General features: G+C 41.6%; 4 protein-coding genes and 2 long non-coding RNA genes across 19 annotated transcripts; 2 read left to right on the top strand and 4 right to left on the bottom strand.

The window, feature by feature from the left end:
* Positions 1-14160: 14160 nt before the first annotated feature.
* LOC117203321 (uncharacterized) lies at positions 14161-27240 on the bottom strand. Of its 4 annotated transcripts, none has more exons than XR_004486032.2 (5): positions 27074-27240; positions 25235-25448; positions 21226-21322; positions 15012-18926; positions 14161-14493 (listed from the first exon to the last, which is right to left on the bottom strand). It is a non-coding gene; the product is annotated as an uncharacterized LOC117203321 (long non-coding RNA). The 4 variants fall into 4 exon arrangements; XR_004486033.2 differs by lacking the exon at positions 25235-25448 and adding an exon at positions 24574-24753; XR_007472779.1 differs by lacking the exon at positions 25235-25448 and having other exon boundaries at positions 15012-15204; positions 16034-18926; positions 27074-27238.
* Positions 27241-38441: 11201 nt separating this feature from the next.
* NSMAF (neutral sphingomyelinase activation associated factor) lies at positions 38442-97134 on the top strand. Of its 9 annotated transcripts, none has more exons than XR_007472778.1 (32): positions 39225-39379; positions 53402-53491; positions 56567-56645; positions 56743-56810; positions 56890-56926; positions 62977-63027; positions 65570-65641; positions 65951-65998; positions 66103-66155; positions 72967-73096; positions 73522-73656; positions 74739-74810; positions 76520-76628; positions 78616-78792; positions 79825-79904; positions 80791-80881; positions 80980-81043; positions 83213-83264; positions 83370-83490; positions 83861-83992; positions 84720-84762; positions 85073-85236; positions 86662-86770; positions 89070-89128; positions 91277-91344; positions 92100-92167; positions 92575-92698; positions 93634-93717; positions 94599-94749; positions 95190-95292; positions 95420-96279; positions 96470-97134. XR_007472778.1 is itself a non-coding variant. In XM_049700744.1 (32 exons), the coding sequence occupies exons 1-32, from the start codon at positions 39321-39323 to the stop codon at positions 96562-96564; spliced, it is 2898 nt and encodes a 965-aa protein (XP_049556701.1). In that variant the 5' UTR covers positions 39227-39320; the 3' UTR covers positions 96565-97134. The 9 variants fall into 9 exon arrangements, 7 of the variants coding, with proteins under 7 accessions (XP_049556699.1, XP_049556698.1, XP_049556701.1 ...); XM_049700744.1 differs by having other exon boundaries at positions 39227-39379; positions 95420-95529; XM_049700742.1 differs by having other exon boundaries at positions 86671-86770; positions 95420-97134.
* A 494-nt stretch (positions 97135-97628) lies between these two features.
* SDCBP (syndecan binding protein) lies at positions 97629-134214 on the bottom strand. Of its 2 annotated transcripts, none has more exons than XM_012534897.3 (9): positions 134062-134214; positions 112674-112739; positions 108127-108205; positions 106902-107011; positions 103969-104130; positions 102091-102266; positions 100570-100741; positions 99773-99864; positions 97629-98564 (listed from the first exon to the last, which is right to left on the bottom strand). In XM_012534897.3, exons 2-9 carry the CDS (start codon positions 112722-112724, stop codon positions 98510-98512), a joined length of 897 nt encoding a protein of 298 aa, XP_012390351.1. In that variant the 5' UTR covers positions 112725-112739; positions 134062-134214; the 3' UTR covers positions 97629-98509. The 2 variants fall into 2 exon arrangements, with proteins under 2 accessions (XP_012390351.1, XP_004275038.1); XM_004274990.4 differs by having other exon boundaries at positions 103969-104127.
* A 6648-nt stretch (positions 134215-140862) lies between these two features.
* LOC117203322 (uncharacterized) lies at positions 140863-148431 on the bottom strand. The gene is made up of 7 exons (XR_004486037.2): positions 148295-148431; positions 147423-147469; positions 143973-144093; positions 143089-143207; positions 142351-142505; positions 141613-141798; positions 140863-141195 (listed from the first exon to the last, which is right to left on the bottom strand). It is a non-coding gene; the product is annotated as an uncharacterized LOC117203322 (long non-coding RNA).
* Positions 148432-164717: 16286 nt separating this feature from the next.
* LOC101277445 (cytochrome P450 7A1) lies at positions 164718-173029 on the top strand. The gene is made up of 6 exons (XM_033437616.2): positions 164718-164834; positions 166450-166690; positions 167585-168162; positions 170027-170157; positions 171500-171675; positions 172538-173029. Exons 1-6 carry the CDS (start codon positions 164755-164757, stop codon positions 172835-172837), a joined length of 1506 nt encoding a protein of 501 aa, XP_033293507.1. The 5' UTR covers positions 164718-164754; the 3' UTR covers positions 172838-173029.
* Positions 173030-199375: 26346 nt separating this feature from the next.
* Positions 199376-238787, bottom strand: UBXN2B (UBX domain protein 2B). Of its 2 annotated transcripts, none has more exons than XM_004274994.3 (8): positions 238690-238787; positions 233134-233237; positions 227771-227921; positions 224635-224718; positions 222926-223035; positions 219603-219740; positions 213689-213850; positions 199376-212716 (listed from the first exon to the last, which is right to left on the bottom strand). In XM_004274994.3, exons 1-8 carry the CDS (start codon positions 238774-238776, stop codon positions 212554-212556), a joined length of 999 nt encoding a protein of 332 aa, XP_004275042.2. In that variant the 5' UTR covers positions 238777-238787; the 3' UTR covers positions 199376-212553. The 2 variants fall into 2 exon arrangements, with proteins under 2 accessions (XP_004275042.2, XP_033293508.1); XM_033437617.2 differs by lacking the exon at positions 199376-212716 and adding an exon at positions 217203-217396 and having other exon boundaries at positions 213695-213850.
* Between the last annotated feature and the right edge of the window lie 5006 nt (positions 238788-243793).

Raw genomic sequence — 243793 nt, 5'->3', positions numbered from 1 at the left:
TGCCTTTCCCCAAATTATACACGTAGTAAGTAGCATAAATCCGTATTTGATGCTAAAGCCTAACTTACTGTCCAACATTAGTGCAAGGAGTATACCCATAAATTAGCCAGGCCTATGAGACGATCAGAAAGGAATCCTTTCATTCCCCTGAGGTATTAGGGGAAACGCCTAGATTTTGGAGATGGACACACCTGGTTCAAGCCTAACTGTAACTTAGCGAGTGTGTGTTTATGTTAAACAAGATATATAAACTCTCTGAGCCTAAGGTTCCTGCTTTATTAGCTTACTGTGTGGATTAAAAGAGAAGGTACATGCAAAGTACCTAGTAGTGCTGGGTCCATAGTAGGTATTTAATAAATGCTACCTATAATGTTACTGAATTACTTCCTGATTTCTGTACTCACTGGGCCCATCTGCATTTCTACCCATTTGAAAAGTTCACATTTAATATACATACAGAGAAATGTGTAAAATTTTAAATCCATAAAAATATGATATTTCAAACTGTGACACTAAATCATATTCTTACAGATCAGGTGACCTTATAAATTATTGTGTAAACTGAGGTACCTAAGAGCAAAAGGAAGCAGTACTACACTGATATGATAAAAAACACTTTCAGTTACAGGCTATAAATATTTCCCCATGTTTGGAATAGGGAACAGAAAGGAAAAAAATTGATGACGTGGGGGGGATGACTTTAGGTAACTATATCCTTACTCTGGCATAATATATCTAAAATATATATGAATGAAACAGCATTTGAGAGATTTGTAAATAAGTCTATTATATAAATATCTATACTTCTCCCACATACCACAGCTACCTTACATTTCTATTTATAGTATATGAATGCACAGTGTTTTCTTTGCTCTTTTGAATATCCTTTATGGATTTAATGACATTTTTTTGTTGTAATAACCTATAATGGAGAATAATCTAAAAAGAATACATATATATGCATAACAATCACTTTGCTGTATACCTGAAACTAACACATTGTAAATGAACTATATTTCAATAAAAATTTTTTTAAAAGATTTAATGACATTTTTGAATGAACTAGATACATTACTCCCTTCACTCTTCAACTAACACTTTCACTTAGAAAAAAGATAAGTGCCCAAACACAGAGAGCAAGGTCTTATTGTTCCAATCTAGGAGTGGCTTTAAACAATCTAATTGCTACTAAAAAGAAAGTATTCAGATAAACTATTTCAAAGTGAAAGTTGTGTTTTCATAAATATTGTTTAACATTTAATGGGCTTAAAGCTTACTGCCCTATTCAATAAAGTACCCTTTCTTTTTTACCAGGATTTTCTAGCCAGTTAATCTTGAAGGGCATGCTAGGTTATATTATTCAAAATTACATATTCTGTGAGTCTTTTACTGAGATTGTTGGTTTTTTTAAAATTTTTTGGCCACACCCCACGGCATGTGGGATCCTAGCTCCCAACCAAGGATCAAACCCACACCCCCTGCATTGGAAGGCAGAGTCTTAACCACTGGACCTCCAGGGAAGTCCCTGAGATTGTTGCTTTATGAAAGTTTAGATTCTTGCTTAAAATTTCTTTGAGAATTTTTCAAGATAAAATGCTGTAGCCACAATCTCTGGGATTTTGATTGTGTTATAGCAGAAACAAAATCATTTTTAAATATCTTTCCCAGTACAAAGTTTATAGATAGATAGGTAGGTAGGTAGATAGATAGATAGATATTTATGGTAGAAAGTATTGATGTATAGAAAGAGAAAATTTTTAATATTCATAATCTCACCAACAAGGATAACCACTTTCAACACTTAGCCTTACATATGTTTTTCTATGTATGTAAAAGACTACTGTCTCTTTTGAATGTGCATATATTATTAGTCATTGGCATTAATTTAAACTTTCGGTAGAAGGCAGCTTTGGTTTATAGATGCTTAATTCCCATAATATATAGAAATGTTACTCCTTTCCCTTTTCCACTTTTTTTGTGATATTACTGTTATACATGTTACACCTATTAATGTTGCAGTGGAATAATACATTGTTAATTATTTTAGCATCTGTAGTTATTTCCTCAGCCCACCACAGCTTTGTCCCACTCACCTCCTTTATGCTGTTACTGGCAAATATATTACACAAGTGTTGCATTTGTGTATGTTACAGGCCCAAGAATGTATTATATACATATTATTTTATATAATTGCTTTTTGAATCAATTAACAGAAGAGAGGAAAATATTCATTTTTATTATCTTTTATAGTAATGTAATTACCTTTACCAGTGCTTTTTATTTTGGGGGGTGGATTTAAATTACCATCTGGTGTAACTTGCTTTCAGCCTGAAGAATTTCCTGCTGTATTTTTTGTAAGGCGGGTCTACTAACAACAAATCTCTTACTTTTTTTTTTTTTTTTACTTGTAAAGCCTTTATTTCATCCTCATTTCTGAAATATAGCTTTGCCAGATATAGAACTTCTGGTTGATAGTAGTTTTATTTTCATTCAGCACTTTAAATATATTATTCCTTTGTTTTCTGCCCCCAGTGTTTCTGCTGATAAGTCAGTTGTTAATCTTATTGGGACCCTTAGCAACTAATGAGCTATTTTTCTCTTGCTGCTTTCAAGATTTTGCCTTATCTTTGACTTTCAGCATTTTTTACTGTAATGTATCTGTTAGTGGATAGCTTTGCATTTAATCCTACTTGGAGTTTTTTAGCTGGATGTGTAGGTTTTTTGACTTTCAGTTAAATTTGAGAAGTTTTCGGCCATTATTTTGTTGAATATTTTCCTCCTTTCTCTCTCTCCTCTCCAATTTTGCATAAATTGGTGCTCTTGATGGCGTTGCACATTTCTCTGATACTGTCTTTATTTTTTTTCATTCTCTCTGTTCTTCAGCTTGAATAATCTCTATCTTCAAGTTCACTTAATTTTTCCTTCTGTCAGTTGAAATATACTCGTGAGCCCCTCTATGGAATACTTCTTAATGAAGAGACTTTTTTGAAAAATATTTTTAGAGTTACAGAAAAACTGAACAAAAAGTACAGTGAGTTCCCATGTATGCTTTCTCCTGTAACACTATTATTTTTTTAATTTAAAATATTTTATTTTAGGAAAGGTCCTCTTAGATTTGTTTCAATCTTGTTTTCTATAACTTTTCTATTATTGATGAGTCAGTTGCTTATAATTGATGAGTCAATACTGAAACATTATTATTAACTAAATTTTATAGTATACACTAAGTTTCACTCTTTGTGTTATACATTCTATGGTTTTTGACAAATGTATAAAGTCATGCATCCATCATTATAGTATCATACAGAATAGCTTCACTATCCTAAAAATTCCTTTTGCTCCACCATTTATTCCCTGCCCCTGTCCTCCTAAATCTTTAGCAACCACTCATCTTTTATCATCTCTAAAGTTTTGTCTTTTGCAGAATATCACATATTTGTAATCATACACTATGTAGTCTTTTCAAATTGGCTTTATTCTCTTTGCAATGCTCATTTAAGATCTTCCATGTCTTTACATGGCTTGATAGCCCATTTCTTTTCATTGCTAAATAATATTTCATTGTATGAAATATCATAGTTTGCTCAACTATTCACCTACTGAAGGACATCTTGGTTGCATCCAAGTTTTGAATTCTGAACAAAATTATGAATAATTATGAATAAAGCGGCTGTAAACATTTGTGTGCAGGTGTTTGTATGGATATAAAATTTCAACTCATTTGGATAAATACTAAGGAGCACAATTTCTGGAGCGTATGGCATCTAGTGAATATTTTATTTCAGTTATTTTATTTTCCAACTTAATTTGGTTCTTTGTTATACTTTGTATTTCTTTATTGCTGTTCTCTATCTGGTGTGTCATTGTCATCATATCGTCCTTTATTTCTTTAATCATGGTGTCCTTTAATTCTTTGTACATGTTTATAAGAGCTATTTTAAAATCTTTGCCTGATAAATCCAACATCTGGTTACTCTCACAGGAAGTTTCTGTTGCCTACTTTTTGGGTCCTGCTTTTCTGTTCCTTTATACCTCATAAATTTTTGTTGCAAACTGGATATTATATAACATGATAGCAACCCTTCATACTGGCCACCCCTCTCTGAGGTCTGTTGTTGATATATGCTTGTTTATTTGTTTAGTGATTGACTGGATTATTTTGGAGAAGTCTGTTTCCCCTCCCAGAGCATAAGCTTCTGATATTTTTCCTCAGGGAGGCACAGAGTTGATTATGTTCACAGTCACTTTGAATAAATGTTGGAGAAACACAAACATTTAGTTCATAATACGAGGGCTTCTCCCAGCTGACTTATTCCCTAATTTTCTTTGGCAACCTGGCCAGCCTACAGCTTAGCCTGTATCTGTATCTTGAATCTGCTCCAGTTGTTTTCCATCATAATCTACTCTTTTTGAGGTCACTCCTAGACTTGACTTTCTCCATACTCTATTGTATATGGAATCAGTTCCTTTAAGAAAAGATTAGAAGCTATCTGTTTTACAGCCTGCTTCTCCATTTCAGATAAAATCCCTAAGTCAGGGCTCTGGAGCTAAGATAAGGGTGGGGACAGTGGTAAGCTTCTCTCTGAGAGACACATTCTCTACAGGAACTGAGCACTAGGTGGGTGGCGGGGGTGGTGGGAGGCTGCTAGAGGTACTTTTAGCTTGACTTTCCAGTCCCCTCTAGCCTTCCTGTTCACATAAAGGTAAAGAAGAGTCTGCAGGGGGACTTCCCTGGTGGCACAGTGATTAAAAATCCACCTGCCAATGCAGGGGACACAGGTTCGATCCCTGGTCCAGGAAGATCCCACATGCTGTGGAGCAACTAAGCCCATGTGCCACAACTACTGAGCCCACGTGCCACAACTACTGAAGCCCACGCACCTAGAGCCCGTGCTCCACAACAAGAGAAGCCACCACAATGAGAAGCCCACGCACCGCAATGAAGAGTAGCCCCCACCTGCTGCAACTAGAGAAAGCCCGCGCACAGCAACGAAGACCCAACGCAGCCAAAAAAATTATAAATAAATTTAAAAGGGCCTGAAAAAGAGAAAATCCTTTAAAATAAATAAATAAACTGAGATGATAGAATGCTACCCTGTCCCCCATACCTTACCACCACACTGACATGGCTTTATTATAATAACAGTGAGTTACAGCTAAAAGAGCTGAAAGACACAGTCTCCAAGAAGGAGTACATAGGAAAGCCCAAAGTCAAGAAGGGAGACAAAAATTAGGATGCTAGAGCAATTTTAAACCTCTGGCACCTGTACCTACGATAGACATTAAGCACAGCCCAACTCCTAACCAGACTGACATAAATCCTCACACTAAGGGCCTCTTTACCTCAATTCCTTTTATCCAGTACATTATATCTAGGTTTTTAAAAAAATTACAAGGCATGATAAAAGGCAAAAACACAGTCTAAAGAGGGAGGATAAACAGCAGAACCAGATTTAGATATGGTAGAAATTTTGGAATTATCAGACTGGGAATTTTAAATAACTATGATAATACGCTAAGAGTTCTAATGGAAGAAGTGGGCAACATACAAGAAGAGATGAGTAATGTAAGCAGAGGCATGGAGACCTCAAGAAAGAAAAGGTCAGGCTAGAAGGCGGAGACCTTGCAACAGAACTGAAAAATGCTTCTGGTGGACTCATCAGTAGACATAACATGGCAGAAGAGAGAATCAGTGAGCTTTAAGGTAAGTCACTAGAAGCTTCCCAAACTGAAATTCAAAAAGAAAAAGAGCAAAATATCCAAAAACTGTAGGAAATTCCGAGAGTTGTAACATACACATAATGGGAATACTAGAAGGAGAAGACAGAGAGAAAGGAGCAGGAGAAACATTTAAAGTAAAAATGACTCAAATTTTTTCCAAAATTATTCACTAAGACCAAACTACAAATCCAGGAAGCTCAGAAAACACCAAGCAGAACAAATATAAAAACAAAAACACCTCAACACATTATATTTAAACTACAGAAAAAAATTTTAAATAAAGAAAATCTTGAAAGAAGCCAGAAAGAAAAACAAAGCAGCTTGCCTATAAAGGAGCAAGGATAAGAATTACATCAGACTTCTTGTCAGAAACCATGAAACAAGAGGAGAGTGGAGTGAAATATTTAAAGTATTAAAAAAGAAAAACGAACCACCAACCGAGAATTTTATATTCAGAGAAATTATCCTTCAAAAGTGAAGGAGACGGAATTCCCTGGTGGTCCAGCGGTTAGGACTCTGTGCTTCCACTACAGGGGGCCCAGGTTCTATCTCTGGTCGTGGAACTAAGATCCCACAAGCCATGTGGCTCAGCCAAAAAAAAAAAAAAGTGAAGGAGAAATAAAGGCTTTCTCAAACGAAAACTGTAGGAATTCATTGCTTGCAGACCTGCCTTTCAAGAAATGTTAAATTCTTCAGACAGAAGGAAAATGATATAGGTTGGAAACTTGTATACACACAAAGAAAGGCTGAGTCCTGGAGGAGGAATAAAGTATGTTATTTTCCTTATTCTTATTTGATATAAAATATAACTGTGTAAAGTAATGATGGTAACAATAATTGGGTCATTCGACCATATGGATAAGTGAAATGCATGATAGAAATGTCAAAGTGGGGAGTTCAGAATTCTGTCATAAGATACCTGTACCACACTTGAAGCAGAGTAGTGTTATTTGAAAGTGAACTCAGATTAATTTAAAATGTATATTTCAAACTCTAGATTAATTTAAAATGTATATTTCAAACTCTAGGATAGTCATTAAGAAAATGTTAAAAAAGAAGTGTAATTGATATACTGAGAGAGAAGATAAAATGGGATTATATAAAAATTTTCATTAAAAATTGAGAAGGCATAAAAGAGGAAATATACAAAGAACAAACGCAAAACTTCAGAACGAGGAAAATTATCTTAAATATAAAGGAGCATTACATAATGCTACAGAGGTTATATAATTATCCAAGAAGATATAATAATCCTAAACATGTATGTGCCTAACAAGAGTATCAAAATACACAAGGTAAAGACTGATTTTTTTAAAAAAGAAGAAATAGACAAAGCCACTGTTATAGTTGGAGACTTCAGCACCCCTCTGTCAATAATCCATAGGTCAAGGAAGCAGAAAGTATTAACAATACAGATAATCTAATGGCACTATCAATCAAGTTGCTCTGATTGACATAGGATAATCCATTAAACAAAATACAACTTTTTCTCAAGTTCTCTCATTGCAGAGCACGGGCTCTAGGGCCCGTGGGCTTCAGTAGTTGTGGCACGTGGGCTCAGTAGCTATGGCTTGCAGGCTCTAGAGCGCAGGCTCAGTAATTGCGGCACATGGGCTTAGTTGCTCCGCGGCATGTGGGATCTTCCCGGACCAGGGCTTGAACCCGTGTACCATGCATTGGCAGGTGGATTCTTAACCACTGCGCTACCAGGGAAGCCCAGCAATTGTTCTTTTTGTTGTTTAAAATTCCATGTTTTCATGGCAGGTTTCCTACGATAACTCTTCTATCTTTTATACAATTTTTGGACAGTAATACAGACTGTAGGGGTATGTATGAGGCCCCTCACAATATCAGTGGATTTCCACCAATCCCTAGCTGCACACCAATCTACTTTCTGTCTTAGTTATCTATTGCTGCTTGACAAATTAACCTCAAATTTTAGTGGCTTAAAACAGCATTTGTTATCTCATGGTTTCTGAGGGTCAGGAATGTGGGAGCAGTTTGGGTGGTCCTGTCTCAGGGTCTCTCAGGAAGTGACAGTCAAGTAGTCGCCTTGGGATGCAGTGGTCTGAAGCCTTAACTGCGGCTGGAAGGTCCATTTCCAAGGAGGCTCGCTCACGTGTTAAAGCTGGAATCCACGGTTCCCCCCTGACTGTTGGCTGGAAGTTTTATTTCCTCACCACGAGGGCCTCTCCCGCGGGCTGTCTGATTGTCTTCAAGACCTGACAGCTCGATTCCTCCAGAATGATGAGTGATTAGGGGTGGGGTTTGGGGGGCGGGGAGAGAGAGGACACCTGAGATGGAAGCTGCAGTCTTTTATAACCTAATCTCGGAAGGGACATCATCACTTCCGCTCTATGTTATTGGTCACATCGCCCAACCCTAGTCAATATGCGAGAGAACTAGACAAGGCTGTGAGCACCAGGAGATAGGGGTTATTGGGGCCACTGTGGCAGAAAGAATCGTGCCCCTGTCCATGAACTGTGATTTATAATCAGAACATATATTTGGTCTTTATCCCTATTTCTGGCACAGAGCTCCTAAAACCCTTGGAACTTCCTAAGAAGAGCCATGAAGGCATCTTTGGTTATGTTCGTCAGTGACCTTTGGAAAGCCCCAAGGTAACCTAAGGATGAGGGCTGGTCACCAGAGGAAACAACCATGGGATTAGAGGATTGGAATTTTCAGTCTCACCTCCAGGGAGGGGACAGGGGCAGAAGATTGAGTTCAGTTACCAGTGGGCAGTGTTTTAATCAATCACACCTATGTAACGAAGCCTCCGCAAAACCCCCAAAGGACAGGGTTCGGAGAGCCTCTGGGTGGTGAACACATGGATTTGTGGGGAGAGTGGCCTGCTCAGAGAGCATGGAAGCTCCACGTTCCTTTCTCCATATCTTGCCCTATGCATCTCTTACATCTGGCCGTTCATGAGCTAAACTCTCTTATAATAAACTGGTGATCTAATAAGTAAAATGTTTCTCTGAGTTCTGTGAAGCACTCTAGCAAATTAATTGAACCCAAGGAAGGGGTTGTTGGAACTCTCAGTCTATAACTAGTTGGTCAGAAGCACAGATGACAACGAGGATTTGCAAATAGCCTCTGAAGTTGGGGCAGTGGTGGGGCAGGGAATCTTGTACGACTGAGCTCTTAACCTGTGGGATCTGACACTACCTCTAGGCCCATAATTGCAGAATTGAGTTGAATTGTAGGACACCCAGCTGGTGTCTGAGAATTGCTTGGTGCAGGAAGAAACCACACATAGTGATTGGTGTCAGAATCTTGTCCCCCACCAAAAGTTAGCAAGCCCTAATTCCTGGAACCTGTGAATGTTATCTCGTATGGCAAAGTCTTTGCAGATGTGATTAAGTTAAGAATCCTGAGATGGGAAAACTATTATGCACATTCCAAGTGGGTGACACTACTAAATGTCATCACAAATGTCCTTACAAGAGAGTGGCAGAGGGAGTTTTCACAGACGTACAGAGGAGAAGGTAATGTAAGTATGGAGCAGAGACAGATTTGAAAATGTGGCCCCAAGCCAAAGAAAGCCAGGAACCACTAGAAACTGGAAGAGGCCAGGAGTGTATTCTCCCCAGGAGCCTCCAAAGGAGGCATGGCCCTGCCAACACCTTGGCTTTGACCCAGTGATATATTTCACACTTCTGGCGTCCAGAACAATGAACACATGCATTTCTGTTTTAAGCCACCAGGTTTGCAGTAGTTTTTTTTTTATAACAGCCACAGGATACTAACCCACCTAAGAAGGTGGCTACCACACATTCTATATCCTCAACATTTTCTAAAAAATACTTTAAGCACCTGTTGTGAAATTTCCATCTCAGCATCCATGGTGGTGCTCTAACTTTGATTGTTTGCATAATTTAACACTACAACATGCATACGTTTTTCAGCCATTATAAGTAAAAATTATTTCCAAACACAAAATAAATATCTTAGCGGCCAAGCAATAAATACCACATTTAGCAGAGCAGATTTAATTTGGGAGAGCGTGTGCTCGTTTAGAGCGCAGCATAGCGTGCCAAAGCTCACGGCGCGGAGAGCATAATTCGTGCTGCTGCTAGCTTTTATTAGCTGGAAGTGCACCACAGACAATGGCTGTTTCATACATACAAAGAGCAAGTGGGGAATAATTCCAAGACAGGTAGCATTATGATCAGTTCTATTCCAGGTGGTGGTATTTGGGTACAGGTATACTAAACCAGTGATACTTTTTACATCTATTTTTGTACATTTATATTTCTTTTTTTAATGAGTTGCCTGTTCTTATCTTTTGATTTCTATTGTTTTCTCTTATGGTATTTACCTTTTTCATTAAAAAATTATTTAACTGGTAAACATTGAGCCCATGTCTCTAAAATGTCTTGCCCAGATATTTTCCCCAGCTTTTCAACTCTTGTTTGCCTAAGGGAATTTTAAAAAAAAGTTATTTTATTGAAGTACAGTTGATTTACAATGTTGTGTTAATTTCTACTGTACAGAAAAGTGATTCGGTTATACATATATTCTTTTTCATATTCTTTTCCATTATGGCTTATCACAGGATATTGAATATAGTTCCCCGTGCTATATGGTCGGAACTTGTTTATCAAGGCAATTTGTTTCTGTATAGAACTTTTACATTTTTATGTGATCACATTGATCACTTTTCTCCATTGAGTTATGTCTTTAGCATAAATTTTAGAAAAGCCTTCCCATTACTAATACATACATATATATATGTATATGTGTGCACACACGTGTGTGTGTGTGTGTGTGTGTGTGTGTATATATAAAATCACCTACAGCCCAAACCATTTCTTTCTTTTTTAAAAAAATATTATTTATTTATTTTGGCTGCGCCGGGTCTTCATTGCAGCATGCAGGATCTTAGTTGCGGCATGCAGGATCTTTAGTTGTGGCATGCATGAGGGATCTAGTTCCCCGACCAAGGATGGAACCTGGGCCCCCTGCATTGGGAGTGTGGAGTCTTACCCACTGGACCACCAGGGAAGTCCCCAAACCATTTCTTAAGAAATGAATGTCTGGAGCCAGCCTTGAGAATTCCCTTAGTCCACTGCCATGTAGCATTAGAACTCCTCACTTTCATGGGAATGAGTCAGCTGAAATAGCAAGCCCAGAACTTACTTGGTAATATGGACTGTCTGAACTATGGGGACTATTCTTAGGGCAAGTATTAGTCAGCTGAGGCTGCCATAACAAAATACCATTGACTGGGTGGATTGAGTGGACATTTATTGCTCATAGTCCTGGAGGTGGTAAATCCAAGAAAAAGGTGTTGCCAGGTTTGGTTTTTCCTGAGGCCTCTCTCCTTGGCCTGAAGATGGTCAACTTCTTATTTATTCTCACATTGTCTTTTCTCTGCATGTGCATTCCTGGTTTCTCTTCCTCTTACAAGGACACCAGTCCTACTGGATTAGGGCCCCACCCATATGACTTTAGTTAACCTTAATTACTTCCTTAAAGCTTCTATTTCCAATTATAGTCGCATTTGGGACTAAGGTTTCAACCTATGGCTTTTGAGGTGACACAGTTGAGTGCATAACAGAGCATAATCTGAAGCTGACTGCCATTGAGTACTTATGGAAGGAAAGTCTTCTATTCCTCCCAATGAAGTAAAATTATAGAAACACATTAAAAGAATATCTTATAATAGCAGTGCAAATGAGAAGTATCAAGAGCATATGAGAGATTTCAACAAATTGGCGGACCATGTAAAGTGGGTGGAGGGACTTCCCTGGTGGTCCAGTGGTTAAGACTCCACACTCTCAATGCAGGGGGCCCAGGTTCCATCCCTGGTCGGGGAACTAGATCCCATATGCCACAACTAAGAGCCTGCATGCAGCAGCGAAGATCCCGAGTGCTGCAGCGAAGACCTGGTGCAGCCAAATAAATAAATATTTAAAAAATTAAGTGGGTGGAATGTATTGTCAGGTGAAACACAGCAGAAGGGGCGACTGTCAGGAATGTGCTCCAAGGGTGTTGCACAAGAGATGGGAACCGTCTGCCTTTGGGAACATGTATGATTCTCCAGGCTCAGAGTCAGAAGATCTGACAGAGGGCAGGAGCAACAAGTGGGGCTGGAAGCAGGGAATCTGTTAAAGGTCTGGGTACACAAAGGATATACCCTTCAGTTTCTCAGCCTGCCTAACCACTCAAAGTAATCAGGAAATCTAGCGTTTAATTCTGGGGGGAAAAAAAAATCCAGAGGACTGTTTACTAAAGATGTGAATGTTCCCTGGAGAGTTTTACAGCTTCTGGTGTGGGTTTTGGTTGCCTAGAGAGATCACACCTGATCTTGTTGTGGCATTTGGGACTCCCTAAGCTTCTCTTAAATAGGAATGTCAATCATAAATCACCAGGAATAGGAGAAAACCCAGCAGCATGAAAGTCAAACATAAAGAAAGAGAAAACAGAAAATTCAGAAAATAGATTTGTTAAAATGTATTTTTAGTATACTCAGGAAGAACTGAGATATTATAACGACACAAAAGCAGAACAGTATGCCATGAAAGAGAATAATCAAGAAGCCAAGTAAGAGCTCTTGGGAAAAAATCCTTAATGTTAATAGTAAAAGCAGATTTTGTAAAGTATAATAAGTGGGTAAAGATATCCCCTCAAAAATAGAGAATGAGAGAAAAGAGGCACAAAGGGTCAGTCAAATATGGAAAGTTGGTAAATAAAGTTGAGAAAATATCCCAGGAAGTAGAACAAAGAAGACTACAAAATAGGAGAGAAAATATAAGAAAATTAAAGGATCATTTCTTTAGGTTCAACATCTGAATAATAAGTCCAGAAGGACAGGACCTACCAATTGAACAGGACCATGGAATGAGTGGGGAAAACATTTACACACATTGCTATGAAATTTAGATCATCAGGATAAAGAGAATTTCCTAAAAGCTGCCAGAGAGAATGAACAGGTTACCTACAAAAACTCAAGGATCAAACTGATGCCAGACTTCTCATCAAGAACAATGGATGTGAGAGGACGATGGAGCATGGCCCTCAACGTTTTGACATAAAGTGAGTTTTAACCTAAATGCTCTACCCAGACAAATGATCAATCACATGTCGGGGCAGAATAAAGACACATTGAGCCATTCAAAGAAAGACTTAGAAAAGTTAACTCCTTCATACCCTTTCTTAGGACGTTACTTGGAAGATGAAAGAAAATAGAGGAAAGAGAAAGATGTAAGGTTTGGTTAACCATTGAGAGGTTGAGCAGTGAAGACAAACCCAAAGGTGACACAGTTCAGCAGCTCCAGAGAACACATGACCCAGATGGGGGCAGAGGACAAAGCATGGGGAGGACTCCCCACTGAGAAAGGGGACCCCAAGCAAAAGGACCCCACACACAGGTAGCACAACTGCAAGAATGTGAAAATATGAGGATACGAGGATATCAATACTACTATTTTGTGAACAAGAAATAAAAGTTTATTAGAAACTCTAGGCAAAACCAAATGCTGTAAAAGAAAACTGTGGGCCAAATTAGCAAATTCAAATGTTGTATGATGTTTATGGACCCGCCAAAAAGGACATATAATCCTAGTATACCACTTGGTCTAAAAGTAAATAATAATATAGTAACCATAATAAGGTAACTGCTTATCAGAAGTAATTCAGCATATGAAGAAGGCAAGGGTACAGAATATAATACAATGGTAGCAAACTAGCAATATTTACAATGTGAAAATAAAAGTATAATTTACAAAGGAAGGCGGGTAAGGGGGAAGAAATTTAGACGTGCCAATATCTTCATCTTATATGCAGATGAAATAGAGTTTTATTTCATGCAGATGAAATATGAGATAGAGTTTTATTAGTGTAAGTTTTTAGAAGAACTGAAAATAGTTGTCAATCAGAGATGAGTAGTATAGCTCAGCTCAATCTAAAATTAAAATTTAGATTTTATCTAAAATTTATAAATCAAGAAAGTTTACTTAGTGTTCTGAAAGTAACCACTAGAAGAAATAAGCATTGTGTAATAAGTGTCTCTGTGGAATGAGTCTAGAGGGTGGGGAGGACGGGGGGGGCGGGGGGGAGGTTGTTGCTTGTGTCAAAGCTGTTATCTACTATTGGATACTGTCAACGAAGGATTAATCAGTCCATTTAAGAAGGAAATGGAGGGCTTCCCTGGTGGCGCAGTGGTTGAGAATCTGCCTGCCAATGCAGTGGACACAGGTTCGAGCCCTGGTCTGGGAAGATCCCACATGCCATGGAGCAGCTAGGCCCGTGAGCCACAACTACTGAGCCTGCGCGTCTGGAGCCTGTGCTCCCAAGAGAGGCCGCGATAGTGAGAGGCCCACGCACCGCGATGAAGAGTGGCCCCTGCTTGCCGCAACTAGAGAAAGCCCTTGCACAGAAACGAAGACCCAACACAGCCAAAAATAAATAAATAAATAAATTAAAAAAAAAAAAAAGGAAATGGAAAATTTTATTCAAGCCAAATTGAGGATTAAAACTCAGAAACAGAACAGAATCTCAGAAAGCTTCGAGAACTGTTGCGCCCGTTAGAAGTCAAGGTGTGGTTATATAAGTTTTTTGAAACAGAGGGCTGTACGTTAAATGATGTATTATTGACAGTTTACACAATCCAGATCTGGCCCTTTACATGATCAGGTAGGAATGTTGTCTTCTAGGAGTTGTCCTGTTGAGGTTAGAAGAATGTTGCTCTTTATGGTTAAGCAGGTATTTCTGCTGATGGGGCAGGTTTGGTCAACGCGTTATGTAGATACACATTGCACAGAACTGGGGAGAGAGGAGGTCAAAGGGAAGAGAAAATTTTTTATGTTTAAATTTTTCTTGTCTTGCCATAAATATGAATTTTATTTCACAGTACTTTACTGTATGCATGTATTACCCTGATAGAGCTTTTAAAAATATTTATCAAAAGTCGTTGAGAAACGCTATCTTTGTGGAAGATTGCCGAAGGACAGACAATCTAGCCCTTCCTCTACTCATATTGTTGGACTAAGGTCAGAGTGTCGTAGTGTTGTTACAGGGGCCATATTCCTTAGGCTCCCTACCCAGAAAGTTGCTCACTGAACTGTGACGGATTTCTATTGAGATCTTCTCTATAAGAAGCAGCCCTGAGTAACTCATTACTCTGTTTACAGTATGGATATTTTTAAAGATATTGTTCAGTCCACTGCTCCTGTCCTCCTAATAAGAACCGCCATAAAAACATTTTCTCTGGACTTAGTGCCAAAAATAAATGTGCTTCTCCTAAGCCGTGATTAAGTCTTCTCTTATGATCACTGACTCACCTGAGACACCACATTTCCTTCTCGATGTCATCATCTCAGAGTCCAAGAGGTGGTCCACTTCTAGATCATCCAAGCAGACGTTATTTCAATTCACTTGCCCTATGCTGAGTCTCTCTTTGCCCAAATTTACTCACTGAATTATCTTTACTTTTCCTTTATCTAGTGCATGTTTGTAAACTGCCTTAAATCCTTTCTGGAAAGAGATGGAGGGAAGGGAGTCAAGGAAGGGAAAGGGAGGAAATTTAGTCCATAGATTGAATAATGTTCTTAAGGAGACCTTAACCCATTCAGGTACTTATGCACAGAGAGACGATAAAAAATAATATCTCTATGCTAATAAAGAAATATTTTCTCCATTTATAGAGAAGATATTAATTTAATTTTACCAATTAAGATGTTATAAATCTAATACATAAAAAATAAACTTTTGATAGTTGTAAAGAAAATTCTCAGGAAAAAAAAACAAAACAGGAATAGGTAGTATATGGCCTACGGATGGCGCTTAGATCGTCCACAAATTAACTATAGGCAAAATTCTGAAATCATGTACATATTCCAGATGAAAGAGTTCACAATTTTCATTAGAATTTCCAAGAGGTTTTTAAACAAATAGATCAAAGATCACTAAAAAAGTCCGACCCCACCATATGTGTTCTTATTCAGTTAGGAGTTTAGAATAACTTCTTCCTATATACATTTTCAAGAATTTATCTATTTAAAAAACAAAAACTCCTCCTCTTCTGAAAATTTATTTAAAGAAAATGCAAATTCAAGGAAATGTCAATTTAAAGAACAGTGAGATACTACTATACACCTATTAGAACGACCAAAATCCGGAACACTGACAACTCAGTGCTGCTGAGGATATAGAGCAACAGGAACCTGCACCTGGTTATTTACAGCAGCTTTATTCATAGCTGCCCAAACTTGGAAGCAACCAACATGTCCTTCAGGAGGTGAGTGGATAAACTGGTACATTCACACGATGGAATATTACTCAGCAGTAAAAAGAAGTGACCTACCAAGCCATGAACAGACATGGAGGAACCTTAAATGTGTATCACTAAGTGAAAGAAGCCGATCTGGAAAGGATGTACACTGTATGATTCCAGCTCTGTGACATTCTGGAAAAGGCAAAACTATGGAGACAGTCAAAAGATCAGTGGTTTCTGGGGGTGGGCAGAACACGGGGATTTTAAGGGCAGTGAAAATACTCTGATATCATCATCTTACATATATGATGGGTATATGTCATTATGCATTTGTCCAAACCCACAGAATGTACAACTAAGAGTGAACCATAGTTTAAACTACGGACCTTGGGTGATTACGATGTATCAAGGTAGGCTTATCAATTGTAGCAAATGCCCCACTGTGGTGCAGGATGTTGATAATGGGGGAGGCTGTATAGGTGTGGGGCAGGGGGCATATGGGAAATCTCTGAACCTTCCCCTCTATTTTGCTGTGAACTAAAAGTGCTCTAAAAAAATAAAATCTTAATTTAAAAAAACCTATGAATTGTGAACTCTGCAATTAGTTCTTTTGAAATTGATTTTACAAATAACACCTTTTTTTCTGATTATCAATACATACATTCATGTTGTTTCAAGAAGAAAATAATATCATGTTACCATTCAACTGTTAACAGGTTGGACAGATATTCTTCCAGACTTCCCATTCATCAGATAGTTTTTTAATGTGACAAGATGTATAGGTTTATGATAAGAGTTATCTGATTTTTTTCATAAAGCAAAAATACCATAAACTATATCTCAAATAACGTCCCTGAACAGCTAGTCACTGTAGAGTTGTGGTGGAGCTAAAAGAACATGGGATTTGCTGTCCCATGTCCAGATTAATCACTCCCACAGTGGACAATTACAGCACCTTGAACCAGGCACTGGACCTCCACAAGTCTCTATTTTCTCATCCACATGCTGGGGACAATAATAATAATAATAAAATCCCTTTCATCTACTTTTCTGCTGTGTTATGGTTAAATGAGAAAATAAAGTTGAAATGCTTTGTCACCTCTAAATAGCTCGACACCTTTTTTTTCTTTATTCCAAAAAATGCTACTATTTCCCAAGACATTTAAAAATTTCCTCTTTGGGAACTGCCTGGAAAATCCATTTACAAGTTACACAGGAAAACACATCTCCTTAACTAAGTTGAGGTTTATTTTTGACCCAACTACCCATGATTCAGCTTTGCTCATCTATGTTATTAACCATATCTCTTCTGTCAGTTTCTGAAAACCAAACCTATTTCTGAAGACGGATGATTCTGCAGCAAGGGAGACATAACTCACATTCAATATTCTCTGAAGTAAAAGCCAGAATTTTAGATAAAGTCTTTCTAGTAAGTGTTTAATTTCCCAAGGTTGTGACTTTGAAAAGAACACTCATTCTGATATACATCTAGGCTTGGTTTTTTGCTGTTTTTGAAAGTTTTTCACAAGGTTTTCTGGTCACATCATAATGCGGGCCAATTTATCATTGTAATCCTTACATGTTTTATTTCATTTCTATATCAGTACTTAAGTGTTATAAGTACCAAGGAAAAGGGCATGATCAGACGGAGAGAAAAAAAAAAAAGTCAAGTCAGAAAGGCACAGAAACTGCACACTTTAAAAAGGCTAAGGTGGTAAATTTAATGTGTTTTTACCACAATAAAAGACAAATAGTAAAAAGAAAGGCACAGAGACCTAGATCGTAAGGCAAGAGAGCAATGTGAACACAAGTCACTGAGCTCTTTCTTCTAACGATTCATCACCAAGTAATAAAAAGTCTTGGAAGGAGCTAGTAATTAGTCATATTGCCCCACTCGAAGAGACCTTAATATGAGCAGACATAACACAAAGCCAGAGCACTTTCTCTACCTTCACCCCAGACTGAAAATTAGCCGAATTCAGCAAGCGATAGAAATACACAATGCATCCTTCAGAGTTATGTTTTACAGTTCCAGGTGGAAGAGCCGTTTGCTAGAGTGGTTGTAACCTGCCTCCACAAAACTCTCCTGTCCTTTTCCTGACAGTCACACGTTGAGTAATTATTCTTAATTTGTAAAGCTGAGCATCATTCTGCTGCAATCTGTTGCACACATAACTTCTATTATTGTTTTGGTGAGCAGGTCTTAGCAATCACCGTGAGATGGAATGGATGCAGATGCTACAGATGGATGTGTCATAACAGCTGTAAACCACCAGAGGGCGCTCTAAAACAGACTCCTGGGAAATACTACACCTGCTGGCAAAGAGGCGGAAATAATGCATTGTCTGCAGATGGAGAGTTTAAACCACGTTAAAACTTAATAAAGAATTACAGAGTGGCTGAGGAAATTAAAACACTAAAAAGTCTCCAGAAGACAAAATACAGGTTTCTAAAGGCATTGGGTTAGTACTGTATTTGGTTTTATTTTTTAAGAGAAAAAAATACACAACAAATATTGATCCAATTAGTGAAGCCAAACAAGCCATGAGAGTACATTTTCACGAGCTTCTCAACCCCTCCATCTGCCAAAATATTCCTTTTAGTGGAGTCAGCCTTTTGCACGAGCTTTGGAGGATGATTCCAAAGATGCTGAAAGTTTACTCAGAAATCTCTCTCCTGATTAACTGCTGGTACCTGAAATTCTTAAGACTTATATCCCACCTTAAGAGCTTTAATTATGTTGTAGCATTCTTAACGTCTGAGTAAAGGCTTTACCTCAACTTGGAGGGCTAATATTGACTATTGCCAGGATTTAGTTTAAACGGCTTAATCTTTTGCTATGCACCATCATATGATAGGAAGGCAAGGCTTTGAAGATTAACCTGATGATAATTTTTAATTATGGGGAGAAGGCCAGGTGTGCAAAGCTCTGACTGTAGCTGGTGGAATATTGTATTAGGAAATCTGCCAGGAACATGGGCATCTGTGGAAAGAGAACAGTATCAGCACCCGCAGAGGAGTACAAAAAATGTAACAAACTCCCTGTGCTGGTTTGCTTGCTAGAGGCTGTCATTCCAAAGCACCACAGACAGATAGCTTAACCATCAGAAATATCAGTAGACTTTTTCACAGTTCTGGAGGCCGGAAGTCCAAGATCAAGGTGTCTGCAGGTTTGTTTTCTTCTAAGGCCTCTCTCCTGTGCTTCTGATGGCTGCCTTCTACCTGTGTCTTCACACGTACATGTCTGTGCCCAAATTTCCTCTTTTTGTCAGGACACTGGTCATATTGGATTAGGGCCCATCCTACAGACCTCATTTTAACTAGAGACCGCATCTGCAAATATGATCACATCTGAACTACTGAGAGATCTTCAACATATGAATTTGAGTGGGATGCAGTTCAGCCCATAACACTCCTGTGCTTTCCAGCGTTGCCCAGTACTTCTTACAATTCTGCAGGGCAGCGGGGTGGCCACGAGGCAGTGGAGAGGGCTTGAGCGTGGCAGTTAGGTCCCTATTAAACGGCCGGCTTAAACATTTCCTAGCAGTGTGACCTGGGGAAATTATTTAGCCTCTTCTTAGCCTTGGTTTCCCCTTTTGCAAAATAAGGCTAAACATACCCTCCTTGCCAGGCAGCGGTGAAAAGCAGAGGAGTTGATAAATGTGGGAAAACGGGCACAGCGCTTCTCAGGTGTGGACGGAACCCCTCTGAGGCCTCCCCTGCCCTGGGGAGACGAGTCCAGTCCTTCCACAGCCAGCGAGGCCCGTGTGGCCCGTCACGCTCTCACCAGCAGAACCCGAGGAGCCCGGGGTCCGAGCACGTAGAATTTTAGAGGCTGTGATGGAGAAGAAACCCCCAGAAAAATAAAATGGGGAGTGAAAAACTATGATATGTTTTACAGTGTTTACTTAACACACCAGTGCTTTAAACACTCACATACTGTGACTGTAGACACAGCTTCAGCTGGAGAGACGGTCAGAGTCTAAAGTTGAGACTCTTCTGAAGTCGGCGCCACAGCCTTTTGCCACAGATTCCCTCACAGGTCTGCGCTCCTGCGACTCCAGCTTCCTTCCCTTCAGTCTCCCTCCTGCCCCAGGCCCCTCACTGGCCACAAAGGACGGCGGGACAGTCGATGTTTCAGGTCGAGCCTCCGACAGCATTTCCTTAGGGAAGGATCCCCGCACTGGGGACGTGAGTGCGCCACGCGCACACGGGTTGGTTTCCATCACACCCTGACCTCCGAGGGCTGCGTGCTCAGCCTTTTCAGCAGTGACCGCAGTTGCCATGACGTAACTCACTGCATCTGGGATGTTTAATCTCTGCCTCTGCTGCTGGAATGCGGGCTCTCCTTTCCAATCCCAAAGTGCCTGCAGGCTCTGCACAGCCAGTCGGGCAAAAGCGAGACCCGCCCTCCCTCCTGCACCTCTCGCGCCTCCTGTGCTCTGCCTTCGCCGCCGAAGACGACCCCTGTTCCCCAGTCAGGCCACGGTCTCTCATGATCTGTCTGTTTTAATCTCCCTGAAATACCTTCCTTGCCCTCTCTGCTTGGAGAAATCCAATTTGTTTTAAGGCCTAACTCCTTCTTGAACTACGTGGCAGAAGGAAATATCTGTGGCTTCTGCCCCGCACCCTCTGTTGTGGCACTTAACCGCGTGGGTTCTATTTCATTGTGTACATGTCTATTGCCTCCGCTAGATTATACGTTCTCTGAAGACAAGCAATCATTTTGTTCTCATCTCCGTATCTCCCGTGTCTGGCCTAGGGTCTCGCACAATGCCTGGGGCAGCGTACAAATTCTGCAGTGATTCTTGAATGCAGTTCTTTGTTCTCATGGATACTCGAGGTGTTTGAATTGACTGAGGTTTGAGGGATTTACGCCAGCACTTTCTTGCACACGACTAAGGCTAATGCTCTTTAGGCAGCGTGATATTACAGCTCCTCTTAGCAGGTTTAAAGGTAATATGGACACTTGCTTATACGGGTGTTCTTTGGTTGCAAGCCAAAAACTGCGTGTTTAGGCTCTGGTTAACTTAATCAAAAAGGAAGTTTTCTGAACAGATATCAGGAGTTCAGAGACTCAGGGGCTGGAGAAGCAGGGTTTTATGGTCGCAGCCCAGGGAGCTCTAGGAACTACTGACTGGAGCAACAGGAATGAAATGGCAGCAAGAACGGCTTTTTCTAGTTTGTTCCTCTAGAATAAATCACTTAAGTCATCCTCAGTTTCTGTCCCTCTGTTCAAGATGTAAACTGAATGGAGGGTGCATCAAGTTTGGGTTATGTACCCAGCCACTGGCGTGGTGAGGCGGGAACATCTAACAAGAAGTTCTCCAGATTAAATTCAGTGGGAGATCAGACAGTCCTCAAAAGGAAAGGAGTATTCTATGGGAAAGAGGCAAGGGATGCTGGTTGCCCAAAATCCCATAAACACCTTCTACATTTGTGTCCTAAAATTAACGGTAACCCAACACTATAACGATTGTTATGCTGTTATTACTATATCATATGATTTTTCATCTATAGCTTTTCACTCAGAGTACACCCTTAATCCAATTTAAAAAAAAAAAAAGCTTTTATTTTTTTTCTAAACTGCTCACTTATGGGGACTTCCCTGGCAGTCTAGTAGTTAAAACTCCATGCTTCCATTGCAGGGCGCGCGCGTTTGATACCTGGTAGGGGAACTAAGATCCTATGTTGCTGCACGGCGCAGCCAAAAAACAACAACTGCTAACTTATGAGACAGTAAGATGTGCTGTGACGGGACTTAATGAACGAGCAGTAAAAAGAATGGCCAGTGGTACAGTGACATCGGTGAGTTCTAGCCATCCATCTGGATCACCATCAAGTCGTTATCCTCGTGGCTGAATGGTGTGGAGCAATGGAGTTCTTCCACAGCCCTTTCGGGCCAGTGCTGTGTTTCAGCCCATTTAGCTCCTCCGTGTGGTGAGTGGAGCCCGAGTGAGGAAGGAATCATTGGCTCAATTAACTAGCATTAAAATACTGTATCCCTAGAATCATAATCAGGGGAACATGATCATTTACTCTGGAAAATATCTGAGACATTTTCCCTGCTGGGTAGAGACGGAAAATTAAATTACATGAAATGATTTCCCAGTTCTCCGTATGTGAACTATCCACATTGCAGATTGTCAGTTCAAGGGTTGTTGTTTGCCACCATGGCCGTGACCATGACCCAGCTAGTCAGTGACATGGCAGCTGAGAAGTTGTATGGATAAAAAATAGGTTTTCCCTGGTTATTTGCATTGATGGTATACTTTATAAAAACTACAGGAATAAAGAATGTTTCTTAAACTTGAGGTTTTATTTTAGCTGCCATATTACTCTTTTTGTTTCAAATATCCCTTCAGTCAAGTTAGAAATTCCAGTCTTTTCATGGTCTATAATTCTGTTTATCACAAAGTTTCTTAGCGGCTATTTTCTCTAGAATGGCTCCAAAACTCTTACCTTCTGGTATCAATGTCCATTCATTTTTTTCGCTCCTTTCTTTTAATAAAGTACCATTTTCCCCCGTAGCAAAGGATCAAAATGTCTTTCATACTTTTGCACTTCTTATTATATATAGGATAGGAAAATCTCTTTTATATTAAAGTAATTCATTTACAGTTCAGTTTATCACAACAACCAGAAATCTTAGCAGTTGTGTGGATAACTGGAACTATTCTTAGAACCTTCATATTTTTAACCCTTCCTGAAACGCCAGGTGTGTCAAATAAACAAGACATTTCTGGCTAACAAATTTTGCAATCTCTCTTTCAGAAGCTGTCAGATTCTAGAACTTCCTGATGGCTTTGTTTATTTAGTCTTCTCAAACTTCCTCTCCCAAACCCATTACTCTCTTAAAAATTATTGACAACTTTTGTTTATGGGAGGTTATATATATTAATATTTACCATATTAGAAATTAATAGCGAGGTGTTTTTAAAATATTTCAAAATGACTATAAGGGCTTCCCTGGTGGTGCAGTGGTTAAGAATCTCCCAACGCAGCCAAAAATAAATAAATAAATAAATTTTAAAAATTAAAAAAAAAATGACTGTAATAAACCCACTGCCTGTTAAAATGAATATTTGCATAAAAACATGTTTTTGGATTAAAATTAATTAGAAGAATAGCATTGTTTCATATTTTGACTATTTCTTTAATGTCTGGCTTAATGAATTCCCACAATATGCTTGTGCATTTAATCCGTTGTGATATCTCATTTTGACTGAAGTATGTGGAGAAAATCTGATCTCACAGGGATATGTAGTTAGAAAAGGGAGGAGTATTTAATAACCTTCTCGTGTATTGATAATTGGATTTTCTTCTTTGGTACAACACTGGAACTCAACAAGTGGTAACTTCTTAAAGATTGGTTGAATGGGGAAACCAAAACCGTATCAGTGAACTTTTCCTCCTCTGTTACATGAAAACCCATCAATCTGTCTCCTACTCTGAATGGATCTTTCACCCATGTATGATTTTGTAACTTCCAAATGTTGACAAATTTCATTATTACTATGTTAACCAAAAAATCACAGTTGCTAATATCCACACTGATTTCATCAAGAACATTCTTTTGAATATTAGGAAACTCTCAAGCTCATGGCGGTATATGAAGGTTTTTAAAAATCCTAAATTTTTAAAAAATTAAGTAATGTATTTATTGGCTGTGTTGGGTCTTCGTTGCTGAGCGCAGGCTTTCTCTAGTTGCGGCCAGCGGGGCTGCTCTTCATTGTGGTGCACGGGCTTCTCATTGCGGTGGCTTCTCTTGTTGCGGAGCACAGGCTCTAGGCGTGTGGGCTTCAGTAGTTGTGGCACACAGGCTCAGTAGTTGTGGCTCGTGGGCTCTAGAGCACAGGCTCAGTAGTTGTGGTGCACAGGCTTAGCTGCTCCGCGGCATGTGGGATCTTCCCAGACCAGGGCTCGAACCTGCGTCCCCTGCATTGGCAGGCGGATTCTTAACCACTGCGCCACCAGGGAAGTCCCTAAAAATTCTAATTTTTGATTCACAGATGTGTGTGTATGTGTGTGTGTGTGCGCACGTGTGTGTGTGTTGCTACCTTAGAGTATTTAGAAAGAGAATTTCTTACTGACTCTGGAAAACTTGCTCTTGGCTCATGATTTTTGTTATGAGTGACCTTTGAACCAGATCTTTTTGCAATAAATCATTTCTTCTTTTGCTCACTTCCATTTGTTTTTGGCCATATATTTTGTTAATATACAAAGTGACATATATTTGTAGAAAAATTAAAAAACTAAACAAGTATATAGATAAATAGATAGGGGCTATATGTGTGTGTGTGTGTATATATATATATATATATATATATATATATATATATATATATATACACACACACACACAGTGTCCCCCCCCCCCCCGCATCTGCAGGGAATATGTTCCAAGACTGTCAGTGGATGCCTGACGCGTGTAGGACGAAACTGCATGTGTGCTGTTTTTTCCTATACATACATACCTATGATAAAGTTTAGTTTATAAATTGGCCACAGTAAGAGATTAACAACAGCAACTCATAATAAAATAGAACAATTAGAACAACATACTGTAATAAAAGTTGTGTGAATGTGATCTCTCTCTCTCTCACAATATCTTATTGTACTGTGCTCACCCTTCTTCTTGTGATGATGTGAGATGATAAAATGTCTATGTGATGAGATGGAGCGAGGTGAGTGACGTAGGCACTGTGACCTAGCGTTAGGCTGCTACTGAGCTTCTGACGCTGAGTCAGAAGGGAGACCATCTGCTTTGGGTCAGCTGTCAGGAGCACATGGCATCTATGGCTGGGACCCTGTGTGGGGTGGAGATTTCATCACGCTGTGCAGAACGGTGCACAATTTAAAACTTATGAATTGTTTATTTCTGGAATTTTCCATTTAATATTTTCAGACTGAGGTCGACCGTGGGTAATGGAAACCACAGAAAGCGAAACTACGGAGAAGGGGGGGACTGCTGTACCCACAATGTCACTAAGACAACACTGTGAGCCGTTTGGTGCATATCATGTTGTCTTTTCCTCTGTTTTGTTTTAAGTAGTCATTAGACCTGTCTAGAAAAAAAATAATCACAAGTAATTCATGCTCCAAAGTTACTTTCCTCATTTCCATCTAAATTAGATACAACTCTTAGCCAAGTTTTCACTGTTTTTTTTTTTTCCTTCTGGAAAGCAGTTCTATCACTTTTACAATACTATCAAGTTTTAGTTTCCTATGGCTGCTTTGTCAAACTACCATAAACTCAGTGGCTCCCAACAACACAATGTATTATCTTACCATTGTGCAGGGTCTCACAGAGCTAAAACCAAGGTGTCAACAGAGCTGTGTTCCTTTCTGGAGGCTCTGGGAGAGAATCTGTTTCTTGGCCTTTTCCAATTTATAGAGGCCGCCTACATGCCCTGGCTCACGGCCTCTGTCTTCAAAGCCACCAAGCATGGCTTGAGTGCTTCTCCCACTGCCATCTCATGGTCACATCTCCCTCTGGCCACAGCTAGGAAAGGACCCATGTGATTAGATTGGGCACATGCACGTAATCCAGGATAATCCTGCCATCTCAAGGCCCTTAATTTAATCACATCTTCAAAATTTCTTTTTCCATGTAAGGTAAATATTCACAGGTTTTGAAGATTAAAGTGTGGACATCTTTGGGGAGCTATTCTTTTGCCTTCCACGATTATTGGCAGCATTCAGAGGAGGCTTCATTGTTTTCAAAAGCAATTGATATCATTTAAAAAGCAGTATGCCATATCTGCATGGGCTTCCCCAAACATCTTATTCATTAATCTGTGCTAAAGTAGGTTTGGATGTTTTGTGTGGTCCTAACCATGACTATGTTCTCATTTCCACACTCTTTATGTATCCACAAACAAGTAATCCGTTTACACCTGTCATTTGTCACTGCCCTTTACATAAATGATTATATTAAATGTGGCAAGCAACACAACACTCAGTGATCAGAAATCTAGTCTACTTTTCAGTTAAAATCTCTTGAATGTTAAGGCCGTGTGTAGAGTGATATTTTCTACTCATTCACACAATGACAGCCAGGCCTGTTTTCAGTCCGCTTTCCGAGTTGATCTTAAGCCCTAGTGAAGAGATTAAGAAACAAAAGTAGGGTAAAGCAAGTAGTGCTTTCTGAATAATGAAACAAAGGGAGTCTATACTTATTAGGGTGGAGAAGGGCAACTGACGTGACCGCAACGTTGGAAGAGAGAAGGTTCATTGGAAGAACCAGCTGCCACGTGTGGACACTTCAGTTTGTCGGGATATAGGCTCACACACAGCACACACAACTCTAAAGCACGTGAGTAAGGTGAGATGGATTTGTTAGCTAAGCTCGAAATACTAAAGGAAGGAGCACCCTCTGCAACTTGAACAAGATAAGTGCAATAAATAAGAGGAGATACGACCTCACAAAGCAGGTAATAGACCGATGGAGTTGAATTTCTTATTCTTGCAGTCAACTTTCATTGATAAGGTGTGCATGGGACAGACACTCGTGAATTGCTATGATTGCTACAAATCAGAAATGAGTGACATGATCTCTGTCCTGAAAGGGCTGTTGAGAGAGGTAGGCGGACAGGAATGTAGACCGATAATTACCTTATAGTGTGAGCTAAACCTAGACTCCGAACGGGAGGCCGTGAGGATGCTCGAGCTTCCGAGTCTGCTCTGGCTCACTCAGGCTGTGGGTCGGTAAAAACGGTGATGGGGGAGCTCGGAGAGGAAGTGAAGTTTGACTCAAATCGTGAACGGGAAGTCAGAGCACAGGGAAATGACCGAGTCAAAATGGCTTTGCAAAGGCCTGAGTGTGTGGGCAAGCATGTTCAGACTCCCAGTCAAAGCACCCCGTTCGGGCTTCTGAATCTCGGAGAAAGCAGAAGTGAGCGAATAGCAGAAGCCGTGGACCCATATATTCAGGACCCAAAGCTACAATTTTCCCACCCATCCTCCCATTTCTCATCTGTTTACTCCTGTTATGATTCGTAGCCCAAACTGCTCAAGCCATTGACACAGGACACTCACTCCGAATCCCAGCTCCTCGCCATTCTCCCCTATCCTCCCAAACCCTTCATCCTTTGTCCTGTGTAATCCTGGTTTCTTACACCCACATACCTTAAGACCAAGAGAGAAGCATCTTCCTCGCTCCATTTTGCTGCATTCAAACGATTTCTTTTCCTCCCTCCTTCAAAAACCAGAATTCCTTAGAAGTTAATGACATCAGGGCTTATCATCTACTGACACCTGCTTCATGAAAGGCTTTGGCTCTGCGCTCACCGAGTTCCTCTTTCCTACCCTGTCATTACTCTTGATGACATCTGCACCCATACGGCAGAGCCAGCCGACCTCCCCGTCTGTTGTTCTAGGATCTTCTCACCTCCAGCCATGTTTTCCTCTGCCCTGTGACAGCCAGCTAGTGTCATCTCATCTCTCGTTTCTTTTGTAGCACTCGTGATCTGCAATCACTTTTTTTTCTTTTTATTTGGCCGTGCCACGCGGCTTGTGGGATCTTAGTTCCCCAAACAGGGACTGAATCCGGGCCCTCGGCAGTGAAAGTGTGGAGTCCTAACCACTGGACCGCCAGGGAATTCCCTGCAATCATTTTATATGTCTGTTTGTTTATAGTCAGTTTTACCCACTAGATGCTCTGTAAGGACTGGGATTGTCTCTGCTTTGTTCATATTTATCCCCAGTCCTTAGCATTGTTTGGGTGCACGGATGTTGGATTAATGAATGAATGGACTACAGACTTTGTGTCAGAAAATATTTAGAGATACGGTGGGAAAGATAGACAGAGAAAGGCTCTTAAAAAGTATCATATGCCATGCTAAGAGCTGGGTTTTACCCCGGGAACCTCCAGGAGATAGCCCCCAGGACATGGGAGAAAATATATATTCCAGCAAAGACTTGTACTCAAAAATGTTAATAGCAGCTTTATTCATAAAAGCCCAAAACACTGAACACATCCCAGATTTCCACCAACTGTTGAAGAGATAAACAAATTGTGGTGTATTCATACAAAGATTACTGTTCAGGAAAAAAAAAAAGAAGGAACCAGTAGTCCAGGTAACCACATGGATGAATCTTAAGAGCACAGTGCTGAGGGAAGGGAGTCAGACAGGAGTTACTACATAATTGCTCATAATTCCATTTATATGCAAGTCTAGATAAGAGAAAGCAATAGACAGGAAGCAGATCAGTGGTTGCCAGGAACCAGGAAAGGACGCAGGGCTTCCTTGCAACAGGGCACAGGGAAACATTTTAGGGTGATGGAAATATCTGTATCACAAGCAAGGTGGGGGTCACGGGACTGTCCACATTTGTCAAAACGCATCGCATGGCGCGCTTAAAATTGATCAGTGTTATTGTACGTAAACTGTACCTCGATAAACCTGACTGAAATACAGATTTACGGATTTACAATATTTGTACAGATTTAAAAATATTATAAATTACTAAGAGAAACAGAGGAAAAGCAAACTTTAAGATGATGTCGGAAACATGTTTGCCCTTCCCCCTCCCACCTTCTTCCCTTTGAAGCCACTGCTCTCAGGGAAGATTGTCCAGGAGCAGCTCTCACTCTTTGGGGCTCCGCTGGGTGTATTGACAGGAGTGGAAAAGTTTGTTTTCCTCCTGTGAGGTTACTTAGAGCTTTACTACAGGAATGAGGACTTCCGATTCTTCGTTTTTTAAAGGCCTCAGAATTGCTACTAGAAATGTACAATTGCAAAGAAAGGAGACTCTAGTCAGGCAGACATGAGATCAAATCTTGTCACTGTCACTTAGTAATTGACATTGTCACTTACCATTGGACATGTTATTAAACTGCCTAAAGCTTCAGTTGTTCTCTTCCGAAGAATGGAAATAACAGAACAATCTTAGAGATTTGCTAAAAGTCAAGCAGTTCTCAGGAGTGGCCGGTGACAGCTGCTAGATCGGCTTGGCAAATGTCCCTAGATTTGGCTGGTGTGGGGACAATGCGCCCACGTGGATTTGGGTAGTGTGTTACTTACGGCCCCTCAAGTCACATGGGAGAAATGAAGAGGCCCAGTGGACGTGGGTGCACAGTGGTCCTGCGTCACAGCTCAGGAATACCAAGCTTCAGAAACCCCCAACCGCATCCAGAGGCTGCTGGCAGACCTGGCCACTCTGTGCTCTGAAGAGAACTATTCCATTCATTATCCTGAGATGTTAGCAAGTCTTCCGCGGGGCAGGGAGGGTGAGGTCTTCATCGTTACGCTCCTGGATGTCTCCAGGGAGAGGATGCTCTCGATCTTTATTCTCCTGGAATGGAAATACTTCTGAACAAATTGACTGATGATGCCTAACATGGAGAAATGTGAGAGAGTCATGGAGAATTAGCTCCCAACAGGACTGAGGAATAAATGAATGCAAAGTACTAAGCGTAGTGTTTTCTACAAAGGAATCACGTCATAAATTCAGATGGCAATGATATTGACAATTACGATGATGAGGCAACACAGTGGGGGAAAAATGGCATCTTTCCTTTAAACCCGGCACACAATTCCTTTTAGAAAGGGAGCTGTATTTGTTGGGGAAAATGTGCTGATGAGTGCTTGCAGTTGCAGTGCAATGTGCGCACCCCAGGGTTTGCGTATTTGCTGACACCAGGATGAACAGAAGGGAGTGGAACTGCTCTCTTTAAGACTGGAAAGGAATTTGTTTTTCTAAAGCACTGTTTCTCAAAGAGTGGTCACGAGACCAGCATCAGTATTACCTGGGAGCTTAATAGAAATGCAGAATGTCAGGTCCCACCTCAGATCTACTAGATCAGAAACTCCGGGGTGGGCCCAGCAATCTGTGTTTCTAACAAGCCCCCAGTTGATCCTGAGGCAGAACTACTTAGTCCTGGAGAGGCTAGAGGGAAGCGGGGTGGGAATTTGTGAGCCTGGACTCTTTATGGAAGAACATGAGGAATCCTCAGTGGTAGACCTAAAATGACTAAGAAAATATTAATATGGATTTTAAACAATTAATTACTTTATTTTTAAATTTATTTTATTTTTGGTTGCATTGGGTCTTTGTTGCTGCATGCGGGCTTCTCTTGTTGCAGAGCACGGGCTCTAGGCGTGCAGGCTTCATCAGTTGTGGCACGTGGTCTCAGTAGTTGTGACTCCTGGACTCTAGAGTGCAGGCTCAGCAGTTGTGGTGCATGGGCTTAGTTGCTCCGCGGCATGTGGGATCTTCCCAGACCAGGGCTCGAACCCGTGTCCCCTGCATTGGCAGGCGGATTCTTAACCACTGCACCACCAAGGAAGTCTGCATTTTGTTTTAATTTTCATGTATTTATTAATGAAGTTACATTTCTGTATTTGAGAGAAGATAATGTATATCTTTAATCACTGTTTTATTTATCATTTCCTGCTTACCTTCTAATCTAATCTGTTCTAATCTCCGGTGGGTAACGTGCCTGGTAAAAAGTTCCTGGATTTACAAAGTACAAGGGAGAAGATCCTAAATGAGGAATGGTTCTAGCAGTTACCGTCATCTTTACTCACGCAGGGAAAATAAACTATGCAGGTGACAGCTGACAGGTGCCCTTGGACAGCTGTCATTACCCGGGGAGGGGACACTGGTGCAAACATGGGCATATGTAGTTCCTGAGGCACACGGTGATTTTGCAACTGGACATAAGAATCAGCGTTTCAGAAACAATTTTAACTACATGGGAAAGTCATTAAAATTTTTTTTAATCTAGTTTGTAAGAATTGTCTGAGAAAATGTGAGGTCTTCATCCTCCAGTAAGCTCAGCACTAAATCAAAAGCCTTGACAGGCATGAAAGGGAGAAGGGGTGTGCCCCACATTGCTTACGGTGAGGAAACACAAGTGGTACCCGTGGTGCCTGCCTAGCACCTCATTGCTGCCTCACAACCTGGTCCTTCTCACATGCACATTTTCACTTGTTTTTCCTCCCCTTCTTCACTTAGCCCCTACGCTCTGGGGAAAGCTTACTCCACCTTCAGCCATAGAGATGGCCTCCATCTAAATCCCACGGACGATTCCATCTCCTTGACAAAGTCTTTGACTTACAAAGGGTAGCCGTGATCTAAGGGGTCTGAGCAAGGGCAGCCCTGGTCTGTTGCTATGCACACTGGGCTACCTGTGACCTCTCGCTGTGAGGGAGAAAGTGCGCAGCTGGTTTGCTACCAGCAAATACCCATCGGCCCTGTGCGGAGGGGAATTAGACTTCCAATCCAGTTAAATGATGCTGAAGGTGTAACATGGAGGGAGGGAAACTGTCTTCGATGACATTGTTAAGCCCTGGCTCAATGAACCCTGAAGCCGGTTATACCTCTGATTTCCAGGTACCTAAGCTGAACATTCTCTTTGTTATTTAAGTGAGAAGTGAAAAGGAAAAGAGCTGGTAACTGTTCCCATCCAACTTTTGAAGCTGTCCGTTTAGGTTCTGAGCTTCTATCAGGCTAGTTACACTGTAGTCAGATTTTAAAATTGTAAACAGATCATGTCACTCCCCTGCTCTTAAGCCTGCAGTGGCTTCTGTCACACATTACTAACAATGACAATAATAATAATAATAATAATGAAGCATGTAGCACCCTCCCTGGCCACATGCCTCTGGCCCCCTGTTGCCTCAGTCCCTCCCTCGGGGGCTCCAGCTGCTACAGCTCTTGTCTCAGGGCTGCTGCACTTACTGTTCCTCTGTCTGGAATGCCTTTGCCCAAGGTCTTCACATGTAAGTCTCTGACTTCATTCATTTACCAGTTCAACTATCGGTCATCAGAAGGGGCTTCGATGACCCCCTTATCTAAAGCAGTACCTACCCCCTTCACACTCTGTCCCTTACTCTGTTCTATGTTTCTTCTTGGTACTTATCCCTGCCTGAATTTATATCACTTGCTCTTTAAATCTGTCAATCTCACCCGAATGTAAGTTCCATAAAGGTGAGACTTGACTTTATTCACAACTGTGTCTCCAGCACCTCGAACATTTCCTGGCATGCAGTAAACAGTCAATACATTTTTATTGAAGAGAAAATAAAGAAGAAAATAAAAGTCTCAAAGAGTGATCTTCCTTAAGAAGAGCTATCAACGTCCAGTTGTTGGCTGTTTTTATCTTGGTAATGGGGTACACACTGCTGGTCGGGTGACCCAAGAACATTCCCTACCCGCTTCTTCCTGGATGCTTTCCACTATCCTGCCGGCAAATTTTATTATTTATTTATTTATTTATCTTATTTTTTGGCTGCGTCGGGTCTTAGTTGAAGCATGTGGGATTTTTCGTTGTGGTGCGCCGGCTTCCCTGTAGTTATGGCCTGTGGGCTTAGTTGCCCCGCGGCAGGTGGGATCTCAGTTCCCCGACCAGGGATCGAACCTGCGTCCCCTGCACTGGAAGGTGGATTCCTAACCACTGGACCACCAGGGAAGTCCCATGCTTGCAAATTTTAAATACTTGCTTTTCTTAGTCTTCACTGCTGCTGTGGGCTTTGCCGATATAACAGTTCTGGCTGATGAGACGTAAGTGGGAGTCTGGAGTGTGTTTCTGGGAATGCTTTTGACTGCCTGGCAAAAGGAACAAGCAAGGCGGACTGTCTTTCCTCCTTATTTCAGCTCAGAAGCCAGGGTGATCGTGGTGATGAAGCAGTGATCTTGTGACCAAAAGACCACAGGACTAAGAGAAAAGTCATTAGATGACTGAGCTATCCAAACAATGCCAATAATGAGAAAATGAACTCCAACTGTTGACTGAGTTTTCTGTTACTTATAGCGCAACAAATCATAACAGATTGGTGACAAAAAAGAGTACAATATTTAACAAATATTTATTGAGCATCGTAAGTGCACAACGCTGTGGTGAGTGGCATTGTGGCTACAATGACCAACAACTCACTGTTCCTGGTCCCCGAAGATTCCAACCTAATGTGGACACACACCCTAATAAGGAGGAGTGAGATCACGCTGAAGTCCCCACCTGACTGTGAGGTTTGTGAAGTCACTGCCCGGTGCCCACCACCTTGCCTGATGTATACAGGTGTGAAATAAACGTACTGAGTGAATGGATGTGAGATGAGCTCCCCTTGGGTGCATTGGGGAAGACTTCAAAGTCTCGAGTGGCAGCTTCAAGTATGGGTAGGATTTCAACAGGGAGAAATGGTGGGAGAAAGGTAAACAGGCAACTTAGGCAGAGAGAACACAGGCTCAAAGGCCTCATGGGAGGAACTCAACATACATAAGAGAATGGAGATTGCCCTTTTTTTTCTAGGTAAAAAATAGGCATTTTTTCTAGGTAAAAAAATGTATGCTACCGCTTCTAACTTAAGAAAGGGTGATAGGTAAATATTTATGTCTTCATAAGATTTTAAAAATTAACTTAAGCAGATACACACTAGTGAAAAATATTTATTTTGCAAACAGAATACAGTGAAAACAATGTTCTTGTTTACTCTGACAAGTGATACCTTGCAAATGGGAGGTACATACATTTGCATATCCTCATCTGCACCGGTGAGTACAAAGCTCTTTAACGTTTTTAGAGCTTTAGTCTGTGAAGTGAAAATAAAAACATTATCAAGAGCTCAAAGATGTGTTTTGTGTATGCAAAACAGCTCTGAATGGAAATTGTTTCAAGAGAACAATGCTCTGAGTTTTATGGGGATGAGAATCAGGGGGCCAGGAGGAAGGGATAAGGTCTCTCCCAGAGCTTACCGTATCTCCTGCAATGTGCAATTGAAACAGGAGGGAAGGGGGCAGGGCACAACCTTTAAAAGAATGACGTAGCTGTTGAGGACACAAGAAAAACTGGTTAGAACCAACTAGGCCTTAGATGGCAGAAGACTGAACTTCCAATAGACCTTGATCCGCATTATACGCTCATGACAATACATCAGCTACGTGACACACCCATGGGCACCATGACAGTTCTGAGTCCGACCATAAAAGGCTGAAAAGTGGGCAGTGACCCAATTCATGGAACTCTCTGCCCCTTCTCCAAAATAGTTGGAAGAATTCTCCCAGTCATTAGCCTGTGAAATTACCCAGCCTATATTTCGGGGCACCTCACCTTCTGAAATGGCCCACACTGTAGCTGTGGAGTGTGTCTCTCTCTCAATAAATCAACTTCTTACCTATCACTCTGCCACTCACTGAATTCTTTCTGTGATGAGACATAAAGAACCTGAGCTTCATTAAGTCCTGAGACCAGGTGTGTGATCTCAATATAAAAGACAGCGGGCTCAAGTCCGAATCTGAGTTATGTGGTTTCACAATCACCTTCATTTGAGGTAGGTGTTATTACCTCAAACTATGGTTGTCAGCGACTCAAGGTCAAGGTAAGACTGGCTCAAGGTTTTCCTCAGCTTCGGTGGAAGTCCAATGTCCTAAAACTTCTATTTCCTGAGGGACATCCATTTCAAAGTAACCTCTCACTCAGCCTCCACTGAAAACTTTTACTTGGCTGTATATCCTGAGATTTTTTTTTTCCCATGTCTCCCTGGTAGATATCCATGTGAGAAAACCATGAAAATGTGCTACTAAATTTAATTCACACACACACAAACGGAAGATGTTATCCTCCCCTCGCCCACCACCCAAGCACGGCACTCCTTGGAATGACCTGTACAGTGAGTACAGGGACTTAACATTAAGAAGTCATGCAGGAGAGAAACCAACCAAGGAGACTGAGAAAGAGGAAGAAGCAAGGTAGGAGGAAAGCAAGGAAACTGTGGGGTCTCAGAAGTAAAGGGGGAGGAGCTGTGTTGTAGGCCATGTTCAACGGCGCTGAATTCTGCAGACAGTTCAGAAGAGTCGAGGGTGGAGAAGTGACCAGTGAATGTGGTGAACTTACAAGAAGCATCAGATTGGAACCAGAAGTCCAAGTGGGATGGATCGACGACCAGGCAGGGAGAGAAAATGGAGACAACATGGGAGGCAGATGTTTCAAGAAGTTTCACTGAGGGTGGGGAGATGGGGGGAGATGTGGGATAAAGGGAACATTTTTTGAAAACTATATTTAGGGACTTCCCTGGTGGTCCAGTGGGTAAGACTCTGTGCTCCCAATGCAGGGGGCCCGGGTTCAATCCCTGGTCAGGGAACTAGATCCCGCGTGCCGCAACTAAGACCCGGCACAGCCAAATAAATAAAAATATATATAAAAAGAAAACTATATTTATATTCAGATGGGAATGGCTCAAAAGTGAGGGAGAAATAGACAAAGCAAGAGAGAGAAAGAGGGGAGAGAGAAAGGATAATTACAAAGGCTGAGTTGTTGAGTGGGAAGGAGAAGTTTGCCTTTGATGGGAGCAAATATACTTCGAAACAGCAGGAATGAAGAGAAGGGAGCAGATGCCGGGGACTGGTGATTTGGGGTGGGAGGGTGAGGGAGCTCCCGCCTCAGTTCTCCCTTAGTTCTCCACAAACACACACTCTGTGACAGCAGAGGCGTATCCTTCCGAGCTGTTGTTCAAGAAAATCCTTTTGAGTGAGTTTCCTCCCCTTCTCTTGTGGAAGATAAGGCTGGGAAGTGCAAAACCACAGAAAGTGGGTGACTCCAGCCCGGTCCAGGATGATCCCACATGCCACGGAGCAACTAAGCCCGTGCACCACAACTACTGAGGCCCACACGCCTAGAGCCTGTGCTGCACAACAAGAGAAGCCCGCCCCCGCTCGCCACAATTAGAGAAAGCCTGTGCGCAGCAACGAAGACCCAACGCAGCCAAAAAAAAAAAAGATAGTTGTTTAAAAAAAGAAAAAAGAAGCTGTTAGTGTTTGTACAAGTCTTTTAACGTGGCGGGAGGGTGGTAGGCAAAATCATTTGTGCTGAGGGTCTGTCATTTTTCTAGGCCAAGGCTGAGGCCTAGTTGAGAAGAAAGCTCAAAGGGGCTTGACTAGAGTTCGGTCAGGGAAAGAATCGTCACTCTCCACCCACCAGGGTCACATCATCCTTTATCCTTTAACTAAATGGAGAAAACTTGCATGCTGTTTTCCTGCCTTATTCCAGCCAAGGTGAATTCTCTCTTCCGAACTCATAGCATCTATTGTAGCACTTCTCATATAGAAAGTTGTCATGTTGTACCTCTTGGCAAATTTTATTATCTTATTTCATCATGTACCTTCTCATGCTTGTCTCGGCTACCCGACTACATCACAATTTCCTATAGGAACACTGGGCTAATATTGCCAACATCTTTTTACATTGTAGATTCTGTGTAGCATTTGGTCATTACAAACAGGAGGAACCCGTGAAAGAATGATATAGCCATAGGACATGACAAAAATTGGTGAGAACCAACTAGGTCCAACTAGGCAGAAGATTCAACTTCCAGTAGACCTCGAGCCTCCTACGCTCGTTGTAATACATTAGCAAGGTAAATGACACACCCACCAGCATCATGACAGTTCCGAGGCCGACCATAAAACGTTAAAAAGCGAGCAGTGGACCAGTTCCTGGAAAACCCCACCCCTTCCCCCAAATAGTTGGAACAATCCTCCCGTTCATTAGCCTATGAAATTACCCAGCCCATATTTCGGGCGCTCTCGCCTTCTGAGATGGCCCACACTCTGTCCGTGGAGGGTGTATCTCTCTGAATAAATTAACTTCTTAGGCATCACTTTGCCACTCACTGAATTCTTTCTGTGATGAGACATAAAGAACCTGAGCTTCATTAAGTCCTGAGACCAGGCGTGTGATCTCAAAAGATCCTGGGTTCAAGTCCCAATTTGGGTTTTGGCTGGGTTCCAGTCCTGGCACATGGGTTCAAGTCCTAATATGAGGTCCACAGTTTCAATTAGACTCAATCCAGGTCACAGGGCACCCACGTACCTTTATTCATTCCAAAAAATTATAATGGTGGCCACCTTATGCATATTGTTTTCCACATACTAGAGAGCTGAAATACACATTGACCTTGAAGCTTTAAAAATTTAACCCTTCAGAACCTGGTCTGTAAGACAATATTAGGTGTGTGTCAGCATATATACAACTTAAAGTTTGTTATTTAAGAATCCCTCAAAGGTGAACAACCACAGGCTCATTCTTAGGATACATTAAGGAGTCATAACTCACATCCACTAGGATAGCTATAATCAAAAAGTTAGATAATAACAAGTGTTGCCAAGGATGTGAAGAAATTGGAATCCTTATACACTGCTGGTGGAAATGGAACTCCTAGGTGTGTAGTCAACAGAAATGAAAACATATGTCCATACAAAAACTTGTACATGAATGTTCATAGTATTATCCATAATAGCCAAATGGTGTAAACAACTGAGGTGTTCATCAACTGCTGAATGGATAAACAGAATGTGGTAAATCCATACAATGGAGTATTATTCAGCCATAAAAAGGAATGACGTACTGTTACCCAAAAACTGGGTTCACCTCTTGGTGGGTGTAGAGGCAAAAGACACAACCAAGCCAAAGACTGGGAGAAGAAAGGGTTTATTATGACTTGCAGTGAATAAGGAGAACACTGCGAGCGTTTCCTAAAGCAGTGTCTCTCCAAACAACAAAATTAGGGAAGTCCTGTGCTATGGGTACATGCATATTCATGAAGGGGCTTGACAGTAGGCAGAGTCCAAATTTTAGTTGATTGAAGTCGAGGGTCAGAAAAGGTCACCGTCATCATCCCTTAGATTCCACTTGATCTGGTGGTTGGGCACCGGAGGTGGGATTTAAATTCTGCAAAACGGCTCAAGGCAGTGTTTTAAGCTAGTCTTTACCATTGAAATAGAACTGGGAGTCTTTACAACTGATTTGTTATCTTTGCTGTTGTCGCTTCTCCTGCCTGATAAGTTTGTCCTTTTATTCTCTTAAGTTCATTATTACTGAGACCGGTTCAAGGACAAGCATTGTGTCCAGGCTTAGATCACAAAATGGCTTAGGCTTATGTCAAGAAAGCCATGCCTGGTTCACTTTCTCTGTGGACCCCCTAACCCTATCTGTTTACAGTATTGAGAGGAACCTTGAAGACATTATGCTAAATGAAAGAAGCCAGACATAAAAGGCTATATAATCTATAATTGCATTTTATGAGATGTCCAGAATAGGCAAATTCCTAGAGACTAAGTTGGTTAGTGTTTGATGGGGTTGGGAGGCTTGCAGGGATAACTAAAGGGTATTGGTGGGTGGGTTTCTTCAGGTGGTGCAAATGTTCCAAAACTACGCTGACAAACCCAAGTTCGCGGGCCTGACGCACCGTAAGGCCGCGCAAACTGAAAACGTCAGAGTCTGGGGCAGAGAAAGGCTAACTGCAGGGGCCAGCCGAGAAGAACCGATGGCCCATGCACAAACGACCTGAACTCCCTGGGTGGTTTTCAGGGAAGGGTTTTTATAGGCGAAATTTGGGGTGAGCGACGAAGGGTGTGTGACTTATCTGATTGGTTGGTGGAGGTCACAGGGCGGAGCTCCAGGAACCCTGGGCTCAGCCTGAAGTTACCATCCTCCACCTGGTTGGGGGCCTTAGTTCCTATAGGATTCTGAGCTCAGAGCTAGCTTCTGTGTTTCCCTTAAGGAGGAACTAGGGCTTTGCTTTGTAGAAGCGCTATTGTTTGACTGCTATTCCTTTGTTTCTGCCATCCCTCACTTCCCTGATTAGTAGCTGTTTGAATCTGCCCTTTGCAACGCAGGGAAGGCCTAGGAGACCAAAGCCTTTTTCTTCAAACAAAAAACAAGGAGCACGACAAGGCTCTGGTACCCAGGATCCTCCAGCCCCGCGGGTCCTGCTTAGTTTCAACTCTAATGATAATTGGACATACCTGTGAATATACTAAACACCACTGAATGCTACACTATAAACAGCTGAATTATTTGGCATGTGAGTTATATAAAGCTGTTAGGAAAAAGAGAAAGTCATGTGACTAATTATTTCAATTACCAAGAGATAAAAGGCCCAAATGTTATTCGGAACCCCTGTGGCCAACAAATTGGCAGAGATCACGGGCTGTCTTCCGTCTTCAAGCGTAAAGTAGCGAAACGGAGCTGCGGGGTAGCTGGTGAAGCAGCGGACGTTTGGGGTCTAAGGAGAGACCCTAGGCCGGCCTCTGTGTCCCGGGCACCCGGCGGCTGAGCTCGGGGCGCCTCGGGTGACTGCGCGCCCCTCCTCCGGCCTGAGTCACGGCGCCCCGAGTCCCCACGCCGAGAAGATGCGGCGGTGAGCGCTGCCGGACGCCGGGCGCAGCGTGGGCTCCGGGACGCCAGCGCCGCCGCTCGGGACGCCAGGCCGCAGGCGTGCTCTCCCTGCCGGGCCTCGCAGGCCGGCTGCCGGGCCCGCCTCCGCGGCTCCCCGACCTCCTCGGCCGGCGGCGCAGCGGAGCGGCGGAGGAGTCCGAGCCGGAGCCGGAGCCGCGCGCGCCCCGCCCGCCCGCGCCGCCCTTCCTCCCTCCCTCCATGGCGTTTATCCGGAAGAAGCGGCGCGAGCAGCAGCTGCAGCTCTACTCCAAGGAGAGGTGAGCGCCCGGCCCCGGGGAAGAGCCGAGCCGCGGGCGGAGGCCGGGCCCGCTGGGGGCCCGAGGCCGCGGGGGCAGCAGCGGGAGCCGGACCGGGGCCCATCCCGCGGCGGAGCCGAGCGCAGGCGGAGCCCGGCCGGCCACGCGGGTCCCGCCGCCGCGGCGCGGCTCACCCGGAAGGGGCCGCGCGGGGGTGGGTGGGGGTGTGGGGTGTAAGTGGGCTCGGCGGACCCCCGACGCCCAGGCCCCAGGCGTCGGGTCCCAGCGCTCGGCCCCCTGCCGCCGGCTTGTACTCTGGGGCGGCACCGCGCGGCTCGGGGACCCCCCGCCTGCGGGGTAGACGCAGGTGCCCCCCATCACCGCGCCTTGTTACCGCGGACTTGAGCCCTCAAGTAAATGCCTGGGCAGATCCCTGCTCTCCTGGTCTGGGAGACAGCCTCCTAGGGAGGCCTGATTCTGAGAAAAGCCCGGGTCCAACTCGCCAGACGTTGTCTGCCGAGCAGTGGACCTTATTGTAAGTGCATGTGAAGGCTCTGAACTCCTGAGCGCTGAGGCACGACAGTCATGGTCACCGGCATCCCGGTGAGGATTTGGGGTCCCACGAGCAAAGGCTGAAATGGCCTCGAAGCAGTTATGGTTCAAGAGTTTCTGATCCTCAGCCTCCAAGGGAAGAAGTCCCTTATGAGAAAGCTCACTTCTTCTAAGTAGACTTCCAGGGCTTTTCTAGTGAGACAGCTTGCTGGTCCTTGGGTCTGTGGTCCCAGGTGCCAAAAGGAGCTGGGAATGAGTCATTTTACACAGAGTGTTTTGGATGTGGGAGCCAGTTATCTCGGAGTGCTGCTAGCCTGCCCTGGTGTTGTGTGATCAGTGGGGACCAACGAAGCAGATTGTACATGAGATAACAAGTGCAGACTTTAAGGCTTGTGCGATCTTGCAGCGCCCACACTTCTTTGTATGGGGATTGACTGGACCCCGGTGCAAACATTCATACCCTTTTCTCATCTCTAATGTTGGCCTCTGCCAGGATATCCATAGCCTGGAATTTCATTTTCCACTGTAGAGAAGATATACCAAAAAAACGTATCTTGGATAGGGCTTCCAAGAACGATTTTGGTAGCGTGATTAGGCTTTATCCACAGACAGGCTTGTTTATTGAGTAGTGATAACTGGATCCTGAATGAAGTAACTCACTCTTGTAAGAGGCTTTTGGGACTTCGTTTGTAATGCTTGTTTCATGTGGAGAGAGCGTGAATAGTTTCTTTGTTCAGTACCAACAACATTAAGACTTGGTATTCTGTATTAAATAGATGAATGTTCACATTTACATTGTAAGAACTTTGAAACACTTGAATTGCCATCATGTTCTATGATCTAGGAGTCATTTGTAACAATTCTGTGGCTTCTCTGATATACAGGGAATCCTGCTTTCTTTAGACCTGCCAGTTATTTCTGCGACAATAATTTGTGTTTAATTGGGTTAGCTTGTGCAGCTCTGCAGCGTCACACCAATCTTAAAGTCTGCCCTGGCACTTCTGTGTATAAGCTGCTTTGTTGGTATCCATTGATCCGGCAGCGTGACAGGCTAGCAGCCCTCAGGGATGACTGTAGCTCTCACAACAAAATAATTATTCATCAGTCAGGAGGCAGCAACTGTTCTTAAGCATCGGTAATTGGAAAAAGTCAGTGCTACATATTTTTATTTGAATCCTACTTCCTGACTGCCCAAATTCTCTAATGCCCTGCCCCGTGGCTTTGCAACCTTGGGTTGATGGGTACACTAACCAGGATGGTGTCCCTAGAATAGCAGTTTAAATGACAGGAATATGTCTCACAATCAAGCAGTCTCTTTCTAAATCTTAGAATTCTCTCTGAAAGACAAGAGTATTTTATTTTATTTTAAAATATTTATTTGGTGGGTTTTTGTTTTTTTTTTTTTGCTGCATTGGGTCTTAGTTGCAGCACATGGGATCTTTCGTTGCAGTGGGTTCTTTGTTGCAGCGCGCGCGGGCTTCTCTCTAGTTGTGGCGTGTGGGCTCCGGAGCGCATGAGCTCTGTAGTTAAGGCGCATGGGCTCTCTTGTTGTAGTGCAAGGCCTCAGTAGTGCTGTGGCATGTGGGATCTTAGTTCTCTGACCAAGGATCGAACCCACGTACCCTGCATTGCAAGATGGATTCTTAACCACTGGACCACCAGGGAAGTCCCAAGATGAGTATTTTAAACCAACTTTATTGAGCCCCAAATTTACCTTGGCTGCACAGGTTTTTTCCCCTAGCTTATCTCTTTGTGGCAATAAACACCATTTAGCAAAATGATTGACAGGTCATTGACTCCGGCATACCCAAGAGAACTGTTACTTTCCTTGGAACTGTTTCAGAGGTCACCATGAAAGCCTCACCTCTTCAGAGTTGCAGTTTCATTGGTCCCTGTCACGCTGCTTTAGTGATTTGAGATTTCTACTGCTACCCAATAATGATCCAGAAAGGAGAAGCTTGAAGTTAGCATCAGCTTCACACTAAGAGAAATAAATGCTGATATATTTAGAATAAGTGATATTTCTACAAAAGTAGAAGCAGAGAGGCTGTTGGGAGATTCTTAGATTGGTGGCTTAGACCAAGGTGGTGGCAGAAGAAATGGAGAAAAATGGATGGATTTTTATTTTTTATTTATTTATTTATTTATTTTTGGCTGTGTTGGGTCTTCGTTGCTGCACACGGGCTTTCTCTAGTTGTGGCGAGCGGGGGCTACTCTTTGTTGCGGTGTGCGGGCTTCTCATTGCGGTGGCTTCTCGTTGCAGAGCACGGGCTCCAGGCGCGCGGGCTTCAGTAGGTGTAGCACATGGGCTCAGTAGTTGTGGCACGTGGGCTCTAGAGCGCAGGCTCCGTAGTTGTGGCGCACGGGCTTAGTTGCTCCGCGGCATGTGGGATCTTCCTGGACCGGGGCTCGAACCGTGTCCCCTGCATCGGCAGGCGGATTCTTAACCACTGCGCCACCAGGGAAGCCCATGTGGATGGATTTTAGATGTTTTTAGGAAGTAGCACTGATAGGTCTTGGCGGAGTGGACTGCATGTAGAAGGTAATAGAGGAAGAATACCAGCTTAGAGTTCTCAGATAAAATACAGGATGCCCAGTTAAACTTGAATTTCAGATGAACAGTGAGTAACCTTTTATATAAGTATGTCCCATGTGATATTTGGTACGTACTTATACTAAAAAATGTTTGTAATTTATCTGAAATTCCAATTTAACTAGGTGTCCTGTATTTTTACTTGCTAAACCTAGCAGTCCTACTCTCAGGTTTCTGATTTAGACGACTATACAGTGGTATCATTTATTGGTGATGCTGTAAAGAAATGCTCTGGGTAGTTTTCAGTATTAGAAAACAAGAGGTACCGGCTATTCAGATTAAGTACAGTGTTATCCCGCTTAAGACTTAGTGGGAAGGAGCCATGTTGATCTTACTGGTGTTCTAAAATGTCCATTGGAGGTGTTAAGATAAATGCAAACAAATCTAAAAAGACAATTCACATCGCTTCCCTTGGAATTGTCGGGAAAGGCAGATGTGTACAGTGGGCTAGCATACGAGGGTATTCTACAAACAGCTGCTACTTAAGATATTTCTATTTCAAGATTTAGGAGTAAGCTAATTGTATATTGTTACGTTCACATCTAGGAGTGGTGTGGGGGAACCACAGCTGTTTTCGTTTTGGATGATATAGAAATTGAGATAGTTGAGGCATGTCCCCACTGGAAGAGAGTCCGTTTTCTCTCTAAGTGTCACAGAACAAATTGCTTAGCTGTGGCTTGTAAGTTGTCATTCCAGGATAAAACGTGATGATTATGAGTTCTGTATTGGGCTCACATATTGCATTAATCGTTCTACAGGCATTCCTTAGACTTCCTCTTTGCTTCAGACATGCCATGTGTGGATAATTCTCTTGCTTATGCTGATATTAAATTTCTTGGCTGATATTAAATGTCTTTTACTTAATAGGTTTATTTTGTCAATTGATTCTGTGTTTGTTACACTGAAAATACTTGCTGAGGTGGCAAAGTGATTTGCTAGACTCTGGTTTAATCTTTCGTTTTTAAGACTGGTCATCCTATTCCTTGAATACCTCTCTGGGATTTGCCAGGTGTCGAAAATGGAGGTAAACTGCAGAATCAGCGCTCAGTTAGTCAGGACTGCTGATGGGCTGAGAGAAATCGACATAAATCCTATTTCTTTACATCGTAGCTGTTTTTCTTACATAACAAAAAAACAGTGAAAGTGGAAATAAATGTTGCTAATTTTTTGATTAACTTAGAATTTATACTGGCTTTACCCAAAATGCGTTACTAGCCTATCATCTTATTCCCTTATTACTGTCTCAAATTAGCATCTTCCCAAATGGCTACCATTTAAGAAGACACCAGAATCTCCCATAAATGGATTCTGAGTGTGTTGGCTGTATGGTTTTTCAAATGTGATATAAAATGGGCATTTAAGGAATTCATCGCTGGGTTTTTTCCTAAATGTCACTGTGATTTCGTCTTTTTCTCATCAGATATTTAACATTTCCAACTCATGGATTTTGCAAGTTATCTTTTTGGTTTTTTAATTTTTTAACGTGTGTTCAGTGAATGGGATCTGTATAATACTAACACTTTGAAGTTTTGTATTATGACTTAGTATGTAGTCAATCTTCACAAATGTTTGATGTGAGGTGGAAAATAGATGTATATTAATATTGGTACAGGATTCTGTATATATATCTATTACGTTAAGCTTGTTAGTTATTTAGATCTTGAATGAATTTTTTCTGATTGAGAGAGGGTTCATGATGCTAACTTCACCTTGTATTTCTATCAATTTCTGCTATAACTATTTTCAGGGTATGTTATTAAGTCTATTTAAACTTAGAATTGATGTCTTAGCAGATTGAATCTTTCATCAATGGATAATGACTCCTTATTCCTAGTAATGATTCTTTTTCTATTTTGTCTGATATTAATATATTAGTTTTCTTTTGGTTATTTGCATTATATATAATTTTTCATTCTTTACTTCCAACTTTTCTTGTCCTTAGATTTTAGGCTTATTTCTTAAAAATAGTTTGTAGTTGAACTTTTTATTAATTTGTTCTGATACTTCTTGTCTTGACAGATTAGTCCATTTACATTTGTTAATATTACCAATTTATTTGGAATCATTTTTACTTTTTTATTTTGTTCTTTAATTTTTTCTTATTTTTCCTTGGTTTGGATTAACTAAGATCCCCTTGTTCCCTTTCATTTGTCCTGAAGAGTGTGGGAGTGAGCTTCCCTGGTGGCGCAGTGGTTGAGAGTCCGCCTGCCGATGCAGGGGACGCGGGTTCGTGCCCCGGCCGGGAAGATCCCACATGCCGTGGAGCAGCTGGGCCCGTGAGCCGTGGCCGCTGAGCCTGCGCGTCCGGAGCCTGTGCTCCGCAACGGGAGAGGCCACAGCAGTGAGAGGCCTGCGTACCGAAAAAAAAAAAAATTAGTCTGTCATTGTCCAGTATTTTCAATATATTTTAAGCCTACAAATTAGACATTATAATTATTTAGTTAATGCTTGTATAGTTTACATGCATATTTACCATTGTCTTGGCATTCCTTCTTGCATATAATATCTTCCCTACAGAATTTTCTCTTTCCTGAAGAACGTCCTTTAGAAGTTCCCCTGATGAGGGTCTGATGATAGTAAACTATGTTTGTTTTTGTCTGTCTGAACATGTCCCTATATTGCCCTTGTTTTGAAAATCGGTTTTGCTGGATGTATACTTCTCTCAGCCTTTTGAAGATTCTGCAAAGGAAGGCGAATGGCCAGGAATATGCGTCAGGCTTTTGCTGGGGCAGCACTGGTGGGGGAGACTCAGCACAGGAGAGGGAGGTCAGTGACAGATGCGCCGTGCCCTCCTGGTGTGGCTCTTAGCTCCCTGGCAGGGTCAGGCTGCAGACTCCAGGAGAAGCCTGGACCCCATGGGGTGACCCAGGGCTGGGACACAGCGGAGTTACACTGTGATGGAACCTTGCTCGCCAGGCCCAGTGCGACATTTGTGGCTGTGGGTTGGCCTGGTCCCTTCCCTGGCTTGACTGGGGGCTAAGTGTTGCACTTGAGTCTGCATAATATGGTCGGGTAGGTTCACGTGTCTGTGTTCATGGTTAGGGAGCTGCCAGCACTTCCTCTGGCATGATTAAGGTACTGGGGTCCAACCTTGTTTTTGTTTTGTTTTGTTTTTTAATATTTATATATGTATTTATTTATTTGGTTGTGCTGGGTCTTAGCTGCGGCAGGCGGGCTCCTTAGTTGCGGCACGCATGTGGGATCTAGTTCCCTGACCAAGGATCGAACCTGGGCCCCCTGCCTTGGGAGCACGGAGTCTTATCCACTGTGCCACCCGGGAAGTCCCAGGGGTTCAGTCTTGTTGACCCAGACTGTTGCCTTTACCACAGGTCAGGGTGGGTCTCTCTGGAGCTTTGTGGGTGGCCACCTTCCATTCTGGGAGACCAGCCTGCAACAGACGCCTGTCATTCGTCTCACTGCTGTTTGTAAGGAATCTGCCTTTTCTCTGGCTGCTTTTAAGGTCCCTTCTTTGTCGTGTTTTGCTGTTTGTCTATACAGACATCTCCTTCTATTCATCTCTCCTGGATGGGGTTCCTAGAGCTGGAGTAGTTTTGGAAAATTTGTAGCCAAGCCCTTAGCTCTTGGAATATTGCTTCTCCCCATTCTTTTAATATCTCAACATGACTGTTTAATACGTATCTTTTTTCTGTGCTGCATTGTGGCTTATTTAAGTCCATCTTACAGTTTACTAATTTTTTTCTTCTAGTTGCCTAATTTGCTGTCTATCCCTCTAAAGTTTTAATTTCACTTATTATATTTTAAATTTTCTAGTTTTGTTTGGGTTGCTTACAATTGCCTGATCATTTTTGATGAAAGTGTGTTCCTTTCCTGTACTTTTGATGTCCTTCTATTTCTTTAAACTTATCCTTGTAACGATCAGATACAGAAAATAATTATCTGTAGCCTTTACAGGTTTCATTGAGTCGTTTGCTTCTTGTACTGACCTCCATTCAGTAATCTTACTTCCTCACTTGATTTATGATTTTGGATTGTGGCCTTTTTGTTCCTTGAGTTATTTTCGGGAATTCTTGGAGATCTGGATTTAAAGTGTATTTTCTCAGAAAGTGTTTGCGTGTATATCTGCCTGGGGTTGGGGGAGAGACCACAGTGGTTTGTTTTGAGTTTTATTCGGCTAAAAAGGTAGTGTGAATTCTAACCCCAGATGTGTGTCAAGGCAGGCTTGTGGTTTCAGGCTCTAAAGGAAACTTATTTTGTCCCCAGCCCAGAGCCAGGGTCCTACCATATCCCTCTGGGGGAAGTAGGGTGGGTGGTTTTTATTTCCACCCTCAAAGGGTGTTACTTGAGGGATCCTAGCTTTTTCTACTCACTCCCCCTCCCCCCATGACTGTCCCCTCCTGAATTCAGGCTCTGTTACTCAGAGTTGGGAAAAGCCTGCTCCAGTGCCTGCTGGCTTGTTTCTCTCTTCTAAGACTTTCCCTTACTTTTCTATCACCTCAGCCGAGCATTTGAGATTTTTAGCAATTTATCCAGCAGTTTTAGAGGATCCGTATCGAGATTGTTTCTTTGGACATCTAGTCTGCCCTGATGCCTGAAATGGAATTCCTGCTGATTTCTTTAGGCCCAGGTTTATTTAATCTATAAACCCACTGGTTAAGGAAGGACTCTTGAGGTAATCTAATCTATAGCTCCCTCCCCTCACTTTGTAGCTGGAGGCCTGAGTAAGCAAAGTGTTTGGCTAAAAGTCCAAAGCCTAGATGTGCAAAGCCAAGCCTAGAGCAGATGTCCTCTGAGCCAGTCCAGCCGCTTTTCTACCACAGCGTGCTGCTGCTGTTTTAAATCCTAGGCCAGTGCTTGTTTTATGGTATCTCTGAAACTTACTACGATTCAGGAACGCTCCACGCCTGGTTTATGGCGACATTAGTACCGTGTTACTACGTGTGGTCCATGGGCCATCCCCTCAGCTCCGCCTGGGAACTTGTTAGAAAATACAGAATTTCAGGCTCCACTCAGATCTTCCACATCAGAATCTGCTTTTTTTTTCTGTCTTTTTTTTTAAATTTGATTTTTTTCTTTTATTTTGACTGCACCACACAGCACGTGGGATCTTAGTTCCCCGGCCAGGGATCGAACCCAGGCCCCCTGCATTGGGAGCACAGAGTCTTAACCACTGGACCACCAGGGAAGTCCCCCAGAATCTGCATGTTAACAAGATCCCCAGATGCTTGAAGTTCGGGAAGCACTAGTTGTAGATTACAGTAATTAAGCATTCATCTAGATTCCGTGTTGTCTGTTCCTTCAAACTTATCTTCCAGCTTTTATCTTCTTGATAGTGTAGAGAAGGCTCACGGAAGTATCCTCCCTGGGGCTGTGACCCCTGGTGAAGAAATTGAAAGACTTTGAGAGCTTAGGTGATACTGTGGCCATTTGTTCTCACAGGTTGTTGATGGTGTCAGTGAAAGGCATTTCGGCATCTGAGCCATCTTGGCCAGGAAGTAACTGCGTCTCACATAGTCAAAGGAGAACGTAATTTCCGAGGGTCTGATAGAGTTTTAAACTTACTCCCAAGGGAAGGGATCAGAGGGCCAGATGAAATAGTGAAATTGGTTACCCTGGGGGACAGCGGGCATGAAATGCTGCTCCAGGGGGGAAGGGCCAGTAATTTACATGAGAAAACAACTGGTTCAGGGACTAGAAATAATATTTAATCACTCAGATGTCTCTATGCAAAAATGCATAGAACATGGATAATAAAATGAGTCAAGTTTTATTACAAAAGGGGATTAATATGTGTTTAGGTGTCACTGACGCTTGATGGGATGGGACTCAAGATCAGAATCTAGTGCTAAAAAGCTGTAGACCTATTCAAAAAGGGGAGACCCATTAGGAGGTGAGGCAGTGGGCTCTGAAGGATCTGCATCTGCAGGGGAGTCCGTGAACCACGCGGAAAAACCCGGAGGACTTATGGGAAAGAGGAACAGAGATAACATAATTGTGTTCATTGGTTACAGGCCACCCAAGTGGGTGGAAAAAAATGGTGGATGTGTACCTGAGGGAGATTGAAAACAGGAAGTGGCAACACAGAAAATGAGAGACCTCACCCAGCCGAAGCTTGATGAGATCTAATTCCCGTTCTTTGCCTTCCCTTGTTGAAATTTTAAATTATTTTAAGGCAGAGAGCTTGAGAACTTTTCAAAATTCTGAGTATTAAAGAGTCATTAAGCAAGTAGCAATGACAGAAACCATCAGAAAGGGCAGTGGTATCAAGTTATTTATTGTTGAAGCCCAGGGGGATTAAGAAGGATTCTGACATGCCTAGAAACTAAATTTTTCAGAAGGCAGATATTGTAAGTTTCCAGGAAGGGGAATAAAACAGGATCATTACTGGACAGTTCTGAAAAGGATATTGACCTAGGAAGTTTGTCAAACTGTCAGAAATAGAATTCAGAACGTCCAATCCAAATGGCCTTTGGTGAAGAGTTACCAAAAAAATCAGACAAGCAAATAAACAGAGAATGGTGGTACACGTAGTATTCCTCCGAGCTTATAATTTAAAAAAATATATATATAAAGCAAGAAAGGCAACAACCAAGGACAGATTAAGAGGATATCACAGTCCTGTAAGTTAGCATCAAGAAAGTTAAAGCCCCAGAGGAGTGCTTGCTTTAAACAATGCTACAGATTTAAAAAAAAATATATATATATATATATATTTTTTTTTAAGTCTCCTGAAGTTGTGTGTAAAACTAGGCTCTTGCCTAGGGCCCGGCCCAGCCCAGCAGTGTAAAATATTACTCATGACAGAGGAAGTGGCTCTTATTTTGTATTCTATTAGTGATACCATCAGACTGAAAGTGGCAGGCTAGACTTTCAGAAGATGGGTTAAGATGCAGAGGACACCCATGTGCCTGGGTCTCCTGGTGTAAACTCCTGGGAGAGTTTGAGTTTGGAACCACAGCATGTTTCCATGATCTAGGAACTTGGAAAGGTGCAGAAAGAGCATATGTGCATAAGTAGGTTGAGTGCTAATTCTAGATCAGACAGATTTTTATAAACGGCTAGGAGAGGAAGTTGTCATCCGTCTCCAGCATGAATTCAGTATGAAGTCATTTCATGCTAATCTGATCTTTTTTGACAGAGTTCTGACTGGTAGGTCAGGAAAATGCAGTCGATTTAGTTCAGCTGAACGCTCGCAGAGAATAAGGTTTGGTTTTGTGATGTCTTAATAGCAGAATTGAGAAAGGAGAAATGGATGTTCGTATAGTTAGGTAAGATTTGTTTGCCTATTCAGAGGTTGCTGTCAGATGTATTCTTGGGGGCACATTTCTAACAGGGGGTCACTGGACAGTGTTCTTGTCTCTTAAACATCTTAATTCATTCCTTGTTTCAGAGGCCAAGCTTTAAGCTTCAAGCTTTAAGAAGCTTACCAAAAATGCCCAGTTTAGTTCAACCAGCTCTCTAGGTAGTGGGGGCCCTATAGTCTAGCTTAATCCAAGGATAGTGGGGTGTTCAGAGGAGAGATGCAAATACAGGCCACTCGGGCCCTTTCTGCCGCCGTGCACATGTCACTAAGGTGTCCTGGCCCTTCCTGCGGTCTCACAATCCTCTTCACAGTGAAGCTAGTTTTACATCTCCAACTAGAGAAATGATTGACTAGCAAAATCTTCTGGCTCCATTATAAATACTGTTTATCAACAGAGTGCTGAATAATTGTTGGGTAGCCGTGAAGGCAGGGTTAACTCTGAGGGCTGGCCTGGGGTGAACTTGTCTTACGTTGTTGGTTAAGTGTTGAACAGTATGCTTTGCAATTTAGGTGACACGAGGATGGGACAGCATCTTTTTCAGGAAAGTTAAATTGCGGAATGAGTCAGTTTATCTAAAGAAAATGTCACTACACCTCTGTAAAGATGGAGTAAACTAAGGAATACCCAGGAGCAGGGCCCCGAGTCTCCTAAAGAGATAATTTACAGTCTGATACACCCCTAATGAGGGAGATCATAAAATTATAAAAGTGTTTTTATTTTTACTTTTTTTTAAAACTTGGAACGTTTTACTCCATGGAATGCACTTTGAAAATCATTGTTCAGAACACCATGAAACTTTACAGTAATACTTTTTACATATAAAAATTTTCAAGCAGGTATAACTGAATACTTCAGTAAAAAGAAAAAAATAAACTCAGAAAAGTTTCTTAATCCTTTGAATAATGATGTGGTTATATCCCTTTATCATGTGTTTTACATTACTTACAAAATAGGCATATTAGTAAATTAAGGAGGATATAATTCATTTACCAAAATAATGACTTTAGTCATACAATAGCTGATGTGATTGTATTTTTATTGGCATAAAAAACACATACTTAAATAAAATTTTTTAAAATCCAGAAAACTTAAAAAAACACACACCTAAGATGTACTATTTTAGCCTTTTTTTTTTTTTTTTTTTTTTTTTTTTTTTTTTTGTGGTCCGCGGGCCTCTCACTGTTGTGGCCTCTCCCGTTGCGGAGCACAGGCTCCGGACGGCGCAGGCTCAGTGGCCATGGCTCCCGGGCCCAGCCGCTCTGCGGCATGTGGGATCTTCTCAGACTGGGGCATGAACCTGTGTCCCCTGCATCAGCAGGCGGACTCTCAACCACTGTGCCACCAGGGAAGCCCATATGAAGGCTATTTTTATAGCAACAAAATTATGCCATTGTCTTATTGACGAATAGTTATTTTATCCTCTCTCTAAGAGGAGGAGTGGGGAGAGGAAGAAGGAGAGACGGTTGCATAGCTCCAGCCCAAGCAAAAGGTTTCAACTTATTAATACCAGCTAAAAGTAAGGGCCAAGGTACTTAGTATCTCTCTGATTTATACCTTCTTGGAAATTATCTCGGGCATCAGAGGACGCTCCTACCAATCTGAACTTTTGTGGTTGCTCCGAAATTCAGAGTAAGTGTTAATAGTGAGCATTTTACACTGACCTCTGGCAGTTTAGCCTGTGATGAATTCTTGTTCATGGATTTTACAACGTACAACAGGCCAATAAAAATTGCCTGTTTTGATGGTAAGGCTAGTTCCCGCTGTCATCATTTTTAATTTATGAGTTATTTTTCTGTTGGTCCAGTTTGTTTTCAAGCAAGCAGTATCTTGTTTCATGGATATAATTTCTTCTTTGTGAGGATCTTAGAGTCTTTTGACCTTTTCTTCTGTTCATTGTCTCTAGTCCTTCACGCTGTGTTCTTCCGCTTGTTTGGTCTAGTTCTTTCACGTTAGAGGCAGGTGATCTTGGGGTGTGCGTTCATATTTAAGGGTGAAGCACGTAATTCTGTGTCACTGTGGGCAGGCCTTTTCTGTTGGGCCTCACTGTGGGATGATGTTGTAGACGGTTCTTTGAAATGTTAGTATCCATAGGTCTTTTCTCCAGGGCTATTTAGTTTTTTCCAGAACTAACCCCCAGTCTGCTGCTTGGAGTGTTACATGTCCTCCTGCTTTCTGTGTAATCACTGTCTTTTCATGCAGTGGCGCTGCTCTGCGCTGTGCTTGGTGCCTAGTTTGGAGTCTCTTGTTTAATTCTGGTGTTGAAAAACCATGTGTAGGGAGAAGCATCGGGGAGGAATCGCGGCTGCTGGCCTCGTTTGGACTTTCAAGCATCCCCCCAGGCTCCATCCCTACCTTCTTGGTACCTGATACCTGCGGTTGTGGAACTTGTGGTTTCCTCCTGGTTTGTACTTTTTCTGGAGGCATCTGCTCTTCCAGCTTCTGATCACTGCTCATTCCTCCCCTCTGCTTTCCACGTCTCACAAATTTATAGGTATCTCTCATCTGCTTTTATGTCTCTCCGATTTCCATTAGTCTGTGGGTTTTACTATTTTTTGTGTGTGGGGGTTACTATTTAAAAAATACTTTTGTTCACATTGTAGTGTTTTTCCGGAGGGAGCAGAAATAAACACTTACGTTTATTCTGCCGTATTTAATCTAGATGTCTTCCTGTAATACACCGGAACTTCAAGACACATCTCAAGTACCACACTTTTCATGAAAACATCTCCCCGTGACTCTGGGTGCTGTTGATGTTTCCTGGTCCTTACCACAAAACAAACAAAACAGTTGTTTTCAGTTCTTCGCCATATATTTGTTTCTGTGGCCATGCAACTAAATTAATACTTTTTCTGTTACTTTATTTTGTTTTTAAAAGTTTAAAGCACTTAAAGCTTTAAAAAGAACTGATTCCCATTGGGTTCAGCTTACTCGTTTTATCTATTAAATAGCTGTTGCGTACAAAGCCTTAGATTGGTTATAACAGGAATATCTAAAGATCTGCTTCTCAGAGGCACTGGTCTTGTGGAAGTAGCAAGAGAAACTCACCCACCCACGAGCCATGACAGTGGAGAATGGTTTGTGGTGGGGAAGAGGGGGTGGGGAAGCCTCGTGTGTAGTCGTGGGGAACAAAGGATGAACACTCTGTAGGTGGGAAAGCTCCGAGCTCTGTTCAGGCAACAGTAACTTTTGTTGTTGTTGTTGTTTTATTGGAGTATAATTGCTTTACAATGGTGTGTTAGTTTCTGCTGTACAGTGAAGTGAATTAGCTGTATGTATACATACAGCCCCTCCCTCTTAGACCTCCCTCCCACCCACCCCCATCCCACCCATCTAGGTCATCACAGAGGAGGTGCCCACCAGCTATTTGTTTTACACATGGTTTTATTTCATGAAATTTGGAGTTTCTGTAAAGGAATAATAAATCCACCTGGTAAACAATTTTATTTATTTTATTTTTGGCATAGCTGGGCAGGTCTGTCTTGATAGAGAAGAGTGCCTGGCATATAATATACACTTAGTAAGTGTTTGTTGATGTAATGGATGGAAAAGCACTTTGGGAACACATGCTTGAAATATTCTGCTTTCTTATACTTAAAAAAAATAAACATGCGGTTTTGTTTTTTTTCCCAAATTTAGATTTTCCTTGCTGCTGCTTAACTTGGAGGAGTACTACTTTGAACAGCATACAGCTAATCATATTCAGCACAAGGGCAGTCAGAATGAAAGGTAAGGAAGATTTTCGGATCTCTGAAAAGGCCTAGTGAGAACTCAGTAGCAGTGAGCTACTCTGAATGCTACTCTCCGCTGAAAGAAACGAGGGCTCTTGGAAACTTGTCTGAGTCTACGTCAGGGGAGGAAATGTGGGAGGTGAGCCTGGACCATCTTGTCAGACTGGCAAGAAAGGAAGGTATCAGAAATGACTGCTTGTGAATTAAAAGGGCACAAGGCCACCCTGAAGAGCTGGGCAAAAAATGGGACAGATTGAACACCAAAAAAGAATAATGAGGGCAGTGGATTGAAATGTATCAGAAGGGCTCAAATCCATGAGTTCATAATGACATATATGTAATATAAATATATTATTTCTCGTGTGTGTGTGTATATATATGTATATCAGTTACCTTTGAAGGTACTAGGACACCAACTCATTTTTCTAAAACTTGATAAACGTAAAGAATCGAGCATTTTTCCTGCTTTCCTTGTACAAATTGTACTTTAGGGTAACCAAACCACAGATAATTAAAGCTGCTCTTTGTTGATGAATTCTAGATAATAAACACAGAGGGAATGTTAAAAATTTCAACCCCTAGTGAATAATGGATCTATATCAGGGGTCGACAAACTATGGTCAGATCTGGCCTGCTACTGGTTTTTGTAAATAAAGTTTTATTGGAACACCCACTTGTTTACATATTGTGTGTGGTTGCTTTCCTGCAACACGGAAGTAGAACTGAATAGTGACAGAGACCAAATGGCCTGCAAAGTCGAAAATATTTACTATCGGGCTCTTTATAGAAGAAGTTTGCCAACCTCTGATGTAGACAGAATCTTCAGTGGCTGCTAAAACAGCAGATGAAAAGCTGCTGAGAAATTTTTTAATGCACGTATCAAGATAGGCATTACCTGAAGCCACTGTGGCCTCTTGATACGAGGGAAGTACATGTGCACTGCCTCTGACGAACCCTTACCAGAACATCAAACCCCAGCCGTCAAGTCTTTTAATCTTACCAGTTATATAAAGGAAATGGGATAGAGGAAAACCACAGAGATGTGTTCAGCAAAGTTCGTAATGCGGGAACATGAAAGTTGCCTTAGATTAAGAGATATTGAGAGACCTGTCAACTAAATGTAATATGGACTTTGTGTTCCAACTTGAACAAACCAACTATAAGAACACACTTAGGAAAGAGAAAAATTTGAATCCTGGCTGTATCCTTGGTGACATTAAGGAATTACTCATTTTTTTAGGTGTGACAGTGATAGGTCATTTATTGAAATAGTTTATCTTCAGAGATTCATGTTAAAGTATATATAAATGAAGTATAGGATGTCTGGGAATTTATCTAAAATCCAGCAGGGTTCTGAGGTGTTGTACACAAAACAAGAATGACTGCATGTTAACAACTGCAGAAACTAGGTGATTGATACTGGGGAATTTTCTATTCTATTTGTATTTGTTTAGCACTTGCCATAGAAGTACTTAAGTTATTGTTAGGTGATTCAGGGTGTTAGGAAAGTAAATGCAGATAACAGCATGGAAAGAAATGATACAAAATCAAAATTCAAAAGAGCTTTTGGGGAAGAAGAATTGCAGGCTAAATCATGACCTTCAGCATGACCAGCCTTCTTGTGCCCTGGGTACATATTATCTACGTACACAGAGGTAGGCCTTCCTCAGATTGTGATGGGACTTTATCCTGTGGGTTAGAACACCATTGGCCTATTTGTAAGCCAGGAAGAATGTGAGATTTCTTTGATAGAAGAAAAACTGACTCAGCCTGGGGGGTGGGGGTGGGGTACAGAAGCAGGAAGAGCAGGTCGGTCTTTCTAGAGTATAAGTAACATAATTGCTTCAGTTAAGAGACCCTGGAACGGCCAGAGTAAGAAGCGTTCACGTGCTTCCCTGGTGGCGCAGTGGTTGAGAGTCCGCCTGCCGATGCAGGGGACACGGGTTCGTGCCCCGGTCCGGGAAGATCCCACATGCCGCGGAGCGGCTGGGCCCGGGAGCCATGGCCACTGAGCCTGCGCGTCCGGAGCCTGTGCTCCGCAGCGGGAGAGGCCACAGCGGTGAGAGGCCCGCATACCGCAAAAAAAAAAAAAAAAAAAAAAAGCGTTTACTAGGACACTGAGGAATGACTGGAGAAAAAGTCCAGATGTCATACAAGTGATTTTAAAAAACGTAAGATCCTTAGAGCTTCACTTGTAGATACTTGTAGTACTCTTGGAAACTAATCTTAAGGTGATTTTTTTATAAGATGATGTTCCAGCATTTCTTAACCTGTGTTTTGATTACATAATAAGTTATTGCCTTGGTTTGATCAATTGATAAAAGTCATCTAGTCAGTAAAAGACAATCAAGTGTGTAGATTTTTATTGGCTTCAGGCAAGTGAGGCACATGGGCCTCTAACATGCTCAGGCAGGCTTTTCCCCAAAACTCATTGGAGCCGTATAAATGTCCCAAGAAAGGAGGAGAATGGTGAAGCCGGTAACTGATTTATTTGCTATTATAGTAGCAGGAAGATAGTCTTTACAATTGCTTATCATCATAGAACCAGTTTTTCTTGGAATTCCTATGTACCCCAGAATCACTGGTAAAAGCGTTCTGGGTTCTAAATTCAAACTCTTGTTATTCTTGCATGATTATAAATAAGAAAACAAAAAATCTCCTACCTAATCGACGTTAGATGCTTAGTATTGCTTTCTGAATAGTTCTTTAAGATATAGGAAATTAAAAGTCAAAAGAATTTACCACAGACAGGATGGAATCAGCGTTTCTTAAGGATCAGAAAACTGTTTCCCTTTCACAGTAGTTGTGAGGACCAGATGAAGTAATGCGAATAAAATACATGCGATAGTGCTCAACCAGTGAGACCGTATTACAACACATGCAGATTCTTTAACCTCTAGGGAGGGGGAGATGAGGAAAATATTTTTGCTATATTTTCCAACCTTTCATACCCTTTGTTGATCTTTTATTAGTTGATACTTCAGTCATCTACATTCTTGTTAAAATGTATTATGATTCTTTTGTGACTTTTGTTACGTTCATTAATAATAACCTTTTGTACTTTCATCTCTAGGAAAATCAGAGGCTCCTTAAAAATATGTTCAAAATCAGTTATTTTTGAACCGGATGCAACATCCCAGCCCATCATTAAGGTAAATGCATTTTAAGTGTGAACAGAAACGGTTCTATTTTTTGTATATATTTTACCTTGGCTTATTTTTATAATATTTCTCTCTCAATTTTTTCCAGATTCCTTTGAGAGATTGTATAAAAATAGGAAAACATGGAGAAAATGGAGCCAATAGACACTTTGCAAAGTACGTCATTGTCTTAACCGTGTCATTTTACTTCTACCAAAAAATTACATGTATTTAATGACTTCTATCTGCATTTTAGGGCGGTATCCGGGGGGATCTCACTCACTTTCAGTCAGGTAAGAAGCACCTAGTAAACATTTTTTTCTAACCTGAACGAACATTTAAATGAATAAATACACACATATGTGTGTGTGTATATATATACATACATATATATACACTTTTTTTTTTAAGCACAATGAAATTATTTGTAGAAATCTCAGATGAAGGCCACAGGGAATGATGTTGAAATCCTTTTAAAGTTAGTCATTGAGAACTGTATGTCTTAGAAGCTGTGATGCCTGATGCGTTCCTTAACGTTCGTTAAGCGTGTGGTACCTGCAGGCTGTGTGGGTCCGTTCTGAGGAGTCCTGACAGTGTGTGAGGCTTGAGATGAAGGACTGCAGTTGGAAGGCGGGAGGCCAGCGCCTCCCGCTGCAGTGAGCTCAGAGGGACTCGTGGTGACAACCGAGGCCACGGCTCAGGATGTGTAGCCTTGTCTAATTACAGTATAATGCTTGGGGTCATGACCTTTGCTTCAGTTCACATTTGCTCCATATAGATTTGTGCATCCGGTACTGTGTGAACACTGGCAATACGGAGATAAATGACATGTTTTTTCTCCCGTCATACACAACTGACCCTTGAACAAAGTGGGAGTTTGGGGCACTGACCCCCACGCCCACACACACAAACAGGTGAAGATTTATGTATAACTTTCGACTCCCCCCACTTAACTACGAATAGCCTACTGTTGCCTCACCGATGACATAGACAGTTGATAACACATATTTTGTATGTTATATGTATTGTGTACTGTATTCTTACAATAAGTTAGAGAAAAGAAAATGTTATTAAGAAAATCATAAGGAAGAGAAGATGCATTTGCAGTATGTACTGTACTTATGCATACTGTAAGTTCATGTCATCTGTTTATAAGATGACAGGACCGACATCAATGTTGTCTTAATGTGACACAAAACACTGTAGATGTTAGATGTGTTACTAACATTAGACATCAAAAATGAAAAGATAGGGGCTTCCCTGGTGGCGCAGTGGTTGAGAGTCCGCCTGCCGATGCAGGGGACACAGGTTCGTGCCCCGGTCCGGGAAGATCCCACATGCCGCGGAGCGGCTGGTCCCGGGAGCCATGGCCGCTGAGCCTGCGCGTGTCCGGAGCCTGTGCTCCACAATGGGAGAGGCCACGACAGTGAGAGGCCTGCGTACCGCAAAAAAAAAAAAAGAAAAAAAAAAAGAAAGGATAATGTGAAAAAGGAACGTGTTATTCAGTATGATTCATGCACTGATAATGAAGAAGCAGCAGGATGACTGCTTTATCGTAGCCTGTGTCATCAATATGATTGCTTCCCAGTAGCCCAGCCTGTACACTGTTGAGTGAATCGTTATGAAAGTGTTACGGCACACAGTGTCATATCAGATTCATAATTCAGTATGGAGACGTGGTTACATTTTAATTTTCAAAATTAAAAAAAAAATTTATTTATTTAGTTTTGGCTGTGTTCGGTCTTCGTTGCAGCGAGTGGGGGCTGCTCTTCGTTGCGGTGCACGGGCTTCTCATTGCGGTGGCTTCTCTTGTTGCAGAGCACGGGCTCTAGGCACGCGGGCTTCAGTAGTTGAGGCTCATGGGGTCTAGAGCGCAGGCTCAGTAGCTGTGGTGCACGGGCTTAGTTGCTCCGTGGCATGTGGGCTCTTCCCAGACCAGGGCTCGAACCTGTGTCCCCTGCCTTGGCAGGATTCTTAACCACTGTGCCACCAGGGAAGCCCCAAACATGATTACATTTTTTTTTTTAAACCCGTGATGATAGAGAAAGACATCTGAACAGTAATGTAATTCTTTGAAAGCAAAGTTATGAAACCAGAAAACTAACACATGATTAATCTTATATTAAAATCACTCCCCTTATGCCTATGCAAGGGTAGGCTGTCCACTTCAGTACAAGTCTCGCACACAATGTTCTACACTATGAACGCTTAGGTGATGACAGTGATGAACACAGAAACGTATCATACGCTTCCTCCACGTGCTTATTAGATGTTCACATGAAGACACACACAAACACAACAGGTAAGTTTATTAACTGCATGGCAGGATGATTGTTCACTAGTCATTAGGTAGAAGTGGAGCGTCCCAGAGATCTTCATTCCTGTCGTCTGTCTTCACATTGGGCGGGGGGTAGGGGAGGGGGGGTTGTCTTGCTGTCGCAGGTGGCAGAGATTGGGGGGACGGGGCGGGCAGGAGAGGCAGACACATTCAGTTTAACTTTACGGAAATACATCATGATTTCTGGCTGACTTTTCTGCTTTTTTAGTTCTCTAAAAATGTTGCTATACGGTAGCAATCCTCCTTCCGCCGTTTGCTTTAGTTCCAGTGCCTGTGTCATAGAAGGGTCCACGTCATAAAAGAAGTGAAAAAGCAGTCTCAGAAATCAGCCTGCTGCTAGGTGGTCTCATGTCAGTTTGTTTCCTGGCACTGCTGCTTCTACATCTTCTTCGTCATCATCTGGCGCTGGTTTGGGAGCTCTCATCTCCCTCTGGTTGTCTTCTGTTAATTCCTCGGGTGTGGTGTCCATTAGTTCTTGAATTTCTCCAAGATCCAAATCTTGAAACGTTTCCACCCCCTCTCTCTTTTTGCCATATCCGTAATCTGATTCATGATTTCCTTGATAGGCTCTGTTGTAAATCCTGTAAAGTCGTGCACAGCGTCTGGACACAGTTTTCTCCAGCAGGAATGTACTGTTTTTGGCTTGATGGCTTTCATGGCTTTTTCTATAACAACCATGGCATCTTCAATGGTGTAATCCTTCCAGACTCTCTTCCACAGCATTGACAGTCCTTTGCACAGAGTACCATATGTAATAAGCCTTAAAGGTTCTTACGACCCCTGATCTAGAGGCTGAATTAGAGATGCTGGGTTTGGGGGCAGGTAGACCACTTTGACACCTTTGGTGTTGAGCTCATGGGGTTCTAGGTGGCCAGGGGTATTGTCCAATTAAAAGAACATGAAAGGGCAGTCCCGTACTGGCAGAATACTTCCTGTATCGGGACAAAGCATCGATGGAACCAATCCAGAAAAAGGGTTCTTGTTGTCCGACCAAAAGACTGGCAGCTGGGGTTCCCTCTTCCCTTCAAGGCTGGGGTCAGCAGCTTTATAGATCAGGGCAGTCCTGGTCATCGACCCCATTGCATTTGCACAAAACAACGGAATTAGCCTATCCCTTCCTGCCTTAAATCCAGGTCCTCGTGTCTCTTATTAATGAACGTCCTTTGTGGATTTTTTTTTTTTTTTCTCTCAGAAGAGGGCACTTCCATCTGCATTCAAACCTGATCAGGCAGATATCCTTTCTCCTCAGTGATTTTCTTAATGGTGTCTGGGAGCTCGTCTGCTGCCTCCTGGTTGGCAGAAGCTGCTTCTCCTGTTATCTTGACATTTTCAAAGCGAAATCTCCTTCCAAAATTATCAAACCATCCTTTGCTGACATTAACTTTTCCAGCTTTAGATCCTTCACCTTCCTTTTGCTTTAAGTTGTCATAGGATGACTCCATGTTAGTCATCACGCAGCAACCCTGCACCCACATAAAAGCTGCATTTTCAGTACGTGATAAAAAGGTAGTTCACAAAAAGTGCCAGGTTCTCCCGCCTGCTGGGTAGCTGCCAGATGGCTTCATGAACTTCCTTTTCCTTTTTACAATGGTGTTTACATTGGATTCATTTATCTTGAAATGGTGGCAACCTCAGCGGCTGACCTCACCTCAATCAATGGTACACGTATCAAGTAGTTCAACTTTCTCTCGTAACGTCGTGACTTTGCTTCTCGGGAGCACGGCCAGCATCACTAGTGGCACTTCGTGTGGGTCCCGTGGTGTTATTCCGGGTTTGTGATCTTAGACTAAACACGATGAAAAATGCACAAGAACCAGGAGGGACCACTTTTTACTGTGATGCCCGATTCACTGCTGCTCACGCAAAGATGAATAGCGTCCCGCGGCCTTCTGAGGTTACTCTCAGCACTCGACCTCAGCGCAGTATCACAGGAGGCGGCTATGAAGTTATGACCGTGGTACAGTGTGAACTATGGCGAACGTATGCAGCTGTGATTTCATACTGCATCTTTATAGTTATTTACATTTCTCTCGACTAAGATTGGTGCCACCCGTGTACGGTCTGTTAGCGTGTGCGTAAGTTTTGATAAGTTTTAACTTTTTGTAATAGATTTGTGTATGTTTTATGGTTGTAACTGATACGATAGACTAGTATCTACATATATTTTATGCACTCATGGCATAACAATTTCTTAATTTTTCTGATATTTCTAGGCTACACAGTTCATCTTCTTTCAAATTGTCCCAAATCTCCACATCCTTTTCCAGTATATTTACTGAAAACAATCCACATGTAAGTGGACCCATGCAGTTCAAACCCATGTTGTTAGCTGTACTCAATTCATCTGGAGATCTTTAAAAAATTATAGATGAGAGAGGAGTAGAGCTCATTACCGCTGCCTTTTTGCTGTGAATCTCACCTTCTTCACCTTGAAAATGAAAGGGTAGAGGTCAGCGTTGGTTCCACTCTCTGCGGATCTCCAGCTTCTTGAAGTGTTCAAAGAAGAGTATCGTTCTGTGATCGAGCAAGCGTGGGAAGAGCTGTGGGAAACAGATGCAGAGACTTCTTTACGCTGTAGGACTGGGCGCGAAGCGTTGAGATTCTCAAGGGGTGAATGGTCGGGGGCAGAGAGCCTCCGGTGGTTTTTGGATCACTTAGCCCTCTTGTTCCTGGCTCTTTTTAATGCATATTGAAAATTATTTTATGAAGCCTGGGAGATATCAGATTAGGTGATTTTCTAAGTCTGCCTTCCACGATTCTAATAATTTTAGGGAAGAAAGCATTTCAGAGGCTCTCTTTGACTTCATGCTGCTTTGACTGGCGGATATGAAAGCAGTTATGGCCACATCTGGGGAAGGAGCACCACGACTGATGATTCTCGTCCACACCTGGATTCTCATTATTTCTAGAGTATTGTTCTACACTGTCGCTTTATTCTAGAAAGTCCTTATCTTGAAAGGAGTAGGTACTTCTTCAGCTGAAAGTATGGTTTCCATTATAAAAATATGCATTTTATGGACTTCCCTGGTGGCGCAGTGGTTGAGAATCCGCCTGCCGTTGCAGGGGACGCGGGTTCGTGCCCCGGTCCGGGAAGGTCCCACATGCCGCGGAGCGGCTGGGCCCCTGAGCCGTGGCCGCTGAGCCTGCGCATCCGGAGCCTGTGCTGCGCAACGGGAGAGGCCGCAACAGTGAGAGGCCCGCGTACCGCAAAAAAAAAAAAAAAAAAAAAAAAAAAAAATATATATATATATATATATATACACACACATTTTAGTATAATTTTAATAAACTTAAGAATAAAGCCCCCAAATCCTCCCACCTCCTTTCAGTAGTTTGTATAAGAGGTCTCATGTCAAATAAACTCAGAATCAGCTTTACATCAAGGTGTGACTAGATATAAGCTACTCTTTCAAGTATTAAGCTTCCTGGGTTAAGCACACAACCAAATAAACACAACTTTTGTGTTTTTTGATTACTTACCAGGTCACAGTGTTTCAGAAATATGCTATGGTTCTTTAGGCTTTTAGAGTTTTGCTTCCAAATATTCTTTTGCTGATAGAATAAAGAGGAGTGTGTGTGTGTGTGTGCGCGCGCGTGTGTGTGTGCGCGTGTGTGTCCGTCTAGAGAAGAGAGTTTTCTTTATGTTGATGAATGGATTTCATACCACAGTGACTTTGTTTTACTCATTTCTTAGAAAATCAGCCTTAGAGTAGCTTCCTTCACTTGTCTGGTTACTGGGTACAAGTGATGACATTCATAAAACATCTTAGACGTTGTATTTATCCAGCAGTGGTTGCTACGTTGTTGCCTTGATGAATCTCTTTTTAATTTGATGTTTGTTATTTTAACATCAGAATTTGAAAGCCATACTGATATTAATGCAAGTGCTTTTGGAAACAGATTATGTAACCATGATTTAAATTTGATTCATAACATCCTAATTAACAGTAACTCATTACTGTGATAATGTTTAATATTTTACAAGTATTGATTTGTCTTTCTCAGGTATATTTCATTAAAGAACACAACATTGTTGCACCATATAAAATAGAAAGGGTAAGTAAAGCTTTTCATTTATCCCCCGCAATTTACGTAGTGATTTTGAGCAGTAAGATTCTGTGTCTCTGTTAACTTCTTTAATGCAATGTAATGCGTATTTAAAACCTTGTTCCCTAGCAGTTATAACAAAATACCAAGGGAATGACAGACTTTAGTCCGAGAGATTTCAATTAACTTTTTAACTTCAAAATAGGTGTGTCTATTAGGGGGAAAAAAAGCTTAAATTATTAGGTTAAAAGTTGAAATCAGAATATGTATCATTTAAAAGATTATTTATTGAATATCAATGAGGACGTCTTTTAAATGTTTGAGAACTACTTATAGACTATAAAATACCCTTATTTAAGAGCTCAGTAATAGTTTATAAATGCTGCTGATTGGGTAGAAGCTCTGAGGGGCCGTGAACACAAGACTTGGAACTAGACGTTACAGCCAACCGTTCTGTGCTTTAATTAATGCTTTATGCTGCAGCCTAGTACGCAGTAAAGGGATAACTCATAGCAGAAGAGTTTTTACGAGACCTAGAGATGGGACTGCTGCTCCCGTACACGACACCTCTGAATTAGGAAAAGCCACCCTCTCCGAGCAGACGTCCGACAGGCGGGATGGCAGTTCCGGTCCCAGGCCAGCCTGCGGGTTCTCAGCAGCTTGGGGGGGGGGGGACGCGCCAGCCACGTGCAGCCCCCTCTGAGTTTCATGTACAAGAAACATCTGCATGCGCCAGTCACTCAGAAACGGTGAATACTGCGACCTCGTCACTCACACGTGGTGCTATTGGCACTTTGGGAAGGACGGTTCTTCACTGTGAGGGGCTGTCGCTTACATTACAGGCTGTTCCCACCCACGGGTGCCCCCTCTGCACTGTCCCCCTTTGTTGTGTGGCACCGCACATTGACAAGTGCCCTGCAAGGGTGGCGGAACGCCCCCCTGCCCCCCAAGTTGAGAACCGCTGCCTGGTGTACTCTCCCTGCAGAGGCTCTCCTGTCACCCACTGGAAGTGCAAAGCTGCTGAAAAGTTACATAAAAGGAAATGAGTAAGGTTTTCTGAAGCAAAGAAAAGCTCTTGTGAATTAGGACACCAAAGGATTCTCAGGTTTAAAGGGGCGGGGTTGTGACTTTGACCTTGGTGATGAGACTTGATAGACTAGGAAGCCCAGACCCTTGTTCCTCTTATGGACTGACTCAGTTCCCTTTGTGAGAAATCCAGAAACCAGTTAAAAGTGACCTGCGCCCCAGGTGAGCATGAAATGAGCCACCCTGAAGCTGTGGGAACATTGTAGCATCCTTTCACCATAGTCCCTCCCCTGGCACTGTGCCACGTGACTGGAGGGAACTCCCAGCTCCCATCTTCTCCCTGGGGAGGGAAAGACAAGACAGGACCGTAGGTCCAATGTTCTGGCTTTTGGGGGCAGCTGCCTGAGGGACTGGCTTCTGTCTCACCTGTCCTGGACCTCTGACAGGACCCATAATGCTCTAGATGCCTGGGGACCCCTGAAAACAGGAAAGAGCTGGGCATTGTGCAGCTGCTCCAGGGGACCCTGCACCAGAGACACAGGCAGATACAGCCCAGCAGACTCACCCTCGGGGAAAGAGAAGAGTGCAGCTTGTGACACATAAAATTAACCGCCACAACACTTGCACACCCAGCCTCAGAGCACCTGAGTGTATGAAGCCAGCACTGACAGGACTGAAAGGAGAGGCCGACAGCAGCACAGGACAGAGGAGACTTCCGTCCGTGCCCCACCTTCAGTCATGGGTAGATCATCCAGACAGAAGGTCACTCAGGAAACGGAGGACTCGACCAGCACTCTGACCAGATGGACCTCACAGACACACAACGTCCTGCCCAACGGTAGCAGGACACACGCTCTTCTCATGTGCACACGGGACGTTCTCCAGGACGGGTCGCGTGTCAGGTCACAAAACAAGTCAACAAATCTAAGAAAATTACAACCACCGTGGAGTGAAACCAGAAATCCATAGCAGCGGGAAAATTCACACGTATGTGGAAATTAAACAACACTCTTGAACAACCAATGGGTCAAAGAAATAAAGAAATTAGACTCAAGAGGGAGGGGATATAGGTGTACATACAGCTGATTCACTTCGCTGTACAGTAGAAACTAACACAACATCGTAAAGCAATTATACTCCAATAAAGAAGTAAAAGAACCAAAACCAGAAAACCTCAAGATGATCAAAACGAAAACAGAGCATATACCCAAACTGCAAAGATGCCGCAACAGCAGTCCTAAGAGGGGAGTTTAGTGTTAAACGCTTACCTTGAAGATCTCAAATTAAAAAACCTAACTGCACACCTCAAGGAACCAGAAAAAGAAGAGCAAACTAAGCCCAAAATTAGCAGAAGGAAGGAGATAGTAAATACAGCCCTAAATCCAACAGACTCTGCTCCCCCGGGGCGCTCATTCCGTGTGGGCGGAGGGAGGGCGCGCCAGGCAGGTCCCTGCACAGCTCAGCAGGGGGCTGCAAATGTCTTAAAGTGATGGGGCCTGACCTGCTTGGTCTCCCTCTTTTTTAGGGCACAATGGAATATGTCTTCGAGTTGGATGTTTCAGGGAAGGTGGAAGGTGTCGTGGAGACATTGCTTCAGGTAAGCCAGGGCTTTTCTCAGACATTCACTGGCAAACTGAGGCATAAACTTTTTTTTTTTTTTTTTTTTAAAGAATTTCATACTCATATGTCTTACCAAAACCATAACCTTTTTTATAAATCTGAAACAGATTTACTTGAATATGTTGAACTTGAAAACTACACATTAGGCAGAAGCCATACATATATCAGAGTCATTCTTACCTGTTACTAAGTAACAGAATGGTGGTTGTGTTTCATTGTTTCTAAGGAAATATCTTCAAAGCATCTGAGAGAAAAAATAAATTCTTGTGTATTTATATAATTGTAGCTTCACAGAGCATCCTGTCTGGACAAACTTGGGGACCAAACTGCTATGGTAAGAGTTTCTAAAGATCTGTATCTTTATTGTGAATGAACGTGTATTGATATGTCACTTATAAAACCTTATATCCATACTTTTTAAATGATTCTGTTTTAAAGATAACAGCCATTTTGCAGTCCCGTTTGGCTAGGACGTCATTTGACAAAAACAGGTAAGTTTTCAATGATTTTGTTTCCTGATTACGAAAGCAGTGGCATCGTCACCTCGTGCCTCATTCAGTGTGTCCAGAACCGATAGTGGGTGTTACCACCTGCCTCACCCCAAACCTGCTCGTCTGGGGGAGTGGCCCTGGCGTCAGTGCCAGACCAGTCTGGGGCCTCCTTGCCACTTCTCCCAGCTGACATCTGTCCATCAGAAAGGCCTGGTGCCAGGGGTTCTCCACGATCTTCCCAGTCTACGAGCTCCTGTCTTTTCATATGTTAGCGCCTCCGTTCAGGCCACCAGCCCCTGCCACTAAGATCACAGTGACAGCGTTTAGCTTGTCTCCAGCTCCAGCCTTCCCTGCTCCAATCCCGTTTCCCTCACTGTGTCGAATGTACTTTTAAAATACATTCTTTCTAAGGAACTTATTTCTTTATATCACTTGTCTGTTTGAAACTCTTCCAGACTTCCATCGCCTTCAGGGTAGAGCCTTAACCGCACCTGCACGCGGGGCTCTGGTGTAGCCTTTGTCACTGTTCCGGCCGCCGGTGCCTCTTGCATGCTCTGCTCTGGATCTTTGCGTTCTGTGCGATTCCCGAGGTGCCTTATGGCCTCCTGCCTCTTCTGCACCCGCCCAACTCTTCCTTACTCTTCTCATTTCAGCTGAGCTGGCGTTGTTCTGGAAAGTCTTTCCCGTCCCATCAGGCTGTTAGGTACCTTCCTGAGGTGTCCTGCAGGGACCTAGAGACCACATTCTTACTGATCTAATGGAGTTTTGTTTCGGTTTTTGGTTTTGGGGTGTGTTGGGTTTTCTGTTTGTTTTGGGGGTTTTTTGGCTTTTCTAAGTATCCAATATATTTTCTGCAAGTAAGTATACTTTTATATTAACCTGTTCTCGTATTTGTTTCTTGCCTTATTTTAAGTAGATTTCCTCCTATTAAGTAGATCTGGGCTATTTGTCTCTATCTCCATCTGCAGTATCACTGTATGAATTACTGTAGCTTTAGAACAACTCTTTTTTTTTTTTTTACATCTTTATTGGAGTATAATTGCTTTACAATGGTGTGTTAGTTTCTGCTTTATAACAAGGTGAATCAGTTATATATATACATATGTTCCCATGTCCCCTCCCTCTTGCGTCTCCCTCCCTCCCACCCTCCCTATCCCACCCCTCCAGGTGGTCACAAAGCACTGAGCTGATCTCCCTCTGCTATGCGGCTGCTTCCCACTAGCTATCTACCTTACGTTTGGTAGTGTATATATGTCCATGCCTCTCTCTCGCTTTGTCACAGCTTACCCTTCCCCCTCCCCATATCCTCAAGTCCATTCTCTAGTAGGTCTGTGTCTTTATTAGGACAACTCTTAATATCAGGCAGTGCAGGGTCCTGCACCCTATTTCCCTTCTTAACTTATGTCTTCACTGTTCTTGGTCTTACACACTTCTGTGTAAATTTAGACTCCGCTTGTCAAGTTTCATAAAGGAAAAGCCTGCTGGGATTTTGACTGTGACTGCAGTGAAACTTTCCAACAGTGAGAGGCCCGCGTACCACAAAAAAAAACCAAAACACAAAAAACAAAAGAATGATTCCAGCTGTAGGTTTTTCATAGATGCCCTTTATCAGAGTGACGAAGTTTCTTTTTATTCCTGGTTTGCTGAGAGTATTTTCAAAAATAAGTTTAGAATTTTGTTAAGTACTTTTTGTGCATTTATTGAGATGATCTTTTTTTTCTTTAATTCTGTTAATATTGTGAATTATGTTGTTTGTTCAGTGTTAAAACAACCTTGTATTCATGGGATAAATCCAACTTGCTTACGATATATTGTTCTTTTTACGTATTGCTGGACTTGCTTTGCTAGTATTTTGTAAAGGATCTTTGCATCTCTGTTTATGGATGTTGCTCTGTAAATCTTAGTGTATTTGTGAGGTTTTGCCGTCAGGGTTATGCTAGCCACATAACAGGAGGTTAGAAATCTCCCTTTATCTTCTGTTTCCCAAAAGAGTTTGTGTAGGATTGTATTTCTTGCTTAAATTTTTAACCACATTTACTGGTGAAGCCATGGAGGCCTGAAGTGTTCTTACTTAGTCAGTCTATTTGCTTGACACATAGTTAGGTTGTCTGTTTCTTCTTGTGTCTATTTTGTCAAGCTGCATTTTTCAGAACCTTTGTCCAGTTCATCCAAGTTGTCAGATGCGGGCATCAAGTTGTTAATGTCCTCTGAACGTCAGTAGGATCTGCAGTTATGGTCCCTCTTTCATTCCTTACGTTGATGCTTTATGTTTTTTCTTTATCAGTATTGCCAGAGGTTTGCCGATTTTATTAACCTTTTTAAAGATCCCACTTTTGACTTTATTGATTTTTCTCTATTTTTATATAAAAATCATTTTATATAAAATTGATTTCCTTCCTTCAGCTTACTTTTGGGTTTAACTTGTTCTCTTTCCAGCTTCCTACAAAGTTTAGATCACTGATTTTAGACCTTCTTTTATAAGTAGGACTAGAACATAAATTTACCTCTAAGCACTGCTCAGCTGCATCCCTCAGATTTTAATATGTTTTTATTATCATTCATATGAAATATTTCATAATTTCCTTTGTCATTTCTTCTTTGACCCATTGGGTTTTTTCTTTCGGTTATTTGGAAGTATGTTGTTTATCTTCTCTGTATTTGGGGATCTCGTTACTGTTGTATTGTTATTGATTTCTAATCTAATACTCTCTTGGTTCAGAGAGTATATGGTTCAGTCTTTTTTTTATAAATTTATTTATTTTATTTATTTTTGGCTGTGTTGGGTCCTCGTTGCTGCACGCGGGCTTCTCTAGTTGCGGCGAGCGGGGACTACTCTTCGTTGTGGCACGCGGGCTTCTCATTGCGGTGGCTTCTCTTGTTGCGGAGCCCAGACTCTAGGCACACGGCCTTCAGTAGTTGTGGCTCGTGGGCTCTAGAGCGCAGGCTCAGTAGTTGTGACGCATGGGCTGAGTTGCTCCGCGGCATGTGGGATCCTCCCGGACCAGGGCTTGAACCTGTGTCCCCTGCATTGGCAGGCGGATTCTTAACCACTGTGCCACCAGGGAAGCCCTGGTTCAGTCTTTCAATGTTTGTTGAGATGGATTGTATGGCTCTGCGTAGTCTGTCCTGACGCAGGTTTCCCAGGCCCGTGAAAGGAACGAGTGCTCTGAAGTTGTGGAGTATGGTGCTCTGTACACGTCATTTAGGGCCAGTTGGCTGATGGTTGTTCGGATCATCTATACGTGACTGACTTTTTGTTGACTTGCTCTGTCACTTAGTGAGAGAAGGGTGTTAAAATTACCAGTGATGATTGTGGAATTGTTTATTTTCCCCTGTATTTCTGTCAGTTTATGCCTCATGTACTGGCAGGCTCTGTTATTAGGTTTACATACATTTATAAGACACCAGTTTTCTTACATGTTGTGATTGCATGCTGTATCTTTTTCTGTCCTTTTTAATTTTAACTTGTCTTTGTCCTATTCCATTTCCAAAAAACACACTTTATATAGTTGAGTTTTTTATACAGTCCGAAAGTCTCTGCTTGTTAATTGGATTGTTTAATTCATTTTATAATTATGTAATTATGGATATAGTTGGTTTTTAAACCCACTATCTTAGTATTTGTTTCCTAGCATTTCATTTGTTCTTTGTTTCTCTGATCCTCCTTTCTTGCCTTCTTTTGGGTAAATCTGGTATTTTTAAGTATTCTACTTTTTAGCTGTAGTGCTTGGTGTCATTCTTAGTGGTCACTCTGGAGCTCACAATATGCACCTTGTACATAGCGTACCTTCAGGTAAGAGTATATTACACTCCTTTACAGTCGTTCAAGAGCCTTACAGCAGTGTGTTTCCACATAACCCCTCCTGCCCTTTGTGATCTGTGGTTTTATATTAAATTTCTACATATACTGTAAAACGCATGATATGGTGTTCTTATTTTATGTTGTGTTTTTTTTTGGCGGTACGTGGGCCTCTCACTGTTGTGGCCTCTCCCGTTGCGGAGCACAGGCTCCGGACGCACAGGCTCAGCGGCCATGTCTCACAGGCCCAGCCGCTCCACGGCATGTGGGATCCTCCCGGACCGGGGCACAAACCCATGTCCCCTGCATCAGCAGGCGGACTCTCAACCACTGCGCCACCAGGGAAGCCCCGTTTTAGGTTTTTAAAGAATTTTTTTTTACTTTTTTTTTTTTATTTTGCAGTAGGTTCTTGTTGGTTATCTATTTTAAATATAGCAGTGTGTACATGTCAATCCCAAACTCCCAATCCCAAGAATTGAGATACATGCACTTATAGGTACATAAATTAAAATACTGAGAAATAATTCTTTTCTGTTTACTTGGAGATTTGAATACTTATGTTTCCTGATGCTTGTCTTTCCTTCCTGCAGAACCGGTGTTGCATCTGGTGTCATTTCTCTTAAGCCCAAAGAACTTCCTATAGCATTTCTTACGGTGCATATCTGGTCAGGATGGATTCTCCCAGCTTTGTCTGAAAATACCTCTATCTTACTCTCATTTTTGAAGGGTGTTTTTGTTGGACGTAAAATACTAGGTTCACAGGGTTTTCTTTCACTACTTGAAGGGTTTTCATTCCGTTGTATGTTGCTGTCCATTGTTTCCTGTGAAAAGTCACATCATTTGTCCTGTTGTTACTGTGAATTAAGGTGTAGTCTCTCTGCGCCTGTCCTGCTGGGGGTTTCTGGGTAACGGAGCCTGTGAACTGGTGTCTTACATTAGACAGTTTTCACCACTCTCCACTCAGTGTTTCTTCTGCCCCGTCTCCTGTCTCTTCTCCTGTGACTTGAGTTACACTCGTGTTAGTAAGTTTTATAGTTTGGCTTAGATCTCAGACACTCTGTTCTGTGTTTTTTTTAATTATTATTATTATTATTCTCCTTTTGTCCTGTTTCAGTTAGGGCTTTTTATTGGCCTTGTTTTCAGCCACACTGGGCTTTTCCTCTGCCGTGCCAGTCTGTTAGGCTTGTTTAAGTCATTCTTCATTTCCTCTCGCCCAGATTTTCATTTCTAGCATTTCCTTTCAGTTCTTTTTCGTAGTTTCTACTTCTCGGATGAAGTTTTCCTTCCCTTCACGTGTGTTTTCCATCTTTTCTTCTGGATCTTTTAGCAGATTTACTACAGTTATCTTAACGTCTCCCTCTGATGGATCCGACGTCTGGGTCCTCTTCCGTGGAATCTTCTCTCATGAGTGCGGGTCATATTTACTCACTTCTTTGCGTTTCTTGTAATTTTTTGTGTGCTGGGAAGTTTGTTTTAAAGGAACTGTAGAGACTGACCTGAGGAATATTTGCCTCCGGAGGCGGTCGTGCCCACCCTCATCCTGCCCGCTGCTTGCCCTGGGGGCTCCGTCAGTGTAATGAGTGGAGCTGGGTTAAATCCAGGTCCCCATGCCCAGTTCCACGGCGGGAGTGCGCAGAGCTGTCCTCAGCGGGCTTGGGGTCGGCCCTTGAAGGATTTGCAGACATCCTTGTGCTTCCCAGCTGAGCCTCCAGCTCTCTGCCCACAGAGCATCTGTGCCCTCCGCCCGACTCCTGCTGTCTGGCGTCTCCCTCATCCTGCAGCCCTCACCCACTGTGGAAGATTGCCCCTCCTCCTGCCACTCAACTGCTGGTCCCTTCATTTAGGTTTCTCTGCACCTGAGCTTTCTGATGGGTTTCTAAACATAGCAAGGATTGTGTAGCTCATCTGGCAGGTTTTGTGGTTGGGATGAGAGCTGTGAGGTCTCCTTCACGTCCAAACTGGAAGAGGAAGCCTGCTCCTGTGTGATTTTGTGTTTGTTTTTTTAAATACATTTATTTATTTTATTTATTTTTGGCTGCATTGGGTCTTCACTGCTGCACGCGGGCTTTCTCTAGTTGCAGCAAGCGGGGGCTACTCTTCGTTTTGGTGGTGGGCTTCTCACTGCAGTGGCTTCTCCTGTTGCGGAGCATGGGCTCTAGGCGCGTGGGCTTCAGTAGTTGTGGCTCGCGGGCTCAGTAGTTGTGGATCGTGGGCTCTAGGGCGCAGGCTCAGTAGCTGTGGCGCATGGGCTTAGTTGCTCCGCGGCATATGGGATCTTCCTGGACCAGGGATCAAACCTGTGTTCCCTGCGTTGGCAGGTGGTTTCCCAACCACTGCACCACCAGGGAAGTCCCAGAGGAGACTTATTTTTAGCTCAGTTATTTAACTAAGTAATTGCCTCAACTCTTGATGGTTTGGTTGTTTCCCTTCTGTTTTTTTTTAAATTAGTAAAGCAGAACGAAAATGGACTTTTTGATGAGTTAACATAATTTAGGAGGGAGTGGTGATCACCTTTGACTGGTTTTACTGCAGTAGGTCCACAAAAGACTATACGTTGGAACTGACATGCAAGTAAACTCATAGCCTTATAGAACGTGGTGTGCAGTAAGTGCTACCCATGCCAAAACAGTTTCTATGACAATAAAATAGGTCTTAATGACACAAAAATAGAAAATTATGTTAATGTAAGAACAGTTTCAAGGCCGACTTATTTGGGGAGGAGTGAAGAGTACCAATAACAGGGTTATTTGGTATTTTTTACTTGTCTGTCTTCTCTTCTTTGATACGTAACCTCATCTGCTTTTAAAAAAGTCAAGTATTCATTATACCATTGAAAAGAAAGTCAGTTTTATTTAGGCGACTGATTTAGATCACCAGTTTTCTTGTATCAAATGTGGTGTTTAGACACCTGTTCTGCAGAGTCACTTTGTAGCTCCCTCAGATAAAGTTAAATCTAGAAAGTAGATCGATTTCTGATTTTTCTTGCTTTTGCTGGAAAAAACATATTCTCAGATTCCAAAGTGTTTCTGAAAAGCTGCACATGGAATGCAAAGCAGAAATGGTGACACCTCTGGTGACGAATCCTGGCCACGTGTGCATCACTGACACCAACCTGTATTTCCAGCCTCTCAATGGGTACCCGGTAAGTAGTCTGTAGGCCAGCAGAGGGCTCCTCTGGTGTTCCCGTTTGCGTCTTCATGCTCTCTTTCCTGTGAACTTGACTTGACAGTTAGAGTGTTCTCACATTTTGGGGAGGGTCAGAGTTACCCCCGTCCCCATCCAGCATCTGGTATTTAACGGCTCCCCGTGGAATCCTGATGCACCCTCACCCGTGTTTCAGCTCTTGTGACTGACTTTCTGTTACTTCGGGGGGGAAAAGAAACCCTGCCCCTTCTGATTTTAGTAAAGGGTCATTAGAGGTTTATACCTTTCTACTCGGAAGCACTTCTGCAAGAGAGCAATGAAATATACTAAGGTTAAGAAGAGATGGATGCTTTCTGTGTATTTGCTGATATGTCACCTAAGTTGTATTTCTCGTTCTCCCTTAATTACAAACCAAATCAGTAGATCTGCATCTGTCACCTCTCCAGCCAGTGCAGAGCTGCGTGTGGCACTGCTGTCACTGGGCAGCTGCAGTTCTGCTGCTGTGATGCTGGAAACATCTTCTCTTGCACGATGACTTTAGGCTCACGAGGCCACACAGTAAAGATGAATTCAGATTTCTGCACTAAAACTTGTAAAGATTGGCGGCTTTATCTAGATACGGACCCTTTTCAGAGTGGTTTATTGAAAGAACAGAAACCCTAATACTCTGCGAGTGCAGTTGGACCGTTTAGCAGGTAGCTTCAAGAATAGGAGTGTTCTCTGCCATGGAAGAAATTCTCCAGGCTGGTCAGTCATTACATGTCACTGAAATGTGAACACTTTCCTAAGTGAAAGGTGATGCTATAACAATTCTGTCCACCAGGTGGTAGGGCACACTCGCCGGGTCCTCCAGTGGACACAGTACACGTTGCTGACGGCATTCTTTGTGGCGTCATCAATTGGCCGGACCAACGCTGTTGCTGTGGCCTCGGTCAATACTTGAGCAACAGTATCTGAGTATAAGCCACAGCTTCAGGGTCCCAGGTCTGGGCTGGGGGCCGTGGCCAGTCTGCAGGCAGCTTCCACGGCTACACACCCTGCATCTATCTGCAGGCTCTCCCTCCCTCTTACTTGGAGGGAGGAGGGTGGACCTGTCGCCTTTTAGCCGATCTCAGTACCTTTTGCGACCTTGTTGCTCTCTCACTTGCATTTTAAGGCTCCAGAGAAGCGAGACAGTTTTCCTCCTTATAAAGTTTAGAGGCCCTGCTTTATACTGTATCTGTTTATGAGCCTTATTACACTGTAGTTTAAGGAGCTAAAAGACAGGATCCTAAAAAAAAAAGCTGTATGTCAGTTCTGAGCAAACCGTAGGTCTATAAAAATAGGAGAATTCCTGAGAGGAGGTCTACACCAGTCCTTTAATATTTCTTACCACTCAGCAACCCTGCAGAAACCTGAAAGCTAGATGCCTGCATTATCATCCTGGGGGGTACCAGCGGGGGTGGGGTGGGTGGGGGGAACTGGTCCTCGGTCACAAAGCTAGTGAAAAGGGCAGACCGGCGTGTAAAGTGAGGCACGCCCTGTTCTCAGAGCTCACTTTCCAGGTGTGACCCGTCAGGAAGTTAGGGTGGGACAGCTGAAGGGCAGCTTCTAATTGTGTCAGAATCTTGACATTTGAGATTGTCTTTCTACTTTTAAAGAAACCCATGGTCCAGATAACACTCCACGACGTCCGCCGCATTTACAAGAGGAGACATGGCCTCATGCCTCTGGTGAGTTCGAGGGGAACATCCCCTCTAGAGGATGACTGTCTTGTCTTCAGTTTGGCCAGTGGTTTACTGGCCTGCCCCCACCTCGGGCTCGTCTGAAAGGCGTGGGTGTTTGTGTTGCGAGCAGAGGGGCCGTGAGGCCCGCCACCCCTTCTTTTGGCTGCGCTGGAAGTCTATCAAGGAGCGACTCTTTCTGTGGGGGGAGGGCTGTTGGGAAAAAGGCTTTGGCTCCAAGAGCAGGGGGGCTCAAGTGCCCTTGAGTTTCTCCCTGCCTAGTTCTCAGGGTCCTCCCGGGCTTGTGTGGGGATGTGGGGATAATGGACGCAGAACCGGTCCAGTTACAGCAGCGAGGTCTCCAAGCAAAGTTTGGAAGCTGCGACAGCAGCTCTCAGTGGAACTGTAGTATCCTCATGGTTAACTTGTATTAATTCAGCCTTCAGGCTTGGTGAGAGGGAGAAATGGATAAAATAACCATTTCAGTCACCTAGGCGGCCCTCCCCGCCATTCTCCTGAATAAGCCCGTGTCCGCACTTCTGTGAGGCTCACACGCTTATTGTAGAAACCAGTCGCCACGGAAGGTGTGACTCCAAGGGGTTTTAGCTTGACATCGATATAAATCTATTTGTTCTCCTTCAGAGATTAACCAGTAAGTTGGTGGCATTACAAGAGCATTGTGGATATTTAAGCATCTCATCTTGGTGTTTTGTATTTATGAAATTTAACCGTTTTCCTGCCTATTTTACTTAAAAGGCAATTCTCCATTTCCAGTGCCAACAGAGGATTAGGGAAACAGATTCTATGAAAAATCTCCTCCTCCTTTGGGTATAGAGATGCAGTCAGAAAAAGAAGAAATTGGCATTGATTAAGTACCTTCTGCCTACTGGGCAATCTATGTACAATATTCGTTTATCAGCGCCATCCCTGTGAGGTAGATGATACCCTACTTTACAAAGGAATCGAGACTCCAGGAGTTCACTCCCTCGGTTCCCTCACTAGTAGCGCTGGAAGCCTGTATCTGAACCTAGGACAGCGCTGCGCCTTCATCCTTTCTCTGTCTATTCCTGTCCCGTCTCGGCTTCACCCTCAAAACATTCACGCAGCTCATAGTTTTCTTAAAATAATTGCATCCTACTAATTAAATGAGTTATTCGATTATCAGTTTAAGTTGACATAATTACAACTTAATTTGTAAAAGAAAGCTAAACCTTTGTCTCTGAAGAAGACAGGTGAAGACATTGGATTAGCCAGTTTTGAATTTCAGCGTAATAAACTCACAGATGCTGTCATCATAAAGATCCTCACGGTCAAAAGGGATTTTGTAAAGTTTAGCTGAGACACATGTCTTGTCCTTATAAATCAAATTTATTGCTGGGGAATATGCATACAAGACCTACAAATAAAAAATGCAGGGGCTTCCCTGGTGGCGCAGTGGTTGAGAGTCCGCCTGCTGATGCGGGGGACGCGGGTTCGTGCCCCGGTCCGGGAAGATCCCACGTGCCGCGGAGCGGCTGGTCCCGTGAGCCATGGCCGCTGAGCCTGCGCGTCCGGAGCCTGTGCTCCGCAACGGGAGAGGCCACAACAGTGAGAGGCCCGCATACCACAAAAAAAAAAAAAATTTTTTTAAATGCAAGTGTTTAGTTGAAAGGCTTCTGTACTTGCGTCACTCACATTGAGGTGCCGTTTGTTTTATTCTTCTCTTTCTGGACTTGTAGGGCTTGGAAGTGTTTTGCACAGAAGATGATCTGTGTTCCGACGTCTACCTGAAGTTCTATGAACGTCAAGACCGAGATGACCTCTATTTTTACATTGCTACATACCTAGGTTTGGTGCTCACTCTTCTTTGTATCTGTTCATGTGAAGGTGGTTCAACTCCCGAGTGACTGGGATGGGAAGTGAGAGGAGAGCAATTCTGTATCTGGAATCACCTCTCTGTGCCTCTACTTCTTCTCATCAATAACTATAGTTAGCAGAATGGCATACTGAAAATTAAGGGAAATATAAATGAAATTTGGTAATAGTTCAATCCTGTGTTTTACAAACTTTTGATAAATATATTTAAATGTTTTTTTGTATCTTAACAACCCCCAAGTTGAATGGATTTTATAAGAATCCACCTAATTATTTTTATGTCCAGTCCTGTCTTATGTTCGTTTATGGAAACCAGGACTCAGTTTCTTCATGTGAGACAGTTACCCAGTCATGTGTCTGCGATCATTAATTGTGGTCTTAATCTCAAAGCCGGAAAACGGTACAAAAGGAACACAGGAACCTTCTATGCTCAGTATGGAACCGTGGGACTCAGTTTGCTTACAACTAATATTTCCTCAATCTTCCATGGGAAATGTGAATTTTCCCACTTTTATCAGAGAGAACACCTGTATTTTTCTTTTCAAGCATAAACATATTAAGTTGTATGGTTGAATTAAATTGTTTTCAAAATTGCCAGATGACTAGAATGGAATTTTAAAAAATCAATGTTGGGATTTTATTAATACCATCTTAGTTTGCTGTTCTCGTGTGCAGTGAAATCATTTATGAGATGTGTAGTGACTTACTCCCTTAGAAGTTTTCTCTCAAGGAGGAATAGTTTATTTTCAATAAAGAACATATTTTACAGTAGGTTTGAGTTCATTTTTTTTTTCTTCTCACACTAAGCTGTTCAGTTTAACTTAGGGCTTAAGTATAGCTTTGGTATAAGTTTACTGTTATCTCCTGCCTCCTGATTTAATTTTTCTAACTATAACAAGATGACAACAAAAAACTCAACTTTCATGGTGAGTCCTAAAATCTCAAGTCAAAAAACTTGCCACGGCCTAAAAGTTCTGCTTCTGTGAAGCGTCTGTTTTCTCTGAGTTCATTCCTGAGATTGTTCAGACTTTCTCTGAGACGTTCTGAGAGCAGAAAGTCAGAGGATAAGTGTTTTGAGTTTTTAAGCCCTTTCCTGGTAGCTGATTAGAGAAGAAACTTGGCAAAGTATATAAGAATAAATATTGAATCAGCAAATGAGTTAGATAAGTTTGATGCAGCCAATACAAAGCTGAAAGCAGAATTTTCTAAACAAAATAGAACAGTTGACTCATTTTACAGGACAGTTATCACTGGTGCCACACCATCTGTGGTTCCGTCTTTCCTGAGGTTCTTTCTGGGGGCTCTTTCTGGTCCTTCTGCTTTGAGAATTCTGACAGATACTTGTTTTCTCCTTCAGCAGTTTCTATTCTTTTCCTGATTCCTCACTTGCATAAATAATACGTAGTCAGTGACAAATTAGCCATAGTGTACCCCGCTTCCAGATCTGAAAGAAAACTAAAAGATTGTTTCGTTTTACTTTCATAAGAAATGGAGGAAATGAGTTTTACAGATGGTCATGGCTTCTTAAAAGCATTAAAACTCAAGCACGTTTGGAAGGATTCTTTGTTAGTACATATTGTAGACTATATATAAATATTGCAAATGTTACATATATTACCATGTCATATTTATGTATTTGCTCCATACTTTCATATTTGTTTTATATCATATATTTCATAGATGTGATATGTTTTATATCATATATTTAGTAGATATGTTTTATATCATACATTTAATAATTTCCCTCCTGGATCTTGGAGATGCTCGTTCATACTTGACAGAACAACTCTTCGGTAAAAGCAAACTGTAGCCTACTTTTCTTGTTTTAAAATGTACTTTTCAAAAATGGGTTGAAGGGTCTACACTGAAAGCCTCTGTAGCGCCTTCACATGCTGAGTGACCGCTGCCCACACATGTGGAGCTCAGTGTGACCCGGGCCTGCCCTCACCTGTCCCCCCAGAGCACCACGTGGCGGAGCGCACGGCCGAGGGCTACACGCTGCAGTGGCAGCGCGGGCTTCTGTCCAACTACCAGTACCTGCTGCACCTCAACACGCTGGCCGACCGCAGCTGCAACGACCTCTCCCAGTACCCCGTGTTCCCCTGGGTCGTCGGCGACTACAGCAGCTCCGAGCTGGGTGCGTGCCACAGAGCCGGGCTTTTAGAGCGAAGAACACCTTCCCTCTTAGAGCCACGTTGTGATTCGTGGACAGAGCAGAACCCGTTTGATTTTATTACTGACGATGGCCCGTCTCCATGCCACGATACTGGATGGGTGTCATGGGAATTACGTGTGTTCCGTATGTTTTCTCTACTGTCTCTGAATTTTTTTTAATTCTAAAAGTACTCACATACTTCTTGAAAGCCACACCCAGAAGACATGCATGGGATCTTCAGCCAGTGTTACCACTGCTACCAATAAGTACTATGTTTTCAAATACTTAAGTTTTCACTTTGAAAATTGCGCCTCAGGTTACCGTATTATTTTTCAATTCACATGAAAACATGTGATTACCAAACATAATAGCTGTTCATTAAAGAACACTTAGAAAGTACTGAAACACTCAAAGAAGGAAATAAGGCTCATCAGTAATTACATTACCGAGAGAGAACCATTTTAACTTTGTGGTATATATACTTCTTTCTCTCTCTCAAATTATTTTACGAAAAATGTGATTGTACTGTAATTTTATTTTGTAATATCTTAAAATTAGATATTGTGAACACTGAATCACTTTTGACACTGATTGCACCCTTGCAGTTGAAAGAGGTAACAGACTTTCTAGGAATATAATTTATTTATCTGATAATATTCAGGTCCCCAGTTCTCAAATTATGCTGTTATCACAGAATAAGAATATTCACTATAATTCAAAGTTAAAAAGTAAATTTTGGTAGAATAATGGCTTTTGAAATTTGTTTATTTTTCGTTGTTGTTTTACTTGGAATATAGTTTTTTTGGTCAGTAGGTCTTCAAATCCTAACCTTTACAGCTATATTAATAATCATCAGAAATATTAATTCTAATGGATCTGTCTCAATTTTTAAAAAGCTATTTATTATTTGGAAATAAATGTGTGCATGTGAATTCGTTCAGGGAGATAATGTTATTAAGGGTAAGCTTGTTTGCTTTATTTATTGTAATTTTTAAAAATTTATTTCTTTTATAGATCTGTCAAATCCAGGAACCTTCCGGGATCTCAGTAAGCCAGTAGGGGCCCTCAACAAGGAACGTCTGGAGAGGCTGCTGGTACGTGGACTCAGGGATTCCTGGTGTCTAAGCAACCCGGGAGCCTTGGCGTATGTTTTGTTTGATTGTTTTTGTTGGTTTTTTAAAATTTACTCTGTGGCCACACCACACAGCACGTGGGATCTTAGTTCCCTGACCAGGGATTGAACCCCCTTCCCCTGTTTTTATAGTACCTGAAACTCGTTTCTTCAAGACTTAGGGGAAGTATGTCTGGAGAGACCGAAGTTTCTGAGCGTACTCTCTCTCCCTCTGCCCGCTGCCCGCTGCCTTCCTTCCCCTGTGAATTTAGCAGCTCACCATCTGCATTTCTGCTTACAATTCAGGAGGTAGGAAGCTGAGCCAATCACAGGTTTACCCATTTATTTTCACGAAGTTGCTCTCTGGTGAACTGCACAAGAGATGCATAAAATGTCTTCTTTTCAGTCCTGCCCCGGCAGACATTGTTACCATGAGGCCAAGAACACCAAGATACTTGTTGCAAGAATGCTGTGTTTACTCAGATTTTCACCCCTCTTTTTTTTTAAGTTTTTATTTATTTATTTGCGGTACGCGGGCCTCTCACCATTGTGGCCTCTCCCATTGTGGAGCACAGGATCCGGATGCGCAGGCTCAGCGGCCATGGCTCACGGGCCCAGCCGCTCCGCGGCATGTGGGATCCTCCTGGACCGGGGCACGAACCCGTGTCCCCTGCATCGGCAGGCGGACTCTCAACCACTGCGCCACCAGGGAAGCCCCCCCTCTTTTTTATCTTCTCCTTTTCCTCTTTAGGAGAGAGATTAGGGGCTAGAATGTGTCCAGGCCACGACTTCCTTAGGCTTTTACTACTGGAGTCAGTTATTGTCTTCACAGCCAGCGCTCAGCAGGACTTTTTCTCTCTGTGTTGTAGACACGCTACCAGGAGATGCCGGAGCCCAAGTTCATGTACGGCAGCCACTACTCCTCCCCGGGCTACGTGCTGTTTTATCTGGTCAGGATTGGTAAGACTCCTCGCCGTCTCTCCCAGGGACATGCTATTTCACGTGGACTCTTCAGTGGTTTTGTGATCTTGCTTAACTCTGACTTTTTTCCCCTCTAGCACCAGAGTATATGCTGTGTCTGCAGAACGGAAGATTCGACAACGCAGACAGAATGTTCAACAGGTTCGGCATAAATGCCTCACTTAGCACTTTTTAAACTTTCTCATTATGCATATGCAATACGTTCTTTTCAAACAACCAGATTTAAACAAAAATGGAAGGAAATGAAAAACACCACTACAGTAATTGTTGTATCTATTCCTCTCAGGCTTTGTGTAGTCATGTGTGTGTGTAAATGTGAGAACATATTTTATTTTTTAACATCTTTTTTTTTCTTTTTGATATTTGTTCAATTGTGTAAGTATTATATATATATTTTTAACATCTTTATTGGAGTATAATTGCTTTACAATGGTGTGTTAGTTTCTGCTGTATAACAAAGTGTATCAGCTATACGTATACATATATCCCCATATCTCCTCCCTCTTGCATCTCCCTCCCACCCTCCCTATCCCACCCCTCTAGGTGGTCACACAGCACCGAGCTGATCTCCCCGTGCTGTGCGGCTGCTTCCCACTAGCTATCTATTTTACACTTGGTAGTGTATATATGTCCATGCCACTCTCTCACTTCGTCCCAGCTTACCCTTCTCCCTCCCCATGTCCTCAAGTCCATTCCCTACGTCTGCGTCTTTATTCCTGTCCTGCTCCTAGGTTCTTCATAACCATTTCTTTTTTTTTAGATTCCATATATATGTGTTAGCATACGGTATTTGTTTTTCTCTTTCTGACTTACTTCACTCTGTATGACAGACTCTAGGTCCATCTACCTCACTACAAATAACTCAATTTTGTTCCTTTTTATGGCTGAGTAATATTCCATTGTATATATGTGCCACATCTTCTTTATCCATTCATCTGTTGATGGACACTTAGGTTGCTTCCATGTCCTGGCTGTTGTAAATAGAGCTGCAATGAGCATCGTGGTACATGACTCTCTTTGAATTATGGTTGTCTCAGGGTATATGCCCAGTAGTGGGATTGCTGGGTCGCATGGTAGTTCTATTTGTAGTTTTTTAAGGAACCTCTATACTGTTCTCCATAGTGGCTGTATCAATTTACATTCCCACCAACAGTGCAAGAGGGTTCCCTTTTCTCCACACCCTCTCCAGCATTTATTGTTTCTAGATTTTTTGATGATGGCCATTCTGACTGGTGTGAGGTGATACCTCTTTGTAGTTTTGATTTGCATTTCTCTAATGATTAGTGATGGAGAACATATTTTAAATACAGTATTGTTGTCCTGCCTTTTGTATTTTATAGCCTTTTGTTAGATCTTGAAGTTTTCCCTGTATTATTGGATGTTCTTCAAAATGGTGATTTTTTTTTAAATTAATGTATCACATCCTAACATATGCCGTAATTTAACCATTTTAACTATTTCTCTATGGTTGGACACCTAGGCTGTTTCCAACATTTCATTATTCTAAATAGTCTTGCTGTGAATTGAATACAATCCCTGTGAGTGTTTAAATAATTTTTATTATAATCTTTTCTTACCCCCCAAAATCAGAATATGAAGAAGAAAATAAATTTCATGTGGCACCTGACCACACTGAGATAACACTCATTGTTCATCTTTTGGTCTGTGTCTTTTTTTTTTTTTTTTTTTTTTTTTTTTGCGGTACGCGGGCCTCTCACTGTTGTGGCCTCTCCCGTTGCGGAGCACAGGCTCTGGACCGCGCAGGCTCAGTGGCCATGGTTCACGGGTCTAGTTGCTCCGCGGCATGTGGAATCTCCCCAGACTGGGGCACGAACCCGTGTCCCCTGCATCGGCAGGCGGACTCTCAACCACTGCGCCACCAGGGAAGCCCTGGTCTGTGTCTTTACAGTCTTTTTCTAAGCTCTGCACATGTCTGTTTATAATCCCTTTTCGAAATAAGCCCTTAAAATAACTGCTGATTTTTCATGTTTAAGCACCTGCCCCGAGTGGCCCTTCGATGAGGCCATGTATGGGGGAGGTCCCTGGCCTGGACTTGGGGACACCCCCAGGTCCATATCCCGACTCCTTGCTCACTCCCTACGTGGGCCCAGAGTTTTCTGTGAATCCCCAGTATCCACGTGAGCTCCTCTGATGGGGTAGCTCCTGTGAATACTGGGGATTGTGGATTAATGAGCGAGATGATGTGGTTTAGGTAAAGTGTAGAATAGCACCCAGGGGCCTAGAAAGTGCTGCTGTTGCTGTTTCCATTCCCTAGATTTAAAATCAGTTGAATTTTGTTTTCATATTTAGTATTGCAGAAACTTGGAAAAACTGTTTGGACGGTGCGACTGATTTTAAAGAGGTAAGCAGTTACCAAGCCAATGACTCACTGGGCTTGTGGTTTGTGACTGCTTTAAAAAATGTTTGTTACTGTTCTTTTTTTTTTTTCTTCCCCTGAAACTTTCAGCTGATTCCGGAATTCTATGGTGATGATGTCAGCTTTTTAGTCAATAGTTTGAAGCTGGATTTGGGAAAGAGACAAGGAGGGCAGATGGTTGATGACGTAGAACTCCCCCCTTGGGCACGGAGTGAGTACCACCTTGGAAGTATTGAATTATAGAAATTCTCTACTTAGTCGTGCAATTTCAGTGTTACTATTTAGTTGCTTAGATTTTTCAAAATAACAGTATAATCCTCTACCTAAATGAGATGGTAAAGTCTTATTCCAAATTTTAAGTATTCTATGAGTCTGTGATGTAAAACCATTATTATGCATACGAGAGAGCTAAGTGTGGTGAAAATGGTTTTTGCCTCTCCGCCCAACCCCCAAAATTTATATTTTATATGACTGGGGGGAGACTCATTAAGAAATATGTCCCTCGTGCCTGTCCCAGAAGCTCTGTCTGCATATGGATAGATGAAAGGAATGGGGTGTTTTGATCGAGTCTAACCTACTAGGTCCCGAGGACTTTCTCCAGAAGAGCAGAGACGCACTGGAAAGCGATTACGTGTCAGAGCACCTTCATGAGTGGATCGATCTCGTGTTTGGCTACAAGCAGAAGGGGAGGGATGCTGTTGGAGCCCACAATGGTGTGTAACAGTCCCTGAAACTCCGTTTAGCATTCGATGGGAACAAAAGCAACCCCCAAACTGAGCTCAGAGCAGCTTATTTCCTTAGCAGAAGCATCTTGTTTCAGCGGACGGTGCCTCCTGGCTCAGCGACCCCAGACTAGATAACTGAATGAAAGGCGGGAGAGAAAGTGCTTTTGTCTAAAAATACCCGCTTCGCCATGGTCCCAAGAGGTCTTTTGCTAGTCTTCTAATTTTAGCATGTACTCTTCCCATTCCATCACTTTTACTAAAGCTCAGTCAGAGCAGGATGGAACGGTGGCCTTGGTTCCCACGAAGGCCCCAGAGTGTCTTTGTGACTGAGCGGAGGGAAGCCCGCGGTCGCCCTCTCCTGTTCGGGGCCGGTTCTTCCTCCGCCGGGCTTCTCAGCCTTGGCGACGGGGATGGGTGTGGACCTGACCCCTCACATGCCACACAGGGTGCTTTGCGCTCTCCTGGGGAGAGGCCTGCTGACCGAGAAGCACCCTGAGGTAGCCCACCGTCCCACAGCCAGTTGGATCGCTGCTCAGAAAAGATAAGAGTTCAGCTTGATACTTACCCAAGCTGGATATTATCAGGCTGTTTCGCAAAGTGAAAATCAGTTTCTTTGAATAAAAGTTTAAAGTTGTTGAGTTTTTAAAATAAACAGAGTGTATATTGTAACAAAATAGTACATCTTTCAATAGTGTTTTACGTCTTTTTTTTTCAGTGTTTCATCCCCTGACCTACGAAGGAGGTGTCGACTTGAACAGGTATTTATATGTCAGTAAGGAGTTTCTACGTGAGTACAAATGACCTCTTTGACTAAATGATTAGTGCAGTTATTTGATGATATTAAGGCATGGAAGTGTTACCGTGAATTACGGCTTGCTTTTACCGCTGTGTACATCACCGAGCCTCAGAAATTAAAGATGTGTGATACGGTCTAGACAGTCCCGGCATGCAGCGTCTGTTACTGTTTGAGGGTTAATCTCTCTCCTGTTGAATGCACAAATTTCAAGTGATACAGATCAAGGAGCTTGCACCTAGAGGTCACCACGTGGTTTGTGTTCTGTCCTAAAGCATTGAGGACCCTGATGAGAAGGTAGCCATGCTCACCCAGATCTTGGAGTTTGGGCAGACACCAAAGCAGCTCTTTGTGACACCGCATCCTCGAAGGATCACCCCAAAGTTTAAAAGCTTGGCCCAGCCCTCCAGTTACAATGCTTCCACGGCAGATACTCCAGGTAAATTTTGAAAAGAGCATAAACAATGTGAGCACCTTCTGTTTCTCTTTTCTGATTAAGACGTTTCTGAGGATTCTGGAGAGAAGACCAATCATGAACCCTGGGCAGCTTAGAGATGATTCTGTCTTACTGTCTCACTGCATTTCTCCTGCAAACAAACAGATCTTTTCTGTTTTTTTAGTTGTTGTTGTGCTGTTGTTTTGTTTGTTTTAACTTTTGACCTTAAAGGAAATCAAATCACTTTTACTTTCTGGTAACTTAATGAGACTTGGCAGTAGTTTTCATTGTTGCTGTTATGTTCTTTCTTTTCTGAGGTTTGCCCAGCTGGTGTTTGATTCTTAGCCATTCTTGTGTTCTTGTTGATCCGCCCTGGCCGTGACTGCTGTAGCAGTCCCCGTCGCCCTGCTCGTTCCTGCTCTTTCCCAGGAACGACTTCCAGCGTCCTGACTCTCCTCTTCTACCCCGACACACAGATCTTGAATTCGGGGTGCTCTGTTTTCTTCATTTGATTCTGTTTCCTTATTCAGTCATTTGACAGACATTTACAGAGTGTCTATGCCAGGTGCTGAAATGAACTTGACTGTGTCACATCTGGTATTTGGAAAGGGAGGAGAAGGTGCTCCCCTTCATCCAGTTTTCCACGTTTTACATTTCACATAAGACAGCCTCAGACCCCCAGGAGTCTGACACTGTATGGAACCTCGGGAGCAAAGTCACTGGATTTCTCGTTTTCTCCCGCTCTGCGCTCCGTCCCAGGAGTGTCCAGGCTTCTCGGGCCACACAGCTGGGCCTCTCGCGGTCATACGACCCAGGGCTGGCCGGCAGCGCGTCTCTGGGGTTAAGTCATGAAGACTGGAGATTATCTCGTGATGCCCTTAAACCCGTGCTCTGCTTAGTCACCAGGCCCATCCACGAGGATTATCTTAAAAGGGAAATTGTTCCAGCCTTTCTTAAAACAGAAGTGAAGGGACTGCTTAGCTAGTCCTGTCCAGGAGCGTGGTAGTAATTGGTTTCATCTCTTCTTCCTGTGTCTGGAAGCCAAAAGCAAACGGCAGTGTTCTTAGGGAACTGTCAGGTTTTTACAAAGATTGCTGACAAGGAAATGGTTACTCAGTGTCATGGTTCCTGAAGTTCCCAGTTTAGGGGCGGAGTGAAAACTCTGCAGACACTGATAGAAGTATACAAAGACCTGCAGTGTTCAAAGATACTTTTTAATCTTTCTCCAAATGATTGCTGTTTTATTTCGATGATGCACCTCATTCTTCTCCCTTGACTAACATGGACCTTTCGAAGCAGTTCTGTTTCGGTGGGCGTTTTGCTTTCTTGGTTATTTGATTTTAATAGAAAATCTTGTGCCTCTGACGCTTGTCGTCTCCGACACTGGTCAGAAATTTAGCTGACTGACTGAGCTGCAATTTAACGTAGTCTCTCCAGGTGAAGAGTCTTTTGAAGACCTGACCGAAGAAAGCAGAACGCTGGCCTGGAGTAACATCACGCGACTGCAGCTCCACGAGCAGCACAAAATCCACAAAGAGTAAGAACGTCTCGGCCGCGGCTTCGCACATGCCGGGGTCTTGGCCTGGGGGTCTTGATTGGTTTTAATCCCCCTAAGCTGTCCATAGCAGTGAACAGCCACCAGGGGTCAGTGTGGCATGGGAAAGCTTGGCACAAAATGGGTGTGTGTCATTTCTGCTGTCGGTCATTCTAGAGCACGGGATGGGGTCTGCAGACAGCAGGCAGCCGTGTGCCTCTCAGAGAAGTACACGGCACCTCCAGTCCTTGATGGTGGGAACCTTCGGGGAGGAACAGGATATGTCTTACCCACGTGTTGCATTTACTGATATTGTCAGGGAAAATGTATCTTTTTTAAAACATGGTAACAGATGTGTGTGTTATACACACAGAGAACATTGCAAAGTTCATTGCAGCACTCTTTACAGTAGCTGGGACATGGAAGCAACCTAAGTGTCCATCGACAGATGAATGGATAAAGAAGATGTGGCACATATATACGATGGAATATTACTCAGCCATAAAAAGAAATGAAATTGAGTTATTTGTAGTGAGGTGGATGGACCTAGAGTCTGTCATACAGAGTGAAGTAAGTCAGAAAGAGAAAAACAAATACTGTATGCTAACACATATATATGGAATCTAAAAAAAAAAAAGTTCCGATGAACCTAGTTGCAGGGCAGGAATAAAGACTCAGACGTAGAAAATGGACTTGAGGACATGGGGTGGGAGGGCGAAGCTGGGGTGAAGTGAGAGTAACATCAATGTGTATACACTACGGAATGTAAAATAGCTGGCTGGTGGGAAGCAGCCGCATAGCACAGGGAGATCAGCTCGGTGCTTTGCGATGACCTGGAGGGGTGGGATAGGGAGGGTGGGAGGGGGAGGCTCAAGAGGGAGGGGATACGGGGTCATGTGTGTGCATATGGCTGATTCACTTTGCTGTACAACAGAAACTAACACAGTATTGTGAAGCAATTATACTCTAATAAAGATCTATTAAAAAAACTAACAAACCTTTTCTTCCCCAAAATCAGGCTTGCTGTTGGCCCTAGAGGGGTCATGAGTGTCCCTGGTCCCCTGTCTGCAGGGCTAGTGATGGACTTTGGTGGGAAGGCTGGGGAAGCACTGACCTTGCTGACCCATCCTGTTCCAGAAAAGAAAACTCAGGGCCAGGGACGAGGCCCATTGTTCTGCTCCAGGGCCACCGACGTCCTGTCTGACTTTTGATATCACGTACACTTGGTCATGGGTGGAACGGAACGGGCCGGTCCCCGTCCGATCGGTGGCTCCAAATCAGAGCACAGCCTCCTGCAAAGCAACCCAGAGTCCCACCTTACTCGTTATAACACGGCTTTCCTTTGTCACCTTCTCTAAACGGCACGTAGAAAGGGGCCTTGTCACCCGAGGCAGTGAAGACATGAGTGAACCTTTAAGAGGACGTGCCGGGACTGATACCAGTCAGGGTCCTTGGCCTCCTTAATCAATAGAAACTGATAAGAGGCCAGACAGGAGATTCAGGCAAGGCTTTATTGGGGCTCCTGCTGCCGCGGGGGGAGGGGAGTGAGAACAAACAGCAGGTGCCCTTGCTGGGCCCACGAGGCAGTGGCGAGCTGGTCTCCTCTTTGGGGTGAGGGCAGGGGTGTGTCCAGGGGTCGGCTGGAGTGGGGCTTAGGTGGCGTGCCCACCCCTTGGGTGGTGATGTGTGCAGGGGGCTCGGGCAGTGCCCTGCTTTTGCTCCCAGCTCTTCAGAAGTGGCAGTTGGGTTTTTTGGTCTTTTTGTATCTTGCTGCCCATAATTTGCCCCAGCTGCGCACGCACGCAGTTATTTTCAGTTCCTTATAGTTTCACAGTTTCTTTGTGTGTCTGTTGCCGGAGGAGACGTTCATCCGGGTGCAGGCACTGTGGCCAAGGGTCCCCGTCCCAGCCTGCCTCAGGACCAGACGGTGACATTGTCATTGGCCAGATGCTAAGTGATGAAGCGAGTGCAGTGACTGCTCGGGGGGCGTCAGTGGTTTGGGTGGCGGTCACCTAGCATTACTGGTTATCTAGGGGGCAGACGTGGGCAGGCAGCCTTTGTGCAGGGCGGCCCAGGAGCTAAGGGTCGGGGTGTTTTCCAGCCGCAGGCGTTGTCAGGACAGAATTAGAAGTTGCCAAGCCATGACTTGCTAACGCCTGGTGGAAGGTGGGACAGGTCCCGCAGAACGAGCTGTGACGAAAACGATGACAGACACTTGGGCTGAATTAAATCAAGGCCTTGAAGGAGACCGGTGTCCTAGCACGTGGTTGATGGTAATTTATGAAACCTTGTTTTCCAACAGGGCAGTCACTGGAATAGCAGTCTCTCGCAGTGGGTCGTCTGTCTTTACAACCTCACAAGGTAGGTTTTCCTACCTGAAAGGGGGGTTACCTGGAATCACAAATGTCCAAGTTTCCTGACTCGGTCCAGGACTGTACCTTCATGTGCTGCCTCCACGTAAAATAAACTTTGAGCAGTTAGTTTGTTGTGTATTGTGTAACATTCCACTGTGATTAGCCAAAAACAGTAATGAAAAATCCCTCTCTGTTGCTGATAAGTTTTCCCAGGATTTGGGGCGGCGAGAGCGTGTGCTGGGACCTTTCCCGCCCTGAGGGCTGAGCCGCACACGGGGCGTCGCCAGCATAGGGCACACGTGCTGTCAGCTTTTCACATTCGTCACTGGGTGTGTGCTTCTGGGTGTTGACTGGAGGATTTAGCTCGAAATCTAATTCACACATTGTTAATGTCTTACACGTTACCAAAGTCACACAGAAGCCCTGCAGTGGCTGTTTGATGGGACTTGTAACTAGCTTGATGACACACTGGAACTTCACTGTTTTGATCCTACGAAAGGGCTAAGCGTCAAGCCTTCCTGGCCGTCTACACCATTAGTCATTGTTTATCTGGTCCCCGTCCCGTTTGAAGCATGCTGACAGGCGCGCGGGGGGCAGTGGAGATGAGAAGCGAGTCGCTTAGCTGCCTGGTGGACAGAGTTCGTACCTGGCTATGAGTGGCTGGCTACTGGCGCTTTGGTCGTCATTGTAGGAAATTCTGCTTTTCATCCATTAAGTTAAGGAAAGGTGCTGTCCAGCTGCACACCTCCGGGCAAATCAGAGTTACTGCTCTCAGGTTCTGGGATCGTGGCTTCACATCCGTAGCGTCCTTCCTTTCTCTTTCAACTATGATCTCAGATTGCGTAAAGCAGAGTTTTCCACAAAGCACAGAAAATGATCCCACTGTGGACCAAAGTTGGTTCACATGCGGCGTACACACGGGGCCACTCCAGGGTCACCGAGACGACGCGGTGGCACGAGTGAGCAGTCGCGCTTTGCCAGGGTTCCTGCCGGCGCTACCCCCCGAGACGAGACCCTGACCTGTTAGCAAAGCCGGCATTCTTGGCTGGATTTGTCTGTCATGGTTTAAATCCCCCCGTTCCCTGTACTGGTCTGACCTTGTAAACCGTGAGTTTTACGAGCATCAGGGCTTTAACCCTGAGGCTTAGTAAGCCTAGCACTTCTTTGTGAACTTGCCGAATAAGGGGGCATGGGGGGTTCTTTTCAGTCAGAAGCTTTTGTGTTTTCTGTTTGTTTCTTCAGCGTTAATAACTCATGTTGCTGACCTATACGCATTTTTGTTTCCACCTGCATTACTGACTCATGTACACCCTGACGATCACCCCAGAGTTACGGTTCTTCCTCAGAGGTGGTGTGTGTCCAGGCTTATGGGTGACCCCACGGGTGACCTCATCACCTGGGGGACCAGCTCTCAGCAGCCTCTGATGTGATTACCTCTAGTACGAGAGGGAACCTCTGATTTTGAGAAAAGCAGCTTTACACACCACGCTGGCTGACTGTTTTCTGTCGGACGCCCCAGTGCACGTCTGCGTGTTGGTGTTGGCAAAAATTAGGTGGAAATATTAGATTTTACTATACAGAAGACATTATTTGAAGCTCATCTGACCTTTTATTTATCATGCTGTATGTTTTCAAATTAGGAACCGTAATGTTACATATTGCAAATATGGGATGTTTGGAGCACATTGTAATTTGCAGTGTTGTCGCTTAAGAGGTTTACCTTGATGCACTTCTAAAAGCTTCTGTTAGGCAAGGAAATTAAGAGCTTGGACATTGTAATCTCTAGTTTATTATTATTTAGAAAGTTAGTGCTTCTCCTCCATGAATGGTCATACGCTACAAGGATATCACACCATAATTGGGCTATGTGAAAAAGAAAAACATTGCCCAAATCTTTTTGTTTTCTTTAATATTAAAATTTGCTCTTTTCTTCCTCTTTAGCTTCTGTCAGTAATTAGGCTTAAATCTGCCTTCGGTCATGGCTTTAAGTTGACCTCCTTGTTGTGGAGCCGCAGATCATAGAATTCCACAGACTGTAGCATCCTCATCGGGGACATGACCCTCGGTCACCTCGCCTGTTACCTCTGCGTGTGCTGGTCATCTGTAAGGGTCAGGAAATCTTTCTTATATGTTTGCTTTGTCATTATTAAATTAGATTCCACCTTGAAGATGTTTTCCAAAGAATCCAAGATGCTACAAAGAAGTATATCATTTTCAAATATGGTGAGTTCATTTTAATTTCACATCAGGGTTACGGTGGAATTTCATGTAGCAGTTTGTTTTATATACACGCATATATGAGTTTGTTTCTTCCCACACAATCGGGCTTATTTCTGTTCAGAATGCCTTAGATAGATTCCTTCTAAACTAGAAATTTTTTCAGGCTGCCTTTCTCATGTTGTTGTGGTTTTATCTGTAACCTAAAAAGTAGAATTCTCCTTAGTAAATCTTGCCTTTTTTGGAACTGTCAGACTAAATGTCTGTGTGCTGCTTACATAACTTAATGCGTTTCTGAGTTGATAGGATACCTAATACTAGAAAATCAGTTCTTCTGAAAAAATACATTTTATTGTTAATGTAAAGCATCCGAAAGATTCTGAAATTCCCTAAAGACCTTTGGAAGCTTTCCTTCCCCACCTGAGTCTTGTAACCCAGAGCCGGTGTTCGGATTCTTGAGGACAGTCCCCACCTGCACCCCTCGCGACTCACTCTGATGTGAGTAGGGGTCCCTCAGCCCAGGGCAGTGAGGACCGTCAGGCTAGGTCCTCGTGCACTCGACACCCTTTTGACTTTCCTACATTTGGGAAGAAACTAGGCACCTGGAATTAGCCAGATGAAAAGAAACTTCATGAATGTGAGGAAGGCCAACATAAATGGAATTCGAGCATGAATTTTGGGGGAACCTGTAAGATAGCTTTACCCCATTAAGGATTCACTAAGTTTTGTAAATTATTAATGTTGGATCATTTGTATTTCAGGCTTTATCATCGTGTTTACTTTTACCAGGAGATGCCACTGTCGTAAGCTCTTCGTGGGATAACAATGTGTATGTATCTGCGCGGGCCCCTTCGCGATTCCACACGCAGTGCAGCTCCCTGTGTGGACGTGAAGCAGGAGAGGGCGGATCTCCCGCTGTTTTCAAAAGAGAACAGATGAGGACAGTTGGGTTTGGATGTGATTATCTGAATCCAGTAATTTCTCCAGTCGGACTCTATTTTCCTCTAAGTTTTTAAATTGAGGTAAAAACACAGATGAGCCAGACCTGGAAATCTCTAGTTTTAAATTCACATTTTGAGTATTTGGTTTAATAACATGAGAACAAGTAATTTGTAATTCCAGTGGGCCTTAATAAGTATAGAATTAAATGATCTAAGGTTTCTTGAAGATGTATTTAAGAGTGTTAACATTAAGCTGGAATGCTGTCTTAATAGCTCTCGTTATCTTTTATGTTAGCTATTTTTATTCCATTGCATTTGGAAGACGCCAAGACACATTAATGGGACACGATGATGCTGTTAGTAAGATCTGTTGGCATGACAACAGGCTGTATTCTGCGTCGTGGGACTCTACTGTGAAGGTTTATATACAATTTCTAAATTAAAATGTTTGGATAATACAGATATTATAAGCCATTCAGCTCCCTGCTGTTGACGTGTTGTCACTTTTTCACAAAGTGTGAGTGACGTATAAGGATGTGGAAGGTTATTGCCTGTGTTTAGTGTGTTTATATTATTATCTTAATATAAGAGGACGTTTTCCTGAGTTTGTCCTGTGTTCCGCTGGGGGTTGGGTGGTGCATTAGACAGCGGACTTAGAGGGAAACATACAGCAGCCCCCTTACCTCACGCAGCTAAGGAACTAGCAGTTGATCAGTAAATATCAAGTTAAAGTGGAGAATCGCTGTAAGGCAAGACATTGTATTTAAAGTCAGAACACAGAAACACACAGCCCTTCACCATTATTGACGTAGGACCGTACTTGGCCTTTTCTTTGGAATTCTGCACAACTTTATTGCATAAACCACAGCAGTATTCATCCTCTTTGGTTTCCAATTTGCATTTATATAAACAGAAAGCAAGAACCTAAAACCATTAGAATTTCTTCAAGACGTTTTCATCATTTCTGTGCCCCCGCCTCTGAGGGGGGACATTATTGTAGGTGAGTTTTCTTGCCTACGTGTGATTTCAGTAAATTTTTTTGGTGACTTGCCTTTGAGTTTTCTCAAAACCTTAATAGACACAACACTTCCGCACTCTGATTTCTTTAGTTCACACAATACTTAAGTCACAGCAGCAAGTGCAAGAGACGGAAGCAGACACGGGTACAGCAGACTCTCGGGAAGCACGTGGTGGCGGGAATAAAAGCTCAGGCATGTGGCAGAGGGACCGAGCCTCACGACATTTCATTTTGTTGGCAGCTGGGGAGTTGGTCAGTCAGGAGAGTTTTTCCTGCACGTGTTAGAAATGCTTTTATAGTGTTTGCAACTACCTTCTGCAATGGGTCCCGTCCTAGGTGTGGTCCGGGGTTCCTGCAGAGATGCCAGGCTCCAGGAGACACCAATTTGACCTGCTGGCCGAGCTGGAGCACGATGTCAGCGTGAGTACCGGCAACAGAGCTACACGGGAGCCCAGCTGGCCCGTCCGGGGTGGTGGAGGTTCTTGGCTTCACTTGTGTGTTTACGACCTTTTGCTTTGCTTATTATTTTGCTCATCGGAGGGGAGAGCACAGGCAAACTCTCAGCTCGTTTCTTGGAGCTCTTTGGGCTTCCAAGTCTTCTTTGTCTCTTTTCCCCCAGTTTGCTGTTTCTTTGAGAATTAGCTACCGTCCAGCTAGACTTCCAAAAGACCAGTGTCTGAGCACGACGTTGAATACCTGGGTATCCTCACACTATCGGGGCAACTAGATGTGTTTTCTGACACCAAGGGTGGAAAGGGGGCCCTCTGTCTAGGGTGAGGACACCAACCTGTCTGCATGGTGTGTGCAGCGGGCACACAAGCCTGGCACTGCGTCCTGTTCACCCGCTCTGTCTCCACGAGGTCACGGCTGCATCTCCTGCCGTGGCCTGCGGTACTACTGCCTTTCCTCTGAGGTTGTGAACTGGTGCCGAATCTGCACGGTCAGCAGACTGACTGGGGTTGAGACATATTATTTACTGTGTAGTTCAAGAAGGGTGTGCGAGGATAACCCCGAGAGAAGCCCACCTCCCCAGGTGATCGTGGAGCCGCTGTGCTTCGGGCAGTCCGGCACCCTGCTACCACTTACTACTCGTGGAGTCATCATTCTGAGACTGTCAATTTTAGGCTCTTTTGAAAAGTGTTACGTTTACCCCAGCAATACTTCATTGTATTCACTGGCATATGAAGAATTTCACTTTTAAATGAATTATCATTCAGTAGGTGGTGTTGAAAGAATGGGCTGGGGAAACGCAGCTCAGTGACCATGATTCTAAATGGAGTACCGCCTGTTTTCTCCTCTAGGTCGATACAATCAGTTTAAGCGCTGCAAGCACACTGTTGGTTTCAGGCACCAAAGAAGGCACAGTGACTATCTGGGACCTCACTGCAGCCACCGTATTGCACCAGATTCCATGTCACTCAGGGACTGTATGTGATACTGCTTTCAGCCCAGGTAGTATTAGCCTTTTTAATACAGCTAACACCAGGGGAACTGGAATTATTATTTTGAAATATATAATAAGAATATAAAAAGAAAAGCACTGTTTGCTGATAAAAAGAGGTTTTGCCTATGGGTAAGGCTGCTTCATGGTAAAATACGGTATATGTGGTATTTGTATCAGAAAAGCGGTATCAGGTACTGTTCTTAATTCCTCACCTCACTGGAGAAATTAATTTATAAGGTGTAAATGAATTCACACCAAAGGGTCATCAGCCCAGTGTCTTAAAAACAGAAGCGTTTCAGGGAGAGGCTAGTCATCATTGGTTAAATACAACAAGCAGCTGTAGCTCAAGCGAACATTTGGCCCCTGGATTCAGCAGTAAAATCTCAGGTTAATCTAAACCACACTTGGGAAGCTGTAACCCGTATCCACGTTCCGCCTTGTGTTACAGACAGTCGCCACGTCCTCAGCGCAGGAGAAGACGGCTGTCTAAACGTCGTCGATGTGCAGACAGGAATGCTCATCTCTTCTATGACTTCGGAAGAGCCCCAGAGGTGCACTTTCTCGAGTTACTCGTGGTGAAGACATTTATGGACAGGCTCACGATCACGGCGCAGGGCCTGCTTTGGCCCTTCCTTCATGACCAACGGTGAAAGGATGATCTCTGAATCCTTCTTGCAGGTGCTTCCTCTGGGACGGAAATTCTGTTTTATCCGGGAGTCAGTCCGGTGAGCTGCTTGTCTGGGACCTTCTCGGGGGGAAGATCAGGGAGAGAATCCGGGGCCACACAGGTAAGCTGTCTGCCGCTGACCTGACTCCTCCAAACCTGCTTTTCCCACCAGCAGACGAGCCCTTCTCAAGCAGAAAACTCCCCGTGTGTCCTCTGTGCCGTGGACGTTCCCCTCCAGATCCTGGCTGGCCAGGCCACCTGCATCTCTTGGGTTGAGAGATATTCGACTCCAGAATGGAAGTTTTTAACTTCCACATGGAGAATTAAAAGCCAAGTAAAAGCTGTATGTGCATTTAATACATGCACACGGTAGGAAGAAACAATACAAAAGTAATGGAAACGGTACCAAAGTAATGAATCACAGTGGAAATGAAGTCTTCCTCCCAGACTCCCCCCGCCCCCCCCCCCCGGGCCTCATCCTGGGAAGACTGCAGCTGGGTTTCTGGAGATGTCTCACATTGTTGAAGGATGCGCTGCTGTGTGCGTCAGCGTTCTGCCCGTTGGGTTTTCACTCTGCTTACATTTGCACGTCTTCCTCTCCTCTCAAGCACTTGGAGGATTTATGGTTAATTCTTGTAATGGCTATGGTTATAAGTATCTACTGACTGCCCACCTTCACTCTCTTCCCTCTGTCACTGTTGTGTGTGGTTATTTCTTCGTAACATTATACATTGAAGTGACTTGTCTATGCCTTTCTTCCCCAGCTCACAAGCTTTAAATAACACTTTGACTCCTGACAGAAATGGAAGTAAACCAGCAAACTCACACCAATTCCCTACTTCTCTCATCTGCTGCCTGACTTTTGTCACAGGTGTATATGATATTTGTATTCTGTTCTGCAATTCCCAGTTGCTTTAGCTTTACATTCAAATAGTTTCTTATTCCTCGCAAGTTCCTTGTACTGAGTAGTTACTCTGAGTTCATGCAGATTGTATTATAGGACAAGACCACGTGGTACCGCCTGGTCAGCTCACCCCCTAACCACACGTCTCTTCTCGCAGGTGCCGTAACGTGTATGTGGATGAACGACCAGTGTAGCAGTGTCATCACGGGAGGGGAAGACAGACAAATTATGTTCTGGAAATTGCAGTATTAAGTGCCTTTTCCTCGAATATTATTGAACTCTATGTAATGTTTTAAACCAAACTTTTAAACGACCTGGTGAACGTGCAATTATAGTAGTTAGAAGTCTTACCACATGAGAAATTTGTGGTTTTAAACTTTATAAATCATGGTGACTTCACTGAAAGCCATTAGTTGTCATGCTCTAAGGCAGATGGAGATGTGGCAGTACTGGGGAGAAAAACGTTAACATTTGTAAGGCAGGTGGTCAGCCCAGGATGACGATGGTCAGAAGACAAGTTTGGGTGGCAAAGAGCGTAGCTAAGAGATACTAAACCAGCTGGGGAAACTTCCCAAAAGCACTGAACAATTTAAGGACTTTCCAAGAAAATGTGAGTATTCTCTGCTGCCGAGGCACTCCGTTATGTCTTCCTACTCGACACAATTGCTGCCCGCTGGGTTTTGGGATGTGTGTTTCCACGGAGTGCTTACTTTCTATAACCGCCTGGCCCCAGGTTCTAAGAACCTGGGGAAGGATTATTTCATTATAGCTATTAAATGCCCATCTTTTCCATGACATTAAAAATATTTTTCTGTAATGAAAGCAGTTTTCATTTTCTCATTTAAATGATTTATTAACAAAGTACTGGGTACTTCAAGTACTGATCCTTCCAGAAAACCATACTGAGTACCGTGAACATCATCCTCTGCTTCAGTAACTATCTTCAGACCGAAGTCCAGATAACGAGGTAGAGAATCAAACTGAGAAACGTGCCGTGCTTGGCTTCTCTGAATTTCGCACGAGGTAAGCTGTGAAGCAGCAGCACTGACGACCTCTGAACCACAGCAAGTATGTGACGTAAGATCTTTCTACACCGTTTTCAAGCCCTGGGGTATGTTGAATGTTAACTATGACTCGGCCTGGGTGCCCCCAGGGAAGCAATAGGCTCAGTGCAGTCCAGCTTCCCGCCTGGAGGCCCTTCTCCCGACACTCAGGCCCTCTCAGTACAGAGGGGCTTTCCTCAGGCTCCCGGGTGGCGGCCGCTCTGGGAGATGACTCTCTCCCACAGGCCTAATGTTTCCAATGATGCAATAACAGACAGACTAAACTCTAACTTTATTTATACATTTTCAATTAAAATAGAATAGTCATAAACCAAAGAGAAGGAAAAACAAATCAGGATGAAGTGGCGCTGTCATTCTGTTTGCAGGGCGGGGTCAGGAAATGGAACAAATGATAGCATTCTAAGACATCCCAGAGCAGCTGGGTTACATGTAAGTGCCTAAAGCCAGGTCTTATCCCACTTAATCTACACATGGAAAAGAAGTCAAAGTTTCTCCTATTGAGCACAAGAATTTTTACATTACATATAGAGTGATTCATTTCTCAGAAAGTGATACCGGTAACTCTGAGGAGAAGTTTCCATTACCCAAGGACTAGAAAATCTCAAATGCAGCTGAGCAGCTGTGCTGTGCTCAGCATGTACCGTTACACTGCTCTGGGCTAGTGTCCGTTTAACAACACTATATAATAATGCTTACATGGAATGAAACCAGTGTTACTTAATTGGTGTTTTATACAAACAGAACTGAAAGAAAAAAGTAATCATTCTAAATGTACTATGGGTAACAGTAAAAATGCACATATACCATAGAACTAAAGTGATATGAACAGCACTACCTGATACCCAAGACTGAAGGTGACTGGTTCCAACAGAGCTGAGCCTGTATCAGTCGGTCTCCAGTAAAGACACACTAGTCTACAAAAGTAAGTCTTTCAACTGTAAAATCAGGATAAGGCTACAACTATCTTGAAGTCTGAACAAGATACCGGATCAGACAGTAAGATCCCCAGCCCTGCTGTAAGACAGGAAATACGCCTGCTGGCTCCTAGAAAGCTTCATGTGCATAATAGAAAGGTACGTTGCCAGAGATGTAAACGGGAGAACTTGAGTGAAGTTTCCACTGCGCCGCGGCTTCTAAACCTCAGGAATGGTGTGATCCATCAAGCTTTTCATAATGCTCGGGGCCATCCTACAAGAGAGCCACTTCTATTAAATACCGAGAAAACTCCAATCCAGACTAGCGCTGTGAGCATCAGGTTGGAATGCGGGGGAAGGTTTTAATCTAGTAGTTTGCAAAATACCCAGTGTGAAAAGCTATCTGCATCCTGGCTAGTAAAGTTAGATAAGATACAGAAAAGTCCTTGTTTCTTTGTATATCAAGGCTGGATAGTTCAGAAGACGACAATGCCACTTGTTGGCAGGAAGTGGGTGGGAGCTGTTACTGGCTTAAAAAAAGTGAGCTCTTGCAGGATCAGCCCTGACAACTCTCCCCGCCGAGACCCCAAGAGCGGCTAGCTGCATTCTACCCAGAAGCTGAAACAAACCATTACAGGTGGTATGTTTTTAATATTTTAAATTCTGTTTCCACATGCAAGGTAGATTCTGCAAGAAGAATTCTACACTGGCTGAGCCAAGCCAGAGTGTAGAAGCTGCTGGGCAGACAGCCCTGGCCGCCCCCTTTCTGTTCTCCCTCCTCAGCTTTCCAGTCCCATTCCTGAGGATGGACGGACAGCACACCCCACACGCTTTGCTGCCTCCTGAGATGCTCCCGGGAATCAACCCCTGTGCCACCAGAGAAGCCCTGGGGGAACAGTCTTAAGAAGCCGCCTGCCAGTTCAGGGACATGGGTTTCAGCCCTGGTCTGGGAAGATCCCACATGCCACCGAGCAACTAAGCTCGTGTGCCACAACTACTGAAGCCTGCGTGCCTAGAGCCCGTGCTCCGCAACGAGAAGCCGCCGCAACTAGAGAAAGCCCGCGTGCAGCAATGAAGACCCAACACAGCCAAAAAAAAAAAAGACTTCCTCCAACACCCCACATGCAAGAATTCTTCATGAACCATAAGCAGGTGTCTACCGAGCGGAGGAGCTGCAGGCAGACCACAACTACGATTTCACTGAAAACAGATAAGAGCCTGCCCACCCCTGCTGTGTACCTTTTTCTACTAGGAAACATCAAAATTTAGGAAGTGGATTTTATTCCATACTTGGGAATTTGTGAGGGGTCATCCTTACCAACCAACTCCTCTGATTTAAATAATTTACTTCAAATTTCTAGATAATGCCAATGTCATCTCTTAGGTAAAAAAAAAACCCAAAGGTTTGAGAATTACAAGAAGCACAGTGCTTCTATGAGGTCATGTGAACGTAGCATCAGGTTGAAGAATTTGTCTACTTACCGTTTAATAATATGTTCAAATATAAAAGCAGGCATGATTGTAATAGTAACTACATTCCCAGCTGTTGACAGTATGTCTGCGATTTGAGAGTCCTGTTGAAAACACACAATGAAAATTAATTCTACTGAGGCTTTGTTAAATACATATAAAACTATTGTTGGTAAAAAAAAATATATGTCCTTCGAGGTTTTGCTAATGTCTCTAAAATCCTGACCCTTGGTATTTATAGTTTTTCTAGTTTCTTTACCAAGTTTCAATTCAACAGAACCACACCGAGTTGAAAATATCAGCCAACAAATCATTCTTCTCATCACGTACGATCAAATCACTGTCCCCATATACAATATTACCATAGCCCCTCGGCTAACTGTATTCTTAACCCAGGTTAATGAAACGAGCAGGTCTTAATGAAAACCAGTTCTATTTAGGAATATGTGGAGGGAATAAACCATAAGAATGAAGTACGAATCTGAACGTAAACTATTGCGCATTTCCTACAACTCCTGGATTGAAAAAAGCAATCATTCATCCATCCAGGGTGTCCTCAAAATCTTCAGTGCTCAGGTCTCCACAGTTCTAGGTCGAGGGACTTCAGAGATCTAGCCTAGCCCCTGCCCCCCACTACAGAAGCCACAATTCCAGGTGGTAGCCCCAGCGTGAGAGCACGGCCAGAGCCCAGGACCCCACTGAATTTCTACAGGTTGGTCAATAACAGCACCAGTGAAATAGACAAATGAAAAAGACGCTTTTGCTAAAATCAAACTGCAGCAGAGTGAGTCCTAAGTTGTGCTCCTGACCTTCAGTCCAATGACGTTCTGTCCGTTGACCTCACAGATGTTGTGTTCCGTGAGAAGACCGTTTCTAGCTGCAGAACTATCTTTCACTATGGATGTGATTTTTCCATTTTTAAAGACAAAGCCAACATGTCCAGTACTGTCCTTGTGCATGGTAATTGTCCGTTCAAAGGGCCTGTAAACATAATGGCTCCAATTAAAACTTTAATTCCAAAGTAAGCATTTTCATGGATCTCCATTCTGACATACTGGATACTTTGTCACAATAAACTCACTGTTTCCAATAAGAGCTACTTAGTATGTCTGGCACGGATTTTGTACATCTTAGTGCAAAAGATGACTTTTTAAGAAATTCCATTACAGTTTGCCTGCCTTACGATTTCCTTCTTATAAGCATCAAACACTTAACCTTCATGCAGTTATCAATATGCTCTTCCCTTGAAATTACAGTACTCGCTGTAATTTAACATGAAGACAGGTTTGAACAAAAATCAGTCTTAAAAATGAATTTTTATCTTTTTTAACTTCTTAGGAAATACTTATTTTGTTTAGAACCTTTAAAATATTTCTCACATCTTGATTTCGAAAACTTTATAGAAGATATTTTTGCTCTGTTTTAGAAGAACCGCAGAAGCAGCGAGACGGAAGTTCCCCAGCCCCTTAGGAGAAAAGGTGGTTAAGACGGCCGTGTGCTTGCGTGCACCGGCCGCCCGCCAGCTGCACCTGCCCACTCTGCAACTCTGCTGCCACGTGACTGCACAGGTTTCATGACAAAATACGAACTGCACGTTATAAACTTCACAACAGTCATGTCTTCGTGTTAGTCCAAGTTACTTTTTGAAATTTTCCTTAGATATAAAGCAAAGGTGGCATTCCGCTACAAAATGTTTACCACCTACCATGTGTGATATGGAAACACACAGGTAGATAAAACAAATTTAACTAAGACGAATAAAACCCCTAAAGCTAACAATGTGATACAGGTCCACCCTCAACGCCCATGTGGCCAGGAAGGAAGCCCGCAGTACGTGTGCTGAATGTTTCCAATATAAATAAACAAGCTAAAGAAAGCGTTCCATCCTCCCACCTGACAACTAGAGCCTCATCCACCCAAAAGGCCAGATTGGGTTTCCTGAACCTGCAGACCCCGTGGAGTTCTGCAGGGGCCCTGCACCACGTGTCTACCCTGAGCAGGAAACCGGAAAGCAAGGCTGAGACGCCTGCTTAGTTACCTTTCTATCCTTCTTTTCTATTTTCTAGAGAAACAGATTAAGAAAGGAAAGTGACTTCTTAGAGGACCGATTTCTATAAGCTCTGGAATAAAGTGTATGCTAAACCAGAATGCTATTTTTAAAAAGTCAAACTACGTAAGAAAAATCTGCACTGCACAACTGCAAGGGTAGAAGGCTAATCAGAAACATTTGATCATTTTCTGCAACAAAATATTACATTCACAGAATCTTAAAAGCCCAAGAAAAGGAAAACGAGTCTTGAGTGTCCCCGTGGACTGTTTAGTCAGCTCACCTGTCACGAATGGTCATAGTGATCTTCTCTCCAAAAGCCTGCTTGAGCACCTTGTGTGCTCGGTCGGAGCTCCAGCCAGCACAGTTCTCCCCGTTGATCTGGAGCACCTGGTCCCCGAATCGCAGACCAACCAGCGAGGACGGAGAATTGGCCTGGACTAGCTGAACAAATATACCCTAGAGAACAGGAAAATCACCGGTCATTTGCCACTGTTACATGTTTAAAAATGCTGGAAAATTAGGAACCAACTGGTTAGGAATCTACCCTATTTAAAAATTAAAAAATTACATGAGTAAGTATGTGTCATTATCCCCAAGAACAAAACTGAAAATTTTATCAAGGCAGTACCCTAAGAAATAGGTAAAAAAGTGAGATCTCAGTGGTAATTTCTACCTCAAATCATGACCCACCCGACCAACCTCCATCACCCCCCCCATCTTGGAATAAAAAGACTAAGGAAAATAAAGTCAGATTACTGTAATAAATGTAAGCTTCTATGAGTTTGATAAAATACCAAACAGGTATTAGCACCTGATCATTATTTAGGGGGAAAGGGAGTAAAGTGTTAGTCTAAGGTCAGAACTCTACCTTTTGAGCTGAAGAATTCCTTTGCCCACTTGCTAAATTATGCATAATCACTACGATTAGATTTAACAGCCTAAAAAGGTGGGCACATTCAATACCATTCCAGTTAAAAGAATCTACTATGAAGTAAATACAGAAAACTCAAGTAGGAGTACCTGAGAACTAAACCCACAGGGATGTTTTTACTTATGTAAACTCTCAATCTCAGATGCTGAGCACAATATAAGTAGCATAAAGGAAAAGGAAGCATGGTAAGACATCAATACGAAAGCATTTATAAGGCTGGATCCTTTCTCCCACCTTAAGCTGGGGCAGACATGATGTCACATGTCTTACACTTTAGGGCAGGGCCTGAAACTAGGCGGCACCCAGCAAAGTGGCTGGACCAACGAGCTTCAGTCAAGTGGACAAACCCACTGCAAGGATAACTGCTGTGGGGGACGGGCTGTGAAGAGTGTGGTCTCCTTCTTTAGGACAGAGGAAGGGGCAGCAGTGTACTCTATTCACCGAACAGGAAGGGAGAGCAGAGAAGTCCGAGCTTCCCAGAGCAGCAAGCTCACGTGTCTTGCACAAGCCACGAGTGTGCAAAGACAAACACAATGCCCTCAGCCACCTTCCGCCATGGGCCACACCATCCTTTTCTATGTGCAAAGGTGGTCACACTGAGCTAAGAAGACTGAAAAGGAATCCAATAAATAATGCCCAAACCCACAAATCGGGGTGAAGACTCAGCACATCCTCAACATTCCTGAACGTTTCCTCAGAGTAACCGGGTTTAATTTCTTCAGTCTGGTAAGGTGAGAGGCAAAAGTAACTCTAAAGTACTTTTGAAAGTCACTGTTGCCTAGAAAATGCCTCATTAAACCCAAACTGAAGGATGGAAATAACAGACCTGTAAAACCACATTACAACAAGTTATATGATCTTTTAGTTTAAAAACACACATCATAAGACCACTGATTCTCACTGGTCAGTCTTCCCTTAACTTCCTCATGTGTTGCCCTATTTCAATGCCAGAATTCTACTTGTATAAACTGTTATGTTTACAGGCAGACTAGTCAACTTTATTCCAAGAAAAGGACTCAAAAAAGAAAAAAAAATTTCATTCACGGTAATGCTGGAAGTCCCAACTCTGCCTCTTCAGAACGGGGCGGCGTCTCCAAGTGGAACGTCGGATTTAAAATACTCTCGATCACAGAGCACCATTAAAACTAAAGCACCTACATTTTAAATTATTCTAACGTTGATCCCTTAATAATAGACAAATTCAAATAAACAGTACAAAATACTCACATTATCTATGGATTTAAGCCTGAGCCCGATTTTTCCATCTTGATCCTTACACAAAATGACTTCCCGAATCCCTTGCTTAATTTCTGCTCTGCGGATTCCAGTATCATTACCAGTTACAGGAGCCACCATATAGTTCATGCTGGAAGCTCTTGCTACCAACTGCTGACAGAAACATACACAACCTGTCAATATTTAAAAACATTCTCCCTGAAAAACTCTAAAATGATAAGTTACTTGAATATATTCAGTTGTGGTTTCCCAAAATGTAATCTGAAAATTATTTCCTTCAGATAAAATTTGATTTTTTGCAAAAATGACTTTTTTTTTTTAAACTAATTCTTCAGGTAACTTATTCCCACATCTATGTCTCCAAGAGACTCTCTCTGCTGCCTCGTGAATTCACTGGCATCTATTCCATGTGTACTTTGGCTTGTCTTCAAGCCAAATTATCCTTGAATGTTAAAAAGGCCATATCATACTTTTGAAATTCACTCAGCATTTTCCAGAGGGTTCTTTTATATGGCCTTCTTCAACAATCTTCAACAATCTACTTACGCTTTCAGAGTTTCTATAAAAGGGGAAAACTTCTTAGCTCACAGCTCCACTGTGAGGATGAAAAGTGCATGTTATACGAGTGCTGACACACACAAGACAGTCAAATGGTATTTCTCGTCCCCAGTGATAAACATCTATGGATTAACCAACTGAACAGTCACACCAAACAGCCCTAGAATAGCTATACTAGGGACTCTGTCAGGTACCATTGTTTCAAGTTCCTCATTTTTTCAAGTTTTCTTGACCAAAATCAGTTTATTGTTTTAAGCGGACCCTTTACCCTCTACCAGAGACAGTGAGGGAAGAGCTTATTTATTACCAAGGCTTCTTAATTGGAATCTATCATAAAAAGCTCTGATCTACCTAATAACTGTGATGCTCAGAGCAGCAATGATAGGGAAAGAGGAACCTCAGTTACACACATACCACAGACTGCAAATTTTTTCGTTCAGAATTCATGGTAATTATGATACCATATTCCAAAGTTGATGGTCTATCGGCGTAACACAGAGCTATACTACAAATTAGAACACAATACCAGAAAATGTAACTTTTGAAGAATTACAAAAAGTCAATGATTATAGCTATAAGAGCACAGGAAAATTAGGTAATAGGATAGAAAAAGAAAAACTTAAGAAGCAAATGAATTATTTCGTTTCGCTGGAATATAGGACAAAAAAAGGAGCAGCTTTGCAGCGGCCTTGCTTTTGGAAAAGAAATCTTCATTCTTTCCACCAAGTTTTGTTAAGCACTTGCCTAGTATTCTTACTAAGAAGACCGCATGATCAACACCACGTGACCTCTGCCCCCTCCTGCCAAGGGCAGCTACGAGGCTGCAGGCCACCTGGCCCTGACTACCCTTCCAATGCCAACCCCTCCAATGCCATCTACTACCATGTTCTGCCTTGTCTGCCCATCACCTAGGCCTTGTCTCTCAGGCCTGCCAAGTTCACGTCTGCCTGAAGGCTTTCGAGTTCTCTGTCTGTACTGACATATGTGACTAGCAAAGCCTAAAATACTTACCATGGTTCCCTTAACAGAAAATATTTGCTGAACCTCAATCTTAGGAAGAACTGCATCTTTTAAGGGAAACTATAAGGAAGCATGTGGATATACTGAATGGTCAGAGGAGCAGGCAGCACCAGGTATAAGCTACTGTCAGCTCCGAACCCACCCTAGCTGGTGCGGCTGGGGCCTGACCATGCAAATGACACACTCCTCTGCCAGGGGTTTCTGGTTAGCACCCAGCACACGCGGAGGAGGGCAAGTGTCTCGTTCCTCCTGCCTGCCCCCTGCTGCTAGCAGCACTGCCTCAGTCTATCCCTTAACGCTGCTGACAGCAGTTGATTCCGTTCTCCAGATTTTACTGACACTCCCAGGACCAGCCTCCCTGGTACAACCCGTCAGAGGCACCAGTACCCACAGCCAGCGTCCCCGCCTCAGGCCCAGGTCACAGGGCTCTTCCACCATGCCTGTCAGCTCTGATAATTCCAACCTCCACCCTGTGTAGCGCCCCAGTCCTAGGAGAAGCAGCTACCTTCTGCAATTACATCTGTGTTCCACTTTTGTTTTTAAATTCTTCAACCTGTGTGATTTCTTAAGTTATCTCTGTTGAAAAATCTAGTGTGGTTTCTATTGTCCCAACTGTCCTGACTCATGTAAGTTTTTAATAAATATTTGGTGAATAAATAAAAGCCAGGTACTGTGTTAAGCACTGGGGTCATGGCAACAACACAGACATGGACCCCATCTTCATGAAGTTAAGCATTTACCTATAATTATGACAAGTGCTATAAAGTACTGTGGTCTTATCGCAATAATCTTAACAAAAGACTGAGATACACTATATTTAAGCCGAGAATTTGGTGTCTAATTACAAGGAACTTTAGACTTAACGTTAGAAGATTATGAGCAACAAGAAGGTATGACAGACCTGTATTTCAGAATGACGAGTCCAGCAGCAGCCTAGTACTGTTTGATATAAGAAGTTACTAGAGGAAAAGTCAGAGACTACTATAATCATCTAGGTTACAAGTACAGGAACCCTGAATAGGGTTATACCAGGACTGGAATGGATTACATGAATAGAAGAAACACAGTAGAAACAGAATCACTAGGTCTTTAACTGACTAAATGCAGAAGATGAAGGAGAATGGACCAGTCAGAGGCATCTGAATCTTTAACTCCTAATAAATTAGAAAAGCGGCCATAGCACATAAGTAGACTACATAAAAAGCGATATCTAGAAGGCAATCTAAAATCCCTGAGAAGAGGTCAATGCTAAAGTTACACATTTGTGAGTTAGCCACAGAGACGAGTTAGCTTATATCTACGTGTAAAGTATGATTTCACATAATTCAAAATCACACTATACATACCCCCTGACTTGGTGCTCCAGGGACCACGGCCATATTTGCACGCATTTCTTCTTCATTTAAACTCAGGCCCATGTACTGAGAGAGCTCCGGATACAGTTTAGGATAGAGATCTAATATAAACGAATAAATGAATAAAGAAAAAACATTGATAGAATACTCAAAAACTGTTGTTATTATGGACTTTTACTTGTGTTAAAAAATTACATTTAACTTATAAAATCTAAGATGGATTTAAATTAGCAATTTGGAAAATCCCACTCTCTCTGTAATGACAAGTAGAAATGGAAAATACAGAAAAAGTTAAAGATGAAAGTAAAATAAGACATTTGAACTGAAACCTCAGATTTCACAATACTCAAGAGTAGAAATAATTTTTCCAAATTACCTTGGCTTGCCTTTTTCTTAAACCTATTTGATTAGGAATTTTGTAAACATACCACTGATTCTCCACTTAAGAACAACGGACCAAAATGTACACTGTCCAGTCAGCTACCTTTTAAATTCATTCAGTAAACACAGCTATGAAATGATTCTTCTGAACTACAAAAAACAAACTGAAAGCTTGTAAATTTATTTAGTGTCGTATCATTTTAGGAATGTTAAAAGCACATACCAATGAAATCTTGGAAACAGTACATTTAAATACTGACAGTATTTAACCGAGTAGCAAAGTCAGGTACTATTTCCAAAAGCTCTTTTTGACATGCTTTGTGACTTAAAATGAATTTTCTAAAAGAAACAATGTTCTAAGATGACAGGCCATAAAAACCCATTGAACACTCCTTTTGTATCTTAAGTCATGTTACTTAAGGGTTCCGTCCTGAATCCCTATGAACTTAGAAGGAAAAGGGACCAGGAAGGAGGATATGAAACCCGGGGGGAGATTCCAGGATTTGGGAAGTTCCCTCAGAAGGAAGCACCTGGAAATTTCAACTCTACCAACCCCCAAGCCCTGCAAAGAGAGGACAGTTCAGCCAGCGAGTTCCATTTAACTTAATTTTCATTAAGTCATAAAACACACCTTCATATTCACAGTTCACTTTCTTGATTAAAGGGTTATTTTTTGAAATGAACATTTTTTTTCTTCTTACTATTAGAGCTTTAACCACCATTTCATGCTGTATATGTTAAAAAAAAAAAAAGAATCTTGGATTCCCTATTTCAGCAAAAGAAGGCTTAACAAGTATCTCTGTTCAAGGAGAATGAACCCGAAGTATAAACCTACTTCCATCTTGAGAGACGGGAGCAGAAGCTTCAGATAGAATCGCTGGATTGGCAGGGTTTGCAGAAAAGGCAGCTTGAGCCTGAAAAAGAAAAGAAGAAAATTCTAACACCAATGCTATACAGATACTTAAACTTGTTATATAATTTATAAGTTAAATCCAGTAATTCCAAAAAGAAACTAAAACACTTTAGTTTTATTCAAGAAATTTTAATTACAAACACTTTCAGCAATATATTTTTCAAAGAAAACCCACAAATCAAAAATGTATTTCATGTTATAAATATTTAACACTATCGTATAAAACGTGACTTAGCACCATTCTAAATATAATCAATATTTCACAGTGCTACTGCAAATTAGTATTTTCAAAATGCATTATAAAATGAAGGTTACACACATTACGTTTTCGTTATTCTTTTGCTAATTAGTCTAAGTATCTTATTTACATGTGAAAAAAGCTTAACCGTATTTATATAAAACGTCATATATCAGAAAAACACCTGAAAATTTAAATATTTATTAAGTTACTTATATTTATTTCGCCATTTTAGCATATCCCACTGAAATAACCTTTATCTACATTTTAGCAAGTATGAGAAAGGGTTATGTTATACTAAATACATAAATAATACAAACTATGCAAAACACATACTGTATCACTGACATAAAAATGACGGTAAAGTAATGTAACTTATAACTGTCAAGCTTGCAGAAACTTTGACAGTGCAGTGCGCACACACTTAATCAGTACGACTCATGCGCAAGCATGCCAGGAACTCCTCCCAGGGCTGCCTTTGCAGCCTGTGTCGTTTTAAGTATTCCACTGAAGGAACTCCTTTTTCCTTTACAGATACATCTGACTTTCTAAAATAGAGACATGTCACTGGTTGGCAGTAAGTTGTAAGATCCATCTCTAATATCATTTTTTACTTAGTCAGAAATATGTCGATTAGGTAATGAAGTTTATACCTACATATCAACCTAGCACTGAAATTAATGCTAAGAGTAGTCCCAAAGATGCTTAGAGAGATAGAAGCTTAATTAAATAAGGAAAGTCTACAAAACCACTGAAGGTACCTCACTCTCTGGATTGTAAATGTTCTGATATGCTTGCTATTGAGTCATTCTTTAATATTTACTGTTTCATAATCTGTCACAATCTAAACAAATAAAATGCACCATGAAAATCTTTATAATTTTAAACATATCCACAGACTCAAAGTATGCTGAATTATGAAAATTCTTTCACCAACTACCAGCTAAAAGGAGCTAGTGGCCAGTGGACTGCTTCTTGGCTAATCTCTAAGAAAAAAAATACTGTTCAGCACTAAAAAGAAATGAGCTTGCCATGAAAAGACATGGAGGAATCTTAAATGCACATCACTAAGCAAAAGACACCGATCAGAAAAGGCTCCAACTATAGGACATTCTGGAAAAGGAGGGGGGAATGGACAGCACAGAGGACGGTGAGGGCAGTGAAAATATTCTACACGACACTACAACAGTGGCCATATGTCACCACACATCTGTCCAAACCAACAGAGCGAACAACCTCAAGAGTGGACGTCAAGTGTAACTCTGGACTTGGGGTGGCAGTACTGTGTCAGGGCAGGTTAATCAACGGTAACAAATACACCGTGCTGGGGAGGATGCTGGCAGTGGGGAAGGCGGGCACTGTATGCACTGTTGTAGGTGGAGTCGGGGGGAGGTGCATGGGAGGGGTCACTGGCATGGAAACTACCTTCCATTTAATTTTGCTGTGAACCTAAAAACTGCTCTGAAAAAATAGAATTTACTAATTTTAAAAAGTTGATCCTTTTTTACACTGATCTATTATTTTCTGTTCTTTCATTCACTGCTATTGTTCTCATCCAAGGAATACTGAAGTAAGAACATATATAAAAAGCTCTCTGCAAAGTTATGTATTTACTTACTATATATTCTGTAGTAAAAACAAAAGAAAGATGGTACAATAAGGGCTTAAGGACTATAAGCCATTAAATGTAGCACAGCATTTCACACATACTTGAAATCTCAAACTATTTTTTAAATAAAAGGGTGGGAGGGGGATGGTGTCTGGAGGCAGGGGGTGTCCCACGGAGCGCAGTTATGCTAGAGCGTGTTGTTTCTGCCATTACAGAAAGCATGTGGAGACACCACGCTCATGGAGCCACCCGTGTCAATCTCTGCTCACTGTGACAGGAAACTGACGAAATCACGGTTTCTTACCAGCTTATTCTGCACAGGTGTGGCAACCACAGGTTCCTCTCAAAGACTCACAGGGGACAGGGAGGTTCAGGGACTGTATGATACTGAAAGCCACAAGCCTAACGTTGATTGTGAGACAGTTTACAAAATGCTGCAATTTAGTTTTGCCGTGGTATAAAAGGCCAGGAGAGGAGAAAATGCACACCACCTTTACAGAGGCATCTCAAAAACAAAAGCCCAAGTATCACCTACCATAGAAAATGAAGAAAAAAAATAAAACCAGCCCCAGACTGCAGTGGCTGGGTTAGGAATCTTTTAAAATCCAGTGAGAATTTAAGAACCATCTGTCCCCCTCCTTACTTGCTGTTACATCTCCAGGCAGCCAGCTTTCTGCTCAGGACATAAAAAGTCTTCTAATGGAAATACCCATATAATTTGCCTCTCCTTCAAGAGGTCAGCCTGACGTAGACTACAGCCCTCTTTATCTTCCAATCCAACATTTGCCAGTATCAACTGTTTCCTTCTCTTTCCGCTGCTCTCAAAATAAAAAACCTCTGCTCAAAGTCTACTATGGTTAATTTAAAGTTCAATTCCATCAAAACTAAAAAAAAAAAAGCACGAAAGGAAATTAGTCATTTTCTCAGACCCATCTGCAAATCCTATCACTTAGTGCCCTGATATCACATTAATGGCTTAAGTGTTATTCTTGAAGGGTAAATATTTCAAATAAAAGCTTTTTAAAAAGAAAGTGCCTGTTCAGATGAACTTCGTGGAAATAAAAACCATGAGAAAAACAATGACAAAATACCAAAGAAAAAAAGAGAGATTTCAGATGACCGAACAGTCCACTTAAAACGGTCCGGCACCAAAGCCTTTGCAGCTGAACGGATGTCAGAGATTTTACAAACCACCCATCAACATCCACAGGGGCGCCATGATGGAAAACAAGTGGTCATGATCCCCCCCCCCCCATTTTTATCCAATCACTGCTACACGGCTAACAATTTCAGCTACACATTTGTTACTATTTTTGCTGGGTTTTTTTTTCACCCTAAAAGGGCCAACAATTTGCCTAAAAAACACTTGTATTCTTGTGTTCTTCTCACAAGTTTCTAATAAACGTTTTTATGTTCATTAAATAATTGTTAAGCAGTAAATCTCATTTAGAGTAAACTGAGGTCAAGACCTCAAGTAAAATGATCTTTAGGGGAAGAAGCTTTGAAGTACTAAAACAACTCAAAATGAAAGAATTTCATCACATTTATCATATCAAAAAGATTTTAGCAATAAAGAAGTATAACAGGGAGCTCAATCTGTCTTGTCAAATTAGAAGAACAAATGACAGCTGAAAAAATTCTGACTTTGAGAGAACAAGTTGAAAGTAAACTGGAAACACGATGGGTTCATTAAATACAATTATCTCTAGTTAAAAAGAAAAATAAAAATTTACAGAACTGCAAGAATTGATCCCAATCGCAAACTTTCTTCTTAAGCAGAAGCATCTATCTTCAAAACTAATACTTACATAAAGGAATACAAAAATTTCTGACTTAATGAAATTAGAAAAACTGTACTAACACAGCCACTTAGAGCAGGAACAAGTAAACTGTCTGCTGCTTACATTTAAAAAGAAACAAATCACTACACTTTCATTGTGCATTTACACTACTACTCTTCCTAAAGCAGCATGTACCTCCCTATTTCTATGATTTTTAACTTCAGAGAAGACAATTATGTTAAAGACTTGTCATACCTGAAAACCCAAAAGAACGTACGAATTTTAAACAAGACAATGAACGTCTAAGAAGTTGGAGTATATTTTACCAACTTAAAAATGTATTTAATTTAGGGCTTCCCTGGCGGCACAGTGGTTGAGAGTCCGCCTGCCGATGCAGGGGACACGGGTTCGTGCCCCGGTCTGGGAAGATTCCACATGCCGCGGAGCGGCTGGGCCCGTGAGCCATGGCCGCTGAGCCTGCGCTCCGCATACGGGAGAGGCCGCAACAGTGAGAGGCCTGCGTACCGCAACAAGAAAAAAAAAAAATGTATTTAATTTAAACCTTAGTTATAAAACCAAGCTATCTTTGAAGAGTTTAAGTCCCATTTCAAAGAAATAATAACCTGTACCCATTAATCCACAGTGAAATGAAGAAGAATCTCTAGCTTTTCTAACTTTTTAGTTAGAAAAACTTTAGAAAAAATTGAAAAGTTTATAAAGTGTAAAAACGGACAAATACATCTACTATTTAAGTTTCTTACTTCACTTCACCTATAACCAGAACGTATAGGCAGAGTACATGGGAAAAAAAAAGTACTTAAATTAAAGGACTTAAACATACCTGAATCACCTTGTCTACCTTCAGGTCTTCAAGAGATGGGTACAGAGACATTTTTGCAGGATTTTCCTAAAGAAAAAAGAAAAAATTTCTACGATTCAGATTTTATTGAAATTTCAACAGTACATGCAGCCAGCAACATACACATAAACGTGTATAAATGTTTAACACAAGAGACATTTAATTTGCAAAACACATGGGAAAATATGAGCGTGCAGCTATACTAAAAACTGCTGGCTGATGAATGGTTGCCAAACTACCTCTCCCTCCCTTCTGTGATCAAACTACATCCATTACAGATCTTAAACGTCCCTTAGTAAAAAGCCCCTTGATTTCTGAAGTTTAGAAAGTCAAAGAGGGGCTTCCCTGGTGGCGCAGTGGTTGGGAGTCCGCCTGCCGATGCAGGGGACACGGGTTCGTGCCCCGGTCTGGGAAGATTCCACATGCCGCGGAGCGGCTGGGCCCGTGAGCCATGGCCGCTGAGCCTGCGCGTCCGGAGCCTGTGCTCCGCAATGGGAGAGGCCACAACAGTGAGAGGCCCGCGTACCACCCACCCCCCCCCCCAAAAAAATAAAATCAAAGAGAACGATTATGTGACTCATCTAGCTTACACAAGGGCTTGGCAACTGAGCCAGTATTATTACATCCTTCTAACAAAAATCGACAACAGCTCATACATGTTACCTATGTATAAAACCTCTATTATTAGGAAAACATATATATACAGATATTACATAAATATGTATATGTAAAAAACAATATACACCAACTGTTATCAAGAGTTCTATCTTTAAGAGAAATGAATGAAATAGATGGTAAGGGACTGAGGGATAAGAGGGACATTTTTATATTTTAAACATTCCTATATTGTTCAACGATTTTTAGTGACCATGAATTGCTTTTTGTAGTAATTTAAAACAATTCTCTAAAAGAATTACAGGGATATACACTCCAAAATTTTGTTTAGCTGTTTTGAGATGAACACTTCCTTTAAACCCAACAAAACAATATATTCTAAATTGGTACAGGGTTTGACATATCAATTTACTACCTCCCAATCAAAATCCACCCATAATTGGCTGCTCTGTGGAAATGGAGATGGGCCCTCTAATTATCTGCTCTTCTGCCAGGTGGCAAGATGCTGAGCTCTGTCAGCAGAGGAAGCTGGAGGCACACCGCAGGAGAAAGGGTTTTTTCCTTTCTAAGTTCCAGTGTACGGCTCCAGCCAGGCGCCAGCTTGGAGCAGCCTAAGCACCCAGCTCCCGCAGTGCACAGCAGCCAACCGTCCCCAATACTCTGTCGAGCACATTCCCAGCAATGGTGTCACCAGCCAGGCATCCCTCATGAGTAGCTTTCCCTAGCACCCCCTTCCTGTGGCTTGCAGCGAGTTCCAAGGTGCGGCATCCCAAAGGAAGACTTATCCAGGAAGTTTGGTATCTCAGCAACTTCACCGTCCATTGAGTGACGGTTGCACTCTCTCCAACAAAGCCTGGATCCCGATACAGGAAGAGGACAGCTCATCCTGGGGCACTCTATCTCAGCCCTGGGGTGAGCAGACACTTAGTAAATGTGCTCTTCCTGTGTTCTTTAAAGTTCTCTTTACTTCTGACTGGCCAATCCCTGTTTCTTCAATCATGGTATCGTTAAAAATTCTGTACACTAAACTTTCACTGTTCAAATTACTATATGGTTTCTGTCTCCTAGTTGCATACTAAATGACAGTTCTTTTTTAAATTGATACACTTCACATACCACAAAATTCACTCTTTTAAAGTATACAATTTGACAGTTTTTAGTACATTCTGAGCTGTGCAACCGTCCCTATCATCTAATATAACATTTCCATCACCCCAGAAAGAAGCCCCATGCCCACCCATTCTCCCGTCCCTCCAGCTCCCAGCAAGTATGAGTCTACTTTCTGCCTCTCGATTTGCCTGTTCTGGACATTTAACTTGGAATCACAGGACATGTGGCCTTTTGTGTCTAGTTTCTTTCACTCAGTATAATGCTTCCAAAGTCCATTCATGCTGTAGCAGGTACCAGTACTTCACTCCTTTTTAATGGCTGAACAATATTCCATTGTATGGATACGACACTTACTGGGTAGCAGTCGATGACATTTTGGGTGGCTTTACACTTTCTGACTTATGAACGATGCTGCTAATAATGCTAATGAGCATTTATATCCAAATCTGTGTGTAAACATAATGCTTACCTGTCTTGCTATACAGCTAAGAGTAAAACTGCCAGGTTATATGGGCATCCTCTAACTTTTTGAGGAACTGAACTGGTTTCTGAAGTGACTGCACCACTTTACATTCCCACCGGCGCATGAGAGGGTTCCAGTTTCTCTCTATCTTGGCCAGGGCGGTTGTCCCTCGGCGTCTGCGGGGCACTGGTTCTAAGAGCTCCGCTGCCCACGCCCGCACACATACAGCCTGTGAAGGCTCAAGGCCCTTACATAAGACGGCACAGTACATACCCGCTATCATCTGCTGTTTATTACAGCAATCCTGCTGCACGTGAAGCAGCATCTCGTCGTAGTTTTGATCTGAATTTCCCTAATGACTAGTAACGTTGAGCATCTTTCATGTGCCTAGTAGCTATTTTATATCTTCTTTGGAGAAATGTCTATTTAAATCCTCTGCCCATGTTATTTCTTTTTCTTGCCTAATTGCCCTGGGGTAGAACCTCCAATAAAATACTGAATAGCAGTAGCCTGATACAGTTTTGAAGAGGAAAACGGGGCCTAGGTTTGTGGATAAAATGCAAATTCTTGAGAAAGCACAATCAAACATGGCTTAACTCTATTAATCCGGGGAAACAAAATCAAGTACCTTTTGTGTCTCAAAAAATCACTTCCCTAGAAGCTTTCTCCTTAAACACATTTTATTTAAACTTTCAACCATTTTATCGACATCATAAACACAATCATTTTAAATTCACTGTAACTAATGTTGACCAGTAATCCAGGTGCTATTTCCATGTTTGGTTCTGCCACTGGTCACCTACAAGATCCCATTTTTCCTCATGAAAAATGAAACGGATGAGTGGCTCATTTCAAAACTCACTGAGTAGTTTTCTCAATTTTTTTTCCCCACAGAAGCTTTTCTTCAAATATTAACTGAAGTTGTCTCAACAACTCTGAGGTCACTCATACCCACACACTCAGGCCAAGAAAAGAAATGGGCTTTCCAGAATTTTTTTAAAAATAACAAATATCACCCCAACTTATACTTTTTTAAAAATTTAGTTTGTTCATTTTAAGTATGTTGACCTTAATTAAATCTCACCATTCTTCTAAAATACAAAGGATTCCTTAATGTTTTTACTTCAAACTATGCCTTGGTCTCATTTCATCCAGTTTCTTTCCAAACATTACAACGTTCCAGCCACAAATGACTTGCCATTTCCTACCCAGGTCAAGTGTTTCTGTGTCTCCACATCTTTATAAAAGCTTTGTCTTCTTCCTGGAATATTCTCCCAGGACGTTTCTATCAACATCTTAGTCAAGGTGACTTCTGTGAGGTCACCTTTGATGACTTCAGTCAGACATCCTTTGTCTCTCAGTTCAGCAGTTTCACTCTGCCTCTCATTACAGCTGGTTTATGTTTAACTCTGCTACTCGAGATCAAGGCCCACATTTAATTTTTTATTTATCTAACACAATACCTTATCCTGACAGGAAACAAATGTTTATCAAATATTTTAGCCAATAGTATCAAAATTACAGTAAACAAGATATGGTTAAAACTTACTGGAAAGTTCTAATTGTCTCACCTTGCAAGTCTACTACTTTTTTGGGTTTGGTTTTTTTGTTTTTTGGGTTTTTTTGCTTTGTTCTGTTTTTGCCACATCGAGCAGCTTATGGGATCTCAGTTCCCAGAACAGGGATTAAATCCAGGCCAGGGCCATGAAAGCCTGGGATCCTAACCACGAAGCCACCAGGGAACTCCCAACAAACCTACTACTTCGAACAACACTGTTAAAAGCGTTCCAGGAAAATAATAAATGTTTGTATTATTTTTCTTGAAGGACTCCATTAACTCACTTGTATGGTATATTTAAACCTTTGACGTAAAGCTAAGTGTCAAAAATACTTAGCCCTGGGGACTTCCCTGGTGGCGCAGTGGATAAGACTCCACGCTCCCTATGCAGGAGGCCCGGGTTCAATCCCTGGTCGGGGAACTAGATCCCACATGCATGCCACAACTAAGAGTTCACATGCCACAACTGGGAAGACCGCATGCCACAGCTAAGGAGCCCATGAGCCACAACTGGGGAGCCTGCCTGCCACAACTAAGACCCAGTGCAACCAAATAAATAAATAAATATTAAAAAAAAATACTTAGCCCTTTTTGAAGAACCACAAGGCTACTCTTGAAATCCTTTCAATTATGTTTGGAATTTCAGAATGATCAATAATGAGATTTAAGAGAACTCTGAAAATAATTCCATTGCATCAACGTGAGAATTCCCATTTTACTCTCACTTAAAACTCTATCAAACACTATGACTGTACCAACTAAAGACAAAATCTCTTTGCAGGCCTTCTCTTCAGCCGACGGAGCAATCAGTGAGAAGGGAGAGCTTACAGCTCTCGCTGCTCCTGAGATCAGTAGACACCACACCTTTGCCATGTACTCTAATGGTCTGCTCACAACATTACTGACAACGTAACAACTTTGTTTCATTGGTCTAATTCCTGGAAAGAACTGGTGCTCTTCACTGACCCCTAAACCCAGGCCTGGGCCACTCTATGCTTCCGGCAACCTCCTTGCATCTCACGCCTCACTGAACGCCTCTGCACGCCGTGGTGCAGGCCTTTAGAAAATAACCCCCCAAATCAATTACTATGAAGAGATTTCTCAGTGCTTCAAACAGTTTCAGGGTTCTTCCAGAGCAACTGAAGACAAAAAAAATTTGACTAATTCTGCCTCAGTATCAAGTTTTCCATCTGACCCTCTACCTCCTCAGGGCAATGTCAGGGTAACTTCCTCAGTCCTTAAGTATGTGCACAGACCAAAGAACTCTGAAATTCTGACACTGTATGTGATATTTTGGAACACCCAGTTAACCTGCTTTCTAGCAGCAAGGCTCTGATCAACAAAGTAGGAAACATGCTCGTGAAGATGTCCCGTTAATGTCACCTAAATGGCAGCACTTATCATTTTCTGGGCGACTGACTCATTCCTTCTCTCAAACCACCCACTACAACTGGCCTCCCCTTTTCAAAATGGTGTGATCGTTCAAGGTAAAACAATGTTTGTCAGCTTGTTTAGTCGGAGTTGTTTTTTAAAAATCTTGGGATGGTGAAAATTCAGGACTGCAGAACCACTGATCTTAAAAAAAAACACGGTGCAACACGTCTGGTGCTCCGGTTTTTGTAGCCGCCGCCCAGGGGACAACCCCTGATCGCCTGGCTCCGGCTGCCAGCAGGGCGTACGTTCACAGGTCCCCCAGGACTACAGCGCTCCTACTGATGGCAGCATGGAAGGGGCTGGACCTGTATGACAGGCTCACCCCGAAGGCAGCTTCAGGTGTGAGGAAGACCCTACCTGAGTCCCCTCCACCACCAACAAGCCAACAGTGCGCTGCATCTGTGGAGAGGACAACGGCACCATCATCTGGCTCTGTCGGCCCAAATGTGCGGCCCAGTGATGGTCTAACTGCGGAACCCATACAAGTTGGTGCCCCACCAGCTGGCCTACCGAGAAAACAGTTCTTAACAGGTTCTCCTCCAGGGCACAGTGTAAAGACAGCAGACTGAACTGCACCCCAGACTCCCCGTAAAAGAGGTCGATTACCTTATCTTCAAAGCTGGGGCCTGTAGAGCAAGCAGGCTTGTAATTAAACACACACCCAGGGGCTATAATTCTCTCCAGAAACTGGGAGGGCCAGCAGGTACCATCTGTGCACTCTCCCTCTCTCTGTCCCACCCGAGGCAGCCAGCGTCTCTGAGCAAGGACCTAGTGCCAGTGTACACGTCTGCTGCCCACAGGGGACATCCCTGGCCCTGGCGGCCACCAGTTCAGCAGGACTGTAGCAAACAGGCCACAGTCAACTGGCAGTCCTACCAGGGCTCAGTGCAGAGGGAGCAGACAGAAATGCCTATTTCCCAATCTTCCCCTGAAACAGGTAAATTCGCACACTTTTAAAACTGCTGCCTGAGAGCGTGGCTTCCCAACGGCCTGAATCTAGGGGCTGACTGCAATCCTCCCCGTTGGGCCAGTGACAGACCTGACACACCCTCAGCTACTGGGAGCCAAAAGCAATAAAGCAGGCTGCTGGGAAAGCTGAATGGTTATGAGACACAACCAAGAGCTGGTGCAGGGTCGAAGGAGAAGGCTCATCTATGAGGCCAGTCGTGTAAGACTAGGAGAGGTGGCTGTTTTATCTAAACAGAGAGTCAAGGAAAACGAAGAAACAGAAGAACATGACCCAAACGAAAGACCAAGATAAAAGCTCTGTAAAAGAGACCTTAATGAAAGTGATTTACCTGATAAAGAGGTTTAAATTACCGTCATAAAGATGCTCACCAAGCTCGGAAGAACGATGGATGAACACAGTAAGAATTTCAGAAGATACTGAAAATATAAGAAGGCGCCCAGTAGAAATCATAAGGCTAAAAAAATACAATAACTAAAAAACACAATAGAGGAGTTCAACAGCAGACTAGACAAAGCAGAGTAAAAGAAGAAATGAATCTGAAGAAAGGAAGAAACAAAGCAGAAGACAGGGCAGTGTAACTCATCTGATCAGAGCAGCAAAAAGAAAAAAGAATGAAGATAGCTTAAGAGAGGTATGAGACAACATGCTAACCAACATTTGCATCGTAAGGTTCCCTGAAGGAAAGGAGAGAAAGAGGCAGAAAACTTACGTGAAGAAAGTTTCCTTCACATAAGAAAGAAGAAACAATGGCTGAAGATTTCCCTAATTTTGGGAAGGAAACAGACATCTAGATCCAGGAAGTTCAGGGAGTTCCAAAAAAGAGATGAAGATACGCACACCAATACATATTATAATTAAAATATCAAAACGAGGAGAGAATCTTAAAAAGTGACAGGAGAGAAACAACTTGTTATGTACAAGAGAACTCCCAAGAGACTGAGCAGATTTTTCAGCAGACACCGCAGGCCAGAAGGAAGTGGCAGGATATAAAACTCAAAGCACTGAAAGAAAGAACTGCCGCCAAGAACACTCCACTCAGGGGGCTTCCCAGGTGGCGCAGTGGTTAAGAATCCACCTGCCAATGCAGGGAACATGGGTTCGAGCCCCGGTCCAGCAAGGTCCCATATTCCGCGGAGGAACTAAGCCCGCGCACCGCAACTAGCAAGCCTGCGCGCTAGAGCTCGTGAGCCACAACCACTGAGCCCACGTGCCACAACTACTGAAGCCCACGTGCCTAGAAGCCCGTGCTCCACAAGAGAAGCCACCGCAAGGAGAAGCCCACGCACCGCAACAAAGACCCAACACAGCCAAACATAAATCTTTAAAAAAAAAAAAATACTCCACTCAGAAAAGCTGTCCTTCAGATTTGAAGGCAAGGTAAAGAGTTTCTCCGACAAGCAAAAGCTAACAGAGTTCATCACCGCTAGACCAGCCTTATAAGAAATTTTATAGGGATTTAAGTTGAAACAAAAAGGTGCTAATTGATACTTAAAGTATCAATCCCAATGGTAAAAGTAAATATATAAAAAAATTCAGAGTAACCTAAAGCTGTAAACATGGTGGATTAATCACAAAGCTGGAATACAGGTTAAAAGACAAAACAAAACACAACTAACTACAACCATTTGTTAAGGGAAACACAGATAAACGGATGTAAACTGTGACATCAAAAGTATAAACGGGGGTGGGGGATGTAAAAATGTAGTCACAAGGATCCCCACCTTGCCACTTTTATTCAACATACTCTTGGAAGTCCCAGCCAGAGCAACTAGGCAAGAGAAAGAAATAAAAGGCACCCAAAATGGAAAGGAATAAGTAAAACTGTCAGTATTTGCAGGTGAAATGTTACTAATACGTAGAAAAGCTGAAAGAATCACCAAAAAACTGTTAGACCTAATAAATTCAGGAAAGCTGGAAGATACAAAACCAATACACAAAAATCTGTTGCCTTTCTATACACTAGCAATTAACTACCAGAAACAGAAATTAAGAAAACAATCCCATTTACAACTGCATCAGAGAAATAAATTTAAATAAGGAGGTGAAAGACCTGTACAGTGCAACTACAGCACACTGATGAAAGAAATGAAAGACAACACAAATAAACGGAAAGATATTCCATGCTCCTGGGCTGGAGGAATTAATATTGTTAAAATGTCCGTACTATCCAAAGTAATCTAAAGATTTAATGCAATCTGTCAAAGTTCCAATGGCATTTTTAAAAGAAAGAAAATAAACGACCCTAAAATTTGTATGCAATCATAGAAAACCCCAATAGTCAAAGCAAACTTGAGGGAAAAAACAAAGCTAGAAGCATCACTTTCACTTTGAACTATATTACAGAGCTATAGTAACTGAAACAGTATGACACTGCATAAAAACACACAGAGACCAACAGAAGAGAATAAAGAGCCCCAAAACAAACCCACGCCATGTATGGTCAATTAATTTGTGAGAAAGGTGTCAAAAATATACAATGGGAAAAGTACATTCTCTTCAGTAAATGGGAAAACTGGACAACCACACGGAAAAGAATGAAATCTGACCCCTATCTTACACCATACACAAATATCAACTCAAAATGTATTAAAACTTGAACATAAGACCTGAAACCATAAAATTTCTAGAAGGAAACATTGGCAATGAGCCACTTGACATTAGTCTTGGTGATGACTATTTGGATTTAACACCAAAAGCAAAGGCAACAGAAGAAAAATCAACAAGTGGTACTACATCAAACTAAAAAGGTTCTGTGCAGCAAAGGAAACAATCAGTTGAAAAGGCAACCTACCAAATGGTAGAAAATATTTGCAAATCATGCATCTGATAAGGATTAACAGCCAAGCTAAAAAAGGAACTCATATAACTCCACAACGAAAAAATTAAAATAAAAAATACAATTAAAAAAAGGGCAGAGGATCTGAACAGACATTTTCCCAAAGAAGACATACAGATGGTCAACAGATACATGCAATGGTGTTCAACATCATCAGGGAAATGCAAATCAAAACCACAGTGAGATTATCACCTCACAGCACAGGAAACAATTGAAATGCTCTATCAGAGAAGTAATCTAAAGTTCTTCCATATGGTAGTGAAGTAAAAACCTTCTTAAGGTCCTAAAACATCGTGTCTTCAAGTCCATAAGGATAACCCGGAAATCTTGTTAATAACACAGATTCTTGAGTCCTGGTCCCAGAAACTAAAAGAGTAAGTCTGGAGTAGAGTCCAGAAATCTGCCCTTTAACCCTTTGTATACCATCAGCGTCCAATGGACACAATTTTAAATTCTGAGTTTCTTTTTTCAGAAGTTCTATTTCACGACTTTTATTCTTTCTTAGACAAAAGAAAGGGAGGGAGGGATGAACTGGAAAAAAAAATCTTTAAATAGAGTAAAATCACCCTACCTTACAAATATCACAAGGGTTCAACTGGACTCCTTTATAAATCTAAGATGCGTTATGGAATCTTAGTGAACTTATTTTTCCCATATCTTGAAACAGTTTTGCTACTGTATCTAGGAATTACTTAATCATTATTCATCCGTTATTCCCAAGTATGCTAAAGAAAAAACTAAAATGACAATAGGAACAAAAAGTAGAATCATTCTTATTCATTCTAGCAATACATTATGTCATCCTTCAGTATGTGTTGCCCAAAGTACTGCATCCTCTTCCAAAAATGTATGAAGTCTGGAGACACCATCTTTGTAGCCTTTTTTTTAAACTGTATTCTTTGAACACAGTAGAAAATATGGGATTTTTCATTTTTCACCCATGATGGCACAGAGAATAAACTGGAGGAAGACATTAGACAAATCAGAAATGAATACAAAGAAACAAATAGCTGTACTCTAGACTTTTATGATAATGAGGGAATTGATCAAAAGCAAACCTCAGACTATGAGTTTTCAGATGAAGATATCTTAATTGAAATTCCTCAAACTTAAAGATCAATGAGTAAACAATATGCCTATACTTAATTAAAAAAATACAATTTTTCAGTTAGTCATTCTGAAGAAAGCACTTTATCGTACAATATTTTGAAACAAGTCCCTAGATCCTGTTTAAAAGGATATTTACCATCTTCTTTCCTCTTTTACATCTATACAGCAAAACTTACTGGATTTGGTTTGTAAGTAGCCAAATGAAGGCAGGTAGTTAAACAAAGGTGACCAGATGAAAATAGCAATGTAGAGAAATTTTAAAAAATCTGTTGCACTGACTATTCTAATTGGTATTTATAAAAGTATAAATGAAAATTCTTTGCAAATGTAAGTTAGATGGTCATCCCTGCAAAATCATGAACCATGAAAGTTTGCAAAAATACTGCATTTTGACAACGCAAGTACAAAAATTACTGAACAGTAACGTTAGAACCTATGAGAGATGGGTATGAAATCTAAAATCCAGTATTGTGTTTTGACAACCAAGTGCATGAAAAAAACCTAAAAGTAATGATAAGCTAAGATATATTAGAGATGTAACTGAAATCTGGAACAATATTTATAAAAAGGATATCTCCCAACTGTATGGAGGACAGTTGATGAGCAATTAGTTGCACTCAAAGATGTTGCCCGTTTCAGCTATATATACCTTCAAAACCAGGAAAACTTAGAACAAAATTTTTGGTTTCTTATGTTCAAGTTGTTATTAAAATTCTGCTTCTAGTAAAACCGTGTTTCCCTATGCCTTTATTTTCATTTCTGCAAGTTATTCATAAAATGACCTAAATTATACAAAATATTCACTGGACCCAGATGATAAATAGTAATGATCATGTTTTCTAGCACACGGTGGATTCATAAGCATTCCAGACGATTCACATATGGTGTCAAGCAACACACTGTGATAAAGTCCTAAACAGTCTTCATGGCAGTGTTTCTCAAACTTGGCTCACCACCAGATCAGAATTATTTGGGCACTAGTTAAAAATACTTTACCAAGCCGACACAGATTTCATGGAAGGACGTAGGAATTATTCTTTTAATAAATATCCCAGGAGACTATGATGATAAGCAATTGAGAAATATGGTCATATGAAGTCTACTCTAAGTACAACTTCTTTTTACCCATAAGATTCCATTTCCCACCTATTGAACTGGCAAAAATCCAAAGCTGAACAACACTGATAATGAGGCTCTGAGAAACACTCATACATTACTGGTAAAAGTGTAAAGTAGTATAATTTCCACAAAGAGTAAGTTTGCAATATCTACGAAAATTGTACATGCAGATACCCTCCAACCCAGCAATACCACTTCAGGTTTTAGTCTATAAATATACCTACACACAAAAAGCAACAAATGTAACATTTTATTCACTGAAGCACCAGCTGTAATAGCAAAATTCTTTAAACAAAGGAGGAAGTACTAGATACACAAAATAGTAAACGAGGTCGAAAATATTATCACATTAACTGGAAAAAACAAAGCATTTAGTGCAGTATATAAAGTATGCTCAAATTTGTGTTCAAAGGAAGGGGGAACTTAAGGAACCAGAAGAAGAAACACAAACTAAACCCAAAGCTAGCAGAAGTAAGGAAGTAACAGACATAAATAAAAAAGAGAAGAAAAAAATTAAGAAAAATCAATGAAAACTAAATTTAGTTCTTTAAAAAGATCAACAAAATCGACAAACCTTTAGCTAAATGGACTAGGAAATAAAAAGAAAACTCAACATGTTAAAATGAAAGTGGAAATACTAGCAGAGTTTCTACAGAAATAAAACGTTAAGTCTCTCTACAAGAGAGCACTATAAACAACTGTACACTAACAAATTGGATAAACTAGATGAAATGCACACATTCCTAGAAACACAAAACCTATCAAGACTAACTCAGAAGGGCTCATGCCAAGGAGTACTTCCCAGAACTGCTGCTGCCAGTGTCCTTGTCCCCACAGTGAGCCACAGTCCTGCCCCCCGCCTCTGCAGGAGACCCTCCGACACTAGCAGAACATCAGGAAGGCTCAAGAAGGAAAATGAGGGTGATGTGACAGAAGTGAGATGTAAACATGATGAAAGATCAAGAAGGTGTGAAATTTTGGTTTAATGCTGAGAGTGTCACTGAAGTGACTGTTCATAGAACACCGGCACAGCATCTGGAGAAGCCAGGAGAAAGACAAAACCCCAGTGAACACTAATACCTAAGGCGCAGGTGTAAGAAGAGAGGCTTGCCCAGAGGATGGAGAAAGCAGGGGGCAATGAGAAGAGTGCCAGGAAGAGTATGGTACCACAGAAGCCACAGGAGAAGAGATTTTCAAGGAGAAAGTGATCAAACATCTAAAATGCAGCAGAGAAGAACCATCTAGCAAAACTGTAAATTGAACGCGTCATGTTCATGTTTAAAATTTCTATAGAAACTAAGCTGCTGGCCAGAGTGTCACCATCAGGATGGAGACACAGGCAGTTCCATACTTCAGTTGTGCTCCAAGAAATCCAACTAGCAACTATCCATAGACAAGACACCAGTGTGAAAATCTCAGAACCTAGGAAAGAGGCTAAAGCCCTCCCTCTTCTCCCAGAGCACAGAGAGTGAGAAGGACCCCAACAGAAGGTTAAGAGGAGCAGCTACACTCTGACTGCACCACCCCTTCCCCAGGCAGGCACCGTACCACAGTGAGGGGGCTTCCCTGAGCCTATAGCTTCTCCAGTGGGAAAAAAAGAGCCGAAGGTGGACATCGTGCTCCCCCAGTGTTACAGGATACTTTCCAGCAGGTACACTTGGGTCCTGCCTCACAGAGATCATTGGGAAATCTGAGGGACTTGACCACTGAGGATCAGACGGAAACAGAGAAGGACAATGGGGAAGCAACTAGTGCTCAGATCTTGGCAGACCACATTCCTCCTTGCATCTGTGCCCCAGTGGAGACCCCAGCCAGTGACTCTGCCCATCTGCAGAGCTGAGCCGGTTGCCCTGTCTGATCAGGGGTCCAGTGGGCATTCTGCCTGGCTTGGGTCCAGGGAGCTGTGCTGCCCTTGGAACTTGTTCTACAGCCCCACTCCAGCAGGAAAACGGATATGAAGCCCTGCCTTCACAGAGTCCAGTCAGTGGCACCATGTGGTTGAGGATCACAGCCTGAGACTCTACTCGACCAGGAGCAATTGCTGAGCCAAGCCCACAGCCCTGCCCAATCTAGAAATCCAACCAGTGGCACTGCACTGCCAGGGAACAGAACCAGCGACCTCACCTGACCAGAGGTGGAAACTGTCAACCAAGAATACTATACTAAGCAAACCTGTCCTGGAGAAATGAAGGAGAGATAAAGACTTTCCAAAACAAACAGAAACTAAGGAAGTTCACCACTAGACTTGCCTTATAAGGAATTCTAAAGCGTGTTCTTCAAGTGGAAGCCAAAGACCGCTAATTAACATTTCAAAACATATGAATGTGTAAAATTCACTGCTAATGTCAAATACATAGATTCTCTAATATTGTAATGATGGTGTATAGTTCACTTACAACTCTAGGTTAAAAGCTTTTTTAAAAAACAGCATATTAAAAATATGCAGAAATGCAAAGCATCCTAAGAGACTACTACAAGCAACTCTATGCCAATAAAATGGACAACCTGGAAGAAATGGACAAATTCTTAGAAAGGTATAACCTTCCAAGACTGAACCAGGAAGAAACAGAAAATATAAACGGAGCAATCACAAGTAATGAAATTGAAACTGTGATTAAAAATCTTCCAACAAACAAAAGTCCAGGACCAGATAGCTTCACAGGTGAATTCTATCAAACAATTAGAGAAGAGCTAACACCCATCCTTCTCAAACTCTTCCAAAAAATTGCAGAGGAAGGAACACTCCCAAACTCATTCTATGAGGCCACCATCACCCTGACACCAAAACCAGACAAAGATACTACAAAAAAAGAAAATTACAGACCAATATCACTGACGAATATAGATGCAAAAATCCTCAACAAAATACTAGCAGAAAGAATCCAACACCACATTAAAAGGATCATACACCACGATCAAGTGGGATTTATCCCAAGGATGCAAGGATTCTTCAATATACGCAAATCAATGTAATACACCATATTAACAAATTGAAGAATAAAATCCATATGATCATCTCAATAGATGCAGAAAAAGCTTTTGACAAAATGCAACACCCATTTATGATAAAAACTCTCCAGAAAGTAGGCATAGAGGGAACCTACCTCAACATAATAAAGGCCATATACGACAAACGCACATCAAACATCATTCTCAATGGTGAAAAACTGAAAGCATTTCCTCTAAGATCAGGAATGAGACAAGGATGTCAGCTCTCACCACTATTATTCAACATAGTTTTGGAAGTCCTAGCCACGGCAATCAGAGAAGAAAAAGAAATAAAAGGAATACAAATTGGAAAGAAGAAGTAAAACTGTCACTGTTTGCAGATGACATGATACTATACATAGAGAATCCTAAAAACGCTGCCAGAAAACTACTAGAGCTAATCAATGAATTTGGTAAAGTTGCAGGATACAAAATTAATGCACAGAAATCTCTTGCACTCCTATACACTAATGATGAAAAATCTGAAAGAGAAATTATGGAAACACTCCCATTTACCATTGCAACAAAAAGAAGAAAATGCCTAGGAATAAACCTACCTAGGGAGACAAAAGACCTGTATGCAGAAAACTATAAGACACTGATGAAAGAAATTAAAGATGATACAAACAGATGGAGAGATATACCATGTTCTTGGACTGGAAGAATCAATATAGTGAAAATGACTATACTACCTAAAGCAATCTACAGATTCAATGCAATCTCTATCAAATTACCAATGGCATTTTTTAAGGAACTAGAAAAAATCATCTTAAAATTTGTATGAAGACACAAAAGACCCCAAATAGCCAAAGCAGTCTTGAGGGAAAAAAACAGAGCTTGAGGACTCAGACTCCCTGACTTCAGACTATACTACAAAGCTACAGTAATCAAGACAATATGGTACTGGCACAAAAACAGAAACACAGATCAATGGAACAAGATAGAAAGCCCAGAGATAATTCCACTCACCTATGGTCAACTAATCTATGACAAAGGAGGCAAAGATATACAATGGAGAAAAGACAGTCTCTTCAATAAGTGGTGCTGGGAAAACTGGACAGCTACATGTAAAAGAATGAAATTAGAACACTCCCTAACACCATACACAAAAATAAACTCAAAATGGATTAGAGACCTAAATGTAAGACTGGACACTATAAAACTCTTAGAAGAAAACATAGGCAGAACACTCTTTGACATAAATCACAGCAAGATCTTTTTTGATTCACCTCCTAGAGTCATGGAAATAAAAAAAAAATAAACAAATGGGACCTAATGAAACTTCAAAGCTTTTGCACAGCAAAGGAAACAATAAACAAGACAAAAAGACAACCCTCAGAATGGAAGAAAATATTTGCAAATGAAGCAACTGACAAAGGATTAATCTCCAAAATATATACACAGCTCATGCAGCTGAATATTAAAGAAACAAACAACCCAATCCAAAAGTGGGCAGAAGACCTAAATAGACATTTCTCCAAAGAAGACATACAGATGGCCAAGAAGCACATGAAAAGCTGCTCAACATCACTAATTATTAGAGAAATGCAAATCAAAACTACAATGAGGTATCACCTCACACCAGTTAGAATGGGCATCATCAGAAAATCTACAAACAACAAATGCTGGAGAGGGTGTGGAGAAAAGGGAACCCTCTTGCACTGTTGGTGGGAATGTAAATTGATACAGCCACTCTGGAGAACAGTATGGAGGTTCCTTAAAAAACTAAAAATAGAATTACTGTATGATCCATCAATCCCACCACTGGGCATATACGCAGAGAAAATCATAATTCAAAAAGACACATGCACCCCAATGTTCACTGCAGCACTATTTACAATAGCCAGGTCATGGAAGCAACCTAAATGCCCATCGACAGATGAATGGATAAAGAAGTTGTGGTACATATATACAATGGAATATTACTCAGGCATAAAAGGAATGAAATTGAGTTATTTGTTGAGACATGGATGGATCTAGAGACTGTCATACAGAGTGACGTAAGTCAGAAAGAGAAAAACAAATATCATATATTAATGCATGTATGTGGAACCTAGAAAAATGGTACAGATGAACCGGTTTGCAGGGCAGAAGCTGAGACACAGATGTAGAGAACAAACGTATGGACACAAGGGGGGAAAACCACGGTGGGTTGAGGATGGTGGTGTGCTGAATTGGGCGATTGGGATTGACATGTATACACTGATATATATAAAATTGATGACTAATAAGAACCTGCAGTATAAAAAAACAAACAAAAAAAACAACTAATACTAAACTTTCTTTGGGTTATTTGTATGGAAATATGTTAATATAAATGTTTCAGACATTACATGAAATTTCTAAAAATCTTATATGTTCTGGTATAGTGTTATAAGTCAAAATTCTAGTTATTACTTTAAAATGTATATCTCAGAAATAACTAAATTTCCTTGTGAATTGCATTATTATGAACTTTCATCAAATCTATAACCGTGGTCATTTTTAAGTCTTTTGTCATTTACAGACAGTTCTGGGTGTACTGTGATGCTTTTGCAAATATGTCCCTATAAAAGGGTTTCATCTTCAAGGAATTCATGGAAAAGACTCTGACAAGTACAGGTTTCTGGTAACTGACTATACTGCTGAACTGAATGAATAAGCATTTTCAGAACTCTAATGGAAAACTGATGAATTCATAAAAGTGCTAACAAAAGATCAAGATGAAAAAAATTAATTACATGGGACTGAGTGAACTGATGAGGATGATTATAATGTTTGTGACTTTCTGTTTGAATAATAATAAAAAAAAATCCAAAAAAAAAAAAAAAAAAGGCTAACTCAGAAAGAAATAGAAAATCTAAATAGACCCAAAACTAATAGAGAGACTGAATCAGTAATCAAAAATGTCTCAACAAGGAAAAGCCCTGAACCTGATAGCTTCATTGGTGAACTCTACTAAACACTTGAAGAATATCAATCTTTCTCAAAATTTTGCAAAAAAATTGAAAAGGGGACACTTTCATTCTATGAGGACAGCATTACCCTGATACCAAAGCCAGATAAAGACACAAGAAAGCAAACTATAGACCAACACCCCTTATGAACACTGATGCAATCCTCAACAAAATACTAGCAAACAGAATTCAACAGCATGTTAAAAGGATTAGACATCTCTTAACAAATGGGATTTATTTCTGGAATACGAAGATAGTTCAACATATGAAAATTGTTCAAAGTAATACATATCAACAAAATGAAGTGCAAAAAACACAAGATCATCTGAATTGATGTAGGAAAAGCATTTGACAAAATTCAACACCGCTTTATGATAAACACACACAAGAGAATAGGAGAAGAAAACAACTTCCACATGATAAAAGCCATATATGCAAAACCCACAGCAAACATCATACTCAATGGTGAAAGACTGAATATTTTCCCACTAAGGTCAGGAACAAGGCAAGCATGCCCACTTTCAACACTACTCAACACAGTACTGCAAGTTCTAGCCAGAGCAAGAAAAAGAAATAAAAGGCATCCATAACGGGAAAAGAAGTAAAATTATCTGTTTTCAGATATGACCTTATATGTTTAGGGTTTAAAAAAACCTTAAAGACTCCACAAAAAAGCATTAAAACTAAAAAACAAATTCAGCAATGTAACAGGATACAGTCAATGCACAAAAATCAGCTGCATTTTTATACGTAAATAACAAGCAATCTGAAAAGGAAAACAAAACCAAATCCATTTACAATAGCATCAAAAAAAATAAACTACTTAACGAATCTAATCAAGAAGGTAAAAAACTTGTACAATGAAAACCACAAAACACTGCTGAAAGAAATTGAAAACAATCTTAGAAACAAAACTGGAGAACTCACACTTCCTGATTTCAAAATTTACTATAAAGCTAGAGTATTCAAAATGGTAACTACTGAAGCCCACAAGCCTAGAGCCCGTGCTCTGCAACGAGAAGCCACCGCACTGAGAAGCCTGCGTACCGCAACGAAGAGTAGCCCCGGCTCGCTGCAGCTAGAGAAAGCCCACGTGCAGCAACAAAGACCCAACACAGCCAAAAATTTGAAAAATTTTTTAAAAAACCAATCAAAATGGTATAGTATTAGCATAAAGACAAACATAGACCAATGGAATAGAACAGACAGCCTAAAATAAACCCTCGTATACATGGTCAAATGATTTTTGACAAGGGTGCCAAGACCATTCAATGGAAAAGACAGTCTTTTCAACAAATGGCGCTGGGAAAACTGGATATCCACATGCAAAAGAATGAAGGTGGACCCTTACCTAACACAATATATACAAAAGTTAACTCAAAATGGATCCAGGATCTAAAGGTAAGACCTAAAACAATAAAACTCTTAGAAGAAAACACAGGACAAAACATTCCTGACATTGGATTTAGCAATGGTTTCTTCGATATGACACCAAAGGCACAGGTCACAAAAGAAAAATACATATTGGACTTAATGAAAATTTAAAAAAATTTGTGCATCAAAGGACACTATCAAGAGCGTAAACAGGCAACCCACTGAATGCGAGAAAATATTTGCAAATCATAACTGATAAGGGATTAATATCCAGAATATTTAGAGAACTCCTAAAACAACAACAAAATCAAAACTATGAGATACCACCTCACAGCCACCAGAGTAACAACTATCAAAAAAAGAAAACAAGTGTTGGCGAGGACGTGGAGAAATTAGAACTCTTATTCACTGTTGGCGGGAATGGAAAATGGTACAGGTGCTATAAAACACAGTATGGCAGTTCCCCCCATAATTAAAAATAGAACGCTGTATGATCCAGCAATTCCATTTCTGAGTATACACCCAAAAGAATCGAAATCTGGATCTGAAGAGGTATTTGTATACCTACATTCACAGCAGCATTATTCGCAACAGCTCAAACGTGGAAGCAACCCAAGTGTCTATCGACAGATGAACGGATGAACAAAATGTCAACACATATATATGCGCGCACAAATGCGCGCACACACACACACACAACGGAACTTTATCCTACCTTAAAAATGGAAGGAAACTCTGCAACGTACTATTGATACAACATGGATGAAACCTTGAGGACATCATGCGAAGCGAAATAAGCCAAACACAAGCAAGACAAATATGTGATCCCACTTACATGAGGTACTTGCAGTATCAAAATCATAAAGACACAAAGTACAGCGATGGTTGCCAGGGGCTGGGGGGAGGACAGAATGGGGCGTTACTGTTTAATGCGCAGAGACTTCCAGTGTTAAGATGAAAAGACTCAAGGGGATGGACGGTGGTGATGGCTGCACACCAATGTCAGTGTATTTAATATCTCTGAACTGTACACTTAACAATGGTTAAGATAGTAAAAATTTACGCGTACTTTACCACAATAAAAAAGAAAAACAACAGAAGGGGGAAAAATATATTTATAGGTTTGTACAGGTATAAAATATCCCTGGAACGATACCTAAAAAATGCCGAACAGCTGGCTCCCATAGGAAGAGAGTACGGTTGGCTAGAGGACCTTGAAGGAAGGAAATTTTACACTGTATACCCTTTTTTGCTTAAATGCTGAGCCCTGTAACTGCTTACCTCCTCAAAAACTAAATAAACGTGCAAAAAATCTTGGCAGCACTTGGAAAGAAATGAATAAATGTGAATATAACTATGACTAGATGTAACGGTTGGTTTTTTTGGGGGGGGGAATCTTTCGTTTTAGAAACTTATGGCATTTACTACCTAAAGAAGTACCTAAATCCGACAAAAAAAAACAGGAAAGAAAAAAGAGTTGAGTCATGCTCAATTAAAGGAACTGTTTACTGAATAGTACACTCAACCGCCAACTATTAGTAAACGCTTCCTCTTTTAGTCACGATTTTCATATCCTTTCTTATAACGCCCAAACGTAACTAAAAACTAATGGTGCCAAAGTTAAATGTGAATTATAATAGAATGACTCTTTCCTGAACCTATTAAAAGACATTCCAACACCACTGTAAAGCAATTATACTCCAATAAAGATGTAAAAGAAAAAAAGACATTCCATATCCTTATTTTTATTCTGCAGCACAAACTATCTGATCTATAATATTTACACACCGTTCAAAGAACAGAAGTTCGTAGAACGAAGTTGGTAACAGAGCAAATCAAAAAACAAACGCACACATTTTTACCGTTTGCCCTCAACCTCAACGAGAAAAACTTAAAAGAATGGACACATTTTATTTCACCATTTGTATATACTGGCGATAAAGCTAACCAGGCTGCGGCTGGGTTCCCCTGTAACTTTCCTTTTTAATCAACTGTTTCTTCTTTGAAACAACTGGATGTTGTGAGATTCGTAAACCAAACGTACTTCCTAAGAGAGGTACATAATATTAAAAATAACCGGGAATGGCTGTGCAGATGATATACACAGAGCAGATAAACCTAGAAATCTCCCGTTAAAAACTAGCACCTTAACAGACTCCTTGCTTAAATGAATCCGTTTTGGTAAAAAGGGAAAACTTTACCCACATCTACATGCCTCCGCCTGCCCCGTATTACAAGCGAATCCTGAAACGAAAGCTGAGAATCGCGACCCTCGAGGGAGGATTCCTGCTGAGCGCACCCTGCTGGGGGCGTTTCTCCCTTTCCTCCAACTTCTCCAGAAGCCAGCGCCCCGCGAACACCTCTCCCCCTCCCCCTCCCGAAAGGCAAGGCTTCGCCCGCGCAACGGACACCTCCTTCCTCCGTCCACGTCCCGACGTTCCGAAGCGGCCACCGAGGAAGGCAACGCAGCCCAGCCTGGGGACGCGGCACCGGGACGGCCCGCAGCCGGCGACTCTCCCCTCACCAGCCCTGGGTAGCTCACCCGACACGAACAAAAAGGGTCGAGGCGGACGGGGACCGGGGACCGGGGGCGGCGGGCGTCGCCCCCGGCCGGGCCCCAGGCTCGCCCTCCACCCCCAGACGGAACCCCGAAACCCACAGGGTGGTGGGCGCTCGGAGAGCGCCGCTCGCGCAAACTTTCGCCCCGGGCCCGGCCGGGCGCCGGGCGCCGGGAAGAGCGCGGAGCGGAGCCCACAGAGGGGAAGGCGGCGCCGAGACGCCCTCCGCCCAGCGGTCCGGGGCCCCGCGCCCGAGACGCCGTGTGAGCGTCCCCCGTTCCCCACCCAGGGCTGCTCACCGAGGCCGCAGGGACGCACACACTGCAGCCGCCGCCGGTCACTGGCTCAGACTTCCGAGACCCAGAGAGAGGAGAACGGTGCGCGCCCGAGGACCGCCCGCGCCGCGCGTCCCCGCCTTCCGCCCGCGCCTTCCCCCCACGCCTTCCGTCTCCGCGCGCTCGGTCAGGTGACCCGCTCCCCATGGTAACGGGGCAGGGGCGGGGCGAGGCGTGCGCCTGCTCCGCCGCTCCCGCCCACCTGCTCCGCTCTCCAGACAGTTCCCTGCCTAACGGCCGGGGGCCCCCAGCTCACTGCTGATCATCCGCCCTCACGGTCACTTAGTTCCCCATCACCTCCGACACATCGAGAGGCCCGAGAACCTACCGTTCGCCCATTTCCCAGCCAGCCCTAAACTTCCACCACACCCACGGGCTCTGCAACGTTCCTCCCACTAACCCTTCTCGACTCCTGCCTTCTTTGCGTTACAACTTTTTTCTTTGGCATTTATTCCTCTTTGTCCGTCTGAGCTGAAGTTTGCTGGTTGTTGAAGGTTATGTGTGGTAGTGCACAAAAGTAATAGCTTTATCCTAATACAAAAACTGAAAAACTATTTCTTAAGGGCTACGTTCCAAGCACTGTCCGAAGAACTTGATGTATAGAGCAGTCTTATTTGGTCCTTACATCAAAGACAGATACAGCATCTTCTTTAACATGCAAAGACACTGAGGCACAGTTTGCCTAAGTTTTCTGTAGTTACCATGGAGTAACAGAGTACTTGACAAAATAGCATTAACTTAGAAGCGTTTTATTTCTAGCTAAATTATTTAGTGCCATAATAATTTAATCTATGATAAAATAACCTGAGCATAAAAGAGATGACAATAAGATGAAAACTTTGCCCTCAGAGAGTTTGTGGTCTGCTAGACATTTTAAAATAATTGCAATGGAAAAAAAAATTGCAATGGGAAGGAAAACTGGTTTTGTTCACAGATGACATGGTTATGTAGAAAGTCCCAAAGAATTGACCAAAAAAAAATAACCCTAAAACTAAGAAGCAGTTATAGCAAGGTTGCAGGATTCAAGGTTAACATATAAAAGCCAACCACTTTCCTATATAACAGCAATAAACAACTGGAATTCGAGATTAAGTACACAATATCACTGATATTAGCACAAAAACAATGAAACAATACTTAGGTAAAACTCTAACAAAATATGTACAAAATTTATATGAGAAAAACTATAAGATTCTGATGAAAGAAACCAAAGAAGATACAAATAAATGCAAGGACAGTCCACGTTCATGAACAGGAAGACTTGTTATTGTCAAGATGTCAGTTTTTCCCAACCTGATTTGACACAATCTCAGTCAAAATCCCGGCAAGTTATATTTTGGATATGAACAAACTGATTCGAAAGTTTGTATGGAAAGACAAAAGTCCCAGAAGAGCCAACCCAAACTGGAAGAAGAAGAACAAAGTCACGGGCCTGTGTGTGCCCAACGTCCAAACTTACTGTAAGGCTGCAGTAGGGACCTCCCTGGCGGGGCAGTAGTTAAGAATCCACCTGCCAATGCAGGGGACACAGGTTCGAGCCCTGGCCCGGGAAGATCCCACATGCCGCGGAGCAACTAAGCCCATGCGCCACAACTACTGAGCCTGAGCTCTAGAGCCCGCAAGCCACAACTACTGAAGCCCGCGCCTACAGCCCGTGCTCCGCAACAAGGGAAGCCACCGCAACGAAGAGTAGCCCTCGCTCACCACAACTAGAGAGAGCCCGCGCACAGTAACAAAGACCCAACGCAGGGCTTCCCTGGAGGCGTAGTGGATGAGAATCTGCCTGCCAAAAAAAAAAAAAAAAAAGGCTGCAGTAATCAAGACTGTGGGGTATCAGCAATAGAAAAATCGATCAATGGAACAGAATACAGAGCCCAGAAACAGACTCTCACAAATACATTCAATGGATCTTTGACAGAGGAGCAAACTATTCAATAGACAAAGGGTAATCTTTTCAACAAATGGTACTGGGACAACTGGACCTCCTTATGCAAAAGAAAAAATTTTTTTTAAAGAATCTAGACACAGAACTTATCACTTTCACAAAAATTAACTTGAAATAGATCATAGGCCTAAATTTATAGCTCAAAACAATAAAGTTTCTGGAAGGTAACACAGAAGGAAATCTAGGTGACCTCTGGTTTGATGATAACTTTTTAGATACAACATCAAAAGCACAATCCATGACAGAAAAAATTGACAAGTTAGACTTCATTAAAATTTAAAAATTCTTCTTTATGAAAGACACTGTTTAGAGAACGAAAAGACAAGCCACAAACTGGGAGAAAATATTCGCAAAATACATATCTGCTCAAAGACTTGCAGCCGTGGAGGACATGAAGAAACCTTAAATGCATACTGTGTGTGAAAGAAACCAGTTGAAAAGGCTACCTCTTATATGATTCCAATCATGTGACGTTCTGGAAAAAGGCAAAACGATAGCAGCAGTAAAAAAAAGATCAGTGGTTGCCAGGGGTTTGGAAAATACGGGGAAGGATAAGGTAGGTGAAGCACGGGATTTTTTTTTTTAGGATGGTGAAGCTATTCTGTAGGATACTAGAATGGTAGATACATGACATTACGGAAATACGTGGTATAATTATATATGTATATATATACTTAGTCTTTCCAAAACCCTTGGAGTTTCATGAGTGCCAGCGTGTCCTTGTTATGCTAAGGAGGTAGCTCATGGCTGAAATGTGGGTGGGGGAATAGGGGCCCTAGAAAGCTTCAGGATGGAGGCTGGTCACCAGAAAAACCAAGCACAAGATGACAAGGTTGGTACTTTCAGGCCCACTCCCCAACCTTCAGGAAGGGGAGGGTGCCGAAGAGTTCGTTCCTCTACGGGCCAGTCATTTACTCAATCACGCCTACGTCATGAAACCCCAGATAAAAAGTCTGAACACCAGTGCATGGTGGAGCTTCCTGATCATAGTGAACATATCAAGGTACCGGGAGAGTGACGCACCTCCAACTCAGGAGACCGAGGCTTCTGCACTTGGGACTCTTCCAGACCTTGCCCTGCGTATCTCTTCATCTGGCTATTTGTGTACTTTATAATAAAACCGTAATCCAAAATCTAGTGCTTCCAGTGGGTCACTCTTAGCACCAAATTTGAAGGTGCATTGTGGGAATCACCAGATTTATAACCAAGTTGGACAGAAGTGCTGACATCATGAGGATGCCATCTGTGGCTCCTGTGTGATATGGGTGCAGTCTTGTTAGAGACCTTGTCCTTAACCTGTAGGATCTGACACTATAACTCTGGGTAGCTAGGGCCAGATTGAATGAAATTGTAGGACACCCAGGTGGTGTCAAAGAATTGTTGATGGAATGGAACACACTGTACAATGCCAAGGGTGAACCCTGATGTGCAACAATGTATCAATATGGGTTCATCATTTGTAACAGATGTACAACACTAATACCAGAGATTAAGGGTGAACTGTGGAGAGATGGGAGTACTTGAGAACTCTGTACTATTTGCTCAATTTTTCTGTGAACCTAAAACTGTTCTAAGAAATAAAGTCTATTAATTTAAAATATAATAATTACACAAATAGAATTGTGATGGGTGTTTAAGAAAAAGCTCAAGGGCATATGGAGAATGGATAAACAATGTCCTACTGTATAGCACAGGGAACTATATTCAATATCCTGTGATAAAGGAAATGAATATGAAAAATAGATATATGTATAACTGAATCACTTTGCTGTACAGTAGAAATGAACATTATAAATCAACTGTACTTCAGTAAATTAAAAAACAAAAAAGGTCAGGGGACTGTGGAAATATACAAGGGAACAAAAATTAGTCTAAGAGTTCAAGGAAGGCAAATTTGAAGATGTGAAATTTTAAACATTAAAGAGAAGATCCTAAAAGTTCCCAGGTAGAAGAAACAGGCCATATACCCATGACTGAGAATCAGAATAGATTGGACGTCTCAACAGAAATGCCTGAAGCTAGAAAACAATGGAGCAATGCCTTCAAAATTATGAGGGAAAGTGACGTGTCTAACCTGGAAGTCTATCCTGGGCTAAACTATGTCATTCCAGTTTGATAGAATGAAGACACTTTGATATCAACCAAGGAATCAACAAGCTCCTCTCTCATGTTCCCTCTGTCAGGAAGTAAACGACAAAGGAAATGTACACTTTGCTGCACTTAGTAAGAACACTACAAGAAAGGAAAACTGGGATGAGAAGGTTCCCAGAGCACTGGAGAGAGGCCCAGAGAGTCAAAGGACAATGTTGAAGGGAGATTCTAGGATGATGGCTATGCAGTCCCACATGAAACTGGGTGATAGAAGGCTCTAGGAGGAATGTCTCCAGAAAAAGTAATAACTTGTTTTTGTTTTGTTTTTTTGGGCCATGCCACACAGCTTGCAGGATTTTAGTTCCCTGACCAGGGGTGGAACCCACGCCCTCAGCAGTGAAAGCGCAGAGTCTTAACCACTGAATTCCCCAAAGAATAATAATTTGAACATTGGGAGGGATTCTTGCTTCTGGGAGTGGGGAGGTGAATTAATGATAAGAAATTAGAGTACAAAGCAGTGAAAAAAAGTGAGGAAAATTGACCAAGAAATGTAATCACTCTACATGACTCATCTTTGAATATTTATGTAGACATAGTAAGATCAAAATATTATCGGTTTAGAGTCAAACCGTGATCGTAAATATATTAGCTACAGCTGAAATGCAGTTATTTTCCAGAACATGTTACTTTCTTTAGAACTTTCAGTGGTCTGATACAAAAATAGACCACAAATATGAATATACGCTAACAATTACCATGGTAGGGCATGACTACCCAAGGCTATTACTGCACATTAAAATCTCTTTAATATTCCATGTACAGTGGAAACCTAAAGTACAGCGCTCTTACTTAAAAAGATGCCTCTTAGATATCTTTCTGGTTGATAATGTTGCATATGGGAAGGAGTAAAGAGGCGAATGCATTTGTATTCAATTTTCAGAACTGAGAATTTTGTCTTTTTAAGGTTCCTGAAATATGAACACTATCTTAATTAGCAGTGTTATTTCTGAAGATTTAACTTCACCATCAAAACCAAAAATAGTCAAACCCTTGCAGACCACTTGATCTACTGAATTATGTAACTTCCGCTTCCTTTTAAAAATCTCAGCCACATGACAAACCAGACTGCCCTAAACTCCTTATGACGTTAGCCTTTGTTCCAAAATACATTTCCCTCCTCAGGGTTTTATATCAACAAGGTTATGAACAACGCTTTGTTCAGAAGTGAAACTGCCACTCAAAACACTCCTCAGCTGACTTTCCTGGAACAAATTTGTTTATGTACCTTCTAGAGAATCTCACTTAAGAGGGAATATGTTCCTGAAAAAAAATGTAAATGATACTTTGTCAACTCGATCACTTTTTAAATGCACAAGGGCTGCTCGCTGTTTAAAAAGAACATTGAAGCAAATCATTTTGTACAGCCTAGACATTTGTGAAAGGCGAGTAATTATTCCTTAGTAAATACTACTTTTTAAGTTTGGATTGAGTGTAGCTGGTTATTTGATAATAGAAACATTCCTCTGTAAACGATAATAGTCTCAGCCTAAATTACCATTTCCCCATGTATCTACCATTTTTACAAAGCTATTTGTAAAGTTCTATTCATCAGAGATTATTTTGCCCCTAGTGAAGTGATCATGTGTACTGAAGGTTCCATCACAGTCATGAGCCATGTCTCTGACATTTGATACAAATATGGTTGGTTGACATCCCATTAAGTTCAAACGTAACTTGCAAATGTAAGTTAAATTAACTTACCGTACGGCATTTGTCTCCCCTTTCAAAGGTGTATGTTGAATTCTGCTTTCTTAAAAAATTAAAACAAATTTTATGATATTTAGAAATTTCTTTCCACCACAAAATATTTTGTGGGGCTGCTGAAAAACTTTAGAGCAAAGGTAAAACAACATGTGACTTTAAAAACAAGGAGCTTCAACTGTCATTTGGGTCATTTTCAAGGTTCTATTTTCTATCTTCTTGCATTGGCCATGATGGATAATAATTAGAAGGAAATTTAAATATATCTTATCCCCCTTGGTACAGGATTTCTATAACAGGAAATATAAAAAAGTAATCAATACTACATAAAATTTTACTAGTGTAGGTTTGAAACGGCCATGTTAGTAAAAGGAGGCAGCTCTTTGTACATCAGTGTTCAAAACAATTATTATAGGAACACTACAGTTTTTTGTGGCCACTTCTTATTCCGTTTAATTTTTAATAATATCTGGAATACTTAAGAGCATCTGGGTTCCATTAAGAATTATAAAATCACTGAAGTCTCTGAATACATCCACATTCCACAGGACATGTGCCACGTGGACATTTGTGTTGCCCTGGGTTCCATCTTTTATTGGCTGGTGTCTCTCTACCACACAGGATAGTAGTACTCTTTCAGTATGTTAAAAACTGTATTTGCTTTTAACTGTGGAATTCTAGTTGAAGATTCCTTCCCAAGTTGTGAATACACACACCCTTAGAAAGAATGCCAAATGTTCTGTTCCAAGTTACACGTGGCCAGAAGTGTTCCAGATGTTCAGAATCAACCATATTAGCTGTGTTTACACAGCCAGGAAAATGCATAACTTCGTAACCCTATTCGTGTGGAAAATTACAGTAGTTTCTTTCATTAATTTAGTTCCGTGTGTGTGGATAATAGGGCAATTGTATTAATTTGACCTTTGGACCTCACCCTTGTCCTTCAGCTATTATAGTCCTTACCGTATTTTACATGTGATCAGCAGTGGTCTTTGCTTCTCTCCCCTGTGGTTTCTTCTGTATTAATCATTACTTCATCTTATAGAAACTTCCTGAGGGCTGGGGCTATGCTTTAAAAGGTCTTTGATGCCTGGCACAATTTCCAAGAAACAAAACAGTTTTCTAGAGTTCTGGAATCACCGTATTTTCCTGGTTCTATGAGCCACATTGTTTTCCACATTTTGAACAACTCAGAACTTCAGATTTCTGTAATAATGTCAGTGGAATATTTCAGCTGCCGGGAGAAGTTGAGACAGTTTTCTTTGCCAGCTCAGTGTTCCCCTTCAGCTCCACGGGCAACCCTGTGAACAGTCACCTAGTTACATTATTAACACTCCAACTGTTACATTTTTAACTTAAATTTGGATTCCTTGTTGTCACTGAAAATACCTTCAAAAAGATTGCTCAGTGAAGTAACTCAAAACCACTAGGGAAGAAACAGATGGCTTGTGCAATTAAAGGCAACAAGGCCAGAAAGAATGTAAAGGCCAGAATTCCTTTCCGTCACCCTGGGCAGTTTTTAGGGGGTCTCGTTTCCTCCAATTAGCCTCTGGCTCCAGAGATTGACCCTAAGAAGGCCCACCCTCTGCAAGGGGGGCATATATGACCGTAAACCTAACATCTGTAAAAGAAGCGGGTCAAATGAGCAGGGGACACTTTGAGGTGTCAGATCTAGGCTGGACTTGGGAAACTGGGCGAAGGAGGTGCACCGTTGTTACCTGAAGCCAAAGGTCTGGATAAGGATACTCAGGAAGAGCAACAGGAACGATCAGAATTTTATGCCCGTGGGAAGGTGCAGAGATGGGGCTCTCCAACCAGGATACTGGGCGATGGAGCCGCACTCTGTGCTTGGCCGCTAGCACAACAGCAGGAAGTATTCCACGTGCCTAGTACAGGTAAATCTCCTATTTGAAGAACAGGGTTGTTACTGGAACTCTTGAAAAGTGACAAGATGACATGGCTTTTTTCGTTCTTAAATCCTAAGAGCCGATGCAGGATGTGTGACCTGCTCTACAGTGGGAGGCGCAAATACCATCTTATCTCTTGTTTCTTAAATCAAGTTAGAACTGGTTCCCAGTGGTCTTCCAGGTAACTCTTCCTGGTTTCCCCAATCGAGCTGCAACAGACCTTATGGCATTACTTTTCCATCTGCACATCCTGTCCATTTCCCCTGGGACCTCCCTTCCCAAGCCCCATCTGAGTAATTTACTCCTGTCAGCCTCAGAGCTGTTTTCTGGGGACTCTCCATCACCGTCACCCTGGTCCTTACACCCCTGCGTCTCCTGCACCCCTTCCTTCACACACCCTCCTGGCTTTGGAAGAGCTACATCCTCTAGTAGCTTCCTGAGAAAAGGAGTGTGAAAGGTAAAGTGTTTAAGGCTTTGCATTTTTCAAGATTTTATTCTCGATGACTAAAGAAAAGAAAATCATGGGAAGTGGCAGTTTGGAAAGCCAACCTTGACTGAAGGATTAGTGTTGAGATGTGAAAGAGGAGTCTTCTTTTGGTTATACTTTGCTCTGATGCTATTCTTACTGTTTCCTTTGAACAGCCAGTTCTTCATAAAGTCATACGCGCATTCATTTAAAGCTTTGCATTCTCCAAAAGCACACACTAAAAATAACAGGGCATATGGGATAAACAGGGTTGGGGCAGACCACACCACCCAACTTTATAACAGGAGCACCAACAAAAACAACAAACAACTATTAAAAAAAAAAAAAGCTCAGTCAATCTCCACTAGAGCCTGCCCTATGCCGCCTTTGAACTTGGGAGCTTGCATTTTCCTCTTTAAGATATAAGGGCATTTGTTTCTAAGTGACCAGGTTTCTCAAAATTAGAAATCTGATTTAGGAGCCTTCATCTTTTTTTTTTTTTTTTTAAACACAAAGGAAAATACTTTTGCAACTTCCTTGTCTTCATGGCTTTACCAGATAGCTTAACGTTGGGAAATGCATAGCAGTTCCTGAAACCACTAACCCAGCCCTTGCTTTCACTAAAGGAAGGTACCTCTGTAGGATATCTTTCTTAAGGTGTTTGCATATTACTATGGCTTGCTTTTTAATTGTGAAGAAAGTTTGCTCCCGGTCTCTTGGAAACCCCATATCAGCATCATTACACTGATATCACCCCACATTTATCAATTGTGTATGAGCTAATGCCCATTCCCAAAACACATGTGATAGCAGAACCATACATTTTGTCCTTTGAAAGACGTCAGGGCAAACACCACCCCTAGAATCTTAACATTGTTTTGGTTTGTTTTTTGCATCCTGTTTCCTCAATCCTCTCTCCATGTTTCTTTTCTTTCTTGCTCTACAAGCCAAAAAAAAGAAAAAAGAAAAAAGGCTTGATTTAGTAGTATTGTGTTCAGCTGTAAACAGAAACCTAAAATAAAGTAGCTTAAATAAGATAGACGTTAACTTTTTCCTCACATAAAAGAAATTCAGAACTAAGATCATCTCATAATACAAAATTCCTGCTGTGCTCCAGCCATCACATCCACATCCCAGACAAAAAGAAGAGAAAAGAGCAGATGGGCCTAAAAGCCCCTCTCTTTTTATGAAGTGTTGGGGAATGGGAAATTTCCCCCTCTGCCCCTCTCGAGTTCTTGTGGCTGGACCCAATAAAACTAGCACAAGACAGATTAACAGGAGAAAAAGAAGAATTTTCATCTTGCACACAGAGGCCTCAGAAATGGGGCCTAAGAAGTGGCCAAAGCAGGCAGCTTTTATACTTCTTAGACAAATAAACAATACATTTGTGAGGAATCGACAGGACAAATAAGCTTAGATTTGGGCACCCAATTAGTGAAGAATGTAAACTCAGTTTGGGCTTTGCGGTCGTCAATTACAGAAGTAACCAGGTTTATTTACAGAGGCTTCTCGGCCCTGAGATCCAGATCTTTGGTGGCAAGGGTGTCTTTCCACCTCCATATGCAGGGAGAGCACCTTTCACATGAAAGTATATTTCCTGCTTTTGGGTAGACAGAAGGGCGGGTCAGAGTATTCCTCCCGTGTTGGCCATTTCCTAAGTAACTTGAATTCAAAATAATCAATATGCCACGTGAGGCACACTTACCCAACAGAAGCCTTCTGAGAAGCTTCAGAGACCACTTAAATTATATCCCACTGGCCACATCTAGTTGCAGAAGGGTCTAAGAAACAGCGTCTCGTAGCCAAGCACATTTCCTGGGGTTTTGCTATTAAAGGAGAAGGGAGAATGGACCTTGACAGGCAACTGGCATTCTTTGTCACAGTATTATTTCAAAATATTTAATGCGTATTGAGCATTTTTTATACGCCAGAAACTGTCAAAGGTCAGTAAAACTTGATTTCTGTCAGTAGAGATAATGAACATGTGCAAAGTTAGTCATAAAAATTCACGGTAAGTCACACAACGAGGATGTAAGCCCAGTCATGGTGTACCAACAAAAACCGCATTAGTTTAACTTTTCTCTTTATATAGAGAGATTGCCACTTGATTTCCAGTCACAGCCAGGGGCAGAAAAATCATCTTGAAGCAGATTTTTCTTACACAGGAGGAGGAAGAACCAGTTCCAGTTCAGTCAGAGAAGTCAGACTTCTTGGAGGAGAGGAAGCTATACTCTAATCCTCTAAGATTTGAAGTTATGGAGTCTTTTAGAATCAAAATGACGACTTAGATAAAATTTCAGGACTTAGGTATAGAAAATAGGGCCCCCCAAACAGAGTTACTGTAAAGTTAGATGGGGGACCAGCTCTGATACTGAGTCAGAGAGAGAAGTGGTGAACGGATGGTGCATCTGGGCCCCATGAGGTCGGGTCCTGGGATGGGCCCAGTCTCCAGAACGCACCTTGTGCTTGGGAAGCACCCACCCACCTGAAAGAGCCTGTTGTTTCTAGATGTAGGAGCTGGGGTGCAGAACTGTAAGGACATAATCCTGGAGATTTCCTTCTCCTGTAGACCCATGGGCCAAGAGTCCCTGGGGGAGCAGCCAGAGCAGAGGAATGAGCCCGGAGGACCGCCTTCCTCCCAGCTTGCAGGCATGGCTCCCTCAGGGCACAGGGCCCTTCTTTGCTTGCTTCATTTCCCCCACCTTTCTGAACAATATTTCATCTCTCACCAGCCCCAGTTCCATGCCTGGGCCGTTTTGCATTTCCAGCAGCCAATAAGACGCAACAGCACTGTTCCACGGAAGCGCACGCAAACCTCCACGCTGCCCCATCTGTGCAGTGACAGGCACCTGTCCGTTCTCTTGAGTCTGGGGCAGGGAAGGACGAAGCAGGTTTACCTGAACAGCTGTGGCCGGTTTGGCTGGGACGACCTTTCACTGAAGATGGCATGGAGAGTAGGTAACCCGCACCCAAAGATCACTACTGCTGGAGAAAGATGCCACTTACCTTAGCTTCCTGTTGCTGCTGTAGCAACGTATGACAAACTTAGGGACTTAGAACAGCACAGATTTATCATCTTGCTGTTCTGAAGGTCAGAAGTCAGAAATGGGTTTTATGGGCTGAACTCAGGGTGTTGGCAGAGTTGTATCCCTTGTGGAGGCTCCGGGGGAGAAGTCATTTCCTTCCCCTTCGGGAGGATGCCAGCATTCCTTGACTCAGGGGTCCTTCCTCCATCTCCAGTGCATCCCTCCAAACTCTGCTTCTGCCACCACACCTACCTTTCCCCTCCCTAAGGGACCCAGGGATGACGCAATAGTCTCTCCGTCTCATGATCATTAACTTAACAGCACCTGCAAAATCCCTTCCCAATGTCAGTGGTGCTCTCTTGCTTCTTGTATTTACTTATTTGGGCTGGAGCTGCTGTGAAACGTGCTTTGCCTTCAAATCAGCTGCTCTGCCTATGCTTTGGGCTAACACTTCCTTCAGGCCTTTTTTCTGGTGGGGCAAAAAGCAGCTCAGCACCTGTGCACGTTGCCTGTGCACATTCTCAAGTTCTGGGCATTGGAACGTGGACATCTTGGGGAGGTCGTTGCTCTGGCTACTACACCACCCTAGCACATGTGGCCTCTATGGAAAGAAATTGTTTAGCTTCCTGCCTTGGACACCACTCCCCCTGGCCACCTGTGAACTCAACCGGCAGGCCGTCTGCTGCTGGGAATTCACTGAGGCAGGTACTAGTGGAACAGACCCCTCCCCTCTGAGACACTCAGAAGCACCTAGGCAACCTGCACAGGTGCCGAGCTGCTTTTTGCCCCACCAGAAAAAAGGCCTGAAGGAAATGTTAGCCCAAAACATAGGCAGAACAACTGATTTGAAGGCAAGCACATTTCCCAGCAACTCCAAGCGCAAATAAGTAATACAAGCAGCAAGAGAGCGCCACTGACATTGAAACATTAATTTCTAATAGCTAATACATAAATATACAGATATATATTTTAGCTGTTAAAAGTAAGTGAACATCTGAAAGAGCAGGTTGCTTCTAGGTGTAAGAATTGGAGTACAGAACTATTAGGACATAATCCTGGAGGTTTGCTTCTATGTATATATTCTCCTTATATAGAATTTCAATAATATATACATTATTTCAAATATACATAATTTCAAATACATATATGTGCATATATACCTACATATCTTCTATGCCACAAGAGAATGAAAATTAAATATAGAGGGGAAAAAACCCTCAAGCCAATAAAAGTAGGAAGGGGATAAGAAATAAAGTGATAACTGGAAAATAAAAAGTAGGATGGACAAATAAAAAGTAGAACGGACAGATATGAGAAACTAAAATAAACATGAAAAGGATAGTTTCATTCCGTTAAAAGACAGACGCTCTCATTCATACTGTGATAAACAAATTTCAGCTCTTTTGTCTTTAAAAACCACACATGAAAAATTTTTTAATTGTAAGAATGGACAAGATATTCAAGGCAAATACTGATATAAAGAAGTTAACAACATAAATATAAAACTAATTTGACTATACGGCATAAAGCTTTTATTAATGAGATAGTCATTCCTTAATCATGAACCTATTCATTTGTCCCTGGGTATCCACTGGGGACAGGTTCCAGGACCCCCTCATGGGTACCAAAATCCAGATGCTCAAGTCTCATAAAATGGCATAGTATTTGCATATAATCTACGTACATTCTCCCATATACTTTAAATCATCTCTAGATTACTTGTAATACCTGATACAATATAAAGGCTATGTAAATAGTTATAAATACAATGTAAATGCTACGGCAGTGTGCAAATTCAAATTTTGCTTTTGGAACTTTCTGGAATTTTTATTTCAAATATTTTCGATCCAGGCTAGTTGATTCCACAGTTGGAAAACCTATGGATACTGAGGGCTAGTTGTATATACCTATCAACACAGCTTCAAATATACAGCGACCAAAAATCGATGGAATGAGGAGAAATTGACAAATCCTCAACCACAGTAGGAAAGTTTATAACTCAGAAATCAAAATATCAAAGGATATAAAAAAATTTAGTATAATAATTCTTATTAAAAGAGATATAGAACCTACTCTTAACATGTAAAAATATATAGTACTTTATTGTGAAATCCACATGGAGTACTCACCAAACTGATGATACGTTAGGCCACACTGAAAAATTTTAAACAGAGCCCTAAAAGCAGAATTCATAAAAGATCACATTTTCTGACCACAATGCAGAAAATGTGGAAATTCACAACAAAATAATAATAATAAATCGAAACAAAACACACCTCTTCCTTTTGAAGATTTACAATCATCCTTTTAAACAGTTAACCCTTGAACAATGTGGTGCTGACCCCCAACTCAGTCAAAAATCTACGTGTAACTTTTGACACCCCCAAAACTTAACTACTAATAGCCTCCTATTGACCAGGAGCCTCACCGATAACAAACAGTAGATTAATACATATTTTGTGTGTTATATGTATTATATACTGTATTCTTGCAATAAAGCTAGAGACAAAGTGTTAAGAAAATCGTAAGAGAAAACACATTTACAGTGCTGTACTGTATTTATGGATACAGTAAGTTTACGTCCTCTGTTTACAAAATGAATCATCTGTCAGTACCTCTATCGATAGTCTTGAATGATACATATAACATAGTGTTTTGTATTATGACAAAAATACTCATATTTACAAGTATAACGATTCATGCTCTGATAATGAAGAAGCAGCAATATGACTGCTCTATTGTAGCCTCATGTAATCAGTACGATTGCTTCACAGTAGCTCAGCCTGTACACTAATGAATCTTTATAAAAATTCCATGGCACACAGAATTAGTCATATTCATAATACAGTATTGGAAATACTGTTACATTTTAAAAAAGAACACTTACTCGTGATGGTAGGCTGACATGCAGTTCTTCCAATTATGACAGAGAGGCATACTGTACTGTAATTCTTTGAAAGCAAAGTTATAAAACAATAAAAAAATATTAAATATCACTTACCATATGCCTATGTAAGGATAGGCTATCCACTTCAATACAAGTCTTGCACACTTCGTTCTCCATGTATATTTTTGTATATTTATTGAAAAGAATCTGTGTATAGGTGAACCCACACGGTTCAAACCCTTGTTGTTCAACTCTTGGGTAAAGAAAAAATAGAAACAAGGGTTTTAGATTTACTTAGTGTATTATTTTTCTACATCAATTAAACATAAAAACAAAACCCATACCAAATATTGATAGTTACCATTTTTAACAAAGCTGATGGACTTGATTTTTATCATTCATTATTCAGATTAGAATCAAACTTTACTTGCTTAGTCTTACACATTTGTTTACATAAACCAGGGAAACAATTTGATAGCAATCTACCGAATAAACCAGAATAAGAATTCACAACTTATTATGTGCCAAAAAGATTTAGGTAAAAAGGGAAACTTCGCTTTGTCCAAATGAACTATCTAGGAACTAAGCCACAAAGTGCAAAATTAATGGTCAAGTAATACCGAACATGCAAGATGAAAGAATGTATAGTAAACATAACTTAAGATCTGGCAATCATTTTTTTCTTTTTTTTTTTTTTTTTTTTTTGCGGTACGCGGGCCTCTCACTGTTGTGGCCTCTCCCGTTGCGGAGCACAGGCTCCGGACGCGCAGGCTCCGCGGCATATGGGATCTTCCCGGACCGGGGCACGAACCCGTGTCCCCTGCATCGGCAGGCGGACCCCCCAACCACTGCGCCACCAGGGAAGCCCTCTGGCAATCTTTTAAGTTGCTCCTTTATTTTCCTTTTCCAGTATGTTTTCCTGATCCTCTTGCTCTTGATAACAGCAACTACTCTTCAAGGCCGGACTTCCATGTATCATATCTAGAAGAGACTCTTCCCGCTCCGAGAGGTGGCATGACTTTTAACTATCTGATATACCCTTACACTTAGGAAAGACTGAGTGTGTACCAGCCTCCCCTTACTCGGCGGCCTCTATGTGCAGAAGCAGTCAAGGACTCTATGTATTAAAAATGCCCAGCAATATGTTTAGGAGGTACCTGTGGGAAGAGGCTGAGCTGTATGGGAGCAAACCCACCTCCAAAGAAGTGATCAAACTTTTCTTTGAAGTAACTGATAAGAGGAATCAATGCGCTGAAACGAATAATGTTGGTAATTGGTGTCTACACATTCAACTTTAAAGCAATGTCTAGGATGAGTGGCAATATAGCCAACAATATTTGAGCATAAACTTTTTTTTTAATTGGAGTATAGTTGCTTTACAATGTCATGTTAGTTTCTGCTGTACAGCAAAGTGAATCGGCCACATGTACACAATATATCCCCTCTTCCTTGGATCTCCTTCCCATCCAGGTCACCACAGTGCACTGAGTAGAGTTCCCTGTGCCACACAGTAGGTTCTCACCGGTCATCCATTTCATACATAGTAGTGTATATATGTCAATCCCAATCTCCCACCCCATCCCACCCCCTCTTCCCCCTTGGCATCCGTACGTTTGTTCTCTACATCTGTGTCTCCATTTCTGCTCTGCAAACAAGTTCAGTTATACCATTTTTCTAGATTCCACATATATGCGTTAACGAGTATAAATAAATTTCTACCAGCAAGGCAAACTATTCGCTAAGTAAAGAAATTCTTTTTCAACTTTGTATTTGTGGTATATAACAGGGATGCCGTGTGGAAATGTTTCATTGCAGCCAATCCTTAAAAATTCTGTGGACTAGAGAAAGATGCAAACCCGGAATAAGAATACATAGAAAGGAATAAACACTGACATGGCTGTAGGAACGGATGGGCTGGGACTGAGGTCGGATGGAGGGTGGGGTATGGGTGAGGAAAGGTGTGGTGGGTAGGGACTGCGGGAATCTCTGGGCAGGGGCGCAGCTGTGCACAGCTCATGGTGCAGTGTCCGAGTTTCCAGTATTTAGTTATCCTTGTGGGTTAAGTTATCCAGCATAACACCTGTGCCCAATCAATACGTGTAGTGGACCAGGTACAACCTGCGGAATGATGAAACGTGTTCAGATGAACTGGAAAGTAGTGTTTCATAATGAGTCACGGTATGTTAAATACATGTCACACAGGAAGCAGAACTGATAACAGCCAGACAGTTAATAAGAGATGAACTCAGTTCTAGGGTATGACATCAGAATCCCATGGTATGTGAAGATCTGAAACCTGCCCAGGAAGTTTCCACATCCTCAGAAGTATCAGTTCTCTATTCTTCTAACCAGAGGTCTTCGATTTTTAACTTATGCTGGTGACTGATGGCTTCCCTTTCTACATGGCTAAGCCTACGGATTTTCCTGGCTCGGTTTGGGGACCCTGGCATGTCTGTCACCACATCTTCTGAAAAATATCTGCCTTGCTCTAAGCTTCAGGGACAGTGGGGGCCATACTGTACCACTACTGCTTGGGAAAATTGCTGGGCAGTTCTTACATTGATCCAAAGAATGATGAACGATGATTTAATGAAAGCAATGTCATTATCAATTATCAATATTGCTTTGAGGCCACAGCCTGAGAGGCTATGGGAAATATCTCCTCATCGGCTGAAGGAAAATCAAATACCTCAGAAGGAGAACTTGATGTTTGGATCAAAACTATTAGAGCCAGAAATAACATCACTGGGCTCACCCGCTTAAAATTTAGATCATCTTTATCACTTTAAACCACAATAAAATAACGTTATCTACTGCTGTATAAAAAGTCAATACAATACAGAGAGGCCATAAAGTTATTCATTAAACAAACCTAAAAACAGGGTGGACACATTGCCTAATTAGTAACCAGTTTAGAACTCACAGATGGTGATCCCTAAGCAGCGGGGTGAAGCCACCCATGCAGGACAGCCCTGCCTTTGCATGTCATTATTTCACTGTTGCAGCTGAACCAGATAACAGCTATTTTCTTGCACTTCGTCTTGGCTAATGGCCAAATGCAAGGATTCATTATGCCCTAAAGACATCCATCAATTTCCAATCAGTAAACGCTGAAAAGTAGACTAAGCTAAGGAATCTTTAGAAATCGTGTCTCGCCAGCTAAGGTTTCTTGGCAATTTGCCATGTCACAATACTTCCTTCATTTGGAAAAAAGGTAGACCAAATAAATTGTCACTTAGGAGAGCAGAATTCCACACAATTTGAGGCCACGCCCTCAAGAGGAAGTTTAAATTATAGCAAAAGGAGGAAAAAAAGGAGATGTGTTGCTGAATCCTTATAGCTTGCTCAAAGTCAGGGAAATTCACCCTTGCTTACTGATTTGGACCCACATCTTTTAGAAAACTGAAGAAATCTGTCTTTCGGTACTCTGAGAAACACTGAAAAGTTATGAAGTTAAACATTATCACCGCCAATTATTTCTGGATTCAATGACCAGGCTCTTGCACAGAGTTGGTCTGTGAAGGTCTCTCCTGTTTGTGTCTCTCCCAAGACATAAAAAGAAATAAAAAGGAGAGTTTCTTCACTGTACACAACTCTGAAACGATGTTGGAGAAGTCTAAATATAAGATGGTTGGGAAATCACAGCAAAGAATATTCAATTTCTTAATGATCTTAGGTGAAAAATAAATGAGACTGTCTTGAAAAACTATTTCATCTGAAGCCTGTCTCTTGGCATTCTGAATCTCACTGCCTTATGAAAAAAAATTTACTTGAATACTGTAAAAGGAAAAGGGCGTTTCTGCAAGCTTTGGTTAAGAATTTAAAAAGTGTTAAAATAGCATTCAATGAAAATATAGCCTTAAAAACAGACATTAAAAAACTAGAAAGATTGAAAATGAACTAGGCATATAATTCAGGAAGACAGGCAAAGTATTTCAAATAACCCCCCCAAAAACAGAAGGAATCAATATAAAGGCAGAAATGAAACAGGAAACAAAAACATAGATTTGACCAATATCAGAAGTTTGTTATTTGAAAAACTCACTAAAATAGATAAATCTGATCAAGAAGAAAGATATGTAAACGACAGTAGAAACAAGAAAGAGATGTAAGTACAGGCATAGAGATTTTTTTTTTTTTCTTTCCTCCTTCAGTACGCGGGCCTCTCACTGTTGTGGCCTCTCCCGTTGCGGAGCACAGGCTCCGGACGGGCAGGCTCAGCGGCCATGGCTCACGGGCCCAGCCGCTCCGCGGCATGTGGGATCTTCCCGGACGGGGCACGAACCCGTGTCCCCTGCATCAGCAGGCGGACTCTCAACCACTGCGCCACCAGGGAAGCCCAAGATTTTTAATGTTATATATATTAAAAAAGCCCACTAGGTACATCTCTATTAACACACTTGGAAATTTAGATTAAATGATTACCCAGAGAATGTACTGAACTGGCTTATTGAAGCAGCTGTTTATTAGGGATGACAGTTTAAAGTAGCTCATTTTTTCCCTGAACAGCCGAGGGGTGCGGGCAGATCCCACAGTTCCTCGTCTTACGCGCAGATTATTTTCAAAGTTTGATTTCTTTAGGTGCAGTTTAAGCCTCTCCCCTCCAGCTGATAATGTCTGCCTCGAGCTTGGAAACCTGCAGTGAGAAAGGGAGGGGCTTCGACCGTCTTCTGCCTCCTCCCTGACCAGCCCCTGCACTGGAGGCCTGAGGTTTAGTACAGCCTCCGGCCCCGCCCGCCCTCCAGGAAAGGAGAGTTGTGGGGGGAGCTTAGAAGCTGGAGCGGTTGTCATCTGGTCTCCAACGTCTATTTCGGTGCTTTCTCCAATGGTCCGCTCGGTGTAGTCTTAGCGCCCCTGTCCTTGGGGGACCTCCTACCAGCAAGCCCTTTTTTTGTAACCCGCCCTCAGCTCCTGCTTTTTGAAGTTTCATCCCACGTACACCCTTCCTTCTGGAGCCGTCTCCCTCGTCTCCCCCGGACCATCCTTTCGGGTGTGTCCTTTTCAAGATGACTAAACCAGAGACTCCCTCTGCCCAATTCTGGCGGTAGAGGCTACTTCCTATGAAGGTCTCTCTCCTCTCACTCTCGTGGCTCCAGCAAGTCTATTAGCTGTGTCGTCCAAATGCCAGGGGCACATGACAAGCTCCCGGAGTAGTTCTTTGAAACCCCGATTTGGTTTCAGGTGAGGGAAGAAAACCCCTCATCCTTCCGTCATCTGGGGAGCACACAGCACATCAACAATTATCAGAGCAACTTCACTGCTAACCTCTTGAAGAATTCCTCCTTTCCACTAAAACCCCTAAAATACTAGACAAAAAAAAAATCTTCTGTTTAAATGTCTAAGCGATATTTTTCTTGTTAACTCTGTCTTAGGATGCAGCCTTCCGGGGCTCCTGGCTATCTGTGCCTTGGTTGCGTGCTCTAGCTTGCACAAGTCAGAAATTCCAGTTCTCCCTCACGATTCTGATTTTCCATTTTCTGCCTCAGTCATATATTCAACCAGAGTCAGCTCTTGACCAGAAACATTCAAGCCTTCCTATTGAACCACAGCCCCCAGTATAGATTCTCACGATGAGTTTTTATTTCCTGCTACCTAACATTGATGAACTTAAATCTCATCATAGATGGATTCTAAAGAAAAATCAAACCATCTTCAAGAAATAAAGCTTCAACAGATCCAGACTCAGATGACCATGATGCTAGAACTGACAGGGAATTTAAAGTAACGATGATTAAGATGTTAAAAGATCTAGTGGAATAAATGGACAGCGGGCATTAACAGATGGGGAATTTCATTAGAAAGATGGAAACCATAAAACAGTCAAGTGGAAATGCTAGAAACAAACAAACATGGGATCAGAGATGAAGAATTTCTTAAATAAGCTTACTAGCAGTCTGGAAACTACAGATCAATAAACTTGAAAATAGGTCACACACACAGAGAAAAACAATAAGGAGTAACTGTGGGATAACAAACTAACATACATGTAATTGGAGTCCCAGAAAGAGAGAGGGGCAGAAGAATCCTTGAAGATATAACAGGCAAGAATTTCCCAAAATCAATGAAAGAACACAAGCCAGATTCAAGAAAGACAAAACCCCCTAAAAACATCACCGCCAAACTGCTGAGAACCAAAGTTAAGGGAAAAATCTTGAAGACAGTCACAGGGGAAGCACATTACGTAGAGATCCAGCACCACCGCCTGGCAAAACCACCGTGTGGTCAGCGTGAGGCAACCAGCAGCTGTGACTGGCAACCTGACCCACTGCTGGGTTTCTCATCTCTGTCCGCATACTACAAAAAAAGAAGAGCTCATGTGGACTGGTTCTGTTGTCTCTGGGTTCAGAGCTTCTCCAGGGTCCTGCACCTTCCTGGGCTTGCCACCTTGTTTTGAGAACACCAGTGCCTTGGCTTATAACAACGGAATGGAGGTTCCACAAGCCTAGGTTCTGGTGGCTCCAAAGTGTGGGGTGCAAGACTGGGCTCTGTTTCTATGAGTTGGGTTTATACAGTGCTTTCTAGGATTCTAGTTCATGGTTCCATCAGTAAGTGTTAGGGTGGGTTGCTTCTAGTTTCTGTAACTAGAGGAAGTGTCAGTGTATATGGCTGTCCACTAGAGGGCGATGTAAGCATTAAGTTTTTAAAACATGACGCAGAATCAGATTTCTAGCACAAATATACATCAGCGGAAAAGGTAATAAATGAACTCTAACACAACAAAAATTTAACTTCATACTACCTTCTGGTTTGTGCTATGGTTGTAACATGTTTAATATTTCCTAAAATACACAATAGGAGAAAAATCAAGCACATGTAAGATAAACATTATTGCTAGAGACATTTTAGGGTAAAAGGGTTAATCAAGAAATAATTATACGTACATATTCACTTAATATTCACTTAACAACAGAGCCCCAAAATACATGAAGCAAAACTGACGGAACTGGAGAGAGAAATAGGTATTAAAGCCTCTATTTTTGTAGAATTGCCTAACTTTCAATAACAGAACAACTAGATAGGAGGCCAACAGGGATAGAAGACTTGAACAACAGTATAAGCAAACTAGACTTGACGTGTCTAACATATAGGACATGTCACACAACAACAGCCGAGTACAACATCCTCTCAAGTCAATGTGGAACATTCTCTGGGACAGATATATGTTAGGTGAGAAAACAAGTCTTAATAAATTTAAAGATTTGAAATCCTACAAAGTATGTTCTCTAATCATGATGGGATGAAATTAGAATTCAATAACAAAGAGATTTGGGAAATTCACAAATATGTGGAAGTTAAACAACACACTCTTAACTCATGGATCAAGAAAACAAAGTAGAAAATATTGGTACTATGAGATGAATAAAAAATACCAAAATTAATGTGGCAAAAGCAGTGCTTACAGAGAAACTTACAATTGCATATATTAAAAAGATTTCAAACTAATAACCTTTCATCTTAAGAACCTAGAAAAATAAGAGCAAGATAAACCCAAATCAAGCCGCAAGGAGGAAATAAATATCAGAGCAGAAATAAATGAAATTGAGAATAGAAAACACATACAGTCAACAAAACCAAAAGTTGGTTCTTTTGAAAAGGAAAAAACTGAAAAATCTTCAGCTAGACTGACAGAGAAAGGAGACTTAATTTACTAAAGTGAAGAATAGGAGACATTACTACCAACATTACAGAAATTTAAAAAAAAATGGAATGATAAGAGCAATTGTATGCAAGAAAATTAGATAACCCAAACGAAGCAGACACATACCAGAAAGACACAAACTATCTAAATTGATGCAGGAATACAAATTTGAATAGAACTTTAACAAGAAAAATACTGAAGTTGAAATTAAAAAAAAAATTCGTGAAAAGCCCAGAACCAGACAGCTTCGTTGCTGAGTTCTACCAAACATTTAAATAAGAAATAACACCAATTCTTCACAAATTAGGAGAGATCACTTTCTCATTCCCATACCAAAATCAGATAAAGTTATTACAAGTAAAATTAACTACAGACCAATATTCCTTATGAAGAGAGATGTAAAAACTCTCAACAAAATACTAGCAAACTGGGCTTCCCTGGTGGCGCAGTGGTTGAGAGTCCGCCTGCCGATGCAGGAGACACGGGTTCGTGCCCCGGTGTGGGAAGATCCCACATGCCGCGGAGCGGCTGGGCCCGTGAGCCATGGCCGCTGAGCCTGCGCGTCCGGAGCCTGTGCTCCGCAACGGGAGAGACCGCAACAGTGAGAGGCCCGCAAAAAAAAAAAAAAAAAAAATACTAGGAAACTGCACATAGCAACATATGAAAAGCATTATACACCATTACTAAGTGTGATTTATCCCTAGAATGCACAGGTGGTCCAACATACAAAAAAAATCAATTAATGACATACATCATACTAATACAGTAAGGACAGAAACCTCATGATCATCTCAATAGATGCAGAAAAAGTATGCATATAAAAGAGGATGAGTCCCAAGACCAACATCCTTTCATGATAAAAAAACACTAAAAAAGCTAGAAATAGAAGGGCACTTCCTTAACATGATAAAGGGTATCTAAGAAAAATCCACAGGCAACATCATACTTAATGGTGGAAGAATAAAAGCTTCTCCCCTTAGATCAGGAACAAAACAAGTGCATCTGCTCTTACCATTTCTACTCAACACTGTACTGGAAATTATATCCACAGCATCAGGGCAAGAAATGACATACATATTTGAAAGGAAAACTATTTTCAGAAAACATTATCTTGTACATTGAAAAGCCTAAAGAACCCACCAAAAAAAACCTTAGAGCTAATAAACCAGTTCAGAAAATGCAAAATCAACACCCCCAAATCAGCTTATTTCTATATACTAGCAATGAACAATTTGTACATGAAACTAAGAAAAAATTCCTTGTCAATAGCATAAGAATAAAATAACTTAGGAATAAATTAAACAAAAAGAGTGGAAGATTTGTAAACTGAAAACTACAAAACATCATTGAAAGAAATTTAAAGACCGAAATAAATGGAAAGACATCCCATTTTAATGGATCAGAAGACTTAATATTGGTAAGATAATAATAGTCTCCAAATTGATCAGAGTGAATGCAATCCCTATCAAAATTCCAGTTTGGGGCTTTCCTGGTGGTGCAGTGGTTGAGAGTCCGCCTGCGGATGCAGGGGACACGGGTTCGTGCCCCGGTCTGGGAAGATCCCACGTGCCGCAGAGCGGCTGGGCCTGTGAGCCGCGGCCGCTGAGACTGCGCGTCCGGAACCTGTGCTCCGCAACGGGAGAGGCCACAACAGTGAGAGGCCCGCGTACCGCAAAAAAAAAAAAAAAAATCCCAGTTTGTTTTTTTGCAGAAATTTACAACTTAGTTCTAAAATTCATATGCAAATGTAAGAGATACAGAATATCCAAAACATCTTCAAAAAGAGCAAAGCGGGGGCTTCCCTGGTGGCGCACTGGTTGAGAGTCCGCCTGCCAATGCAGGCGACGCGGGTTTGTGCCCCCGTCCAGGAGGATCCCACATGCCGCGGAGCGGCTGGGCCCGTGAGCCATAGCCACTGAGCCTGCGCGTCCGGAGCCTGTGCTCCACAACGAAAGAGGCCGCGATAGCGTTACCTCAAAAAAAAAAAAAAAAAAAAAAAAAAGAACAAAGCGGGAGGACACATTTCCTGATTTCCAAACTGACTACGAGCCTACAGTAAAAGACTTGGGCGCTGGCATAGGGATAGACCTAAAGATCAAAGGGAAGAAAAGACGCCAGAAATAAACCCTTACCTGTATGGTCAATCGGTTTTTCAAAAAGGGTGCCGAGAGATTTCAGTGGAACATTCATTTCCACAAACAGTGCTGGACAACTGAATATCCACGTACAAAACAGTGAAGTTGGACCCCCAACCTCATACCATATACAAAAGTTAAACACAAAATGGATCAAATACCTAAATATAAGCGCTAAAACTATAAAACTCTTTAGGAGAAAACATAAATGTTATGTGTTCATGACCTTGGATTTGGCAATGGTCCTTAGACACTCAAAGTAAACAATAAAAAGACAGGGGCTTCCTTGGTGGCGCAGTGGTTGAGTGTCCGCCTGCCGATGCAGGGGACGTGGGTTCGTGCCCGGTCCGGCAGGATCCCACATGCCGCGGAGCGGCTGGGCCCGGGAGCCATGGCCGCTGAGCCTGCGCGTCTGGAGCCTGTGCTCCGCAACGGGAGACGCTACAACAGTGAAAGGCCCACATACCGCAAAAAAAAAAAAAAAAAAAAAAAAAAACCAGGTAAATTGGACTTCAACAAAATTGAAAACCTTCGTGCGTCCAAAGATATGAACAAGAAAGTGAAAAAGACAACCCGCAGAACAGGAGGAAATATTTGAAAATCATATCTGATACACATCCTCCAAAGATTTACAAAGGGCCAACAACCACATAAAAAGATGCTTAACATTTTTGGTCATTAGGGAAATGCAAATCAAACCCACAATGAGCTATTTCACACCAAATAGGATGGCCGTCATTAGAAACATAAAGACAAAAGTAACTGGTGACAAGGACATAGAAAAACTGGAACTCTCTTACCTTGCTGGTGGGAATGTAAAACAATGCAGCCACTTTGGGAAACAGTCTGTCCGAAAAAATTAAAACATAGCGTTACGGAACCAGGCTCATTCGCCCACAGCACAGCAAGCCAAACGCCCAGACGCTGAGGCTTACCGCAGAGAAAGGGCTTCTTCACCAGACAGCCAGGCAGGCAAACCTCAACCCCACCAGCCCCAAAGACGCCAAGGCTTGGGCTATTTATGGAATGAGCTGAGGCGTGGGGCGTGAGCGTGGAGACGTGGGGCAACGTGATTGGGTATAAGGGAAGGGGGCGTTAATCCTCGTTCTGAGCAGGTGCAACTAAGCTACGTGCTTCTCCATGGGATGCCTCTTCTGGGAGTGGAGTATTGGGCTCTCTGAGGTCAAAACGGCACCGATCAGATATTTGAGTGCGCGCAGCTGGAGGGTCGGGGGGGGTCTTGACCAGTCTTAGCCGGCTCAAGCTCAGACTGGACACAGCTGAGTCCAAGTTCCTGAAAAACAACTCCGGCAAGCAACTTGTTAGGCTACGTGACCCTTGGAAGACAATTAAATCAAGCTTGATCAGGGAAGGCCCGTTACAGTTCATTATTTCTTAAGCAAGTTACCGTTCAGTGGATCCACTGGTGACTACCCTTGCTTTCATTAGAGTCACCATATGACCCAGCAAACCCACTCTTAGCTCTACACTCAGGACATGTGAAACGTATGTGCACATGAAAACTCGAGCGTGAGTGTTGGTAGCAGCACTATTTATAACCAGTAAAAAGTGGAAAAAGCCTCAGCAACCCCCCGACTGGCTGCTTCATTCTTTCTCTCTCTCCCTGAGGTCTCTCACCCTCCCGGGGAGCTGGGCTGGGCCCAGTGGGTCCAAGGACCACTGTCCTCACATCTTTTCTCTGTCCAGTTGAGCTTCCTGGATAAGCTCCGGAAGGCTCAGATTAAGGTGAGCCTTAACAGCAAAGCCACCATTAGCCTTTGAATGTAGCCCCCAGGCCTGCTTTAACTTGGGGACAGGCAGTCCCCTGTGGTATGGCGTGGCAGGGGCTTGGAGCCCGAACTTCACAGCAGGAAGCCACCCGTGAGTGGAGGCAACTGTGTGTGCATCTCCTAGTGCCACCATGTGGGTTACACGAGCAAGCATGTGAAGATCTTGGCACAAACACTGATGCATTGCCTGACCTTTCCTGATAATATAAATGATGCTTTATCAGAAATTAAATAGTGGATTTGTTCTCCTAGTGATTGGCTGTGTCCCCTTGAGTCTGCCTGTCTTCTCTACCTCTGTATCTCCAGCACCTAAAAAGTGCTTTACGTCAAGTGGGTGCTAAGTTAACATGAATGAATGAATGAATAAAGGAATGAAATATTTGCTGGATAATCCATCCATCTCCCCCTAACAGCGCCTTTCACATGCTTGGTGTTCAGAACATGTTTGACAGATGAACTTTATATCTGAACGTATAGATGGTGTGCTTACTCTTTCCTAAATCTGTAGTCAGGTGCCTGTTGGCTCCACCGAAATTCTTGTGGGGTTCTGAGCTGTAACGGAGGGACCCTGAGCTTCAGATACGGGGTTGTGTCCTGGACTTGCCACTTACGAATGACAAAGAACATTTTTAACCGTAGATTGTGCCCAGCCCTCGGGGAAACATTTTACACCATGGCCTGATTGCATCTCAACATCTACATTATGAGTCAGGCACTGTGATCATCCTCATTTTACAGGTAACAAAGCAAAGACTTGGGGAGGACAGCCTCTTGTGCTAAGGTGTATACTTAGTGGCAGGGCCAAGATGCAAACCCGGTTTAATCCCAGCTTCCACTCCCTTGATCATCTGAACCATGTCAAGCTGTGTGACATTAGCCACTAAACCTTCATGCCTCTATTTCCTCATCTCTACAATAGCTAAAATACCTTCCCTGCCTAACTGAGTTGGTTATTTTAACCAAGTAGGAAATATATGTCAGAAGCTTTAAAAAGTGAAAACCTCAAAACTAATGTAAAAATTATGATTCTCTGAAACAGAACTTATCAACACCTTCTTATTCTCTAGTCCCATGAAACTGTATTTGTTCAATGGACATATTTAGATACACTAGGCATTTACAACCTTGACACCATGTGTTTAAGATTCAAAACAATATTTGAGAATAAGATATTCTGTATATGCCATAAAAAAACTGGTTTTTTCATAAAAAATAGTTGAAGACATGTGAATAGACACAGCAGTTCCTAAAGCTTCAAATTAATCATAACAAGGCCTCCTCCCCAGCCCTTTCCACTTTGTTCTCCCACTGACCTGCCCTGATCCACGGGGTCCATGGGAGGAGCCTTGGTCCACGGGAGCCCCGTGATGCTCCTGGAAAGCACAAAGCTTTGCATTAATTGAGGTGATCTACGGTCCACTGTTAAGTTGGTTTCACTTGTGAATTCAGGAAAACAACTGGTTGACTCAATTGTTTGACCATATTCACAGCTCATTTTATTTAGAGCCATCACACATGTGTAAACTATGTTTACTGCATTTCTGAATAGAAACCACCTGTGTACCATCAGGTTACGTAAGCAGATAGCTTGAGCAGTTCTTTCTACTTTCTGTCCCTCTAGTTTGAGTTCCCATGTTCTGTATGTATCTGTTCATGGGGATGGTGAGTTGGACTCGGGCCCTATATTCTCTGAGGCCCAGAACTTCTTCCTCGGCACATCGGTGTGGACCCTTCACTAGTCTACAAATACAGAGGAAATTGACAGACTCCGGAGGGATTAGAGTGTTTAAATAAACTCGGTTCATGCCAGGCCTTCTGGCAACTAAAACATATTCCTTCTGTATCAGGGCACATACTTTTTCCCCTGCTGCTGTAGAAACCCCACAGGTCAGAGCTCACAGCTTTCTTGTTTCCTACTGTGTTCCCAGTGTTGACGCAGTGCTCGATACACGTAGTAGGTGCTCAGCGTGTGTGTGTGTAATAAAGCGTCACAGTTTGAAACATAGCAGAGAATAAAAAAGCAAATGACTTTCCAACTCAGCTGGCATGTTTATTTCCTGACATTTCACCAATCACTGTGCTAAACACATTGAGATGTCATAGAATCCAAGCGAGAAACTCGATGCACTTGACTCATCAGGAAACCCTGCAGGTACTTCCTTGCAGGCTTTTAATAGTTGTGACAACTGTAACCAGCATCCGAATCCCCACTCTTCAGATGAGAGGCTGCATGTCAGGGGTGTGCTAGAAGCCATGTGTGGACGTGGGACAGTAACGAGAAGTGACGTCCCTAGAAGGAAGGCATAAACCGTATGTAAACGAGAAAAATATGAATATTCATGCCTCTGCTTGTCCTCATCCCACTAAAGAAACTGGGTGTGTGTGCATCCTGGGCTTTTGTTGTCTGGAAGAGGGATAGTGAGGGAAGGAGTAGAAAGAATACATGAGGGTAAGGGGAATCCAGGCTATATTCAAAAGGTGTTTGTGGTGTTCTGAGAGGGGTTGGGGAAGACAAGGCTTAAGGACATTTTCTTGGAGTCGTGAATGTACTTCTCCTTTACTATTTTGAAAATCTTTTAATTTTGACAAAATTATAGATGCACGGGAAGTTGCAGGTAATTCCTAGAGGTCCCATGTACCCTTTTTTCACTTGTTTGTTTGTTTCCATTTGTTTGCTTGAGAGATGACTCCAAAGGGTTAAACTGTCTGGCTCTTAGATTGGTGTTTTCTCTGACTGGTATCCTGCCGTGACAGGCCACCTAAAGGTTCTGCTTTTAATGAGTCATATAGAACTCAGACATAGTAATTCAAAACAGCACATCAGCCTAAGTATATTTAGTGGGCAAAATGCCCTAAAAAATCTAAATGGATTGAGAAGTCTACCTACTGACACACAATGACTGATATTCATAATTATGATTACAAATCACCCATGAAAAAATATTTGTGGTCTCTGTTTAAGGAGACAAAAAAGGATGAAATGAACCTATGGATTCTGTAGCCAAAAACCAGAAACAAACCAAAAGCTCACCAGTAGGGAATCGGTTAACTAAATTATAGTACATTTAGTCAATGGGAGACTATACACACAGAAAAAAATGAAGAGATCTGTACAGATACATATATAATACATATATACGTATTGTCATGGGAAACATCCACAATATGATAGTCATTTTTTTCGTGCTATAAAAAAGTCTTTAATAGAACCCCATCTTTGCACGTGTTTATGTGTGACTCACCAACTATCTCCATGTTGTCAAATCCAGAGGTCATTTCTTTGCCATCTTCCTTGACCTCAGAGTAGCATGTGATGCAGAAAATGTCTCATCTTCCTTCAAGTACCTCCTCCTTTTGCTTCCTGCGACACTGTATTCTCTCGGTTTTCTTCCGGATCCTTCCTTACCCATCTCCTCTTCAGCCGCTCTCTGACTAACCTCGAGAAATGGGCTGCTCTGGGGTCTGGTGTTAAATTCTATTCTTTTCTTGGGCTTTATTTTCTCCCTAGGTGATCTAATAAGGTCTTTGGGCTCTAAATGCAATCCAAATGCTGATGACTTGGGACACCTATTTCCACCCCTGACTCTTCTCCCCATCTTCTGGCTCAAGTTCAATTGTTAACCTGACAACACAGCAATCTGTGCAGCTGAAGATAGTGTTTTGACCTGCTGCCCTCCAAAATCTCTCTCCCTACTGTCAGGTGTCCCTATATATGACCTAGCTCTTGCCTGTCTTCTGGTCTTATATCTTAACCAAGTTTCCCCTCATTTACTCTGCTCTGACCAATCCTACCTCCCTTCTGGTTCTTAGATAGAACAAGTTCATCCTTAACTCAGGACTTTTGCATTTGGTAATCTCTCTTCCTTCTGGTTTTGAGTTGGCCAATCCCCTCTTGTCATTCAGATCTCAGAGGAGCACATCAGCATACCTGCAGTTGCTCTTATTCCCTGGTAACTCTCTACACCTTGTTTTATTTTATTCATAAGTCTTAAATTTTATTATCTGTCTACCTACTGAAATAGTGTCTTCATTAGAGCAGAGAATAAGTCCATCTTATTAAAACCTGTAGCCAGAATACCTTTGAAGAGTCCTTGGCACAGAATAGGTGCTCAATTACTATATAAGTGTGTATAGAAATAAAGTTTGGAAGGATATATACCAAAAAGTTAACAGTTGTTACCTCTGGGTGGGCAGTCGTTGAGGAGGTAAATTATGAATTGACTTTCTATCAAGATATGTTTCAGTTAGTCTTAAATTATTTGAAATGAAGTTGTATTCCTTTAACAATTAGAAAAATTAGTAAACATATTTTCAATTAGAATAAAATGGTTAATAAAATTTTGATGTTTTAAAATAAACTATGTTTAATTGGAAGATGCATTTACGTGGGATACTTTCTTGAGGCTGTTAGGTAAGTAACATGTTACTATATATAGTAAAATACCTATGATTTTGTAAAAGTGCTGAAACATGAAGCAGCAGAAACATTTCATCCAGTTCTCTTTCCTTTGAACTTGACTGCTGTATTTCTCATGAATCATTTAAATTGATTTCTTCTTAAATGTAACAAGATCAAATCATTAGCTTAATGATAACTTATGCTTAGTTTTCTTTAAGTTTTTCTTTATTATATTTTACCTCTTATATATTTACCTCTTATTGGGTATGTTCATCCTGAACAGGTTTACTTGTTCTTTTTATAAGCATACTAAATTTGTAATATTAGCTGTCATTCCCAGGTCCGAATGTTAAGTCAACATATGTTTGAGAGACCTTCAACTTATCAAGTATTGCAGGTTTCTGATTGTTTTGGAAGCTCTTCTGATACCCGTGGACTTAGTTCAAGGCCAGTTGTTTTTTTTTCCTAATAGGATGGTTAATTGTTTGCTTTGATCCCTCAAGTGAAGCATCTTACCATATATAAAAGTCCAGCTGGAGTCTGTGTTGTTACACCCTTACCTTTCTCATCACAGACTCTCCTCCTCAGAGGTTTTGCATTAGATTTGCAAAATGATGAGTGTCTCTTTGATCTGGGGGATTGTTATAGCGGTGTGCTGTTGTTGGTGGCTTCTCCTTGGAACGAGGAGAAGGTAAGGAAAGCTTTACTTTTAAACTGCATTTTTGTTCATTCATTTAATGTTCTTTTGCCTTCACTGTTATACCATAAAGTTGGTTTTCTGCACTTACATACGCTAGCATTTTCTTCCTTAATTTTTTTAAAGTAAAAACTTTTAATTTAAAATTTTGAAAGTATCTTTTTTATTATATCTCACAAAAGATAGAATGGCAAAGTTTCCTTTTTAGTATTGACATATACTAGTGGTAATGTAAAAATGGACAAACTTGTTAAACATCACTGACAGAAATTTTATGAGATCTCTGTGGGTGTGTTTATGTGTGCATATAAAGAGAAAGTCTGGATTAGTAAGGATGTAAGTGGTAAGTGGATCTGCAATTCCTGTCTTGTGGATTAAATAGATGCTCTGACTAAATGTTCTTCTTTCAGCTAGTTCTTGTGCACTGTATACACTCAGTCTAAGCTGGGAAAGTGTATAGAGCCTGCATTGATCATTCAATTACTATTTTCTTATTAGTGATCATCAACCATGGCGAACTGGGAAACTGTTAAATGTATGAGACACCCCTTTTATTTGTATGTATCATTTATAATCGGTTCAAGAAATACAAACAGAATCAGATACAGAGCCATGGTTTATTTAACTTCTGATTTCCTCAAAGAGTATCGGGGGGGGGGTATGTAAATATTCTCTGCTTTGTCAATCCCCCAAAGACAGAATTACCCACAGCATATCTTCAGCCATGTAGATTGCTGTGTTGTCTACCTTTTACAGGTTTTCTTGTTTGTTTGTTTTTGCCCTTTATGGTATTTTAATATTAACTACCAGGACTGGTCGTTTCTAGTTTTAATTAAACCACTTATCTGCAAACTATGAAAATAAAAAGAATTATTTTATGCTGTGTTATTCTACCAAGAGGGATAGTGGTTTATGTTGGAAAATAAATGTTTATATTCTCAAATAAAAACATTGAAGATAGCATCAAAGAGCACTGAATTATAATCAATAACCATGTCAATACTTACCTTACTCAATTTCACTTTATAATGTGCTCATTTCTCAAAGATTCCCCTCTGCAACTATCATTACAGAATAATAATATATTTAAACTATGAAGATTTTGAAAACTTCAATTCTGTAATCCTTTTTGTCATTCAGGATTCTATATCTTTAGAGAAAACAATCAGATGAAACATTTGGAGATACTTAGGCAAACGACGCTTAGAAAAAATATAAACACTAGAATGTAGTTTCATCTCTACACTGATAGGGAAAATCTTGTTGGCCTGGTTGATCCTTTTATCCTTATCACTGGGAAGAGTGAGGATCACATAGTAGACATTCAGTGTTTGCCGAACGCATGCATGGACGGATGGATGGATTTAGCTATCATTTTCACCAACATGTTACTAGGTTAATAACTCATTATTTTAGTAAAGGAGCAGGGCCCCACCAACCAAAATAGTATCAATAAACTATAGTGTTTTGAGGTTTGAAGTCAGCGGTAAAAAATTTAATGTAAATAAATATAAATAAATATAAACAAATATAAATAAATATAAATAAATATAAATAAATAAAGAACAATGTGCAATTTTCCATCTTACCATCTCTTTGTGTCTTGCAGGCAAATGGGTGAACCACCTCTGGAGAATGGGTTGATTCCATATCTGGGCTGTGCTCTGCAGTTTGGTGCCAATCCTCTTGAGTTCCTCAGAGCAAATCAAAGGAAACATGGTCATGTTTTCACCTGCAAACTAATGGGAAACTATGTCCACTTCATCACCAATCCCTTGTTATACCATAAAGTGCTGTATCATGGAAAATACTTTGATTGGAAAAAATTTCACTTCACTGCTTCTGCAAAGGTAACCAGGTTTGCATTTATATAGCATTAGGCTTTTTTATTTTCTACCTTTTTCTATGTCAATCTATTTAATCGTTTTGACACACTCAGATGTAAAGCCGGAGATGCTGAAGAGAGTTACCCTTACATGGAGATTCTTAGAAACACAATAAACCAAATTAGACATAATATCTTGGTATTAATCATTTAAAAAGTCAAAATCGGTATAGCTTTGTCATTTCTTAATCAGCTTATAAGGGTGAAATAAAAATTAAATGTTTTACTGAACCGGATGGCATGGTATGAATAAGACAGGTACAAACTCACTCATGTCAACAATTTCTACACAAGACCCAGAGTATAAGTTGGAAACTTAACGTTCAACAATTGTTTTACCACACTCATGCCACACAATTGTTTAATTTTGTTAAGGAATTGACTAGATATTTTGGCATCACCTAGATGAGATCTAAGAGGCTCTTTTATAGGAAAAAATTAATCAATATTGAGCCTCTGCAAAGAAATATTAGAACTGGTCTCCGCTACTAAGTAGCTTAAAGTCTGGTTAAGATACATCTACAAAGAATATAAAAGAGAACTAATGATTAAAAACATTCTTGATTAGTACCAAATTAATGTGAAAATAAATGCAGAAGCATAAGAAAAATAAGAAATAGAAGACCAGAGTGATTGTGAGGGAAGTGTCACTGATAATCTGGGACTCACACTTGGCCTTGAAAGAGGGCATGATTTGGCCGTTTGTAAAATGCTATGAAATTGCACGTGGGAAGGCCGGTTTTCCTTTTTTTTGTTTTAACAAGTAGAGAATCATGAAAGCATCGAATCTGTGTTTCAGACGTTTACTAGTCCTAGGTCAGGTTTAATTTCTTTTTTCACACATTTCATTTACGGTCAGGCATTTGGACACAGACGTATTGACCCCAGTGATGGAAATACCACCGACAACATAAGTAAAACTATCATCAAGACTCTGCAGGGCGATGCCTTGAATTCCCTCACAGAAGCCATGATGGAAAACCTCCAACTTGTCCTGAGACCCCAGGTGGTTCCCAAGCCCAAGACGCCCACCTGGATGTCAGAGGGGATGTATGCCTTTTGCTATCGAGTGATGTTCGAAGCTGGGTATTTCACGCTCTTTGGCAAAGATCTCTCAGGGCAAGATGCACAAAAAGCACTCATTCTAAATCACCTGGACCACTTCAAGCAATTTGACAGAATCTTTCCAGCCCTGGTAGCAGGCTTCCCCATTCACGTGTTCAAGACGGGCCACTACGCCCGGGAGAAACTGGCGGAGGGCTTGCGGCTCCAGAAACTCAGAAAGAGAGACCACATCTCGGAACTGGTCAGGTTTCTGAATGACACGCTCTCCACCTTGGACGACACGGAGAAAGCCAAGTCGTTCCTCGCTGTCCTCTGGGCCTCGCAAGCAAACACCATTCCAGCGACTTTCTGGAGCTTATTTCAAATGATTAGGTAATTAGCAAATTATCCATTTCTTCATTTTAGGTGAAAGCAGAAATTCAACCATTTTAACTAAAAAAAAAAAAAAAAAAAGACGTGGTACCTTCTCATACTGTCAATCAAGAATGTGGTATTTACCCTTGTAAAAGTTTAACGTGTATCAGCTCATCCAACCCTCCTAAAACAGCTGTGACTGGTAAACACATCTTGTAGAAGAAGAGACCTTTCCAGGGAAAGGAACGTGCTGGTACAGGGTCAATGTAGGCTGTCTGCACCAGAGCCCTTTCTCTTAACTCCAAGCTGTTCTTCATGACACCTCTTAAAGTCCATGAATTTGGTCTTTATAATCGTTAAAATATCCTTATGTGATTGCTGACGTATTGTCAGTGAAAAGAACAGTGCCTATATCTTACTCATCTGTGCATTAACTGTTTTCTCACTGTCAGTGATTGCTGTCATACTATTCGACCAACTCTGATAGCTATGAATAAGAATCATAATATATTATTATTGATGGGATTTAGCTAGAGTTTGCCTTTTAAAACTGTATATTAAAAAAAAACCTGTCTGTAACATATATTTTGCATAACGTGATGTCTTCCCAGAGTGATAGTCTTTTGGGAATTTGACATTCAAATGGTTTATTGAATTATTCCAGTTCAGTTGGATGTTGAGTGTCACATAGACACAAAATTTTGTCACATAGACACAAAATTATTATTCCATAGGATTGGGAATGCCAAAGTTCCATTGAAGGCTGATAATTTTATGTCTTTAATATAAAAAAAATTTTAAACGATTTCAGATACAAAAAACCATTACTAATCTTTCTCAAAGTTTAAATGCCTTCCAAAGTTTTTACTTGAGAAAGCTCTTTCTGGAAATAAATTCACATATTTACAGTGAGGTTACAACATCAGTTTTCTATCCTACAGGTAAGAGTAGACATTTCACGATAAGCACGCAAAGATTTACCGGTCAAGCGTTTCTGAGACTCAGTTTACTGTGATCATGTTATATGGCTACATTACCAAGGCACTGACGATCCGGTAAACGTCAATGCACTAAAGTGAAGTAGCATTCATTTCACCAGTCAAGTGTTAGAACAATAAATTATTATATAAATGGAAAAGGTGTTCTACATGGAATCACATGCATGTTAAGAGTAAATTTAAATTTCCTTTGGCATTTTAGCCAGTACTTTAGAATTGTTATCTTGGATGCAATTTTCTCTCAATTGCCATGCATATGACTAATTTAACCATTTAATCCTTATTAGAAACATTTATTTATAAAAGTCTGGTCAAAGTTTTACTTCTATGTAGCAGGACCCTTTTATTTTTTATAAATTTATTTATTTTATTTATTTATTTTTGGCTGCATTGGGTCTTCGTTGCTGCGCGCAGGCTTTCTCTAGTTGCGGCGAGCGGGGGGCTACTCTTCGTTGCGGTGCACGGCTTCTCATTGCGGTGGCTTCTCTTGCTGCGGAGCACGGGCTCTAGGCACACAGGCTTCAGTAGTTGCAGCATGAGGGCTCAGTAGTTGTGGCTCGCAGGTTTAGTTGCTCCACGGCATGTGGGATATTCCCGGACCAGGGCTCGAACAGGTGTCCCCTGCATTGGCCAGTGGATTCTCAACCACTGCACCACCAGGGAAGCCCACGGGACACTTTTAAGGCAACAGTTCTTGCTAACATCCAAGGACTTAAAACACAGCTATAAAATAGAGTAAAAAATAAATGGAAATGTCCCTTTCCCACCTTCTTTGTATCTTGACCACCTGGTTAAAAGAAGGGGAAACGCCTATTTGTTTGCAGACCTTTTGGTAGAGAAAAAACTGTTCTGTACATCTTTTCTTTTCTCTTAACCTTTCATAGGAACCCGGAGGCAATGAAAGCGGCCACTGAAGAAGTGAATAAAATGCTAGAGAACGCTGGTCAAAAAATTAGCTTTGAAGACAATCCAATTTATTTGAACCGGATACAACTGGATGACATGCCCGTGCTAGGTGTGTTTGCTGTGTTGTTACATGTCATCTACTGCATCCTCCTAACAGGAATTGTCAGTACACATCACGCACTTACTTGTTGCATACTTACTTACTTGTTCGGAAAAACCCGAACTTTTTTGGCCAACTCAATATTTGTATATAACAAGTGAGGAAATGGGCACTGAGAGGTTAAGTCACTGCCTGGGATTGGATGGTGGAGCCAATGGCAGCAATAACGTGGAGCTCTTGACTCTGCGCTTTCAACCTCCTCTCTGTGCTGCCCTGCTCTGCCTCATTTGTTACTGCTCTTACCAGCAATCTTATAGTTAATGGGCTACTCATTTTCATGAAATGAAAGGGGAAAAAGTACCATCATGAAACCACAATTAGCTGCATGGGTTGGGTGGTGGGGTGGAAGGTTATTTCATTGAAAAAAATGTTTGCTTCTCTGGATTTTATAGAAATACAAAAGTACCATATTTTTAGAGTAAGAAAGAGTTTTCTCTTTGTTTTTGTTATGTTTCTCTAGAGGAAATAAACCAATGTATGCTTTCAGGGGCAGTGTGTCTTAGCGGAAGGGACGAGAAGGAGCACAAGCTCCACGTGGGACTCTGCCCTGCCGTAGAAACCACGGACATGTCATTTCACTTTTGGGGGTCTTATTTTCTCACTTGTGAAATAAATTACTAACGTGCTATGATTTTATGCACAGTCATGTGAGGAGCACTTAAAGCATGACAATTAAAAGGACAGAGACTGGAAGGTCAGGCGAGACATCCTCATCATATATTTCAGCTATCCTCAGCGTGTTCTTTGTACCCCTCTATGTCCTTACCAGAATGCAGGGCATACTCACACAACATCAGATAGTGTAATGATAAAAATGGGTTCTTGTAAACACCGAAGTGAAGTTGCATTAAACATCTGGAAAATTATTTCTATGTAAAAGTGTTAGTATGTTAAATCTCAAAAGTGATAAACTTTGAATAATTCACATGAAAGTGATTTACTGATTTTTTTCCAATTGTATTAGATGTCTAGTGTCTTGTAGAAATAAGATTATTTTTCCATAAAATTATGAAAGTCTAGTTCCCATTGATGACCAAGAAAATCATATCTTTACCAAAAGATTATTAACTCAGACTGTCAGATTAAAAATACATTCAGACACGAATGAATCATTGATCACAGCACAGAAAAAGTTTGAGAAATTTTTATCTGGCCAGCTTCCCACAGTCTCTTTAGGTTTGTGTTATAGGCTGCTAGAAGTATTTCAGACTCTACATTACATGGCCTTTAAAAATACTTTGTTCTTCCTTCTCCCTTCCCTCTCCTCCTTTCTTCCTTTTAAAATCTTTAGACAGTATCATCAAGGAGTCTCTGAGGCTTTCCAGTGCTTCGCTGAACATCCGGACTGCTAAGGAGGATTTCACTTTGCACCTCCAGGACAGTTCCTATAATATCCGCAAAGATGACATCATAGCTCTTTATCCGCAGTTAATGCATTTAGACCCAGAAATCTACCCAGACCCTTTGGTAAGTGACTGTTCATCAAAGTTCCGAATCCAGAAAAAAAAATTTTTTTTTTCAGTATCCAGGTGATGTCTACCCAGATTGAAATAAAGAAGAAATTTACCATTGCAGAATTCATTTGATCATTGAAACCACAGGGACTGTCTCTTTTATTAATGTCAAATATTTATCTAATTTGGAGAATTTGGATGACAGCTTGAAATTTTAATTTTTATCCCTGGTATTGGTCATCACATAATCTCTACTAGATTATGTCTGCAGGTGTGATAATAAAGCTGCTGCCTTTCTTCTTCTTTAAAAAGTGGCTGCTCCCGGGCTTCCCTGGTGGCGCAGTGGTTGAGAGTCCGCCTGCCGATGCAGGGGACACGGGTTCGTGCCCCGGTCCGGGAAGATCCCACATGCCGTGGAGCGGCGGAGCACGTGAGCCATGGCCGCTGAGCCTGCGCGTCCGGAGCCTGTGCTTCGCAACGGGAGAGGCCACAACAGTGAGAGGCCCGCGTACCGCAAAAAAAAAAACCAAAAAACAAAATAAAATAAAAAGTGCCTGCTCCCAAATCCAGGGAATTAGGGGCTAATATACTGACTCCTCTAAGCTCCTGATTTGAATCCTTCTTTCTAATTCTGCCTAACAGAGAGAGGAGCTAGTTGCCCAGGCGGGATAGGAGGTATAAAGGTTTCCCTTTCCCACCAGTTCTCCTTAAGTTCCCGTTTCTTATTACTTTCTGATTCGAGGTGGGGTATTTGCTAAATTACTCATAGATTGGATTAAAAAAGAAAATTACTCTTTGGAACTTCCAGGTTAAGAAAAAGATAAATTCCTTTTAAACTAGCTTATACATTTGTTTTCTTTGTATCTTTATTGCAGACATTTAAATATGATCGCTATCTTGATGAAAATGGAAAGACAAGGAGCACCTTCTACAGTAATGGACTCAAGTTAAAGTACTACTACATGCCCTTTGGGTCAGGAGCAACTATATGTCCTGGAAGATTATTTGCTGTCCAGGAAATTAAGCAATTTTTGATTCTGATGCTTTCCTATTTTGAACTGGAGTTTGTGGAGAGCTGTGTTCAATGTCCCCCTTTGGACCAGTCCCGTGCAGGCCTGGGCGTTTTACCACCATTAAATGATATTGAGTTTAGATATAAATTCAAACATCTGTGAACATATGCTTGGAAAAGAGGACCCCGGATGCTGTTACAAGACTGCAGAGCACCATGATTTACCAGTCCCTTTGGACAGACTTGTTTAGTGGTGGTAGAACGGATGCCGCAGGTCCAGTTCTGTTCACCGGTGCTTGCTTGTGAATCTTAACATCTTGTTGATGGTTTGCAGAAGCTATTTCAGACCCTGCAAGTGAAAAAAAAACTAGTTCCTAGAAGCACAATTATTTGTTTTCATTTCAGTAAGTCAGTGAATGTTCATATAACCACGGACTGAACTTCATTATTTTCAGAGGAAAGTCTTTTTTTTTTTTTTTTTCCAGAATGAAGATATTCCAATTGGCAAAATTTCTTTTTTTTCCTAAGGAAACTGCTTTATTTTTATAAAAGCCACCCAACAGTTATGCAAAACGTACACATTCACGTTTTAGTGAAACTGCATGACTTTTGGACCAGATATGGGGCCCTACGGGTGTAGATGTATATTATAAAGGATATTTTAAAGGATTATATCATGCCTTCTAATAAAAAGAAAATGTTCAGCTTTCCTTATATCTAGTATTCATGGTTTTTAAAATGACGATCTCAATGTCCTGAGACCATTAAAGATGGTTTTAATATAGTCTCTTTAGGTTTTAATTTATTTTTGCTGGAAACTCTAATGTCTGTGTCAGGTTTCAATGATCTTGTCTATCATTAGATTTCATATTAATTGGAAGTTTTTTCATAAAAGTCAGTTTTTTTCTGATATTACTAAATATGCACCTATGAAAAGAATAATTTCTTTTAAAATATTTTAAGTGCTGGAGTTATCAGCTATAATATTTTTATTGATAGTTCTCTATGTATTTATATGTAAATTATATTTAACTTTTTCCTTGTACTACAAATACTAAGAACATATTATAACATTTGATAATATTGAAATGATTCATTTTTCAGAAATAAAAGTGTGAATTTGTATGTTTTAAATTTTTAAATATTCCGAATGTTTAAAGCATTTACCTACTGATAAGATGCAACAATTTTGTTCATTATTCATTTCTTAGAAAAAGCAAAATAATTATTCACTCAAAAATCTCCTGCACACTTCATAAAATTCATTAAAGATTTTTTAATCTTGCTATTTATTAAATTTATTAATAATTAAATTTATTAATAATATTATCGTGGAATTATCTCCTACATAGGTTATTTTTCATACAAAGAAAACTAAACTTATTTAGTTGTGGCTCAAGATGAACAAAATTCTTTTACAGAAAATTTGTTTTAAGCTAAATTTCTAACGTGTTTTCCTTTCCTAATATATTTTATATAGGCACCTCTTGGAGATATTGCAGGTTTGGTTCCAGATCTCCCCAATAAAGCAAGTCACATGAATTTTTTGTTTTCCCAGTGCATATAAAAGTTATGTTTTTACACTATATTTTAGTCTATTAAGTGTGCAATAGCATTATATCTAAAAAAAGTACATACCTTAATTAAAAAATACTTTATTGCTAAAAAGTTCGAATCATCATCTGATGGTTTCCACTTCTTTGAAAATTGGAGTCAGTCCTCTCAAATCCTGCCACTGCTATATCAACTAAGTGTATATATTCTAAATTCTTTGTTGTCACTTCAATAACCTTCACAGTATCTTCGCCAGGAGTAGATTCCATCCCAAGATACCACTTTCTTTGCTCATCCATAAAAAGAACTCATCATCCTAACAGAAGAGGGTCAGCCTGTCCTTCGAAGCTTTGAAGCCAGGCATTGACTTCTCCTCTCCAGCTATGAAAGGCCTAGATGGCATCTTCTTCCAATAGAAGGCTGTTTCTTCTATGTTGAAAATCTGTTGTTTAGTGCAGCCACCTTCATGAATATCTTAGCTGGATCTTCTGGATAACTTGCTGCAGCTTCTGCATCAGCACTTGCTGCTTCACTTTGCACTTTGATGTTATGAAGACGGCTTCTTCCCTTAAACCTCATGAACCAACCTGTGCTGGCTCCAAACTTCTTCTGCAGCTTCCTTACCTCTCTCAGCCTTCATAGTATTGAAGAGGGCCTTGCTCTGGATTAGGCTTTAGCTTAAGGGAATGTTGTGGCTGATTTGATCTTCTGTCCAGACCCCTGAGACTTTCTCCATATCAACAATAAGGCTGTTTCACTCTCTTATTGCTCCTGTGTTCACGGGAGTAGCACTTTATTTATTTATTTATTTATTTTTGGCTGCGTGGGGTCTTCATTGCTGCACGTGGGTTAGTTGTGGCTCGCGGGCTCTAGAGCACAGGTCTCGTAGTTGTGGCGCACGGGCTTAGATGCTCTGCAGCATGTGGGATCTTCCTGGACCAGGGCTCGAACCCGTGTTGCCTGCATTAGCAGGCGGATTCTTAACCACTGGGCCACCAGGGAAGTCCGAGGGAGTAGCACTTTTAATTTCCTTCAAGAACTTTTCCTTTGCATTTACATCTTGGCTAACTGGTGCCAGAGGCCTGGCTTCCAGCGTATCTCAACTTGGACATGCCTTCCTCACTGAGCTTCATCATTTCTAGCTTTTGATTTAAAATGAGAGACGTGGGACTCCTCCTTTTACTTGAACACTTAGAGGCCATTGTAGGGTAATTAACTGGCCTAATTTCAATACTGTTGTGTCTCGAGAATAGGGAGGCCCGAGGACAGGGAGAGAGGAGAACAGCCTGTAGGTAGAGCAGTCAGAACACACACGACATTTACTAACTTTGCTGTCTTATATGGGCATGGGTCATGATGCTCTAAAACAATTACAATAGCAACATCCAAGATCACAGATCGACCATAGCAAATATAATAATAACGAAAAAGTTTGAAAAGTGCAAGAATTACCAAAATGAGACACAAAATGAGAAAATGCCGTTGGAAAAATGGCACTGATACACTTGTTCGATGCAGGGTTGACACAAACCTTCAATCTGTAAAAAAAATGCACCATCTGTGAAGCAGAGTAAAGGGAAGTGCCTGTCACTTGCTGAATGTGTCCACACATCTTTCCACGTCTTTATTCTTGTACAGCAGGGGTTACTAGTCCATAGCACTGTGGGCCAAAGGTGTCCTGTTTTTGAATAGATTGAAAGCTAAGAGTGGTTTTTACATTTATTATTGGTTGGAAAAGAATCAAGAGAAGAATAATCTTTCATGACATAGAGAAATCACACGAAGCTCGGATTTCCATGTCCATAAGTGAAGTTTTCTTGAGACACAGCATATGCCCCTTTATTTGAACTCTTGTCCATGGCTGCTCTTACCATGCAGTTGCAGAGCTGAGTAGTTGCAACAAAGACCACGTGGTTGCAGAGCCAACAATATTTACTATCTGGGCCTTTACAGAAAATGTTTGCCAACTCCAGTTGTAGAGCAATTCCACAGGCTGGTTTGTTCTACAATTTTATTAACTTTAAAATAATGCACTAGTATATGAGATTTTTTTTCACTTTAAAAAAGAAAGCAGGTTTCCCTGGTGGCGCAGTGGTTGAGAGTCTGCCTGCCGATGCAGGGAACATGGGTTCGTGCCCCGGTCCGGGAAGATCCCACGTGCTGCAGAGCGGCTGGGCCCGTGAGCCATGGCCGCTGAGCCTGCACTCCGCAACGGGAGAGGCCACAACAGTGAGGAGCCCGCGTACCGCAAAGAAAAAAAAAAAAAAAAAAAAGAAAGCACGTGAGGGGACTACATCAAAACAAAACCCAGATATGATTTTTTTGGTAAACAACCTTAATTTAGAACTTTCTTGAAGGCTAAATCATACCATTTAGCCAAGATCTTTATTTGAAACAGGGGCCTAAAATTAAAGAAAAAAATTATAGTTACCAGTTGTAAGGTCAAATAAGCCTAGGAGAGACCTTCCAGACGGTAGAGGAGTGAGACATGGAGATCACCTTCCTCCCCACAAATACATCAGAAATACATCTACACGTGGAACAACTCCTACAGAACACCTACTGAACGCTGGCAGAAGACCTCAGACCTCCCAAAAGGCAAGAAACTCCCCACGTACCTGGGTAGGGCAAAAGAAAAAAGAAAAAAACAGAGACAAAAGGATAGGGACGGCACCTGCACCAGTGGGAGGGAGCCGTGAAGGAGGAAAGGTTTCCACACACTAGGAAGCCCCTTCGCGGGCGGAGACTGCGGGTGGCGGAGGGGGAAGCTTCGGAGCCGCGGAGGAGAGCACAGGAACAGGGGTGCGGGGGGCAAAGCGGGGAGATTCCCGCACAGAGGATCGGTGCCGACCGGCACTCACCAGCCCGAGAGGCTTGTCTGCTCACCCGCCGGGGCGGGCGGGGCTGGGAGCTGAGGCTCGGGCTTCCGTTGGAGCGCAGGGAGAGGACTGGGGTTCGCAGCGTGAACACAGCCTGAAGGGGGTTAGTGCGCCACGGCTAGACGGGAGGGAGCCCGGGAAAAATCTGGAGCTGCCGAAGAGGTAAGAGACAATTGTTTCAGGGTGTGCGAGGAGAGGGGATTCAGAGCACTGCCCAAACAAGTTCCAGAGGCGGGCGCGAGCCACGGCCATCAGCGCGGACCCCAGAGACGGGCATGAGACGCTAAGGCTGCTGCTGCTGCCACCAAGAAGCCTGCGCGTGAGCACAGGTCACTATCCACACCCTCCTTCCGGGGAGCCTGTGCAGCCCGCCACTGCCAGGGTCCCGGGATCCAGGGACAGCTTCCCCGGGAGAACGCACGGCGCGCCTCAGGCTGGTGCAACGTCACGCCGGCCTCTGCCGCCGCAGGCTCGCCCCGCACTCCGTGCCCCTCCCTCCCCCCGGCCTGAGTGAGCCACAGCCCCCGAATCACCGGCTCCTTTAACCCCCGTCCTGTCAGAGCGAAGAACAGACGCCCTCCGGCGACCTACATGCAGAGGCGGGGCCAAATCCAAAGCTGAGCCCCGGGAGCTGTGCGAGCAAAGAAGAGAAAGGGAAATCTCTCCCAGCAGCCTCAGAAACAGCGGATTAAATCTCCATAATCGATGTACCTGCATATGTGGAATACCTGAATAGACAACAAATCATCCCAAACTGAGGCAGTGGACTTTGGGAGCAACTATAGACTTGGGGTTTGCTTTCTGCATCTAATTTGTTTCTGGTTTTATGTTTATCTTAGTTTAGTATTTAGAGTTTATTATCACTGGTAGATTTGTTTATTGATTTGGTTGCTCTCTTACATTTTTTAAAAATAGATATATATTTTTTCCTTTTTCTCTATTTGTGAGTGTGTATGTGTATGCTTCTGTGTGTGATTTCTTCTGTGTAGCTTTGCTTTTACCATTTGTCCTATGGTTCTGTCTGTCCTTTTTTTTTTTTTTTAGTATAGTTTTTAAATGCTTGTTATCATTGGTGGATTTATTTTTTGGTTTGGCTGCTTTCTTCTTTCTTTTTTTAACATCTTTATTGGAGTATAATTGCTTTACAATGGTGTGTTAGTTTCTGCTTTATAACAAAGTGAATCAGCTATACATATACATATATCCCCATATCCCCGCCCTCTTGTGTCTCCCTCCCACTCTCCCTATCCCACCCCTCTAGGTGGTCACAAAGCACCGAGCTGATCTCCGTGTGCTATGCGGCTGCTTCCCACTAGCTATCTGTTTTACATTTGGTAGTGTATATATGTCCATGCCACTCTCTCACTTTGTCCCAGCTTACCCTTCCCCCTCCCCGTGTTCTCAAGTCCATTCTCTATGTCTGCATCTTCATTCCTACCTTGCCCCTAGGTTCTTCAGAAGCTTTTTTTTTTGACTTTTTAATTTTTTAACTTTTTAATAATTTTTTATTTTAAATTTATTTTATTTTTTCTTTCTTTCTTTTTTCTCCCTTTTATTCTGAGCTGTGTGGCTGACAGCGTCTTGGTGCTTCAGCCGGGTGTCAGGCCTGTGCCTCTGAGGTGGGAGAGCTGAGATCAGGACATTGGTCCACCAGAGACCTCCCAGCTCCATGTAATACCAAATGGTATTAGCTCTCCCAGAGATCTCCATCTCAACACTAAGACCCAACTCCACTCAATAAGCAGCAGGTTGAAGTGCTGGACACCCTGTGCCAAACAACTAGCAAGACAGGAACACAACACCACCCATCAGCAGAGAGGCTGCCTAAAATCATAATAAGGTCACAGACACCCAAAGACACACCACCAGTCATGGTGCTGACCACCAGAAAGACAAGATCCAGCCTCATCCACCAGAACACAGGCACCAGTCCCCTCCACCAGGAAGCCTACACAACCCACTGAACTAACCTTAGCCACGGGGGGCAGACACCAAAAACAACGGGAACTACGAACCTGCAGCCTGTGAAAAGGAGACCCCAAACACAGTAAGTGTAGAAAAATGAGAAGACAGAGAAACACACAGCAGATGAAGGAGCAGCGTAAAATGCCACCAGACCAAACAAATGAAGAGGACATAGGCAGTCTATCTGAAAAAGAATTCAGGGTATGATAGTAAAGATGATCCAAAATCTTGGAAAAAGAATGGAGAAAATACAAGAAACATTTAACAAGGACCTAGAAGAACTAAAGAGCAAACAAACAATGATGAACAACACAATAAATGAAATTAAAAATTCTCTAGAAGGAATCAATACCAGAATAACTGAGGCAGAAGAACAGATAAGTGACCTGGAAGATAAAATAGTGGAAATAACTACCACAGAGCAGAATAAAGAAAAAGAATGAAAAGAATTGAGGACAGTCTCAGAGACCTCTGGGACAAAATTAAATGTACCAACATTCAAATTATAGGGGTCCCAGAAGAAGAAGAGAAAAAGAAAGGGACTGGGAAAATATTTGAAGAGATTATAGTTGAAAACTTCCCTAATATGGGAAAGGAAATAGTCAATAAAATCCAGGAAGTACATAGAGTTCCATACAGGATAAATCCAAGGAGAAACATGTTAAGACACATATTAATCAAACTATCAAAAATTAAATACAAAGAAAAAATATTAAAAGCAGCAAGGGAAAAGCAACAAGTAACATACAAGGGAAATCCCATAAAGTTAACAGCTGATCTTTCAGCAGAAACACTGCAAGCCAGAAGAGAGTGGCAGGACATATTTAAAGTGATGAAAGGGAAAAACCTACAACCAAGATTACTCTACCCAGCAAGGATCTCATTCAGATTTGATGGGGAAATCAAAAGCTTTACAGACAAGCAAAAGCTAAGAGAATTCAGCACCACCAAACCAGCTTTACAACAAATGCTAAAGAAACTTCTCTAGGCAGGAAGCACAAGAGAAGGAGAAGACCTACAATAACAAACTCCAAACAATTACAAAAATGGTAATACGAACATACATATAGATAATTACCTTACATGTAAATGGATTAAAAGCTCCAACCAAAAGACATAGACTGGCTGAATGTACACAAAAACAAGACCCATATATATGCTGTCTACAAGAGACCCACTTCAGACTTAGGGACACATCCAGACTGAAAGTGAGGGGATGGAAAAAGATATTCCATGTAAAAGGAAATCAAAGAAAGCTGGAGTAGCAATTCTCATATCAGACCAAATAGACTTTAAATAAAGACTATTACAAAAGACAAAGAAGGACACTACATAATGATCAAGGGGTCAATCCAAGATGAAGATATAACAATTGTAAATATTTATGCACCCAACATAGGAGCACCTCAATACATAAGGTAAATGCTAACAGCCATAAGAGGGGAAATTGACAGAAACACAATCATAGTAGGGGACTTTAACACCCCACTTTCACCAATGGACAGATCATCAAAGATGAAAATAAATAAGGAAACACAAGCCTTAAATGATACATTAAACAAGATGGACTTAATTGATATTTATAGGATATTGCATCCAAAAACAACAGAATACACATTTTCCCCAAGTGCTCATGGAACATTCTCCAGGATAGATCACATCTTGGGTTACAAATCAAGCCTTGGTAAATTTAAGAAAACTGAAATCATATCAAGTATCTTTTCTGACCACAATGCTATGAGACTAGATATCATTTACAGGAAAAAATCTGTAAAAAATACAAACACATGGAGGGTAAAAATTCACTACTGAATAACCAAGAGATCACTGAAGAAATCAAAGAGGAAATCAAAAAATACCTAGAAACAAGTGAAAATGAAAACACAAAGACCCAAAACCTATGGGATGCAGCAAAAGCAGTTCTAAGAGGGAAGTTTATAGCAATACAATCCTACCTCAAGAAACAAGAAACATGTCAAATAAACAACTTAACTTTATGTCTAAAGCTATTAGAGAAAGAAGAACAAAAAAACCCCAAAGTTAGCAGAAGGAAAGAAATCATAAAGATCAGAAATAAATGAAAAAGAAATGAAAGAAACAATAGCAACGATCAATATAACTAAAAGCTCGTTCTTTGAGAAGATAAACAAAATTGATAAACCATTAGCCATACTCATCAAGAAAAAAAGGGAGAAGACTCAAATCATCAGAATTAGAAATGAAAAAGGAGAAGTAACAAATGACACTGCAGAAGTACAAAGGATCATGAGAGATTACTACAAGCAACTATATGCCAATAAAATAGACAACCTGGATGAAATGGACAAATTCTTAGAAAAGCACAACCTTCTGAGACTGAACCAGGAAGAAATAGAAAATATAAACAGACAAATCACAAGCACTGAAATTGAAACTGTAATTTAAAATCTTCCAACAAACAAAAGCCCAGGACCAGATGGCTTCACAGGCAAATTCTATCAAACATTTAGACAAAAGCTAACACTATCCTTCTCAAACTCTTCCAAAATATAGCAGAGGGAGGAACACTCCCAAACTCATTCTATGAGGCCACTATCACCCTGATGTCACAAAGAGAGAAAACTACAGGCCAATATCACTGATGAACACAGATGCAAAAATCTTCAACAAAATACTAGAAAACACAATACAAGAGCACATTAAAAGAATCAGACACCATGGTCAAGTGGGGTTTATCCCAGGAATGCAAGGATTCATCAATATACACAAATCAATGTGATAAACCATATTAACAAATTGAAGGATAAAAACCATATCATCATCTCAATAGATGCAGAAAAAGCTTTTGACAAAATTCAACACCCACCCATGATAAAAACTCTCCAGAAAGTAGGCATAGAGAGAACTTACCTCAACATAATAAAGGCCATATATGACAAACCCACAGCCAACATCATTCTCAGTGGTGAAAAACTGAAACCATTTCCTCTAAGATCAGGAACAGGACAAGGTTGCCCACTCTCACCACTATTATTCAACATAGTTTTGCAAGTTTTAGCCATAGCAATAAGAGAAGAAAAAGAAATAAAAGGAATCCAAATTGGAAAAGAAGAAGTAAAGTCACTGTTTGCAGACAACATGATACTATACATAGAGAATCCGAAAGATGCTACCAGAAAACTACTAGAGCTTATCAATGAATTTGGTAAAGTAGCAGGATACAAAATTAATGCACAGAAATCTCTTGCATTCCTATACACTAATGATGAAAAATCTGAAAGAGAAATTCAGGAAACACTCCCATTTACCATTACAACAAAAAGAATAAAATACCTAGGAATAAACCTACCTAAGGAGACAAAAGACCTGTATGCAGAAAACTATAAGACACTGATGATAATAATTAAAGATGATACAAACAGATGGAGAGATATACCATGTTCTTGGATTGGAAGAATCAACACTGTGAAAAATGACTATAATACCAAAAGCAATCTACAGATTCAATGCAATCCCTATCAAACTACCAATGGCATTTTTCAGAGAAGTAGAACAAAAAAATTCACAATTTGTATGGAAACACAAAAGACACCGAATAGCCAAAGGAATCTTGAGAAAGAAAAATGGGGCTGGAGGAATCAGGCTCCTGGACTTCAGACTATACTACAAAGCTACAGTATCAAGACAGTATGGTAATGGCACAAAAATAGAAATATACATCAATGGAACAGGATAGAAAGGCCAGAGATAAACCCACACACATATGGTCACCTTATCTTTGATAAAGGAGGCAAGAATACACAATGGAGAAAAGACATCTTCTTCAATAAGTGCTGCTGGGAAAACTGGACAGCTACATGTAAAAGAATGAAATTAGAATACTCCCTAACACGATACACAAAAATAAACTCAAAATGGATTAAAGACCTAAATATAAGGCCAGACACTATAAAACTCTTAGAGGAAAACATAGGCAGAACACTCTATGACATAAATCACAGAAAGATCCTTTTTGACCTACCTCCTAGAGAAATGGAAATAAAAACAAAAATAAACCAATGAGACCTAATGAATCCTAAAAACTTTTGCACAGCCAAGAAAACCATAAACAAGATGAAAAGACAACCCTCAGAATGGGAGAAAATATTTGCAAATGAAGCAACTGACAAAGGATTAATTTCCCAAATTTGCAAGCAGCTCATGCAGCTCAATATCAAAAAAATAACAACAACAACAAAAAACCCAATCCAAGAATGGACAGAAGACCTAAATAGACATTTCTCCAGATAAGATATACAGATTGCCAACAAACACATGAAAGGATGCTCAACGTCACTAATCATTAGAGAAATGCAAATCAAAACTACAATGAGGTATCACCTCACACCAGTCAGAATGGCCATCATGAAAAATTCTACAAACAATAAATGCTGGAGAGGGTGTGGAGAAAAGGGAACCCTCTTGCACTGTTGGTAGGAAAGTAAACTGATACAACCACTATGGAGAACAGTATGGAGGTTCCTTAAAAAACAAAAAATAGAACTATACGACCCAGCAATCCCACTATTGGGCATATACCCTGAGAAAATCATAATTCAAAAAGAGTCACGTACCACAATGTTCATTGCAGCTCTATTTACAATAGCCAGAACATGGAAGCAATGTAAATGTCCATCGACAGATGAATGGATAAAGATGTGGCACAACAATGGAATATTACTCAGCCATAAAAAGAAACGAAATTGAGTTATTTGTAGTGTGGTAGATGGACCTAGAGTCTGTCATACAGAGTGAAGCAAGTCAGAAAGTGAAAAATATATACCATATGCTAACACATATATATGGAATCTAAAAAAAAAAAAAAAAAGGTTCTGAAGAACCAAGGGGCAGGACAGGAATAAAGACACAGACGTAGAGAATGGACTTGAGGACACGGGGAGGGGGAAGGGTAAATTGGGACAAAGTGAGAGAGTGGCATGGACATATATACACTACCAAACATAAAATAGATAGCTAGTGGGAAGCAGCCGCATAGCACAGGGAGATCAGCTCGGTGCTTTGTGACCACCCAGAGGGGTGGGAGGGAGACGCAAGAGGGAAGAGATATGGGGATATATGTATATGTATAGCTGATTCACTTTGTTATAAAGCAGGAACTAACACACCATTGTAAAGCAATTATACTCCAATAAAGATGTTAAAAATAAATAAATAAAAAGATCAAATAAGCCTAAAAGAGATATTAATGGCTAAATTTATTCAGGGTCACTGTGTTCTGGGTCCGGCCTCACACAGTTCACACATGAAGTGTCACTTGATCCTCATAAGAGTCCTGTGAGGTGCCTGGTACTCTTGCTCCTATATTACAGGGGAGAAAGGGAACTCCAGGCAGGGTGAGTTCTGACCCAGGGTGACAGGGCTGGCAAGTGTCAGAGTAGCAGAGTATTGGGATTTGAAAATCCTACGGCATCTTGAAAATCCTAGATGGCATCTTCTTCTAATACAAGGCTGTTTGGTCCCCACTCGAGCTGGTGTTCTCCACGCTGCCCAAGTCCCAGTGGCAGACTGTCTTGTCTCAGGTCATTGAAGATAGGTCATGTGAACAACGATGTCATTTATGTCCTAAAATCTCCACGGGTTGGAGCATCATCTGGCCACAGCGTGAGGACACTGCTGCTGCCATGCTCAATTTGTCCAGGGTTGCCAGGATGCTGAATGCCACCGCCCTACACACACACCTTGCAACAGACTCTAACCACGATCCAGTACAGTATCGCAGTGTTCAACTCTGCTCCCCTTTGTACAGGAAGGCCTTCTTCCCACTCACCAACATCTTGGACTTGTTAACTGTGGAATCTTACGTTGTTCCTCTCAGGATCAGTGTGAGACATTTTCAAGGCGGTTGCGATTAAGGCCTTAGTCTCATTAATAGAGGATGAAATGCCAACACCATACTCACCAGCCCCTTCTCCATCCACCTTAGCTGATACCAAGTCAGAGGCTCAAACCTAGAAAGTGACATCAAAACAGCAGCACTGATGCTTCATAGAGCACCGTAGATGATTCAAAGTCACCAGTTTAAGCTCTCATTTTAGTTAGAAATTGACATCTGGTGAAGGAGAAGTGATTTTGTGAAGAAGGCTGCACAGCAAGTTACAGGGCAGGCTTGGGTCTGAAACCTCCTGTTGGCCCAGCAAATACTGCATCCACTAAATTAACCCATTTACATTTACTATTAAGGAACCCGCCATCCAAACCAGAGACAGTGGAGTCAGTGACTTCTGCGGGTCAGTTCAGCCGATGCATTTCATACTTAAGTCCTTACTCTGTACTAAGCAGGTCTCTAATATCTAATCTCATTGAATGTACAGCCAGCTTGTCAAATTCTTGTCCCAGCTTCACACAGAGCCCAGTGCTCCAAAGTGACCTAATTGATGTCCATATTGGCAATCTCACCATTATTTCTGACTGCTTCTTTAGCTCATTCTCTCCATAATTAGTAATAAAATTAGGAAGGCCCATGGCAATAACTTAACTTCATCCTTTTGCCTTACAGACCAACAGCAGTTCTAGAGGCTCTGACACTCCCAAGGTCATTGACATCGATTGTTAAGTGATGGCAGAGCCATGACTAGATCTGGTCTCTCCTTTCCCCAAACTGGGCAAATTCAAGATGACTCTCATTAGCTCAAAACGTGAACCTGGAAAATAAACTCACATAACACTCAATTATCACTTTACCATTGTTTTCTAATAAATGGTTTCCATAGTTTAAAAAATATATATACATGTAGGGAAATAGGTACGGGAAACTATTTTTCTTCAGTTTGTCTTAGAGCGTCACTGAGAATGTGATTAGGGAGGAGGTCCAGAGAGCTTGGTGACAGCATCCCCTCGAGTATCCAGTGTTCTAGGTAACACAGCCTGTCATCAAGGACTGTCCCTGGGAGTGAGGGACCTGGGTATGTTGCTGACGAGAGAGGGCAGGTGCTCCTGGGAGTGCTTTGGCCATGGAAACCTGACCATCAAGCAGAGTCAGCAGTCAGTTTCTCAGAAATTTGGCCATAAGTACCTTTGCTTCATCACTTTTTGGGAGTGATTCCAGGGAATGCCAGCCCAACACGGAGAGTAGTTCTATTCTGCTGAACTGTACAGCTCACAGAAGCTCCTAGCCAGCGTCTCACGCATAGTAGGAGCACACACGTTTGAAGATGGTGACGAAGGGAAGGAATGATTTGTGTGGAGGTGGTGTGTACTCCAGTGTCTCTGTTTTTCTGAGCCCAGGCACCAACAAGTTGCAAATGCTTTGTTTTGCTGCTTTGAGAGCAGACCTTTCTGCTTCTCTCTATTGATCTCCCGTCTATTAAAATATTGGGCAAGAGTTACACACAGAACTGAGAACACAGCTGGCCTGTGCTCAGGCCCACGCTGTGTGATAAGGCAGTTTGCTTTTTGCTAAAATCCAGTGGAGGGTCTCAGAGGGGCAGGGGGGCCCAGCCAGCAGCATCAGAGACAGAAGTGGAGCAGAGGCCAGGTGGGAATCGGACAGAACTTTTCGTCCTCCGATTCAGTCGTTAATTTACTGAATGCGCCATATTAATACTCTATTTTTTTATTCAGTGAAGTTTCAGAGGTGTTCAGCCTGCTGAGGGGCTAGGCCTGTTTTGGGTTATAATCAGGCCTTTGCTCGTGGCCTGGTGAGGTAACCCACACATTGTACACTTTTCTAGGCGGGAGGGTGAAGCTGTCATGCCAGACACCTCTTAGATTTCTACTCTTATCATAATTAGGTCAAGCTGCTTGTCTCATAATGATAAAAGCTTATTGCCAAAAAAACCCATCAAGATTTATGACTGCTTTCATTCAACTATGTTTAGACAGTCCCAGTTTATAAGGAGTATGTTCCAAATATTCACTTGCGAATAGAATGTTTGGAACTCTGAACATATTTTATTGAAGAAAATATGTTAGAAGTGGGACTTAAATTCCCAGAGAAATGCACAAAAGCTAATTTAATCCATCACATCACATGAGTCATTCTGTTCTGCATAATTTTTCAATGCGAGAGAAAAGAGGGGGAAATGCTGTTGAAAGATGAATATTTCAAATCAACTAAGCAATGGTATTAATTTACCTTGAAAACAGATGTCTCAAAAGAGGATAGGAGATGGAACACGACGATTCAGAGGGGGTCATCTCAGTGCTTTCGAAGGAGGCGTTTTACAGGAGGTGGTGCAGAATCACGGCGTCTCCGAGTTATGCATACTCACTCAGCTTGTAGCTGAGGAAAACAAGAGGCAGGAGGGTATTTCTAATTTTACCTCAAAGCTTGTCCATTTTCTTTTCTTTCCGTTTAGCTGTGTCACAAATGGTGGGGAGGGGAGGGGAGAAGGCTGACGGGACGTAAAGAAGAATTTGAGAAATGGGACAGACCAGGGTATTCATTTTCTAGAGCTGCCGCAACAAAATAATATGGATTGGGCGGCTTAACGTCTTGGAGGCTGGACGTCCGAGGTCCAGGCGTGGGCAGCCCTGGTTTCCCCTCAGGCCTCTCCTTGGCCTGCAGACGGCCGTCTTCTCTGTGTCCTCATGTGGCCTTTCCTCTGTGCGGTCACATCCTGTGCCTATAAGGAGCCAGTCATACTGGATTAGGTTACCCCCCCATGACCTCATTTAACCCTAATCACCTCTTTAAAATCTCCATTTCCAAATGCAGTCACAATCTGAGGTACTGGGGGTTAGGGCTTCCATGTGTGAATTTTGGGAGGATGCGGTTCAGCTCAGACAAGCAGAGAAAGGAGAAGAAGCAAGAAGAAAGTTAGGGAGGCCGTAGTGCTGCCCATGGCCAGATGGACCGGGGGGGCCCACGGAGCCCTGGCTGCGATGGACGGAGCTGGGGGCTTTCACCCGGGGGGGGGAGGGGGGCAGGGCTCCTGGGTCAGCCTCAACCACCCTTCCTTGTGTGTGTGTGTGTGTGTGCGTGTGCGTGTGTGTGTGTGTGTGTGGATTAGGGGGTGACTTAGGGGCCTCGATTCTCATCCCCATGAATTTTACTATTGCCTTCGGGGTGCTAAATGCCAACGCCATCACACACAGGTTCCATCAAGGGCACTTTCATCCCATCTTCAAGGTCTTGAACAGGACGCTGGCTGAGATGGCTGTGCAGCCCCCCAGGAGGACTCCCCTCTCTGCGCCCATTTCAGGCACGGTGAGCGGAGACCCATGGCCGAGGGATCCCCCTTGAACAGCGCGACCCAGGACGAGCCAAGGACCCCCTCACCCTGTGCTGGAAGGTCTTCACTGCGTCTCACGGGGGAGTTTCCCAATGTCCCCAGAGCAGTGACCGCTGTGTCCCACCACCCTTCCCCATGCTGAACGGGAGCGTTTTCCTTGCACTTGCCCTGCCCCTTCCCCGCCCCGGTCCCTCAGCCAAGTGCATGGCTCTTCAGTTCATGGGTCTCTAGATCAAGAGGAAGCACCTCTGACTTGATGGGGTCTCTGCCAAAGACCCCAGACTGATGGCTCTGTCGAGTGGGGGGGAATCCTTCAGGAAGGGGCTGAATATGTTCTATGGAGGAGAAGAAGGGAATTGTTCTGAGGTGATCAGAAGGGCGGATTGTTGCAGAGACAATGATATGGGTTCATCCAATTCCATCTCATCATCCTCTTCCTATCAGTCCTGCTTCTCTTGCAGTTAGGTTGGGGTCGCACGTCTGGGTTCTGGCCAACAGGACAAGGCCACAGTGCTGTAGGACACTCCCAGCCTGGCCTTTAAAAACCTTCTTCAGAATCCGCGGTGCTCCTTCCTCTTGCCATGGTGACCTCAGGTGGTGTGTCAGAGATAAGCACATGACGGAGAAAAGCCACCTAGAGGTTGCATCCATGAGAAAGAAATTGGCATCATGCTAAGTCACTGAAACGCTGGCGCATCCCAGCCTTTCTAACGCGGACATTGCCTCACTATTTTTATTTTTCTCTCCTTGTTTACTTCTCTTCAGATCTTCCTTGATATTTACTTTCATAAAGATTCTGCATTTGAAATTCCAGCCTGTCCCGCGTGCTAACTCACCCCTCACAGCCCCCTGCACAGCTTGCTCTTCAAGAGCCTGGACAACTTCTCAAGCAGCCGATCCGAGGTTTTGCTTCCTAGACCTCAGCCTGCTCTCCCGTGTTGTGTGCAGCTGCGTCAGAATCAAAGTCAGACCAGGGGTGGCTTGGCTGAGCTCTGCCCCGGGAGCCAACCCTTGGGGGTTGCAATGCAATTGAGGGAAGAAAGTTGTATTTACCAAAACTTCTCTCAGGAATGCTGTGACGAGCTGTTCGTGATGCAGGTATGAGGAGGGGCACATTCCAGAAACGGCTGAACTGCTTTCTAAGGAAAGAAGCTTACAGCCCTGAGACCCAGCTGATCTGCTTGGGATGAGAATGAAGAGGCTGAGAACCACTGCTAACAGTCCTTTCTCGCCCTTGGAGCTTAGCTCTCCTGTGAGAACGTGGGTTCGGTCTCAACCTCATCCTTGTTGCTGTGTGGTCAACTTACCCCTTCATTCACTCCAACCCAAGACTTAGAAACAGAGCATAAGCCTCTATATACACGTAGGCCCCTCCCCACTCCCGTTTCCACTGGGTAAGCACGTGATTTGAGGACTAAAGGGACCACAGACCAAGCCTCAGCCTCCCCTGGTACCTTGTATTTACATGCAGGCGGTGGGTCCCTTAGGTGCTAACAGATAACAAATATTGTAACTACCCAGAGCCTGTAGCGTTCATGCAACCAGAATGACCCCTCTTTAACTGCTGGACTAACCCAACATTATGCGAGTGCAGCACTTGAAAACAAGGCAAAGCAAAATTAGGAAGTGAGGTGTATCTTTGGTGGCCCCTTCCTCATCTCACAGTATCCATCTTTCATATGCATGAAAGAGTTAAGGGCTGCTGGGCTCCGGCTGCACCCCCCACGGCATCAGGAATGGTGATTTACAGAGATGAAAAGACTCAGTTCCTGCCCGCAAGGAGTTCGGAGTCTAGTCCAATCATGTCAGAAGCCCTGATGGATCTAATTCGAACACCACACACACCTAAGGGTGGATTTAAAATAACATGGTACTTTTTTTGGGGGGGGTGGAGGTATTTAAAGTGTCACCTCTACCTGCAGAAGGAACAGACTCCAGCCTATGTTAGAGGATGAAGTGGCAGATGGGTGGCCACTGTCCCAGAAGGGTGAAGATGTCTTCCCCAAATCATGCTGTCAGGCCTGGAGACAACGCTCTTTGGCGCTGGCCCTGTTTCAGGGACAATATGGTTGCCTCTTCTATCTGACTGTTCACTTACAAAACACTAAGGGCTTGGTTTTTGGGAAGCTGTTTGCTTTATTCATCAAAGTTCTTTTGCCCTTATCAACCCTTGTGTGCCATTATAAATCCTGCAAAACAACCTTGGGGCTCAGTGCTCCAAACTAAAAACTCTCATTGGGTTTCTTCCAATGCTGTCTCATGGTCTTTGAAACTTTGGCAGGGGACCTATGGTCAATAGCTGTTTGCAAAGTATTCACCTTGGTTACCTCTGGTGAAATGACGTAAACATCGCTGTATTTTTGGTAAGTCAGGTAGCCTTTGAATCTAAAGTCGTTTAAGGGCAGTGGCAAAGCTGATTGGTAAGCGTAGAAAACTGAACTCTTGCCCAAATATGGCCTGGTTAAAATGCGCGTGTGCATGCACACACACACACACACACACACAGTTAAGTAATACTTTGCATTTATATAAAATAAGGGCAGGGAAAAAGTATTTTGAAATCATGAAGTAACTCGAAACCAGATGGCAAACTAAAAATGATGCAAGCCAAGGAGCTCTGAGAAGAAACAAAATAAAAACAAACAGATTAAGCGGCCCCTCAGCACCTAGAGATGTATTTTTAAGACCATCTAAATTTACAAATACCACCGTAACATATAACTCCTCCACAAAATATGCCTGCCACGAAGAATGGAGTTAAGATGCTGATGTTGGGATGATGATCAGGTGTCTGCTCGCGAGGTGAGTGTCTCAATCCTGTGCACAGATATCAGATGTCAAAACCCACAGATTAGTAAATGATCTGGATCTTCCTGAATGTCCCAAACCGTGATGGCTCCTCAAAGGAGGAGTCTAAGGAACCCTCTCCTGATGACAGGGCAAAGGCCTGAGGAAGAAAGGGTGCTGACTCACAGATCAAATACATGCTTGGCCTCTATTTTTATTGACCAATTTGTTAAAGAGGTTCTTATGCTCAAATTTATTCATAAAATATACAAGGTGGGTGTAGTTCCTCAGTATTTCTAAGCTAAACTGAAAAATATTGGAAAAAAAATACTGAACCCGGATGAAAATAATTTTATAATTTTGTGGGAATCTAAGAAAAAAGTTTCTGGTCAGAGTGTGTATTTGTGCCAGATGAGAAGATTGCAAGTGGGTTTTCTATATGCGGGCACACATAGACACACTCACACACAGATGAAGAAGAAAGGAAGGGAGGAAGGGAGGAAGGGAGAATCTATGACAAAGGAGGCAAGAATATAAAATGGAAAAGAGTCTCTTCAATAAGTGGTGCTGGGAAAACTGGAAAGCTACATGTAAAACAATGAAATTAGAACATTTTCTCATACCATATACAAAAGTAAACTCAAAATGGGTTAAATACCTAAAGGTAAGACCAGAAACCATAAAACTCCTAGAAGAAAACATAGGCAGAACACTATTTGACATGAATTGTAGCAATATTTTTTGGATCTTTCTCCTAAAGCAAAGGAAATAAAAGCAAAAATAAACAAATGAGACCTAATTAGACTTAAAGCTCTTGCATAGCAAAGGAAACCATCAACAAAGCGAAAAGACAACCTACCAAATGGGAGAAAACATTTACTAATGATATGACTGATAAGAGGTTAATATCCAAAATATATAAACAGCCCATACAACTCAACATCAACAACCAAACAACCCAATTAAAAGATGGGCAGAAGACTTCAATAGGCATTTTTCCAAAGAAGACATACAGATGGCCAACAGGCACATGAAAAGATGCTCAACATCGTTAATCATCAGAGAAATGCAAATTAAAACCACAATGAGATATCATCTCACACCTGTCATAATGGCCATTATCAGAAAGACCACAGATAACAAATGCTGGAGAGGGTGTGGAGAAAAGGGAACCCTCTTGCACTGTTGGTGGGAATGTAAATTGATGCAGCCACTGTGGAAAACACTGTGGAGGTTTCTCAAAAAAGTAAAAATAAAACTACCATATGACCCAGCAATTCCACTCCTGAGTATATATCCATAAAACCCCCCAAAACACTAATTCAAAACGATACATGCACCCCAATGTTCATAGCAGCATTGTTTACAATTGCCAAGGTATGGAAGCAACCTAAGTGTCTGTCAACAGATGAATGGATAAAGAAGGTGTAGCATATATATATACACACACACACACACAATGGAGTACTACTCAGCCATTAAAAAAGAATGAAAACTTTGCCATTTGCAGCAACATAGATAGACTTGGAGGGCATTACGCTAAGTGAAATAAGTCAGATAGAAAGAGCTCTATGAAATCACTTATATGTGGAATCTAAATAATACAACAAACTAGTGAATATAACAAAAAGGAAACAGACTCACAGACACAGAGAACAAACTAGTGGCTACCAGTGGGGAGAGGGAAAGGGGGAGGGGCAAGATAGGGGTAGAGAATTAAGAGATACAAACTATTATGCGTAAAACAAATACGCTACAAGGATGTGTTTTACAGCACAGGGAATATAGCCAATATTTTAGAGTAACTATAAATCGGGTATAACCTTTAAAAATTGGGAATCACTATGTTGTACACATGTAACTTATATAATGTTGTACATCACCTATATCTGAATTAAAAAAAAATTTCAGCCCACACACAAGGACATGAATACCAGAAGGCAGGGCTCATTGGGCCCATCTTAGAGGCTGCCTACCACAGCTGCCAGGAGCCTGGATTCTGGAACCGGGATGCCGCATTCACTTCTCCGCTCTTCTACTTACTTGCCTTATAAACTTGATCTCTCTGTGCCTCAATTTCCTTATCTTTAAAAAGGTGATAATAAAGCGCCAACCTTATAGAGCTGCTATGAGGAGCAAATGAGTGTCTAAAACACTGCATAGCACAAAGGAAGCCTTCCAGAAGTTTTAGTTATTATTACAAGGGTTTGCTTAATGCCCTTGGTTTCAGAGTGTTCTGGGGATAAAAATGAGAACTTTCTGTACTAGTTTACATAGTAGGCAATATATTTAAGTGCATTATCCACAGAGAGATGGTACTGAAGGAAAAATAAGATGGTTCAACATCAAGAATGGCAGAGCACAGACTCCGCCTCTCATGGGAAGGGCCTCAGATGAAAGGCAGTGCTGGGCTGGACGGAAAAGCCAACATCTCACCGTGAAAAGTCCTGGAAGACAAGATTCTCAGAACCCGAAGGGCAGCAGCTTCAGACCTTCCTACGCCTTAGATTCTCTTTAGATTCCGGCTGAGTCCTGGCAACCAAGAGCCCTCACTCATACAGTCGTGTGATGAATCCAAGCATCAAAGGCTTTCCATTCAGTGTCACACACAAGTGCTTTGGCCCAGACTAGAGTTCTAATCATTTTTGCCCCATTTTGCTTATATAACATTCAAGGCAAATAGAGCAAATGTTGTGGCTGATTTATGAGCAGATGCATTTAATTAGTAGGGATAGTAAATGAAAGTGGATCATCATGAATGCCTTCTAGATACCCTGATTTTGTTCCAGAAGGTCAAGTAAGTTTGTGTAGATGATAAGAACATCCAGAACCATCAGTGGGTTAAACAAAATGTGGTAGCTGCACCCAATGGGATCTTATTCAGTCTTGAAAAGCAAGGAAACTCTGACACCTGCTACAACACACATGCACCTTGAGGACTTTAAGCTAAGTGAATAAACCAGTCACAAAAAGACAAATGCTGTATGATTCCACTTACATGAGGTACTTAGAGTAGTCTAATTTGTAGAAGTGGAAAGGAGAACGGTGGTTGCCAGGGACTTGGAGCAGGGGGATTGCGAGATTGCTGTTGTTTAAGGGGTACAGAATTTCAGTTCTGTCACATGAAGAGTTCTGGAGATCGGCTGCACAGCAGTGTGAATGTCCTTAACACTACTGAACTGTGCACTTCAAAACGGTTAGGATGGTAGATTTTATGTGTACTTACCACCACAAGAAAAAAATCAGCTGGTAAAATCAATGCTGTGAAACCTTGCTGTTGTTAGATAAATTAGTCTAGATGTTAGACTAGATGACCTTCCACCGCAAATACTTAAAAATTTGTATTTATTATCCATTATTTTTCTCCCATCTTGGACACATGGAAAATCATTCTATTTTGGCACACGGGGGTAACTGGAGGGCCTGCTTGAAGCTGGGGGTCATCGGTCTAGGGATTCCAAGGGTCCCAGGACCCAACCAACTCACCAGGCGCTGGCCCTCTCTGCCCTCCTGGCATCTGTTCACGCACACCTGCTGGGAAGCTCCCATCCACTGGGTCTGTTCATGTGATATCGTGACCTCAGTCAGTGGCTTGATTCCAAAGCTGACAAAGCAAGTGGCGTAACCTATAGTCTGAAAAGGTGCAGCAGTTTTGCTCAGGTGGTTGTTTTGTAGCTGATTTTATCTGCAAAGCCTTGAATACCACAGGCCATGTGTACTCACTGGCAGCTATTAGCTGCTATTAGCTGGTCCTCAGATGTTAATTGAGATGCTGGATTGAAAATAAGAACAAGTGTTACTTGTTTATTAAGGTAGATAAAGCACAACTGCCAGACCCTGAGACATTATTTTTAGGGTTCAGTATTACTTTTGAATACGAATATGAATATTAACTGCTTTTGGAAGAATGATATCTTCTCCCTATCCAACCAGCCACAAATTCTATTGAAATAACTTATCCTAGCCTGGAGTGGGTATTTTCTGAAGCCATATAACAAGGAGAATATCGATAAATCCCCCAAACAGGTCATTGGAATTGTGCTATATCACTACATATTACATTACATGTGGGTGTACTTATTTCCAAAACAAACAAAGAAAAAGTTCTTTGTATCTTAGGTCAGATATTGCCTCTGTCACTCTTAGAATCCATCTTGGCCTTTTGAAATGACACTTTAGGTAAAAATGTTTGAGATGGATGTTTCTGGAAAATGAAATATGGCAGACTAAAAGTGATATTCCAGTCTTTGCGAAGTAGGGTTGATTTTCCCTCCGTTTGCTCGGGGTGGGCTCTGGGATTTGTCTGATCAGAAGCGATGCTCATTAAAAAATGCTGGGTTAGAAGAAGTTTTGCTCTCATAGAAATCCTGCTTTCTGCATACAACTGGTTAAGTCCATCTGTGAGCTTGGATATGCATAAACCAAACTGACTTCTGGAGAATTTTGTCTAGAGTTCAAAACTAAAACAGGAAAAAAAACATTCAGACTTTTCTGACAAAGCTAGCAAAATGGGGAGAAAAGCATGGATGGAGTTAACCTAAGATAAATGTAAGTTAATTCATCCAAAGAAAGTTCAAATAATACTTAACTAAGGGCATAAATGACTAATACGTTACATCTATATTTTATGTCTTTCCATTATGGCCACAATCCTCAAGAATCTTGAAAGCGTTTGAAAGTTGAAAGAATCTTCCAAGAACTGATCAACACTGATTTCCTGTTTTGGGAGAAATACGCAGGCTTCTGAGTCATCTTGTGATTATTATGATCATATGTTGAGAGGACTTTGGGGGATGACAATAAGATCATAACAGCTACCAAGAAAGCGACTTTATTTTTCATCAAATTCCAGATTATTTAAAAAGCACAGAGTCCTTATGACATAAACAAATGTTAGAACAACTAAAAGGTATAATCCCTACTTTACAGGTAGTAATGAGCAAAGCAAGGAAGCCTTAAATCAAAAGATGGTAGATGCAACATAAATTTATTATGTTGTATAACATTTTGCAGGAGGGAAGTGATTCGTCCAAGGTCTCACTGATGGTAAGTGGGGAATAAAGGCTAGGGTTCAGGTTATAGTCACTTTCTCTCCTCTGAGCCATGCTGCCTCTGCACACCACCCAGCTCCTGTGGAAACACGTAGGAGACACAGGCATTTGAGAAATACACAAATTCAAACACGTAATCCGGTGAGTCCATTGCCATGATGTTAATCTATGAAAACTTAATTGGAAAGCTGGTTCAAGCAGCTGAATGAAATCAGGGGAGATGCTGTTTTTGGTGGCTGCTTAACCGAAGCGCAAAGAAAGAAAGAACTTTCTCCATGCGCCAGCCTCCGGTTCACATCGGGTTCATCTTACATGGGCCACACACTAGGTGCGACAAGTGTTTAAAAATACCTATCTCAAATAAAGCAGGAGGATGCAAAGTTGGTTCTATTGAGATGTGTTCATTAATTTAGGATTATTTTCTTCTCTTTGTTTTGGTTCACCTTGACATGGCACACTTTTCAAAGCTTATAAATAATAGGTTGACACAAAGAGGTAAACTCACACCTGTATCTGTGAAGGACAGAGAAATCACAGTAGAGCTGGAGCGTGCATTTGTGTGTAGGTTAGAAAGCTCAGAGATGGCAAGCATTGGCCCTGAACTGTAAAACCTCCAAAATCAACAGGAGTCGGGAGGTTATAGACGGAGACTCTCAACTCTGAACCCAACAGCCAAGATCAAGGCCATTTACTGATAACAGGAGACCTTGAACAGTATTTACTAAGGCCTTTTTTTTAAAGCACTACAGCTCTCTGAGAACACCGAACCCAAACTGCACTTGCACGTAGCCTTGACCATTTGTGCGCTCTACTCCTTACGTTTACGCTGAGGTAGCTCCCTATTCTTAGCTCTATGAACTCTAGGTAAATGGCATTAAAAAACAAATAAATAGACTGAGATACTATAGCCGCACTTTCATGAGAACCCAAACCATTATGTAATGATAGGGAGCATGCTCTTCACAACTTCTAAGGAAGTCAAATCCCACTGAATGACCTGCCCACCGTTTTCTGCAGAGGACCTCCACAGGTTCAGCTGAGGGGCTAAGCTTAGGATGAGAGACAGAGAAGAGGTAACTGGCTCCACTAACTAGAGAGAGAATTTCGAGTTCCAGGGAGCACTGACCTCCAAACAGGGAGCATGTAGCTGGCCTGATGGCCTAAGCCTGGGGGTGCAGCATGGAACAAGGTGGCCAAAGAAAAAACCCCTAGGGATGACGGGGAAAGGAGTTTCGAAGACAGAATTGTTGAGCGTTCGACTGAAGTTGTTTGTGTTGCTGTACTAGTTCATTCTCCTTTCCCTGCAATCTCTTTATTAGCGTCAGCTGCCGAAGAAAGCAGGCGTTGTGTGGGGAGTTTGGTTTTTGCTGAGCTTTGCTTTTTGGGAGCTTTGGGTGGGCGAGGAAACCACTGTCGAATTTGACATCGGTGTCAACGTAGTACAGGACAGGAACCTCACGTGAGGGGCAGTGGGGTGACTATTCATAAATCCAACTAGTTAAATGGAAGCAAGGAGCTAGGGGCAAGGGATTCTGACTTCATGGACATGGAATGGAAGTCAGAGCCAATTTCCTCCAGAACCCAGAAGGAAGGGAAACCATAGCTGCTACTGGGAGAAGTACTTTTTTGCCTGTATTTCTCTCTCTTTGGGAAGCGGGTAGTTAACAAATACATATCTTGACACAACTTTTAATTTTCTCACCTTTGGGAGATGTTAAGGTGAAACCGTGCATTTAATTTTATAGATGAAGACATGAGAGCTCTGAGTCACTTTTCCAGGGCCACTCAGGGATTAAACTGAGATCTGGCTCCAGGGCCATGTTGATGCCATCAGGCTACACGAAGGTGACAAGGACCCCTGGAACTGCTGGGAAGCATACTTACCCTGTGCGGGGGGAGGACCTCTGCTGACTTCTGCTCTGAAAAGCTCTTGTCTGTATATTAGTGACTCCCTTTATTGATCTATATATTCAGATCCCACAGGAGATAGGCAGGAGATTTAAAAGGAACAAATGATCTTTGCCCTATTGTCATTTTCATTTTATCTTTCAACATTGGTTCTTCAACAGAGTCAGTCTTCTTGGGTGAATTTGCTCCAGAAAATAGAATGCTTCTGTTCTTTTTTACAGAAATTGTAGGAATTGGAAAGTACATATGATGAAAACGTGGGGAAGAATTCATTATGTGCAAATAAGGGACAAGTAGGCTGCAATTAAATGTGAGAGTTCAATAAATTACTGGAAAAGTAAGAAAGCCAGTTAAATGTAAATGGTTACAGGCGAGATCAGATGCTAATCACAAGCAGCTGAAAAATGTGAGTGTTAACAATCACAGTGAGGATTTTGGATTCAGTTTAGAAAGAGGAGGTTAAGGAAGACCTCAGCACAGCTGTTTCTGACAAGTGAGGGTGGCAGAGGTCAGAGCAGGAATTGGAGAATTGGAGGGTGGACACGGAAGCAGCTCAGGGGTCAGCAGAGCACGTCAGGGGCAAACTTGGCTCGGACTCCACCGAAGAACGAGATACAGGAGACGTGGAGACATGCAAAGTGCAGGAACATGCAGGGAGAAAAGGTGTTCTCCCTTTTATCTCGAATGAGAGAGAGAGAGAGGGAGGGAGAGATAAGATGGAGAGAGTAGGAGGGAAGGAAGGAAGGGAGGGAGGAAGGAAGGAAGGAAAGAGGGAGGGAGGGAGTGTTATTTTTTAGGAAATAAACACGGAAGCAGATTATGAAGAGTCAATAAGAAAAACAGATACTGTCCTAAGTGAAGACTGATTCACAAAGTGACAACGTGGCACAGACTGTTGAATTTTTTAGTGACAAAAGACCTAAGAGAAGTGGATAATTATGTAATCAAAGTACTCAACAGCACAGAGATAACAAGGGATAATTTCACACTGAATGCTCCTAGTACACAGAGAGATCGAAAGAATCATCAGTGGAAATAATGAAATCAAACGAAAGCTTAAAACAGCAAGGAACAAAGAAGAGAGTTTTAAAAATGTAGAAGAGAAGACAAACAGGTCAAGCAGCAGGAGGTTAATGGGAAAAGTACAGTAGTTAGTTGTTAAACTGTGCATATCTCATATAGTTCCCGTTACCTATCAAAGGTAGGTATAGCATAAGACGTAACTAAGGCACACAGTTTAAATGCCTTGACCAGCTGGTAAATGAAGTCAGGGGTCAAAGCCAGGCCTGTCTCCAAGCCAACACTTAACCACGATTGATTTTTTTTTTTTGTATTAATGAGCATGAACAGTTTTGGAAGATTTTACTTTAGCACACATTAAATATTTCCTTCTACATGGCTAAAAACGTTATCCCATTTCACAAAATTAATTACAATTTTCAGTATACGTACTGCACATTTCACAAGTTGTCCTCAAAACATGATGGTCTGGTCTGTCCAAATCAGGATCCAGCCCCAGTTACAGCAGCCTAGTTGTATTCCTTACCTCTCCTTTAATCTAGTGTCTTTTCTTTCATGACACTGATCTGTCCTGTAAAATGTTTCATCGTCTGGGTTTGTCTGATTATTTCTCTGTGGCAGCTTTTAACTTATTCTTCTACGTACTTTCTTGTAAACTGAAAGTTACACCTGAAGGCTTGACAGATTCAACTTAAATACTTTAGTTGAGAATACATCCCTGGTGATGTGTAGACACGTAGGCAATCCACTTGGGGACGCACAGTGCCTGGTTGTTCCACCATTAGAGCTGCCAAGTTTGGTCACTGAATTAGTGTGAAGATGGCGTTATTCTTCATATTGTACAATTTTGGCCTCCCTCCTCCTCCGTCGTACAGTTAAGATCTCGTCCTTGTCATGAGTGTGATCTTTTTTGATGTTATTTGGGCAAAGCACGTACAAAATTTACTTCCCCATCCATCCCTCATCTAATAATTTTAATACCAACTGATAATCCTTGTCTGAGTCAGTGATTTCACTGGGGACTGCAAAATGATGATTTTACATTTCTGTTTGTCATCATCTACCTCTACTAGCTGGTATTCTTCTTTAAGTCAGCTTTCCCTTATCAACGAGGGCTACTGGTTTCGAGAAATAAAGGTCTTCCTGGAAAGGCAGAATAAAGGCATAAAGTTTTCAAAGTAAGGGGTTGGTTTAATGGCTACCTCCACTGGTGACAAAGTGGTTTTAGTGACTCATTTGATAATCACGAATGACTTACGGATTTTCATGGACCCAGTGAATTTCAGTTAACTACGATCTCGATAATTGGGCTCAAACGGTGTCAAATTAGGCCGGTGAGAACTACATCAACCTGGCTTTTGTGCCCTTTTGACATGACCCCATTGGTCTTTGAAAGCTTCTTTACTTTTAGTCCCCAGATAACCTGGGATCACCTTGTGTTTCCCTTTCCCTAACCTGGAGTCAACCGTTTCTTCAAAGGGCTCTGGCTATTTTCAGTCGGGAATGATATGAGAGACCAAAATTTGGGCTAGAAATGGTAAGCAGTGCCCCCCTCCGCCCCTCAGCTACACTGGAATCCCATGGCAAATCTTTCCTAACAGCTTTATACTTATCGTAAATTTTTTCACATCATTATTTTACTAGACGTTTTTTCAAAAGACTGAATAGTGTCCTATGAAGGAACCATAATTTTTGTTGAATAGGTCTGTGCCGTTAGATTCTAACATAATTTTTTTTTAAAGGCTATTAAGCATTAGGCCCAGGAAAATTGTATTGGCCTGCAAAATTTTCACTGTCTTTAACCTGTTGCTTAATGCTATCCTTTACCAAGCTATTCCACAGATATTATTAGACAAAAATGTTTTTAATAAGAATTCTCAAATTCTCTTACCAGTAGACAGTCCCAGAAAAGCAATCCAAAAGGAAGAGAATAAACAACACGTTATATTTTCTCTGGATTTACTTGTTGGTTTCCGTTTTGGGCATCATTTGTCCATCTTTACTTCCGTGGTAACATCTGTAGGCATGTTATGTTGGTCAGTGCTTAATTTTGTGGAAAAGAATCAGAATTAAGAACTGAAGGACGGTGTTCTGATCTCCTGGTTCTGGAGATGAGAAAATTGGGACTCACAGAGTTGGTGGTGGAGGCGTGATGAGGAATTCAGGACGTCCACCTCTATGCCAATTCTCTCCATTTTCATTTACAATTCTGCTACTCATGTCTCTGCCAGCGGCCCTGAGGATTGTGAACGTGCACGCACAGGTTTGTAAGAGGGAAAGGCAAAGATCAAAATAGAATTTACCGTGGTGAGAGCTGGTGACTGCAGATAAAAAAGAATGAAGAACTGAAATCAGAGTAATCAGAATTTAGCTATAGAAAACAGGAGGGGGTATGGTGTGGGTAGAAAAAACAAAACAAAAAAACCCCCCAAAAACCAAAAAGAAAAACCAACACAGGAAAAGAGTTAAGAAGTCAGTTTATGGCAGTGCATTACATACAGAGAATGTCTTATCAAGAGTTGAGACCTTAGTGGGGCATTTTAAATGCTTTCCAGGGAGAACGGTCAGTGGGTGAGACACCAGTGATGGACTTCTGGGCCATGTGTAACGGGCAATATTGCACTGAAAAACCCAAGGCCCAACACATTGACACTAGCAATATTTTTACGATTCAACCTTGTTACATTTCTAAAGATGCTAATTATATTTAGCCAAGTATTCCTTATCTATACTGCAAAAGGTCAGAAAAAAGCAGTGCTAAATGATATTGATGTTGGCGTAATTCCTAGTTTTTAACAACGAACTTTCATCCTCTCTTTATTTTATTAAAATATCAAATCACTATGTTGTACACCTGAAAACTAATATAATATTTTAAGGCAACTATAGGTCAGTAAAGAAACCAACAGCCCAACCAGCTGAGGGAGAGATAATGATGAGATTCTTTTACAGGGCCCGCACGCCGTCTGCTGGAGGAATAAGTAGCCAACATCTCGCACACGGATGTCCTAATGTTACCTTCTCAAAGGCAACTAAAAGGTTTTGATTTACTATCAGCAACACCTTGATCTTTGTAAAGGTTAACAGGGCCTTTGGCCTTAGACATTTATTGCCAGATGATGACATATGAAAAATTGTTTTTCTTCACTCGACCCCATGTGGGTCCTCTCCATACATATGTATTGGTGGGAGGAAATGCAGTTCCTTCTCCTCTGACATCCTGGGCTGTTAATTTTAAGACTGGAGTCACCTCGTGAAAGAAGTTAAATTGTAATCAGCAACAGCATTTTTGATATCGTTAAATGCTGCCAGGCAATGATACCTGCTGTAGCAAATGTTGTCTCTCTGCCCCCGCTCCCCCATGTTTTAATACATTAAATTTTTGAAGGGCTGCATTAAGAACTTTTCAGAGTTCTAAGTTTATTAATCTTTTTGGCTTTCTTTCAAGATATTCTGGCTTATAGTTGTATAAGAATACTAGATTCTTGTACTAGATCAATGCAAAAAAGAATTTGATATTTATATCTCCACTTTAAAATAAAGACATAATATTCTTTTAGAAAGTGTCAGACCCTTTCAAATAGTTTGCTTTTTCTGTTACATCAGTCTTGACGTAATAAAATGGCTAGGAAGACGGCAAACACACTGAGGAAAAATATAACAAAACATTGAAGTGCATTAGAGTACTCCACGCAAGAGTTAAATGCAACCAAAATTACCAAATCATCATAAATTAACATCTCACCTGAGGATGTCTCTGGTGGTGAAACTAAGAGTTACCATATTAGCTGAATATCCTTTAGAGTATTACTTCATATGCTGAAAATTAAAGTGCTGAATACTCACACTTTTGCATACACTTAAATGCAATTATTTAGGTAAAATCTTAGCCTCAATTGGACAACCATCCATTTAAAGTGGAGTTAGGGGACCTATCTGTAGGTGTAAAACAAAAACTTGTCATAAAATATAAAAACCTCTAGAAAGGCAAACATCTCTTACAATTTTATTTTCATTAATAGATTAAGGGAGATCCTCTTATCTTAAAAAATAATTTAGAGGAAGACAAAATACCGTTTGTGAATCGCCCCGTGGTCCTTTGCACCTGGGGAGATGAGAGCAGATGAATTGTGTGCCACACACTCACCGAGGCACAGGTGTGACTTGGAATCAAATCTAGCCTTCTTTTCATTACATCTAAAACCAAAGGTTTAAGATGCCTATGGATACCATTCCTTCTTAAAAGTCATTTCTTATTTCCAGGACTGCACATAGAGAACCTACTTCACTTATCATTATAGGCTTTAGTGCCGTTTCTCATGTCAAATATAAATACTTAAGATTTTGTACTTATGTTAAAAAAGAGAAACATGCAAATAAATAAGTACTGGTTGAGTATTTTAACCTACATAAAAGTGTGCTATTCAGGAATATCAAAATTAAGAGAATTTTATAACACCATTCTGCCTGAGAAATAATTTCAAGAAGAACATTGAAACTCATACATGTTTGCAGAGATCATCCTTTTCTGTTTATAAAGGTTATTTGGAAATCTGTAACTCCAGGTCATTTCTGCCTTCTTTGCTTGCGTGGAAGATTGGGTAATGGGGTTAATTTGGAGAACAAGAACAATATATAATGACTCGTGAGTTTTCTTTATAAGTTCAGCCAAAGTGAGAGCGTAGCCAAAGTCAACAGCTCCACAAACTAGTTTGATTTCAAAGGCACGATGTGTGGTTACGGCCTTTAGCGTCATCTGAGTTTCTGCAGCTTTTCAGTTAACAAGAGTGTTGCCATATATTTTAGCACACTCCCAACCTATTGTGATTAAATTTCATTAAATCAACTTTCACATTTTGGGGTATCAGTATTAAAGTAACAAATGAGGATGGGGTATTACATTCAAAAATAAAATATCAAGGGCTAAACATTTTAAATAAATTATGTGATATTAATAAATTACATAGCTATTATAAGACTAGCAATATTTTAACTCTGACATGAAGATTGAATCTATAAGAACAGCTGTACTTAGAGTAAGCAAATAGAACAGAGCCCACTGAGATTGGGATTGACATATATACACAAATATATATGAAATGGATAACTAATAAGAACCTGCTGTATAAAAAAATAAATAGAATAAAATTCAAAAAAAAAAAATTGGTGGTGTGGCCACAAGGCCATCTTTGCTCCTTTGACTTGCCCCGAGTAACAGCCAGCAGTGGCCTTCCATGGTCCCATGTTATTTTTTTCTAGGAAAAACTCACCTTCAAGAACATTTAAGAGGATTGTTTATATTTATATTCTCCTTCCTGAAAAAGTTGCAAAACGTCTTTAACCTTAGCCAATTTCATTTTAAGGGGGGTTATTTTCTCCATTCCTTTGTAACTCGGAATGCCAAAGTGTAAGTCCTTTCATTGCTAATTATTAAAATATAAATATGAATTGATTAAAAATATCGTGGTGATAGTGGACATCTTTCTAGTATATGTCATTAAAAAATGCTGGCTTTTGGGTTGAAACACATTTTATCGTATTAAAGAAGTAACCATCAAAAAAAAAAAAAAAAAAGAACTGAGCCCTCCGAGGGGTTTCTACCAGGTCTTTATAGAGCGTTGTTCTTCCTCATCTCTAAACTAGAATCCCAGCCCCTGCTACTGGCTTTCAGACAATCCCAGGCATCTTACCTCCGCAGGCTTCTCAGGAGCACATTCTTCAGCCCTCTTCGCCCCAATTCTACCTGGGGAAACGGCCGGACCACCCGCTCACAGATACAGATGCTCCCACCCTTGGGATGAGTCGAGGCCACCACTTCCAGATCACTTTTCTCCTCCTCCTTCCTTTAAACCCAAACAAAATATACAGATGTTTTCTGTCACCAGTATCGACTCTATTGGCGCTATTCGGAATCTCCTTTTTAAAACATGAATGCATATATTCTTCCAACGTTCAGAGGGTCCCAATCTTAATTCACTGATTTGTTACTTATGGACCACTTACTGAGTGACTATGTCCAGGTTATTGTTTTAGGCTCTAAGGACACAGCAGTAGGTTAAAAACAACCCCTGCTCTCACAGACTCACATTCTGAGAATCTGGGGTGATAAAGTTAATTCGTTTAGGGAGACCCATGTAATAATGGAGGCCGTCCTAGGGGCTTGCCCATGCCACAGATCTAAACCTCAACCAGCCTGATTTCTGGGAAACACCTGACAAGGAATCTTAACACCCACCAATCACAATCCTCCAATTCAGCTTTAGTGAGCTCACCACACCCTAGAAAATGGGCCCTGCCAGCCTCATGAGGAAACCGCCCGCCTCCTAGTGAGTCAGGCCCTGTTTCCAGGTTGCCTCTTCTGAGCTCTGTGAACTCACTCTTGACCCCAAACCTCCCTCACTGCTTGTGGGGCTCTGTACTCCCCAATCCATGGATTGTTTTCTCTTGGACAAAGGACATCAAACTCAGCACCAAATCGTTTTCGTTTTATAATTGTCAGGGGGAACAGGAAAGAGCGCCCGAATGTTAGGAAGTAGGGATAAAATCAAATAAATGGACAAGGAAATGTTGGTATTGCGAATGCTATAGTAAACAGGGTAGTGGGACTGAGAGTTGTGGACAAGGGAGGATTTTAGACCAAAGCATGAGTGGGGCTGGGGAGTGGGGGGCTCTCCGGAGAAATCACATCCAGGCTGGGGTCAGGGTGACACTGACCGCAAGTGACATGCTGCCCGCCAGATACAGGATTCTGCTCTGAGTGAGCCCTCAATAAACGCTGAACCCCAGCACCGATCTCCAACATACGCACATTTATCACAAATGAACCACACACATGCTTCGTGTTAAAGAATGGAAAGTCAGATGAGTTTGAATAGCCGTAGAACACCTTTGTACACACTGTTTCAAACAGTAACATTTGGGACCTCCCTGGTGGCACAGTGGTTAAGACTCCGCCTGTCAATGCAGGGGACACGGGTTCGAGCTCTGGTCCGGGAAGATCCCGCATGCCGCGGAGCAACTAAGCCCGTGCGCCACAACTAGTGAGCCTGCGCTCTAGAGCCCGTAAGCCACAGCTACTGAGCCCACGTGTCACAACTACTGAAGCCGGCGCGCCTAGAGCCCATGCTCCGCAACAAGAGAAGCCACCGCAATGAGAAGCCGACGTGCTGCAACGAAGAGTAGCCCCCGCTCGCTGCAACTAGAGAAAGCCCGCATGCGGCAAAGACCCAACACAGCCAAAAATAAATAAATAAATAAATACCCCCCCCCCAAAAAAACAGTAACATTTACTCCCATTACAAACATTTATAATAGGTTTTCAAGGGAAAAAAACACCCCACCTCTCAGCCTTGGTGTTATTATCATGTATTTATAACATGCATATATGAAACTTTCATTTGCATATAAGTTCACTACATTAATAAGAGTGACCTCTTCAGCTCAGGGAACGTTAAATCTGACATTGATTTGTAGGAAGGATGAACATTTCTTTCTCGAAGATGTTACTTCGTCCTATGCCCTCCTGTGCTCAAAAGCCCAGACCCAGTTAAAAATCCCAGGCTGGGGGCAGGACCGCCCACTTGTATCAGCTATGTTCGTGCTTTCACTTCCAAGCCTACTGATGTTCTGAGTATTTGTAGTATTTATTGTTGCTACTTCCTAGTCAACATAGATTCTGACAGAAAACTAAAACTTATACTTTCTACCATTCTTGATCCTACGATTAAAAATGATAAAATCTGTTGACAACAGAAGAAACAAGCCTTTCCCACAGGGACAAAAATGAAAAACAAAGCGGGAAAAATGTTAACTACAGAAACTACCATGTTGGACCTTTTATAATTAACAATGTTCTAAAAAGGACACTGAAAGGTGCCCCATGCAGACAAGGAAAATACAAACCAAAAAGCAGACACAGAGGCATAAAATCAAAGGACATCCACTCCTTTTAAGCACTCTTCTATCCCCAGGGTTAGACAAGGAAAGTCACTGTTGTACATACGTCTGTGTTGACATCTACACGAATAAACAGCAGCGCTAAGAGAGTTTACACTCAAGAGAGTAAAGGGCAGGAGAGAATTTTCGGAGGAGAAAAGGCAGCTGCCTTTAATCTCATGGACCTCTTTTATTGGTGCCTAATTAACACATATAACTTCATTCAAAAGGAGTGCCAACTAAACCTGTCGCTCGTCACCTGGCTCGACAAGGATGAAGTCCGTAGCCAGCGCAGCCGCTGACCTTCAACGTCCCCTGAAAGGAGCTCGGGGTGGAGATCAGGAGCGAGGCATCTGTGCTCTGGGAAAAACTGGCAGAACAGGCCTTCAGATAGTTAGATATTTTCAAGAGAAGATTTTATGAGCTCAAATTCTTGCATCTCCTCGTATCTAGAAGAGCTCTAAAATCACAAACGGTGACATCTGCTCCACGTGTGTGCCTGACTGCACGGCCGCCCTTCACTAAGATCCTATAGAGCACTGACCTTCCCCCATCTCCTTGGAGCAGGTCCTCAGAGCTATCCGAGATGCTGTCTCCAGGGCTATAGTTCTCATTTTGCCCCAAATAAAACTTAACTCATAACTCCCATGTTGTGCTTTTTTTTTTTTTTTCAGTGGACAGGAGCCAATTGAAAAACTATTGTATTGCTGATTGTATGACGTCTCTAAGTCCATGCTAATAAGTTGGTAATTATCTCCAAAGAAAGCAAGAAATGTTGTGATATACTCAACAGAATGGAATTATTTCCACCTTTCCTACTGTAGATTTCCTCTGAGCAGCCCAAGAAGCCATCTGAGATCACCTAGTCAGGACTCAGGAAGTTGTAAGGTTGCAGCTCCCCAGAAGGATTCTGAAAGTCTTTTGCTTCATAGTGTGAAAAAAAAAAAAATTTAAATGAATAAATTTTAAACGTCTCGCTGAATTTATTGAACAATTCACGAATGGGCAGCAGCCAATCTAGCAAATAGAAACGAGCTCCCAGTCGCTGGTCAAGCCGAGACTTTTTTAGGCAGAAGAGGGTGGGAACAGGAAGATACACTGGCAGAAAAGCAGGGTGGTTATGGCTAAGGTCACTTTCCTTTAGGGGGTGGCAAGGGTTTATCAGACAGATGACCTAATTAGTGCTGATCAGATTGTCGATTGACTGGTTTAAGATTCCATTTCCGGGAGAGCCCACGCTGTAATTAAGTCTAAGTCAGGGTTTGGTGACGTGGGCCTTGGCATTTAGGGAACCCGTTTTGGGCTACAGTCTTGTTTTTAACAATATAGAAACATTTATCTAAAAGAAAATAAATCATCAAGTTCAAACTTTCTAAAGAAAGCTCCCCGTCCTCCTATTTTTTCAGAGACTTAGGTCATAGCTCCAAATTCTAAAGAGGCCAAATTGTTAAGTATTAAGCTAAGTAGACTACAGCTAGGTGTTAGTTCTGGGCCACATGAGTGATTTATATGTGCCGTACAAACACCACGCACTCTGTTATACATATGCAATGGGGCTCCTTTTACAAAACATTTACTCGGAATTAAAAGATACTTTAAAATTAGATAGAGGATTATAGAAAGTGTTTCTTAGCCTTTATGACAACACCGGACACATATGTATTTATGTGCATCGCTGATGAGGGACAAAAACTCTTAAGTGGAGAACATGAGGCACCGTATCAACAACACACGTCGTGACAAGGTTTTCAAGAGATCCAGTGTGGCCAAAGTGAAGAAAAATCTGCACCTTTATTTTGGTGGAATAAAAACAGAATCAGTAATGGGAAACAGATAACATCGCTACAGCTCAGATCCTTCTGCCCATCAAAAAGACGTACCACAGGAAATGTTACCCTTACAATGCTTCACTAGGCCACTAAAAAAAGCTGCAAATCAAAGGGAATTCTGAAAAGGATTTTCAATCACTTTCAGTGAAAACATTCTTTATTGGTGCGTGAAAACGTCCTTACACACGTCATGCAAAACAAATGACGTCACACAATCTCTTCTGAGAGGATTATAAATTTTAAAAGTTACAGCGACTGCAACAGTACAAAGAATTCAGGAAAACTCTAAACGAAGCAAAACACTTTGTAGAACACACGAAAGTACTGTTCACCCCTCTGGGTGTTTGATCCTCCCTCCCGATGGGAATCTATCTTGGAACCATTATATACAGAAATGGCAGTCGTTTTTGTATGTGCGTCTACAGGCACTCCATCTACCGGACTAAAAAGGAACTACAAGAATAACGTTTCAAATAATTTTACAGGGTTTGGTTAATTGTTTTCTCCATTTTGTTAATCCAAAACAGGGCAATGCCCTTCTATTTAAGATGTTAGCTTGTTTCAATAGATTATTTCTGCAGGAATACGGCTTTGCCCCTTGAAAATGCAGTTTATCCCTGGTAACCTTTCTGAACAGAGGCTGACTGTTTGAACGGTCATTTCTATATTCTCCAGGTTATTTTCAATTAGCGGAAAGGAACAGAGCTTCCCATTCTGAGAAGACTCAGGACTACGCTTCTTACTCTGGATTACGACACCGAGAACAAGCTTTCTATGCGGTGCTGAGACCAACACTTCCGCGGTATCCGCCCCTCACACGGGTAAGTTCAGCTCCTGGAAGCGAGGGGAGCCCCGGAGAAAGGTCACGTCCAAAGCTCCTCCTGGCACATTCCAGTCAGGCGGCAGCGAGGAGGCACAGTGGGCTTTGCCAGACACCCTGCAGCGAGCGCTGCTGTAACAAAGACCTACAAGTGCAGAGGTGGCCTTGCGCCCGGGCAGCGGCAGGAGAGAGCCGAGGCCGCCTTGAGCCCTGCGGACGGCAGCCAGCCCGGGCTCCGAGAAGGCAAGGGGCGCTCGCGGCTGCTGGGAGGACACGCCTACTAGCGACAAGGACCTGAAAGGCGCGGCCAGTGAGGGCTCAGGGGGGAATGCGGAACGTGCTGCGGGAAGCGGAAGGTAAAGAGATGCCGGCGACACAGCGGCAGGAGGCTTGGCTGCAGTGCAGCCGCGGGGACAGCCAGAGGCGTGAGGGAGAGACTCGGGACACCGAGCTGAAAAGACTTCCAAGCAAGGCGGGGAAGGCGCAGCCTGCTTTCTCCCTACTGATTATGGTAAAACGTGGGAGGAAGCAGATCAGTTGAGGGAAGGACTGTTAAAAAAGAAGGAAACGGGACTTGATGACTTGGAAATTCTTAGTTTACCCGAACGGCAAAGACATTAAGAGATTCACTGTCAGGAAAGACGGCTCTAAGGAAAGAGATGAGATTGTGGCCTATAACTTTTTGCTAATACCTGAGAAAGATAAAAAAAAAAGGTCACATCAAAGGCTCTTTAAAGAGATTAAGAGTGTGACTCACAGAGCCCCTCAGCCATCTCAGAAAAGGCCAGAAAGAGAGCTGGATTATCTAGGAAAGCTCTGGGGAGGAGCCTCCCGTCTAATGCAGCAACTTCTGTAACAGGCACAGAAGACCCACAGACACTGCCGTCTTAAACGAAAAGGGACAGAGACAGGATGAAACGAAAAGAGATGGCTGGACCTCCCACGATTCCACAGGCAAGAAACAAGCCGACAGAAGTACTCAGCTGCAGACACCTGCTACCTTTCATGTATAAGGAAAGACCCTGAGGGAAAGCCACACGTCTGTGGGATGCTGCTGGGAGCCACAGAAGATACTCGCAGGCCCCGAAACCTAACGGACTGTGCCTGGCTGAACTTCTAAATCGCTTGGCACTGCTGCCTCCTCCTTCCCTTCCAGTTTCTATTTTTTTGAACAGGAAGGTTTGTAACGATTATTCTATGCCTGTCGAACCCTTATATTTGGGAGTAGATACCTGGGTCTCTAGGTTCACAGATGGAGAGAAACTGTGTCCCAGGACGCACACCCAGATGCTCACTCATACTTTAGATGAGGAGATTATCCCGGATTATCTGTGTGAACCTAATGTAAGCACTAGGGTGCTTGTAAGAAGACAGCAGGAGAATCAAAGTCGGAAGTAAATGATGTCAGGACAGAAGCGGAGACGTGGAGGGATACGGCCGCAAGGGAAGGGATGCCACCCGCCTCTACAAGTTGGATGAGGCGAAGAAGAGACCACCCCTGGTGCCTGCAGAAGGGACCTGTGACAGGTCACCTTACACGACAAAAGGGATTTCAAGGATTCGGTTAAGGTTACTGTGGACCTTGTGATGGGAGGTCATCCTGGAGTATCTGGCAGACCCATCTAATCACATGAGTCCTCAGAAGCAGAGACTCTTTCCCGGCTGTCCTCAAAGAGATGTGATGACACTGGAGCCAGAGACATACAGTATTGCTGGTCGTGAAGATGGAAAAGGGCCACAAGCCCAGGAATGCAGGTGGCCTCTCCAAGCTGGAAAGGCAAGGAAACATTTCTCCCCTAGAGCCTCCCCAGAGGAATGCTGCCCTGTTGACACCCGACTCTAGCCCAGTGAGACCCACGTGAGACATCTCACCTACAGAAGAAACCTAGGCTATTTTAAGCCACTAAATTTGTAGTAATTTGTTACAGCAGCAATAAAAGACTACAATAAAAGACTAACCAGGAGGGGTGACCAAAGATGAAATGGTGTCTGGGAAGAAGGAAAAGCTTTTCTCTCATCCTGCTGTAGCCTCCCTCACTCAGGAAATATGTGGCGTCAGCAGAAACGCAGACGTTTACGCTGGTAACTCTTCAGATCCAGTCTGGCTGACAGAATTTACATTCCTGTATTTCTACACTCATTTTGTCTTGCGATAGACTACATTCTGGGTCGAACACTTAGAACAGTGTTTAGTATATGTAATGGGTCCTCTAGAACAACGTGCTGAATGAATAAGTGAATGTGGTCACGACAGGCTCTGCGAGGGACTGGAGTTACTCTAAAGTGCTGGTGGACACATCTCCTCAGGAACTGCTGACCTTTGTCTTTGTTTCTAGTTTAGGATGGTCAGAGTCCTGTAAAATACAAGGCTAAACTGTATTTTCTGACATGAGTAAACAGCTAAATCAGCAAGGAAAAAGGATGTGTAAAATCTTAATAGGAGAAATAATTATCGTATGATCAAAGTATTTCAAAATCACATACAGATACTTTTCGGTACACATTACAGAAAAATTTTCAAAGTATTTGGTCAGAAGATTTCTTAATGGCTGTTGATCAATGCAGCATCAAGAAACTTTAGTGCAGATTTTACCAAATGCATTTATCAAAATGGGGTTTTGTTCATTTTCTCTGCAAACAAATGTTGTTGCTTTAACTCTGATCATGTATCAAATTGGTTTGCCTGAATATTTAAAAGCTATCAACAGAAGCCAGCCCTTGCAGCTAAAACCTCAAACATACTTCTCAAGATCTATTCCTACTCCAAATGTGTCTAGACTAAAGCTGGAAGACAGAATAAGAATAAAACCAAAATTTATCTGTATAAATAATAAAAATAACTTTTTACGCTCTAAGTGTTTTCCTCACTAACATGGCACATTACCGTTCCTACATGCTACTGCATGGGTAGGAGCAACATCATTTTAGTTGCTGGAGTATCACAGTGTTAAGAATATCTGCTTCTTGTAGTGTCAGGCTTTCATCTGTTAGCTCTTTGTTTGGAAATGAAGTCACGAGAATAAAGTCAAGAGCTGCAAATTCAGGACGGGACTGTACAATAAAGTCCCGAACATCCAGGATCCTGAAGAAATAAGATAAAAATAATTTGTGATACAAAAGTTTTATTGTCAGTTAAGCTTTTAGCTAAAACTAGATAATAAAAAAAAATCACACAATTCTTATCCTTACTTAAACGTGTTGTAACCTTCTTTAATTTAATTTCAATGGATGGATTTACCTTGGCTTTACGGTAAAATGTGAGGCTTAACTTTGGAGCGCACCTGACATTTACTCTCACTGTAAACAGACACAATCCTTAGGTGAGTTATGCATCAGAGAAATGTCAACAATGTTATTACACTACAGGGCCTATTTTTTCAGAGTATAAAATATCTTAGCAGCACATGACCCAGAAAAAGGTACCTCAGATGAGCCTGTGTCAGTGTGAGTCTATAACTATGAAAAGTGTAAGTTATAAAAATAATTTTAAAAAAGTACTCTCACATATATACAGTAGCTCAACTAAGATCATAAATGTATCTCTTAGTGGGATACAATGAACAAATGTGTTATTAGCACAACAAATGTACAATGAATGTTAAAATGGCATTTAAAACTGTTTATTTGAAGTACTTGGTAAGAGTACAATTAAACTTTATTTACACTATAAATTTATGTTACAAAGAATTTGCTATGTAGAAAGTTAATCCTAATCAGGGTTATCATAAATTTTTAAAGGAGAAAAGTCCAAATCAGGTTTTACTAAAGCAAAGCAAATCTGATTCAACTTCTCATGGTTTTAGCAATGGTGCAGAACTATAGCTTTTAACAATTCTCTTTACTTTTGAGTGGTATCTGCATTTGCACCCGTATTTGGACAGTTTACAGAGGATGTTTAAGTACTAAGTGCTTCACTTCTTACACACAGCTATTACTCTCTTAAAATTTTTGTTTTCTGTCAAAAACTTACTTCAAAAGTAAATGTAAAGAATTTCGTATTCTTCCTTACTCAAGCTGCATCCAGTTTTACAAAGATAAGTCACCCCAAGCTTACCTGTGTGTGCTATTGAATCTTTGTATCAAACGGCTCCCGTCTGCTAACCTGATCTGAATTTTGGTCGTTGGCACGGAATCATCAATAAGAACAACTGCATTAAGTAGTGACTTCTCCTCTTCTTCCGGGGAGGAAGGCGTACTGACTATTTCAGGTGTGAGGCTAAGAAAGAAGAACTGAAGAATCAGAATGTAAATCTGAACACATAAGACGCACAACAACCTGAAGACAGCAGAACAACCACTTAGACCTGCACCTGACCTCCAGTCATCCCGCCGTGGCTTCTGCCCCAGTGGGGACACGGCTTCCTTGGGGTCTCCTATTCTTCTACCTTCTTTCATGATATTAAAATTACCTTGGGTCCTATGATTCTGATTTAGTTTATCCAGCCTCTTTTGAAAGCCTAACTCTGTATTCCTTCCTCCCCAATCCCTCTGAAATTTCATGAGACTGTTCAGCACAATGGTCTTCAGTCAGAAACCTGAGGAGCAACTTGGAGTTAACGTCCAAGACTGACCATGAGCACAGACAGACTTGGTTTCAGATCCCAGCTTTGTCAATTGTGTGAACTCCAGTACCTAAATTAATCTCTCTGAATCCCAGTTCTATCATTTATAAAATGGGGGGGGGAATAATAATATGTCATGTAGGCCTGTTATAGCAAGTCCTTCATATAGTGCTTGGAACAGTGTTTCAAGAGGTATCAGCTATATTTGTACATATCATCAGCACTAAGCTATCAACTTAAACTTAGTTGATATTACTTTAAAAATCTGCTTTAAGTAGTTACTGCTTTACAAGAGAGTAGTTCCTAAGTGTGAGTGAGAAATGAAATTTAACATATGGTGATGAATTTATAATGAACCTTCTGTGATACAATCTCTTACCACTGGACCTTGGTTACTAGTGACCATAGTGCCTTCTAACGCTAGCAGGACGACCCATCATTGTAAGCCGAAAGCGAATCTCAAAAATAGAGTGCTCTTTTGATTAAGCAATTACAACAAATTAAAAGAAATTTAGAAATTCTTCATAGACATCAAATCTTAATCCTCATCCTGCGGGATTCTTTGATGGCCTTGATGTTGATTCTCTCAAATACTGGGACTTTGATGGCTCCCTATAAATGACTGTCTTTTGAAAAAAGTAAAATAACTATATATTTATCAGTATAAAAGTCCTATGAGCATCTGTGCTTTAGTCTAGTGTAAACCTAGCTCATCATGACTCCAACTCCCACCCAAAAACTTTCTCAGCATGTCTGGCAAAGTGGTAAAATTAACTGGTACTTACTGCTAACACTTGGCCTTTCCTTAGCTACTTCCTGACACATATTTTAGAACTAATTTCAGAATGTAGTATTAAGGAATTTCCTTTCAAGTTTGGAATTGAGGACTGAAACAGCTGCACCGCCAAGGTGGGTTACTCTGCAACAGTCCACTGTCCCTTACACAGGGAGGGGGACGAAACCCAAAGAGGGGACGGGAGTCAGTGAGCATAAAGGGCCTCTTCCCTCTCCCTTTGCATCCTTATAACCAGGTCTACACACTGTCATCACCACCACCAGCACAGCCTCTGCAGCATTTGCTATTTCATTTAGATCCTGGAGTGAGGGAGGCACTGTTGCTTAGTGGGCAACAGCACGGATGCAGGGGCCCGACTCTGGGATTGACTCTGCCACTTATTAGACGTGTGACTCTGGGCAAGTCACTTAACCTCTTTGTGCTCAAGGGCTGGAATGGCCTTTCGAGATAATTAAGGCCAATCACATCATTTTATAGGAAAGGAAAACTGAGTCACAGAGATTGAAAGATACCCTCAGAGTCAGAGAGACAGGCAGTGAACAAGCTGGTTAGTGTGTTGACAAAAGCTAGGAAGGAAGAAAGACCATTCTATAGTTGTTAGATCTGCCTCTCAGGAAAAAGTACTCAACCTGTTCTTTTTGTCCCTGGCTCTCCTCAGTTTGTGAGATCACTCCATTTTTTAAAATATAATTTTATTTCTTTCAATGAATTTGAAATAAAAAAAATTTGGAATAATGAAAACAAGAAGTCATATTAACTTTAACATTTAGCTCTCAAAGTCACGGCTGTGTGTTATTTCAAACTTTCTCCTCATCATTCAAGCCATAGTGACATTTTTAATATACTGTATGTATGTTTCAAGAATTAACATTAAAAAGAAAAATTTTTTAAAAAGGAAAAGAAGACAGTTAATTGATAAAACAAGCTTTCTAGGCAAACTGGAGGAAAGGATGTAGCTTGTAAGGGGAGTGATTCCCTCAGACCCATCTTCTTCAGACTTAAAAGAGGGTGGTGGGGATGGATGTAATAAACTCAGAGGCTAAGAGGAATGTATTAAGAAAGCTAATTCTTGTCAGGCTCTGTTTTGCCAGCAGAGCTGCTGCGAGTGAGGGGCAGGGGTAGAACGGGCGCTGTGGGCAAGCCGGGCACGTCCGGGCTCAGCCATCCGGGGGCAGGAGAGGGGCAGCCCGCCTGCCCAGCACGGGCGCGCGGGCGTCCCCAGAAGCACCGACTGCACAGGGCAGACAGATCCAGTGGCTGTGCAGTCAGGCAAGGGGCTGCAGAACCGCTGGTCAGAGAATGAAGCAGAGGCAGGAAGGAAGGGGCTGTGAGACGTTAGAGAAGAGGGCCCTCCAGGGCCCAGGGACCAAGGCGCAGGCACACCTCAGGCCTAGTGGCCGGACTCGGGGCAAACGGCAGCTTGTGGATGCACAGTGTGCCAGACAGGCAGTGACTGTGCTGAAGCAGAGACAGATTTACTTCATTTCACGATCCGTATCATCACACACGCCAGCTCAGAAGCCTACCGTGAACGTGTGTCAGAAGTGCCGGCCCTGCCGTCAGAAACGCTGCTGAGGTTTTCTAGCTCTACCTGGCTCACAAGCTCACTTTCAGTAAATAACTGTACTGCTCTACTATCAAAAATTTGTAGTTTTACACCTACGGTTTGCTTGCTCCTATAATATTACGTGAAGGTACTGGGTAATATTTCTATCGCATTTAGGTTTACCCCGTTTTATTGTGGTCTACAAATAAGTCAATTTCCACCTATGTAAAGTTTTGTTTGCAATTAGACTGCCAACTATGGAAGACAATGGAATCATTTCTCATTCTGTTTTGTTTGCTTCTTTTTAATTACTTCTCTGTTCAGTAAATAGTTGTCTGGAGCTCTTGGGAAACAAGCCATTTTAGAAAGTTACTTTCTGAATAGAAGAAGGCTGACTGTTAGAACTTTTATGTTTTAATATGTTTCTTAATGTGAAGCCCTCTAAAATGCTCTGTGCAATCCTTCACCTTCTTAGAATATAAACAGCCAACTATTCCGCATCTGGACCCATGTACATCACACAGGCTCACACCACCACGCTCATCTCCTGTGTAAATTTTCTGTGCGTCAGAAGCTGGAAACTCTAAAGACTACATTTCTCAGACTCCCTTGCAGCTAGGATTTTGTAGGATTCCACCCTTCCATCAAGCAAATAAATACATACTTGTACGGTGAAAGTTAAGATCATGGCGTGGAGATGATGCAGCTCTTCTGGTCCCCAAGGTCCTGGAGGCATCTGACTCTCCCAGTGCAGTCATGATGGGGTGTTCTAGCTCTGGGCCCCAGCTCCACAGGCTCTGAGCAACTGATGGGGCACAGGAGGTGTTTTCTCTAGAAAGTTCTGTTTGCTTCTCCTGTCTAAGGAAAGCTTGGTTTGCTATCTCTTCCAGAAATTCTATAAATTATTCAAGGCTCTGTAAGAAAACCCTTACTATTTAATCTAGCAAATGGATTCTGTTTTCCATAATCAAAAACCCTGACCAATATGGCTAATGATTAACACAGCATTATCACCACTTATCTTTGCCATTCTTCCTTCATCATTTTCTCCTTTTTTTATTGTCATTTCCTCTAGTTATTTCCCTTATAAGTAAAAAGGCTGGCCTTTGTAAGATACTATGATCAATCAGATAATAAATCATTATTTTCATGAGTTCAAACTGCCAATTATAATCACTGGGTCTTCTTAGCTATCTTCCCTTTAGGGAACCTTCTTCAATTTCAGTTCTAGGTTTACTATACAACTGACCCTTGAAAAACACGGGTTTGAACTGGGCAGGTCCACTTACGCATGGATTTTCAACAGCAAACACTATTACAGGATCTATAATATAGAGTACTACACGATCCGAGGATGGGGAGTCGTGGATACAGAGAGCCAATTATAAGAGGAGTTTCGACCGCTTGGAGGGTCGGCGCCTCAAACCCCCATGTTGTTCAAGGGTCAACTGTACTTCTACTAACAAAGATATGCATTCTAACTTTAATTCTTGGTCATACACTTAAATAATAGAAAAAGAAAGCATATGAAACAAAGAGATGACTGGGCATTTAACCTGTGTTTTAATTAAAAATCATAATCTAAATAAATATTAAGTAAAAAATGAGAAGTGCTAGAAAATATTAAAAAACTATCTGGGGGTTGTAGTTATAAAAAAAAAGGCAGGAAGAAATAGGACAATTCAGGAGAAGCCTGACTGTGTTGAAAGTAAAGAGAGATGAGGGAGAATTTCCAAGTAGACCTGTCCCTAAAAGAGCAAGGTCAACACATGTTCCTGTATTCTCCACATGTCTCAGAAATAAGCCTCTAATGGGAGAAAAGGATGCAGAAAGGGAGACTTGAGAAATGAAAGACAGGTGCAGAGAGCTGATACTGAATTCCTTCCTATGTTGAGAAATGAGAGGGGAAGAGAGAACCGGTGTGCACAAGGCAACAGAAAAGAACTCGGAAGGGAAGGAATCACATGAAAAGGAACAAAGGGTGCACAAAAGGGTATGTTGGAAACATGGCCAAGGCCGCAATTCAGCATGCCACCTGCAGTAACCTGTGGACAAATGGAGGGTCATGTTTACCAGCACATGTAACAAGCTTTATGAAGAGGCAAGCTGTGGCTATTATAAAGGTGTCCACTCGTACATTACACCACGCACACTGGTTTCTAAGTTGTGCTCGGCAAAGTCCTAGGGTTCTTTGGAAATGTCTGAGGCAATTCCCTCTTCCTGCAATAAGAGGAGTTCTCTATGTGTTCCCGTAACTTGAACAAAGAGTTTGGCTCCTTAAGATATATCGAAAATAACCAACTTAAGCCCACTGCTTTGGCTTCAAGAGCTTAACAATTACCTACGGCAGACAGGGATGCTTACAGCTGTGATCTAAGATACCTACTGTTTTATCTAATCAACAATTCCCCCTGTGAACCCACGTAATCGTAATCAGAAAGAGGCAGGATGGCACAGTGGTAAAAAGCACAGACTTGGGGGCCAGAGTGCCCAGTTTGAAGCTCACACACTAACCACTTCCTCACTCAGTCACCCTGGGCAAACTGCTGCATCTGCAAATGGAGTGATAACAGGGTCTATGCCAAGGAGCTGTTGTAAAGATGAAATGAGGTAATGACTGTAAAAGTGCTCTGAGGGGGGCTTTCCTGGTGGCGCAGTGGTTGAGAGTCTGCCTGCTGATGCAGGGGACACGGGTTCCTGCCCCGGTCCGGGAAGATCCCACACGCCGCGGTGCGGCTGGGCCCGTGAGCCATGGCCGCTGAGCCTGCGCGTCCGGAGCCTGTGCTCCGCAACGGGAGAGGCCGCAACGGTGAGAGGCCCGCGTACCGCAAAAAAAAAAAAAAAAAAAAGGGGGAAAAACGTGCTCTGAGGGCCAGGAATGTGGTAACTGCTATCTAAGTATCACCTATTAATATTATCATCAGATTGGCACATCTAATTCCATCAGCAAGGTCTTCATGGTTTATATTTTAGTTTTTACTTCCCAGGTTACTTTGCTTTTCTTGATCTCAAAGCAAATTCATGTTGAACAAAGACAAGCATTTTCCTCATTTTAGGGCTTTACCTCCCAAGTTTTTGTCCTTCTCCACTGAAAGCCTTGAACCTCAGTCTAGGTTTTATGTATTCTTCATCGTGATGATCCTCCATATCCAGATTCACGTGGCCTCTGTGAACCAGCCGCTGAAGCTCCAGGGGAATCTCTCTTAAAAAAAGAAAAACCACAGTGAGATACCACCTCACACCTGTCAGAATGGCATTAATCAAAAGGAACACAAATTAACCAATGTCGGCGAGGATGTGAAGAAAAGAGAACCCTTGTGCACTGTTGGTGGGAATGTAAATTGGTGCCGCCACTGTGGAAAACAGTATGGAAGTTTCTCAAAAAACTAAAAATAGAACTACCAAATGACCCAGCAATTCCGCTCTTGAGTGTATATCCAAAAAACCACAAAAGCACTAATTCCAAAAGATGCATCCACCCCAAGGTTCATAGCAGCATTATTTACAATTGCCAAGATATGGAAGCAACCTAAGTGTCCATCAACAGAAGAATGGATAAAGAAGATGTGGTACATATATACAATGGAATACTACTCAGCCACAAAAAAGAATAAAATTTTGCCATTTGCAGCAATATGCACAGACTTAGAGGGCATTGTGCTAAATCAAATAAGTCAGAGAAAGACAAATACCGTATGATGTCACTTACATGTGTAATCTAAAAAAATACAACAATCTAGTGAATATAACAACAAAAAAAGAAGCAGACTCACAGATATAGAGAACAAACTAGTAGTTACCAGTGGGGTTGGGGGGAATATTGAGCTAGGGGAGTGGGAGGTACAAACTATTAGATGTAAGACAGGCTACAGGGATGTATTGTACGACCCAGGGAATATAGCCAATATTTTGGAGTAACTGTGAATGGAAGGTAACCTCTAAAAATTATATAAAAATAAAATAAAAATTAAAAAAAAGGTTTCAGTAAACTTTTTGAAAAATGAGTCTACACTGTTGAGATCGTGATAGTTAAGCTGTGAACTTGAAAACAGCAATTTTTGCTTAATTTATAATTTAAAAATTTCTGTGATGATTGACTACTTCTCATAGATCTTTCTTCCTTAAAGGTGCCTCATATTATTCCTTAGTGATTCTCAACATAGGGATTCTGTCGTCACAGGGAGGCTGGAGTGCTTCTGACAGAAGGCCAAACTGTAGGGAAGCAATTTACACCTAAGTCGGCATTAGAAAATCCTGATGAGGACATAACAGTTAATGTGAATATTTATTTCTAAACACCCTGGAGGAAGTTTGGAAATCTGACAGGGGTGATTTTGATTGTCATGTGATTCATGCATGCTGCCCTCCCTTAGGGTCAGGATCAGGGCAGGAGATGCTCTGTCTCGGGGTCTCAACTTACACAATGAAGACTTGTCGGGGGTTCCACAGAACCACTGAGGGTCCCACCAGGGGGTCACGTGGATGACAAGGCTGTTTATAATGCCTGAGCCTAAAACCTAAGGCTTAGGCTCTATCTTACATATAAGCAAAAAAAAAAAATTTTTTTTTTTTTGGTATTGTATAAGTATGCTTTGAACTTTTCAGGAACTCATCTGCCATATAAACAGAAGGAACATTGTACTTTGTCTTGTTTGGAACTGTACCAAGTGCCTGACTGCAATGCCACTTATAGTAATTAAGCTGCCAAAGTAACACACCTCATTATTCTGTTTTTTGTGTGTCGCATCTACATGAAAAGTGCTAGACTGCACACAGGTGCAGTCTATGTCAGTCTATCTGTCTGCTTTGTTATGTCTTCTGGTGTAATCATACCTAGGCATTAGACGTTGAAATATGTTTAGTTTTATGATAAATTACCTTCCTTTACTTCTTCACCATATTTAAGATAAATTATATGAATGTTTTTAGAAATAATATGCACAGATTGATTATGTTACCTATAAATTCTTCTTTGAGGATAGTGAAGATAGTGTTACAAAATATTTGTTATAAAAAAGGAACAATGATTATACAGCTGACAACCACTATCTGACGATCATTTTTTTCAAGGAGTCGTTTCTAAAATCGTTCTTGATCATAATTTGTACTTGAGGATATGGTGTAGCTCAAATGAAAAAATTCTCTTAGTATACCATGACTGATCACTAGCCTACAACGTCCGTCGAGTATTTTCATTTAATAATAAATTAGTTTTGATCTATATTATAGCACATTCATCATCATGTTCTTTTCTTCTTCCATCTGGAAGTAAGCGTCATTTCAGCAGTCATGTTGACCTTTACTCAGCAGATGAGCACTTCCCCCACCCAGTGGCTCCCAAGCTCTGCCCAGTGACTGTGCAGGTTTCCAAGTCCACAGCACTGACTTCAACTCTTACCCTTCTATTTGCCACCAGCATACACTGCTTCCCGGGTCAGCTTCCCACCTTTCTCAATGACCTCCCTCCCGCTTACAGCATTTCTTGCTTTTCTTTGGTATTCTGACATTACTTTTGTAGAATTCAAATACAAAATCCATGCTACTTAGTTCTAAAATGCCTTTCGAGTTCCTTGCCCACCTCAACTCCGATGAGTTCCCATCTCCACTCCACTTCAGCCACTCTCCTTGGACAGATTTCCTCACTTGGAAAAGCCCCACCTTCAATTCCTGGATGGAGTGTAACCTCCTGCTCCAGCCCCTTCACTGCTACTTACATCTCCCAGTTCATGGCCAGCCTGACACCTTTCTTCAGTTGTATTTCTACTTAGGGATGATCACACTGTCAGCTAGTGAAAGCACAATGCAGAAAAGCTTTTATAATCGTAGCAAAATCACTTGATTCCTCGTCCTCTAGCCAGAAGGCCTGGTGAGTTACGATGTTCTTTAGATGGGTTGGAGTCCTGTAAATCTGGTTTACTTTCACAAAGTATAACTTCAAACTAACCTTTTGAAATCTTCTGCCAGCAGTAATGCCACTTTAAAAGCTTTCTAACATAAGTTGCTGAAATTCAGGCATACATGCAATGAATCACCCCTGTCAGTAGTGAGCAGGACAGTGGCTTAGTGGATGAGCAGCTACCTGCTAATCAATTCACTAATTTATTACATTACAATACCTCTGCTCAGAATTGGGACCATAGCTTCACTGGATTTTAAAAGGGACCAATGACCACTGCTCCCCCCCAGCAAGTTAAGAACCACTGACATACAGATAGCAACATGTCCTTTATATACTTAAAAATATCCTTCCCCCCAGCAACCACTTACAGAATATATTCCAGTATCTCACTCTTAAAAACCAGTAGAGCACTACTGAACAGCGTTCTGTTTACAAGAAAAAGAAGTTCCACCCTCAGTAACAAATAGAACCCAAGTAACACATCTTACCCTCTCTTAACGGACTCCAGAAACTGAGCATTTGTTGGGTCACTGTAAGGTCTCAATTCTCCATCGTCTAAGCTGAAACCATTGCTCCACAGTTTAAGCAAAATCTGAACCTTTTGAGCGTAGGAAAAAAGAAATACAAGAACGCGTCTGCATTAAACAATTTTAATTTTCAAATGTGATATTTATGATTTACTTTATTTAAAATATAGAGTTATTTGTACTATTCTTTTTTTTTTTTGCTGTACGTGGGCCTCTCACTGCTGTGGCCTCTCCCGTTGCGGAGCACAGGCTTCGGACGCGCAGGCTCAGCGGCCATGGCTCACGGGCCCAGCCGCTCTGCGGCATGTGGGATCTTCCCGGACCGGGGCATGAACCCGTGTCCCCTGCATCGGCAGGTGGACTCTCAACCACTGCGCCACCAGGGAAGCCCTGTACCATTCTTTATTCAGCTGAAATAAAGGTATAAACGAAGCCACGTGTGAGACCTATATTTAGCTTAATGAACTGACAATGGCTGAAATAGCAAAGGTCCCATCGCTGGACCCTGGCCTTGAAGTACAGTTATTTCCGGTTCACTGAGAAGACCAAAGTCCTGAGAGCATCCAGCTGCCACGCCACACCCACCTGTCTCCATCATCTCTGTCTTCTCTCTTTTTTAACGTCTTTATTGCAGTATAATTGCTTTACAATGGTGTATTAGTTTCTGCTTTGTAACAAAGTGAATCAGCTATATATATACATATGCGGCTGCTTCCCACTAGCTATCTACCTTACGTTTGGTAGTGTGTATATGCCACTCTCTCACTTCGTCCCAGCTTACCCTTTCCCCTCCCCATGTCCTCAAGTCCATTCTCTACATCTGCGTCTTTATTCCTGTCCTGACGACCCTAGGTTCTTCAGAACCTTTTTTTTGGTTTTGTTTTAGATTCCATATATATGTGTTAGCATATGGTATTTGTATTTCTCTTTCTGACTTACTTCACTCTGTATGACAGACTCTAGGTCCATCCACCTCACTACAAATAACTCAATTTCGTTTCTTTTTATGGCTGAGTAATATTCCATTGTATATATGTGCCACACCTTCTTTATCCATTCATCTGTCGATGGACACTTAGGTTGCTTCCATGTCCTGGCTATTGTTAATAGAGCTGCAATGAACATCGTGGTACACGACTCTTTTTGAATTATGGTTTTCTCAGGGTATATGCCCAGTAGTGGGATTGCTGGTCTACCCGTCTTCTTTCCTGCTGCAGAGCTTAACTATTTATGCCAGGGGGCCAGACAGAACCTCCAGAGACCCTCCAAGGCTAAACTATACATGTTTAAAATGAAACACAACTCCGAAATTTCAAAAGGCAAAAACAAAGAATGACTTTAGGCATTTCTATGTTTATAACTCAGCTAATTCTACATCATGATGGTACGTCATTTATAATAATTATTATAACATATATGTAAGCTCATTTTGACAGTGAGTCATACATTCTCTCAACAAATAGTTACGTATCTCTAAGTGCAAGGCACAACTGAGATATAAAATACAAAATTTAAGTATGAAAACTTACACATAATTGTAAGTCCTTTTAATCCATGCTTCAAAAAATAACAGAACAAAAAGAGATTATATTATTAATTTTTAATTTTATAACAAACAGTAGTAACTAGAGGCAAAAATCTACAATTTTTCATTTTCTTTCTGTACGTACATCTTGCAACTGATTTTCTCCATAGATGTATTCAGACCGCTTACAAAAGGAATTACCCAATCTGTATCCTCCACCTGTAAAAGACTAAAACACACACATAGCAAATGAGCTAAAAATCCACTGAGGCTTATCAAGCAAAGTGGTAAGATAATGTGTGATAATATATTTTAAAACTGTATCAATTATAATAGCCAAACTGGTTTATACTTTGCAGGAAATTTTTGTATTAAAATAAAGGTCTTATATTACAGAGAGGTATACTCTAGTAAGAAACTATGTTTCTTCCCACAAAAACATTAGTGACTCAGAAGCTGAAATAACTTAGGCCAATCTTAAACTAAGAAATGCATTTATACTCTGAAATAATATTTTCAAGTAGAAACAGACTTTAAAAACCCACCTTTAATATTTTATGACAAGTCTTATAATTCTTGAATCATATTTCACAAAGTAAATAAGAGTTTCATAGAGAAAGGAAGAATTTTATAAATGAGTATAAATTACCCTGAAGAAAAGCTCCATACTTCTAAGCTGCTTTGATTCAACTGTAACAAATCAACTAGACTGTACTTTTTGTTTTGTTATACTAATTACAACGTCTTCTATTTTTCAGGTAATATAGCTTATGAGGTAAAACTGCTGTTTCTTTTAATCACCATTCATATGATAAATGAGCTATTAATCATCACATTGCTTTCCTTTCTATAGACTAAATTATATCAATCCTATATTTTTCTTACAGCATTGGAGAACTTGCAAGAACCAAAATTACCTGAGACTTAACTGAAAGAGAATTTCAAACTGTGGGTAAAGAACGAAATGAAAACTAAAATTTAAGTTTCATTTAACAAAAGCGGTTCTGAGCAGTGGATGACCCTCACAATTACCAGACAGGCCCCCTAGGCACACTGGACACCTACTGAGCCATGATCCCTGGGGCCACATGGTGGTTTAGAAAACCTCCCAAATGATTTTGATGAGGGAACTCAGGTTGGGAAACGATGATTATAAGAATATATGACAATTATACACAAAAATATACTTGAAGTCTTCTTTGATATACCAGTACTCTGCCAGCTGACATAGTTATAAAAGCTGTATAAAAGTTTTATAGGAATTCAAGGCACAAAAACAACTCAATCGAGAAAGGAGAGCCTTTCAACACACAATGGTGAAGCTACTGGACCTCCATAAGGAGAATAATGAACCTCGATGTAAACCTTATAGAAAGTTAACTCGAAATGAATCGTAAGTTTAAATGTAAAAAGAAAAACGATAAAAAATGTTCTAGATAACATGAAAGAAAATCTTCCGGACCTATAGTTAGATGAAGAGTTCTTGGACAAGATGCCAAATACATAAAAGAAAAAAAAAAGGATAAACTGGACTTTATCAAATTGAAAACTTTTGCTCCGTAACAAATCCTGGTAAGAGGATGAAAAGACAAGCTACAGTCCAGGAGAAACTATCTGCAGACCATATATCTGACCAAGGACTCATACCTATTAAAATATATACAGAACTCTCAAAAGTCAACAGTAACAAAACAAACAATCCAACTAGAAAATGGGCAAAAGTCCATTTACTGAAGAGGATAATAAAGATAATGGCAAATAAACACATGAAAAGATGTTCAATATCACTAGCCATTAGGAAAATGCAAATGAACATGATTAGCCATTAAGAAAATGCAAATCAAACCCACAGTGAGTTATCACTACACACCTATCAAAATGGCTAAAATTATAAACAGTGACATTACCAAATGCTGGCAAGGATGTGGAGAAACCGGATCCCTCCCACACGGTGGAAAACGGTTTGGCAGTATGTATATGTATAAACATATACGTACCCTTCGACCAGGCAGCTGCACTTCTAGGCATTTATCCCAAAGAAATAAAAACTAATTTACTAAATACAAAACACGAGTGCTCACAGCAGCTATATGTCTGCCTTCCTTCCTTCCTTCCTTCCTTCCTTTTCTCTCTCTCTTTCTATCCATTTCGTTAGTTAGTTGTGCCGGGTCTTAGTTATGGCAGGTGGGCTCCTTAGTTGCGGCGTGCCAGCTCCTTAGTTGAGGCATGCGATCTCTTAGTTGTGGCATGCATGTGGGATCTAGTTCCTAGCCAGGGATTGAACCCGGGCCCCCTGCATTGGGAGCACGGAGTCCTAACCAATGCGCCACCAGGGAAGTCCCAGTAGCTATATTTCTAATGGCCAAAAACTAGAAACACCTAAAATTTCCCTCAATAAGTGAAGAGTTAACAAACGGTGGTACATCCACGCCATGAGCGCTACTCAGGAATAAGAAAGAGGGATCTACTGATACACTCAATAACTGATGGATCTCAAGGGCTTAAGCAGAGTGGAAAAAAAGCTACTCCTAAAGGGTCACATACTGTACGATTCTATTTGTATAACATTCTCGATATTACAAAATTACAGAGATGGAGAACAGATTAGTGGTGGCCGGAGGTCTATTGAGGGCGGGGTCGGTGGCAGTGACTCTAAAGGGGGCCACCAAGAGGAGACTGTCGTGATGATGGAGAGCATCCAGATCGAGGAGGTCACTACACAAACCTACACCTGTGATAAAATGACACAGACCTACACACAAACCCTGCACCGAGGTTAAATTCCTACTTTTGGGACTGAACTATAATTATGTAACAACCACTGGGGGAAACTGGGTGAAAGGTGCATAAGACCTCTCTTCATTCTTTGGCAAATTACTGTGACTCTATAATTATTTCAAGATAAAAAGGTAAACAGAGAAGTTTTATAGAAATGTTGAGAAACTGCCTCAACTTTCAACCATTAGTAGAAAGATTATATAGACTTAGAAAAATAAAACAAATATTTGAAACAAATATACAGTTAGAAAAACAATGTTTGCAACTAATATAAAAATCTTTAGGAGATCAAATATATAAACAGCAAATTTAGTTTTTTTTTTAAACGTTAATGTTATATTGCTTTTATATTTTATTTATTTATTTTATTCCTTGGCCACGCTGGGCGGCATGTGGGAACTTAGTTCCCTGACCATGCCCCCTGCAGTGGAAGCTTGGAGTCAACCACTGGACCACCAGGGAAGTCCCAATAGCATATTTAGTTTAAAAAATTCAGCCCTTACCTTAGATTTGTCATCACTCGAAGCTCTTGTGGCTTCATTCAGAGGGACAGCCCCATGTTCCCTTGCCTCTTTGAAAAGTTCATTCACAATTTTCCCAGTTGAAGGTCGAACTATATGTAATCCACTGCATTCATGTTCACTTGGATAGAACCTTTAAACATTACAGTTCATGAATAAAGACAGAATACAAACATAAACTACTTTAAGGCAAAAAGCTATACAGTCTTAGGAAATGACTTTTATTTAAAGAGAGCCATTTCTAAGGCCTTTGTGGAAATATTTAATTTTAAAAACGGGATTAAGGAATTAAGTAGTATCAACAGTTTGCAGAGATTTGGTAGCAAATTCAGCATCCCACCTGAGAACTAACTAGTTTGTTTCTTCCTCACTTACCCTCTGTAACTGCTCATCTATCACATGGATCTCTTTGACAGCTGACAACCAGAAGCTAAGCCTCTCCCCCCGAGGAATCCACATTCAGTAGGACCTGGTCAGTGAAGAGACTTCTATATTTAGATGCTGTAAATATCTAAATCTAGACCATAGGGCTACACATAGAGTTTACTCCTCAGAGAGTTCTGATTGAAAAATTATAACCTCCCTGTGTTAAAGGTAAATAACTTAGACCACAAACAATTTTCTCAGTGTTAACTATGTAGTGAATCATTTCTCTATTCTTTTCTATTTCATAATGGTCCTAGGAAATATAAACATTTCCTTCACATAAACTAGTAACCTATTTTATCTTTCAAGATTTTTTACAATCAAGAATATCAGAAAATATAACCAATGAAATATCAACATGGAGACTTCCAGAATAAGGTGACAATCAAAGCTCATATCCTTGACTACCGATACCCTCCAATTCAGTTCCTAATTTGCACTGAACTGACTCACAAAACAAAGGGGGAAAATTATATCAGCACTGGAGACTAGGAACAGAAGTCACCTTCAAGACTTTCCCAAAATTAGTATATGCAAAACTAAACAGGAAAGGGAAGGGCAGCTCAGCTCTCAATTCACTGTAAGTGGAAGAAAGATCTACACAGAGAACAATGGACACCAGCAGAACCCCACTAACAGGCCAGCTCACAACTACTGAGGGTGGGGTGGGATGGATCCAGCTGCTAGCGCTCTGGTCAAGTACACTGAGGACTAAGTTCACCCAGAGCAGGAGCGTCTGGAAGCCTTCCTGCCCAGCGGATACTCAGAGGGCCCAGTACAGACAAGCAAGGCCGAACACTGCCATGGCTGGCTCTTACGACAGGGGTCAGCGTTAGAAGGCGCTTGATAGCAGATGCCTTAAATGGCAGCACTGAGAAAGGAAGGGGAGGGGAGGGGAGGGGAGGGGAGGGGAGGGGAGGGGAGGGGAAGCAAAGCTTCCTGCTACAGCTCCTCCTGTTGGAGCCCCTTCCCTCCTGTCTCCTGTCCCTGATCTGGCAAAGTACAACGATAGAGTTCCTTTTTCTCAGCCTTGGTGAGAAAGACCTTACAGGCAAAACCTGACGTAGGAAAAGATTTACTAACTTCTTTATGGTCACTGATTTTTTATTACCGGTATAAGAAATCTTTGCCTACCTCAGGGTCTATTTTCTTCTAGAAGTTTTATTGTTTTCCACAATCCATCCTTCTCCTCTTTCATAAGTATGCCTATATACTTGACTCTCCTTCTCTATTTAAATTCATCTGATCATCAACGTTTGTCCACTCCCATAGATAGCAACCTTCTCTATACAGAGGACTCTCAAATGTATGTCTTTAGACCTTCTTACTTACGGCCTGGTGCTGAACTGAAAAGCACCTACTTGAATCCAGTTCATCTCTTCCCATTAATGATCACATTTTCCCTGGATACCAGATTAAGAAGCTTTCAGTCTTCCCTCTTTCCCGTTCACTTACTCTCTATATTCCACGTCATCACGTTTCTACAATCAATTCCTTGAAAGTATCCCACACCAGTTTCACCCCTTTCTGCTCCATTCCACTGACACCATCCTAACCTCAAATTTCATGCCCACATTCTCTGGATTACTGCAGCTGTCTTCTTCTTGATTTGTCTCCTTAGTTTGTTCTTCCCATTGCTATTTATCTTATACGGTACTGCCAGACCTACTTTACCAGAAGTATAATAATAATAACCAACATTTATCAACTGCTCATTTAATCCTCATAACAATGGCATTATCCCCACTTTCCAAATAAGAAAACTGAAGCTTAGGGAATTAAAAACACTTGTCCACAGGCAAAACCTTATCAGAACAGAGAGAAAAAAAGATAGAAAACTGAGGTGTGTCTATGTCTAGAATCAAAGCTCTACCGCTCTACTATAGTTTTTATGGTAAAAGCTACAGTGAAAAACATACACTGGCTTTCCCCCGCCTTGCGCACAAGAGCAGCTCTCCTTGGCTGTCAAGGCTGGCCGTGATGTGGCTGCATGCAGGACTGGATGCATAATGTGTGGGCCGGCGGCAAAATGAAGGTAGGAGTCTCCTTGCTCAAAGTGCATTGAGAATTTCAAGACAGTAATACAAAGCCTTAAACCAAGCTCGCGGCCCTTCCCGGAGAGGGGCTCTGGGCGAAGGCTGGGGCTCCACGTGCACGAAGCACACACGGCGGCACCCCGCCCACCCAGCCTCACCTGCCACGAGGCTACTCAAGTTCTGCTGCTCCTTTCTGGCTCGCTCTTGGCATTTTTATTATTTTTTCTTCTGGGCCTATTTTGTTCCTTGTCTTCTGTGCCTACCCACATCCTAATAACCTTTTAAGCCCCAGCTAGGTACCGACACTGTGCTAGACATCTGATAGACTTACTGAATTCTCAAAACCATACTAGTGTCTCATGACTTGTAGGGGACATTTTTTTTTAAGTTCTTACATTTTTGGACAAGAAGACTCACATTTTTAAAGTTCTATTTGTGACAGAGAAGCTTCTGTGGATGAATATGTAAAAGCAGCTGTCAGGCTAACTTCTGTGAGTTTTTCTGTAGATCCTGCCCCTCCTCTTGTAAATTAAAAATAGGTCACACTACGTCTAGAGTACTTAAGTTTCACATTATGTACACAGTGACTTAAAATGACAATGAACAGATGAATGTTTTGATATCTAATGTTGTCCAAGAAGGTGGACCATTAATTAAGACTGTTTTCTGTACCAGACAGAGCGGTAGACATGCAATGAAACCCGGCAGATGTCAATGCTGAATGTGAAGTCAAGGGAACTGCATACTTAGCATTCGAAAATATCATGCTTCGCAAGAAGAAAACATTGCCAATAATCTGCTTCACATTGTATTTTAAGCAGATTAAACATAGTATAAGCATCAACCAATATATTTAAGGCAGCGCCTCTTTTTGGATATGTAAATAATTCTAGAAGTCAAATCTGAGGCACAAAGTCCTTAAAAATTGCATTATCAAATTATAACTGTTAATGGCAACACTGTTTCAGATAGTATAAAATAAAAGAGAAAAAACCACTCATTGAACTATCTCAAGGATTATATTCGAAGAGCAAGGAAAATATTAATACACTAATCTTATTTTAAGAAGTCAAATATTTTGATTTGTTATACCAACAAATTAAGTCATTCAAAATCTGTTCAAACTGGGGAACAGTGGCCAAATAGTTAATGAGTAAAACTTTGGTACATTAATATTTTGAGCTCTTTCAAAATTTCAGAGAGTGTATAGATTAAGGAAGCAGTTAAAATACAAAATATTATATACATATATGTCTATGTATGTGTGTATAGGCATACACACATACACAAACATACATATTAAATAAGAATTAAATGAAAGGGAAGGATATTCAAACAGTGCCAAGATACCAACCTGCAGATTATAAAGGAAAAACTGTATCTTCCGATGGAGTGGGGTGGTGGTCAGCACCTTAACCAAGTGAACATAGCACCAATAGTGGGAAAACCTGAAACCATATGGCTCCTGATGTGATATAATACATAGCAGAAAACATCACTAACTAGTGTTCTTAACAAATACGTTTAACAAGAATCTAATCGTGAGGAAACAATGACCCTGAATGTGGCACATTTTAAAAGACATCTGGCCCCGGCTCTTCAAAGTCCACGTAATAAGCTTTAGATTATATAGATGAGCTAAATGCAGACAACAGAAAGGTTGGGAAAAGTGCTCTGGATTCAGATACCAAACAGGCATCATGAGTGGAATGCATGGCCCTTGGCTGGATCCTAAACCCAAAAGGCTCTAAGAGTACCTGACTATAGACTACGGATTAAATGACTTACGCAACTAGTGCTCATTTTCTAAGGTGTGATATGTTATCAAGGTTATAAAGGAGTGTGGGCGTCTTCTTAGGGGGTGCAGGCTGAAGCCTCTCGGGATGAAATGCTATGATGGCTGTAATTTACTTCCAGATGGTTGAGCAAAAGACAGCGTGTGCACCAATGTACTGCTGTATACAACATGTTAACAACTGGTGAATATCGGAGCAGACACGGCATATATTCATTGTCTTTATCTTTGATTATCTATGGATTTTAAAATTTGTAAAATAAAAAGGTGGGGTGAAAATTATAAATATTATTCTTTCTTTCCATCCAGGTCCAGAAAGGGATGTCATTTTACCTCCCCTACAGAAAGAAAGAAGGTAGACTAGTGACAAACAAAAAAGAAAGAATAACTTCCAGTGAATTTTTCAACTTTTGATAAAAGAACAGACTTTCTGAAAATGAGATATAATGGGAAAATTCAAGTTTCTCCCCAGTAATGAGATTTGCAGTACTAAAGGGACATTGAGGAAAACATTCCTGGAAACAAGAAAACTCATGACAATAAAATATACCTGGTTCTCATCTCTTAAGACTTCACTGTTGGTTGTTTTTATAGTTCAGGGATTTTAACAATAGTAAATACTATCTAGAAGATCACTATTAGATGGATCATCACCCAACAGAAGGAAAGACAGATTCCTGAAGTTATAGATTCTTAAATGAAGGACTCCATGGATGGGCTTTAAGAAACACACAAACCCTTAAAAACGACTGACAAAATTGTACATAAGTCTTGCTCTGGGGGAGAGCGGGTATGACTTTCATCAGATCCTCAATGAGTCCAATGACTCAAAAAAGAACCACGGTGCCCAAGAAAAATACTATTCAGTATATTATGCTATGTAATGTCTATCAAAATATTAAGTATTTAAGATAATTTTCCCATAAGTTTCTTCTGGCTTTCTGACTATTAAAGTTTCAGAAATAGTATCTAAAAAACATTTATTTTAAGAAGTTATAGTTAAAAATAAATTCCCAGGACCATTTAAAATAATGTGGGATTAGTGAACTAAAAAGGGATACAAGTTTAAAAACCAAAACAAAACTTACCTTTGAGGTGTTGTTCGTGGGCTTTTAAAGGCTGTAGCGTGAGGTCTATCAGATTTGGAAGCTTTGCATTTCACTTCATCTTCATATAATTCTGCCAAGGCCAACTATAGAATAACAGATTTGTCATAAAGTATAAAAACACTAGAAATAAACCCTTCTACACAATGACAAGTTATGAGTAGAAAATTAACTTGTAACTGAGTAGTAAAGATGTCTAATTAAAAATGAAGGCTGCCATTTCAGAAGATGATTCCCTTCCAAAATAAAACTGCTGCATTTCTCATTTATAAAATGAACCAAAAATGCCACATATAGAATAAATTAAAGTTACAATAATTGTTTAATTACTTTCAATGAACTATTCAACAGTTTCAAAAACTATTTGGTAACAGATCATTTTCAAAGTTGGACCTACAATTCTTTTAAAAATACTTGAAGATGTTTCACACTAATGTCAGTTTGCTCTCATCAGATCCCATAAAAATATTTCACTTAGCTGTTCAAGTTTTCAAAATCTGAGTAGAGGAAACAATTCCAAAATTATTCTACCTAAAAGTTTACCAGACATATAAATTTCATCAAGTTTAGGAAAATGAGCTTCATTTCAATGAATGATATATACAGTTTATATAACTTTTAGAAAGCAATATTACCAAATTATGCTTTATAGATATATGGCTGGATATCTTCAAAATGAAATAAACAAAGCATGGTTTTTGAAACTGGAATTTTAAGAAATTATCAAAATATTTCATTATCATATAAGTTATTTTGTTCCCACTTCTGACTTTCTTGGACAACTCAAAAACTTTCCTTTATGCCCCTTGTGGCTATTTAATTATAATTGGCATGACCATAATCTTTGGAAAATTAAAAAAAAAAAAAGACAAAAAAAATCCCCCAATCCCCCCAAAACCCAGATGAAGTGCTCCTTATTGAAACATGAGAAATATAAAAACTATCTCCAGGGATTCTTTCCTCAGTAGGAAAAGAAAAATATGCACACAAGAAAACAAAAATGAGTCTTTATTTTTCCCACCTAATTTTTTACCTCCACCCCATACACATATGTCAACTTTCATATTTCTAACATGGCAGTTTTGCAGGAAATCCTAATTATAAAAGTGCTATGTAGCCTAAAAGGACTCATTAAAATCCTAACTTAGGCTCTTACTGTGTGAGCTTGGGCAAATTATTTAACTTCTCTGAGCCTTAGTTCCCTCATCTTTTAATGCCTATTAAAACAATACCTTAGAGGTATTACGTAATGTATGTGAAGCACAAGGCAAGTGCTCCGAGAAGATATTATTAAAAAATGCTCAGCAATGATTGTGTCAGTGTTTCATTTTCCCCAAGGTTTCTTTTCTTCCTGCAGTGTTATCTATATATCTCCTATGGTCTTTTCCTACTTATCCTCTCCAAAAGGAGAAAACAAAACAAAATAAAAAACCCACCACAAAACAAATGAGAAGAGACAGAGGCAGAGACAGACAGACACTCTGACTACTTCGGCCCAAAGTTTTCAGAAATTTTTACCTCCCTGAAATTTCTTCAAAACCGTATTCCTTTATGGATTTCCTCATAAGCTGATAATATTGCTCTATGAATTACTTTTATGCTATTCCTATTCCCATCAATGAAAATGTTATCTGTATGTCAAAGGGCCATTTCAGCCATCCTTCAAGAAGCCTTTTCTAATTTTCTTAACTAAAGTGGTATTTCTTTTCCAAATCCTCATAGCACATTTACATTGAACATTACATTGTCATCACTTGTGTACTTTTCTTACTATTTCATCCCCCCTACTATAATTTAGGTTTCCCAAATTGTTTTTAACATAGCATATGACAGGCACCCAACAAATTCTTGTTGAATTATGTAGACTACAACTCAACATGAATCATAAAGAGACACAGATAATGTTATAGATTTAAAAACTGAGATTATATTTGCTATACTTTTGGACCTTGTTTTTTGCTTTAAGATGATTTGAATAAACCCTGTAAATCAAATAATCTTCTTCTATAAAACAGATGAATAATGCAAACAATGCCTTTTGACTCCATGGAATGCGGAATATATATTAACAAAATAGGAATATGGAGAAAATTACATTACAGCAGGGAGTCCACCTAGCTGAAAGGGCCAAGTTATCACCAGTACATCATTAACTTAGAGGAAAATGAATGATATTTAGAGGGAATTAATGCCAGGATCCATGATGTACCTGAAGCATCATATGGCATAAGTTCATAAGCAAATATTTTAAATAAAGTTAATCTATATTATTTGACATAGCAAATGACACCACATCAGAAGAGGAAATTAACTGATGCACTGGTTAAAACCAGTAGAAAACAACAACAAAATCTCAGTCAAATAAAGAGATAAAAATGTGTGCACTGTGAATTATCAGGACAGACTTCCATGAGCTAAACAACTAGATTATGAAGATATTTCAATTACACAGAGAGAATAAAGTATGTAAGCCCTGATAATCTTTTCTCTAGAATTTGAAATGTGAAGAATGTGAGAAAAGAACCTGAAATTGTGGGTGAGAACATCAAATATATAGCAAAAGATTAAACGTACTGGAATTCCCAGTCTTAGAGGGACAACTGCCAGAAGGTATAACACAGATGTTTCAATCTAGAAAAGCAACATCAGCATCACCTGGGGACCCTTGAAAACTGCAGATGCTCAAACCCCAACCTAGACCAAGTGATTTAGAAAATCAGGGGTGGGGTCTGCTGTCCGTGCTTAAACAAGCCTTCCAGGTGACTCTGATGTATGTTAAAATTGAGAACCAACGATATGGGACGCTGACATCAACAGGACGAGGGTACTTGTGACAAGTGCAACACAGTGCCAGACATCTGTACACTTTTCTTACTGATAGAACTCCCCTCTTTGCCCCATCCAAAGCCCACTCCGAACCCTAGGAAGTACTGAAGTTATTAGCCCCAATTCTCCTCAACTCCAACCTATATGGAAACAAAGAAATGAAAACAGAAATCTTTTTCTTTTGATATCATTCTGGAGGAAACCTGGGGCAGAAGCATACGATCAAATACCTTAACTGTTAACCCCGTTGTGTGGATGGACTGAGGGGCATGAGAAGAGACAAAGGGCTCTGAAAATGTTCACAAACACTAATGGACACTGAGGTTTTGGGGGTGAGTACTGTCACTAACAATCCTATACCAAACTTTCCCACTGAATGTTCCCAATTTTGGAGGAGGAAAGGACCTAAGATCTACTCTCAGTTTGAGATCCATGGGAGATTTCTGAATTTGTGAGTCAGAGGCTCACGGTGCTGGGAGGCTTTTTGGGAGATGACGATCGTCTTTCCTCTTGAGGTGAATGAGGAAATCGCTCCTAATGTAGACGCCAACCCTACGCCGCATGGCAGCTAAGAAACAGGTACTCAGTGGTACTTTTGCTATTTCCAATTATACTGTGAAAGACTCTCAGAGCGAGTTGTCAGGAAAGTTAAGGAGGATCTACTGAAAACTGAACCAAGTGGGTAAGTCTTCAAATAAACATGGCTAGATTAAACAATAAAATAATCCCCAAATAATCAATATCCAAGAAACCAGCTGGGGAGACAACATTATCCAATTCTTTTAAATCTTTGATACTCTATTTCTTCACATGCCATCACCTGGTTGTTTTCAGGTTTCTTTGCAAATTCTTCACATTCTTATTAAATTCTAAGGGAAACACTATGAATACTTAGTGTATTTGATATTCCAAACCACATTCATAAAAAATCAGTTATCTGCTTGAAACTACCTACCGGGGAGTAGACAGGGGATGGAATTAAAAAAACCCCAAAAAACCCTATTTTCTAATTGATGGTGGAAAGGAAGGAATTTTCACAATTGGTGACATCTACCACAATATCTCCAACAATTTATCATATCTTAATCCAGTGGATGAAGTATAAATTTGTCAAGTATCAGGTGATCATTAACCAAGCTGTTCTCATTTTTCACATAAAAAGACAAAATAGATTTAAATTAGAGAAAGGATATTAAGTCACATAGTTTTAAGTTTAATAGCATTAGCATGGACTAACCAGTGAAAGTTATAGTATTTTTCTCCTTTAAGGGAAAAAGAACCAAATATTTACTAAGCAAGTCTGATCCAGGATAACATGGGATTGAACAGACACTTTATAGACATTTCTTTATTTCATCCTTGACACCACCATCACCTCTAGTTTACAGATAAAGACACTGAGGATCAGAGAGGTTAAGACATTTTTCCGATATTCACATAACTATTAAGTGTCAGGGTCGAGATGCAAACCGAAGTTGTTCTGACCAGAAACTCCACTTTTTCCCTGACAGTCCGTGCTGCCTCTTAGTGATACCGGTCTTCAGCAGAAAATACGAGGTGGATGAGACCTTCCTGCCCCTTGATTCTGTTTACTGCATCTGAACTGACTATGAACACTGGAACTCTACATTGAGTTCATCTCCTAACCTGACACCAATCTCTCCATTCTCCAAATTTGTCATTTTATGCCCTACTTATTTTGGCACTAATTCATACTCCATCTCAAAATGTTCTGTTAAATGTATGTGTATCTTATTTCTGCAAAAAATAGGTAGAAATGTCTTTTATACTTCTATGCCCTTCAACAGTGTCCCAGCACCAACTGTGGATTTGAGGTCCTATTTATCTGTGCATTCCCGAGCTTAGCAGTATGTTACATGGCAGGTGGTCATGATATGTTTGTTCAAAGAAATAGAATGAAGGTGTAACAATGAAGTAATAGAACTTTTCTACCAAGGCTTGTGGATTGAATGTTATTTATTTTTAATTATAGCCCCCTACAGATGTTTACTTTTTGAATTTTATCAATGATCTTACAAAGAGACAGTTAAAAAAAAAAACCTCTAAAATGAGTAGTGTGACGCATCTGGCGGAGCAAGATTTGGTGCGCTGGTGTTTAGCTAACTAATGTCAATGTCCTGTAACATTACGCAGTTTTATTTCTCTGTTTCTTATGTGCAATGTTTTCTAGACTGTAATCTGTTACAACTAGGCTGCGCAGCCGTAGGATGAAATACTTTTTAGTTCACCCCTTTAAAAGGGAAAAGCTATCTGATAAAAAGGAACCCTTTTACACGTAAGTAATCGAGCCACAAACAGCATCCAAGACAAACAAGATCAAACCAGCCCACGCTGTGACTCGATTTCCCCACGGCCACAGCAGAGCTTTCTTCTGCAGTGAGTCTGACCGGAGCATCAACCGGTGAAGCACTCAACTGACCCCTAACCCCCCAAACGCCATGAGCAGCTGCTTCTTAAACTGCAAGTGGGGTGGAGGGGAAACGAGGCAGGGGCACCACTGACAGCCGGGCTCGGACACTTGTTTTCACCGACGCCGCTGCCCGGCGCGCCGCCTGGGGCGGACCCGCGGCGCCGGAATCACAGTTCGGTCCCCGAGCCGGTCTGGGGAAGCTCGGCCGCGGCCAGGGCGGTTCCACACGCCCCGGCCGCGCCGTCCCCGACGCCGCGCCCCCGCCCCGCCGTTCGCCGCACCTGCAAGTCCCGCGCGCTCGGGGGCCGCGGCCCCACCGCCCTCGGCCCCTCCTCGCCCGCCTCGCCGCCGCCACCGCCCTCCGCCATCTTTCACTCGCTCCCGGCACCGCCGCCGCCGCCGCCGCCGCCGCCGAAGCGTCTCCCGCGACTTCCGGGGCCGGTTGCCTGGCAACCGCGGGGCGGGGCGGTCCCTGCGCGTCCCCGCCTCCCCCGGCCCCCGTGCGCGCTTCTTCCGGCGCCCGCCCACCTGTGCGGTCCCGCTTCTTTCCTTAAAGGAAGTTGGCTCAGAATTTCCCCGCCAAGAAGCCTTTGCGTAAACCCGGAGGCTGCTGGGCGCTGCCCTGGAGGGCAGCACGGACTTTCGTGTTCTTTTAACCCCACAGTGAAAACGTCCCCTGGATGTTTCATCTGATGAAAAGTGCCACCGTCCTTTTCCAGTCTCGGTCACATTCTCTCATTTCCTTGCCAAGGACTGGGTGGTACGTCGCCCCCAAAGCGTGAATTGACGTTGAGGAGGAAGAACCCTGTAAACTTTCTTTGCGATCAGAACTAGAGACTTCTAAACTCATCTGAGATTTATTCAAACTCCTGTCTTATCCCAAGCACTTTTATAACCCCGGATGCAAAGGTAAAAAGAAGTAGTCCTGGTCGTTATAAAACTCACAATCTGTTGGGAGAGGGAGAGGTATAAACAGATAATGAAGTGCCATTTGCAGTACAGCTTTGCAGGAAACGTTATGAGTGGCATGTGGGGTGTGAAGGGGAGTATTCTGTTGGCACCTGCTATGTGCACCATGCTAGGTGCGTTCGATTGTATGTGTAATCTCGTCTGTTCCTCTGCCAGGTAAGTATTGTTATTACCATGTTATACCTGAGGAAAGCAGATGACAAATAACGACTAAACTCACCCTGTTGTAAATGGTGGTACCAGATCCTAAGCCTCGCATTTGTTGGTTGTCCAGATACTCTTTTGAGTACAACGTTCTGTCCTAGAAATCCCGGGCTTTTCTTTATAACCCATAAAGCCAAAGGCATTTGGTCGAATCTTGAAGGATAAGTACCCCTGGTAAACTTTGGACCAAAAGGGACCACCGGGAGAGGCATGGGTTTGAAATACCATGTTTATCCCGATAAAGTACTGCATGGCACAACCTTAGGAGAAATGACAAAAGATGGTTGGGGGTTGGAGAGTGTGGGTTTGGATCTAGACTGGAGGTGTAGGCTTAGGGCAGATGCTGAACGGTCTTGCCTTAGTGAAGAGATTGAATATTACGCTCCAGGCCAGTGATCCTTAAGGCTGATGCCCATTAGAACTCCCCTGCCATCCTTTCACTGCAGGAACTCAGATTTAATTAGTATGGGGCTGCACCCAAGCATCATGTTTTTATAAGCCGCTCCCCAAGTGGACTTTGCTTCTGGCTATGACAGTGTACCTGGTACTGGATTTGCCCTTCCACTCCCAACAATGAAAAAACTAGACAAAATATATGAAACGATTATTTTCAGACATCGAACTACAGGCAGTACAGATCTGTGCTATGCCAGAGAAGGGAAACAAGCAAAATGAGCTATGTTTGTCCTGGCTTTCTGCCTGGAACTCTCCTACAATGCTGGTGGGAATGGAGAATGGTATAGCTACTTTGGAAAATAGACAGTTTCTTCTAAAGTTAAATATTCAGTTATCATAAGATCCAGCAATAACACTCCTAAATACTGACCCAAGAGGAATGAAAACATATGTTTACAAAAATATTTGTACCCAAATGTTCATAGAAGCTTTATTCATGATAGCCCCAAACTGGAAACAATCCAAATGTCCATCAACAAATGAATGGATAACATTTCGAGAAATTCATACCACAGAATACTACTCAACAGTAAAAAGGAAGAAATTACTGATTCACACACCATGGCTGAATCTCAAAGACATTATCTTGGGTAAAAGAAGCCGGATGTCAAAGAGTAAATATTGTCCGATTCAATTTATACGAGATTCTAGAGCAGGCAAAACTCATCTTTCCTGACAGGGGTTGCCTAGGGTCAACTCTTTGGGGGAAGGATAAGCTTGGGGAATTTGAAAAAGGATATGTGGGAACTTTTTGAAGTGATGAAAATGTTTTATATTGTTATTGATGGTGATAATTACACACTTTGTGTGTGTGCATGTATGTGTTAAAAACACATTGAGCTATATACTTAAAATGGGTGTACTTTATTATATGTAAATCACACATTTATACAATTAGTTGAAAAAAACCTCCCCAGGTAATTCTGTTGTGCAGCCAAGGTTGAGAACCGCTGGTCTAAGGCAATCGGGAGGCATTAAGTGATTTGTGATTTAGAAAGATAACAGAGGCATCAGTGTGTAAGATGAATCAGAGTTACAAAATTAGAAGGTTATGTGGGGTGATTAGGATTAAGGTTTTTTTGTTTTTTTTTTTCCGCCTTCGCTGTGCAGCTTGTGGAATCTTAGTTCCCCAGCCAGGGATTGAACCTAGGCCCGTGGCAGTGAAAGCACCAGGCCCTAACCAGTGGACCACCAGGGAATTCCCAGGAATAAAGTTTTACCAGTGACAGTGGGTAAAGAGAGAAGCAGTAATTGGTAGAGATATTAGGACCAGAGCCAACTGGCGCTGAAGTCTTACATGGGGAATATGTGAAAGGAGGAGGAATCCAGGATGACATTGAGGGTTTTCATTAGGTGATTTGGCAAATGGCGCCTCCTATAAATTATTGAGTTGAAAGGGAGAAGCAGACCTGAAAAGACAGAAACGAGTTTGCTGTGGACATTTTGTGGTTTCGTTTTGCTTTATTTCCTTCCAGTTTTATTGACCTAACTGACATACAGCACTATATAAGTTTAAGGGGTACAGCATAATGATTTGACTTACATACATCATGAAATGTTTACCCCAGTAGGTTTAGTGAACATCCATCAAATGGTATAGATACAAAATATAATAAAAGAGATCATTTAGGGGATCATCAACTTAAAATAATCCTGTATATTTATAGGTTGCTGTATATAAACCTCATGGGAACCAACACTCCGCAATAGATAAACACACACACACACACAAAGAGAAAGGACTCCAAACACAACACTAAACGTAGTCATCAAATCACAAGGGAAGAGAGTGTTATGACATTTTGAATTCAAAATTTATGTGGGACACTAGAGGGAAAATACATCACAGAGCAATTGCAAATGTGGGTCTAGATATTAGGAAGTAAGAGAATCTTGGTTTGGAGATATAGGTTTGGTGATGACTGCCCATGAGCGATAGCAGGGTAGGTGAGGCTTCCTGGGACAGTGTGAGATGTGATAAGATGTGAGCACCAAGAATACTTAGAAAAACCAGCACTGAAGGGCTCAGTGGGGAAAGGAGAACATTCAGACTAGACCTAAGGGAATAGTCAGAGAGGGAGGGTGAAGGCAAGAGACTGGACAAACCAGCGACATGGCGGTTTCAAGCAGGAGACCAATGCTGTCTCTTGGATAATCAAGATTAGGATTTTCTGGTGGGCTAGTGGTTAGGACTCAGCGTTTTCACTGCCGTGGGCCTGGGTTCAATCCCTGGTCGGGGAACTAAGATCCCACAAGCCTCGCGTATGGCAAAAAAAAAAAAAATTAGGACTGGAATGTGTCCACTGGATTAAGAGAAGAGATTGCTGTACCAAGTTTACTATGAATTTCATAGAGAGGAAAATCCACATTTTAGCAGTTTGAGAATGACAGCTAGGACAGTAAAGCTGTGTTTTCGATGTACTTAAAGTCAGAGGTGTGCAGGACGTGGCTCATCCTGGCTCGGGAGAGCCTGTGGTTACATTTTCAGGAATATTACAGATAGATGTTAAACACAGCCATTATTAAAAGTGGAGGGGAAGGGGGGAAGGATAAATTAGGAGTATGGGATTAACAGATACACACTACCATATACATAGATAAACAACAGGAATTTACTGTATAGCACAGGGAACTATATTCACTATCTTGTAATAACCTACAATGGAAAAGAATTTAAAAAAAAAGGATATAGCTATCTACATATGTGTATGTATGACCGAATCACTTTGCTGTACACCTGAAACTAACACAATATTGTAAATCCACTATACTTCAATAAAAAAGTAAAGAAAAAAATTAAGTTACATAAACTTACAATGAAGTCATATTAAAAACCAATGTAATAAATACTAAAAATCAATTCCAAATTATTTAAATACATTTTATAATTATCTATGCCATACATTTTATTATCTATTACCTATTCTAAATATATTTTATTATTATCTATACAGCTATTGTATCTACATGGTGGAAATACCATGTAATGGCACGCTATGGTACACCTCTTCCCAACTCCACATTCAGTGACAACATGTTGGTAGCTTGGAATTCACCATGGTGGGAGTATTCACAACTCAGAAATTGGCAAATGCCACACTTAAGACCTTGATTTATTATTTTGTTCATTGTCTACTCTGAATTTAAGAATGTGGTGGAGAAAATGTTTACAAGGCAGTTAAGACTTAAAAGTGTTCTGTGTCTGTAGCTGCTATACTGGGAATAGCAAAAGGGGTAAAAAAGGGGCATTCTTTCAGTATTTGAAAATGACTGACTGATACAGGAAGGAAGTAGCTGCTCGTGTCATGTCATTGAGTTACTATGTATATTGTGTTGTTTCACTCACATCTTAACTTGAATGAAAGTATCAACCGACATTGGTGACATTCATGACAGGCAGTCCCTCTCTTTTTAGCTTGTGATGGAAGCTATAGTACCTCTTCCCATTCTTCTCCAAAGAAATGATCACAAGTATCTCACTTCCCCTCCATTTCTTACTATTTTATATTCTCAAAGTGATTGAGGGGGTTCGAGAATCATGGAACTTATTCATTCTAAAGTTTCTTACCGTTTACCATAAGCTACAAATCAGTCTTTTTTATTTATTGATTTATTTATTTTTGGCTGCGTTGGGTCTTTGTTGCTGCGCGCGGGCTTTCTCTAGTTGCAGCGAGCGGGGGCTACTCTTCGTTGCGGTGCGCGGGCTTCTCTTTGCGGTGGCTTCTCTTGCTGTGGAGCACGGGCTCTAGAAGTACA

Source organism: Orcinus orca, chromosome 17 (assembly GCF_937001465.1).
Source record: "Orcinus orca chromosome 17, mOrcOrc1.1, whole genome shotgun sequence".
Classification (NCBI taxonomy): Eukaryota; Metazoa; Chordata; class Mammalia; order Artiodactyla; family Delphinidae; genus Orcinus; species Orcinus orca.
This window is presented reverse-complemented; position numbering and strand designations above follow the sequence as displayed.

Bases quoted from the DNA above. Each gene is read 5' to 3' on its own strand.
- NSMAF (XM_049700741.1), top strand. From the start codon at position 39,321: ATGGCGTTTATCCGGAAGAAGCGGCGCGAGCAGCAGCTGCAGCTCTAC. The intron at 73,097-73,521 runs GTAAGTAGTCTG...CCAAATCAGTAG, and splicing joins AGCCTCTCAATGGGTACCCG to ATCTGCATCTGTCACCTCTC. The intron at 85,237-86,661 runs GTAAATTTTGAA...AATTTAACGTAG, and splicing joins TTCCACGGCAGATACTCCAG to TCTCTCCAGGTGAAGAGTCT.
- SDCBP (XM_012534897.3), bottom strand. From the start codon at position 112,724: ATGTCTCTGTACCCATCTCTTGAAGACCTGAAGGTAGACAAGGTGATT. The intron at 100,742-102,090 runs GTGAGCTGACTA...TTATGTTTACAG, and splicing joins ACTATGACCATTCGTGACAG to GCCCTTTGAACGGACAATTA. The intron at 98,565-99,772 runs GTAAGTAGACAA...GCTCTCTTGTAG, and splicing joins TTTGAACATATTATTAAACG to GATGGCCCCGAGCATTATGA.
- LOC101277445 (XM_033437616.2), top strand. From the start codon at position 164,755: ATGATGAGTGTCTCTTTGATCTGGGGGATTGTTATAGCGGTGTGCTGT. The intron at 168,163-170,026 runs GTAATTAGCAAA...AACCTTTCATAG, and splicing joins AGCTTATTTCAAATGATTAG to GAACCCGGAGGCAATGAAAG. The intron at 170,158-171,499 runs GTGTGTTTGCTG...TAAAATCTTTAG, and splicing joins GGATGACATGCCCGTGCTAG to ACAGTATCATCAAGGAGTCT.
- UBXN2B (XM_004274994.3), bottom strand. From the start codon at position 238,776: ATGGCGGAGGGCGGTGGCGGCGGCGAGGCGGGCGAGGAGGGGCCGAGG. The intron at 227,922-233,133 runs GTAAGTTTTGTT...TAATGTTTAAAG, and splicing joins CCACGAACAACACCTCAAAG to GTTCTATCCAAGTGAACATG. The intron at 219,741-222,925 runs GTAAGATGTGTT...TCTTTTTTTAAG, and splicing joins CTGGAGTCCGTTAAGAGAGG to AGAGATTCCCCTGGAGCTTC.